The 288,358-nt window shown below is 40.0% G+C and overlaps 2 protein-coding genes and 1 long non-coding RNA gene across 5 annotated transcripts in view; 2 read left to right on the top strand and 1 right to left on the bottom strand.

Annotated features, from left to right (window-relative positions):
* Positions 1-58,893, top strand: part of myt1lb (myelin transcription factor 1-like, b) — a gene marked incomplete at its 5' end in the record, with an annotated part of 86,335 nt that extends 27,442 nt beyond the window's left edge. Inside the window, 17 exons of the mRNA XM_081347629.1 lie at positions 1,471-2,030; positions 4,302-4,737; positions 16,735-16,869; positions 21,738-21,828; positions 25,933-26,040; positions 26,749-26,966; positions 29,934-30,238; positions 39,588-39,709; positions 42,716-42,784; positions 45,812-45,874; positions 46,652-46,735; positions 47,248-47,469; positions 52,818-52,909; positions 53,202-53,305; positions 54,618-54,665; positions 56,638-56,697; positions 58,690-58,893. Coding sequence (XP_081203755.1) covers positions 1,471-2,030; positions 4,302-4,737; positions 16,735-16,869; positions 21,738-21,828; positions 25,933-26,040; positions 26,749-26,966; positions 29,934-30,238; positions 39,588-39,709; positions 42,716-42,784; positions 45,812-45,874; positions 46,652-46,735; positions 47,248-47,469; positions 52,818-52,909; positions 53,202-53,305; positions 54,618-54,665; positions 56,638-56,697; positions 58,690-58,830 — 2,858 coding nt within the window. The 3' untranslated portion in view covers positions 58,831-58,893. The remainder of the gene's footprint in view (positions 1-1,470; positions 2,031-4,301; positions 4,738-16,734; positions 16,870-21,737; positions 21,829-25,932; positions 26,041-26,748; positions 26,967-29,933; positions 30,239-39,587; positions 39,710-42,715; positions 42,785-45,811; positions 45,875-46,651; positions 46,736-47,247; positions 47,470-52,817; positions 52,910-53,201; positions 53,306-54,617; positions 54,666-56,637; positions 56,698-58,689) is intronic.
* A 4,110-nt stretch (positions 58,894-63,003) lies between these two features.
* Positions 63,004-184,011, top strand: pxdn (peroxidasin). 3 transcript variants are annotated; one of them, XM_081347627.1, is made up of 23 exons: positions 63,004-63,307; positions 100,372-100,443; positions 100,662-100,733; positions 103,121-103,192; positions 104,969-105,040; positions 108,696-108,767; positions 109,996-110,165; positions 117,172-117,289; positions 126,146-126,315; positions 126,835-127,107; positions 129,269-129,385; positions 133,745-133,903; positions 137,021-137,133; positions 137,263-137,419; positions 143,015-143,123; positions 144,991-145,148; positions 147,070-148,573; positions 148,646-148,780; positions 149,531-149,739; positions 151,806-151,923; positions 152,743-152,872; positions 162,989-163,102; positions 183,498-184,011. In XM_081347627.1, exons 1-23 carry the CDS (start codon positions 63,123-63,125, stop codon positions 183,510-183,512), a joined length of 4,314 nt encoding a protein of 1,437 aa, XP_081203753.1. In that variant the 5' UTR covers positions 63,004-63,122; the 3' UTR covers positions 183,513-184,011. The 3 variants fall into 3 exon arrangements, with proteins under 3 accessions (XP_081203753.1, XP_081203752.1, XP_081203754.1); XM_081347626.1 differs by lacking the exon at positions 183,498-184,011 and adding an exon at positions 164,231-166,728; XM_081347628.1 differs by lacking the exons at positions 63,004-63,307; positions 100,372-100,443; positions 100,662-100,733; ... (3 more) ...; positions 109,996-110,165; positions 183,498-184,011 and adding exons at positions 126,022-126,051; positions 164,231-166,728 and having other exon boundaries at positions 117,247-117,289.
* A 16,472-nt stretch (positions 184,012-200,483) lies between these two features.
* LOC308707810 lies at positions 200,484-224,717 on the bottom strand. Its single transcript, XR_014032220.1, has 5 exons — positions 224,616-224,717; positions 224,336-224,515; positions 210,810-210,881; positions 203,867-204,544; positions 200,484-200,745 (listed from the first exon to the last, which is right to left on the bottom strand). It is a non-coding gene; the product is annotated as an uncharacterized lncRNA (long non-coding RNA).
* Between the last annotated feature and the right edge of the window lie 63,641 nt (positions 224,718-288,358).

Below are 288,358 nucleotides of genomic sequence, written 5' to 3'. Positions count from 1 at the left end.
TAAAAGAGAACTATAAAGATTTCTTATCCTGTGCCCCCTCTATAGGACAGTATTCATATTACAGCCAATGTAAATCTATCCATTATTAAGTTTGAACAATAAATACGTAAGGGATACTGTACATTCAGCCAGTTGCTATCTCAGAATAAACCCCTGACAGGGTGATCAGCCTGAAGGGGTTATTCTGAGATAACAACCGTCTGGATGTAGATTATCCCGATTATTACACGGCTACTTGCCACATAAGTGGATAATTAGACACAAAATATTGATCTGAGTCTAAATATTTTGTTAGTTCTTTAAATGCAAAGCTTCCGCGGAAAGAGCAGTTGCTAGCAAGCGGCATGTTCAAACTAGACGGACATTTAAGAGATACGTTATACAGTCATACCACTTATTACACAGTATTTCGCCACATAAATAATTATGGGGAAAAGAGATATTGATCTGAGATGAAACTGTTTTAAAATCGTACCAGTTTGTTATCTTATAATCCAACAGTGCACAAAACAATCGTCGCAAAATGGCAGCGGCTGCGTTTGTAGGAAACAAAAGAGAGTGAGTCCATGATACTGGATGGCATAATTAAATAACTGTACACAAAATATTGATTTGACTGAGTTTTAATATTTTATTAGCCCCTCAAATGCAAAACTTCCACTAATAAATCTATCTATCTATCTATCTATCTATCTATCTATCTATCTATCTATCTATCTATCTATCTATCTATCTATCTATCTATCTATCTATCTATCTATCTATCTGTCTGTCTGTCTGTCTGTCTGTCTGTCTGTCTGTCTGTCTGTCTGTCTGTCTGTCTGTCTGTCTGTCTGTCTGTCTGTCTGTCTGTCTGTCTGTCTGTCTGTCTGTCTGTATTAGAATGAATGGCCACAGTTTGTTTGCTAAACAAAGCCAACTTAACTTAATAGTACACAAGATGGCATTCTTGTTGCCTACAAATGGTTTCAGTATTTGTCTGAGCTGGTGGCTCAGTTCTGGTGGTCTGTGAATGTCTGCTAAATAAGGGAGTAGGCGTGAGATGTGTCTCAGACACACACAGACACACACACACATACTCCCTCCACTCATTCTCCAATCAGACCTGACAGAGCCTTCTAGTCTAATTAACAATCAAACGCCCACGTGTATTGGCATTAACCCTGTTTCCTGTGCTGTTTTCTTACCTAAGATATTGGCTTTGTCTCAAAACCTAGTGAGCTGACTACATGAACAGTTGTCGACAGCATGTTAATTAAATTAGAACCTTATAAGTTACTGATTTTGCTCTTCATAGGCACAGCCTGGATAATCTGGATACAAACGTTATTGTTTTCAAATACCTCAGATTTCACAGTCCACACTACAACTTGTTTTCAAAATGATCCACTTTGGATCTTCAAAAAACAAGCGTTAGGCTCTCAGTTTAACTGCTACTGTAGTATGAAAACATTTGCTTGTCTTTCACAGAGAGTGACCATATGAATTGCAGTCCCAGCAGATCAAGCCCCTCCATGGAGAAGGACAACAACAACAACGAAGAATATGAGAACTATGATGAACTGGTGGCCAAATCTCTGCTGAACCTGGGCAAGATCGCAGAGGATGCTGCTTACCGGGCCATGACCGAGTCCGAGATGAACAGCAACTCCTCAAACAGTGCAGAAGAGGAAGAGGAGGAGGATGAAGATGAAGAGGACGATGAAGATGACGAAGATGAGGAGGGCTCAAGGAAAGGTGAGCTGAGTCTGGATGTGAACAGTGATGTGGTAAGAGAGACTGTGGACTCTCTAAAGCTCCTGGCTCAGGGTCACGGGGTCACGCTCTCAGAAAACCTCCATGAGGAGCCGTACCAGGACGACGGGGGCGAGAACATCAACGGCAGAGCCACCATTACTGGTCAGATGGGGGAGAAGAGTGACGAGGAAGTTTGTCTGAGCAGTTTGGAGTGTCTTCGCAACCAGTGCTTTGACTTGGCGCGCAAGCTAAGCGAGACCAAGCCATCCGAGCGGCTCAACAATAACCAGCAGGTATGCATGTTCATTTCGAGTTTTTTCCCTAACCTATGATAGCGAACGCATGCTAACCGACAATTAACCATTAACTGAGAAGATTAGATTAGAATTGTATAGAATTAAGAATTAATTAATGATTTAGAAATCAAATTAGAATGGACGAGTGGCTGTGACACATTAAAAATACTAAAAAAAAAAAAAAAATCATAAGAAGGGGTTTATTTTTATATTGGCACATAGCCGCATAAACAAAAAAAAAAAAGATTTACGGTTGTTACATCATCACTTACCAGCAGCGCTGCTGTGAACAGAGAAAAACAAAAGGAATAGAATAAATGAATAGATTTCATTTAAATCACTAACATTAGCAAAACAAAATCACACTCTGAATCCGGTGCCGACTGTGCTGTGGATATTGGCAGGGTTGCCAAGTTCACAGTTTTCCTGCAGAATTTGACTACTTTTAAACTGTTTCCCTACAGGTAAAACAAATTCCATCAACTTAAAGGTTTGACATATTGCATAAATTGTATTTGACTGAATTAAATAATTGACATTCTACCAAACCAGTGCTAGATGAGGAGTTTCATGAGGTTGAGCTCCTTTATGAAACTACTGAATAGTAAAAACTCAGACAAGCTGAGCAAAATGAGCTGAATGAAGGAAACAAAATGAAGACGGCCTTCTAAGGATCCTTCAAATTGAGACGACGTTCAGCGCTCGATGACGTGGTAGCCGAGAAATGCAGCCTTCTCTTTGAGAAGCAATCCATATGTGCAAATGAGTAAAGATTCATAGCTCTTTCCCTGGGGTTGTCTTGCACCGCACATTCAGAAGAGAGAAACGTTCCTGAGGCACGTTCAAATACATCATTAACAACTAGTTGTTAGTTCAGATTCGTACACACTGTGTAGAAATTGGGCAGATGCGGGTGTCACTATCTCAATTTTTTTCGAGAGTTAATTGAGATTGATAAAATGGGGGTTTCACTCCTGTGTGAGTACAGAAAAGGATTAAAGTGCCCATATATATCATTTTTTTACTTAACTTTTTGTGTTATATAGCAGTTTGTGCATGTAAACAATCTGCAAAGTTACAAAGCACAAAGTCCACGCCTCAGCGAATGAGTCTCTCCAACACAGTCCGCGTTTCGAAAAGTGGATGCCTCAAATAATATTGTAAAATATTGTAAAAAAAATTGTTTTAACAACACATTATTTAGTTATTACGAAAATAGTTTTAACAATATACCAGCTCATTATTACAAGAAAACATTGTTTAAACTTCATAACATCTTGTTATAAAGGCATAATAGAGTGGAAAAAAAGATTATTTATAATATTATCCAATGCACCTCTGTATATATCTGAGTGAACGTGCTTCTCGATCAAGAACAAATGTAGTGCGAGGCTTGATTTTGTCCATGAGAATTAATTGGATGTTTGGATGGTTGTGGTTTGCTATTGGTGGATCTCATGTGAGTGACAGGTTGACCCGCCCTCAAGCCAGTAAACATGTCATCAGAGAAGAGAAGTGATGATTAAAGAGTACAAGGCACATGGATTATAAAAAATAATGATGTGCACACATTTATGATAAATACTGCAATGTTCCATGAAACAATAGGAATTTTCAATTTTGATTTTATTGTGACAACTAAATTTCTCTGCAGTGATGGCCATATACTTCCTTTTAAAATTTGTATCATTACTTTTTATGTTGGTCTAGATAGATAGATAGATGGATGGATGGATGGATGGATGGATGGATGGATGGATGGATGGATGGATGGATGGATGGATGGATGGATGGATGGATGGATGGATGGATGGATGGATGGATGGATGGATGGATAGATAGATAGATAGATAGATAGATAGATAGATAGATAGATAGATAGATAGATAGATAGATAGATAGATAGATAGATAGATAGATAGATAGATAGATAGATAGATAGATGCGTACATAACACAGACAACACATAACATGTTAAATTATCGACATATCATAACACAATCAAAAACAATCACAGACATCACAACAAACAAAAGAAAAAGTGCTGGACTAGCTCGTGGACCAGCTGTTCTCAAGCAAAACTGGTGTGGCTGTTCCACCAAACCAGCTGGAACCAGTAACCAGCATACCGTGCTGGTCCCAGTATGCAAAACATACCTTATGCTGGTGACCACCAATGCTGGATTTTCCAGCAGGGGCATTAATCAGTCCAAATGTTTTCTGTCGGTTAACGGTTAACCTGGTAATTATCTGCATCCCCACCAGCAGGCTCATCATCTTTATCAAGAGGCTCAACAGCAGCAGCATCATCAGACTCATGAGGAGTGCCGTGTCCTCGAGCGAAACTACTCTGACATGGTCAACCTGATGAAGCTTGAGGAGCAGCTCAGCCCGCGATCCAAGGCTTTCTCCAGCTGCGCCGCAGAGCACAAGTGCTTCCAGGACTGCGATGAAGACACCACCTCTGTCACGTCCGACCGCTCGGAGGACGTTTTTGATATGACCAAGGGCAACCTGTCACTGCTGGAGAAGGCCATAGCGCTGGAAACAGAGCGGACTAAAGCTTTGCGGGACAAAATGGCGTCGGAAGCAGTCAGGAGAGATAGACTGCGTTTGCATGAGGACGGTTTGAGGCACAGCTGTGCCGAGGAGCGGAAGGCACGTCTGCACCACGATGGCCTAAAGAAGCCTTACTACCTTAAAGGTAATCTCATATTACAAAACACGACCAGTACTGGAACTAATTGTCCAAGGAGATAAGTACCCAATATTCTTAAGGCAAAGTATTGTAAAAAGTAAAAAGAAGTTCAAAATACCTGAACAGAAGCTTACTGAGAGAGGCTTTTAGATGCATATGCAATGTGTGTGCTGTGTGCTTTCCTCTCAAACACAAAATAAACACCACTAAAATGAGAAAACAGTAGTTAAGAAAGCATCTGATCATAGTGAAGTGAACATGTTTGCACCAGCTCTGCAATTCGGCTCTCCAGTCAAGTCACGTTACGTTCATTTGTATGGCACTTTATACAACAGATTGCTTTAAAGCAGCAGCTTTACAGGATTAAACATGAAAAAACAGTGTCAGTCGCTTTAGCTACGGTATCTGTCGCTAATTCCGTCGTGTTCAACTAAACAATGTTTCCCGAAAACATAGTTCTAACAAACATTTGCAAACAGCATCGCAAAGTTGTGTGTTTGGAGCGACAGCTCTCGACCTGTGTTAGAAGCAGAGTTTCTAGTTTGCATGACGATGTGGACTCAATAAATCCTTATCTTGAGCAAAATAAGCAAGCTGACATTCAGGACAATCTATATATTTTATTTAGAATACATACAAATGTTATTTACGTGTTTAGTTTGTCTAGAGATTTAAAGCGTCATTTCTGTAGACTGCGCATGTGCGAACGTGCTCTAGTACGTAAGAACGAGCCTATGATTAAATTTGGAAATAAAGCAAAATAACTGAGAAAAATGAGGAATAGTCCTCAGATGACATGTTCGTCATTTATAGCAAAACATCTAGCATTAATTCGATCTCAAACAGATTCATTAAAAGGAGTTATTACTCCACCACCTGCGTGACATCATTAACCAAGGAGGACAACCCCCTTTCATTGTTCTGCTTCAAAATAAATGTTGAAAAGGTGGAGCCTCTGCTTTGGGGTCAAGCTAATCAAGTCAGTGATATGACTAACTAATGAATGCAAATAATACCCTCTCCAATTATATTTAGACCCGCATTTATTCATGCTGTTCATGCAATACACAATTTTAACCTTGATTTTCCACTCACCGACAAAAGCCAAAAACCACAGGCAAATTGTTTTCATGAGTGACAATTGTTACTCTGCAAAAAATATTTGGTGTAGGATTATTGCACTTTGTAACATTAAATTAAACATGGAATTTTTTTATAGAAATCTGATTTTTATATATATATATATATATATATATATATATATATATATATATATATATATATACGCCAATAATCTTTATTTTATTTACAATAAATAATGTGTTAGTTTTCAAAGACGTGATCTAAGAGAAGCGCCTCCACCCACGAGATATTTACTAGGTTAAATATCTAAACCTGTCTACGATCCAAGTCCTGCAGTGTGAAATGTGTTTTGAGTGGAACTGACATCGGCAATGACAGGCAGTTGTGAATAATCCACAGTTACGTATAAGAGTAGCTCAGTAGCTATCAGAGGACTTTAAAAGTCATTTAGTGTATGGCCAGCATTACTCTAAAAAAAAAAGAAAAAAGTGAAAAATCACCATTTTATTCCATAAAATTGTTGCTTAATACAACCCCTAATGTGTGTTTTGCATTTTTTGTCTTAGTAAGACTAACAGTATGTTAGTGCACATGCTACCAATTTACACTCACATTTTCCTTCTTTTTTCCCAATTGTTCTCTGGCACTCTCCACTGCACTGTCCCATAAACACCCCAAATGATAAAAAAGACTATAATAGAATGCGATTATAACATTACTGTATGTAAGGGGAAATTAATGTATTAGGATGAAACCTCTTACCTGAGTAAGAATATTTCGAAAATTAGTATCATCACCTTCAACAATGTATGTAATTACAGTTATTTTCTTCTACTCACCCTCATTTCGTTCCAAACTGTGCGACTTCCTTTCTTCCATGGAACACAAAATAAGAAATTTGAAGTAATTCTTTCCATGCAATGACAAAATACATTTGCAGGGGCCGTCAAGCTCCAAAAAGAAAAGGAAAAAAGACAGATGCCATATGCTTTGTGTGAGGAACAGACCACCATAACTTCATTCACAGCTCATGCAACTTGGCATGTTGCATGTGGTTAATAGACAGGTGAGAAGCAATAATATTTCAAACCGGGCAAGTTTGAAAATATGCATGCAAATGTTTAATAAATACAGTGCACATATTTTAGAGATCTGTGGAAAATTTACAAGCAATGTACAACATTATTTCTTTGTATTAGGCAATCTGAGCACCAACAGTGCTTTTGGAAAGTAGTTTGTACAATATGTAAAATTATTGCCCCAAGATTTGTGACTTAGGTCTTCCTCCGCCTGCCATATCTTTATAATTAAATGAACAGAAGTTTGTAAACTTATGTCGGGGTTATCTTTAAATAATTTTCTTCTTGTTTAGCAATGGAAATTTTCACCTGTTCAATCAATCAAAAAACAATTTATATGATTTGGGACTCCTATTTTCATTTTTTTTTTTAGAACAGATTGAGTTGACTCATGAGTAATGCTAACAAGTACACCAATGAGCTATATAATAATACACAACCTAAATGAAAGTTATTGTATGGCTTCAGAAGACTTCATTACTGCGTGAGCTGCTCCTTTAAAAATAAAGTGATATCACCCTACTCTTTTAACATCCCCAGAGCAGATAGGTCAGTTTAAAGGTGCCATATGTCATGTCTGGCAAAAAAAAATCAAGTCATACTCCACATTCCATACCAGATGGGGGCAGTATACCTCCAGAAAGTGAATTGGTCTATGCTCCGCCCCTACCTTCTTAGCTGCACATATACAAGTTAAAATAGGGACAACATCTATTTAGAGTGTTACGCTGCCCGCCTGAAGCTAATTTAGCAGCATATATCAAGTTTGATTTTCATTAGCAATACCACTTCTAGTTAAGTTATCATTAGTCACCAAAAAACATTCGGTCTCATTACACCTTGCAATGTTTTCCGTTACGTTTCGTGCGTCCAGGGTGTGTAAAGCAGAAGCAGCCTGGCCAGCGGCGGAGTATGCGCGATCCGTGAGTGCTGAAGACGTTCTGCACGGCTTTGATGGGTGCGCAGGAGGACACAAATGGGCGGCGACAGCTTCTTCCAGTGGCGGGAGCTTTTTCCTCAGCGCCGTCAACAGATAGAGCGTTACTAAAACTGTATACACCGCCGCCGACTTGAGCTGCAAAGAAGCTCTGGCCGCCCTGTCAAGGACGCTTGTCAAAAAGTACGGGGAAACTTGACCGCTCTGAATATAGTGAGTGAGTGCGCGCGCGCGCGGCCGGGGCTCGCTCTCTCTCTCTGCTAGTTCTTAGAGGCAGAAGAGCGCGTGCGCGCTTAAAATGTCATATTTTGGTATGATCGTTCACCCGCCAGTGTGGCGGATAGCTTTTTGAGATTTTATTTGTGCTTCAGAGCGCGTTTTTTTCCCTGCAGCGGGTGGTGGTAGGGGTCTCTTGCCAAGGGCTTCAGCCATCCTTCCGCTCTCTTCCCTGAACTGAAATGTAGTAGTGGGCTGTACTTTCCACATCAGGTTCAAGTACGCCCACAAGCCGTGCGAGTTATTCGTGTATTGCATGTTTGGCTGGTGGTTATGTTGCCCGTATACCGCCTCCCATGGCCGAAACTGGTATTACGACACCTGTCGGGCCGTGGCTAGTAATGCTAATGCTAATTAAGGTTGATATCTCTGCAGCACTATAACTTGACATTTTTTTAATGACATCATCGCCCTTATTTCTTCTCATTCTTTTGATGTGTGTAGCTCATTTTTGGGATATTTTTACCTCAATTGTTACATATGGCACCTTTAAGTGGACAGGTTCAGCGCTCTTCTGCGTTCCTTTGCCCTGAGAGAGGATCCCATACTGACCCTGGGACAAGCTTTCTCAAACATCCCCACGCCTGCAGTGCAAACAGCAGTGGCTTAATGCTGTTCAAACAGGCCAGCATGGCCACATCACAGGCTAAGCTTGTCAGGCATAAGTAATGGCGATCTGCACGGCCGGGAGAACAGCAAATCTCATCCCAGGGACACAGCCTGTGCTCATGCTGCCTATTTATAAACCTCTGCATGGAAATATAGCTCTGGCACTGGAGATCACTGCACGGAGAAACATACTGGGAAATTAGACAGTGCCGCTTATTCTGAGGAAGTTTCAATAGGATTCCTGGTTTATTCCTGTTTCTCCAGGGATAGAGGAGCAAGATTGAAGGATTATTATATCCACAAAACCGTTGCATGGTCATGCCATACATAATCATGAAGCAGGCATTTAAAGAAGCCATGTGATGCTATTTTTAAAGGTCAATATTTTGTTTATTGGGTGTAATAGAATAGGCTAACATGCTTTAATGTTCAGTAAACACATTATTTGTCACATACTGTACATTATTCCAGCACCTCTATTCCCAGTCTGTCTGAAACGCTCTGATTTCTACAAAGCCCCTCCTTCCGAAAAGTCCAGAGTGCTCTGATTGGCCAGCTGACCCAGTGCGTTGTGATTGGCCAAACAGCTCAAGTTTCTCACAGTTTGTGTGCTTTTTCTGGGCGAATCGGAGTGAACTGCGGGCGCTAATAGAGACTCACGTCGTGCAGCCGTGCACAGAAGACCAACGGCCAAGGTCAAGAATTTCGTTAAATAATACATTCAATTTCCCAAACCCCCAGAGCACTTGAAATATACAACACGAGTTACATGGGATCATTCTGTGATACTTTTGGTTCTTTTCTAAAAAGCTTGATGCTGGTCGCTATTCACTGCCATTATATGGACGAGCACGAGCGGGACATTTTTTAAAAATGATCCTTTTGTGGTCCATAAAGATGGGCATATGGCATTAGAACAACACTAGGGTGAGTAAATTATGACTTAGTTCACCCTAAAATGAAAATGATCCCTTTTAGACCTAATGCATGGATCGCATGTTACATGTATAAGCGGTTTTATTTCCCAACTGTTCGCTTAAGACATAACAGACTGTGCTTCAGTGAATACTCACCAAGCCACGGATTATTACATATTTCATGTATACATTAACATGTATTTGACCGATTAGGTTTGAACCCGAAGTCCATAGTTCACTTCGCTTGTCCGTTTTCTACTCTGTCTCAGAATGTGCGCACAGAAAGTAGGGTTACTGTAGGATTGTTGTCGTTGCAATGTCTGTGCAATGACTTTCCAGATTTATTGTCCTTTTCTTGTGAACTGCCAGACCTGTGAATGTACTGAAGAAATTTTAGCAGCGCATAGAAAAATTGTCTCGAAAGTTTTGCTTCATCTGATCGACCTTTATAGAGACCACCGATCAAACTATATCAAATGATTATCAGCCAATAACAATCAGGCGCCCCGATCGGAGCACCCTTAATATCTATATAATAACCCTGGTTCAAAATGACGGCACGTTTGGTCACTATATGCTTTCGTTGTATTGAAAACTCTGACTCAGACACTTAAAAATGTGTCCCTTGTACTCCACAGAAAAAAAGTCATGCAGTTTAAAATGATATGAGGGTGAGTAAATGATGTCAGAATTGTCATTTTTGGGTGAACAAACCCTTAAAAACACATGCAAACTTTCATCTGCCGTTCTCCTGATGAGGAAGGGCTGACAGCACGCATGAAAGGACGTTCGGCCGCACGGCAGACACTATCTTTCTAATGGCAGAATAATGAGGGATGCTTGGCTTTTACACTGCGATAGCATCTCACTATGGCAGAAATAGCAGCAGACGCTGCCTAACCAGGGGGCATTATGATTTATAAAAGTGTGGAGGCCTGACAGTTATGGAAGGAGCTCTTCCTTAAAGAAGGCATGAGGCGGAGATGGAAATTGAACAGTATCAGTATGACCGATAACAAACGACAGGACCACTGACTGCACATTAATTATCCACAGACGCTATGGTAATGGGGGCCATTTGGTATGCAAAGCATGGCTTGTCCGGAGCCACAATCAATATCCAGCACTTTCTAATATGTATTCCACTCAGCTTGGCTTTGCTATCTCTCCCTTGCTCGTTTGTTTTCTCTCTCTTTGAAATGGCTGCAGAATAGTCTGAGGATTCAGGGCTTATTATCTTAAAGTGGCCCTATTAGGCTTTTTCGGACATTATCTTTCATGTAGTGTGTAATGTGTAGCTGTTTGTGAATGTAAAAGGTCTGAAAAGTAAAAATAAATCAAATAAAAGTGCAGATAAACTTGCGCAGGATTATAACAAATTTGCACAAAGCCAGCCTGTGGTCTTCATTGACTGCCAGTGAACAACATCTACTTTTCCTCGTTCAAACTCTGTAGTTGTAGCTGAGACTGGAAGAATTTGGTTCGTGTTGTTGACATGCCGAGAAGACACTGTTTTCTGCTCTGCAAAAGTAAGTCCTCTTTACATGTACTTCCAGAGGATGAGATTGACACAGTAAAACCAACGCCACATTCTGCAAGCGGTCGACCAATCACAACAGATTGGGCTATCTGGCCAATCATAGTAGAGTAGACCAATCACAACAGACTGGGCCATCTGACCAATCAGAGCAAATCAGAGCAGAGCAAACCAATCACAACAGACTGGGCCATCTGACCAATCAGAGCAGAGCAAACCAATCACAACAGACTGGGCCATCTGACCAATCAGAGCAGAGTAGACCAATCACAACCGACTGGGCCATCTGACCAATCAGAGCAAGTCATTTCATGATATTCACCCAGATTCATGTGTGTTTGTAACCAATATTGCAATACTTTAGTCAATGTTGTTTCAAGCTCATATTCCAAAAGTTTGAGTAGCACTGCATTCTATTTTCAGTCTCAGTCTAAAACTCTAAAACTGAGCCCACGTCTTTCACATGCTCTCATGCTATTCCTGTCTGTTTTGAGATTACTTTGATACAGAAGGCAACATGATGCCTGTTACTAGGTTACTCCATCCTTAAAATTTTAATCAGTGGTAACTGTAGCATACTCACTGTCTCACTCACTCACTCTCCTGTGCTCTCTCTCTATTTGAAACACAGCCAGTAGCCCTGGACAGCACATCAGGAAGAGATGTCCTCTGCAGATCTAGGTCCAGGATACACTAACAAGAGATACATTAACAAGGACAAAAGGTTGCATCTACATCACTGTTCACAAGTTTGGAGTCAGTATAAAAAAAATAAAAAAAAACTCTTATATAAAGATCTCTTCTGCTCACCAAGGCTGCATTTTTTAAATAAAAAATACAGTAAAAGCTGTAATAATGTGAAAAATATTTACTATTTAAAATAACTGAATTTATAGTAAACTGTTATTTTTTCCTGTGATCAAAGCTGAATTTTTCAGCATCATTACTCCAGTCTTCAGTGTCACATGATCCTTCAGAAATAATTCTAATATTTGAAAACAGTTGTGCTGTTTCATATTTTTGTGGAAACTGTGATTCCCTTTCAAGGGAACTCGAGCTGCATTTGAGACGCTGTGGGAACGCCCTGCGTGATTGCGTCGTGAAACACGTGCATAATCAGTCCAATGGAAAGACGAGATGTCATAGGCGGGTGATGTCATCGACCAGGAAACTATAAAGCACCCCTGAACCCGATTGTGAGGAAGTTAGTGCTGACGCAATTCGAGAATTGCGTTGCGCAACAGATCTATCTCTATGGGCCACCAAGGAGACAGACAAATCTGTGGGCCGTTCTATGGCAGCCCTGGTGGCCACGGAACGTCATCTTTGGTTAAATCTGTCAGACATTAAAGATAGAGATAGGTCTGTTCTTCTGGACGCGCCGCTTTCGCCTACAAGTCTGTTCAGCGACGCTATAAATTGTGTCTTCGATAGGTTTCCAGAAAAGAAAAAACAATCTGCGGCATTCCAGAGGTTTCTTCCTCGCCGGTTCAATGTCCCCGAGACTGCAAATATAAAATCTGAGCAGTCTCGTCTGTCTACGAGCTCCCCACAACAGCACAGAGTGCAGCAGAAACAGAGCGTCGCCACTCTGGCTCCTCCACAATCTGGGGAACCTGGGTGGTGGTCGCAGTTTAAGCCTGTTAGGTGTAGACAAGATCTGAGGACTGTCATCTCTAGGAGAGCTTGGACTAAGAAGAAGTCCTGACGCCAAGGTTGTCAGGCTTCTGAGGGTGGTCCCCTCCAGGGAGGGACGGTTTCGAGAAATCGTTCCTCCTCGGCGCCCTCTGGGGGGCGATTCTCTGAGGAGAGTCGCAGCGCTGCCACAGTGTCAGCGTCCCAATACGATCCTCCGAGGAGGGTCGTAGAATGGTCAGTTCGGTTGTTACCTGCCGGTTTGCCGCTTCAGGGCACCGAAATGACTGTTCAACCAAATCCAGAGGCCAGTCTCGAGAGACTGGTTGCCTTAGCAGAATTTCTGGCAGTGTGGAAACTACTTCCAAATATTTCTCAGTGGGTCCTGCATATAATAGAAAAGCGTTACAGAATTCAGTTCGATTCTCGTCCGCCCAGATTTCAAGGGGTCCTTCCCACTGTGGTGGACTCCGAGCAGGCTCTGGTTATGGAGCAGGAAGTACTGACACTTCTACAAAAATGGGCTATAGAAAGGGTTTCTCCTCCCAGCAGAGAGTCAGGGTTTTACAGCCGTTACTTCATTGTTCCAAAGAAGGATGGGGGGGGGGGGTTGCGTCCTATTCTAGATCTGCGTCAATTAAACAGCAGAGTTCAGAAACTCAAGTTCAGAATGCTTACACTCAAACAGATTGTATCACAGATTCAGTCCGAGGACTGGTTTGTCACAATAGACTTGAAGGACGCGTACTCCCATGTATCTATCCATCCTCATAACAGGAAGTTCCTGAGGTTCGCTTTCAGGGGTGAAGCATACCAGTATCGGGTTCTTCCCTTCGGCCTAGTGGTTCTCGGACCTAGTGTCCCTTCTAGACGGCTCTCCCATGGAGATTCCGGTCAGGAGGGACCTACTGTCCCAAGCAAGGGCACAATATTTCACCCTCATCCGGAGTTGTGGAAACTGTGGGCCTGGCCTCTGAGGGGGCCCGGCTTATAGAATCCGGTCTCTCGAATGAGGTCGTTGAGACCATTCTCCATTCCAGAGCACCTTCTACGAGAAAACTTTATGCACTGAAATGGAAATTATTCTCTGCCTGGTGTGGTGAACGTCACCTAGATCCTGTTAACTGCCCTGTTGGTACAGTTCTTGATTTCTTGCAAGACCGTTTCTCTGCTGGATTATCTCCTTCTACCTTAAAGGAGCCTACCACACCCCTCTTGGGAGAGATCCTCTGATTATTCGTTTTCTCCATGGTACATTGAGGTTGAGACCTGCATTGCACTCTAGAGCACCGGCTTGGGATTTGGCCATTGTACTTGAGGGTCTGGGTTTGGCTCCCTTCGAGCCCATTGAAGAGGTTTCAGAAAAGTTCCTCACTCTAAAAACTTTATTTCTTCTCGCTATTTCTTCTACCAAGAGAATTGGAGATTTGCAAGCCTTGTCGGTTGCTCCTTCATGTTTGGAAATTGCACCTGGTATGGTGAAGGCATTTCTTCACCCTAGACCGGGTTACATCCCTAAGGTCCCTACTAATGTTGCGGGCCCAATAGTGCCTCAGGCCTTTTATCCTCCACCATTTAATACCCCAGATCAGGAAACACTTAATCTGTTATGTCCCGTTCGGGCTTTGGATGCTTATGTTCACAGAGCTGCCCTGTGGCGTAAATCAGAGCAATTATTTGTCTGCTTCGGGTCACCTAAGAAAGGTTTCCCTGCATCTAAACATGAGCAAGTGGGTAGTTGAGGCTGTCTCACTTGCTTATGAAGCGCCTGGACAGCCTTCACCCTTGGCTGTTTGGGCCCATTCTACGAGGAGTATGGCTGCCTCTAAGGCTTTAATTTTGGGAGTTTCTCTTCAGGATATTTGCAATGCGGCAGTCTGGTCCTCACCACATACATTTGTCAGTTTTTATGATCTATACCTCTCCACTCCTGGGGCTAGGTTGCTTGCTTATTAGTGTGTGCAAGGACTTCACACAGAACGAGCATTTGGTATTATGGCGTAGTGGGTATGGGGTTCCCACAGCGTCTCAAACGCAGCTCGAGTTCCCTTGAAAAGGAACATCTCAGGTTACGTATGTAACCCTGGTTCCCTGATAGGGAACGAGACGCTGCGTTCGCCTGCCATACTTCCTGCATGCCCTGATCGACTTGCTTCAGGCTTACCAGAAGCTAACGCGGTCTGGTTTCAGGGGTGCTTTATAGTTTCCTGATCGATGACGTCACCCGCCTATGACGTCTCGTCTTTCCATTGGACGGATTATACACGTGCTTCACGACGCAATCACGCAGGGCGTTCTCACAGCTTCTCAAACGCAGCGTCTCATTCCCTATCAGGGAACCAGGGTTACATATGTAACCTGAGACGTTTTTTTCAGGAATCTTTGATAAATAGAAAGTTCAAAAGAACAGCATTTATTTGAAATAGAAATATTTTGTAACATTATAAATGTCTTTACTGTCACTTTTGATCAGTTTAATGTGTACTTGCTGAATAGGAGTATTTTTAAAAATTCTATACTGTATATTACTGGCCCCAAACTTTAGAGCAGTATTGTATATCCAAAATGTATGCAACACAGATTTCCATGGTACATGCCGAATAGTAGCAAGGAAAAATATTTTGTTTTGAAAAAAAAAAAAAACCTTGCAAAAAGAGTTGCAAAAAAATGCAATGTGCTTATAATTTTTAGATGGTCAGATCGAATTAGGTCTAAATATTGTACATTTGCGGTATTATAATTTTTTTTTTTTTTTTTTTTCCATGCTGGTCGACCATTGTGGTATCATTGATTTTAGATTTATTCACCCTTACCTGTTGCAAAAACAACTGCGGTGTCACGTTTCAGTCCAATGATGATGAAGAAGATTCAAGTAGAAGTGTTTTATTAACACAAAGTAAACTCAAGTGATCCATGATGATGTGAGACAGCGTTCAAGCTCAAACACTCGAACAATACCGCACAATGAATGTGAACTAAAGAGGAATTTAAATACACAGTGATGATGAACCAAATACAGACAGGTGTGCTTATAAATGAATATCCACGGTAACTACAGTAACTAGTGGTGGGAAACAGAGAACAAAGGAGACGTGAGTGATGATAAACAAGTAAGGTCCTGTTTTCAGCTGGTATGAAGATCATTTTTAGTCGATTGGATCACAAGTGGATGATGCTAAGTACATGTCTAAGGTTTTGAGCTTGTCCACTTTCAACCACTTCCAGAGGTCGTCGAAAACGCATTCGACCGGATTGCTTTCGCAGTGTAAATGCTCATGTGGTCGAATGTGTTCAAACAGCCACAAAAGACCGTCTTCTCTCCTTCTACTGATCTCATGATCTAGCCAGACAGGCTGGAGACCCAAGTTTGTTTTGAAGATGAAAACGTATCAAGCACAATGTTCTTTCATCATTCATGATTTCTAACACACACTCACAGCGTTCGGCTGGTCTTGTGTCTTTCAGAGCAGAAACTAAAGCTGATGCTCTGTGTGTTTTTCCGTCGTCTCCAGTTGTGTTCATGTGTAAATTGTGTGAGCTTATTTCATCCTTTAGATCTAAAGATCTGAAAAAACCCATACATTTACCCTCCCATTGACCCTCCCCTCAAAGAAATCAGGACAGAAGTGGTCGGAAGTGGACAAAAGACACGGATTAAAACACCAGGTGTAAACGGGAATGTGTCTCCCCTGTTTACTTGTGATCCGATCGACCAAAATGCATCTTAATACCAGGAGTAAACAGGGCCCTTGAGTCCATGAAAGTGAAACTAAAGCTAAAATGAACATAATGGTGACATGGTTGTTTTGCATGTCAGTCAGACAGTATCTTTCTGTCTAAGTAAGCAATTCTTCGACCAGACTTCATCAGTCCTCTAGCATATTTATTTCTAAATGAATGAGCCAATAATAATCCTGTGTGTGTATTCAGATTCTTCACGGTCGGGAAAAAAAGAAAGCCGCTGTCCAACGCCTGGCTGTGACGGCACAGGTCATGTGACGGGTTTGTACCCACATCATCGCAGCCTGTCTGGATGCCCGCATAAGGACAGAGTCCCACCAGAAAGTAAGCACACTACAAGCTCTTTCTACACTTCAGTGCCACGTTTGCTTGCTTCTTCCTTTAAATCTTTGCTTTTTTTCATGCCAGCATAAATGAAAAGAGGTCATAATCATTGGTTGACTGTGTGTCTGTATGTGTTTGTCTGTGGGAACCAGTCTTCAGTTCTTTCTGCATGCCGTCCTCCTCCACACTTATAACATCTGTTCATTCCTATGCAATACCTCTTACCTTTTAGCACGTCTCCAATTCCATCGTCCAAGTCAATGAGATTTTAGAATGGGATTCAGGTAAAAGCCTGAGATAAGATCTGTGGTGAACACAAGCTCAAGATGTGTCATTCCTGCAGCACTTTATACTTACTGATGTTTTGCTTTTCCTGCCAAAAATAATATCACTTCCTGGATGATGATGATGATGATGATAATGTCATTATACAGGGTGGGCCATTTATATGGATACACCGTAATAACATGGGAATGGTTGGTGATATTGAAGTCCTGTTTGTGGCACATTAGTATATGTGAGGGGGCAAACTCTTCAAGATGGGTGGTGACCATGGTGGCCATTTAGAAGTCGGCCATCTTGGATACAACTTTTGTTTTTTCAATAGGAAGAGGGCCATGTGACACATCAAACTTATTGGTAATGTCACAAGAAAAACAATGGTGTGCTTGGTTTCAACGTAACTTTATTCGTTCATGAGTTATTTATTTAAGTTTCTGACCACTCATAAAATGTGTTCAATGTGCTGCCCATTGTGTTGGATTGTCAATGCAACCCTGTTCTCCCACTCTTCACACACTGAATGGCCCCCAAGGTCTCCCGATCTGACCCCCCTTAGACTTTTATCTTTGGGGTCATCTGAAGGCAATTGTCTATGGTGTGAAGATACGAGATGTGCAGCACCTGAAACTACGGATACTGGATGCCTGTGCTGGCATTTCTCCTGCGGTGTTGCTATCAGTGTGTGAAGAGTGGGAGAACAGGGTTGCATTGACAATCCAACACAATGGGCAGCACATTGAACACATTTTATAAGTGGTCAGAAACTTGTAAATAACTCATGAACGAATAAAGTTACGTTGAAACCAAGCACACCATTGTTTTTCTTGTGACATTACCAATAAGTTTGATGTGTCACATGGCCCTCTTCCTATTGAAAAAACAAAAGTTGTATCCAAGTTGGCCGACTTCTAAATGGCCACCATGGTCACCACCCATCTTGAGGAGTTTGCCCCCTCACATATACTAATGTGCCACAAACAGGACTTTAATATCACCAACCATTCCCATGTTATTACGGTGTATCCATATAAATGGCCCAATTGGTATTTTGGTAAACCCAATAAACATCTGTAATATTTATCAGCTTTTCATGTTAGAAATTCAGTACCTGTGCACCTGACAAAATGAACATACACTCAAACCAAAATAGTGAAATTACTTAAAATTCACCCCTGTTCACTTCATTGAGATATTGTGATGAAAGAAATAATCAAATAAAATAATAAATCATATAATTTACATCATCCAGTATATTAACCTGCTCATTCCAATGGACGTCATCTTTCTCTTTAGCTCTATAACAATGAAATTCAAAATCAGTAACTGAATTCTATTTTTGGACAATTTTACACCTGAATGTACAAGGATTTTGTATTAACTTAAACTTTATTTTAAGTGTTCTTGAAATAATTTACAAGAACTTCATACACTATTTATACCTATATGAATGTGGCTATTGTTGAAGGAAATCTCTGGCGATGTAAAGACCCGGCGTAGAGGAGCAGCCGTCACAATATCTCAGACATGCTTGAATGCGTTGATTGTTTCTGTTGGTAATTACGACGCTATCTTAATGGAGGCCAGTTTAATAAGTTGGTTAGATTTCTCATTTTGTTTTAGATGCTCAATTAAATCCAGTTGAATAAACTGTAATAATTATAATCTGATGAAAGTTACAGACAGGAAGAGTGAGTGAGATTTCCTTCCATTCACCTTGAGCAAATATCCCGTTAAAACATCTTTTACGTGATTCATTAAAATGTATTAAAATGTGTGGGGTTTTTTTTATTCACAAATGAACCAGATGACAATCAAACTGATGGCTTTTCCTACAGACTGAAATCAGTTAACAAAAAGATTTGCTTTTAAAGTGTCCAGATGGCAAGGCAGTTTGTGAGCTGGCGCTGGGGTGGCAAAGCAGGGGCGTTTTTAGATGACCATCACATGACGTGTGTGACACACACTTACTGAAAGACTGTTTCGTTATGTTGGGTCACTTAGTGGCTGTTATTATCTTCAGCCAACTTCTTGCTGCTCAACACTGAAAAAGTAAAATGTACAGTTTTGTAAAAGTTTTTTGTAGACAGTTTTTTTTTAAGTAAATTTCACATATGGAATTAAGTAAACTCTACTTAACTATGTTAAGTAAATTTAACAAACAAAATAAGTAACTCTAACTTGGCCAGTAAAAGTTTTTTGAGTGATTTCTACTCAGTTGAACTACACTTTTTACTTTGTACCATGCACTAAGTAATTATCTAAGTAAATAATACAACAGATATTATATAAACATCATGTTTACATAATAAACGTAAAGCAGTATCCACCTGAACACTGAGACCTCAATACTTGGAGCACAATACACAATGACGGTAACATTGATGAATCGTTTTTGAGTAGGAATGTGTCATTTTGAGTAGAAATTGAACTTTAGGGGCCCTATTTTAAAGATCTGAAACGCAATTGTCAAAGCGCAAAGTGCAAGTAACTTTGTGGGCGGGACTTGGCTCTGTTGCTATTTTCCCGGCGGGATAAATGACTCTTGCGCCAGGCGCAAATCTAAAATGGGTTGGTCTGAAGTAGCTTCATTATTCATAGGTGTGGTTTGGGCGTAACGTGAAATAAACCAATCAGAGCATCATCTCACATTCCCTTTAAGAGCAGACGCGCTTTTTCTAAAGCGGATTCCTATTGTAACGGCGGATTTGCCAGGCGCGCGCCAGGAGCGGTTCACAGCCGATCTATCTATCTATCTATCTATCTATCTATCTATCTATCTATCTATCTATCTATCTATCTATCTATCTATCTATCTATCTATCTATCTATCTATCTATCTATCTATCTATCTATCTATCTATCTATCTATCTATCTATCTATCTATCTATCTATCTATCTATCTATCTATCTATCTATCTATCTATCTATCTATATATCTATCTATCTATCTATCTAATGTATGATTTGAAAAAATGAAAACTGCTGCTTCTGTGTAGATGAGAGAGTCAAAGTGTATGCACGTTGTGCACACGCTACATTGATTATGGCCAAGCATGCGCCCTTAAAATAGCATATGAATAACATGCGCAACGCGCCACTGACTTTAAACTATTTTTTCCTGGTTAGTGGCGCAATTGTTTTCTAAACCTGCAAAATAGCATGAAGGAACGTTTGCGCCGGAACACGCCTCCTTTTTTGCGCTGAACCGCCCAGGGAACGCAGTTTAGCGTCGTGCTTCTGTGGGGGGAAAAGCGCGCTTTGTGCGGGTGCAAAATAGGAATGATACATGCGTCGGTGTACAAAGTCAATTGCGCTGGGTGCAAGATAGGGCACTAGATGTCACAAAATGTCAAGTTACTAAACCTAACAACAAATGCAGTGACACAACAGTGTAAATAGAGCTGGAAGACAGCGAAAAATCAACCTCATTAATTATTCATGTCCCAGTGCATGATGGGAACATCAGTATCAGAAAAGTTGAGTAGGTCCATCTGACCAATCAGATCACAGTGTGCTTTTCAGAAGGAGGAGCTTCATAGAGACAGGAACTAAACAGTGTTACTTATAGACTGGGAAGAGAGGAGCTGCAACAATGGAGAATATGGGGGGGGACGGACGGACGGGGGGGGGGGGGATTAAATCAAGCATGAAAAATTCTAGAAAAATTCTAGTAGAGTCCAAAAACAAAATCAAGACTTTGTAAAAGGGCATAATAGGTCTTCATTAAATGAAGCTTTTCTTGCATTCAGACACAAAGACATGCATCTCTGTCGGTGGAGGTGAGCGGATCCCTCCTGCTCTTCAGTAATGAACATGTCAGTGTGTGTTGAAGATGAGGGTGAGGGATTAAGGAGCTGATAATGATGAAGATGAGCACCGGAAGAGTGCCGGTCTGCTCATCCCGGCCCACACTCTCTGCCCCCAATCCAGCGTCCTAATGAACAGTAATCTAATTCCTGTCGGTCATGGGCAGAGAAGACAAAGACACGTACAGATGAATAATAGAGTCTGGGATCAGAGAGAGGGAGAGTTTGGGCAGGGATTTCATTGATTGCTGACGTGTGTTTAATGCAAATGAAAGACAAATGCAGAGCTGAAACAATCAAGAGCAGCAACACCTCACACCGAATGACTGGATGCATGAGCTAACTTTAGCTGACAGCTTCAGCTGCTGATGAGAATATAATCAGGGAAAGAGCTCTCCGTCAAACGTCTGTCTGCATCACTCACAACTGGACGCAGTGGAGTGGGTTTTACTTACAGCAAGCAGCAGGGAATCTGATGAAAAAGAGGAACTAGAATAGAACGGAACGGAACGGAACGGAACAGAACGGAACAGAACAGAACAGAACAGAACAGAACAGAACAGAACAGAATACTCGTGTGATTTGTACCATGACTCACGCTGCATGGTTCATGTGCATGCCAGTGTTCTTCCATTAGCAGTGCCTTGCATGCCGCTGTTTGATGTCTCTCGATCTGAGCTTGCTGGTGATAATGACGAGTGTTTCACACTAATGCTGATGACTAACTGTGGGCCTCTAACTCCTAATCTTTCACCCTATTTCTCTCGCCTGCTGTCAAGTTCTTGCAATGTATGAAAATGTTCTTAAGTGCCCTACGCCTGGCTGCACGGGCCGGGGTCACGTCAACAGCAACAGGAACTCTCACAGGAGGTGAGTTCCTCTCCGTCTGGATGAGAGAACCGCTCATATGTTCATTATTATCATCTTTATTCTGCAGTGTCTACGTGACATACAAAATACTTTCAATTGGAATATATAGGTGTAATATATAAACGTATATATTAATATATTGGTAGGCTGACTCCCTGAACACTAACTCAGATTGTAGTCTGTTTCTGATTACACATTTTGACACATTTTAGGCAATCTAATCGGACTACTTTTTTATTCCATTTAGATTAGTTTTGACCAAACTCCCTTACGTCATAGATTCAAATAGGATTATTTTGTCCCACATTGATATTTTCCATTCATTGTTATCAACAACATGAGTGATTTAAACATCACATTAGGTCAGGGTAAAAATTGTCAATGTAAATAGAAATGTAAAGAGAGAAAAAAGAATTAGGGGAAATCAATTAATTATGAATAATTTACTGTCTGAATAATATGTTATCATGTAATCAATAAAAAGTAACTGTAATCTGATTATGATCTTAATATAATATAATATAATATAATATAATATAATATAATATAATATAATATAATATAATATAATATAATATAATATAATATAATATAATATAATATAATATAATATAATAATTAAAAGTACTTAATTTTTGTTATCTGATAGCATAATCCAGATTACATCAGTTACTAACCAGCACTGTGTGGGAATACGTGTTTTTCTCAAAAAGAGGTGGACATGGGTGTGTTTGGGAAACCAGGTCAAAACTTTTTTTTTTGCAATTATGTTTGATGTTGCTGATGATGTAAAAGTATAGACTACTACAAATGCACATTCCCTCAAGCAGCTTTTAAGACAGCACGTTGTTCTGTGGAAGGCGTTGCGTGTGGATTGGGTTGATGAACTGGTTTGTGCAGTAATGCTCTCAGCGTCAGCCATTAGCACCTCACTGACACCTCGCCAGGGGAGACGGCCCACTCCAGACGGCCCTGAAACACACGCACCAGGCACGACACTCACACACACACTCACCTCTTATACTGGCAAGAGTGAAATTACATTTCCTACGGCAGGAAACCTGGCAGCTCGCTTGCAGTTCATGTCATGGATCAAAGATACACACACACACACACACACACACACACACACACACACACACACACGCACACCTTCAGAAGTCTTTAATATCTCTGTGCTCTGAGCTCATGACACTACCTACACTGTAAAAATTATAATAAATTTTAATTCCTCCAATATTATTTGTGATTACCCATTTCTGAGTGAAAATTTTAAATCATACACATTTTTCTCTGTAGAAGAACATTGTGTTGCTTTTTATAGAAAAATGCTTTACTCAGCATTTTGTTTTCCAGTACAAATATCTAAACATTCTTAGGTATTTAGAAGAAAGAGAAAGAAAAAAAAGGGTTAGTTCACCAAAAATCGTCTCGGTTACGTATGTAACCCTCGTTCCCTGAAGGAGGGAACGGAGACGTAGTCGGCGTGTCGACTGATTGGGATCTCGCTAGGGAGCCTGTCATCTTCGAGTATTGTAAAAAACGAGCCAATGGTCATTGGTGTGCGTGAATCATATCACACGCCCTGCCCCACAGCGCGGGTATAAATACGGAAGTGGATGCACGCACCAGTTGTTTTTCGCTGAGGAGCCGAGCGGAACCCGGTTAGCAATAGTGGCTACGTCTCCGTTCCCTCCTTCAGGGAATGAGGGTTACATACGTAACCGAGACGTTCCCTTTCAGTCGCTCACGTTCGACGTAGTCGACATGTCGATTGATTGGGATCCTATTAAAACGTCACTAGTGTTGCCACCTTCCAGTGCCTGGACAAAAGCCTCCTGATCCTCCCGCATATTGAGGCGTATATAGGACAGGGCTTAGGCCAGGAAAGTCACTGCTGTTCCACAGGACCACTGGGAAAGCGTACATTTCGTTGGAAGGCATAAGCTGCGGAAGCCACATCCTGCCCGAAGGAGGTAACATGGAGAATACACATATGGACTGAGCGAACTTAGCGGGCAGTACAACATATGGCATGTCACTGAAACAGAAAGCAACCGGCTCGACACATAGGCTATTTTCCTAGCGAATGTGCTGGTGTCGCCCAGCCCACAGCTCTAATTCTGTCAGCGAGGCACTCTTGTCAGCGCCCAGGAAGGAGCAACACTCTCTTTTTGGTGGAGCTCACTACCCAGGTGGGCACGGTGCATCTTGGGAAAAACTCACCAAGATGATGGCAAGCACTCATTTTTTAGTGGGCCAACCTCTGTATGAAAACTGCCTTCCCTTCTGCTGGTTTCCGAAACAGACGAGAGCTGGAGAGGTCCTGAGACTTTGCATTCTGTTCTGAATAACCGCAAGGCGGGAGGAACAGAGAAAAGTCAGAGCTGGGTCTGCCTCCTCCGGAGCAGCGCTTGCAGGCTTACCACCTGGTCCCGTCTTAAGGGAGAGGTAGGAACCTTGGGCACATACTGTATCCAGGCCGGTGTCTCATATTAATGAGAGTTAGCCGGACTAAATGTGTGCAGGTCCCCTACCTTCTTGGTAGAGCAAGCAAGCAGGAGAACTGTTTCTTTAAAAACAGAATTTTTAACTCAACTGCCTGCAGTGCTGAGGGGAGGTCTCAGAGTGCAGTAGCACTGGAGATAGGTCCCAAGAAGGCATAGAGGGGGCGTAAGGAAGATTCATCTGCTTGCACCTCTCAGGAACCTGAAGATCAAGTCGTACTACCTATAGCCCTACTGCATCATGATGTGCGTTAATATAACGGCTTGATCGCAACCTTTGCCAGTAGGAAGCGATGACCGCACACACGACAGGCACAATTTGGAACACATAGGTGTAACAAATAGCGCTGAACATGGGCGGGTGCCGGACGAACTGAATCGTGTAGCCGAGTCTGATGATACAAGGAACCGACTGAGTCAGTCGGGAGCACGCTAGAGAACAGGGACCCAACTTGGAAGGCCCGATAGCGGTCCGAAGCAGGGTCTCAGTGTTTAACACCTGTCTCTAGGTAGCGGCAGAGAGTGCGTGAAAAGGTGTGACCGGGTCCTCGAACGCACTCAATTGCCAGCTAGTGAAGCCGAGTCTGTTGGTACAGAGGAACCGACTAGATCAGCCAGGAGCACCGTGTAGTGCTACAACTGAGCGATGCAGGGGAACCACGGATACCACAGACTTCTAGGCAAAAAACAGGGACCCAGCTCAGACGAAAACTCACTGGCCCGCAAGGGGAAATGAGGCTCCCCCAACCAAGATGCAGCGGCCGCCGGACACAGGTGTGCCGCGAGATGGTTAGCGGGCGGAAACTCTATCACTATCCTACGATTACCCAACTCACACGGCACCCGAATGTCCATTGGCTCGTTTTTACAATACTCGAAGATGACAGACTCCCTAGCGTGATCCCAATCAGTCGACACGTCAACTACGTCGAACGTGAGCGACTGAAAGGGAACAAACCTCATTGGTTGTTACTGAAGCTCAAACGTGCTGCGTAACACGAGAATGAACCTCATTGGTTCTTGCAGAACTCAAACGTGCTGCGTAACAAGAGAATGAACCTCATTGGTTCTTGATGAAGCTCAAATGTGCTGCGTAACACGAGAATGAACCTCATTGGTTCTTGCAGAACTCAAACGTTCTGCGTAACAAGAGAATGAACCTCATTGGTTCTTGCAGAACTCAAACGTGCTGCGTAACAAGAGAATGAACCTCATTGGTTCTTGCAGAACTCAAATGTGCTGCGTAACAAGAGAATGAACCTCATTGGTTCTTGCAGAACTCAAACGTGCTGCGTAACAAGAGAATGAACCTCATTGGTTCTTGCAGAACTCAAATGTGCTGCGTAACACGAGAATGAACCTCATTGGTTCTTGCAGAACTCAAACGTGCTGCGTAACACGATAATGAACCTCACTGGCAGATCTGAGAAGCAGAAGATTTCAATTATTTATTGATAATCTTTATGGATTATCAAATCTTACTTCTGATTTTAATTTCAATACAGCATAAACGAGATTATGGTAAATCAGTGATGTGTCTAAGCTGCATAATTTTCATTTCAAGCCATGTCCCTCACATTACTTTCTGTTCATCCAGCCTGTCGGGTTGCCCAATAGCGGCTGCAGAGAAACTGGCCAAAGCTCACGAGAAACATCAGCCTTGTGATGGAGGAAAATCCAACCAGGCTTCAGATCGTGTGCTCAGGTAACAGACATTCTCATTGATGCTCTACCCTAGTGGGAAAAAAAGCTATAACAAAATGTATTTAAAATACATATATTTCGTACTAAGTATACTACAATTATCATAAACATATTTACTGACATATCGCTTGAGACTTACTGATATAAATATTATAATTCAACTTTATTTGGAGTACTTTATTACACAATGCATGTTTCTTAATATTAAGCCTAAAATGTGTTTTAATATCACTATTAGTAATGATAGTATGATATTTGTCTTTAAATGCAATATATTTAAAGTGTGCCTAAAGTATTCTAGCAAAAGTTCCACTTCCACAATCAAATATACTTAAGTATATCTTTAGTTGAACTTCAGCACTACTTCTGTATAACTAAAGTGCATTAAGTACAAAATTAGTTGCTCCAATTTAGCAGACTTTAAATATATAAATTTAGTATACCGAAAGTAAAATTGCAGGGTCAAGCATTTTTTTCACTTGGGTGTACGGTGTAAAAACAAAAATCATAAATAGCTTTTCCATAAGCTGCGATAAACATAATTATTCAAATTAAAAACATCACTGTAAATGATATGATGAATTTCCTGAAATTGCTTATTTGCTAGAACCTGAATATCTTACAAATAGCCTACGCTTATAAAATGGATAGTATGCACTGATCATTGGCAGGCAGACACATCATACAACATAAACTGTGTCTGTTTCAGGCCCATGTGCTTTGTGAAACAGTTGGAGATTCCTCAGTACGGCTACAAAAACAACGTTCCCACTTCAACCCCGCGCTCCAACCTGGCCAAAGAGTTAGAGAAGTACTCCAAAACCAGCTTTGACTACAACAACTACGACAGCAGCAACATCTACAGCAAACGGCACTCTGCTGCACCCAAGCTCCACGGTCGGGACACACTGCCCAAAAGTGATGAGGGTAAGACGTCTGCTCTATGACATCAATATACGCAGTTGTTCAAAAGTCTGGGGTCGGTGAGATTTTTGGGATGTTTTTAAAAAAAAGATTCTTCTGCGTTTATTTGATCAAACCTACAGTAAAAACAGTAATATTGTGAAATATTATTACCATTTAAAATAACTTTTTTCTATGTGAATATATAGTAAACTGTATTTTCAGCATCATTACTCCAGTCTTCAGCGTCACTTGATCCTTCAGAAATCATTCTAATATGCTGTCACTTTTTACTGTCACTTTTGATCAATTTAATTCATCTACACCCAAATGCCAGTGCTTTTCTCAGATTTAACTTTCGAACCATTTTTTGTAATTACTTTTAACCAAAAGAACCCAAGAAACAGCTCTACAGTGACAAATTTATTTTATGTCTATTTAGTTTTTATTACACTTTTTATTTAAGATTTATGTTTCTAGTGTACTAGCTGAACAAAAAAAAATCTTTTTTGTATTTTTTTGTATAGATTTTGTTTATAGAGTGCTGCAGGGATGAAGTCAACACCTGGAAGACTAATTCACCTCTTGTTCCATCAAAATTTTCCTCTGGGGCTTTATAATGGGGTTTTTCAATTTCTGAATAAGAGGTCTTTGGTGATGTTATGAACTGCTCGAGGACTTGAGGTTGAAGGCAGAAGGTCAAACACACAGGAAAACAATCCAAATGAGCAAGAGGGCAGAAAACACAAGCAAAAAGGTAATCCAGAAAATGGGCAGAGAATATATAAAAAAAAAAACAAGACACCAGGATAATGCTCAGAAAGGCAGTGTAATAATATACAAGAATGTATATGAAAACACAGGGCTTATAAAGGCAGAGTTAACAAGGTAATGAGACACAGCTAAAACTATTAAAGCACAATAATAAGTCCAGGCAAAGGGTTATGGGAAACTTGATGACAATTAGACATTTTGTTCTACAATATAAACCTCACACCCCAAAAATTCTTATCTATTTACTTATTAGAAACATACATTTTATAAAATAAACATAACAGGTTGAAAATCTGTGTTTCCAATATGGGTGTGTTTTGTAGAGCAATATGTTCAAGTATCATTAAGTCATGTTTACCACAGACCTTTTGTTACTCATAAATTGAAAAACTCCATAGGGAAATCTCGAGGGATCCAGTTTTCCGGGTTTTGACGTCATACCTGCAGCTCTATAACCCTGGACTCTAGTGGGTTTTTGTGAAAGAATGAACTCAGAGATTCTGCAGAGGTACCACAGGTGTAGTTCATCACATAAACAACAACTGTGTCTATAACTGTCTTCTTTTGCAATGCTAGATCTATTTAATTTACATATGTCACTTGGTTTGATATTTTGTTGTCCAATGAATATGGACATTTTAAGCCTGTCTTAAGTGTACTTTTTGGGGGCTGCTTTATGATCATTATCATCACTATGACTCTTGAACATTTGACTGCGAAGGTCTGAGAAAGCTAGTTGCATTTCATGAACGTTGGGTGAGGAACTAAACCCATTAGAAAAGCCTCCGAGATCTTCCTTCACTGTATTTCGGAGGTATGGAAATGTATGGAAATGATCTCGAGGCAGATGCATAATGAATGAGGCGGTTTAGGCAAATCACAGTCTGGATTTAGGGCTGCTGCTAATTGCAATTCTGTGCGCAAGACTGTAAGATCCCCGGCCATGCTTTAATGACCAGACTGGAGGGAGAAGATAGAGGAAAAGGAACTCAAAAGAGAGAGAGAGAGAGAGAGGGATGGCAGCAGGACGCCCGGTGGGAGATGCCACTTTGATGCCCAGCTGGTGTTGTGGCTCATTGTGTCTTTTGTCAAACTATAGAGAGTGTCTCTCTGTCTCTCACTTACATCCCAACACCCCCGTCATCATTTAAAATCTCCTCATAATCATCAAAATCATCATAATTAACAAGCCATTTCCTCCTAAAGGGATTTGACTACAGACACTAAAACGTGAGGTTCTATGCACTTTATTTTACAGTACATGAACGTACAGTGCACTTACACAAGAAAGAACTGAGTAATAGAAGCGATAACACTTTATTTTACAGTATCCGTTACGCATCTTATATGTACTATAGTAATAAATGTAAATTATGCATAATTACAACCCTAAACCTAATTACTAGCTTCATATTACTTATCAATTATTTGATAATTACACTGTAGGACACCTTAAAATAAAGTGCAACCATATAAGGTAAGTACATCAACTTAACATGGTTTATTATTAGGTTTAGGGATCAATTCTGAGTTAGTAGTTGTTAAGCCAGATATTGTAATTACTATAGTAAGTACATAGTAATTACATGCAGAACAAGACTGTAACACATTATTTTAACCTTTTTAAGTCTGACATATAAAAATAATAGCGAGTGGAACAGTTTATATAAATCTTTAAAAAAAAGTTTGCATGTGTGTTTTTGTTGAGTGTCATATTTGATACATCAGTCTTTTATGGCTCATATAGTCTGATATAGCGAGAACATGGAGCTCAAACTCAAAGAGGAAAACAACACATTTCATTTAGAGGCCCAAACTGAGCAACAATGTGCAATTTAGTGCAGTTGCTGATATTTATATGGGCAAAAATAAGGATTCTGAAATTCTGATGCTTGTGATGTAAATCAGTGAGATCCTTATAACAATGTACTTAAATAAAATGCATATACATATCTCCCAGTGTAACATTTCTGATTTTCATGTAGGCCTAGTTTAACTAAAATAACTGAAATAAAAAAGACAAACTGAGCAAAAATGACTAAAACTTGAACAAAATGTAAAATATAAAAGTAAATTGAAACTATCAATGAAAACTATTATAGTATCTCACTGCTAGCACAATAAAGCCAGTGTAGGATGTAGATGCAGAAGCTAAGTGTGTTTTGTGATCTGTCCCATGTCTGTGTGTTAACGTCCCGGCTCTGTGTGTCCCGTCAGCGAAGCGCTACTGCAAGAGCTGGAGTTCGGCGAGCAGCACCTCGAGCAGCTTCGGGCCCAGCAGCAGCAGCAGCCTGAGCTGTGGAGGAGGAGGAGGAGGAGCAGGAGGAGGAGCAGGAGGAGGAGGAGGAGGAGGAGGAGGAGGAGAGAGCAGCGCCAGCAGCACCTGCAGCAAGAGCAGCTTCGACTACACACACGACATGGAGGCGGCGCACATGGCGGCCACTGCCATCCTTAACCTCTCCACCCGCTGCAGGGAGATGCCACAGAGCCTGAGCGGGAAACCCCTGGACATCTGCACACAGGTACACACACGTGTGTGTCACGTCACAATATAAAGCCATTTTATTTGCTCAGGCGTTTTTACATAACCATTATTATAATTATATTATTTATGTTACCTTATTATATATTAAAGGGATAGTTCACTTTGAAATAAAATTTTGGTATGTTTTAGCTTACCTCAAGAGCATCCAAGATGTAGGTGTCTTTGTTTCCGCAGTAGTTTCAATTTTGATATTTTTAGGTCAAACCGTTCTTGTCTGACAGTCATATAATGCAGCTCGTTTCGAGCGGTTAATTAATTAATTATATTTAATTAATTTAAATAATATATAAATAATTATGTTTGATAATTATTAGTAAAATATTTGTATAAATATAGCACAACATGGAAGAACAAAACATTGCTAAGATAAATTTAAATATTTGGGCCAGTCTTAATATTAGATTATTAATCTTTCTACTGTAGATTTTGACATGTAATCAGTGTTTCACGTTTGTTTGTGTTTTCTTCATGTTCATTGTTTTCATGAAAACCAAATCATAAAGTCTACATTTACAGAGACGGGGTTATTATATTTAACTAAATCTAAAACCATGGAAAACAGTTACTGGAAATAAAAGAAAAAGAAAAAAACTTTTTATTCATTGGTTATTTCAGCTTGTTGGCAGCTAGTCTTATTTATTGTTGTCTGTCCTGATATTGTGCATTCACTATTTCACATATGATGGCTAACCAAATGTTCAAGCAGTGTGCTTCTCCCTGTGTGCTATGTGTTTGGGAGCGGATCATGTACTGTCAGCCTTCGAGAGGGCTGACTGCTAGCACTGTGAGAGGCTGCTGCCTGTCACTTTTTGAGGAAGATGTTCAGGCTAGCTTTCCTTCTGGTTCTGGCGCCACAAACTAGTTTTGGACTAGTTTTCACGGAAGCTGAAATCATGGAGTTCGCAAATGGATCTCTCGGAGGGGTTAGAGACGAGCGCTGCTCTTTTTCTGCCTTTCCCCGCGGGATCCAGCGTACTCCGTATACAGTGCCTGCACCACTTCAGTGCCTCTAGGAGGTTCTGCCAACCCCACCACCCTCGGTGCCTCAGGGCGCAGCGGTTTTCATCGAGCTCATGATTCAACGTCACCACAAGTTAGCTTTCCTGTAGCTCAAACAGTAGAGCGTGGGTGCTTGCAACGCCAAGGTCATGGGTTCGATTCCCAGCAAGCAAGCAAGAACTCATAAGAATGTAAAAATGTGTACCTTGAAATGCAATGTAAGTCGCTTTGGATAAAAGCGTACCAAATGCATAAAAACGTAAAAAATGCCAGTATGCTTCAGGTTGCCGAACTGCTCTAACTACACTAGAGGTCAGCCTCGAGAGGCTTAGTTCCCTTAGTAGATTATCTGGCAGAATGGAGGCTTCGGATCATGTACTGATCATGTACTTGTTGAGTAAGGTTACAGAATCCAGTTTGGCTCTCGTCCACCGCGATACAACAGGACGCTACTCACGTTAGTGCATCCCTAGCAGGCTCTGGTAATGGAACAAGAAGTGAAATCTCTATTAGCAAAGGAAGCTACAGAGCTGGTTCCTCCACCCGACACAGAATACAGGGTTTTACAGCCATTACTTCATTGTTCCAAAGAAGGTTGCGTCTTATATTAGATCTCCGTCAGCTGAATCGGTCAGTCAAGAGGCTCAAGTTCAAATTGTTGACATTAAAGCAGATCGTGACTCAAATCATATCCGAGGACTGGTTTGTCACAATAGATCTAATTAGATAGACTACCATGTCTCCATCCTTCCACAACGCAGGAAGTTCCTGAGGTTTGATATCGGGGGAAAAGCATACAAATATCGGGTACTCCCTTTCGGTCTAGCTCTGTAACCCCGCTCAGGCTGTAGGGAATACGCATGTTGAACTACATAGACGACTGGTCGGAGCAGATGGCGGTTAGGCATTGAGATGTCGTTCTTGCTCAAATGCCAAGAAGAGCGTGCTTTCTCCATTACTGAAGATCTTGGTGTGGTATGGGACTCAGTGACGATGCGGACCGTCCTATCACCCGCTCTTGTGACTGCTATCCTCACAGCCTTTCAGAGACTGTTGGTCCTGATGTGTCCAATGTGATTCCTTTTGGCTTGCTGTACATGAGCACCTTGCAGTGGTGGCTCAGGACCAAAGGGTTTTCCCAGAGGGGGAACCCACTTCGTATGATCAAGATCACGCGGCGGTGTGTCCATGCCTGGGTTATATGGAGAAAACTTGGTTCTTGTTCCAGGGTCCTGTGTTAGGAGTTCATTTTCATCGAGTCACTCTCATGACAGACACCTCTCTCACAATCGGATCAGCTGTTTGTCTGTTTTGGATCACCGAAGAAAGGTCTTCCTGCTTCTAAGCAGACAGTCAGCAAGTGTATAGTTGAGGCTATCTCTCTCTCGTACGAGGTCTCTGGTCAGCCGTCAGCTCTGGCTGTCAGAGCTCATTCTGCCAGGAGTATGCCGGCCTCCAAGGCCTTAATTTCGGGTGAATTTACGTGAATTTTTGAAAATAGTGGCATCATGCGCGTGTATATTATGTGTTTAGTCTTCAAACACACTCGAAGTGCTCGACCAATCACAACACACTGGTTCAGCTGACCAATCAGAGCACATTGTTCTTTTCAGAAGGAGGAGTTTCATAGAGACAGGAACTAAACAGAGCGTTACTGACAGACTGGGAAGAGAGGAGCTGCAACAATGGAGAATATGTGGAAAATAGGGGCAGGGTGTGTGTGCTGTGTGGATTTTTTTCACAATATGACATCTCACCGTTTAAAAAAAAAACAATTACACATATAAATAACACTTTATTTAATAGCCCACTTAAAGTGTTTATTACAAGTAAAAGACTAAATGCTAAAAATGTATAAATGTAAATGAACAAAAAGTTGCATTGCATTTACAATCCTGTGAAAACAAATTATTGTACAAGCAGACAAAGGGAGTTTTACCAAACATCATATGACCTCCTGCTAACGCTCGGGCGGAAGATGGATTCGAGAAAAAGTGGTGCTGAACACACCATGAATGTTATTTGTGTGGGATATAGGAATTATATCCCTCAGATTAACACACACTCATCCAGCACTGATGCAGAGCATGAAATAGGAGGCAAGTAGAGTTGATATTATGTGGTGTGTGTGAAACATGGAGGCACCTTCTCTCTCTCTCTCTCTCTCTCTCTCTCTCTCTCTCTCTCTCTCTCTCTCTCTCTCTCTCTCTCTCTCTCTCTCTCTCTCTCTCTCTCTCTCTCTCTGTCTTTGATCTGCTGTCATTCTGATCTGTGCTCTTCCTGCAGCAGTGCTCTTCTCTCGCTGTCATAGGTTTAGTGTGTGATGCTTCCTCTCCATCTGCACCTCAGCTCAACACATTTATTTCAGTAGTGCAGTATTCATGGAGTCCCTCGTCTCGCAGAGGAGCCGGAGCGCTTGTTAAGCATGACTTCTCTGCTGCTTTAGCTTCAGGACTCTGACTTTACATTGGGCATCAAATGGTGCCTTAAAAATAGCACCAGAACAACATTACATTTTAAATCAAATATTACCTTGAACTGCATAGGCTCAACATTATGCAAAATGATTAATATGACAGGCTGAACAGGATAATCGACATTTTAGCTTTGCATTGTATTTATAAATAAATAAATAAATAAATAAATACATATATATATATATAGAGAGAGATATATATATATACAGATAGATGGCATGTCAATTTTCTTTGGGAAAGAGTAGAGTCCATCAAAATTCTTGTTCTTTATGGAATATTGCAGCATTTACTATGATTTATTAATGATTTATTAAATTCACATCTTTTTTTAATTCATGTGCCTGGTAATCTTGAATCAGAATATCTTCCCCTCCCTCTTGCAGCATCTCTTTTCTTCTCTGATGATGAGGGCGGGGCAACCTGTCACTCACATGAGATCAGCCAATAGCAAACCACATCCATCCAATCAATTCCCCAAAGACAAAATCAAGCCCCACCCTAAATTTGTTCTTGTTTCTGAAGCCATTTCACATGGATATACGTCACAATAGGCAAGACTATTTAAATTTCCATTTCATCTCAACTTCAAAACAAGAAAAAAATATCTGCCAGTGGGGTAAGAAAAATAAACTTAATTTAATGGGGTCATGACATGAGTCAAATTTTGTGCCATTTAAAAAATCTTGTTTCAAAGCTTAAAACATCCACAATTATTTCATTATTCCTTTGTTAATGTGTGCACTTTTGTTATGAATGTTAACCTATACAGTATGTTCATCATATGTGGTAATTGCTGTTAAAAAAAGTATTGCTTATTACATATGTTGTAAAACTCACTACTGTATGTAAAACACCCTGCAGTTTTGATGTTACATGCATATTTTGTTGCAAAATAATGCTTGAAAAAAGTAAGAGTAAGACATTAACGAATCGTTTTACGTCATCGACCATAGGCCACGCCCACTGGCGTTCGGTTGCTTAATGTGCAGATACATGCGTTGTGTTGCGTCATGTCAATAGAAAATGGAACCCATTATAAGCACTGACGCTGGATTTTACAGTACGCAGATGCCCGTTCAGTTTCTGACGTACTCAACGCGCTTGAGTCTGACAACAGGACAAATAGAAGAGTAAATGGAAGCGTAACACAACAATCGCTTTCATGTGTTCTGTTCAAACAGCTTGTTTGCTTCTCTGTAAAGACTTCGGAAGGATACACACTCAAGGAACAAGTGGATGTTTTATTTTGATGGCGTCCCAGATCGTGTCGGAAAGATTATGTTTGTTCGGAGCATTTGACTGCAGATTGTTTTGTAAACGAGGCTCAGTGTAATGGAGAGACCACAAAGAATAGTTGTTCTGGAAACCAAGAGGAAAAATACTGAGTAAGGGCATTATTTTATACAGTGGTGTTGTTTCTTTTTCTCCACTTTCCATCCGTGTCTCGCGCTGTCTAATTGGAGCAGCTTTAGTTGGGGCGGCTGCAGGATTGAGATTGGCAGCGTTGGGACGTGACCTCTTTGCTTCGCTGTCTCTTCCTCTGGGGGTTCCCGTAGTAACAGAGGTCAGGGTGACTGTAGGCAGAGAGAGCTCCTCCTCATCCCTCACTAATTACATCTGATGTCTTCGCACTGCATAACTGAATTTACTGAGATCCGTTTCGATGGGTCGTGTACATGCAAACTATATTCATGATGTACATCCTCATCTTCTTTATCTCTCCTTTACTTTTTCCGTCTCATGAAAATCAAACTGCAGATTTTTCAAGTTCAATCCCTAAAACTTAAAATGTTGTGACTGTATTTTTTACAGTAAATTTATGGCAACCACAGCTGCTTTTTTAGCTTTATGTGGAACAGACGGCTGAAATATTTTCCTGGTTGTTTTCAGCAAAAGGTCTTGTTCTCTATTTTTCTGTAACCAACACACACACACACATGCTCACTCTCACACACACACACACACACACACACACACACACACACACACACACACACACACACACACACACACACACACACACACACACACACACACACACACACCATACATCAGCAGAAACGATCTTAAGATCTTGTGTGTAATCCAGCTCTCACTGAGACCTGAGAGAGAGAGAGAGGTTGGTTTTGTTGGTGGTATAATGTCTGCTGGATGGTGTTAGTGTTAGTGCTCATGACGCAGATGCCTTCAAAAACACCTCCATTCAGCCATCGTTATCACTCTGTCTTCACTAAAAGAAAATGGTGTTTTTAATGGTAAATCTGAGTAGAATTTGTCCGAGGACACTGTAAGTTAGTATTCTTCAATACGCCATACACACATGAAACACACACACACACACACACACACACACACACACACACACACACACACACGCATATATATTACTAAACACAAATTGGTTTTAAATAAGGTGCTACGTTCCTTTTTTTTCCATATGGGTCTAAATTTTACATTTCATTGGGATGGTGTTGTAATAACCAAATATGGAGATGATCATGTTGACCCTAATGTTAGATATAGATAAAGTGAATGCTGAAAAATATACATATTTTATTACTTTCTTTGCACTGCTGGTCTGTTGAAGAAATATGTGTCTTAAAATGTTTTATGCATCATATTTCAGGTGATGCTGAAGAGCTTGTTTGATAACCTGAAACGTATCACACAGAGCAGCAGAGGAGATTTACACACACACACACACACACACACACACACACACACACACACACACACACACACACACACACACACACACACACACTGTCACGTCACCACACCGCCATCTAGTGTATGGCAGCGCACTGATTTCCGTCTCCACCTAGTTCTATAATTTCCCTTTCTTATCTTCATGACTGCTAAGTTTCTGTGTAAATCCTAGGCTGAAATCCTTGGCTGAATCTAGAAGTTTCAGTGATGCTGCACGACTGGCAGATTAATTCTCACATCCTCTGGCGTGTTAATTGTGGAAAGACTGATTGATGTGCTCCTCAACATCCAACGGATGCTTTTCCATTTGCATACAAATTGAGTGTGGGGAGCAATTGTGTATTTTTAAAGTGAAGGACTTCATGAAACAATATTATTTCTTGAAAGTTTCACAGTCTTCTAAGGCCTGTATGTCTCTAAATGTGCAAAACGTCTCAATTTTCATGATTTTTTTAAACGTTCTCTTTCAGCTAATGGCAGATCTTTTGGCCAGTTGAAGGTTACTGTTGTGCCTCTTTGTTGGTGTAAATGATTATGCATTGATATTTAACAGGCAATGAAGAAGAGCGGAAGAATTAGCTGCTATCAAACACATCTAAATAGCTACTACCATACTGCAGTGAACATATTTTCTTTATGGATGAAATACCAGGATGACCAACATTGAAATGTGTACCTTATAACAGAAGATAATGAATCCCATAATGAAAAGCACCCAATTTCACCTTCTATTTCCAGGGTGTTGAATGAACTAGATGAGAAATGTTAGCTGGGGTTGTTAACAGGTGCTCCTCGACTCATTATTTAACAAGACATCCGATATTTAGAATGCAAAATGACTTTCTGATAGAAAATCATTACTGAAAACTGGATGGTGCTTGCTAAATTTAACAAGCAATCATACTGTGTATCATACTGTATTGTAAATGTTTATCACAGCATAATGCCTTGCATTTCACATAGTCACTAACAAATTATCCTGGAATATACCATAGTTTGGGGTTATTAAGAATATATAAATATAGAAAATGAGCGCACGACAATCTGAGATAACAAAGAACAGTCTTTTTAACTCAATACTCCAAACACAGCAATCAACAGGAGAATATTACGGGATAAAAATAACAACAACATAACCATAAACTATACTGGACAATAAACAGACAGAACTCAGGGTTTAAACACACAGAGAGAGTAATCAACATAAGTACAAACAGGTGAGTTAAATCAGTAACTAATCAAGGCATAAAGAACACTGGCAAACCAGAACAGGAAACTAAACACTAAACTTAAACTAAAACAGAACATACACATTACATTAGTCCCCCCTCCCGGAAGGTACGTCCCTGCGCCGTAACAAGTGCAACCAAGGAGGGAGGACGAGGGCTTTGGAGGAGGACGAGGGTCTGGCAAAGGGCAGGACACCGGAGGAGATGATAGAGAGAGAGACCAGGGCAGTGATTATGGTGGGAGGAGCCAGGAGCAGAAGTAGCCAGGTGGGAACCAAGAGCGCAGCCAGGACGATGATCCACAACGGAGTCAATGGATGGGGGAGCCATGCTGGATACTTGGCTGAAGACACCAGGGGGACAACTGACGGAGACGAAGCCGATGGAGGTGGAGACCCAGGTAGAGCTGAAGAGCCGATGAGCCCACGCAACACAGATGGCTCTGGAGATGGAGGTGGAGAAGAGGACTGAGGAGAAGCCAGTGTGACTGAAGACCAATGTGGAGCCGGAGGCAAGGCGGAGCCAGGCGGAGCTGAAGGGATGGAGGAACGAAGCATAGCATGGGCCCTTAAGTCCATGGCGCTGGCAGAGCGACGTCTGACTAAGGTGGAGCCGGGGGGACGAGGGAGCTCGGTGGAGCCGTAAAGACAGTGGTCCCAGTTGGGGCCGAGGAAGGGGGGAGCCAAGTTGGAGCTAACTGGTCGCTGAGCTGAGGTGGAATGATGGGCTTGCTGGCTGGAGGTGGAGGCTGGAAGGCCCAAGGTGGATCGGTGGATTGGCTCACACACCTGGTCAGACTCTCTGTGGGGCTCAGGCCCTGGGGCGATGGTATGCTCAGTCCTCTTTACATCTCATGCATCGTGGCAGGCTCAGGCTCACTGTCTGCGGTGGGCTCTGGCGTTCGCTTCATGCAGTGTGTGGTGACTGGCTAGGCTCTGGGTCTGGAGTGGGGCTGGTGATGTCTTCCTCTGGGCAGATAATGAACGCCGGTCACACACTCCACAAATGCAGCAAAATCCTCTCTGCGACCGTTCACTGGAAGGCATGCCTTGGACTGAGCGGTCCTGATGGCGAGTTAGACATACCAGATCTAAAAAGTTCCTTGTATGGTCCTCCAGCGAGCAGCCATTCTGTTCCAGGCAGAGTAGTTGGATGGCTGGTAGGTCCAATTGAATATGAAAGAAAATGAAAAGAAGAGGAAAGAAAAACAACGCAAAAAATAAATAAAAATCCTGTGTTAGGTTTGGTATTCTGTCACATTATGGCTGTAATGAGTGCATGAGCGAACATTCTTTAATTCAGTAATTCAAACACAGCAATCCACAGGAGAATATCACAAGGAGAAAATAACCACATAACCATAATCATACCAGACAATGAACAGACAGAACTCAGGGTTTAAATACACAGGGAGAGTAATCAAAATAAGTACGAACAGGTACAAATTAAATCAGTTACTAATTAGGGCAAAAAGATCACAGGCAAACCAGAACAGGAAACACAGTGAAAACAAAACAAAACCAGAACATACACGCTACACTGTTTTCAACGTTTATAATAATCATAAATGTTTCTTGAGCAGCAAATCAGCATATTAGAATGATTTCTGAAGGATCATGTGACACTGAAGACTGGAGTAATGATGTTGAAAATTCAGCTTTGATCACAGGAATAAATCTGTATGTTGCTCACACACAAAAAATGCTTCTTTTGAATGGCAGTCAATAGAGAAAGATCTTTTTTAGTAGTAAAGGTCAAAGGTTGTTAGGGTCTGAAACATTATTATTTGAACTGACTATCAGAAATTATTACAGAATGTAGAAATTTGAAGCAGTTTATAAATAAAAGCTATGGTGCCGAAACAAGTAATACTAACAAGTCTCTGTTTCTCTTTCTGGCTTTGTCGTTACAGTCTGATGATCTGGATCCCTTCCAGGACATTTTAGAGGACAGTGCATACACTACTGATGTCGGCATTCCCAGTCCCAAACCAAAATTTCCGCCTTGCAAGGAAAGCAAAAAGGACCTGATAACGTAAGCAAGACTGATATGATCACCCACCGCACCATGTTTCACAAGCCTTTACACTGTTCTACTGTCTCTTCCTGTTCTACTTCTCTTCTTTATCTTCTCTCACTCTCTGCTTTAGAGCTCAGCAGTACTGCATGCCACACGATCTGACATAAACAGAGTCAGGAGGCAGAGTACGCTTACTTATATAACGCTTAATGGATTTTAAACATCATTTAATTTGACCTGTTCACTGCTCAGCTTCTCTCTAGGATGTGATGTGATTTTAGGACTTAAGCACTCTTGCAGACAGTGAAGTTAAACTGGAAACAATGAACAATAAAAATTTGGGCAACACTTTGCGTTAACCGCCAATCAGAGTTCAAGTTCAACTAGGCACTTATGCATAGACTGTTACTGGACCCAACAGGTATACGAATTAGAGCTGTCAATTTAACACATTTATTCAATTATCTAAAGAGAAACAAATTTAAAAATGTTTCTCTGCATGGTATATAATGATGATACAAGTGTTCCTCCTGATTTAGATCTAGCTATATTGTATTTATAGAGTTGGCTAGCACATATATCAGTATTGGTCGGTTTCATTCCATTAAGAGATTTAAATGTTGCTATTAAGAGATTTAAATATTGCTCAGTTTTGTTATATTAATAGTTTTTAATGTTGGTTGGTTTTTGTTATTTTAAGAGATTTAAATGTTGGTTTTTCAAAGTATCATTGTTTCCTGTTCTGTTTCCTTTGTTGGCATTTTTATTCATTGTTTTATTAATGCACCTCACCTGTTTCTCGTTTCTTTCATTGATTTTCGTTGGTATACTACTCCTCTCGCAAAAAACTGAGCCGCAACTCAACAGGAATCAAAAGCCAGAGCCCACCGCAGACCCAGAGCCACAGAGAGCCAAGTCTGATCAGGTGCTTGAGCCGGCACTTACATCCCTAATGGAGCCCACCCCTGAGGGTACGTTCACCCCGGAGTTTGACCAAGAGCGAGAGCCAACAGCTCTTCAACCATTTCCAAGTCTCCTTCTTCTTCCAGCACCAAGTCTCTTTCGTCGTCGATGCTCCCGCCCAGCACCAAGTCTGATTTGTCGCTCAGCACCAAATCTGTGTTGCTCTCAGCCAGCCTCCCACTTTTTCCTTCTCTGCCTATGCCATCCGGTTCTTCGGCCCCATCTCCATTGGCTCCCTTTGGTCCTTCGGCTCCTTCTTTGCTGGCTTCACCAAGCAGCTCAGATCCGCCTTGAACTTTCAGGTCTCCAGCTTCATCCTGGTGTGTAGATCCCCTGGCTCCACCTCAGCCCTCCGAGCCCTGGACTCCACCTCAGCCTGTCGACCCATCGTATTCACGTTGGCTCCACACTCCCTATGGTCCACTGTGGTCCATCATCCATTAGGCTCCGCCAGGCTCCCTCATCACTCTGGCTCCGCCTTTTTCAGTTATTACCCTGGTTGTGCCACAGACGTCCAGTCCTCCACCTACACCTCATCCCTCCACCCCTTTGGCTCCAACGAGCTCTTCCTTCCCTCCAGCTCCACCGTTTACCTCGGTCCTTCCTTCTCCACCTCAGTCCCACAAGCCTGTTGTTTCACTTCAGCCCTCCAGCCCATTGTGTCGCTCTGGGTCTTCATCTCTTTGGCTACTCATGGGTCTCCACCACACCTGGCTTCACCTCAGTCGGTCAGGCTCCTGGCTCCATCCTCCTTCATTTCTGCCATGGGCCTACATCCAGATGTTTCTTTTGGGGATCACTCCCTGGCTCTTACCACCATCATCCCCTACCTGGCTTCTTCTTCTTCATTGGTTTTCCCTTCTGCCACCTCCACCCACCCTCCTGTTGGACTGTGGGTAATACCACATTATGTCTGAGTTTTTGTTGGACTCTTATTGGTTTTTCATAGTATCATTGCTTCATTTTCGGTTTCCTTGGTTGGCATTGTTGGCTGTTTCTCATTTCTTTTATTGGTTTTCGTTGGTATATATTTAAGCTGTTTTCTGTCAGTTTTCGTTCCATTCTCATCAATGTGTGATTGTTGTTCTGTTCAGGTTTTTTGATATTATTGAATCCTGAGTATTTGGGTACTTTTGAGTAGTAAATAAAGACTTCGCCAGTTAGTTTAATTAGCAGTCATGTATGCAAAAGTGTTGAGAAATTTAGGGTATGGGTTTCATTTTAATTAGTATCATCTTTGATCTGAGCCATAATTAGTATAATGTGATGCCGTCCCTTACTGTGGTTGAAAATGAATTTCCCACTATTGGAGCAATTGGAGCAATTCACACTTTAAGTAGTATCTTCATGTTTGTGTCAGTTGCGATTCATTTGATTTATTAATCAACACATCATAATATATAAATATATAAATCAATTGGCAGCCCTAATGAAAACATTTCAGGTCTTTTAACCGTTTCTAACATGTACCCCTGTAATGCACACAAAGGTGTTGTAATGCTCACATGGGGACTAGATTGAAGTGTTGCCATTTTTACTAGACTTTTTCTTTAACTTTTGGTAGTATAATATTTTGTTTCCTTTATTATGTTTTGGATTTTGGCCTTTCATTCTGTCTATTTTTTCTGGAGACAGATGTCCAACACCAGGGTGTGATGGGAGTGGTCACGTAACCGGTAATTACGCCTCACATAGAAGGTGTGACTCCATTTTTTAATGGTGGATTCAGTCCAATGAATTTATTGTTTTCAGCTTACTTCAACTATGCTGTCAGAAAGTTATCAGACTGCCTCCCCATGTTAACCCTTTCAATATTTCACCAGAGATCCTGGGACAAGTGCTAATTTCAAGAGAATAAAAACCATTAAAATGCTTTGCTATTCAGAGCGTTACTAAATACAGAGCAGATGTCCCTTCACTTGCACCATTGCTTTATTGCATTTGCAGTCCATTCTGAGTGGATTATGTATGTGTGTGTGTGTTTGTTTGGTTGTTAGTATTAGTAGCGTGTCTTACCACCAGTTTATTTGACTAACATCTGAACCTGCAACCTTTTAGTCTTTCAGGTTGTCCTTTAGCAGATAAAAGCATTCGGAGTATGATGGCCACCAACTCACAAGAACTCAAGTAAGTATCAAACTGTACAGCAGGCATGGCTCATACTCAGGAATTAGTGCCATTTGTGCCTGAAAATGACATTTCATTGGTTATATTCTATTAGCAATCACCATCGCACACTTGCAGGTGATAGGTGCGTGGGAAATCATTGAGCTTAATTGGTTATAAATGGATCTTTACGGTGATTGGTCATGTGATCATTTTAAATGGGATTGAGTTTGAATTGTTGTATATGCCTGATGAAGGTCGTGAGCCTGAAACGTTGCTAACAAAATTTTGCTAGCATCATTTGCAAGTATTGATAGTTCCTTGTTTTTTTAGATTGGTTATATTCTAAAAGATAATGTTTTCACACTTCAGACCCAAAGCATCAGTGGCCACTATAGATATTGAGATGCAACTATAATCCAATGTACCTCAAAATCCACAAAAATAAGTTTATCGACACTTTATTTTTAAAATATGACTTTGATGATAAATATGTGACTACAGCTTACTATGTAAGGGATAATGTAGAGCGAGGCGGTTGTTATAACGAATACAACCCCGACAGGCTGATCAGGACCTCGACGCGAAGCGGAGGGTTGTATTCGCTATAACAACCAACTCGCTCTACATTATCCCGCTTATTACATGGCTACCCACCAAATAAATCAATAATTTGACACAAAATATTGATTTAAAAAGGAGTTTATTGATTTAAAAACGTTTGTATTGCTTCCGCTAAAGAAAATAGTCTGTTCCGTCTCTACGGTTAGAATCCTGCGTCCATAGCAACACTCTGTTTTTCATGGCAACAGTGTGTTATACTTAACAGCGGTCTGTTATCAAGAAATAACACACCGCATTCTACATTAGAATTCAACCAAGCCATGTAATAAGAATTATTAATGACCTCTGACATTCTCTTGTGAAAAACAAGTACACTTTAGCATACTTTTAAGAGTATAAAAAATAATATACTTTAAAATGATATACTTAAGTGTGAACTGACACTTTTCAGACACTTAAATGCATAAAATGAGATGAAAATGTCTTATAGTTTAAATTTATATTAAATGCAGTTAGGTAGACTAAAATATACTTCAATATAATTTCTGTCATGTATTTAAATATACTTATAATTACACATTTGTAAAGATAAAGTTGCAATTTAGTACATTTGAAATATATTAACTTTAAACATAATACAGTTAAAATTTGAATCTAGTACTTTACATGTACTTATATTAGTCAACACATCACTTCATACTTCATTAAACCATGACAATATATTATTAAAACAATGATTCAAAATGTACTTTAAAAGTGTATTTAAGTGTGTTATTATGAAACAGCCATGAAAGTGTGCTTTCTATAATATTAAATTATCTGCAAGTAGTGTTTACTTTTAAGATGTGAAGTTCACTACAAGTGCACATTCAATAAAATTGTGCACACTTATTTTTCACAAGGGTTGATAAGGCTGTTATAAATGTAAACATAAGTGTAAATAGTGTAATGAGTGTAAATACAGATCAAGACTGTCTTTAAGAGAAACTTGTCTCTGTTTGAAGCATGTGGTCAAAAGACTTTATGATGTCATAAAGATCAAACCATTATTTTTAATGGGGGAAATGCCACAGTAACAGAAGGTGCAGAAGCACATACGGTATATTACAGTGAAAGAATGATATCCGAAAATAAAACATCCAAATTTTAGGTGGAATTTTTGGTCTGCGTAATCCATTAAAATGTAATGATGAATGAGGGTATGCAACAAAAAATTATATTCCAATGAAAAACAATGTTTTTGTTTTTAAAGCACCATTTTGTTGACGTAAAATCTATAACAAAATATCTATGTGTAACGTGTATATCCTGTTCTGTTTTGTTTTTGTTTTCACTCTGTCTGCTCTGTTCCCATTTGCCTGTGTTCATTATTAGTTCCCTTGGTTTCCCTTTAACACTTAAGTTTGTAACTAGTTTAGTTGTTAGTTTGTTGCTAATCATTGATTAGATTCTGTTCACCTGTGTTCATAGTTTCTTTTGTTTGGTCCTTGTATTTATATCCCTGTGTTTCAGTTCATAGTTGTCGTCTCTCTTTAACACATATGTTGAAGTCTAGTTTGTATTTTGTCCTGCGTATTCGTGTTCTGAGTATTTTGAAGTAAAGTGTGATATTCTTCGTTATACTATTTGACCAGCGTAACATCAAGTCACCTTAATTTATACAGCGCTTTTAACAATATGGATTGTTTCAAAGCAGCTTTACAGAGATAATAGGAAATTACCATAACAGATTGTTTAGGCTTTACAACAGCTCTAGGATAAAGTTATTGTCCAGCTAAAGTTAGTTTTGATTGATTGATTCACTTCCGTTGCGAAGATCATTAGTTATTAACTTAGAGGCCGCTAACACAACACCATTCTAACAGGAAAACCCTTAACGCGCTCCGTAACATGAAACTATGAATATCATAAATAACAATATTAGTCAAATTATAATAGGCTATTAAGTCACAGGGACACACGGTTTTCTGAGAATGACACCCAGAGTTTTTGGTTTCTCTTAATATTTTAGCACACATGCTGTTCTGAGGTAGATGGCAATGAATGAAGCTTTGAACATATTAAAGTTTTCTTAGAAATTACAGAAGCTCCTGAGGATTTACTCGCTGTTTTTTTTTTTTTGTGTGTGATTTTGATTTGATGACACACAATGACTTGAACGGAATGTGTGTTAAAACCAGTCAGGATAGTTAGAAAAAAGCTTACAGCAGGAATATGACAGTGCATACGCATATACACTATTTAAGTTGTGAGCTCATTGTTTTGTATCAGATTATTAGGCTCATTTTTTTTCATAATGACTCAATGAATGCACTGCTCCATGCTGTTAAGCTTCTTCCCTTCCCATTTCAATAAGCAGTACATGCCTTTTCCTTTCATTTGGAAGGTTTGTGGACAGGCTGTTGTGAGAGTTAATGATGTTAACGTAAGGTCAGGGCTCTTCTTGTGCATGCTGGGCAGTAACAGGGTGTATTTCTGCCCCAGGTGCTCGACCCCGGGCTGTGACGGCTCGGGACATATTACTGGCAACTACGCTTCACACAGAAGGTAATGTACACACACTCCCTTGTGAAAAAGAAATGCACTTAATAGTATTGTAAGTAAAACAATATATATATATAAAAAGAAAAACGCATTTGCCGATAATATTAATGAAATAAAGGGTCACTTGGGTGTGATTAGAGTACACTTTCATATGTTTCTTAACACACTTGAGTACACTTTTAAAAATTGCTTCAAATAAATTTTAAATCATTGTTTTAATCATCTTTTGTCATGCTTTAAAGATGTTAAAGCATGACATACTAAAGCACATGTAAAGTACTTGATTATAATTTTAACTGTAGTTTGTTATTTAATGTTCCATTTAAATTTAATTTATATTAAATCTACTAAATTACAATTTCATCATTACAAATATGTAATTACAAGACATACAAGTTTTAATAGAATGGCATTAAAGTCTATTTTAGTTTACCATAAATTATTATCAGTACAGTACACTTTTGACAATACTTCGAAGACAAAAGAAACAAATATGAAATGATATATAAAGTACTACTTAAGTGGGTCATAGAGCACTCTAAAGTTCAGCTTATTGCATTTAATATAAATTTAAACTGTATCTAAATTTATATTTAATATAAATTTAAACTACTGTATATTATGTAATTGTAAATAGCATGCAATTAAGTGTCTGAAAACATTACATTCAGTATATTCTTCAAAAGTACATTTCTTTCTATAATAAGTACTCGTTTTAAATGTATGCTAAAGTGTACTTTTTCACAAGAGCTGAAGCAACAACAGCTTGTTTTTCCCCAGTTTGTCAGGATGTCCACGGGCTCGGAAGACTGGAATAAAGATAACACACAGTAAAGAGGACAAGGAGGACCAGGAGCCGATCAGGTACTCCAAGAGCTCCATCTGCTATAAAATGACAGCAAAACAATATTTATTTACATTCCTGGATGTAAATGTTGCAAATATAGTAATTACCAGCAAGTTGTTCAAAATTAACCAATGTTTAACATTAAAGCTGCAGTCCGTAACTTTTTTGTGTGTTCAAAATTTACAAAATGTTTATAAAAAAATTCCATTTTCCAAACCGTGTTTTTTGTCTTATCCTGAATCACTGCGGTACAACTATAATAAGTGTTTATATTCGTACTATCATAGTTGTATTAGCATTTTGAATGCCTGTTGTTTTAATTTGAGTTAAAGTTTTAGTAAATGTGTTGTTTTTGTTTTTATTAGTTTTTCTTGGCAACTAGCTAAAAATAAAATTAATTTAAGATTTTTTTACATTTAATTTTATTTCAGTTAAAGGTTTTTTTTTTCAAGTAACGGAAATGTAAGATGACATTGATTAAGTTTATCTGACAGAGATCCATGAAACAGTGGTTTGTTTGTGTTTGCAGGTGTCCGGTGCCTGGTTGTGATGGCCAGGGTCACATAACGGGTAAATATGCGTCCCACCGCAGCGCGTCAGGCTGCCCTCTAGCGGCCAAACGGCAGAAGGACGGCTACATCAGCGGCTCCCAGTTCACATGGAAGGCTGGGAAGACAGACGGCATGTCATGTCCAACCCCGGGCTGTGACGGCTCTGGACACGTCAGTGGCAGTTTCCTGACCCACAGAAGGTGCTTTTTTTATTTGCAGAGGAAATTATTTACACTGAAATATTTAATATTCAATATTTACTAAAAGTACATTATTAAAATTAAAAGTTGTGGAGATGGTGATCTATCTATCGATCTTTTTTATATATAAAAAAAAAAATCTTAATTTAACATATGTTAATATTATTTTACAGGGCTTGACCCTTACTTTTTTCCCTAAGGAGCACAAGTGCTCGTAAGTTGAAAAATTTAGGAGCGCATTAAAAACTTAAAAAACACATTTTTCAAATAAGTAGAATACAAAAAGTACACAAGGTTTTGCTGAAGGTAATTGCTGAAGCTTTTATCATGGTAAATATGGTATCACATATTGAATTAGTTTACAATAAAGTGTTGTCCTCCTAGCCAATCTTAATAACTTTTTCCTTACAATAAAAACTCTGAACATTTAAATATACAATAAAACAATACACCCCAAAAAAGTATAAAGCAAACAAATGTTTCAAACAGATTAAAATTAAAGGGTTAATTCACCCAAAAATGAAAATTCTGTCAGTAATTACTCACCCTCATGTTGTTCCAACCCCGTAAGACTTTCGTTCATCTTCGGAACACAAATTAAGATATTTTTGATGAAATCTGAGAGCTGTCTCTAAAAGGCGTCTATGGGATCGAAACTTGCCGGCCCAGAAACGTTAGTAAAGACATCGTTAAAATAGTCCAAGTCACTACAGTGGCTCAACCTTAAGTTTATCAAGCGACGAGAATACTTTTTGTGCGCAGAAAACAAACAAAAATAACGACTTTATTCAACTATTCATTTTCTTCTGTGTGGGCCTGAGTGAGTTCACGTAGTGTAACAGCACAGCGCTTCTGGGTTGTACGTCAGAACGTAGGCTCACTATTGGCCGACGCTGGTCATGTGTGATGCGTGTGACGTACAACCCAGAAGCGATGCGCTGTTACACTACGTGAGTTCACTCGACGAGCGATTTGTGTCAAGTAATAGTCAGAGGTGAAGAAGTCGTGAAAGAAGCCATATTCACCTTGTATCTATCCTTTCCAGCTTTCTAATTATTTGAATGTGGAAGGATTGCATGAGCAAGGATATGTGAGGATGCATCCTGTTGAAGAGATTCTTGTTGAAGAGATTCCTCTCTCTGGGTGAATCCTTATCCTCTCTGAAGGCTTCGACCCTGCTGTCCAAGCCGTTACAGACCACCTCTCACTTAAATGTTAGGGCATGTGTGGCAGCAGATCAGGCCAGTGGTGCCTTACACACGGTGGCCGTGTTGCAGGCATACCAGGCGGATCTGCAAAGTGATTTGGATCAGGGTCAGGAACTGAAGCAGTCACTGAGTTGCACCGCACCACAGATCACCAAACAAACAGATGCTGCCATTTGGTCAATCAATGGTGGCGATGGTGGCAGAGGAGAGGTATTTGTGGCTGAACTTGGCGGATATCAAGGAGAAAGCAAAAAACTTTCTCCTTGATCCGCTGGACTAGCCCTCTGAATTTTTTGCCACATCTGTAGAGACAGGGGTTGGTAAGATTAGAGAGGCAAAGGCACAGTAAGTAGCTTTCAGAAAGTACATCCTGGGCCAATCAAAATCTCTGCCCAAGACCCAGGGCCAGAGGGAGAGCGTAGCCACTCGCACACCTCCGAGGAGTAGAGAAAAGACTAGATCTTAGGGAAGTAATTAATAAGAAGCAAATTGGTAAACAAGGTCAAATAAAGTTGTGTGTGGGGCACAAGCGGTTGTACCAAGCGTTTACATTAGGCCCTGAGGCTGGACTGATGATGTTACTGGCATACTTTGATTATATAACAAACCGCCTTCTGACAGGTCTGGCACAGGTTGGTGGTAGAGCTACTAAATTCCTTCCCTATTTTTTTTTTTTTTTTGGGGGGGGGGGGTATTTAAGTAAGAAAGCACTTGAGCATTTGGAACCAAGTAACAAGAAATCTGGACTAAGTTTTCATTACTTCATTATACAATTTTTTATTATATGGTTTGATTCTGAGGGTGGTAGCCTTAAGTGACCTTTGCTCCCTTTAGTAACTGCTTGAATATCCTTTAAGGAGAGAGCAATCTGAGTTAGTCCTCGCCAATCATAGTGTGATGATGGGCCGAAGTTGTTCTCCTTTGGTGGGAGCTAAACTCTCCAGTGGTGGTTGGATTATTAAGAAGGGTTTTTTATCCACTTTGAGTACTCTCCTCAAGGTGGATATTTTAGGGCATTTATCCCCTCAACCTAGTTTGCTTCCCTCCCCAACTACTGTTGGGATTTTAAGTAAGGGGTGGGGGGGGGGCATCCCTCCTTGGGGTCCTCCACTCCCTGTTGGAGCCTTAACCAATTCACGGAGAACCTAACATGCTGAGTTAATTTGCCTTATAGCATCCCTTCTTGTTATTGGGCATCTTTTTGAGTAATGGGAGTCTTTGGATCCTGGACAAGTCCAGGCAGGATAAGAGCACTTTCCCCACAATTGTTCTGGGGTAGTAAAGCTTAAGCTCCCCTGCGGTTCCCTAGGGGTTTGAGTTTTAGATTGAGGATAATGAGTCATTATTCTTGCAGCTCCTGTATATGCTCCCCTGGAGGTAGTGATGGGGCAAGTATTCCCTATGAGCTGTGTCAAACTAGAGATGTTGACATAGCTAAACCTTAGAGCTCTGCTCTTGGGCCTCATGCAGCTAATGCCTGGCCCCACAAGGAAGGGAGGAAGGTTGTAAAGGCCAGGACTTTCCTTGTCATAGAGCATAGAAGCTTGGGTAAAGGGGATACTACCACTAGACAGCCTTTATGGGTCTTAGGACGACCCCTGAATGATTGATGCATCTGTCTCCGGCTAAGTAAGTCCGTAGCGTCAATTTATGCTATGCTCATTATGGTTGTGCATAGGCACAGCTAATGAGGCAGGCATTCCCTCAGCATGGCATAACAAGAGGGTACTTGTTCTCTATAGTGTCAATCCAAGATGCAGTGTTGAGTTCCTCTTTGAAAGGGAATGTCTCAGGTTATGACTATAACCATGGTTCTCTGAGAAGGGGAACGAGACACTGTGTTTCGTAGACATGCCTCAGGCCTGCAAGCACATCTCATTCAGACAAAGTTGATGTACATTGTAGGCGCCCCTCTTATACTCATAGGCGCTCTGGTAATAACATCATAGACTGTCATCAGCCAATGAAACCGGTGCCTGAAGCACGTGTGCAAACACTACAGTCACGCTGATGCCGTCCCCATAGCATCAAACCTAGATGCAGTGTCTCGTTCCCCTTCTCAGGGAATCAAGGTTACAGTCATAACCTGAGACCTTTTTACTGTTACAAAACAGTCATTGGTGAGTTTGGCTGTACTGTAGGTACTTTGCAAAATAGGTACATTTTATGACCAACATGCACTGCTTCAAATCAGATGCTGATCGGTCTGCCCAGTGCCGTATGAAATCAAACATGCCTATTAAAATCAATGCATGAGGTCTATCAGCCATTCAAAAGAGACGATAGCATCTGAAAGGTACACACATTCTTTAAATTATGTGATGTCATAATAGCAAACTAAATCTAGGCTGAATTATTCCACTCAATATTAGCCCATGGGAATGCTTATAAATAATGAATATGTTTGAAATGTAATATTGTCTATTATTAAATGTCTATTACATTAAATAATAATAATAATAATTACCAAAAAAAATAATTGTAATAATTGTTCCATTAAATATTAAAATATTCATCAATAATTGACCCAATTCTCATCAACAACCCCTGACCCAATTCTTAGTGGTACATCTAACCCCACTTTATCTTTTCAAATTACTTTAATTCATTTTTTAAAAAGTCTAAATCAAATCTCTCATTAATAAAAATACAAATAAAAACATTTTATGTCCAACATAATATAAATACACAGAAAACTATTATGCAACAACAACAAAAATATGAGTTATCTTCAAAACCATTCAGATTAAAAGACAAGTTTAAAAAGAGAATAACCAATAACCTTTCAATAAATATGCTGAGATGAGATCTAGTGTCATCTGTGGGCGAGAGGAAAATGAAAAGGAGGAAATCTTACTCCAGAGAGTAACATCTTTTATCTTACCCTAAACAACAGCATCAAGAATAGAAACAGAGTGAAGGGAACAACAAACAAGAAGACAACCGTAGTGTTCAGGATCTGCACACGATACATTCACCAGGCTATTTATACACTAACAGAAACTCAGAAACAGATGGTACCATAGCAGTGCTTTCAGGGCTACGTTGAGGATGGAATTCTAGTGAACTGCATACTGTGTATACTCTTATTTAGCATAGTATGTATACACATACTATATATCAGGTGTTCTCAGATCTGGCCTTCGAGGTCCACTTCCTGCAGAGTTAAGGTCCATTCTTGATCAAACTCCCCTGTCTGTAGGTTTCCAGTACTCCTAAAGACCTCGATTAGGTGTGTTTGATTAGGGTTGGAGCTAAACTCTTCAGGAAAGGGGACCTCGAGGGCCAAAGTCGAGAGCCCCTGCTATGTATTTACCACACTATTTTTACGGGTTATTTCATGCATACAGAAAGATGTACATACTGTGCAGTGAACAATGTACATACTGCAGATACAGTAAGAATAATACGATAGTATGCTATTCTAAACAGCACGCGAGTCCGGTCAATATTTAGGTGAGAGCGCCCTCTGCTGCCCTGACAGGGATGTAGCAGGTACATTAATGACAACAAATAATGACGGTTTGTCAACTTCTGCAAAGAATTTTGTTCTTTTTTTTTTCTTTTTTTTATGTAAATATAAGAAACTTTCATTTATTTATACCACTTATACTACTGTTCAAAAGTTTGGGATCAGTAAGATTTTTTTTATGTTTTTGAAAGAAGTCTCTTACGCTCACCAAGGCTGTACTGAAGACTATTTGATAAAAAAAAAAAAAATAATAAATAAAAAGTAATATTGTGAAATATTATTACATTTTAAAAGAACTGTTTTCTATTTGAATATAAGTTCAAATGTAATTTATTCCTGTGATCAAAGCTTTATTACTCCTGTCTCCATTGTCACAGACTCAGCCTTTATTTGAAATTTAACTCCTTTGTAAACATTATAAATGTCTTTACGTCACTTTTAAAGCATCCTTGCTCAGTAAAAGTATTAATTTCTTTCCACAACAATATTTTACTGACCCCAGACTTTTCAACATTAGTGTAAACTGTTTGAGACTGAAGTAAGCCATTAGTAGTGGGTACCTGCTGACCACAAAAACAAAATACTACACAGTCACAGTCTCTTTTGGGGGAAAAGTGTTAATAATCCATATTTCATGCTCCACATTCTCCTTTCTCTCATTTTTGTAGTCTCTCTGGTTGCCCACGTGCCACAGCGGCGATGAAGAAAGCCCGACTATCAGGAGTGGAGATGCTCACAATAAAACAGCAAACAAACAATGGTAAAGAAAAAGTCTTAAATCTCACATTACACTGGAGAACTCAGAACAAAACCAGTCACCAAGACTTTTCAAAACATGCAAGTAAAAATGCAAATTATGACAGTCTCTCCATGTCTGTAATAATACCAATTTTAGATAAGTGGTTTTTAATGCCTGGGAATAATTCAAACCATCCAAGAGTTTATGCGAACACATACGAGTACAATTATAGAGTAAGCATACTGTAAAATGTTTTTATGTACAGGTATTTGCTTTTCCTGCTATATATCAAGTTTGTCTGTTCTCACTCTAGGTTTAGACTGTGATGCAGATGTTAAACAGCTGGATGAAGATGTTAAAGATTTACATGAATCAAATTCACAGGTGGAGGCGGATATGATCAAACTTAGAACACAGGTGAGGGTATTTATAGAATGATTTCCATATGCGAGTATTAACTAGTGGTCAAAAGTTTGGAATTATTATGATTTGTTAATGTTTTTGAGGGAAGTATTCATTCACTTGATCTTTGAAAACAGTAAAAACGGCAATATTGTAAAATATTATTTGTATGATTATATTCTGTTTGTATATATGCTAAGATGTAAAAATCATTGTTTCTGCTAGAAATAAAATATAATGATAATCATAAGAACCTTTATTAATAATTGAACTCCAATAATAATTCCCATCACAGGAATACATTTTAAAATATTTTAAAATAACATTAAATTGTAATAATATTTCACAATATTACATTTTTTACTGTATTTTTGATCAAATAAATGCAGCCTTGGAGAGCAAAAGATATTTCTTTCATTTAATTCCAATTATTCCAACGTTTTGACTATAAAATTTGTGGTATCTAAAATGTATCTGAAACTTTAGTATTGTAACAACCTTATTTACAGCTAAAATACATAAATAAATAGTTGATGTATATCGTGATTGTCACAAAGATGAAGACGATGAAGATGAGAGTCCACAGGTTCCAATAAAAATGTCTGTAATAATAAACTAAACTCAGGTAAAATAATGTGTAACAGAGTGAGCGTAAAACAAATTCTACTTTAAATAAATGCTGTTCTTTTCAAATTTCTATTTATCAAAGAATCAAAATGCTTTCTACAAAATGTGAAGCAGCACAACTGAGAAAAACAAACAGATAAACAGTAAATATTTTAACAATAACCAGGTGAGACAAAAAATATGTGTGTGTGTGTGTGTGTGTGTGTGTGTGTGTGTGTGTGTGTGTGTGTGTGTGTGTGTGTGTGTGTGTGTGTTTGTTTATATTACATTGTGGGAACCAAATGGCCCCACAAGGGTAGTAAAACCTGAGATCACCTCCATTTTGGGGGAACAGCCAGCGGTCCCCATGAGGGAAATGGGTTAATAAACATACTAAATGATATTTTTTTGAAAATGTAAAAATGCAGAAAGTTTCCTGTGATGGGTAGGTTTAGGGGTAGGGTTAGTGTAAGGGGACAAAATATACAGTTTGTACTGTATAAAAACCATTACGTCTATGGAGAGTCCCCACAAAGATATGTGCGCCTGTTGTGTGTGTGTGTGTGTGTGTGTGTGTGTGTGTGTGTGTGTGTGTGTGTGTGTGTGGCTCAGTACATTAGGCCTTACAGGGTGTACTATAGTCTTAGTTTAAACATTATGTTGTCATACTATGAAGACATTTTTATCAGAATTAACAAGTGTGTCGATTCATGTCTCACAGATCACCACAATGGAGTCTAATCTGAAGTCCTTAGAGGAGGAAAACAAGGTGATTGAACAGCAAAATGAATCTCTCCTGCGTGAGCCGGCCAGCCTCAGGCATTCACTGATAAACAGTTTAGCTAATATCCAGCTACCGCAGATGGTAAGGGACCATGCCCATCAGAATGAGGACAAGTCCTGGACAAAGAGCGTATTGCTTTAGTCTGTTCATTTAGAAAAATCAAGAAAGAACTGTGTTAGGCTTGAGGCCGCAGTTCTTGGCTCGTTCAGTAAATCGAGCCTGTGCATCAGCACTACGGCATTTCAAACTAGTCCATACGTCAAAAGTTGCGGCGTCAACTGGTGTAATCTGAATTTGACGCATTGTTATTGCCAGAGTCAAGGGGAACTCGCTTTGAGCTGAAAAAGCCTCTTTAAAAGGCCAGCTCTGCTAAAACAAACAACAACAAAAAAGCATAAAACCAGTTTGTAGTATATACCATAAAAGTTAGTTTGCTGGTCTAAGTTTATCTCAAAGCCTGGTTTTGGTTTTAGTCTAGTTTTAATATGGTTTATTCTGCAGCGAGTTAGCTTAAAAACAATCAGCTCTTCAATCACTTCCACAGACATTTCATTCATCACTAAACCAGTTTATACCAGCGCTATTTTAGAGATTATTGATATTCTACTATTGGTTTTGTTAACTATAATTTTTTTTTTTTTTGTCATTTTGTTTCTGTCATTCTCTTTTTATGTCTATTTAGTAATTATGACGTTTTAGAATTATATTTTAATTTATTTAGTTTTAGTAGTATTTCAGCTTAAACTATACTAGCTGAAATAAAATTAATTTTAATTTAATGTTAATGTTTATTAAGTAATGATTTTATTTTTAATTTATTTATTGATTTATATTTATCTAATTTATTTTTAGTTGATGATAATATCCCTGGTTTATACAGAACGAATTTAGGTCGAATGACTACAAAACTCTTCTTTTATGCTAGAAAAAGTGAAACCAAATGAATGAATGAATGAATGAATACAAATAAATGCCATCTACTTTTATTTCACCACCAAAAACATCATAGCAAGAGAAAATAAATGTGTTTAGCTTTGATAATGCAACAATACTGACTGGTTGTTTCTTAAAAGATTTAGATCAAGCCCATTTTTAGGAAACAGTGACATTTGTGACATTTTCCCCATTCCAATCCCACAGTATCAGAGCGTTAATCGCCACAGACTCTCAGTCCCACAGCCTTATAAAGTATGAATAGTTGATCATTACTCAACCCTAAACCGCCTTCAACCAGTCACAATAAGCTTGGAATTGAAATGCTTTTATTTGGAATACATAACAATTCTTGTGGTATCATTCTGGGTTTTATGAAATATTAATTAACAGTTTTTCCATGTTACATGTCTTTGCAAAGGTCTATGCCAAACTGGGTAAAAAAATAAATAAACCATAATAAATAAATAAATAAATACTCTTTAACTACCAAATACCATACAGCTTCACAGCAATCAGATTTTTTCCTTCATAACAGAGCTGAAATTTTGAGCTTGATGAGGTCAATGTAAGTGTAAACATAATAAAACATAGTGATACAAATAGTGAATGCATGATATATGGATTAGGGACATATAAATATTTATAATAATAATAAATAAAAACATTTAGAAAGTTAGTCCTTGGGACATAAATGGCATCATGTCCTAAAGCAGGGGTGCCCAATCCTGCTCCTGGCGATCGACTGTCCTGCACAGTTCATCTCCAACCCTAATCAAACACACCTGCCTTTAATTTTCAAGTGATCCTGACGTGCTCTGAAGACCTTAATTGGTTGCTTCAGGTGTGTTTGATTAGGGTTGGAGATGAACTGTGCAGGGCAGTCGATCGCCAGGAGCAGGATTGGGCACCCCTGTCCTAAAGAATGTACCGGTAAGTTGTCTTAGACTGGGTGTTCAGACAGTGTCCTGATCTTATCTGTATTGAACACTGTCAGCTAATACAGTTTTGTTTTTTCCTCTAGAAATCACTTCACAAAGAGCCTCCAGTCAGACACAACAGCTGTTTACAGCTGCATCAGAGAGTAAGTCCACAGTTTAACTCTTACCCTTACCCTCACCATATGTATATGCTTTCAATATGTCTGTCAATTTTAAACTGGCAGAGCACAGATGGTGTTGGTCATGGTGAACGTCATTATGATTTAATCTTTCATTCATGATATGTCCACCTATACACATAAATTTTGTTGTTCATGGTTACTACCATGTTAGTACCTACCTATCCACCCGTCTATAAACGTACCTACATATCTATCTATCAACCGACCTATCTACCTGTCTATCAACCTAGTAACCAACCTACCAACCCATCTATAAACCTACATACCTAGCTATATATCAACCTGCCTATCTACCTAGCTATCTACCTATCTATACCTACCTACCCACCTATCTACAGTATAAACCTACCTATTTACTGATCTACCTAAATACCTATCTATCAAACTACCTATCTATCCACCTATCTACATATCTACACACATATCTGCCCACCTATCTACATACCTATCTTCCTACCTATCTATCCACCTATATATCTACCTAACTACATACCTACCCACATATCTACCTACCTATCTACCCACCCACTTATCTACAGTATAAACCTACCTATTTACTGATCTACCTAAATACCTATCTATCAAGCTACCTATCTACCCACATATCAACATATCTACACACATATCTACCTACCTATCTTCCTACCTATCTATCTATCTATCTATCTATCTATCTATCTATCTATCTATCTATCTATCTATCTATCTATCTATCTATCTATCTATCTATCTATCTATCTATCTATCTATCTATCTATCTATCTATCTATCTATCTATCTATCTATCTATCTATCTATCTACTACATACCTACCCACCTATCTACCTACCTATCTACCCACCTATCTATCTACCTATCTACAGTACATACCTATCTACCCACCTATCTGCCCACCTATCTACCTACCTATCTTCCTACCTATCTACCCACCCTATCTATCTACCTATCTACATACCTACCTATCTACATACCTACCCACCTATCTATCTACCTATCTATAGTACATACCTATCTACCCACCTATCTGCCCACCTATAAACCTACCTATCTTACTACCTATCTACCCACCTATCTATCTACCTATCTACATACCTACCCACATATCTGCCTATCTATCTATCTATCTATCTATCTATCTATCTATCTATCTATCTATCTATCTATCTATCTATCTATCTATCTATCTATCTATCTATCTATCTATCTATCTATCTATCTATCTATCTATCTATCTATCTATCTATCTATCTATCTATCTATCTATCTATCTATCTATCTATCTATCTACATACCCACCCATCTTCCTACCTATCTACCCAACTACCTATCTATCTACCTACCCACTTATCTTCCTATCTATCTACCTACCCATCTTCCTACCTATCTGCACAACTATCTACTTACCTACCCACCTATCTACCTACCTACGTACATAACGAACTAAAACATACTGTAAATAATAACATATTTGTTTTTAAAAATTATGCCGATCTTGTTCCCGAAAGGCAGAACACATGATTTAGACTGAATAGACTTAATATAATAAATCTTACAACTAAATTCAGTACTGTCAAAGCAATTAACAGCCATAAAAGCACAAAATGCCCAACACATTGTTTAAAAGAAAAAAACTGCTATTAAAATTTGAATCTAATGCCACCATTTTGAAATAGCCCATATGTTTTTGGGTTATTTATACTACAGCAGTTATATTCATTTATTAGAAATGTATTCCATTTTAATTATCATTTCTTGAATTCAAATTCTAAATACAAATCTGCATCCTGTTTGCCCCTCGATTCCAGGAACTGAATTAGAATTTCAATCCTTTAGATTTTTTTTAAATATAATTTTTTCTAAATTCTCAAAAGTATACAACCCAGATTCATGTGTTGTTGTCATCTTCCACACACTGTATTTCATCTGACAGGAGCTTTCCTCTGTGTTTCACAGGAGCCAATGAGCGAACAGAGCTTTGACGCATATGTGACCACGCTAACGGACATGTACACCAATCAAGATCAGTATCAGAGCGCAGAGAACAAGGCCCTGCTAGAAAATATCAAACAAGCAGTACAAGGCATTCAAGTCTAGCATCTCAGAATGAAGGGGCCACTTTCCTACAACGAAGGAACACAGGGAACAAAAGACACTTTCAGAAAGAAAAAAAAAGAATAATCATATGGGATGCCTCACGTTTTGCTGTTGTTGTTTATCGAACAGTGTTAAATTCATGTTCTTTTAAAAAGTGTTATGCTGACTAAACATAATTTTTCTTTGGGTTTATTTTTCTGGCCGTGCTTTAAAAAAAAAATCTGCAAAATAGTTTTGGAAAGCATTCACATTTTGTACGTTTTGTAACGTGAATCATCCTTCTCGCTGCTCATTGATGCACCTTTTAGTGTACATTATACAGCAGTAATGTAACCACTACTGACCAATAGTGTGTGATGCTTGCTGATATAGAGAGTTAAAATCACAGAGGCTAGCTCAGTGAAAGATCTACTGAAAGATGATTGGTGCTGTTTCTTTTTATCATTAATATTAACGGTTACTTTTTTTTCCAATAGTCTACTTTAGACATTCTACTAACTTTGCAACTGCATGTCAACAAACTCTCAGAGTGTTAGTAGACTGTCAGGTTAGGGTTAGTAGAATAAGTTGGCGTAGTTGCAAAGGTACTATAGTTCTGTCATGACAACTCTCAGGAGATTGATATGGTAATAGAGATTGGCATAGTAATGGATATGGAAATGTTAATGTATTTGGTCTTGTAGGAAAAGATCTGCTACGCTGCAGAGCAAGTACAGAGACTTTCTACAGCCAATACATTCACGGACACTGCTGTGAGCAAGTAAGACAAGCTTCTGCTGCTGCACATGTAACACACATGATTAAACCCCCGTAGCAGATCTATACAGGTGGAGCTGGGGAAGATCTATACAGGTGGAGCTGGGGAAGATCTATACAGGTGGAGCTGGGGAAGAGGAGGGTTTCTTAAAGCGCTGCAGACTGATAACAGCAACACTACCGGTATTTGAATGTTGAACTGCAGTTCATTGGCTGCTAATGCAGCAGCAACCAATCAACAGTGCTATGTAGAAAATAATGTGATCGCTACCAAATGAGTTAGACCTATCAGCCTGAGCCATCTAGAGTCTCATGACAGAACTAGGAAATCAGTAGAATTTCTGTTGGGGAGCATCAAACTAAAGTGTTAGCAGATATTAAGGAGACAGTCTACTAATACTCTAATGACTGCTATAGTTGCAAAGTTACTTATAGTTAGTGGACCTTCGAAATAAAGCATTATACCATATCAACTATCAATTAAAAGGATGTGGGGGGGGGGGGGGGGTGTTAAAGATCTTAGAAGTGGATTTGGAATGTGAATGTTTTATGGTAATTGTCATGACAGGGAAAGCTAATGGTGGAGTTCCTGAAACTGCTTTAACATGCAAACGGAAACGCTTTGATTATTTGTGGCTTCGTCATTTAATCTGCATCAGTGTAACGGCATTAGCAGCTCTAACATCGCGCGCCACATACGTCTTCACTTGGTCTATTCTTGAAATTACAGTAGCCAGAATGGAACTGTCTCAGCAATATTTGACTAAACCATGTGTATAAAAAAAAGAGAGAGAGAGAGAGAGATGCAATCTATGTGGTGGGTATATGCAATTTCATGTTTGTAAACAGTGGAAGCTACAGAATCTTTTTACTATATGTAAATGATTGATTTTTATATAAATCTTTTAATACAAATGTTTTAAAAGGAAGTGGAAATTAGGTTTAGAGACGGACGATGCTGCGCAGGGACACCTTCGTTTCCATGCTCGGATGTTTGTACAGTATGGAAACTAACGCAGAAGGAATCTGAAAAGAATACACACAGTAAAGACAATGAAAACGGGACCTACAGGGTTTTTGCCCCCACTTTTTGTGCCAGAAGACTATTTGCACTTATCCCACCTTCGGACGATGTGCAATCTCCGGGTGTCTCTTTGGCACGAGGAAGGCGCGGTGACAGACGTTCAGCGGTTTGACGAGAGATTACAGGGATTGAGATATTCATGAGGAAAATATCTTTACAAGAAATATTGTGCATTTTGAAATAACGATGCTAGTTCGTCTAGTATGTTCTGTATCATACGAAATAATCCCCAGCAGCACTTTATGTCTAATCATTGTACAAAATCATAAAAGAGTAGTCAATCAAAATAAAGCATTTTAAGAAGAAAATGTCCCAGTGCGATGGGATCGGTGATTAGAGTCATCAGTAGAGTTTGAGGGGGTCACCCCTGATTTCCATTGTACTATTAGCTGTAGCAACCTTGTTAATACCTTATTGAGAGCTAACGCAAAGGTGCTTGTACTTCACTGGATCTCATCCATTGTACAAATCGGCCCTTTTTCAGGGCTCCATCATTCATGCACAGCATCACATCTGCAGCTTTCTGCCAATATAGTAATGCTTTCAATAGAGAAATAGCTAGTATGGGTTTTTGAATCAATTATCGTCATCATCGGTACAATGGAAATGGGAATTTAAGCACAAACATGCTGCTCATTTACTGTTGATGCATAATATTATTATTATTTTTTTTTTTATTTATTTTTTTTTAAGGATATGTGACTAATTACCCAAGGTAAAACAAAAGTCACGTATTAGAATGCGATTTTTCATATGAATTATTGTGAATTCATGAGTTTATTTATCTGGAATTCTTCATTTCAAGGTTGATTTGTTTAATCATCAATGAAGACGGGATTTTGTATAAACTATTGTGCTCTCTGTGGAACTGGAGTTTGATTTATTTTTGTACGATACAGCATGAATTTGTTGACATTTTAATTTTACTATAAATGTGTGAGATCACAAGTTGCGGTGAGTTTTCATTTTTAAATTGTGGAAATTTGTACAATATTTGTCATGCTGGATGTTGACACATCGTACTCTGAATAAAGAAAATGGTGTTGCCACAGACTCGAGTAGACATCTTCTATGATTTATTGGAGAAGAAGAAATCCTCAAAACGATACAGGCTTCATAAATGGATGTTTCATGCAAATCCTGCGTGGTATAAGAAGCATGTGATTTGCTCTAATAAAGATCTCTGTTTATGTCTTTGTTATTTATTTTAAGCAGCCATGAACCAGTAAAAGAGTAGCTACCAGTAAGGCAAACAAAATCTTATAATTTTTTTTTTAAATAATTTGCATCATTTTCATATATGTGCATGTTTAACCTTTGTGATGAATAGTGCATGCTCATTTAGTTTGATGTATTTGGATTGCATTTCCATCCCTTATCTCACAATTTTGACTTTTTTTTTGAGTGAGTGAGTGAGTAGGCTATGCATTATGCAACAAACAAATGGTTAAAATTGTAACCATTGTTTCATGTTTTACAGCAGCAAGAGGTATAGTGAAAATTACAGTTTTGTATAAAAATCGAACTTTTGGCAGTAAAAATCAAAAGGTGCCTGACAAAAGACATGTTAAAAATCATAATAGTGGGTCAAGACAAAAGCATTGCACTGTGGGAAAGCAATAGTGCTCCACACAGCGTGATCAATGCATACACAATATATTGATAAGCCGTGCACAAGTATTATACTGCTCCATTGTGAACAGACTCTTATTATGAAAAGCGTATACTAATATGACAGAAAAGCAAAAACTATTTAAATGCATAAAAAATACTGTTCTTTTGTCACAGAAGTAAAATGCCAAAATTATAGGCTAATATAGGCCTTTTCAATTATAGTTACATATTCACTAAAAATGTACAATTAGTTTTACATTTATTAGCCTTGATTTTTTTCAATGTAGTTAGACCCTATTTATTTTGAGTACTAGATTATGGTTTTTCAATCTTTTAGATTCAATGGACACCCAAATATGATCATCCTCGTGTGAGGGACCCCCATCCTAAACTTTAAAAGCAGGTATTAATAAATAATTTTATAATTTTCAATTATAAATAACATGTGGAAAGACCTATTCTCTCTACTCTAGTAATGTAGGCCTACTGTAATATGTGTTATCCAAATGAAAATGTAATTGTTTAGTTAATTAGCTCTTTATTATATTATTTATTAATTTTGTATAATTATATTATTTTTACAGTGCTTTTCTCTAAACTTTTCCATGGACCCCTTTGCACTTCCTCGATTAACGGTTGAATCCAAGTTTTGCATACTCAGACTACGTAGCCTACTACGCAAATGCCGGTACTTTGAAGTGTGTAGTAGGCAAAAGTTTAGTAGGATGGGCTTTTATCGTTCACGATTGAGAAGGCTGTGATTGGTCTCTCATGCCGTCTAGTACACGGTCTGTAACACTGGATTCCTGCACACTGCTCTCCGGCGCACTGGCTGGTCATGGCGTTGCGGACTGTCCGAAACTTACCCTGCTTTTTAAGTGTACTCGGCGTGTTTCTCCTCAGCAGTGGCCCAGACCCGGCGTTCTCATGTCCGAGCCGCTGTTTATGTTTCCGTACCACTGTCAGATGTATGCATTTAAACCTGGAATCAGTGCCCGCTGTTCTTCCTCAGACCACAATCCTGTAAGTACACTTTTTTTCTCTCTCTCTGAGAGAATCAGAAACTATGTGCTTACCTGCTTTATCCACCTTAAGAGTTACAAATTAGTTGTCAGTAATATAATCATTGTTTATGTTTCGCATTGAGTCAGCGTTGAGCTCATCGGTTACATTCAGGAAGGGGTACAGAGGAATTTGAGTGGCAGTGTTTCTGATTTACGTTTCTCATCTGGAGTCTTTGTTTCGCGGATACAGCGGTTGTGTCTCACAACTTTAACCCTAACCCTACCTAGGCAGCATTTAGGGCGTCACAGGCGCGAGGTCAGCTAGATACACATGCGCATTCAGACTCAAATGCTGAAAGCAACTTTGATGGCCAAAATGTTTCACGTATTTAGCCTTTATGACATCAGGCCTGTTCCAATAGCCTATACACACTTGCGGTCTTAGCCACTGTAAAACTTTTTTTCTCAGAATTGCGTGATATAAACTCGCAATTGCATGTTATAAATTCAGAATTGCGAGATATAAACTCACATTTGCTTGTTATAAAGTAAGAAGTGCAAGATAAAAAAAAAAAAAAAAATTGAATTTGCATGTTATAGAGTAATTGCGAGATATAAACTCTCAATTCTGAAATTTTCATCTGAATTTTATATCTTGCTATTCTGACTTTATAATTTATAATTTATGTCACGCAATTCTGTGGCGGAAACAAGCTTCCATATTCAAAGTGTGTAAATAAAGCTCTGTTAAAAAAAAAAAAAAAAACTTTTTTTTTTTTTTTTTTTTTTTTTTTTTTTTTTACAACACTGCAAGTGTGTCCTATCAGGAAATCAGAAGTTCTACACACACTTGAGGTTTTCACACCTACTTGAACACTTCAAACTCTAGAAATACGTCATGCAAGTGGACAAGTGTACATAGCCTACCTCACACAGGCTCATCCAGAAATGCTTCACATTCCCAAAATGTCCTAAACTGCTGTCTAGATAGGCAGCACACTAGGTTTTGAATCAGGGGCTCAAAAGCCAGTGACTCTAACCGGTCTGCACACAACCCAATACAGACGAGTGTATAACACTGTGATCTGCTGTACATAATACATAAATATACATTATATAGTATAATACAGACTTCAGCACCGACACGGTTAACAAAACTCCGTGTTGACAGTGTTTGCAAAGAAAGGTCAAACCCTTTGCATGTGTGTTTGTCATTATGTGTGGACTGCTATAATGGTTAAAGTGAGTCATGATCACTCTGTGTGTGTTCTTGTGTGTTTATGTTGGGTAGTTTTGATTTGAACAGAACCCACTCATCAAAAACAAGTTCATTTACTTTGATTTGTTATATTAGAGGGGTTGTACATGTACATGTATTTTTTATTATTTTAATATGTTCCTTGAGGTTCACTTATAATGCTACTAAAGTTTTTTGCATAAAAGTATATATGTGGAAACAAGTATACATGTGGAAAAACGATTATTTACAACCCTGAAATGATCGGTGCTTAAGGCTTTAAGGCTTGTCAGTAAACGGCATCTGTTATGATTGGCTAACGTCATTGCATAGGAAACAGCATTAATGCCCACTCACTTTTGCACGCGAGTAAGTGTTTTGAAAACATTATCCATATAAAATCGTCATTTACAGAAAAAGCATTGTGAAATCTTTTACTTACAGTTTACTTACAGTTTACTTACAGCGATGTTGCTGCTGTCAGATCCAATACATTCTTTGTGAACTCTCCATTACACTGTGCCTCTTTTGCGAAACAAACTGCTCTGAACAAACATATTATCCTCTGACACGATCAGGGATGCCATTAAAAATAAACCATGCACTTGTTCCTGATGCTGGGATTCTTCTGAAGTCTGGACAGAGATGCAAACCAGCTGTTTAAACTGGACGCGTCAAAGCAAACCTTCTTTTACTCTTCCGTTTGTCCTGTTGTCGACAGAATCAAGCGTGTGGAGTACACCAGAAACACGCGAACACGCGTCTGTATGCTTTATCCACTGTAGGTGTCAGGATTATGTTTTGTTAAGTTGTCTTTTCAACAACTGTGTTTGTTTCTTGTGCTTCAGTTCAGTTTAGCCTTGATTGTTTCCTAGTTTGTCTCCTTAGTTAATGATTCACCTGTCGTCTAATTAGTTCCCTCGGTGTATATGTACTCCCTGTTTTGTTCAGTCCTTTGTCGGTAATTAAGTGTGGTGAGCGTGTATGTTCTCCTGAGATTCTCCAGTGTATTTCTGTTTGTTGATTAAAGACTAGTTAGATTTAATTCCTTTGTCACTGGTATTGGATTGCAACCACAACCGTGACCGTAGACAGCGCCAGTGATTATAATGGGTTCTCTTTGCTTTTGACGCGACGCTCACATCCAGTTGTAGGCACATGTCAGCCGTTTAAGCGACTGAACACCAGTGGGCGGGGCCTATGGTGCGATGAGTATTCGTATAAGTATTCATCGATGTCTTGCTCTGGAGGCAGGTATATGCAGATATATTTGACCATGTGACATCACAAATCCCACAATATCAAAATGAGCCATTTTTTTAGCTTGATTGAATAAGTGTTTTGTCTATAATGAGGAGGATGCTTTTCTGACAAAACCTGACAAAATCATAGGGCCCTATCGTTATAACATTTTTAAATGACTCAATTGTTAAAGTTTTTAAATTCAGGTGATTAGACATGTTTTTTGATTTTTAACATTTAATTAAAACATTAAAATTGATTACAGAAATTTTTTTTTTAAACTTTTTTTTTTTTTTTAAATGAACTAATCCTTTAATGTGTTGTCTTTGAGGCTTTGAAGTAATTGCAACAGTAACAGCATTGTGTTACACAGTCTTTCCTGACTGACTGACTGACTGACTGACTGACTGACTGACTGACTGACTGATGCATGAATGAATGAATGGCTTTTTCAGCAACTTCTTCAATGACGTCTTTTATGTGGGTCACTGTGTTAAAGGTACGGCGTCTGTGTCACGATCTCAACCGGAACTGTATTTAATATCTCATGATTTGATGCATACTGCTGTAGAACATCACACCGTCAGTCTACATATAAACCAAACTGTCTTTTCAAAATTCAGAGTGTCTTATAGATGAGAAGACAGAAAGAGTGCAACCCAAATCGCTCAGAATTTGCATTGCATTCCTCGGCTGGTTTTAATAGTCCCATGTGACAGTTGTATGCATTTGTTTCCAGACCCACAATGCATCTGTGCGACTGCAAACAGACAGAGGACTGCATTCAGATTTGTGGCTGATTGCAAAGGAGTGACATAAACTCAACAGGAGTGCAGAGTGCTCTCCATTAGCTTAACTCCACATCTGTCTGCAAGACGCCCATGGAGAAACTTAACTAACTTAATAAGCCTCTTGACTTGCCTCTTGAAAACCTGAACTGAGGCCAGTGCATTATTACGCTGCTGAGGTCTGTCATTGTGTCTGAGCAAGAGGGAAGTGTGCCGTAAAGAGCATGTATGGTTCATTGATGAAGCTTTACGCAAGTATGGACTTAAAGGGGACCAAATAAACCCTTTTACAAACTCTTGATTTTGTTTTTGGGCTCTACTAGAACAGGTTTTCATGCTTGATGTTTTTAAAAACATATTTTTTTCTCCCATATTCTCCATTGTTGCAGCTCCTCTCTTCCCAGTCTGTTGGTAACGCTCTGTTTAGTTCCTGTCTCTATGAAGCTCCTCCTTCTGTAAAGCACAATGTGCTCTGATTGGTCGGCTGGAGCAGTGTGTTGTGATTGGTCAAGCGCTTTGAGTGTGTTGGGAAAATTACCATAACTGCAAGTTTTAACACACTACTAAATAACTCAACCAGGCCCCGCCCCTTTACTCTGCGTATTAATTATTTAAATGAGGAATATTGAGACGGTTTCGTTCCTGGAAGAAACTCAAGACTACAATGGAGGCGTTTCAGGAGTTCAGAAACACTGACACTGATGTAGAGAAGAACTCCCGCTGGAGGGACTTTGTGCTTTAGAAATTTGTAGACCTTTTTTTTCATGCTCAAACAGCAACATTACACATAAAGTGTATGAATGTATAAAAGCATAATACTTTGTAGTGATATAGTGATGTTTCTCCTCCACTTCACAGTTGAAATAAAACATTTAATGGTAGCTGTAGCCTAATAACTTGTTTTCCTGATGGATTTATTCAAAAATGAAATATTGTCACCTTCCTAAAATAATTGCCCAAGTCATTTTGATGATCAAATGACTTAGGCAATTATTTTAGGAAGGTGACGATATTGAAGAACAGGTTACATAACACTAATGAATATGTAACAGTGTATATATTTAGCAAAATGCTCCTCTAAAATGTTTTTTTTTTCTAGCTGACTAACTACTGTCATTGAATGGATTTTCTGAGGTAAATGTAACATTAAGTGACATATTGTTCTCAAGCTGTTTTATTGACATCTTTCCATTGTTGAAAAACTGATTGAGCGATTACATAAGGCATAATTCATTTCAGTAAGTTATACTGTATCTTTGAACATTCCTTTTAATGTTTCTGTTTCAAATCTTTCAGAATTTGAAAGCTAAAACTTTAAGGTACAAATCTAATTGGGATTATTGGATTGGCAGGCACACTACAAATATAATGTTTATTAAAGTTTTGTTCACGGCCTCACGCATAAACTGAAAACTGCATAGATCTCAGTTTATCCAAATGAAGAATGATTAAAAATGTGAAATCGAGAAACAAGAAAACAAAATAGAGACTGACACTGTCAAAATGTGCAATTGGAGAAGATAGTTCGTAAACAGTGTTTACGATATTACCAATTTCAATACAATACTCTATATACTGTAATTATTTATTTATTGGTTCTGCATGAACATACCATTGTGCAGGTCTAAAAAAAATCGTAAAAAGATAAGATAAGACAGCCTGTGTTACACATTTCAAGAATGTAGCCTACTTATGAAATTGCTCACTAATAAAACAATGTTTTCGGTCCCTGCAAACCAGTTTCAGACAAATATTTCTGGTTGTAGAAATGTTGGTGCTCCACTAATGCAAAGATCGATTTAAAGGCCTTATATGAGCCTATATTACTAACTACAGTAGGTCTAAGCAGTCTCTAAGGTTTAAGCAGTCTGATTCTACGATACACAGTTTGTTGCAAGTTCAGCTTCTGAGAATGAGGACCAATGTGACTGTTTAGTCTGTCTTCATTTCCTGGTGTTGACTTACAAAACGGCAATAAAGTAATTCAGTCATTTCACAGCTTGATAGTTGAAATGGCTGCTGGCGCGTGAGTCTGCAATGCAATTGCTGTCAATCTTTGGCTTTCCAGTAAAGCGCCTCTCCCCCTTACCATATATTATGTAATACAGACAAATCGGGGCGGAAGTATTAATAATTGGATCAGAATGAATGTGATCATTTGGGCAGTTTTTCTGAGCGAATTATAAAATGGCAGTATAATCACTTAGAAGGCATGCTTTTGTTTCACATGAGTTCAATATTACAGAATGTTCAGTATGTGTTTAAATGAGCATAACAACATCCTGCTCCAGTCTGGCACAGCTAAACATTGTATCTACAGAGCATCTCTGACTACTGCTGGAAAACTTATTTTCCACCTGCAAAAATGATTCTGTCAAGCTTTACCTCTTTACCATATGTGACAGCACTGCTTTGCAATGATTTTTAGATGATCAGATGATGAACAATGAACTTTCTATCTAACTTTTACTGCTGAGGTTTAGGAAGAAGATGCTGAACAAGTACAAAAGCGTTTGCTATATAAGCAGCTTTATTTTGAGATTCATGAATTGAGAAGCAGAATGCAGTTACATATCTCTCAACTTATTGATCCCTCCATCGATGTAGGGAAGTCCTGATCAAGATTCACCCCCCTCCCCCCGATCCGATTATTGAATATTGTGCATCTTACTCACTCTCATGTTATTCCAAACCTGCACGAGTTTCTTTCTTCTGTTGAAGATTGTTGGTAACCAGACAGTTGACAGTAGCCATTGACTTCCATAGGAGGAAAAAAAAAATACTATGAAAGTCAATGGCTACCATCAACTTTTGGTTTCAAAGTAAAAAAATTAAAATAAAATGGTGTCACAATCAATAAATACCATGCATTTATGCCAAACAATTGCTTATGATTTACTGTTGATGAATAATGACAATGTTTAGGCTACTTTATGGTGTTTATTTTGTAATATGTTGTAGGTAGTTGCTAAAGTGCATATTTTTTAGAAGTTGTCTCAATGTATTTTAGGCTTATTTGTAGTATGGTGTTATCTATAAAATCTTTTTTCTTCTGGTTTCACAAAACACTCTAGCTGCGTCCGAAATCGCATACTTTGTGAGTAGGTACTACATTTAAATTAGAACGTACTTCGCGACCGTTAAAAAAGTACGTTCTATATAGTATGAATACGGGTAGTATGAATGGAGTCCGGACGTACTACATGCGCCATGTTGGTATTGTCACGTAACATGCGCGGTCACATCAGCGCGAAAATTTAAAGAGCCCGTTCCACTGACTGCACCAGAGCAATGTTTTTAGTTCTTCTTTCCGCTTTCGTCTGCGTTTTTACGTCGTTCGTGCTCACAATTCAGAGTCGTCGGTCAGTTGCTCGCACACACACAAACCTGTGAACAATGACAGAGGCTGATTTTTGGTAAGGAAAAGGTAATTTATTTGCTTGTGATAGTGCCATCAATGAATAAACATGAATGAATCAATAATATGCGTGTTTATCTCTGTCGATTCATTCATGGATGGCAATATCATAGTGTGTGTGTGTGTGTGTGTGTGTGTGTAGCCTATATATGTATGTATATATATATATATATATATATATATATACATACATACATATATAGGCTACACACACACAGTGAACAATAGGGTAACACACTGAGGTCAGATACAATACACACACACATTCATTCATACATGTGTATATATGAAGACTTAAGACGTAAAAGAAAAGAATTCTTCTAAAATGAGCATTTTTATCAAACTTGTATTATTTAGGTTCAGTAATTTCACTTTAATGACAATTAATAGGTCATTAAAGTGAAATAACTGAACATAAACATACAAGCTTGATAAAAATAATCAAACTAAAAGAAAATTCCAGATGGCACTTAGAGGCTTTTACATCTTAAGTATTCATATATATATGTGTGTGTGTGTGTGTGTGTGTGTATATATATATATATATATATATATATATATACACACACACATATAAGAAATGGATCATATACATATAATACATATACATATAAATAATCCAACACAGAAAACAAGTGTCTTGTCAATTCAAATCGTATTTTAAAGTAAACTATGAACACGTTACAGATTGTGAGCCCTACAACGCCAATTCTTCATCTATATTTTAAAGATGGGGCTGACCTCCACCCCTCACGGTAGTCCATCCAGTCACTGATTGCGACCTTGGGTGGAAAAAAAGGACATCGAGGTGCTGGTGTTCTAGCTACATATCACATATTTTAGCTTAATTTTTTACAAATTATTTACTTTAAATTTAGGTAGGAAAAATTCAAGTGGAAATCCAAAAATTGCCCAGGGTGTAAAGTTCTCATCTTGTACACATGCTTTTAAAGAAACAGATTTTAAATTATTTTAAAGTGATGCCCAACAAATGAGATTGTTAGTAAGAAAGTCCCTTTAGATCTTTAGAAACCTGTGAAGGTTACCTTACTGGAGCTGCTGATGTTCATTTTCTTCCCTCAAGATGACACTTTAATAAAAAAAGTTTTAAAACTTTTGCTTTTGGTGGTGCTTTAAGCTCTATTATACTACTTTTTGCCAAAGTTTTGTGATTTTGTTTTAAACTTTTGTATTCTGTATCCATTTAAAAGTTAAATAATATACAAAAATAAAGCAAATACATTTTAAAGGTGTGTGGGTATTTCTCTTAAGTGTGGCACTCATATTTTTCAGATATACCTGCAATTTGCTTTTCAAAAACAAAACAAAAAAAACATCTGCAATCTGTCACAAAATAAGTGCACACACAATACCCTTTAAAAATATTAATTACTCCATGCCACATATTAAATACTTTACAACTGACAATCTAACTACTGTAAATCCCTGGGAATTAAGTGTTTTGTAATAAAACTTGCTAAAACAGCATTACAAAATGAACTTACTAACAAATAAATGGAAAGAGAGTGTGTAACATTTGTTTTCTTTATTATAATTTTTTTAGCAATTTCTAAAAGCTGAAGGAATCTTTCCTCTCTCTCTCCTCGCTCTTTCTTTTCTTTCCTCCCTTTCATTAGCCACTCTCCACTCTATAAGAAGAACACAGGTGTGGTCATCAGCCCCTGCAAAATCAACACAGAATTTAACATTAGTGATGAACCATGGTCAATCTATATTAGTAAATTAATATTAATGTTGGACAAGTTGAGGTAAGTTACACTTGATAACAATAGCTTGCTTTGTAGCCAACACATATTACATATCAACACTGGTAAAGAAGAAATAAAATTGTAAAATTAAAAAAAAAAAGTTTTGTAACCCTCTCATTTAACTGAGAAACAACGTCGTTGTTTAAATAAAACAGTGTTAACTAACGTTAACTTAACTGACAGGCATTAGCTCGTTCTGTTCGGCAATAATAATAATGATAAAATTGTCATTTTGCAGCCAATTCACAAACTTGTACCCTCGATTTACATTATTTAAACTTGTAACAAGTCAATCGTTTACTTGTATGATGTTAAACGAATACAATTTAACCACAAATAAACAAAAAGTGTGTTGTAAAGTACTTACACTTGAAAACAGCCGCGTCTCCGTTTTCCGCCATTTTCAAATATAACGACGACAACTCCTCTCCCGTGGCATCATGGGATAGTAAAGTGTCCATCGTATGCGCACTTCAGAATCTCGCCGGATGTAGTAGGTCATCCGGGTACTTCTCGCCTACTGTTTTTCGAATTCTATGATTTCGGACATACTACTCTGCTCGCGTACTGTTTTTCGCATACTATATAGTAGGGAAGTATTCGATTTCGGACGCAGCCTCTAGCATTTATTTCATCAAACTCTTTAAGCTTCTCTCTGAACCGCCCGACACATTTAACATTTTCATTATACAGATTTGACTAGTTTCGTCACTAAAATGTTTATTGTCTCTCTTTAATCATTATTATTTCAGTAAAATCCAATATTGATTAACCTCTAATTTGTATGTAATGATAGTACCAATTTCAATATGTATGTACTGTATACTGTAATTATTTATTTATAGGTTCTGCATTAACATACCATTGTACAGGTCTAAAAAAAGTTCGTAAACAGTCTTAGATAAGATAAGACAGTCTGTATTACACATTTCAAGAATGTAGCCTACTTATGAAATTGCACACCTGGATTCAAAGATTGTGCTAGTGTTGTTCATTTTCATAATATACACCTAGAATCAGGTAATCATTAACCAAAGATAAGCTTTTCTGTTGGACTGTATATTAAATGGAAGAAATTATATTTTTCAGGCATGTATATTCACATATACCTGTGGAAACATCAAAGGCATTCAAAACTATTAGGGTCTTTTAAATAGTTAGTTCCCCAAAAAATGAAAATTCTGTCATTAATTACTCACCCTCATGTCATTCCAAACCCGTAAGACTTTTGTTCATCTTGAAACACAACTGAAGATCTTTTTGATGAAATCTGAGCGCTTTCTGTCCCTCCATTGACAGATACGCAACTACCACTTCAAAAAGTTCATAAAGAGATCGTAAAACTAATCCATATGAATTGAGTGGTTACGTCCAAATTTTCTGAAGAGACACGATCGCAGTTTATGATGAAACTATTGAATTTAGGCTTTTATTTACATTTTAACATTGATCAGCGAACATAAACAGAAGCTCAACCGAATCTGTTGATGCGCGAGAACAAACCTCATTGGTTCCTGCAGAAGCTCAAACGTGCTGCGTAACACGAGAATTAATCTCATTGGTTCCTGCAGAAGCTCAAACGTGCTGCGTAACACGGGAATGAATCTCATTGGTTCCTGCAGAAGCTCAAACGTGCTGTGTAACACGAGAATGAACCTCATTGGTTCTTGATGAAGCTCAAACGTGCTGCGTAACACAAGAATGAACCTCATTGGTTCTTGAAGAAGCTCAAACGTGCTGCGTAACACGAGAATGAATCTCATTGGTTCCTGCAGAAGCACAAACGTGCTGTGTAACACGAGAATGAACCTCACTGGTTCTTGCTGAAGCTCAAACGTGCTGCGTAACACAAGAATGAACCTCATTGGTTCTTGAAGAAGCTCAAACGTGCTGCGTAACACGAGAATGAATCTCACTGGTTCTTGCTGAAGCTCAAACGTGCTGTGTAACACGAGAATGAACCTCACTGGTTCTTGCTGAAGCTCAAACGTGCTGTGTAAAACAAGAATGAACCTCATTGGTTCTTGAAGAAGCTCAAACGTGCTGCGTAATACGAGAATGAATCTCATTGGTTCCTGCAGAAGCTCAAACGTGCTGTGTAACACGAGAATGAACCTCATTGGTTCTTGCTGAAGCTCAAACGTGCTGCGTAACACGAGAATGAATCTCATTGGTTCCTGCTGAAGCTCAAACGTACTGCGTAACACAAGAATGAACCTCATTGGTTCCTGCAGAAGCTCAAACGTGCTGCGTAACACGAGAATGAATCTCATTGGTTCCTGCAGAAGCTCAAACGTGCTGCGTAACACGAGAATGAATCTCATTGGTTCCTGCAGAAGCTCAAACGTGCTGTGTAACACGAGAATGAACCTCATTGGTTCTTGATGAAGCTCAAACGTGCTGCGTAACACGAGAATGAATCTCACTGGTTCTTGCTGAAGCTCAAACGTGCTGTGTAACACGAGAATGAACCTCATTGGTTCCTGCAGAAGCTCAAACGTGCTGTGTAACACGAAAATGAACCTCATTGGTTCTTGAAGAAGCTCAAACGTGCTGCGTAACACGAGAATGAACCTCATTGGTTCTTGCTGAAGCTCAAACGTGCTGCGTAACACGAGAATGAATCTCATTGGTTCCTGCTGAAGCTCAAACGTACTGCGTAACACAAGAATGAACCTCATTGGTTCTTGAAGAAGCTCAAACGTGCTGCGTAACACGAGAATGAACTTCATTGGTTTTTGAAGAAGCTCAAATGTGCTGCGTAACACGAGAATGAATCTCATTGGTTCCTGCAGAAGCTCAAACGTGCTGTGTAACACGAGAATGAACCTCACTGGTTCTTGCTGAAGCTCAAACGTTCTGCGTAACACGAGAGTGAACCTCATTGGTTCTTGAAGAAGCTCAAACGTGCTGCGTAACACGAGAATGAACCCCATTGGTTCTTGATGAAGCTCAAACATGCTGCGTAACATGAGAATGAACCTTACGGTTTTTGAAGAAGCTCAAACGTGCTGCGTAACACGAGAATGAATCTCATTGGTTCCTGCAGAAGCTCAAACGTGCTGTTTAACACGAGAATGAACCTCACTGGTTCTTGCTGAAGCTCAAACGTGCTGTGTAACACAAGAATGAACCTCACTGGTTCTTGCTGAAGCTCAAACGTGCTGTGTAACACAAGAATGAACCTCACTGGTTCTTGCTGAAGCTCAAACGTGCTGTGTAACACGAGAATGAACCTCTCTGGTTCTTGCTGAAGCTCAAACGTGCTGTGTAACACAAGAATGAACCTCATTGGTTCTTGAAGAAGCTCAAACGTGCTGCGTAACACGAGAATGAATCTCATTGGTTCCTGCAGAAGCACAAACGTGCTGTGTAACACGAGAATGAACCTCACTGGTTCTTGCTGAAGCACAAACGTGCTGCGTAACACGAGAATGAACCTCACTGGTTCTTGCTGAAGCTCAAACGTGCTGCGTAACACGAGAATGAATCTCATTGGTCCCTGCAGAAGCTCAAACGTGCTGTGTAACACGAGAATGAATCTCATTGGTTCCTGCTGAAGCTCAAACGTACTGCGTAACACAAGAATGAACTTCATTGGTTCTTGAAGAAGCTCAAACGTGCTGTGTAACACGAGAATGAACCTCATTGGTTCTTGCTGAAGCTCAAACGTGCTGCGTAACACGAGAATGAACCTCACTGGTTCTTGCTGAAGCTCAAACGTGCTGCGTAACACGAGAATTAATCTCATTGGTCCCTGCAGAAGCTCAAACGTGCTGCGTAACACGAGAATGAATCTCATTGGTTCCTGCTGAAGCTCAAACGTACTGCGTAAGACAAGAATGAACTTCATTGGTTCTTGAAGAAGCTCAAACGTGCTGTGTAACACGAGAATGAACCTCATTGGTTCTTGCTGAAGCTCAAACGTGCTGCGTAACACGAGAATGAATCTCATTGGTTCCTGCTGAAGCTCAAACGTACTGCGTAACACGAGAATAAACCTCAATGGTTCTTGCTGAAGCTCAAACGTGCTGCGTAACACGAGAATGAACCTCACTGGTTCTTGAAGAAGCTCAAACGTGCTGCGTAACATGAGAATGAACCTCACTGGTTTTTGAAGAAGCTCAAACGTGCTGCGTAACATGAGAATGAATCTCATTGGTTCCTGCAGAAGCACAAACGTGCTTTGTAACACGAGAATGAACCTCACTGGTTCTTGCTGAAGCACAAACGTGCTGCGTAACACGAGAATGAACCTCACTGGTTCTTGCTGAAGCTCAAACGTGCTGCGTAACACGAGAATGAATCTCATTGGTCCCTGCAGAAGCTCAAACGTGCTGCGTAACACGAGAATGAATCTCATTGGTTCCTGCTGAAGCTCAAACGTACTGCGTAACACAAGAATGAACTTCATTGGTTTTTGAAGAAGCTCAAACGTGCTGCGTAACACGAGAATGAATCTCATTGGTTCCTGCTGAAGCTCAAACGTACTGCGTAACACAAGAATGAACTTCATTGGTTCTTGAAGAAGCTCAAACATGCTGTGTAACACGAGAATGAACCTCATTGGTTCTTGCTGAAGCTCAAACGTGCTGCGTAACACGAGAATGAATCTCATTGGTTCCTGCTGAAGCTCAAACGTACTGCGTAACACAAGAATGAACCTCATTGGTTCTTGAAGAAGCTCAAACGTGCTGCGTAACACGAGAATGAACTTCATTGATTTTTGAAGAAGCTCAAATGTGCTGCGTAACACGAGAATGAATCTCATTGGTTCCTGCAGAAGCTCAGACGTGCTGTGTAACACGAGAATGAACCTCAATGGTTCTTGCTGAAGCTCAAACGTGCTGCGTAACACGAGAATGAACCTCATTGGTTCTTGAAGAAGCTCAAACGTGCTGCGTAACACGAGAATAATCCTCATTGGTTCTTGATGAAGCTCAAACATGCTGCGTAACATGAGAATGAACCTCACTGGTTTTTGAAGAAGCTCAAACGTGCTGCGTAACACGAGAATGAATCTCATTGGTTCCTGCAGAAGCTCAAACGTGCTGCGTAACACGAGAATGAATCTCATTTTTTCCTGCAGAAGCTCAAACGTGCTGTTTAACACAAGAATGAACCTCACTGGTTCTTGCTGAAGCTCAAACGTGCTGTGTAACACGAGAATTAACCTCGTTGGGTCTTGCTGAAGCTCAAACGTGCTGTGTAACACGAGAATGAACCTCGTTGGCTCTTGATGAAGCTCAAACGTGCTGCGTAACATGAGAATGAACCTCACTGGTTCCTGCTGAAGCTCAAACGTGCTGCGTAACACGAGAATGAACCTCGTTGGTTCTTGCTGAAGCTCAGACGTGTTGCGTAACACGAGAATGAACCTCATTGGTTCTTGCTGAAGCTCAAACGTGCTGCGTAACACGAGAATGAACCTCATTGGTTCTTGCTGAAGCTCAAACGTGCTGTGTAACACGAGAATGAACCTCATTGGTTCTTGCTGAAGCTCAAACGTGCTGCGTAACACGAGAATGAATCTCATTGGTTCCTGCAGAAGCTCAAACTTGCTGTGTAACACGAGAATGAACCTCATTGGTTCTTGCTGAAGCTCAAACGTCCTGCGTAACACGAGAATGAACCTCGTTGGTTCTTGCTGAAGCTCAGACGTGCTGCATAACACGAGAATGAACCTCGTTGGGTCTTGCTGAAGCTCAAACGTGCTGCATAACACGAGAATGAACCTCATTGGTTCTTGAAGAAGCTCAAACGTACTGCGTAACACGAGAATGAACCTCATTGGTTTTTGAAGAAGCTCAAACGTACTGCGTAACACGAGAATGAACCTCATTGGTTTTTGAAGAAGCTGAAACGTGCTGCGTAACACGAGAATGAATCTCATTGGTTCCTGCAGAAGCTCAAACGTCCTGCGTAACACGAGAATGAACCTCGTTGGTTCTTGCTGAAGCTCAGACGTGCTGCATAACACGAGAATGAACCTCGTTGGCTCTTGCTGAAGCTCAAACGTGCTGCGTAACACGAGAATGAATCTTATTGGTTCCTGCTGAAGCTCAAACGTTCTGCGTAACACGAGAATGAACCTCGTTGGTTCTTGCTGAAGCTCAGACGTGCTGCATAACACGAGAATGAACCTCGTTGGGTCTTGCTGAAGCTCAAACGTGCTGCATAACACGAGAATGAACCTCATTGGTTCTTGAAGAAGCTCAAACGTACTGCGTAACACGAGAATGAACCTCATTGGTTCTTGAAGAAGCTCAAACGTACTGCGTAACACGAGAATGAACCTCATTGGTTTTTGAAGAAGCTCAAACGTGCTGTGTAACACGAGAATGTACCTCACTGGTTCTTGCTGAAGCTCAAACGTACTGTGTAACACGAGAATGAACCTCACTGGTTCTTGCTGAAGCTCAAACGTGCTGCGTAACACGAGAATGAATCTCACTGGTTCTTGCAGAAGCTCAAACGTGCTGCGTAACACGAGAATGAACCTCGTTGGGTCTTGCTGAAGCTCAAACGTGCTGCATAACACGAGAATGAACCTCATTGGTTCCTGCAGAAGCTCAGACGTACTGTGTAACACGAGAATGAACCTCACTGGTTCTTGCTGAAGCTCAAACGTGCTGCATAACACGAGAATGAACCTCATTGGTTCCTGCAGAAGCTCAGACGTACTGTGTAACACGAGAATGAACCTCACTGGTTCTTGCTGAAGCTCAAACGTGCTGCATAACACGAGAATGAACCTCATTGGTTCCTGCAGAAGCTCATAAGTGCTGCGTAACACGAGAATGAACCTCATTGGTTCCTGCTGAAGCTCAAACGTGCTGCGTAACACGAGAATGAACCTCGTTGGTTCTTGCTGAAGCTCAGACGTGCTGCATAACACGAGAATGAACCTCGTTGGGTCTTGCTGAAGCTCAAACGTGCTGCATAACACGAGAATGAACCTTATTGGTTCCTGCAGAAGCTCAAACGTGCTGCGTAACACGAGAATGAACCTCACTGGTTCTTGCTGAAGCTCAAACGTGCTGCGTAACACGAGAATGAACCTCATTGGTTCTTGAAGAAGCTCAAACGTGCTGCGTAACACAAGAATGAATCTCATTGGTTCCTGCAGAAGCTCAAACGTGCTGCGTAACACGAGAATGAACCTCATTGTTTCTTGCTGAAGCTCAAACGTGCTGCGTAACACGAGAATGAACCTCGTTGGGTCTTGCTGAAGCTCAAACGTGCTGCATAACACAAGAATGAACCTCATTGGCTCTTGAAGAAGCTCAATCGTGCTGCGTAACACATGAATGAACCTCATTGGTTCTTGCTGAAGCTCAAACGTACTGCGTAACACGAGAATGAACCTCACTGGTTCCTGCTGAAGCTCAAACGTGCTGCGTAACACGAGAATGAACCTCGTTGTTTCTTGCTGAAGCTCAGACGTGCTGCGTAACACGAGAATGAACCTCGTTGGGTCTTGCTGAAGCTCAAACGTGCTGCATAACACAAGAATGAACCTCATTGGCTCTTGAAGAAGCTCAAACGTGCTGCGTAACACATGAATGAACCTCATTGGTTCTTGCTGAAGCTCAAACGTGCTGCGTAACACATGAATGAACCTCATTGGTTTTTGAAGAAACTCAGACGTGCTGCGTAACACGAGAATGAACCTCATTGGGTCTTGAAGAAGCTCAAACGTGCTGCGTAACACGAGAATGAATCTCTTTGGTTCCTGCAGAAGCTCAAACGTGCTGCGTAACACGAGAATGAACCTCGTTGGTTCTTGCTGAAGCTCAAACGTGCTGCGTAACACGAGAATGAACCTCGTTGGTTCTTGATGAAGCTCAAACGTGCTGCGTAACACGAAAATGAACCTCGTTGGTTCTTGATGAAGCTCAAACGTGCTGCGTAACACGAAAATGAACCTCGTTGGTTCTTGATGAAGCTCAAACGTGCTGCGTAACACGAAAATGAACCTCGTTGGTTCTTGCTGAAGCTCAAACGTGCTGCGTAACACGAGAATGAACCTCGTTGGTTCTTGCTGAAGCTCAGACGTGCTGCATGACACGAGAATGAACCTCGTTGGGTCTTGCTGAAGCTCAAACGTGCTGCATAACACGAGAATGAACCTTATTGGTTCCTGCAGAAGCTCAAACGTGCTGCGTAACACGAGAATGAACCTCACTGGTTCTTGCTGAAGCTCAAACGTGCTGCGTAACACGAGAATGAACCTCATTGGTTCTTGAAGAAGCTCAAACGTGCTGCGTAACACAAGAATGAATCTCATTGGTTCCTGCAGAAGCTCAAACGTGCTGCGTAACACGAGAATGAACCTCGTTGTTTCTTGCTGAAGCTCAGACGTGCTGCGTAACACGAGAATGAACCTCGTTGGGTCTTGCTGAAGCTCAAACGTGCTGCATAACACAAGAATGAACCTCATTGGCTCTTGAAGAAGCTCAAACGTGCTGCGTAACACATGAATGAACCTCATTGGTTCTTGCTGAAGCTCAAACGTACTGCATAACACGAGAATGAACCTCACTGGTTCCTGCTGAAGCTCAAACGTGCTGTGTAACACATGAATGAACCTCATTGGTTCTTGCTGAAGCTCAAACGTGCTGCGTAACACGAGAATGAATCTCTTTGGTTCCTGCAGAAGCACAAACGTGCTGCGTAACACGAGAATGAACCTCGTTGGTTCTTGCTGAAGCTCAAACGTGCTGCGTAACACGAGAATGAACCTCGTTGGTTCCTGCTGAAGCTCAAACGTGCTGCGTAACACGAGAATGAACCTCGTTGGTTCCTGCTGAAGCTCAAACGTGCTGCGTAACACGAGAATGAACCTCATTGGTTCTTGCTGAAGCTCAAACGTGCTGCGTAACACGAGAATGAACCTCATTGGTTCCTGCTGAAGCTCAAACGTGCTGCGTAACACGAGAATGAACCTCGTTGGTTCCTGCTGAAGCTCAAACGTGCTGCGTAACACGAAAATGAACCTCGTTGGTTCTTGCTGAAGCTCAAATGTGCTGCGTAACACGAGAATGAACCTTGTTGGTTCTTGCTGAAGCTCAAACGTGCTGCGTAACATGAGAATGAACCTCGTTGGCTCTTGAAGAAGCTCAAATGTGCTGCGTAACACATGAATGAACCTCATTGGTTTTTGAAGAAGCTCAAACGTGCTGCGTAACACGAGAATGAACCTCGTTGGTTCTTGCTGAAGCTCAAACGTGCTGCGTAACAAGAGAATGAACCTCATTGGTTCTTGATGAAGCTCAAACGTGCTGCGTAACATGAGAATGAACCTCGTTGGCTCTTGAAGAAGCTCAAACGTGCTGCGTAACACATGAATGAACCTCATTGGTTTTTGAAGAAGCTCAAACGTGCTGCGTAACACGAAAATGAACCTCGTTGGTTCTTGCTGAAGCTCAAACGTGCTGCGTAACACGAGAATGAACCTTGTTGGTTCTTGCTGAAGTTCAGATGTGCTGCGTAACACGAGAATGAACCTCATTGGTTGTTGCTGAAGCTCAGATGTGCTGCGTAACACGAGAATGAACCTTGTTGGTTCTTGCTGAAGCTCAAACGTACTGCGTAACACAAGAATGAACCTCGTTGGTTCTTGCTGAAGCTCAAACGTGCTGCGTAACACGAAAATGAACCTCGTTGGTTCTTGCTGAAGCTCAAATGTGCTGCGTAACACGAGAATGAACCTTGTTGGTTCTTGCTGAAGCTCAAACGTGCTGCGTAACATGAGAATGAACCTCGTTGGCTCTTGAAGAAGCTCAAATGTGCTGCGTAACACATGAATGAACCTCATTGGTTTTTGAAGAAGCTCAAACGTGCTGCGTAACACGAGAATGAACCTCGTTGGTTCTTGCTGAAGCTCAAACGTGCTGCGTAACAAGAGAATGAACCTCATTGGTTCTTGATGAAGCTCAAACGTGCTGCGTAACATGAGAATGAACCTCGTTGGCTCTTGAAGAAGCTCAAACGTGCTGCGTAACACATGAATGAACCTCATTGGTTTTTGAAGAAGCTCAAACGTGCTGCGTAACACGAAAATGAACCTCGTTGGTTCTTGCTGAAGCTCAAACGTGCTGCGTAACACGAGAATGAACCTTGTTGGTTCTTGCTGAAGTTCAGATGTGCTGCGTAACACGAGAATGAACCTCATTGGTTGTTGCTGAAGCTCAGATGTGCTGCGTAACACGAGAATGAACCTTGTTGGTTCTTGCTGAAGCTCAAACGTACTGCGTAACACAAGAATGAACCTCGTTGGTTCTTGCTGAAGCTCAAACGTGCTGCGTAACACGAGAATGAACCTCATTGGTTGTTGCTGAAGCTCAGATGTGCTGCGTAACACGAGAATGAACCTCGTTGGTTCTTGCTGAAGCTCAGATGTGCTGCGTAACACGAGAATGAACCTCGTTGGTTCTTGCTGAAGCTCAAACGTACTGCGTAACACAAGAATGAACCTCGTTGGTTCTTGCTGAAGCTCAAACGTACTGCGTAACACTAGAATGAACCTCGTTGGTTCTTGCTGAAGCTCAAATGTGCTGCGTAACACGAGAATGAACCTCGTTGGTTCTTGCTGAAGCTCAAACGTACTGCGTATAGACATGTGCCGGTATTCGGTAATGCGATAAATCGCGGTAATGAAAATGCACGATATTGTTATCGCGGGCACTTCAAAATACCGTGAAAAATAATAGATCAGAATTTATATTTATAGAACGCGCATTAGCTTATTTCCCATCAACCGCTTAAACAAACACTGCGTATATGCTGCGCGAAACACGTGCGCGCTCTGATGTAAACAATCCCCACATTAAGCACGTGTGCATGCGGCGCAGTGCGCACTCTAGTCTAATGTAAACAATCCTCACATGGAGAAGAAGCATGGCGGAAGGAGGAACGCTGCCGTTGATTTATCCCCCTTCTAAAAGCTGGGCTGTCAACTCTACGCATTCAGTGTGAGACTCACGCAATCGACACTTTTCACACGCTCTCGCGCCACACATTCATTTTCTCACTCAGAGAAAAATCGCGGAGCAAAGAGGACACTGACATCGACAGACTAGACAGAGCAGGTTACTTTTGAAAATTCTCAGCTCTCATGTTCTGTCCATTTTATTACGAAATTCAGACAATAAATACCATTTTGGAACTTGTAAATGTGACGTGACAGATCGCTGTAGTAGCGCATCAGTTCAAGTAAACCGATCATCTGTTACTTTTTATTTAAAGATACAGTACAACTTACCGAAAGGTATGCCTCATACATAATATCGATCAATCAGTGTTTTTCAACCACGGAAAGAGGTCAATAAAACTGCAGGTGAACAATTATTTCACAGAACATTACATTTACCTCAGGAAAACCATTTAATGACCAACACGTAGTTGACTGATAGCTATAGAGAGGTGTATTTTGCAAAATATGTGCACTATATTACATTTGTATTATATTTTTACTTGTGTCATAATTTATTATAATGAAAACCTAATTATATTTAATTTAATTTGTTCATTTTTAACCTTTAATAATTATAGCAATTAAAATTAAAATTAGCAATGCCTAACTGCGTAACACAAGAATGAACCTCGTTGGTTCTTGCTGAAGCTCAAACGTGCTGCGTAACACGAGAATGAACCTCATTGGTTCTCGCACATCAAGCGAACATGCCTGAGCTTCTGTTTACCACAACTGATGTGAGTCAATTCATTTTTATATGTGAATAAAAGCCTGAATTAAATGATCAATTCAATAATCATTTAAAGCGATCGCATCTTCATATGGATTAGTTTTACGTTCTCTTTATGAACTTTTTGAAGCATCAAGGTAGTAGTTGCGTAGCTGTCAATGGAGGCACAGAAATCTCTCATTTGTGTTCTGAAGATGAACGAAAGTCTTGCGGGTTTGGAACGACATGAGGGAGGAGTAATTAATGACTGAATTAAAAATTTTATTTGGGTGAACTGTCCCTTTAAGACAGCATTTATGTATTATTACAGTCACGGAACAGATCTTGCTTTATTCAGAGGTGTCACCAGGATCCAAAATTCACTCAATGTCGCTAATATAATTTCCTTCAAATATATGTGATATTTTGCATGGCTTGTGTGAACAGGTAAAAGTTGAGTTCACATAAACAACTTCACATGTTCTTTGTAAAACACAACATCTACAGATAGCTTGCTAAAGTTTTGATACAACATCCTTATTTTTACCAGTTTATCTACATCTGCATATCTACATCTTGGCTACATTATTTAAAAGAAGACAAACAATTTGAAGGACAATTTGTCCTTCCTCTTCCTGAGACTTTGGCCATCAGTTGGTTTTCTCAGAGAGGATCTGTCGAGTCCGAGAGAGTTAGCAAGGAAGAGGGAAGCGGCGTTGTGTGGAATTTGCTGCAGTCAGGTTTTGTCAGGCATTCATTCTCAGTGCCATTGTGGAATGCAAAGCCAGTAAAATCCCTAAAGCTTTGCTAATTTGCACAGAGGAGATATGGACCCAGATAGTTAATAAAAGAACACTCCTGGCGCTCTCTTCCTGTGCCAGTGCTGTGGAGAGTTTGCTACACTATTCCAGCTGTAGAAAGCTGAAAGTGAGGCCTAATGTAGAGACTGAGGAGCCGAGTGTGGACACTTTATTATGCAGTGTGTTAGAATGTAAATTAACCCTAGAACATAAATTATGTCTTGTTCTTGTTTGGCTTAAGAGATCCAATCAGTGATTCCCTAGATGATTCTTGGCAGTCCATCTGAAGCTTTTGTTTGACAGTAAATTATTTGTTTTACTGCACTCGATGTTTTGTACATGACAAACACATCTTTGTCCGGCCAGCTGTTTGTGTGGCATTTGTTAAGTCCGTATATCAGGGTGAATGCATGCTGAATGTTAAAGAGTGACTGGAAGAGCATCTTTTAACCATATAAAGCCTACTGGATCATGTTTGATACTCACATTTTATCGACACTCTGTTGCACGCAATTTACTACAGTCTTTCTGTCGTCTGATTGATAGTTTAGCCTTTTTTAGCAAGTAAAAGGTCTTTTAGTCTATTGTTGTACAAACGTCCCCCTTCAGCTCGTGGTTCACGTGACGCTTTGATTTTTATAAAGTAGGCTAAATGTAAGAATAACTTTTATTTTGTTAACAATAAATCAAGAAGAACAAGATGTGTGTATCAAATATGATCATCTGGCTTTTGAGGAAGGTTTATTTGTCCATCTCTCAATCATCATTGTATTGCATTGCATTATATGTTTTAAAACTACAGAGCTTTGATCATTAAATTTAAGGATGTGCGAGACTATTCGACTAGTCGGTTAAACAATGCTGTCTGCTGCTGCTAGTCGATTTGGAAATAGCCTAGTCAATTAAATTGCCTTCACGTAATGTTACAAAAGTGCATATCTGGAGCAGAAAACAAAATCATTGAATTTTACCCTTAGATTTTATTTTACCTGCGTTGGTTTTCACTCTTTCAAATGTCCATTCAGAAGATGAGCAAGGCGAGGGAGTATTTTGAAAGTCTAAAACTTTTCCGTTTTCTTCTGTCATGTCAAACTACTATAACAATTAAGCTTGCTTATAGGCTTGTTATACTACCGTTTATGAGAGACAATTATGTGAAGGTTTAGACAAATCGACTAGTCGGTTGGAAATTTCTGTTTGAACATTAATGAAATTAGTCGTTGCGCACATCCCTAATTTAAACATCATCTTATTAGACATTTATTGGCAGATATAGAGTGACAGTTGATATTTGTATGCATTTTATATAAGTAGTCTTTTATATTGTTATAAAGATCTCATTGATTTACATTATAAGCGACCAGTTTTTCATCTAAATTTTGGCCATATAAATATCAATGTATCAGTATCAATATATATATGCACCACATTGCATATGTTTGTTCAGTTTGGACTCTAAATAAAATGAAGATGTTTTTTCCCCCTCCTCGAATACGAGCTCCACATTCTCACTATATCAGGCTAGATGAGTCCTAACAGCCATCAGTATCAAATATATCATGACCATCTCAGAGTATTGATGAGATTCTGCTCTTGATGTATTTGTGTCAGATTGTGTTATCGTGTTGCTCTTGCTCTTTATCATCCATATCTGTGGGGAATTTCCTGTGAAATCGTTAGGCTGGACGTGAGCGTACAAGGACCAAGACCACATCCTGTTTTCCGTTGACTTGCATTCCCCTGCTATCAGGTCACATTTCTATTCTTCCATACAGTGTCAGCTCAGAGACGCAGTGACTGCTCGGCGACACCACTATATCAGATGTGTGTTTTTGTTGTCTTTTGTAAGTGAAATAATAACAGAAAGGTTTTAGAATTGTTTATTGCCTTTTTTCTCCATTATAATAATCATATATTATCACTGTTTTTTTTTATTTTGTCAGATGCAAAGGGTTTGCAAAGGTTTTTTTTATAATTTAATAAAATAATATAATAATATAGTAGTCATATAGAATGGGTTCCATAAAAACTTTGTTGTTGTTGTTTTTTAACCCATATCCTCATGCTAAAATTTATCGTAAACCTACATTTTAAGCTAACATTTAAAAATCATCTTTGATTTTATTAAAAATCATCTTTGGTTGCATCTTCCGTCCTGATGAGTTTGCATCTGTGTTTCATGCTTGTGCTCGTTCGAGGACTGCAGATCTGAGCAGGCTTTGTTATGGATATGTTGCATTATGAACCATATCATCCGTCTCGGTCTCTTTCTGGACACATATTGCATGTTGTGTACTTTTGATTGTGAAAGTCTCTGCTGCCAAACACCACTGCTAATCAATCCAAGCTGTATTATATGAGTTAAGTGCTCAACCATGTGGCCAAGATTGCTGAACCCAGGGGACAATGAGTCACAACCCAGATACAGTTACAGTCTGTGAATAGTCTGTTGTGCCGTTTTGTTCTCCAGCTGACAATAAACTTACTCATTATGTAATAATTGCCAAGGCTCAACTGCAGATGAATTGTCCCATCAACAATGCACCCAGATTGCTGTGCTTTCCTCCTGAGTCTTGTTGTGTGTTTTTTTTACATTGTCTTGCATAGTTAACATGTTCCCCTGCTGAGAGGAAGTCTGACTTGCTTTGCTTTGTCTGTTACTCTGTGTTCCCCAGCTCACTCACTGATAAGTTACTAGGCAACTTTGAAAACATGATGGGTTATGTCTTTGAAAAGGACATTACACTGTTCCAGTATATCTTCCGATGTACTGAGAATGATGGCTGTTGCATTTGGACTTCCTTTTCGATATTTATGGACAATGTAAACACACAAGAACAAATAATGTAAGCATGCCGTTTCCCACCAAATGCAACTCTAAACGTAAACTATTATGTTAACATGATTTTTAAGACAGATTTTTTTAATAATAATAATAATAATAATAATAATAATACAAAATTATTATTTTATAGTCATATTGATAAATGTCACAAAATGTTGGGCCATCCCTACAAATAAGCACAGCAAGCTCCAATTTCTCCCTGTCACGTTTGTTCTATGTTCTAGTGGACTCTTAACATATGTCCTAAATTACGTACTATAAACTATGAACCTATACTATGCACATCTAGTGTATGAATTTCATAAGGTTATTTATTTTGTCATCCAACATCTGAGTCTAATACCCCTCCCCCTCCTCTACTTTTAAGGAGAGCTGCGACAGTTGAGTGCATGAAGTGTTCAACAATCCACCCTTTGTTTTTTCTTCCTCTGTTAATTAAGTGCATGATTTCATTTCTTTTGGAATTTTCAGTGTGAACACACTAATCACATTACTTATACTACAAAAACAGGAACAGGCCAGGCATCAAGATACAACAGAACTATGACAGGGAACAGGAACACAAGGAGACATAGATGACGAAACCGTACAGGACTGCAAACACAGGGAGAATAAATAGGGAAGCAAACAAAAGAGGGTAACGAGGTAAGGCAGGTGGGGCAAATTAATCAATAATCAGATAACAAGATGGGAGGGGATAGACAATGACAGGAGAACACATGGCACAAGGAAACACATAACAAGTCATGTGCTCACAACAAACAGGACTATAACACAAGCACATGACAAACCAGGAGTGTCAGAGCTCTGTCACCAAACCAAGATATAAACTAGACAGAAGTGACAGAACCCTGTTAGTTTCTAAGTTTCCATTTCCTGTGTTTTGTCCTGTGTTCGAGTTTGTTTCCTTGCACACTGATTTTGTGTACACCTTTTTAAGTTGCTCATTACCCAATATATATATAGAGCCTTTTGTTTAGTTCTTTGTGTGGTTTTGTTTCATATTTTGGATTATTTATATAAATATAAACTGCAGTGATATGGTGAACAAGTGTTTCATATAATAGCTGTTACTATATTTTGGATATTTGAATAATTTTAACACTGTATTGACCAATCAGAAGCCTAGAGGAGAATTCCAAAACGATTTTATAATTTTTGTTTAATACACACTTTATTATATGGCTATTCACAAAAAAAAAATATATATATATGTATATATATATATATCCGCACTGTGCATTACATGGGCGTAACCGTGTCACTAATAAATTTGTTTAAAAAAAAATAATAATAAAAAAATCTAAATCTGTTCTGACAACTAGACAGTATAAAGAGATCTCTGTGTAATTAGGCTGGTTTAGGGCCATATCTGCCATACAATACTGTTTTATGCTTGTGTTATAATTGCCTTGAAACATGTTGATGAAGGTGCTTTTAAAGGCACTTTAAAGATGCATATCAGAGAGGGTTTTAGGGTAGTAATTTGTCTCCTTTAAGGCTAAGTCAACATTAATTCAGATACATTTGAAAACAGCGTTTTTGTGTCAAAATGCTCTCTATCCACACTAGCGTTTACTAGTCAAGTGTCCACTGTCAAGTGTTTTTCAAAAGTTTCTCATCCACACTGAAACAACGGAAAACGCTAAACTCACCTTACTGCACAATAAAGTTCTCATGCTTTACTTCTGGCAGGATCATTTTATTTAGCAAATTATTTCACCAATCACTGATGCTTCCAGGTTCCACTCATTATATGTTTGGTCTAAAACGCAACTGCTGTCATGTTTTTCCGCAAGACAGCAATTGCGAGTAAATTTTCTGTCATCTTTGCAGGACTGCGATATGAAGAATGTACAAAGTAACATATCTTTAGCAACAGTGTGAAAGTGAATAGCACATACGTAACAGACACAATAGCGGTATAAATGGATATCTATCGGTTCAATATGCGTCACATGACTAAACATGCGTCATCGTTTTAAAATATCTGTTTTCACAGTCCACACTACAATGCGAAAACTGTGTTTTCAAATTTGTCCACTTGGGAAAGCGTTTTCAAAAAGCTAAGTTTTCGCAGGACAAAAACCCCATCTCAGTGTGGACGGAAGTAAAAAGAGAAAAAGATGTGTTTTCAAACGAAAACATATTAGTGTGGACAAGGCCTACAGCTACAATACTAAACAACATCTCAATAAGCTCACTAACAAACATCTCATGTTACAACTGTAACAATGGTTCCCTGAGAAGAGGAACTAGACACTGCATCTAGGATGGACGCTATGGGTACGCCATCAGTGTATCTGGTGTCTGAACCACGTGTGAAAACAGTCCAGTTTGATTAGTGGGCGACAGTCTGTGACATTAAGGCAGAGCTTTATGGAAAAAATGGCCAGGCTGTGACAGCCTTTTCTTGTCTGACACAGCTCTCAGAAAACGCCTGCAACAGGGAGGTTTTTTGTTTAGTTTTTTATTCCTCAACTCATTAGTGTTGTCAACTCACATGCGAGTGAAACAGCTCAGTCAGGCATTTAATAACCCACTTTTCAAGGAAGCAAACCCCTACTTAGAAACCAAGCAGTAATTGGGGAGGGGGAGCAAATTAAATAGCAGGAAAACAATTGCCATGATCATATTTAGTTTCCTTTTGCATTACCCCAAAGAGGGAAATAAAAAAGTGGAGTGAATGTTACTTTAGAACTATGGTTTAGGAACATTTTGTTCAGTGTACTCGAGGGGAGTAAAACATTAATTGTGCCACCATAGGAGAGCACCGAGCCTTTAGCCTATACATAGGGCTGCACGATAATGGTTAAACTGATAATCTCGATTATTTTGCTCAAAATTATATTGATGAGAATTAATTACGATTATTCTCATTTGAGAAACTACAGAGATTTACTTTTTCACAAAACAGGGTTTGAAATTAACTTTTTTCACCCACCGGCCAATTTGGCTACAAAATTTAAGTTACCAGCTAATTCAGAACTTCTACTAGCCAAAAATATAAATTTCACAGCTTATTTATATAAGGCTATATTAAAATTTGGATTTCATACATTCATTTCTTATTCAAACAAAAGCCTGTCGTCATCTCAATCCCTCATTCATTCTCATCTTTTTTACCAAAAATGTGTTTTAGGTGAACAGATCAATACAGTACAAAGAACATGTAGGATGTTGTAAAATATCAAAGTCTTTTCTGTTAACCAAATGCTTTGATTTTTAATCTACGCTATTGCTTCAATGAAAGTGAACAAGCACCGCTATTTAGTGTAGTGACGTGTGTGTTCAAGTAAGCCAGAAATGTGCAGATTCTGCTCAATACGCTGTTTTTAATAGATCATGATGACTCACGAGTATTTGCGCAAAATCCGCGCAGATTTGGCTTACACGAATTTCCTCAGCAAAGTGAGTAAACATAGTAACATGCCAAATTGGCCAGTGATTTGACAGCATTTACCCGCCAAAGTTAATTTTTAGCCGCATTTGGTGGGTGTTAATTTCAAACCATCAGACTTCATTTAACCAACTACATGTATGACAACTTCCTCAGACAGCAAGTCAATACAAATTGCATGATTTTGATAAACGCTTTGTGATGCGTCTTCACATTAGATCTTCTAAGCGACACATTTTGGTTGCAAATGAGACAAAGTACAGATCCAGATCGCTCAGCAAATTCGTACTGCAAAGAAAAAAGTAGTCTACTTGTTGATACACTCTCAAAACTGTCAGTGGCTGTCATTTTCAACTGATTCACATCATGAAAACTGGTAAAAACTTAAACTTAAAAAAATAGAACAGTGAAACTCATTTAGAAACAGATTTAGTCACACAAACACCATACAGTAAGTGTCTTGTGAAGAAACAGACTGGCTGTATAACAATTTCATGCAAACAGAATATCGCTGCGGAGATCAGTGCTTTTTCTGCAATGTAGAGCGCGCGCGCGCTGGGTTGCCAGATTTAAGCTAGTTAGATCTGGCAACCACAAACATCAACGCTAGTGGGTAGGGTTGTGCCGATAGACGATAGTATCGTGTATCGACGATAGACAGAGATATCGCCGATGGCAGATGCCTTTGACGATATCAATACGATAACTGGCTCGTTTTCCTATTAATGTATTAAATCATTATTATTATTATTATGAAGCTAGTATATTTACAATTATATTTGCCTTGCCTAAATTCATAACAATAACCACACTTGCGACATCACATAACCACACATGCGACGTCACCGACGCGCGCGTATGAGGACTCCTCAAAGAAAATATTTTTAAAACAGACTAAAAAAAACTACATCCCACAACGAAATTTAATTGCAAGGTGATCCATTCACAAATTGCCAAGAGTGCTTGTTTTAACAGACGCATCATTCTTATACAGAGCCAAGATGAAGACGCGGCATCGTTGTTCGTCAGTAGCCTATTTTGTTTCCATAGCACATTAACAAAATATTTAATGACAGTAAAAACACTAAAAACAGTACAATTACAAAATATTAATTATAATAATAATATCAATAAAATTATATAGGCCGCCTAGGCCTAATAAAGTTACACGAAGCATCTGTTGAACTCTGCCTGTGAAAATCACAAGCAACTTCGAACTTGTTTAACAAGAAATATTCTTCTATTTTTTTCACTGTCAATAATGTAAGTCCACAAGAGAAATATTAAGCCAGTAAATTAAGATGCTGTAGCCTACCGTTAGGCTATATCCACCGTCGTCTCTGAGAGAACGCGCCGTTAATGCAGTGAAAGCGCAGTCCGTTTCTGCTTTCACTTTCAGGGAATGAGCGCGTTTACATGCACGTTATTAACTCGATTATGCTGAATAAACTGACAATGCATGTGGTCATGTAAACGGATTAACCCATTTTCCTTTATCAGAGTCAAGTCATAAGTAAGTACCGATCGACTTTTAGATTTTTGCCTCTGATTTCTCCCGGCATTTAAAACCCGCGTTATTTGGGCTTATTGAAGTGCGGTGCGCATAAGTGAAGTGCATCCAGACAGAGGAGGACATATCGCAGACTCCGACTCTTTCTTGACCCAATGAATTAAAACGTGTTTTCATGATCTCGTGCAGAAGCAGCCTACAGTCAAAATGCTGCATCTGTAACGGCATGAGAGGATAATGTGTGTCCGTAAATTTCCCGCTGACATGTTGAAATATACAAGAATGGTCAGATACAAGAATGATTAGGATCTTTTTTTTTTTTTTTTTACCTCACTATACCAGGAAATAACCTGATTTAGCCTATTAATAAACACTCCACCTTTGCTAGCAAAATAGAAAAAGATTCTCATTTAAAACGTAGTAATAAAACAAGCAAATTGATGAGTAAATAAGCAAGTTAATAATCAAATAAGTAAGCCCCGCCCCCCTCGCGATAATATCGTGTATCGCCGATCTCACAGGCTGACGATAGGACGATATGAAAATGGAGCATATCGCGCAACCCTACTAGTGGGGACATGTTAACAATGCAAGATAATGCAAATGTCAAATAAAAAAAGCGTTTTCAGGATAAATAACGATCAAATAACGGCAAATATCGCGACGATTATTTAAAATTAATCGAGAGAGGCAGATATCATTATCGCGATTAAAATACAATTAATTGTGCAGCCCTACCTATACATCAACCTGCGTCATCTGCTGTACCCTATCAGAATGTGTAGGCAGTTACCAGAGGGAGACAAATCCCTAAGGCTACAGACTTTAGATCTGTAATTCATAAATGGGGAAAGAAGTTAAAGGAGGAAGAAAAAAAAAGGGAAGAGGAGAGATTTTTCATCATTATTTTTCATCAGCATTTGGGTCTTTACCGAAGGACTTCCTATTAAACACTTCCCTGAGGTCCTGTCTTCCTCGCATCTCGCCTCCTCTGCACTTGACTCCTCGAGGAAGGAGGAGCGCAAGTAGCCACCCTCTCCCTCCGGTCCTCAGACTGTGGCGGGTCTGAACCTCTTGAGGTTTTTAGACGGGGATCTGGATTGTTGCGGGATGTATTTCCTAAATGTTGCTAACTGTGCCCTCACCTCTCTAAACTTTCTAACCACTGTCTCAACAGATGTGCCAAAAAGTTCAAAGGGCAAGACTGGCATCGAGGAGAAAAAAAAAATCTTTCTCCCTGATGTCTGCCAAGTCCAGCCACAGATGCCTCTCTGTGACCACCATTACTGCCATCGAGCGACCGATAGCAGCAGCTGACTGTTTAGTGGTCCAGAGAGCTATATCTGTGTTCAGCAACAACTTTAGGGGACAGTCTCTGGCCCTGATCCAGATATTTTAGCAGATCTACCTGGTAGGCCTGCAACGCTGCCATTGTGTCCAAGGCCCCCCCGCCTGACCTTCTGCCACATACGCCCTTGCCATTGAAGCGCGAGGTGGTCTAGAGCGACCTGGATGACAGGGCAGGAGATTTCAAAGAGGATGACTTACCCTGGGAGAGATAGCTTGCAATCGCATCCTCACATATCCACACTCAGCTAATCCTTCCACATTCGCGTAGTTTGAATAATGAATTGGATAAATTTGGGCTGAACATGACTTCTTCCATGACTTCTCCACTTCAGGGTGAAGGTTGGGAAGGAATGGAAGGCTCATGGGGGAAGGGTGAACATAGAACAGGAAGCGCTCGTCCAGTCTACCACAATAAACTTTTGTTTTTCACACCCTCAAGCCAGATCCAATCTGACAGGCCAGGCCATGACCCCCAGCAATTCCCCGTATGTGGGGCTAGCAGGATGAGAAGACTCAGTACACACACTTTCCTCGCCTTCTTCAACCACATCTGCTTCCTCTTGGCTGAATGGTGCCAGCAACATGCTATCTGCTGGATCGGATGTCTCGAGAGACAACACACCCTGATCCAACAGATCGCTCAAGCCCGCGATCGAGGCGCGAGAAAGAGCTAGCCTTTTCTCTAACTTCTCAGCAATCCCCACCACTGAAGCCTTCGCTTTGCCTCGGCAACAGCGGGGCCTGAATAGGGACAAACGTGAACAGAGCTTCCTCGTTGTGAATTTATCACAATGGGTGCATTCAGAAACTTCATGCACTAAATGCTAATCCTCCTCTCCCAAGCAATAAACGCACAGGTCGTATGTGTCCTCAGGTGTAAAAAAACTGGGACACGGAGGTACATACTTCCTAAAAACGCTTGCTAGAATTTTCCATGATCATGTCTTCTCTACAAGCTAACAATACTAACAGCTGCTGAAGACAAAAAGCTGTTGACGTGCTACAGTAGCCCTCGTATACTTTCAGGCTAATGACGTCACAGACTGTTGACAACTAAACAGATTGCAGTGTTTTCACACATGCTTCAGACACAGGATTTGCTGATGGCGTCCCCATAGCGTCCAACCAAGACACAGTGTAGAGTTCCCATTCGAAAGAGAATTAGTTGTTTGTTGGATGACTAGTAAACCATGCTGACCCATATCTTTGTAAGGAATGGTATGAATCTGTTGAGTATGTTGTGCAGTGCACTAGATGACCTCAGTCTTTGTTTAGGGTGTTTCCTGAGGCATGATGGAGGTCTGCTGGAATCTGTGCAACCATGTCTGAGCATGTCTGTGTGAGGGGGGCATCCCTCAACATAAGGGCTGTCAGACAGGGCCATTTGTCTTCTAGCATTTCAGAAGATCAGATGATTCGGATAGAAGTTTCCGGACTCCCAGGACAATGTAAGGAAAAAAACCTTGGCTTAGTGTCCTGATGGCAAGAAGAACATTTTCCAAAATCTCTTTCACTCACTTACTCATTTCATTTGGCAAAAGTGAGAAAACAACAAAGATTTTTATCTGTAATTTAGTGGTTTATAATTTCCTTATGTGACGATTAATCAGGGAGGTTTCCTGTTCATCTGTGATAGAGGACCAATTTACGATGTGTACATTGGAGGGAAGTCTCTTGCTTTATCTGGGCCAGACATGTGACCAGAATCAACCTATGGATTGATTATGTATAGTTGTCACTGCCTATTAAAGGGTTATGAAACCCCCTGTTTCAGCACCAGTCAGTGCAATTATGCACAATTATGCATAATTAGTAAATTATGCAAATACATACATACCTACTTCTCTATTTGTCATCACACATGTCTATTTGTCACAATTTAATAGTAAGTTTTAATAATGTCTTCTGAAGAAAAGACACAAGCAAATGCTTTTAGAGTATACTTGACCATGCAGATTTGCAAAGAAGAACAAGGGTACAATAAATTGGTGAAAAACATACATTCTTCAGAGAAAGAGGCATTTAGCCTGTCTGGTTAATGTTCTTTAAACAGAAAGATTCATAAGAGTGTTAATTAGTGGGATAAAAAAATAATGAAATAACTGGTCATTTCTTTTAAGGTCATTGAACTTTTAAAAACAAGTTTGTTTAACTATATAAGCTGTAAAGCTGTTGAGTTGTCTTTTCTGCCCTTGTGTTACTTTTGCCTAAATTTTAGCCCAAGTTCTAGCTTATAATAAAATTACGGTTGCCTGTGTTACTGTAAACAGTCTCTGTGGGATTTTTATTTATCTCCCTTTTTTGGTCAGTATAGTGGACAGGAAAGCATATTGGGTCAAACATTTAACTTAACTCACTGCTGTGTGTGTTCATCAAAATGATCCAAATTGTGTTTTTAACCCAACATTTTTTGTTTACTAGTGTTTACTAGTTTATTTGATTCCAAATTATCAACTAATAAAACTGATTTAAATGATCAACTAATCATCATTTTGTCCTTGTGCATTCTCCTGCACTAAACTCTTGTACACGTGAGGAAAGAATGAGTTTACCAGAAGTTATATTACTATATGTATCAACCATACTAGGGCTTTAGATTCTTCTTTAAATTAGATTCTTTAGATTTAGGTTTAGATTCTTCTCTAACATGCAAACCATATGTTTTTACCTGTAGAATTTCCATGAGGGTTTTCACGTCAATGTATAATGTCTAGGGAAATCAAGTCAAAGTCAGTAGATCCCAACTGTAAATAAGATAATGTTTGATGTTTATCCAAGAGGCTTTATTAGTTATCTGGTTGGTGAGGAATTCACAGCATTTAAATTTATGCACACTGTGACCTCACAAGACCTCCTAATAGTTGGAATAACACACCTGCAGATGTGAATAGAGTCAAGTACTTGAGAAGTCAAGTACTGGGGTAGAAGTAGCTGTTCCAGCACAATGTAGGTGTCCTCCTTCACTCTTTCTTTGAATTGTGTTTCTCACCGGTGTTGGTATAGCTAAATTCATAAGATGGTTTGACTCACTCAGAATTCCAACTCCAAAAGCCGCCATCTGCTCCACACTGAGCCAAAATACGGAGTGACAAGTTTAGGCTGAAAGGAAGAGCCCGATACTGGTTTGCTTTGCCAAGAAACAACCAGACAAGTATACACCGCCTGAATGACAGGCTGAGTGTTCATAATAGAATCTCAAACTCAAAAAGAATAATAAATCATAGTTTGCAAACACACATAATTAGTTTGCACACATATATTGGGGACCCGTAATCTACGCACTGCCTCGGCAAATGCGAGATCCGAGCCACTAGATTCTTTATTGCAGTCTGCAGACCTGTAATCTATGCATCGCCTCGGCAAATGCGAGATCTGATCCACTAGATTTTTTATTGCAGTCTGCAGTCCCCGTAATCTGTGTTGCCTCAGCAAATGCGAGATCCGATTCCAATAGATCAGTGGTAGGCAACAGGCGGCCCGCGCCCGCAGCCAGATTATTTTGATGGTGGCTGGTTCTGAAATAGATCTGTCAAGACAGCAACAGTTGCTCACAATCACTTCGTCTTTGGTTATTTTGCCCTCAAAATAAAAGTACGAGAACATTTTTGCAGCAATGTTTTATTTTGAGATGAATTGAGAGCTTTTAATTTGAAAAGTTCTGGAAGACATTCCATAGAGTCTGTGGATCGTTTGGTTGCAGATAAGACACACCGGCTTTGCATTCACAAAACTACAGTAGGTAGGATGAACGAATAGATGTCTTTCCATTCTTCTTTGTATGCCCTATTTTCACTGTCAACTTTCCTCTTTAGACTCTTTGATAGTGCCATTTTCTCTCACCAGCTATCTTAAATGTTAACATCACTCTGCACACGACATAATAGCATACCTCCAGCACGCAAACAATAATAAAAAAAATGCAGTACGTAAGGATGCCAAGGAATAATTCTGAGTGTAAAAGTAGGCTATGTCAAATAATTATTACAATAAGTTAAGCTCCATTGTGTAACAAGCAAATTAAAATGATACACATTTATTATTCACAATATGGAAAGAGGAAATAAAACATAGTTCGTTAAGAGCATGACTCAAATATGCCATTGATGGACTTGTTGATGATTCAAGTTATTTTTATCCATTCCGCATCTCCCACATGTGTGTTTTAGCAAGGCGGTCTGTATTGCAAGTTGGTGAATTAAGATACTTGCCAGGTTACGTGTCACTACTGCTTTATTCATTTATCCAGTGTAAAACTCGGACACCGCCACACAAATGTGGCTTTTTGTTAATGACTGTCTTACTACAGGATTTAACACAGAGTAACAGCTCACTACCAAAGACACTAACAGTCGGTCAAAGGCAATACTAGTTGCATTTTTCATCAATTAATTTCTTAAATTATCCTTTGACTATGTTGTGGCCCGTCATCTAGTGGTGAATTTATTTTTTTGGCCCGATGCCAAACTTACTTGCCAACCCCTGCAATAGATTGTTTCTTACAGTCTGCAGCCCCATAATCTACGTGTTGCCTCAGCAAACGCGAGATCCGAGCCACTTTCTTTCCCTCAAGAAGAAAGCCAACAGGAGCGGAAAATATCTTTCTTACACGTCAGGAATTTTATGAATGGACACTGTCAGTCCCCTTTTACTAGAGCTAACGTGCGTGCTCTGTTCCCAAACAAACAACACATAAATTGCGTGTATCCCCACTCGTATTGTAGCGAAGGCAGGGAGACACACACTGATTTCACACGTGCTTTCTGACACATTCACGCAGTGCGTTCCCACAGCATCAATTATCGACGCAGCGCGAGTTCCCTTGAAAGGTAACTTTTAGCTTTAATCACCAGCTTTTGGACCTGGTTATTGCTTGAAGTTCGTTCTCTGTTCAGTATCTCATAGGGCATGTGTAAGTTGGTGCATGCCCTACTTACAGTTTGGTGGGTTTTGCAAGTCAAATCAATGATCTCTGCAACAGAAAAACACAGCCATCCTTTTATTGCCTGCAATGTTATCCTTTAGTTATTTGTTCTCATAATAAGGTAAATTACATTCAGTGAAGATACTGAGCTCTAGTACCCTCCCCTACTACTCCATGCCTGTTTCAGTGTACTGACAAATGCACCAAAGACACAAAACAATTGTCAATCAAGTACAGTTTCAGTTTTATTCAATTCAAATAGCACATTTCACTATACATATTGTTTCAAAACAGCTGCACTGAGAAACCTGTCTTAATACTCTGTGTGAGCAAACCAAAGGCAACTGTGGCTAGAAAAAAAAAAAAAAACTGAGATTAAGCAGGAGGAAGAAATCTTGAAAGGATCGACATTCATGGTGGCTTAAACAATTGTCTAGGACAAAGTAAAAAAAAAAATAGTTATAGAAAATTGGGTTACACTTTATTTTTAGGTGTTATTGTTACAGTGTTATTATTATATATTTAAGTACTGAGTAATACTAAGCAACTACATGTACTTACTATAGGGTTCGGGAAGGATTAGAATTCGGTTGAGGGTTAGTTGCATGTAATCATGCATAATTTACTGTTATTACTATGGTAAGTACATGTTATGTAACAAGGACACTGTAAAATAAAGTGTTACTGCAAATTGTAATGGTCACTTGTTGATTTGTTGTTAAATAAAATATAATAGTTGGTGATTGTTAGTTTGGAGCCCATCCTGAGATTACTGGAGCGATCCAAGCAGTGTTCAGGGAAATATCTTTCACTTGCTGGCTTACAATATGACTGATATTAGATACAGAGCTGCAAATATAGGTGTAGGTGGGGGATAATGGAGATTGTTAGCGGTGGGTCAGCTGAATCTGACCAGGACAGGAGCATATGAGGTAAAGTCAGAGAAAATAGTGATAATGTTAGTCTTAGTCCCTAATTATAGTTCACAAACTCTGTTATATCCTGAGAATAATAGTCGGGATTCCAGCAGACCTAACAATACAGCACAGTTGAGCGCATATCTATAAAAAGTTAGTTATATGGCTGGCTAAACCGATATGTCTAGACTTTAGCCGAGAGAGTGTATTCAGAATCTCAGGGGCCATAAAGGATAGAGGAAGAGATTGAATATATTTTCAACCTTACTTCTAACATGTGTTGGGAATAATTTAAATACAAAAGTATTTGTTACATTAAGGGGGAGTTATTGGGGTTCTGAGGAATCAGTACTTTAAATCAGAGCATTTAAATGCAAGTATTTTATAATTAAATTAAATTATTTATAATTGATAATTAAGTAAGTAACAGGCCACCAAAGTAGCTGTGAAACTAGATATTCTGACACTGTTTATGTCCTCTGGACATGGCAAGAACTCTTGACTCCTGCATCTCGAATTTACAAATGCTTGAACCTATTCATTATTTACATGCCACTATGATAACATGGTGTATAGGGACACTGACAAAGTGGCTTGAAATTGATATCTAGAGACATAGAGTCTAGAGACATTATATTAAAAGAAAATCTTGAAATGGTTGGTCTTATTAACATCTCGTTTTTATCAGAATTTGCAGAAGGACATAAGTCATCAAGGCTTTAAATGTCCTAAATGTACTCTTAGAAAGCAGTGAAATTACATCTAGTGTCAAGGACATAGAGCTGCATGTCATAAAAGTGTAAGCTAGTTCCTTGTAATATCAGCTGTACCTTTAATATCAGCTGAAAGATGCATATATAAGCAATACATTAAAGGGCCTGAGACAGAGCCTTGTGGCACTCCACACTTCTTAGGTTGGAGTTTGATGATGTATAATGTCATGGGTAGCACTGAAATTTTAATTTGTATTCAGAACCACAACAGCAGAATGAGCAGACATATATTTTCTGCTATTCTCTGTTTTTCAAGAGGTGTTTTAAATTAAGCCTGTTAATGATTGTCACTAAAGTTATGTAATATTCTAAAAAAATGGGATTTACTTAATACATGACAACGCTGTGTGCATAAAATAACATTGCAAATGCAATAACATACACTTCTTCTTTTTTTATCTAAAAGTGTTTATTTTTTGTTTCCAGAGATTTGAGATTCAACAAAATCAAGGATTTACAGCCAGGCTCCTTTAGGCGGTTGAAGAATCTCAATACACTGTAAGTGTCCATGTTTTTTCTAAAGTCTTGCCACCTTGTAAAACTTACTCTATGATATGATTGCTGTTTTTGTTATTGGCATTAACTTGCTTTTTTGGTTTCATGAAACCAAATTAAACAGAACTAAACATTTTGGATCATGTACATTTGTTTGACACATGTATTATGCATGCCCATCTGTTTTAATGTCTTATTCATTTCTTTCCTCTTTCTTTAAGCCTTTTAAATAATAACCACATCAGAAAAATCCCAAGAGGAGCCTTTGAAGATTTGGAAAACCTCAAATATCTGTAAGTTTATGTTTAATTCTGATTTGACTTCTTATGGAACAGATTTGGTTATAGATTCTATAAAAAGTATAGATAGAAAGTGTGGAATGAGAGATACTTTATGCATAATAGTGTGCCAGAGTTGAAGCAGTAAAGTAATATTGACTCTTAAGTACTGTTGATTTGAACAGTTTATATTGACTCTAAGTACAGTTGACTCTTTAACCACTGACTGAAGGCACATCATAAAGTTTAAAAGTACATTATTGTAGGTGTTGTATGATAAAACTTCCATCTTCACCAGTTTTACACAGTAAAGAGTTGAGGTCATGGAATGAAGCTCTCACACATATGGGGAATGTAACTGTCTGCACTGTGAAATTATCTGTCTGACGGCCCTGACCCAAAAGTGCAGAGATCAGACGGAGATGGAATAATTGCTCTCTGCTTAGGCGTTGCACAGTTCCTGTCTTTGTTCGTCACAGGGCAATTCGAGAATCTCAAACTTTATTTGTGGTGAGAGCAGCCTGTGTTTATATTTAAATAGTCACTTGTATGAAATGTTTCACACCTGGTTTTGCCTAGATAAGGAAAGATCTAAATTCAGCTGGTCAGATAATACAAAAAGAGTAAAGTACGTGTAGTTGAATCTCATCAAACCTCTCAAGAAAATGCCAGGCTCATATTTCACCCCAAAATTAAAGTAAATAAATATATAAATTTTCCTTAAGAAAATTAAGTTTGTTTTTAGAACCACCAAGATTTCAATTTGGCATTGACATTATTTTTTAGTTGTCACATCCATCCCCTCCCCTACAACTTATAACTGTAATGCGAAAAAAGTTTTTAAATCAAAAAGAATTTAAGACTATTGGCATATCACCAATAGCATGAAAAATCCAGTATAACAAACCGATAGTTATTCCCTATTCTCTTAATGAGTAATGGGTGTGTTTTGGGCGTAACATGCAATAAACCAATCAGAGTCTCATCTCCTATTCCCTTTAAATGCCAGTTGCGCTCGCACCATGGTGGATTCTCTATTTACATGACGGAATTTGATAGTGGAAAGACCGAACGTGTCTCCAGAGCGCAAAAGCAGACCATCTACGGGACAAGCTGGATTCCACCATATCTTTATGTAGGCTACACAATAATAATCTTTTACATTGTAATCCTTTTATTTTAAATATTTGGCATGTTTGTGTGCTGCTGTGCATCCCTGTGTGTAATAAGCAGAGTGTACGCGTGTTGTGGACCCGCCTATAGGCGCACATTACTAACGCGCTCATTAAATAACAACAAAAAAAACTGCGCCATTGACTTTAGACCAGGTTTCTGTCGGTCAATTTTCAGTCGCAGTCTATTTCTGTTGCCTCAAAATAGCAACGCGCCAACAATCCACCAGAACACACCTTGTTTTCAGACCAGCAGCCCATGGGCGCACAAATGGATGCAAATGCATTTGCTATTTAAACAACATGGCGCAGGATGTGAAAATGATAACTGCGTCGGGCTGAACCTAGCAAAAAACACACTAGTGCCGCGCTTGGCGCTGCATTGCGCCGGGTGTAAGATAGGGCCCTAAACCTTGTCATCACAATCTATTTTAATGGAAAAAGTTCAAATAAGTGATCAAGTTACAAAATATCAGGAATCAGTCGGTAGTTGTTTGTTAAAATCGTTGTCGTATTGGCCAAAAAATGGTGCATCCCTAATTTTTACTAATGACCCCATTATAGCAATAATATTCAGTTGGCATATTTGCAGATTCTTAAACAACTTGAACAGCTCTCATAACTAATTCTCATAACTTAGGTTTGATCACGTTTTGCACTGTTTAATACTAAAGAGAAGTGTTGCTTATATATGAAAATCTTGCATATGTGTATGGAATATATACATGTGTATGTATGTATATATTTACATGTGTATGTATATATGCTGCAGCACATATTCTCTTAGCATTATCATTGTAAAACTGCTTTGGAACAATCTACATTGTTAAAAGCGCTATATAAATGAAGATGACTTGACTTGACTTGACATATACTTCCTGTGGGATGGTATCATCGTCCTCAAGGTCAGTGGATCATGTGGTTTATGTGAATGAGCCCTCGTTCTCAACAGCCCTCTGTCCCTAGACAGGGAAACCACAAACATGTGTTCCTGTTTCCCACAGGCCCCTTCTGTGTTACCAATATGCAGTCAATATGCAACAATCTCCTGTTAATTTAATTCTTCTTTTATTCCTTCATTATATGATATGACAAGTTTATTTTGACCTGTTTTCTTTTTTCTGTGAGTGCATGTGTGTGTGTGTGTGTGTGTGTGTGTGTGTGTGTGTGTGTGTGTGTGTGTTGACATTCAACCCTAACCCTTGTGATATCCCTGAATATTTCTTCCAGCTATTTGTACAAGAATGAAATTCAGGCGATCGACCGAGAAGCTTTTAAGGGGCTCGTCTCTCTAGAACAACTGTAAGTGACCCTCTGCCCTGTCTAAGTTTCCTTTCCATGTTAATTCTGGCTATAGTAACCAAAATGTTTGGAATAGTTCTCCAAAAATGAAAATTGTCATCTCTTGAATAAAAACAATTTATGTTCCTCACACAAAGCTATTGTATCGCTTCAGAAGACTTGGGGGAAAAAAAAATTGTATGGACACTATAATGATATTTTTATGGTGAAAAATGCAATATAAGTCCCAACTTATAGCAATTGCATTGAAAATAACAACATTCAAAATTGATCTTTTTGTATTCCACAAAAGAAAGAAATTCATATAGGATTGGTGTGTAAATTATTGCAGAAGTTTTTATATTTGGCTGAACTATTTTTTTAAAGGTATGGTGAAAATTGATCCGTGTTTTACACAAAGAAATTTGATAAAGCACAATGCCAAACTGGGGAGTGTAAATCCTAAAACAACATAACATTTACATGTAGATTTTACAGAGAACCTTCCCTTGGGATTAATAGCACATATTTTCTTGTATTGTTCCACTTTTTTAGTTATTTAGTGATATCTTCTAATATGTCAGGTTTTGATAACATGTTCATAAACTTCTCACTTGCATCTGGCTAGAATGCAGATACTGATGTTTAATATATATATATATATATATATATATATATATATATATATATATATATATATATATATATATATATATATATATATATATATATATATATATATATATATATATATATATATATATATATATATATATATATATATATATATATGTGCCAGGAAAACATAAGCACATTTTACAATCACTTAAAGTATTTCTTATTACTCTCCATGACCTTTTGTTTCTGATATTGTTATCTTCATTTAAACCCACAGCATATTAAACTTGTAGCAAGAGCTATTTATGATGTCACAGAGTTGGAATTTTGTTATCACCTCGTTCATATTGTTCAAATCAACATGAAATGAAACTAAATTGTGTTTGCTTTGTCAATATACGTCCCTGGTCTTATTGTGCCTGATTGAGCGGTGTACATTATTTTAAAGGTGTCATATGATGCTTTGTTTTCTTTTTCCTTTAGAGTGTAATTTAGCTATTTTTTCATGTATAAGATCTGCAAAGTTAGAAAGCTCATAGTTCCCCACAAAAGGGATTTATTCTATATAACAGAGCTGCAGACATTTATCTGTTTGTGTATACAATTGCTTTAGAAGCCTTGGAAGCTGAAGCTCACGGTTATGGTGAGAGTTGTTACATTTCTGACACGTGTTGAAGTGTTTGGCCAATCAGAGCGCACTGGGTCAGCTGGCCAATCAGAGCACTCTGGAGTTTTTGGAAGGAGGGGCTTTGTAGAAATCAGAGCGTTTCAGACAGACTGAGAATAGAGGTGCTGCAATAATGTACAGTATGTGAAAAATAATGTGTTTTCTGAACATTAAAACATGTTAATCTATTCTTGTACACCTAATAAACAAAATAATGACCTTATAAAATAGCATCATATGACCCCTTTAAAGAAAATTAAATAATGGTCTCCATTCTGGGATGGTGCACAATACATTTTCAATGATAAAATCAAGTCCTGTCCTATTATTTTTATCTTGGTAAAAATACACAAGATTATGGAAGGTTCTGTGTTAACAGACATTAGGCACAAAACATGCTGTGTAAATAACATGTTCAAAATGAAGTAAAAAATCTGTGGAAAAGCATTAATAGTGTGTTTGATCTAGATACCATGTTAATGGGAATTAAAACATATGAATCTCTCTCACAGATACCTGCACTTCAACAACATTGAGTCATTGGAGCCTGAGTCTTTCTCTCATCTACCCAAGCTTGAGCGGCTGTGAGTTTTGCATGCATTTCAAACCTCAAATCATCAATCATGTTTATCATGTTTAGTCATGATAACACAATACTAGTAATAATAATAAATTAAGTAGTGACAAAATGTTCAAAAATGTTGTCATTTTAGTTCATCATGGTGATTGACCAATTCAGTACTGGAGTTTGTAAGCCAGAATCTACTGTGTGGTGAAGAAGTGAACATGAATATAATCTGCATCTGGATGGTGATTAATGAAACTAACCCTCCTGTTATTTATATGAGTAGTTGTGAACAGTAATGTCATCCCTGAAAGTAACCCCTTCTGTCCTGGTATAAAGCAAGAACGTCCCTGTGGACCTTCATCTTTGCATCTCTATTCCACAGAGCATATGCATTACCAGTCAAATGTTTGTGATAATTAAGATAAAAAATAAAAAAAAATCGTATGCTCTCCAAGACTGCATTTAAAAATATATTATAACAATGTAATATTATTACTATTTAAAATAACTGTTTTCCATTTGGATATATTTTAAATTGTAATTTATTCCTGTGATGCAAAGCTGAATTTTTAGCTCATTACTCCAGTCTTCACTCTCACATGATCCTTCAGAAATCATTCTAATATGCTGATTCAATGCTCAACAAACCTTTCTGATTACTATCAATGCTGAAAACATATTTTTGTGGAAACCATGATACGCTACCATTCAAAAGTTCAGCAAGGGCGCATTAAATTGATCAAAAGTGACAGTAAAAACATTCATAATGTTACAAAAGATATCTACTTAAAATGAACACTGTTCTTTTGAACTTTTTATTCATTAAAGAATCCTGAAAAAATTAGTTTACGGTTTAGTTCTCAAAAATTGAAATAAGAAAAATACTTTTAATATACTAGCAAAACTCACAATGATAAGGTGTGTTGGGTATTTTTTAGTACATTGATATACATTATACAGAATACTAGGGTATTCTGAGTGGTTGCTTGGTACTTTAGTTATTTACTATCATAATATTCAAAAGAGCCCACCCTCAAGCCTCTATGATATTCTGGCCTTCAGATATCTGGTCCCTCCTTAAATTTAAGTCTTAATGATTTGGTACTACTTCAGTTTACGGTACTTCAGTTGCTCCCCATCCCAGTCCTTCTGCTATGCACAAGGCCGCAGACTTGGCAGCCATGCTTGCCCGGGCCGAGAGGCATCATGCTGGAGTGGAATCCACTGCCCTGTCCCGAACATTCGTGGCTGGATTACTGGTATCTGGGCTCAGAAGAGCTGGACTCGAAGCGAATGGCCTCTTGGGCCTTTCTTCCCGGAAGTGCATGAAGAGCTGACAAAGTCGTGGAAAGCACCTTTTACTGCCAGGTCCTGCTTTGCCAGCTCTTCCACCCTCACAACCCTCGACAGTGGGGCAACCAGGGGGTACACATAGGTCCCACAGGTGGAGCATGCAATTGCGGTGTGTTTATGCCCGTAAAAATGCAGCCACCTGGTCTCCCTCACAAACTTTATCACTTTGTCTCTGACAGCGAAAGGCTGCCTCCGCTCTGTATCCTATGGCCATCCTGCAGGTCCATCAGGCCAAGGCACTAAAAGAACGGCATGAGGGTATTTCTGAGCCGATATTGATGCAGAAACTACGTTCGGTGACCGACTTCGCCCGGTGACTGACTTCGCCCTATGGTCATGGCTTGGGCTGTTAGCCAGGTGATATCCTTCATGGCGGTCCAGGAACTCCATCTTCTGGCTCATCCTTGCTGAAATGAATGACGGCGACAAGGTTCACTTTCTTGATGCCTCCATTTGGCAGTCAAGAAGCAGACGGAGGCCAATAGCATCTTGCCTAAGTGAGATTCCACCTACAGGCCACTGAGGTCCCACACCCCATCTGCTCATCACCAAGGGCCTCTAACTGTGGCAGCCACACCAGCTACTCCACAGTCCGAACCCACAGCCTGGGCGCAGCGTCGAGCCACCCACAGGAAAGCAAAGCCACCTGTCCTTCAGGTGAGCACCAAGAACTTGAAGAAGGCTTCAAAGTGTCCCTGACATGGGCGACCCAGGTATGGTGGAAGCTGCTCTTTCCCAGGAGACGTACTCCTCAACCCGTCTCGCTGGCTCATCAGGACAGCCAGACTCAGCTATGTGATTCAGTTCACCAGGTGCCCGCCCATATTCACTGCCGTCCTTTTTACCTCGGTGACAGGCAAAGATGCCTGGTTGTACTTGCCCTGCGGAGGTTTCGGCCGTTGATTGGGATGGACAACATGGTGACAGTAGCCTCTATAAACCGCCAAGACTGTTTGCGCTCATGTCGCAACTCGCACGCCATCTCCTCCTTTGGAGTCAGCAGCGACTGAAGGGCCACTCACATCCCATGCAAACTCGATCGCGCAGGACCTACCACTGAGACTTCTTTTCATGTGGTGATTCATGGTCTATAAGATGGAGGGAATGAGACATTAGCTGCGTTTCCATTAAAGATTCGCGCAAAACTTTAGTGATTTTTTTTTTCTAAATATCGATAAAAAACTATTGCAAAATGACGCCGTTTCCATTAACCAATGTTACGCGACTAAAGCGTCATTTTTTTCCTCCCGCGATAAGTCATTCCAAAAATCATGGCAACGGACGTTGGTAAGTTTATATATATATCACAGCCACGTACCGCACTAGACATTATTATTAATGGAAGGAAACGTAGGCGTGTTATCCAAGCATTAATGGCAAGGAAAGACCCTTATACTGTGTCTGTGAGCGGCACATATGAGGTGTTTCTGGGTTTTTCTCACTCATTTCTGCTCCGAGGACTTGATTGTGGCATTTCTTTGAGGTTTAGAATCCAGTATTTCTGTCATTCTTTTGTCTTTTATGAATTCAGTAAAGAACTCCGTCTCGTATTCTGTCCAAACACACCACGCCTTCTAAGTCAGGTGACCTGTAAATGCGCAAAAACTGTTTCCATTGCAGTTTTGCGAAATATTTCTTTTTCGAATTGCCTGAAAAACCACCTCATACGAGCGTAAAAACTTTTTTGCGATAAATGGGAGTTTTTGCGAAATTGACGTGTTTCCATTGAGCGTATTTTCAATTCGCAATTTCAATTTGCGCAATTTGAAGGGTAATGGAAACGCGGCTATTGTTTCCCTCCTACCACAGCACTGAACTACCCGCTGAAATGACCTCAGCACAAGCCTGACTGAGTAGACGCATACCATCTCCTTTTATACCCGTATGTCTGGGGGAGTGGCATATGCAAATTTCACTCGCCAATTCTCATTGGCCTTTTCTCAAAATATCAGAGGTTTTTGCGACCTCTAGTTACAGTACAAATCGAGATAACATCATGTCCCTCCAGCAGTTAACTAGGTTACAATAGGTACGCTACAAATGTCAGGGCCATAAAAACTGATGCATCGCAAATAAAATTGTAAAAAAAAAAAAAAAGCTTAGCTTTCATGATCCCCCCCAAAAGAATTTGTCAGATCACCTAAAACACAAATATCACATTTTCCTCAAAAAGAACAACAACAACAACAATTGGAGTAGATTTCAAAGTTTAAACAAATGACTTATTTTATGGCATGTGTTGTGTTTTTCCTGTCCTGGTCACAGATTATATATGCCTGATTTTGAATCTGTGCGCCTCTCATTGATATCTACTGCAGGTTTCTTCACAACAACAGAATTACTCATCTTGCTTTAGGAACCTTCTCCCACCTGCAGTCCATGAAGAGACTGTGAGTATTACTCAAGCTGACTTTATTTATGGATGGGTAAAGCATTAGGTTGCTCAGAGACTGTCTCTTTATTTGTTTATCAATTAGATCTTGAAAAACTCAAAGTTGGTTGTGTTCCACTTTAGCCACCAAAGACTCGGCGCAGTAAAAAGTCACACCTGAAAAATCCAGAGTCCCAAGTGCTATTCCGCCATACATTATAGTTATCCTTTTTACCCGCTTAGAAAAGCGCCACGTTTTATTTTGTGTCACCATACTTGATCGTGTAACTACTCGTGTAACTGTATTTAAATAGGGAAAACGTGGAGGTGTTTGGTCGCTTCTAACTTCATCTCTGTCTGGATCCTAATGAATGAACTGGGCTAAGCTAAGTGCTATCAAAGTGTCGCCGCGTGCCAGAGCGATTGAGTGCACGCACTGAGACGAGAGAGATATGTATCAACTCGTCTTAGTTAAGAGAATAACATAGTTTAATATGAAAAAACGGTGGAGTGTTCCTTTAAGGCCAGCGCATGATTTTGTTCTGCTTATTCTAAGCACATGCTGCAGTTTTGTCGTTTGCCGCTTTAAATGATCGAGCTCTGAAAACAGGATGGATTCTGATTGGCTGTCAATGTTTTTATTGTTCATCAGCCGGAAAAAATCTTTTGGAAAGGGATTCCAACAATATAATTATAGTTGTGGTGTGGTCTCTGCTATTCTTTAATATTGAGAACTATTTTTAGAACTATATCTTTATCGTTATAGTTATCATCCTTGGTGTGAAAGGGCCTTTAGTGTCATAACTTTAGATGAGGATGTTAAAAAGTCATTTTTGAATATTTGTTAAGAGGAAGTTGTTTATAATTTTAGGCGTTTAAATGTTTTGATGAACTAAATAACTTAAAATCTATTAAAGATCAGTGCAAATTTAGCTGATTTTGGATTGGTGTTCTAAAAAACTTTTTATCAACTGATCTAGATAGTAAATCTTGTTCTGCAAAACCAGGGTTAACATTTGAGGTACACTTACTGCAGGATTTACAAAAGTGTATTGAGTGTTGCATTTCACAGAATGAGGATTACCATCTTGACTCAAACACACCAACTTAGCTACAAATATATCAACGTTGTTTTCCGATTTGCTACAAGTGTAAATTTATGCTTCACAAAAAAATGTAAACTGTTTTATTTTAACCAAAGAATTGCCTTAATTTTATTGAGATTTTTGTGTTTGTGGGTGTTTTAGGCGCCTCGACTCAAACACGCTGCACTGTGACTGTGAACTGCTGTGGTTGGCCGATCTGTTGAAGCAGTATGCAGAGTCTGGGAACGCTCAAGCCGCAGCTACTTGCGACTATCCAAGCCGTTTGCAGGGACGCTCGGTCGCCACTCTCACTGCAGAGGAGCTCAACTGTGGTGAGGCCATTCACGCACATAAACACACTTCACAAGCCAATGTACTCGTTCTGTTCAAATCAAAATGATCAACAGGCAGTAAATTGTTGCAATATTTACAGTATCTGCCCCCATTCACCACATCCACATTATTCTACTCCATGGGACCCACTGCATGTCTTTGAACATGTTAGTCATCATAATAAAAAACAGATGCTGATCTGGTTTTGTGAGCTGGATTATGGAGTGATTTCCCAGATGTATCATTGTTCACATGCTACGCCACCTCCTCGTCAAATGTTTGAGGGAGTGAAGGGTCAAGCGTAACTTTTCATTTCAACCATCTGTGAAACAAATACAGGTCATCTCAACTGGGCTTTTGTGAGATCAAAATTGTCGACTGGGAAAAAGCCAGCTCAGATTCAAATATTGGGCTAATTACCAGTTCAGTGTTCACTGAAAAAAAAAAAGCAAAAAAAAAATCTGTTAAATATATGGTAGAAAAGTAAATAAGGCAACAGTGGGTGCCTGAAATTCATAGTAATTTTTTTTAACAATGTTTCAGGCAGTTTTTATTTTTTATTTCAGTTAATATAGTTAATTTTTACTTATAGGTTATATATATATATATATATATATATATATATATATATATATATATATATATATATATATATATATATAGGCCTAGTTGTTGTTTTCAGGTTTTTCAGGTTTTTCAGGTTGGTCTAACAGTAATTTTCAGGTAAATATCTGTTTGGATTTGACAATGTTTTTTTGCAAATAAAATAATAAAATGCTCATTAGGCATTTTCTCAGAGCAGAGTTTCTCTCAAACACAAGTACTTGTCTCCCATTTACAAGCTCTGGGATTCTTAAGAAATCTCAAAAAGAGCTCGCTGGTCCCGAGTCAGCAGATTTTATTTCTCGGTTTAGAGATGGATTCAGTGCAGGAGACAGCTATGTTGTCAGCACAGAGGGCAGTGGATTTTCACAGCTGTCTGTTTCTGCTGGGCAGGCCAATGCGTTTCCTAACAGTTTTGCAACTGCTGGGGCTTATGGCCTTATGATAGCAGTCGTTTGGCTGGGTCTCCTCTTCATGCGTGCGTTCCATCACTGGGCACTAAGCAGTGGGCTGGACGCTATACACACCATTTAAACAGACGGGTGACGATAAAGCCATTGTGCGTTCAAGCTCTGATCTCCTGGGGAAACCCGGACCTGTTGACCGAGGGAATTCCCCTGGGCGGGGTTTTGTCATGTGAAGTAGTGACGAAAGATGCGTTACAACATGGATTGGGAGCTCTGTAAGAGGGGAGTGGTCGGCATTGCTGAAAGAGCGTCACAAATTATTTGGAATTGCAGGCGGTTCTTCTGGCAGTGAAACACTTTGTCCAGCACTTGTAGAGCAAACATGTATCTCTTCTCATCACAGCAGTGGTGTCGGATATATACACAGGCAAGGGGTTACTCGCTCTCCTCCCCTGTTACAATTGTCATGGATGCTCTTTATATGTGGCAGCGGACATTTAGCGTCACTCAGGACAGTGCACGTCCCGGGCCATCTAATGGCGCTTTTGCACTGCATGGTACTGCTCGTACGGCTCAGCACAGCACGGCTCAGCTCGCTTTGGCTCGGTTTGCTTTTCCACTGCAGTTTAGTACCGCTTCAAAGTGGGTTGGATTATTGACTGATCTTTATAGTTGTTGAAAAATGTTTTCATTCCTGGTCGCCCCATCCAGCTCTCGCTGGATCCGCTCCTCGGCTACCAACGAGAGGAATGTCTGCACCTTGTCTACTGACCACGATTCAGCCATTTCGTTTCTCAATTATTATTATTTTTTTAAATTGTGCGAACAAATGAAGCTGGCTGTTGCTGACTATTTAAATCTAGCAGATTCAAATCAAATCAAATGCCACTGGTAGTGATTTTTCTTTCTGACCAATCAGTGATCTGCAGTGTTTACATGTCACATTTTAGTATAGTTTTTTTAGCTTGGAACCTCAACCGAGATGGTACTATTTAAGCGAGGCGTACCATGCAGTGGAAAAGTGCCAAAAAGTGAGCCGTACCGAACCGTACCATGCAGTGGAAAGCACCATAAATGGTGGAGCAGAATTGCTGTCCAGGGGGGGGGGCACAGGTCAGAGAGTGGTGTCTGCACCCTCGGATGTGGCGCAGATCTGGGATCGGTTCAGTAGGGCTGATGTGGATCTTTTTGCATCAGCAGAAAACACTCACTGCCAGCTGTTTTTCTCGATCACGGGCAGGAGCACTCGCTGACCCTGTTTTATGTGTTTACGCAGTTGGAAATGATACAGCCCATCCTGGACAGGGTGCAACGGGAGGGTCTGTCACTGATTTTGGTGGCTCCTTGCTGGTCAGCGAAGACATGGTACACGTTGCTGTCAGGGACACTGTGGTGTCTTCCCCTTTCCAGAGACCTGCTGTCCCTGGGCAGATTCTGCACCCTCAGCCAGAGCTGTGGTCTCTATGGGCCGACCCTCAATCAATGTTGTGGCGACAATACAGAGCACTAGGGCGGCACTGACAAGGGGGCTTTATGCGTTGAAGTGGCGCATGTTTGAAGCTTGGTGCAGGCGAATATCTTTATCGCAATATCAGTGAAATCCCGTTTTCAGGGATATAAAATGTTTGGAGGAATTCTTGGAAGGTCAGGAAGTACAGGAAGGTCGCTCCCATTCCACGTTGAAAGTTTATTTTGTGGTCATTTTGGCTCGTCATGAGGGCATTAATGGTGCTGTGCCAATTCCAAACCCGCTTGCCTTATGGTTCCATAAAGGGAAGTTCCTCTTAGGCCCGTTACAAAATCACTGGTACCGTCGTGGCACCTGATTGTAGTTCTGGAAGCTATGTGTGAACCTCCGTTTGAGCCTTTATAATCCTTGGATTTAAGGATGCTTTCTTATAAAACCAGCCTGGCGCTGGCATCAGTGAAACACGTTGGTAACCTCCATGTGCTGTCAGCGCATCCCTCATGCATCCAATTTATGTTGGATGGGTCAAAAGTGGTGTTGCATCCTAACGCGGTGTATACGCCTAAAGTCATGTCGGGAGCATATAGTGTGCGCTCGTTATTGCTGCCTGCCCTGTGAAACATCTCTTTTGACTCAGAGGAAGATGCTTTGTGCTTTGTGTGCTCTTCTCACCAGCTTTTTGTATGCTAACCTGATCCGTGTGAAACCACTATAAACATTGTCTTTCGCATGTTTATATAGTGTTTATATAGGCTATTTCTACAGAAAATGAGAGTAAAGGGTTGGCTCTGACGGTAGGGGTGTGTGCGCACTCAACGAGGTGCATGGCGACGTCTTGGGCATTGTTTAGAGGGATGTCTTCGGAGGATATTTGTGCGGCTTCCAGTTGGGTTGTTCGTTCGATTTTACAGACTGGATGTCACGGCAGCAACGGTGGCTCAGTTGCCGCTTACTGCAGGGGTTTTAAACTGGGAAAATCACTTGAAAAAGAAAAAGGGGGCTGTGGCGGTGCTGGTCCCATACGTGTAGTTCAGCAGACTTTGTGGGGCGTGAATATATGTCCCACAGTCCCACCGATTGAACGGACTGATTGGGAACATTGAGTTATGCATATAACTAGTTCCCAGAAGGAGGGGAACGAGGTACAACACTTCTGAGCCCAGCGCAGTCAGAGGCTCGAAGGAAGAGCTGGCCTGAACGAGGGAAATGACGAAGGTCCGCCCAAGTCGGCATGCGTTATTGGCCTTTCAGTGAATTGCATGAAAGCGCAATATCCCATAGTCACATGTTGTCACCTCGTATCCCTCATTCTGGGAACACTAGTTAAATGCATAGCTCAACATTTTTCACTGTAAATTATATGGTAAATCAGGTTGAACCGAGTGTCCTTGACACCTGAAAATATTATACTCAGTTGAGTTAACCTCTGAACGTGCAGGTTGACGCCTAAGAGTAGCTATTCTTACAGCATAAATAAAATGCCTAAGGATGCTAGGACCGCTCCCTCGGGTTTCACACGCTCCCTCTGCGCGCGTCAACGCGGACAACGACGCAAAAGTATAAATGAAAACCAGCGCGTTGCCTATAGCATAGAGGCTCCGGCGTAGGTCCGACGCAGAAGTATAAATCAGCCTTAACCCGCTCCACACTATTGCTTGGTAGTAAGGTCTCTAGTGTTTTTATAGAATAGGAGCATGGCCAAAATGACATGATACATTACATAATTTCCCTACAATTTGATTGGTTCTTAATAGGCAAACCCTTCTGTAACTAGGTAGAAGCAAACTCTGTTTTCTTGATTACTTCATTGTTAATCACAAGTTTTTAAACATAGACATCTGTCTAGTTTCACTGTTATTTATACACTCACACACTCAGTCACGAGTTTTCGACCAAAGGGTTTGGAAACATTTAAGATTCAAAAGCATATGAATGTTGTTCCTGCAAGAAAAATAAATGTTATGATTAATTAAAAAATCCATCACACTTCCTAAGACCATATAATTTACATTATTGTACAGTAAAATGGCATATAATGTGATGTTAAACCATTTGCTTCTAGTTTTCTGTTATAGTATGGTGAATTACAGTTAACCAATTAACAGGTGTTTACTGTAGCATTTTATTTACATTTTATGTTCTGTAAAATTATTTATTACAGTGCTTAGAAACTAAAGCCTCTTATAATTTCAAGTAGTCAAACTACTGTCAAATTACCTTTTTGAAAAAAGTAGTTCACTACATTGACATTTTACGTATTGATAAAAAATTATAAAAAAATGGATTCTTACACTAATTATTAATTTTTAATAAATCATTTACTTGCTAGTCTTATGTTCAATGAAATCAAACTAATAATTAGTATAATACATATTATATATTACATAATAATAACTAAAATAAATATACTAATATATAATCAATTTTACTTTTAAGACTCTCATTTATGTCTTTTTCATTGTCATGTCTACATCTTTTAGTCTGGAATTGCATGGTCTCTTCTGGGACCTCTGAGGTTTCCCCACAGTGTAACCACAGATCACTGCGGCTGTTGTGCTCGATAGACTTGCTCAGGCTTGTTACAGTAATCAGCCCCCCACAAACGCCCCTATGGGCTCTGTAGAAGAATGGGATTAACACAGTATGACTTTTCCACCCCTTCTATACATAAAACACAGCACACATATGCCTGAGGCACCTGTCAAAACAGAGCAGGGTGGCACCAGACCGACAGCTGCAGTATCTCTGACAAAATGTCAAGAAGAAAAAGCAAGGCATCATGAATCCATTGTCTAACAACAATGCTTTGAGATGGAGCAGTGAAGGGGTTAGTCATGAAATCTGAAGTCACTTTACCCCCAAAATGTCGTAGTTTGCTCATTATTTGCTTAAAACCACATGATTTTCTTTCTTTTGTTGTACATTAAAGCAGGTGTTTTGTAAAGTGTCCAGGCTGCTCTTTTCCATATAACAATAATGAATGAGCTTGTGAGCTGTAAAGCTCCAAAGACAATCAGTTACCAGACATTCAAGAACTGCCGGTGTGTTACTCCTTAATAAAAGGATGCAAGGAGATATTTCAAGCAAAATAATTGTATTTATTAGCATTCAAATATTTCTGCTTCAAGGGTATTTAATAATTAGAGTTATTGTGTAATTATAAGCATACTTTAAACTTTACATAGACTACGGCTCAAAAGTATAGGGTCGATGGGATATTTCAAAATGTTTTTGAAAGAAGTCTCTTCTGTTCACCATGACTATTTGATTAAAGCTGCAGCATAAATTTAATATTTTGAAATGTTATTTACAGTACATATTTTACATAATATATATATATATATATATATATATATATATATTATGTGTGTATGTATGTGTGTATGTGTATATGTATGTATGTATATGTATGTATGTATTTTTTTATGTGATGGCAAAGCTGAATTGTCAGCATCATTACTTATTATTAATCATTCTAATATACTGTTTTCATACTTTCATACTTTTCATACAAAATTATGATTATTATTAATGTTGAAAACAGTGTGAAATTCAGTATTCTTTGGTGAATATTAAGTTCAAAAGAACAGTATTTATTTTTTGTAACATTATAAATGTCTTTACTGTCACTTTTGTTCAATTTAATGCATTCTCACTGAATAAGTGTTAATTTCTTTAAAAGAAAAAAAACGTACTGACCTCAAACTTTTGAACAGTATTGTGTAATAACCAGAAAAAATGGTTTAAGTTTGAGTTAGAATAGTTTGCAAGAGCGCAATTACAACAATGAAAGTGGCTTGTGAGTAGATGAGTTTACCTGTTCGGTGTGATGTAAAATGTCCCCAAAAACCTCTCTAGTCCCATTTAGACACTTTTTAGCAAACACCTTTTTCAAGACAAGTAAAAGCTTTAAAAAGTAAATCACAAGGGGTATTACTTATGTATTTTATCTCATAGAATAAAACGTTAAAAAAAAATCTTGGAACTTGTTCACCACAGACCTTATTTCAGGCATTTAAGCATAAACCCATTGACTTCAGGATCAGGAACAGGAACTTGTTTCCAGGTTTTGGTCTGCAAAAGCTCATCATCCCTGCAGCACTCTATAGAAAACTGTGCCATTTTTGTCATAATAATGTGCGAGTACTTTGACACCGTGTGCAACCAGACATTTGGTTTCGCCAGTAGAAACAGTTTAATCGTTCTGTGAGACTGTTTAGGAATATATTTTGCCATGTGCACATTGGTGTTGGTGGGTAATGTTTGGGGTTTGGCATGTGGCCGTTGTGACCACAGACACAATCACCTCGTGCCTGGCCGTCAACCAACACGGGCGGCCAAGCCAGAGGAGAGGAAGTGAGGCAAGAGGGAAATGTCAAACACACTGCCACTACAAATAGACCTTCAGTGCTGTAATTTCAATAGCTTTTACAGACCGAATTAAACTCATTTTACTTCTCCTCTGCTTTGTCTATTCTGGGACACTTATGTTTGGTTTCATCTGAATGTGTCTCTTTTGTGGAGCAGAAGTTCCCCGGATAACATCTCAGCCACAGGATGTGGACGTAACCTCTGGGAACACTGTGTACTTCACATGTAGGGCAGAGGGCAACCCCAAACCTCAGATCATCTGGCTCAGAAACAAGTAAGCTTCCACCCTTGATGTACGTGATTAAAGGAAAAGTTCACCCCAAAAATAAAATTCTGTGTTAATTTTTTTCGTCTTCATGTTGCTCAAAGCAGAAATTACCTTCTTTATTTCATTGAACACAAAAGAAGTATTACAGTATGTCTAGAGTGCTTTTTGCATAATGAGGCTGTCTAAAAATGACAAAAAGCACCATAAAAGAAGTCCATGTAACATAGTATTTCAATCATGATGAATCTTTAAGGCGAGACACGGCAGGCAAAAACATCGTTTTTATTTTTTTTAATGGGCAATTTAGAATTTTTGGGATATTTGTCTTCAATAACATGTCTTCTTTCAGACTTGTGGTGAAAAAAGTCTGAAATACACATTTAGGTCTTTATTTTACTACACTTTGTCTGTTTGCGTTTGTAGATTTTGCATATATACAACAAAAGTTGACGTTCTTAATTAACATGCTGCTCCTCGATCTCTGTCTGCTCCCTGTCATCACACGCACCGCTGGAAAGCTCTCTCTCTCTCCTGTACAATGCTGTCGGATCCAAATATGGTCATTTCCTTTTTATCAGCAACCAATCGTGAAAGTAAAAGGGCTGAATGCGCAATCTCATTGGCTGATATAAATCTTTAAAGCCGTTTTCTCAAAATGACTTTTCTCTCATACTCCAAGTCCGAAATCTCCACTTCAGTAGCACCTATATACACCAGACTTTCCAGTCTTGTACCTAGTTATATTATGAAGACATTTACAGAGGGATTTGTAAATATATTATTCCTAGCCTGATTTCTATAACATTTTATTCCAAAAAATGAAACGAAAATATTTTTTTTAAGGCTATTGACAGTATATTCTGATTTACAGGATAACAAAAGTAGATATCCATAAATCCCTATGTAATTTTTTTCCCATCTAATATGTGAACACAATGAAAAAATAATTTTTAACCTGGCTTTATCCATGACTCAGATTTCGTTTTTTTATATATATGCAAATTAGCAAATATTTAATTAGATATTGCCTAATTTGCATATTTAAACATTACATTACAGTAGGGCTGAACGATACATCGAATTTTCATCGTCATCGCGATATGAACTCGCGCGATGAACACATCGCAACAGACAGCCTGACACGATGAATAACGCCTGGTTCAGATTACAAGATTTTTGTGTCTGTTACGATATACGGTGTCAGATTACACGATTTTGACTCCTAAAATCTTGTAGTGTCTTTGACAAGAAACATGTCAGACAACACGTTGCTTTCAGACCAGTCATCGCGTGCCATCACACGCACACATTCACTCGCACGCACGCACACAGACGCACACACACAGACACGCACACACACACTGCTCGCTCGCTCACTCACTCACTCACTCGTGCGCGCACACAAACACACACACACACACACACACACACACACACACACACACACACACTGTCCCTCGCTCACTCACTCACTCACTCACTCACTCGCGCGCGCACACACACACATATTACACACACTCGCTCGCTCACTGGCGCACACACACACTCACTGTTGCTCGCACTCTCACTCACTCGCACATACTCAACCCGGCGTGGAGGACCGTTAAAAAATTAAACATGCTTTCTGTCGTGATGTCTTGAAGCATCGCAGACGCGACGTAGGTTGTCGCCCACTATGACACACTATACGAGATGAAACGATCGAATCTTGCATCCCGACGCCCGTTGTCGTTTACGAATCCCCACGACACCCTACATCAAACGGATCGTTCCAAAATCGCGCTAAAATCATGTAATCTGAACCAGGCTGGTAATAAACGTTTGACCTATCACGCAAATAACCTATTAGAGCACTAAGACATGGGAACACAGTATAGCTAACATTCACATTTGAATATTTATCGCAAGTCATATCGTCATCGCAATATTAAACGGTGTTACTAAACGCAATATTAAACGGTGTTACAACGGTCGCGTCTGAGCGCGTTGTTGTCTTTGGAGCTCCATCGATTGATTTATAATTCTTGATTTCTCTTTAAACTCACTTACAACGAACATTTTCTACTTTTCCTCACCTCATAGTTATAACGCGGATTGTTGAGCAGACGCGTCTCAAGCCTAGTGATCCAACGCTGGATACTCTTATAGGTTACGTCCGTGGATCACGGCTGAACGCGTCTTCTCCGCACTCATTTACAAACAAACATTTTTTCGCCTATCATGCGTCTACTCTACACCCGTACCACTGAAAAGACGGATTATATCCAAGACTTAAGCCATAAATTAGTATTAATATTGATAGCACCACTGGTAGCGTCGTTGCTAACTTAACTTACTGTCCATCTGTTAAAATGGCGAATATATCAAATGTAAAGTAGTCTACCTTTTGGTGCAGGTGAGGACACATTTGAGCTGCACGCGGTGCAGTCTGAGCTGGAAGCTGTTGAGAAACAGATCCACGACCTTTTAGTAAGAAAAGCCGAGCTGATAGACCGGCGGTTAGCTCTTGAAACATCACGTGCCGAGGCACACAAATCAGAGACTAACGTTACTAACCCGATGACTCCGACCTCGTCTACTCCGTGCGTTCCTCAACATCGGTCCCGAACGTCGAGGTCGCGATCAGCCATGGTCTCGTTCACTCCGGCTCCAACATGCCATCACGAAGCCTGGATTTTTCCGCAGCGGAAGACGCGAGCCAGGTCTAGACCAAGAAAACTCTCTCCGACCCTCCCGGTTTTCGAGATATCCACACAAAACCGCTTCTCCCCTCTTCGCGAAACAGAACGCGATGCTGTGATCATCGGCGATTCCATCGTTCGACACGTACACGCGTACACGCTACGTTAAATAAAAGTAAGGTGCATAGTCACTGCTTTCCTGGTGCTCGTGTTTCTGAAATCGCTGCTCACGTTCCCGAGATTTTGAACGAGCGCGTCGGAACTGTTGTCCTGCACGCGGGAGGGGCCGACATCAGGCTGTGCCAGACGGAAGTTCTGAAGAAAGACTTCAGGAATCTGATCGATACGGTACGCAGCACATCGCCTGATATAACGATTATTGTGTCAGGACCGCTTCCCACGTACCGACTAGGTCATGAAAAGTTTAGTAGATTATTTGCGCTTAATGAATGGTTAATGTCATGGTGCAATGAGCAGAAACTTCTCTTTGTAAATAATTGGAATCTGTTTTGGGAGCGTCCTAGGCTTTACCGTGCTGATGGCTTACACCCAAGCAGATTCGGATCGGATCTTCTGTCAGATAACATCTCCAAAATGTTAAATACCTTTTGACTAGTAACCAAAAGTCCAAATCATAGTCTCTGCTGCACCAATTTAACTGATATAAATAGTTTAGAACATTGCATAGAAACTGTGTCTATTCCTCGTTTAGTGAGATCAAATCATAAATCTACTGCAGGATCTAGAAAAAATCTAATTGTTATTAAACCAGAAAATGTTGCTATTGGTAATCAAAAACAATTTTTAAAGCTAGGTCTTCTAAACATTAGATCACTCACACCTAAGGCAGTTATTGTAAATGAAATAGTCACAGATAATAGCTTCGATGTACTTTGCCTTACTGAAACCTGGCTTAAACCAAATGATTATTTCGGTTTAAATGAGTCTACTCCATCAGGATACTCCTATAAGCACGAGCCCCGTCTGAATGGTCGTGGCGGCGGTGTTGCAACAATCTATAGAGATTTTCTCAATGTTACTCAGAAAACGGGTTATAAGTTTATTTCATTTGAAGTACTTGTACTAAATGTTACGCTCTTAGATGTTCGAAAAACATCCCTATTATCTCTAGCCTTCGCTACCGTATATAGACCGCCTGGGCCTTACGCTGATTTCCTAAAAGAGTTTGCAGATTTTCTCTCAGACCTATTAGTTAACTTCGATAAAGCATTAATTGTTGGAGACTTTAATATCCATGTAGATAATCAAAATGATGCGTTAGGGGCTGCGTTTACTGATTTATTAAACTCCTTTGGGGTCAAGCAAAACATTACCGGACCGACTCATCGATTTAATCATACACTCGATTTAATTATATCACATGGAACCGATCCAACCGATATAGATATCATTCCACAAAGTGACGATGTCACTGACCATTACATGGTAACTTGCATATTACGTACTCCTATAATATATCATGCTGCGCCGCGTTATCGATTAGGCAGAACAATCCTTCCATCCACCATAGATAATTTTTCAAACAGCTTATCGGATCTGTCTCAGCTGCTCAGTGAACCCAAACAAACAGATGAACTTGAGGAATTAACTAGCACTATGAGCACCATTCTCTCTGGATCATTGGATATTGTTGCGCCCATTAGATTAAAAAAGGTCAGAGAGAAAAGTAAAGCACCATGGTACAACAATACTACGCGTGTTCTAAAGAGAGAAACCCGTAATTTAGAGCGTAAATGGAAACAAACCAACTTAGAGGTCTTTAGAATCGCATGGAAAGACAGTATGTCACGTTATAAAAAGGCCCTAAAAGCGGCCAGGGCTGAGCATCTACGCAAACTAATAGAAAACAACCATAACAATCCTAAGTTCTTATTTAACACAGTGGCGAGACTAACAAATAAACAGATGTCTCCTGAACAAAATATTCCATTACAGTTTAGTAGTAATGATTTCATGAAGTTCTTCACTGAGAAAATAGAAAACATCAGAACCACAATTGTAAACGTTCAATCCTCAATCGCGCCTTATAATTCAGCCTCAATTATCACCCCGCAAGAACAATTACAGTGCTTTACAACTATAGAACAAAAAGAGTTAAATAAACTTTTTACTTCATCTAAAACAACAACATGTTTACTAGATCCTATACCAACTAAACTATTGAAAGAAGTGTTACCTGTAGTGGAAGAGCCTCTCCTCAATATTATTAACTCGTCTTTATCTTTAGGTTATGTTCCAAAAACATTTAAACTGGCAGTTATAAAACCTCTCATTAAGAAACCACAATTAGATCCGAATAATCTAGTAAATTATAGACCCATTTCAAATCTACCTTTTATGTCTAAAATACTAGAAAAAGTTGTGTCCGCTCAACTGTGCTCTTTCTTACAAGAAAATGACACCTATGAAAAGTTTCAGTCTGGGTTCAGGCCGCATCATAGCACTGAAACTGCGCTCGTTAAAATCACAAATGATTTACTTTTAGCTTCTGACCAAGGCTGTATCTCAATATTAGTTTTACTTGATCTTAGTGCTGCGTTCGATACTATAGATCATACAATACTCTTAGATCGACTACAAAATTATACTGGTGTTCAAGGACAAGCATTAAGCTGGTTTAGATCGTATTTATCTGACCGCTACCATTTTGTTTATTTAAATGGAGAAAAATCTATCATAACTCCAGTAAACTATGGAGTGCCGCAGGGATCTGTGTTAGGCCCTCTATTATTCTCAATATATATGCTGCCACTTGGAAATATTATAAGGAAACATGGAATTAGTTTCCATTGTTATGCTGATGACACTCAAATCTATATTTCATCACGGCCAGATGAAAACGCTAAATTATCCAAATTGACAGAGTGTGTTAAAGATATAAAAGATTGGATGACGCATAATTTTCTTTTATTAAATCCAGACAAGACAGAGGTACTACTTATCGGTTCAAAAAACCACCCACAAAACCTCTCACATTACAACTTTAACATAGTAGGATGTCCTGTTACTTCATCCTCTACAGTAAAAGACCTGGGTGTTATATTAGACTGCAACCTGTCTTTTGAAAATCATATTTCATATGTTACAAGAACAGCCTTTTTCCACCTTAGAAACATTGCTAAGCTACGTAATATGCTATCTGTTTCTGATGCAGAAAAGTTAGTTCATGCATTCATGACCTCGAGACTAGATTACTGTAATGCGTTATTAGCCGGTTGTCCTGCATCCTCAATAAACAAGCTACAGTTAGTCCAAAATGCCGCCGCTAGAGTTCTAACTAGATCAAGAAAATATGATCATATAACACCGATTTTATCATCTCTACATTGGTTACCTATAAAGTCCTGTATTAATTACAAGGTATTGCTACTGACTTATAAAGCCCTAAACGGCTTAGCTCCAGTCTATTTAACGGATCTTCTATCGCCCTATAATCCATCGCGCTCTTTAAGGTCACTAAATTCGAGGCTTTTGGTCATACCTAGGATATCTAGGTCCACCAAAGGAGGGAGAGCATTTTCACATTTAGCACCAAAACTCTGGAATAGTCTTCCGGATACTGTTCGTTGCTCAGACTCGCTCTCCCAGTTTAAAACTAGATTAAAGACGCATCTCTTCAGCCAGGCATTCATATAATACTTTTAATCCTACAGTTAAATCCGACCTCTAGTTCATAAACGCCAGAGGAGAACTGGCCCCCGACTGAGCCCGGGTTCTCCCAAGGTTTTTTTTTCTCCATTAGGTCACCTGATGGAGTTTTTCGGTTCCTTGCCACTGTTGCCTTTGGCTTGCTCAGTTGGGGATATTTGGGGATATTTAATTGAATTAATCAATCAACGATACTATTGATCAGCATTACCAAACGTAGACGTTCCACTAGAAACAAACATTGATGTATTGTTCTAATTTATTACTGTGAAGCTGCTTTGATACAACCTGTGTTGTGAAAAGCGCTATATAAATAAACTTGACTTGACTTGACTTGACTTATCGCACATCGCAGCTTTTCCTCATATCGTGCAGCCCTAGATTACAGAAAACTTGTAATAATTTTTTTTCCTCATCTTAATGTAGGTAATCAACTGGGAAAGTTTCATGGTGATATCTGCTAGTTAAACATTTTACCCTATTCACCTGTAGTGTCTCGCCTTAAATACTTTTAGCATGTTAATGGATATGACAATGTTAATGTACTTGGTCTTGTCGGACTAGATAGTATGGACTTGATACTGGCGACAGCATGTAAGATATGCATACATAAATCCCGTCCAAACACAGCCCAGAGTCTAGGCTTAAACAAGGCAAAGTTTGGGCGTCTAAACCCTAGCCAAAAATAGACCAGTCATCAATTAGATAACAAAGAAATTATATAAGTGAAGAAATTAAATCAAACACCTTGTAATCACTGTTGACTTACACGATGCAATATCATAAATCTTGCAGGTTATTTTGGCAAAGACGACCAGTGTAACCAAATTCAAGGTTATTTTGTCTAGAAGTGTGTTACTCATAGCTGGAATATATTGGGTCTATAGTTAACCTAGACGGTGAAATGGCGGCTATTGCTTGCTGGGTGGCTGCAGGATCAACAGAGGCCAATAATCCATGCATCAGAATGGTTATGCGTTTTATGTATCGCTGTCTACAACATCAGACACATAACTGTAATTGATATGAATTGCCTTCAGCTTGACTATGTTATCAAGTCAAGTCATCTTCATTTATATAGCGCTTTTAACAATGTAGATTGTCTCAAAGCAGCTTTACAGAGATAAGCGTATAATTTAAGGTAACAGAGATTGTTTCGGCTTTCCAGCAGAGTTAAGTTATTTCCATCTAAAGTTAGTTTTAATTGATTTGGTTCCGTCGCAATGATCATTTGTTATTAAATTAGGGGCCGCTAAGACGACACCATTCTCTCTACACAGACTTTAAACGCGAACCTGTGAGAAACGCTGATGGCGTTCACATGCGCATTTAGAATGGGTTCTATAGTTATGTGCGTTAGAATATACGCAGGTTTGGAATTCCCTACAAGCCAAGCCTAAACAAAATACTTGTCTTTCCTTATAAATTTTGATAATCAAAATTTTGTTGTATTTTGTTATCAAACTGCTAATAATGTGTAGCTAATGTTACACTAATTCGCCCTCTCAGTCTGCCTTGTAAAAACTGATTTTTCCTGTCCCTTCATAAAGGTTTTGTGCTCATTGTGTTAAATGCCCACAGAGCAAGGAAAATATTTTTGTGACGGTGTGAAACGGAGCGATTTCAAACCATATTTTTTAACCTGTCTTTGGTCCACTGCAGTTTTAAGGAGAAAAACTCAGCAAGGGTGTTGACTTTGAATTTGCACCTGGTTTTTCTGAAAGCACATTAAAAACACCACATAGACATATAAACAACTTTTAAAAACTTTAATTTTCACCACAGGGGGTCTTTGGGACAATTTATAAATAAACTTGAGCATGCAAAACGTATTATTTAACATACAAATGTACATTTGTAAACAATATGATTTACACAATAAATCCAGCAGAAACTCCAGCAGCACAATTTGCATATTTTTAACAGACGTCACTACCTAAACCTCAAAGCTATTTGCTGCTGCCAAGTCTTTTCACTCCTCATTTGCATAAAATCTAGCCTTTCTCAACTTTTGGCCACTCTCAATAGCTGCTTTTCCACAGTCGGGTCGAATGGTAGGGAACGGTTGCAGTTATATTTCCACTTGAGCTTGGTTCGGCATGGCATGATATTACTAACCGTTCTCGTTTTACTCAATTACTTTTTTGGAATTGCACTTTTTCTCATGCTAATCTGCCCTGTTCAGTAAATCTGGCCCCTAGAATGTAGTTGCATTAGACTACTTTTATGTAGTTTATGTAGATTTTGATGTAGACTAGTTTTATGTAGTACAATGTAGTTGCATAGTTGCATGAACTACTTTTATGGTGTTTTTTTTTTTTGTAAATTTGGAGTTTGACAGTCTGGACGTTCTGTAACATATCTTCTTTTGTGTTCCATGGAAGACAGGAAGTGATACAGGTTTGGACTGACATGAGTGTGAGTAAATGATGACAGAAATAATATGTTTTGGTTGTTTTATCCTCAACGTGTGAAGGGTGTATGCGTAAACAGGAAAGTCTTTTTTTATCAGCAATGCACTAAACATGAGGGATGACACCCGTCTCAATCTACTGGAAGATGGAACCTTGATGATCCAGGACACGCGGGAGACGGACCAGGGCGTGTATCAGTGCATGGCCAAAAATGTGGCTGGAGAGGTGAAGACCTCAGAGGTCACCTTACGATACTTCAGATCACCTTGTGAGTGTGATGGGGTCCTGTAGGTGATAATAATTCAACTAGAATAACTAGATCCTCCCAAACTTGCTTGACCCTATTTAATTCAGGCACAATCTATAGTATTGGATTAATCCTGTAAAATGTATCATCCCATATACACTGACAAAAAATGGTGTAGGGTTTACTTTGTAATTATTTGTGAAATTTGAGAAACAAGTAACATATTCACTTTAAAACAAAGTGTAGGATTTACTTTGAAACAGTTTTCATAAATTGCTTTTTATAAATTGCTATACAATTTGACAAATAATTACAAAGAAACAACAAAGTAATGCATTGAATTTTTACTTTGAAATTGTCTCTCAGAAATTGCTTGTAAATTTCACAAATAATTACAAAGTAACCCTGAATTAAACTCTATTTTGTACATTTCCGTAGATAATATTAGGGTAGCATGCATGCGAATCTGGTAAAGACCATTTAATGGCAGACTTATTGCACACAGCAATCCATTTTTTGTCGTTGCCTTTGTCTTTCCAGCTCGGCCCAGTTTTGTGATCCAGCCGCAGAACACAGAGGTTCTGGTCGGGGAGAGCGTGACCCTGGAGTGCAGTGCGACAGGTCAGCCGCAGCCCCGCGTGACCTGGACCAAAGGAGACCACACGGCCCTCCCATTGGATCCCCGCATCAACATCACTCCTTCAGCAGGTCTCTACATCCAGAATGTCAATCAGGCTGATGGGGGACAGTACACTTGCTTTGCGAGCAACAACGTGGACACCATCCACGCCACTGCATATATTATAGTACAGGGTAAGAGATGGGAATTTTTATTTGTGAATATTTTATTTTCATCAAGATTCTGTTGCTCATAATTTTGCACTGATTCTTTAGTTTCTTGCATTGACATTTTATTTACGCATTTATTCATTACCTTTTCTAAAATTCAATTAATGGTTGTCTAAAGGTGTCATTCACTGTGAAGTTAAGGTGGCTCTGTGCCTCCTTCAAATTCAGTGTGAAGATGCAATATGCTACCCTGGAAATCCGAGTTCTCACGAGAGCACAAGTTGAATTTGCTCAGCGTGTTTACTCTAGTGTCGAGTAATGATGCTCATTAAATATGCCCTTGTATCCGAGCTGCACCAATCACATTGGGTTATCTGATATAAGCGGGCCAGAGGCGAGCTAAACAGATGACGACAGCGTTGTGACGTCGAAGTCATTAGTAAACATTGCAAGATGGCTATGGATGAACACCAGTTGTTTGAAACGACTTTGGCCGCTACAGTGAACGAGTTACACTTGGCTTTAAAGAGAAACAGAAGACAGCGCTCGAATCCTTCCTTTGCAAGAAGGGCGTTTCTGTTTTGCCGACTGGATACGGCAAGAGTTTCAAATGCATTCTTGGTGCCACCCCTCGAGCTGATCAATTTTCTTTAGTCGATGCCAGACCCTTAATCTTTCAGATTTGGGTCTGGATTTCCAGGCTAGCAATATGCGACATTGCATTTAATTTCAGTTTCAGGGAAAATGTCACAGTGACGGAAAGTGTGGTAAATGAAAGAACAGTTTATTATTGTACAGTGTAAAACATGAAAAACATTTTTTTTGACAGGATTCTGGTAACTCAAATCAGCATCTCAGAGCGGCTCGGTTCACAGTAAATGCTTGGTTTTTGGTCCAATAATTAGAATCTCAGTTTTTTTTCAGAATTAAGTTGTAGGAAATTACTAGTCATCCAGTTTTTTATATCAGCTATGCATTCCGTTAATTTTGTGAATTGGTAAATTACGTCGTGGCGCAAAGAAATGTAGAGCTGAGTATCATCAGCATAACAGTGAAAGCTAATGCCATGTTTCCTAATGATATCTCCTAATGGTAGCATGTACAGAGTGAACAGCAGCGGTCCTAGTACTGAGCCTTGTGGTACACCATACTGAACTTGTGATTGATGAGACATCTCTTCATTTACTGCTACAAACTGATATCGGTCAGATAAGTATGATTTAAACCATGCCAAATACAATTCCACTAATGCCACTAATGCTAATTTTCGAGTCTATTTAAAAGAATGTTGTGGTCAATAGTGTCAAATGCAGCACTAAAATCCAGTAACACTAATAGAGAGATACAACCACGATCGGATGATAAAAGCAAATTGACGGCCTGTAATTGACTAATTCTGTAGCATCAAGTTGTGTTTTTTTTAATAATAGCCAGTTATTGTTATGTAACCTAATGACAAAGATTAATTAATTATATTAAGAAGAGGATCTATGACCTCTGGAAGCATCTCTTTCAGTCGCTTAGTCGGTATAGGGTCTAACATACATGTTGTTGATTTACTGTAGATGATTTAACAAGTTTAGACAATACTTCCTCTCATATAGCAACGAATGAATGGAATTTTTCCTCAGCGACACTACAATGCACTGCCTGATGCGATACTGTAGTAGAGGTTGCATAGTTATAATTCTCTCTCTAATATTATAAATCTTGCAAGTAAAGAAGTTCATGAAGTCATTATTTCCTGTTAATTTAGGCACTGTATCAAATAAATACCTTGGATTGTGTTTGTTTTATTCTAAGAGAGTTGAAAAAACAAGCAGTTTTAAGACCTTTCTGTATGCAATAATGCTTTCTTTCCACAATGCAAAACACCTCTAGTTTTGTTTTCTTCTAGCTGCGCTCCATTTTTCTGGCTGCTCTCTTGAGGGCCCGAGTGTGCTCGTCGTACCACGGAGTTGGACTATTTTCCTTTAATTTTCTTTAAGTGCAAAGGACCAACTGTGTCTAAAGTGCTGGAAAAGAAAGAGTCAATAGTTTCTGTTGCAACATCGAGTTCTTTAGTAATGTCTATATTTTTATCTGGTAATAATCAAATTTGTCTACATCATGTATTCTGATCAAAACATTTAAAAAACAGACATAATGGTCAAATTTGCTCATTCTCATTTCTTTCCCTCCTCAGCTCGCCCTCAGTTCACAGTGACCCCTCAGGACCAGTCTGTGCTGGAGGGTCATACAGTCGACTTTCCCTGCGAGGCCAGTGGCTACCCTCAGCCTGTCATAGCTTGGACACGCGGTGGTGAGATCATTTAACGCCTCCTTCACTGTTTGGCTTTTTACAGTGGAGTTTTTTCAACAGTCTGTCTAAGTCAGAATGGTCAGAATTTTTATCTTGTAAAAAACTGACCAACTGATATTTTCTGTTCAACAGGCAATGTCTTATAATATTCATAATAATAATAATGATCTTAAAAAGATATATATTTTTAAATTTTGTTAAACTATTTAAAAATATATATTTTGACCTGTATAATATATAATTTATATTATATATAGTATATAAATATATAACTGACCAACTGATATTTTCTGTTCAACAGGCAACGTCTTATAATATTCATAATAATAATAATAATCTTAAAAATATATATATTTTTTAATTTTGTTAAACTAAAATATACTTTAATGTCATTTCTATTGAAATGTTATTGTGTGTCATTTAAATATATTTGTACTTACACATTTGTGATGAAGATGCAATTTAGTACATTACATTTAAATAATATCAAACATTTATCAATACATTTATTATTATAATCAGGTATTGTTAGTTAACATGTCACCTTTAAAGCACGTCAAAAGATTATTAAAAAATAATAATTTAAAATGGACTTTAACGTAAAGCTTTTCATTTAAAATTATTACAAACTGTACTTTTTAAAAGAGTTCTTAAACGTACGTATGTCTCTTTAAGTATTCTTAAGTGGCCTTTTATTTCAATAAAGAAATAGTTCACCCAAAATTTGAAATTATCGTTTCGTTTATTTTATTTATCAAGCACTTTTACACAACTGACCATTGAACAAAGTGCTGTAGTATCTAAAACACATAAAGACAACCATAAAAACACAACACTAAAACCACACTTAACCCCCTGAGGTCGGCTATCGCGCGGCGCGATAGGCTCGTTTTTTTTCCGTATGAGTGCAAAAAATAAATAAAATAAAAATATTAATTTTTATCTTATATGCTTGTGTTATACATCAATCGATCCTGTTTAGTGTGTATTTTTGTGTGTATGCTCATAATAAAAACAAAGTGTTGTGCTTTTCGCCAAATAAAGAAAAATAAACATGATGCGAGTTCTGCCTACTCTCCGTCAGTGAAGTCAATTCTGAAACGCGTCCGAAAATGAACTGTAACTCAGCGAATACTTAGTCAAACAGGCATACAGTCACACAGGCATGAAGCTTGAATTCTCTTCTTTTAAATGAAGTAATTTTTATAAAAAACAAATATTCACAGTTTATGTAATATGTATGCAAAGAGAGAGATGTCAGTCGTTCTCATCTCAGCTAATTAAGTTTTAATGTGCTCCGCCCACGGAGAGCGCGCGCTATTCAAACGCAAATGTGAGGCGATCCGAACAAACCTGTGAAACGCCCACATCAGCTGGATAACACACACCGCGAGTTCACTTTCAGACTTATGTACTTTACGATGCTGTGAGGAATAATACTATCTTGATAATAATCCTGCAAAAATTTACCTCAGAAGTTCTGGAAGTATCATTTCGAGGAGCAAACGGATCCCGCTGAGGAATTAGGTCAGTTCTGTTTGCTTTGTTCTAATCTGAATGAATGAGCGCACAGATGCGCGCTGTTGTGGAGCTACTACAGCTGGCAAAAATACTGTTTAAATATGAATCGCGAATACAAAGAAAGATTACACTGGAAACATTGTTACAAAAGTTTAAATGTTGTTGTAATTGTATAACCTTAAAAAAAAAAAAAAAAAAAAAAAATATATATATATATATATATATATATATATATATATATATATATATATATATATATAAGGATAGATGTAAACAAAATCTTAAAAGGTCATTATAAGCCTTCTCTTTAAATAATTTTATTATGCTTTATTAGTGACACATTTGGGAAGAGAATATATTCCAAATCTGAAAATAAAGTATGAGAACGATTAACTGCACAATTACTAGAAATGTTTACCTTGGATATTGTACAATTTGCAAGCAAAATTTGTGGAAAAAAAACAACAAACCAGTTATATATTGTCCTTGCATTCTTGTGGCTCAGTCACACTCCTGAATGAAAGGCTCATTACGTATGCAGCCTCATTATGCGGGCCCCATTGACTCCGCAGGTGTGAATCACGCCCACCCGCATATTGCCTTTCCAAACAAAAAGTGTTTTACAAGATTTTAATCAATGTATTGTGTTATGTGAATGATTAGGCAGGATGATTTTCACATAATTTTGAAGAAAAAATTCTAGGCAACGTCATCCATTAGTCAAAAGTCTTATTTACATATATTTAGAATGTGTTTTATTGCCTTATTTCAGAAACTTTAGTTTTTTGTTTTTGAAAAAACCATGCATAAACATTATTCTATCAAAAATACAAACATGTACATGCAAGTTGTTCACATATTATGGTAGCCCTGTTTGTGCTAAATAGAGTGAATTTACACCTTTGCCATTAATATGTTTATAAGCAACTGAAAAAAGCACAAATGTTAGGGCATGTCAGAAAATCTCAAGGACCCCAAAAACCCCCCAGACCCCAGAGGGTTAAAATAACAGCGAAATAAACCCCTTAGTTTTAATGCACAAACAACTTCTATACCCCATTAGATGAAACACTTAATGTGGGTGCCGATCTGAGAGAAAGGGGTAAATCATTCTGGAGTTGTGGAGCTATCGCCACAAAAGCTCGACCTCCACTTCTCCGTTTAGTACTAGGAGTCGTTAAAAACCATCTGGTCAGCTGACCTTAAAGACCGTTTTGGTTCATATTTCTCAATCAGATTCACCAAATACAATGGAGCCATACCATGCAATGATTTATGAACAAAAAACTAAATTTTAAACTTTATTCTGTAATTGATCGGTAGCCATTGTAAAAAACTCAAAACTGGAGTAATACGGTCTCTCTTACGAGTACCTGTCAAAAGCCTCGCAGCAGCATTGTGGACCAGTTGTAAGTGGTTAAGCAATGATTTATTTATGGCGACATATAGTGAGTTGCAGTAATCTAGCCTTGTAAACACAAAAGCATGAATGAGTTTTTCGAGATCACGCGTACACGCGTGGACAAAAATGGTTTTACCTTCGCTATTAATCTCAAGTGATAAAAACAAGACTTAACCACAGAATAAATCTGTTTCTCAAACTTGAGATCACTGTCAAGAAGAACTCCTAAATTTGCACTCATGGCTTACAGAAGGGGGCTAAACCACCCAGATCAACACAATTATTTGGAACGCCAAACCACACAACTTCAGTTTTATCTTCATTTGGTTTTAAAAAATGTAAAGATAACCATGATTTGATGCCATGTATACAGTTCCACAACGACTCTATTTGCTGGAAGATAGACTTATGCATATCATCTGCATAAAAGTGAAAGGGGATTTCCTGCTTGCTAAAAAAATCCCATAATTTACTGACCCTAAAGCCATCCTAGGTGTATATGAGTTTCTTCTTTCAGTCTAACACAATCGGAGTTATAATAAATAATATCCCAGCTTCGTAATGGCATTGAATAGTGCCCGAGTTTTTTGAAGCTCCAAAAAGCACATCGATCCATTATAAAAGTAATCCATTTGACTTCAGTGGGTTAAGTTTCGGCTGAAGGGTGACCTCTGACCCGGTGTATGACGTAGCTCCTCTTCTATTATATAGAAAATTCCTCTGTCATTTTTCTTTTAAACTTCTCGTTTTAGACTTCTAATTTGTGACCGGCGTTTTGTTTTGCTCTGTCCTCTGCGCTTCCACGTTTTTCAGTTCTCATCTGAGCTTACGCTACATCTACGTCATACGTCCTACATCGGGTCAGAGGTCACACTTCCACCGGAGCTCGACTCGCTCATGAACGCGTATGGCCGTTGCCAGAGAGCCAGTGATTATAGTTTATGAAGTTTTAAATGTAGATATTTTTCTTACATAAACCCATGGCTTCGATTCAGAAGTTCAGATTACTTTTATGATGGATGGATGTGCTTTTTGGGATAATGTTTGGGTGAAATATTCCTTTAATAATATATTATTATATGCAATTACAGTTTTTTATTTAAATATGCTTTTTAGATTTGAAGTTCACTACAGGTGCACATTCAATACAAAGTGCTCTTCTTTTTCACAATGGTCTGATAGTGAAATTACGATTGGATGAACAGCGTTCTGTCGCTCAGCCCACACTGTTGCATGTGCTGTAAAAATGATTTTGGTTTGTTTTCACAAACTGAGAGATGAGTCAGAATCAACAGCATCCCACAGATACTCTCAACAGTTTAATTTGATCTGAACGTTCCTTTAAAGGTTACAAGGACACATTTAAAAATTATTGAATTGTCTGTCAGTGCATCAACTATTTACAAAATCACTAAACCTCTGTTCTCTTACCATAGGCAGCCCCCTGCCTAATGACAGACGACACGTTGTTCTCTCAACGGGCAGCTTGCGTATCAGCCGCGTGGCCCTTCATGACCAGGCCCAGTATGAATGCCAGGCCGTCAGTCCTGTTGGCACTGCCAGAGCAGCTGTTCATCTCAACATCCTACAAGCCGGTGAGACCCTGATCTCAACACAAATTACATCCTGACATTGATTATTTCATCAAGTTGAATTAGAGGTCGGTAGTATTTCCAAAATATATCATGGCATGAGCAATCAGTATATTCAAAAAAGTCAACAGTCAAAACTGCACTGTGATTATGCCCAATTGATAATGCCCAATTGAATAATCCAGTGAATTAAATACTTTTTTTTTTTTTTTTTGGAACATGAAATCAGAAGATTAGATTATTCAAAACAGCTCCAGCATGAGTGCAAAAACTTCACATTATTAAACGTATGAGTTAAAAACAAAAGACCAGTGTTATTTTAGCATCATTGATATACTATGATAGTTTTTGTTAATATTTTGAATTTGATTTTATTTTTATATTTTGTTTTCATTTTAATTTTAGTTAGTTTTAGTGATTTTGTTGTGTTTTTGTCTAATTTATAATTTTACTATATTTAGTACTAAATGAAAATGAGCAATGTTGCTTTAGCGACTAGCTGAATGTTTTTTTATATATATTGTATTTCAGTGACCTTTTTTCCATTTCAAGTAATGAAAATGTTTTAGTTTTACTTTGTTCAAATTTTGTTTTAGTTACCGATAGTAACCCTGCAAATGAATCACGAGTCAAATCAATATTATAACATATCTTCAACAGTAAACAAGTTAACTCCTTCACGTTGTGCATCATCTTGATGTTTTTGGAGCACAGCCTTCTCATATATTTTCGCATTACTCCATGTTTCTTAGTGCATGGCTAAAAGTGCTGGCCACAGATTTATCTATTTTGGTACAGCACAAACTAACACTGTTAATTCCTGATTCAACCATCCTTTGGAACAAGACTAGACATGGTATTAACAGGAGGGAAAGAGGGTTGGCTCCATAAACTAATTTGTCATTTACCCACAAGCAAAGCCTTCAATTAGAACAACAATACCCCGTAAAGTCTCAATGACAGACGTAAGACCAGGTCCCTTCATGTAAGTGCCTTAAAACCACCTCTTAAGCTTTATTACAGACTTGTGGAATAGCCAGGAAAGCATGCAGCTTTGAAATTCCCACATGGCAAGATGTTTTCCATGTAGTAATGGTTGTTAACACACTGCATAACAACCGCCTGTATTTACTTAAAAAGCAAGGCACAGGTTTGGCTCATGGGCGCTTTTATTTAGAACAGGCTTACGGGAAGTATCTGAAGAAATTAAGAGAGAAAGAGAGAGTTGTGAGAAAAACTTCTAGTTAGAACAGCTGCAGAAAGAGTGAGTACAGAATAAATTAATGTTTAGAAGTTCACGAAAGGAATCGGTCACCCTTGAATTTATATAATTTTCATATGCCATCGCAAACCTGTATACTGGGCAGAATGTCTAAGCTGCTTTCTTCCATACAATGAAAATGGATTCTGATTCATACTGTCAAGCTCCAAAAAATAAATAAATACATAAATAAAACTTTCAGGTAGTGATAATCTGAAAGTAACTTTTTACCAAAAGATCAAAGTCGAAATGAAAGTTTTAATTTGGCAGAAAACAAAAATAAGGTTTATTTAATAATCAGTTAATTAATAAAGTTAACTTAATAATCAAAATTCAGGCACATAAGGACATTTTTGTGTTGTTTTCATGACAGATTTATTCAAACATACAGTACATTAAATACTAAAGACAGGTTAAGGAATATAATGTAATATGTACTGTATATGTACTATATTTAGCAAAATGCTCCTCAAGTTTTTTTCTTGCAAACTATTGAGCTATTGACATTAAATGGTTTTCCTGAGGTAAATGTTAAGTTACTGTACGTAATACATTACAAGCTTCATAAAGCTTGTTTACAAGGTGTTTTATTGACGTTTTACCGTGGTTGAAATACTAATTGAGCAATTACTTGAGACATATGTATAATGTCTCAAGTAATTGCTCAATTAGTATTTCAACCACGGTAAAACGTCAATAAAACAGCTTGTAAACAACTTCTGTAAGTTCAGGTGTACTGCTTTTTTCAACACATCTTCTGATGTCATTTCATGCTATATACTGTATAGTAGTAAAAAGAAAGTAATGATCGGTTCACGTGCTACAGCGATCTGTTTCCACCACACATTAAAGATCATCGAAATGGTATTTATGGTTTGAATTTCATGATAAAATTGACAGAATTTAAAAGCTGAGACTTAATTTCATATTAAAATTAACAAAGCACAAAGCTTATTGAGATTAATGGATGGCAGGCGCACACAAAATAATTATTAGTGAACTTTTATTCATGAATTAACTGAAAACAGCATGGACTAAAAGATAAAAAAAAGTGAGAAATCATTTTTGTCAACCTGGCCCTAGCATCCACACAGCTGACATGTTTACCTGTTGTAGCATATATCAACATTGTGTGCATGAAATAGACACTGACTCGTTCAAAACACACAGATGGAGAAGTGCTAATTAAACATTACTGTTTGCTTAATGATTGCCACACTCCGAATCGGCAATTCATTTTCACTTGAATATTTACGGTTTGCAGGAACTTCACCACTAATCACAGGACTTTGGAATATAGTATTCCGAGCTTAGTACAAAACACTGACCACTGTTAGTTGTTTGGAAAAGACCAGCTCAGACATTCTGCTTTAAGTCTTATTTTGTGTCACGAATGAAAGAAAACAACATGAGGGTGTGTAAATGATGACAAAATGACTGTTCTTTTAGGCAGAGAGTCAGCACTGACTTAATAGTTCTTTGCAGTTAGTGGGAAGTACTTCTAGATTACTATAAAACTGCTGTAAAGGGGGTGATTTTGCAACATTTTAGCCCGTCATGACTTTGTTAAAGTCTCCTCCGAGGATCACATGACCCAACTCATAGCTTTGGGGATTAAAATGTTTAGATAAAGCTCTTTAAACAAACCAATCCACATTGACCTTGAAGACTCACATATGCCCCTTGCCCTTTCATTGACTTTATAATTACAGAACCTTTGCAATCGCCAAGAACTCAGGGCCATGTATGACCTGTGCATGATCTTTTCATGTTGTACATCATTTGCATGTGTCATGATAGATGCAGCTGTGTTTCTGGCTGCACGCTGTAATCATTAACATGTGTTTTTACGTCATCAGTAACGCCTGTTTTCACAAGTGCTCCAAGGGATTTGACTGTGGAGTCTGGATCAGATGTCCAGATTCCGTGCAGCGCTCAGGGTGAGCCCACACCTATCATCACATGGAGCAAGGTTAGATCCATTGGCTGCCACATTCCCCAACAACTGGTCATCCAACCATTTCTGCCACCTTTGTCCCAATGGGACTATTTTGACTTTGTAACCAGACTCATTTAAACAATCTTTGGTCCTGATCTACAGGATGGAGTCCAGATTACAGAGAGTGGGAAGTTTAATATAAATCCAGATGGCTATCTGGAAGTGCGTGACGTGGGGCTTGCCGATGGGGGCCGATACGAGTGTGTAGCCCGCAACTCAATTGGATATTCATCATCTAGCATGGTGCTAACAGTCCAAGGTAAGAACTGAAGGCCATAACCACATATTTAGGATTTGGAGGTGGGTGATAAAACGTAGGTATTTAGTGATTGACCATTGAAGCACACATTTTTGGTCGACTGCCAGTAGGTATAATGTTTTTTGCATTCAAAAATACCTGGATAGAACATAACAAAATGAGTTTAGGGGTCTTGACTCATTTTTCAACATTGAAATGAGCAGTTCAGTCATGAAAATCTAGACTGCCGCTAGCTGATAGATCCTTGACATGTAAGGTATGTTCAACTTCGGCTCCGGCTTGTTTTAACCAATCGGCAAGATTTGCCAAATGCAGACGGGGCGGAGTTCAAATATGAGTATTTTGTGTATTTTATCATAGATGAAGTAGATTAGATGCAATATTTGTCAAATGTACAGATGTTTCAGACATTTTCATGAAGCAGTTAGTGGAGATGAAGATGTGAGAATAAGCACGAAAGCACGCGTCATTCTGAATCCGACCTTTCGTAAAACAGCTGTGTCTGGAGAAAGCACTGATGTCATCATCCAGCTCAGCTCAGTTCTCATCCAATAGTGTCATTGCAGTCAAGTCCAAAATATTGCAAAATATTAAATTTCCCAAACTATGCAAGCCAAAAGGCGACAGTGGCAAGGAACCCAAACTCCATCGGTGACAGAATGGAGGGGAAAAAAACATTGGGAGAAAACAGGCTCAGTCGGGAGACCGGTTCTCCTCTGGCCAGACGAGCAAACATTGTGTGGTATAATTCCAGGCTGCATTAAAATTCAGATTGTGGATTGAAATCATTCAGATATTTCGTCCAGTTGCTTCTGCTTGAAGATCGGGATACATTACGGCATCATTTGGTGGAAGAGAGATCTTCATAGGGGTCTGTCTCTGAGCTCGTCTAGTTGCCATGGACTCTGCTGACACACCTGTATTTTGCTATTGTTCAAATGGTATACTACACAGCACAAACTGATCGACCTTTGATAAATTTACAACAAATGAGATTACTTTCTCAACATTTGAAAGTCTGGTTCAGTGTTTGTTGTAAGCTAGTCCTACAGCGTGCTATCAGAGTATGCCTGAGGTCCTCCACCTCCCCAGCTCCACCTGCCTAGATCTGCTACAGGGTCTTTAAGTCCCCAGTATGCTCACAGTGAAGTTATTTTTTGTTTTTCACTTGGAGTTAAAAGGAAGATCATAACACCTGAGCAGGTGTGTACTGTTCTGACGGCAAACATCTCGATGCTGTCCATAATTATGTGCTGCGCACCTTCCTCTCGATAACACAGTAAACACAAACAAAAATGACAGCAGTGAGAAAACAACAGTTAAGCATCTGATCATAGCAATGGATTTGTTTCCACGAGCTCTGCAATTCAGTCAAGTCACGTCATATTTATTTATATCGCTTTAAAACAAGCAGCTTTAGAGTGTTAAACATGAATAAATAGTGTCAGCTGCTTTCAATTAGAATTGCAACTTCATTTTCTAAAGTATTTTCATGTGTACAGCAGCTCTCCTGTGTGTTCATGTTTTTACTCGCGTCTGACGTTGACGGACTGAACAGAAGAAATTAATTGGAGATTTCCATGATGAAGAAGGTGGAGCCTCTTCATCAGCCACACCCAGCTAATACCTAATCGCCACGGACCAGTGCTAGTTTGAAGCTGTTTAAAAGCCAGAGCGAACTTTTCGCGAAAGCTGTTTCAAACTCCAAATGAACTTCGTTTTGGTTTGATTAGGTTCAAAGTTTTGTTCAACTAGATTTTGTCACACCAGTTCACTCTTTGATTTTTGCTCAGCAGATCAAGTACGCCAAGACCTCACCATACTGGCAATCCTAAAATTATAACTTGTCATATATATATTAACATGCTAAAAGTATTCTGAGTGTTGTCATGACTGAACAACTTTTAACCTGACAGATCCTGCAGACACAATACAAGAACGTATCCTGTATGGGTGGCTCCTAAGTTTACCAGATTGACAAATTCGATTGAATGGATTGCTGTGGACTGTAAATCAGTAATATATTGACTCCTAAAACCACTTGTTGTAATGTTTATTTACTCATCTGACATATTATATGTATGAGACTTTCTTCAATTGGGGCCTTTTCTCAGCAAATATTTGATATGTGATTCATTTGAGTTGATTCATTAATTAATTGGCATATCATGCAATTAATTCAGTTATGTTTTTATTCTATTGACAGCCAATAAAGCTTCATAAAGCATCTTTTGAAGCTCTATGTCACTAGGCGCGTTTCCATTACAGATTTGCACAAAACTTTTGCGATTTTTTTTTTTTTTTTTTTTTTTTTTTTTTTAAATATCGACAAAAAACTATTTCGAAATGACGGCGTTTCCATAAACTGATGTTATGCGACTAAAACTTCATTTTTTCCTCCCGCGATTAGTAAAATCTAGGGATGTCCCGATCCGATCCACGGCATCGGTATCGTGCCGATACTGGCCCAAAATGCTAGATCGGATATCGGAGGGGAGAAAAAAAATTATCCGATACCTATGATCGATACCCATTAGGGGTGTAACGGTACGTTTTCGTACTGAACGTGCGTTCGGTGCATGGATTTACACAGAGAATACACGGTATAAAAATAAATAAATCTCGCGTGCACATTAATTAATGTAATACGGAACTAACGTTACTGTTAGATACGCGCATATGCGGGTTCTTTAGGGACATCTAATCTGTAGCCCGCCTTAGCTCTGAACGTGCGTCTATTTCGCTTCAAACGCTCACTTTATCATTATACGCGCGCGGCGCGTCCTATTCGCTTTGGACGTGCGAATGCATTCAAACTGTTCAAGCATCGAACTAGACACGATAGACGCAAATTTGACGCTCTATTCGCGTTTTGGTGTGAACGCAGCAAAATGAACAGGCTGCGATGTCAAGATTGCAATGCTGGAATGTGTGTGTGTCAGAGAGAGGCACGGGCGCGATCGAACAGTGAAAACATAAAAACATACTCCGTCATTTTCATACAGGACATCATTAAAACTGCAAAAAGTGTTTAGCCTACTTGTATTTGTGTAAAACCCAACATTGTGCTTTTGTCAAACTGTAAACTCTTGTCAAACTGTAACTGTCACCCAACCAAAATCACACACACACACACACACACACACACACACACACACACACACACACACACACACACACACACACACACACACACACACACACACACACACAGTTTAAAAGCAAAAATTATCTCATCTTTTGGACATTCATCATTGCATTGGTTTTCATTTCTTGTCCTAAAACAGAGCACTAATCTGTTTATTTTTAAGTTACACATTCTACATTGAATGAAAAAGAAAATCAAATGTGTTTTTAAAAGTAGTATTATTTTATACAGAAATAAATTATTTATAATTCAGATGAGAATAAAGTTAAAGTTAATTAAAATTTTAAGGAAACAAATTTTGATCTGAAATATAGCAAATTAATTTAAATTCATTCAGGTTGCCAAACATATCTCGAGGTCTTTTGAATAAAGGCTGGCAGTCTTTCATTATCAACTGTTGTTGTGGACTATATACTGGAGAAGTATTTATTCTCCATTTGAGTGAGATGTTTTTATGTGGCTAATTGAGCAAAGTGCTTCCATTATATTTTATTATTATTAGTATTAGTTCAAGAATAAAATAAAAATATCGGATTGATATCGGTATCGGCAAATAGCCCAAGCTGTGGCATCGGTATCGGTATCGGAAGTGAAAAAGTGGTATCGGGACATCCCTAGTAAAATCATTCCAAAAACCATTGCAACCATAGTTCGAATTACAGGGGGTACTGGGGGGTACTATACCCCCCAATGAAGACCAAGTACCCCCCAAAGGGACAGAAATATCAGTTTTGGGGGGGTCAGATATATTTTCTGATATTGTGAAAAAATGTAATTACAGTTACAATACAAGTCAACTCACTGTAGGATAGTTTTAATGTACAGCGATTTCAGACACCCCTATTGTGGACCGTACCATTTTTAACCACCGTGGCGCTAGAAGCAACGGAGATAGAGAACGACTTCAACTTCTCACGCAAGTGTCAGTTGAATGACAAAACGCTAGTTTCATAAAGTATCATTCTTTTCAACATTCCTTATTTCTATATACAGAAATATTTAAAATAATCTAATACAGTTATAATTTTCAATGTAAATTATTTAATTTTATTGGTAACAGCCTAGTGTCTAATTATTTTAATTGAATATATTTATCAAATATAAGAATTTGAAATGAAAGATGGAGCATTCATTTAATAAAATTAGGGGAAAATGCCCTTTATAAAGGTACAGAAAATTATTCTGAGTGTTTTCAAACAGTGACGTAATGAAACATTGACAATTTAAGTTTGAAGGGAGTAAAGCCTCTGTTTAGGCTATTAAGGAAATGTAATTTTGCCAAAAGAAGAACTTTTATTTTAAATAAATGTTCATTTTAAATCAGCCTACTTCAGTGTGATATGTTACCATATTATCATGCTTAACACTAAGAATTTGAATAATTGTAATGTGATGATCAGATGCAGATATCTAAATCAAAGAATATAGACGGTTTGCGGGCGGATTATTTATTTTTAATAGTGGATTCGGGTGACTCAAAGTGCACCAGATTAATTAATTTATCTTTAAAATGTACAAAATTTTCTCCCGGGGGGGCATGCCCCCGGACACCCCTAGAGATACCAAGCTCCTCCAACAAAAAAAAAAAATGTGGGAAACATATTAGGCTATATATGATGATCTACAAAAAATACACAGTTAATTATCTTATTTTAGACCATGTTTACACCTATAAACATGTATATGTGTGTTGCACAACACATGTTACACTTGGCGATCACGGTAGAGATTGATATGGTAGTAGTGGACCATGATGGTCATAGAAGAAGTGAAGGAGCAGTACCCCCCAATTATGGTGGGGTAATTCGCACTCTGATTGCAACGGACGTTGGTAGGTTTATGTACTAATCCCAGCCACTGCACTAGCCATTATTATTAATCAAAGGAGATGTATGTGTGTTTTCAAAGCATTAATGATAAGGAACGACCCTTATTATACTTGTGAGCGGCACATATGAGGTGTTTCTGGGTGTTTCTCCCTCATATCTGCTTCGAGGTCTTGATTGTGGCATTTATTTGAGGTTTAGAATCCAGTATTCCTGTAATTCTTTTGTCTTTTATGAATTTAATAAAGAACTCTGTCTCGTCTTCTGTCCAAACATACCACGTCATCCACATCAGGTGACCTGCAAATGCGCATAAACTGTTTCCATTGCAGTTTTGCGAAATATTTCTTTTTCGAATTGCCTGAAAAACCTCCTCATGCGAGCGTAAAAACTTTTTTGCGATAAATGCCAGTTTTTGCAAAATTGACGTGTTTCCATTGGGCGTATTTTCAATTTGCAATTTCAATTTGCGCAATTTGAGGGGTAATGGAAACGGGGCTACTGTCAGTTACCATATGTCATAATTATTGAGTTTCTGTTCAGTTTTCCTATCCAATGTGCAGATTATAATTTTCAGTGAACTCCAAGCTTTTATTTATAGTGATGTTTGTGTGATTCTAGTCCCACAGGTGAGCAGGGAGGGTGATCCATTTGTCTCAACGTCCCTTGAAGAGGCCATTCGGAGCATAAACAGCGCAATAGACTCAACCAGGAGGCAGCTCTTTGACGGGTGAGCACTCGGTGCTGCGGGCAAAACATGCCAAGAAAACAATTCCTACTGCTGTGAGTCACAATGCCGTAACCCATCAGGAATTTTCTGGGACCATTTATGCCTTGGACAAAAGCTGGTCACTGCGGAATGATTCCTAATTTCTCACTGGAAGGGGACCCTGCGCTTTGAGCTTGTTAGTGGGGGAAGGGGGGGCGAGGTATTTTGTCTGTCGAGAACATTGCCAGATCACGTTAGAGTTGCGGGCTGGGCTCATTGAGAGTGTTTTTGTTTCATAGCTGGAGAGGATTGCTTTAAAGACTAATGCTTTTTGTATGAAGTCTGAGAGATAATGTTATTCTAGTAAAGAGAGAATGTCAAAGATTTTTCCTTACTAACCTTGAATGACCTTTAATGCTAATATTAGTTGACATTTTGACACAGCTTGCCAAGACATTAAAGCATATTCAGTCCAAGACAACTGGTCATGGGTGAAAACCTTGAAAAAATCTGCCCATGTGTTTGGCACAAATTACCTCAGATATATTGTTGTAACCTGGCGTATTCTTAGTTCACAAGAGATAATATGTGAAGTGAAGCCAACTCTCTGAAGGATAACAATTATATTAATGCTGCAGACTTTGATGTTCTTTAGCCTTTGTTTGAATCATCCCCAACAGCTTTGGAGCCAATTATTACTGTTGACGTTGGAAAAGCGCTTATTCTTTGTTTGATCTGGTTCTCTCAAATAACCCCAATAAACACTGAATTAGAGTTGACAGTTTAATAGTTATTGTGGCATATATAGACAAGGTTGTTAGGCTGCTTTTTTTGTTTTTTTTTGTAGTCAGCTGTTTAACATTTTAAGAAGCCACTTGTTAGAACATGGTTGCAGTCATATGTTTTGCTCAATTAACTTTAGTTTAAGTGTTATGGAAATTTACTGAGCATTATTTTATTTATTTATTTTACTATTAGGGCTGCGAAAACTACTTAAAGGTAGGCAGAATCAATGACTGCACTTTGGGGAAAATGCATTTGAAAGCAGTGTTTAGAATGAACTTCAGTGGAAAAAAGTGGATGATCCAAGTTGTCCAAAGTATGGAAGCACTTTGTATTAAACGCTTGAAAGGAGGTCATGTGCGTATGTGGCCATGTCAAGTGCTTTGGCAGATTGATTATGCTGGTCAATGGTGTTCAGATGTGCTTTTCACTAGGACATAATTTACAAATTTGTTGTAATAGTCTGTCACCATTCTAACATAATGTGTGTTCCTGCAGAACATTCGACCTCTAACTAAATAAGTTTGTGCTTTTTATTTATCATTTTGTGAATTTAAGCAAGACACTATATGTGACCCTGGATCACAAAACCAGTCATATTTGTGGCAATAGGCAACAATACATTGTATGGGTCAAAATTATCGATTTTTCTTTTATGCCAAAAATCATTAGGATACTAATGATACTACTTAAATAAGGCAACAAAATGGAGGAAGAATTTTATTCAGAAATTCTGATTTCTGATCTGTAAATGTAAGCAAATTAGTACATATTTAATTAGATAATGTTTCATTTGCATATTTAAACATAACATTTCAGAAAACTTGTAATGCAAAAATGTTTGCAATTCTTTATGTAATCAATCAGCTGGGGAAGTATGATGATATCTATAAAAATATCTTGCCTACAGTTTGAAAACTGTTTAAAGAGATTGAGAATGATTTTGAATCGATTGATTAATAAGAAATTATGAGATTGATCTACCTACTAATCTGTCCGTCAGACATAATACATGTCTATAGTTTGCGATTTTGTATTCTCTTCCAGAGTGAGTCTGAATGGCTTTTGTGAATGTGGAAGTTAATGTGTTCTCCACCATCATCAGATCTCCTCGTACCCCTGCCGAGCTCTTGGCTCTGTTTCGTTACCCTCGGGACCCCTACACAGTGGAGCAGGCCAGAGCTGGAGAGATTTTTGAGCAGACCCTACTTCTTATCCAGAGGCATGTCAACCAGGGCCTCATGGTGGACACGAATGGAACAGGTATCTCACACCACCATCCCGCTCTTCAAATTTTACATATTTCTTTTTTTTTTTTTTTTTATTAAAATATCCAACTAATATATGGCAAAAGAAATGTCTGCTTTACTAAACGGTCAGCAGACACTGTGGCGCTTTGTGCTGCAGAAGACACGACTCACTGTTTTTTCTGGTTATGACAACAGCACAGCTTTCATTGCCACACTATGGCAAAATGGCCCCACATGTTTGGACAAGCCTTGTCCCAATCTGAGCATTTACCCTCCGGACACATTCACTGACGCAAATACCATGAAGGGGTCAACACAACTCTATCCAGGCACAATTACTTACATCTATCGCTGACTACCCTTGGGTTAAAGAAGTGCACTTTAGCATGCTTTTTAAAAAAAGGTACTTATTATGGAAGTAATATACTTTAAAAGAACAGATCAAGTGTGAACTGAATATAATTTTTTCAGACTCTTAATTACATGTTATTTAAAATTAAATGAAAATGTTTTATAGTTTAAGTGATAACATATCTTCCTTAAAAAATGATCACATTTTAGCATCAACATCTTAATCCTTTAAGTTTTAACACATGACAAAAGTCTGCACTCATTTCTGCAATTTTTGTTTTCTATTAATTATATTAAGGAATTATATTTATATATTATTGTACTTACAACCATTTTAGATAAACCTTCCCCTAAAAGGTACATAAAAATATAACTGTCTGTTGCTGTCTAAGTGGATGATTATTGGCAAGAATAAACTACAAATTGGACGAGACGCTATGATGATAGTTAAAAGTTTTTCTACGGTAGACTACCCTTGTGAAAAAGAAGTGTGCCTAATTGAATTGAATGTGCACATGTATGTAGTGTACTTCAAATCATAATTATTAGTTATATAATAAAGTGATAATTAAAGTATATTTTTAAAAAACTGTACTTGCAGATAATGTATTAATGAAAGTAAAGACACAAGTGTGAAGAGAGTACACTTTCATGAGTTTAACACACGTCTTTTTTTTTAAGTGAACTAATTGCATTTAACGTGAATTTATGCTTACACCAATGTGTGGTTTTTAGAGTCATTAAATGTATATTAAAGAGTAGAGTTTCTAAGAACTTGACTTAAATAAAAATATTACAGTAAATAAATAAATTAGACTAAAATAAAAATATATTAGTTAGTTATTAATATATAAAATATATTAATATAAATATTAATAATATTTAATATTAATATTAATACATATATTAAAATAAATAAAAAAAATTATTAATATAAATAAATAAATAAAATGTTGGTTAAAATCTAATAAAACAGATACATTTAACTGTACATTACTATAGTGAATAGAAAAAATATACTAATGTAACTTAATAGAAGCTAATTTTAGATTTTCAATGTATAAATTGGGTATTTCTAAAAGATAGATACCCTTTTAAATTTTAGGATGATTATATTTGGAGCTCCGTGGCTTGGTTTTGGTTCCATGGTTCCCTGAGAAGGGGAACAAGACACTGCATCCTCTAGAGGACACTATGGGAAATGCCTCCGTCATGACCGGTGTCTGAAGCATGAGTTTAAACACGACATTGAACTTGAAATTGGCCAGCGACAGCCTATGAGAAAGACTTAGAAAGTCCAGGTAACTAAAACTTAAAATGTTCAAAAAGGTTATAAAAGCATTGTAAAATGAATCCATATGTGGTTTAATCAAAGTCTTGTGAAGTATATGATGACAGGATTTTGGGTGAACTATTCCTTTAATGCCTTTCATTACAACTGCATTTATAACTCTTTACAAAATAATAGGAGCACAACACTAAATATTTTTTTAAGGCTTATTTTTTTATTTGTTTTGTAAGATACTTTTTTAAATGTGGTCAACATTTTACAAGATGCCCACTCTTTCCTAACTATTTTACAGCCTACCGCTACAATGACTTGGTGTCTCCGCGTTTCCTGGATATGATAGCTAACCTGTCTGGCTGCACGGCCCATCGACGCATCAACAATTGCTCGGACATCTGCTTCCACCAGAAGTATCGCACTCACGATGGCACTTGTAACAACCTGCAGCACCCCATGTGGGGCGCCTCGCTCACTGCCTTTGAACGCTTGCTGAAGTCCGTCTATGACAATGGCTTCAATCTCCCACGTGGCACCACTGAAAGATGGCACAACGGCTTTCCTCTGCCACTTCCACGTCTTGTCTCCACCACCATGATCGGCTCAGAAACCATCACCCCAGACGATCGCTACACACACATGCTTATGCAATGGGGCCAGTTCCTGGACCACGACCTGGACTCAACCGTCGTATCCCTCAGCCAGTCGCGTTTCTCCGATGGGCAGTTGTGTACCTCGGTGTGCACCAACGACCCACCTTGCTTTCCCATCATGTTTCCACCCAACGACCCACGGCAGCGGCGCAATGGAGCACGGTGCATGTTCTTTGTGCGCTCCAGTCCCGTTTGCGGCAGCGGAATGACCTCTCTGCTTATGAACTCTGTGTATCCCCGCGAGCAAATGAACCAGCTCACATCCTACATTGATGCTTCCAATGTTTACGGCAGCTCGCATCACGAAGCCGAAGAGATTCGTGACTTGGCCAGCCATAGGGGCATGTTGCGCCAGGGTATCGTGCAACGCACTGGCAAGCCGCTGCTCCCCTTTGCAACTGGGCCACCAACAGAGTGCATGCGGGATGAAAACGAGAGTCCCATTCCTTGCTTTCTAGCTGGTGACCATCGTGCCAATGAGCAGCTTGGGTTGACGGCTATGCACACGGTTTGGTTCCGTGAGCATAACCGAATAGCCAGTGAGTTGCTTCGTCTCAACCCCCATTGGGATGGTGACACCATTTACCATGAGGCACGGAAGATAGTCGGAGCCCAGATGCAGCATATAACCTACAGCCATTGGCTGCCTAAAATACTGGGTGAGGCTGGAATAAGACTAATGGGTGACTATAATGGCTATAATCCCAATATCAACGCTGGCATCCTCAACGCTTTTGCCACTGCTGCCTTCCGCTTCGGTCATACGCTAATTAACCCCATTTTATACCGGCTCAATGAAACCTTCCAGCCCATTCAGCAAGGACACATCTCACTTCATAAGGCTTTTTTCTCACCCTTCCGTATTGTGAACGAAGGAGGCATTGATCCTTTGCTCCGTGGTTTGTTTGGAGTGGCAGGAAAAATGCGAGTGTCCACTCAACTGCTTAACACAGAACTTACCGAACGCCTTTTCTCAATGGCGCATGCGGTGGCACTTGACCTTGCAGCCATGAATATCCAAAGGGGCCGTGACCATGGTATACCCTCATATAATGACTACCGGGTGTACTGCAACCTCACCTCTGCACAGACTTTTGACGATCTGAGGAATGAGATTCAGAACCCCAGTGTGCGAGAGAAGCTTCAAAGGTTAGCCACATCCATTGTTATTGAAAGACACAGTTAACATTTTCTTGGTGTAACGGTCTGTTCTGCTCCCAGGCTCTATGGTACACCTCTAAATATCGACCTGTTTCCTGCACTGATGGCTGAAGAGCTGGTGCCTGGCAGCAGACTGGGACCAACCCTCATGTGTTTACTGGCAACCCAGTTTAAGCGCCTGAGAGATGGTGACCGGTAAGACTTTTTAAATTCAGTTTTAATTGAAGGTCCTTTACGTCCAATCTGCTAGCAATCACATTATTTACATTGCACAAACTGATTGGTCTCCGCTGATCCTGCAGCCAACGAGATTACTTGCTCAACATTTAAATAGTCCGATTAAGTGTTCGTTGTAAGCTGGTCCTACACCACGTTATCAGAGTTCCTTTGAAACCCTCCACCTCCGCCATTTCCACCTGTCTAGATCTGATACGGGATTTATGTACGCATATGCACACAGCATCAACATATTTTACATTCTCACAGCAGTGTGTCTGTTTATCTATTGGCAGTGGCAAGTCCATACGTGCTACTGCCAACTAGTGTTGTCATGTTTGAAATGACTTTCTTTCTTCCGATGAACATAAACAGAAATTTTTGGAAAATTAATCCATCTCTGTAAGTCCATATAATGCAAGTGGATGGGTACCTCAAAGCTGACACTTCAATAACCATGCAAAACTAATATGGCGGTAATCCACATGTCCCCAGATGATGAATCAATGTCTTCTGAAGCTAAATGATAGGATGTGTGTGAGGAAAATACTAAACGTAAACTTTTTTAAATTATAAATAATTTCCAGCAATCTGTGTCATTAGTTTTGTTCACTCATGAACCTGTTGCATTATTTGGACTCGCTTATTAAAACCTTTATTTGTGATCTGCACAAGAAAGAAAGTCAAATATATGTCACTTTCTCAAAAGATTCATTTATACGATTGTAGGTTTTGGTATGAGAACCCTGGCTCCTTTAGTCCAGCGCAGTTGACCCAGCTGAAGCAGGCGTCGCTTGCCCGGGTGCTGTGTGATAATAGCGACAACATCACCCGCGTCCAGTCAGATGTCTTTAAAGTGGCTGACTTCCCTCACGGTTATGGAAGCTGTGACGATTTGCCTAAGATTGACCTACGTATGTGGCAGGACTGCTGTGAAGGTACGAGACTTGGATTGCGTTTTCCCCAAAATATAAAGTCAGTTTGCCATGACATGGTATTTGAGATTTAGCATCAGTTCATTTATTGGCCTCACATCAGTGTCAGGGTTATATTTAGTTCCATTGTGTTTTTGTTCATTAATCTGTTTCTTGTATATTTTTTTCAGCTTAGCTTTCATCGTTTCCTAGTTAGTTTCTGTAGTTACTGATTATTGTCACCTGTGTCTTGTTTAGTTTCCTTGTTAACTTGTGTGTATGTATACTCTTGGTTCTGTTCAGTTCTGTTCTGTTCTGTTCACTCCTGGTTCTGTATGTTATTACCACCACTATATTGGTGACAATCAGTCACCAAATTTTCAGCAGCCATTGCTCCAGTCTTCAGTGTCAATATGCTGACTTGATTCTCTATTATTATCAATTATTATATGGTTCTTGTTATCAGTGTTTACATTTGTTTTTACTGCTTAATATTTTGTGAAAGCAATATTATGAAAGAAAAAATATCAGGTTTCTTTGATTGAAAGCTCAAAAGAACAGAATTTATTTTAAATGATTTCTGAATGATCATGTGACACTGAAGACTGGAGGAATGATGCTGAAAATGCATCTTGTATCACAGGAATAAATTACATTTTAAAATATATTCAAATAGAAAAAGTTATTTTTAAATTGTAATAATATTTCACAATATTACTGCTTTAATTGTATCTTTCATCAAGGTGAGCATAAGAGACTTCTTTCAAAAACATAAAAAAAATAGTTGTTCCTAACTTTAGTGTGTATTTATTTATTTATTTGTTTATTTATTTATCTAAAATCTATGACAAGAACATTTATATGAATTTTGACTCCCAATTGCTATATACTACTAAGTTGAATTCTCTTGAATAGAACATCTTGAAGATTTAGTACTGTACAAACATTAAAGGCTAGTAATGTTGTAATGCTTTTGATTTCGGAGGGGGAAACTGTTATTTTGACGAAAAGAAATGTTTCCCGATCAGCATCTTTTGTTTACTTTTATATTTGTAATCAGATGGAAGGGTTCAGCAGAATTAAAGGTTTATGGGAACTTCTTGATTCTAATCTCGCAGCCATATCCTCTGCCTTGACACGCTGCCAACTACAGGCCCCATCAATGTAGCCATTTATCTGACATTGGTCCTATGGACTTGCACTACAATGCTCTGTTCTGACAATCCCCACTGTTTATGTTTAGGTTTTTAAACATTGGTTTTTCTGATGTGGTAAACAGTGAGTTGATTCTTAGATTTAAAGGAAAGGTAAAATGAGTTCAGGGTTTTCTGGTCAAGCAAATTTTTAGCTGAAAGTTTTAAGCTCAAAGTTGGTATAGTATACTTAGGAAACTGTGGTAGTAACAAACTCTTTCTGCCATATTTCTAATAACTGTTGATTACAAATAATTATATTGTATCATAATGTAGTATATTATAAAACTCTAGTAAACATAACATTTTAATATATTACATTAAATCATACTGTTTTGGTAATGAGTTTCAGAAGCTCGAAATACCTTTATCGAGAAGGAGGATCTTATCAATATTAATTTGTCCTGTTGTGTGACAATTTCTCAAGATTTTCTCGCAATTTTCGTACATTGCGTCCATTCACACATGCCCAGTCTCTCTCCAATTTATTCAAACAAATGGTGCACTACTTTATTTTATTTGAGAATTCTATCTAATGTCCGGCATATAAAATAATGAACAAATTAACCGTTATTATTATCCATCGTCACATTATTTCTTGTTTAACATTGTATGCTATAATATGCAACACACTGATAAAGCATTCATAAAAGCAGCATGAGAATATAGAACTATCTATTGGTGGCTATTGTCTACAGGTCTTTTGTCAAGTGTGTAGTGTCCCATTTGGCAAGGGATCATCTTCTGTCTTTACCATGTGGCCTGTGTTTGCAGCACTTCATATGTATCACTAAATGACCTCTAAATGTCCTTTAGGCTAGTATTGTTTGATATTTGAATGTTCTTATTGCTGTTTTTCCTGCATCAAATAAAAGACTGAATATCTTGCACCTGCAGACTGTCGCACTAAAGGTCAGTTCAATGCCTTGTCATACCACTTCAGAAGCCGCAGGTCAGCGGAGCACAGCTATGCAGAGGAGAAGAAACCTGCCAGCAACATCACTGACAACAGCAGGTACAACTCACATTCTCCATTTACAGTCAGCCTGTCATTTTGTAAATTCTAATGAAGTTAGTGATAATCGTAATAGTAATAATGATAACACTTTACAATAAGGTTTACATTTGTTACATTGGTTAACATGAACTAATAATACAAAATTCTGCTAAAGCATTTATTAATCTTAAGTAATGTTAATTTCAACAATTTCTAACACATTATAACAATCAAAAGTTGTTGATACTATTTAATTGGCCTGAGTTAACATGAACAATGATTGTAATGATTGTAATTGTGTTTTTATTAACTAACAAAGATAATAATAAATACTGTAGCAAATGTATTGCACATGGTTGATATTAATTAATGCATTAACTAACGTTAAGGCCATGTGTCCACCAAAGCATTTTTTCCAGAGGCTAGCTAATTGTACTAATTGTTTTCAATGGGAGCGCAACGTGACGAGGCGCTGGGCGTCTATTTCACTCTGAGCCCTGAGCACTTTTTTTTTTTTTTTTTTTTTTTTTTTTGACAAATGTTCATCTTTGCTCAACACTGTCACTTTTTACCCAACCGTCCAATCACAGTGGAGGAGGGGTGAGACAAAAACTGAAAAAATAAAAATAAATGCTCCGCCACCGAAGCGCTCAAGCGCCCACAGCAAGGCGTTTTCAGCTGGCTAAAAACTTTGGTGGACACACGGCCTAAGTAATGTAACCATATTGTAATTAATAATTATTCGAGAATTGTAATTAGTCAAAGAACATGGATGCTTTAGATTACAATATTTTGGATTATTTATTTATTTTACTTTTAATGAATTTGGTTTTTCAGCACTTTGGAAGATGCTCAAACTGCAGTAAACGTAACTGTATCACCAAAGTCAAGCACTGAACCCTCCATTAAGGATTTCCAAGACTTTGTTGCTGACATGCAGAAAACTATCACAAGTTTACGAAAACAGGTTAGGAGACATTATTCACTTGGTACATTGCAATGCCGTGCATATTTATCTATTTATTTAAACCTTCTGAAAACCTAGTCGCATGTATTTGTGAATGAATTGGTAATCTGAATATTCAAGGATGATTAAGATCTGCTCTGCTTTTACTGTCCAGTACACCAGGCCAATAGTCAAACTTTCCAGACGCTCTGATTTGAATCAAAAGTCAAACTTTCACATGGCAATCTACCGTGACATTACAAATAATATCTGCCTTGTTTCTTATGTCCACTTCACGCCATATGTTTAAAGTCTATCAAATATCAAATAAAGCGATCCTCTGTGAACTAAGTAGAACTTAACTAATTCATTATTCTACAGATGACTGTATTTTTGCCAAGTTCCTGGATCAACATCTTTTGTGGCTGTCAAACATAGTCCAAACTCAATCTTCAACATCAACCCTGCCCTAAAATCTTAATAAGAAGGTTGTTTGAGGACCAACAATAGATGTTGATTCAGAAACACTTTTTGCTTGGCAAAATACAAACCTTTTTGTAAAAAGTACCTGCTCACAATTAATAACGTCTCGGTTACTGATGTAACCCTCGTTCCCTGAAGGAGGGAACGGAAGACGTAACGGCGTTGTGACGACGTAATTGGGATCACTTCAGGGAGCCCTATCAACTTCGAGTGTCTACAGAACGAGCCAATGAAAGTTGGCGTGCGTGAATCGCGGGCGCACGCACACATTGTTTTTCGTCGACGTAACGTCGACGTGACGACGTAATTGGGATCCCATGGAAAACGCCATGGTTGCTGCCACATCCAGCGCCCTACGCAAGACTCTCAGACCCCCAACTGCTGGGGCGGAAGACCTGCGTAGAGGGAGTTCAACTGCTGTTCCATTATACCCCACACAGTGGAACTCTTGGATAACACTGGGAAAGCGTACCTCTCCAGGGGAAAGAACGCTGCGGAGCCACATCCTGCCCGAAGGGAGGTAACATGTGGAGAATACACATATGGACTGGCCGAGGGGGCAGTGCGACATATGGAATGTCACTGGGGTGGCTCCACCCGAAGGGGGAGACACACCGGACAGTGACGGCAGAGCAGACTCTGCCAAGGGAAGACACGGGCTCACCGCAGGGAGCTGGTCGTGGAAGAATACACATATGGGATCGCCGCAGGGATCACCACATATGGAACCCAGCCTAGCACAAGTTACACAAGCATACGAGCACTAGGCCTGGCGTCGGACGCTCTGCAACGTCCGACTGCCGAAGGGGTGCGGAGGAACTCACAGGGTTCGCCAAAGGGGAACTCGACTGGAGTAAAAAGCGCACGTATCCGTTCCTAGGAAGGGAGTGGCGCAGCAAGCCGACACTAGAGCGGGAACTTCGGTGTTACCGGCTAGTAGAAGCGAGCACACAGGAAGAAACCGGCTCAACACGTAAGCTATAAAACCTAGCGAACGTGTTAGGTGTCGGCCAGCCCGCAGCTCTACAGATGTCTGTCAGCGAGGCGCCGTGAGCCAGCGCCCAGGAAGAAGCGACACTCCTAGTGGAGTGGGCTTTCAACCCAGGCGGGCAGGGCACGCCTTGGGCTTCGTAAGCCAAGGCGATGACATCCACTATCCAGTGGGCCATCCTCTGCTTGGAGACAGCCTTCCCTTTCTGCTGGCCTCCGTAACAGACGAAGAGCTGATCTGAGGTCCTGAGGCTTTGCGTTCTGTCTACGTACAGACGCAGAGCGCGAACGGGACAGAGAAAAGCCAGGGCTGGGTCTGCCTCCTCCGAAGGCAGCGCTTGCAGGTTCACTACCTGGTCCCGGAAGGGAGTGGTAGGAACCTTGGGCACGTATCCGGGCCGGGGTCTCAGGATGACGTGAGAGATATCCGGGCCGAATTCTAGGCACGATTCGTCGACCGAAAATGCATGCAGGTCCCCTACCCTCTTGATAGAGGCCAATGCAACCAGGAGTACTGTCTTACAGGACAGAATTTTTAACTCAGCTGATTGCAGAGACTCAAAGGGTGGTCTCTGAAGTGCCGAAAGGACCAGAGACAAGTCCCAAGAGGGTATAGAGAGTGGGCGAGGAGGATTCAGTCTCCTCGCTCCCCTCAGGAACCTGACGATCAGGTCATGCTTTCCCAAAGACTTACCATCAACAGCATCGTGATGTGCGGCAATAGCGGCAACATACACTTTAAGGGTGGAGGGAGACAGCCTTCGCTCCAGCCCTTCTTGCAGGAAGGAAAGCACGGCTCTGATCGAGCAAGATCGGGGGTTCTCCTCATGAGAGGAGCACCAGTCAACGAACAGGTTCCACTTCAAAGCATAGAGGCGCCTCATAGAGGGGGCTCTAGCGGAAGTGATGGTGTCAACTACCGCAGGGGGTAGGTCACTTAGAACCTCCGCGTCCCGTCCAGGGACCAGACATGGAGTTTCCAGAGGTCTGGACGCGGGTGCCATAGGGTGCCCCGACTCTGAGAGAGCAGGTCCTCTCTCAGAGGAATGGGCCAGGGAGGGGCTGTCGCGAGGAGCACTAGTTCCGGGAACCAGGTCCGGTTGGGCCAATACGGCGCAACTAACAAGACCTGCTCCTCGTCCTCCCTGACTTTGCACAAGGTCTGTGCAAGAAGGCTCACTGGGGGAAACGCATACTTGCGAAGGCCCCGGGGCCAGCTGTGTGCCAGAGCATCCGTGCCGAGGGTCCCCTCGGTCAGAGAATAGAACAACTGGCAATGAGACGTGTCCGGGGCGGCAAACAGATCTACCTGAGCGGTCCCAAAGCGTCTGAAAATCAGCTGGACCACCTGGGGATGGAGTCGCCATTCTCCCGGTAGCACCTGCTGCCGTGAGAGCTCGTCGGCTGCACGGTTGAGCAGGCCCGGAATGTAAACGGCACGAAGCGACCTCAGATGCTTCTGACTCCAGAGGAGGAGATGGCGGGCGAGTTGTGACATGCGGCGGGAGCGTAGACCACCTTGGCGGTTGATGTACGCAACGGTCGCAGTGCTGTCCGTACGGACCAGTACGTGCTTGCCTAGTAGCAGCGTTTTGAAACGGCTCAATGCAAGACGTACTGCTAACAACTCGAGACAGTTGATGTGCCAATGCAGTTGAGGCCCCGTCCACAGACCTGAAGCTGCATGCCCGTTGTACGTGGCCCCCCAGCCGGTGGTAGAGGCATCCGTGGAGACCACAGAGTGCCTGGACACTTGTTCCAGGGGAACACCTGCCCGCAGGAACGAAGGGTCCGACCACAAGCTGAGAGTTTGGCGACAGTGCGGAGTCACTTGGACCCGGCACGAGCCGCTCTGCCACGCCCATCTCGGGACTCGATCGTGGAGCCAGTGTTGGAGCGGCCTCATATGAAGCAATCCGAGCGGCGTAACCGCGGCTGCAGATGCCATATGCCCCAGGAGCCTCTGAAACAGTTTCAGTGGTGCCGCTGTTCTGCGTTTGAGCGTGCTCACGCAGTTCAACACTGAATGGACACGGGCCTCGGTGAGGCGCGCTGTCATGCTGATCGAGTCCAACTCCATACCGAGAAAAGAGATCCTCTGCCCGGGGGTGAGTTTGCTCTTTTCCCAGTTGACCCGAAGCCCTAGGTGGCTGAGGTGACTGAGCACCATGTCCCTGTGTTCGCACAACTGCTCTCTCGACTGGGCCAGAATAAGCCAGTCGTCGAGGTAGTTGAGGATGCGAACACCACGCTCGCACATGGGAGCAATGGCCGCCTCCGCGACTTTCGTGAAGACGCGGGGCGACAGGGCCAGCCCGAAGGGTAAGACCTTGTACTGATATGCCCGTCCCTCGAACGCAAAGTGGAGAAACGGTCTGTGTCGAGGGAGAATCGAGACATGAAAGTACGCGTCCTTCAGGTCGATCGCTGCAAACCAATCTTGGGGACGGATGCATATGAAAATGCGTTTCTGCGTAAGCATCTTGAACTGTAGCCTGTGAAGGGACCAGTTCAGGACGCGCAGGTCCAAGATTGGTCGTAACCCACCACCTTTCTTGGGTACAATGAAGTACGGGCTGTAGAAGCCAGTCTTCATATCGGCTGGAGGGACCGGCTCGATCGCGTCCTTCGCCAGTAGGACTGCGATCTCCGCCCTGAGCACCGGGGCATTGTCCGCCAGAACACGGGTGAACAGGATGCCCCTGAAAGCAGGGGGGCGCCGGGCGAACTGAATCGCATAGCCGAGTCTGATGGTACGGATGAGCCAGCGAGACGGGCTGGGAAGCGTTAACCAGGCTCCCAGAGACCGAGCAAGCGGGACTAACGGCACCACAGACGTACCCGGGGTGGGGCAGCGCGGCGGAATGCAGGGACCCGACTCGGACGGCACAGCGGCCCGAAGTGGGGTCTGAGTGTGTGGTGCAGCACATACCTGCTTCCGTCGAAGGGCAGAGTGAGTGTGTGGAGGCGACAGCACGTCCGGAACACAGCCACTGCTGCTCGCTGGCAATGAAAGAGGGGCTCGGGAGTGACAAGCCATGGCGGCGTTGTCGACTGCCAAGCGCACCCTCTTGGGGCCCAGAGGTTTCAGAAATTGCTCTTTTTTTGAAAATGTGGGCGGAACAAAAAGAAAAGGAAACAAAAGATTCTCCGCCCAGCCCTCCACCGGGGGAAGGAGTGGCGCCTTCGCCATCTCCTGAAGAGCAACTTGATCCACCTCTGGGCCGCCCGTCTCAGGGTCGTTTGCACCGTCGCTTGCCTCCTGGTTTGGCAGCGGCCTGGACGGGCGGGGTCGGCTTCCTGCGGCTTGCTCCACGCTGAGGCCTGGATGATGGCTGCTGCTGCTGGGGCTTAGCGGGAGCGGAGGACACCGCAGAAGGCCGACCACGGCGACGAGCAGACGGAGGGTCTGCGGCCGGCGGACGGGTGGGAGCAGCAGGGGTCCGCCGGGGCAGGATGTGCCGGATGGCCTCCGTCTGCTTCTGTGCAGCCGAGAACTGTTGGGCAAAGCTCTCGACCGCGTCGCCGAACAACCCAACCTGGGAAAGAGGGGCATCCAGGAACCGATATTTATCGGTGTCCCTCATATCCGCCAGGTTGAGCCAAAGGTGGCGTTCCTGGACCACCAGAGTGGACATCGCCTGACCAACCGAACGTGCGGTTTCCTTCGTCGCCCGGAGGGCGAGGTCGGTTGCCACACGGAGCTCCCGGAGGAGCTCTGGGTCAGAACCACCCTTGTTCATGTCCATGAGCGCCTGGGCCTAGTGGACCTGCAAAAGCACCATGGCATGGAGGGCGGAAGCAGCCTGTCCACAGGCCTTGTAAGCCTTCGCCGTTAGACCGGACGAAAACTTACAGGCCTTGGACGGGAGGCGTGGATTACCCCGCCAAGAGGAAGCGGACGCCGGACACAGCTGCATCGCGACGGCCCGCTCCACTGGGGGGATATCCACATACCCCTTAGCTGCCCCGCCGTCGAGGGTGGCGAGGGGTGAGGAGCCACTAGAACAGCTTCGGGCACTATACGGTGCCTTCCACGTCCTAGAAAGCTCCTCATGCACTTCCGGAAAGAAAGGTACCGGGGCGGCGCACTGAGAACCAGCACGGCCCGCCCCGAGAAACCAATCGTCCAACCGAGAAGGTTCGGGACGTGGTGGAGGATTCCACGCAAGCCCGACCTTCTCGGCGGCCCGGGAAAGCATAGCAGTCCATTCTGGATCCGGCTCGGACAACGCTACACACCCCGAGGGGGGCAACGCAGCAGAGTCGTCATTTCCAGAGGACAGCTCCCCCTCCGATGCTGCGATCGACATCTGGTCATCAGCCGGAGCCCCAAAGGAAACGGTTGGTCGTTCCGGAGAAGGACCAAGGCGTCCACCAAGGGGCTCCAGTGGCGACAGCGCTTGTGAGGCGTGATGGGCCCGCGGAGGATGACTCGACGGGGAAGCCCTCACGGTAATCCTCAGATCACCCTGGTCATGCGCCAAAGTAGGTCTATTCTGCGGGGCAGAATAGACACTAGATCGGGGCATAGGCGAGGGGACTGCACCTCCCTTGAGGTAAGCAAGTCTCGATCTCAGCGCTGCGATAGTCATATTCCCGCAATGGGAACATGAACTATCCACAAAAGCTGCCTCAGCGTGTTGAATGCCCAAACACGAGAGGCAACTGCTGTGGCCATCTGCTGGCGCCAGGGAACGACGGCATCCAGAAACGCACAAGCGGAATGACATCTTGAAAAAGACGCAGGGTCACGCTTGTGTTGCTCTTTTAGTAAAAAATAAAAAAGGATTTAGAACTCTCTTTTTGTGTTGAGGCACCCAGGGGTAGCCGCAGTGTGAATGCACACACAGGGGAAACGCACACCGAACCGACACACACAGACACAGACACAAACACAGTGCTGTGAAAACAGCAGTTGAGAGCTGCAATGCTCGCGGCCACCGCTGATCGCGCCGTCACACCAACACAGGAACAGAGAGAGATGATCCTCTTTGAAGTCTTCAAGGCTGATTCTCATAGACAAAAAAGTCTCACAGAAACTCGGCTCCGAAGTGAAAGACAATGTGTGCGTGCGCCCGCTTCCTGTTTATACCCGCGCGGCGGGGCGGGGGCGCGTGACGCGATTCACGCACGCCAACTTTCATTGGCTCGTTCTGTAGACACTCGAAGTTGATAGGGCTCCCTGAAGTGATCCCAATTACGTCGTCACGTCGACGTTACGTCGAACGTGAGCGACTGAAAGGGAACTGATTATATGACCTTCACCTTCAATCACTGCAACCAAAGAGCTCCAGTTGATTGCCATTCTTTTTTTCTTTTTGTTTTTGATATACAGAATCAAGATATGTATTTGTTCAACTTTTTTAATCGCTAATCATATTACAGTGAGTTCTTATGAATTACACAGCGACAGCTACGAGTTACTTTGTTTTTAAAATGTGATTCTCACACAGAAAATAAGACACTGAGGAAAGTGTCACAGTAAAGCTCTCTGAAGGAACAACTTGGCCCTGTACTAAATGCCTCATGCAAAGATCTGATAACCACATATTTTAGAGCCCACTTAAACAGAGCCATGAATGAATGCCCGTCACAAAAGAGTAGATATCAAACTAACATAGATTCAGCAATGGTATTTTAATTTTTATAGTTCATACTATTTTGTTTAGTGTCTCTCCACTGTCACGCTTTATAAAGCAATAGTCTGTCCCAAAAGTGAAAATTCACATTATATACTCACCTTCATGGAGTTAGGGTTAGTTGCTTTGCTTTGGATAAAAGTGTCTGTTAACTGCATAAATGTAAATATAAAATCTTGATAGGAAGGTTTTTGCTTTCTTCCGTGGAACACAAAGACTGTAGTTTCCACACAACTACAATGAATGGAGTAGGACGGCTTTTCAAGATTACACTGAAGCTTTTAAGCTTCATTAAATTTGTACATACACCTCATACATAAAGTCTTCTAAAGCCATATGACGTTTGTGTGTAGAACAGTCCAAAATATTATAGTTATTTAGTATTTTCTAGTGGTGCACTGTATAAAATTATAGTCAATAAGTCATGGCAACATGCTTTTCATCAAAATATTTTATCAAAATAATTTAACCAATTTTTTTTAGATTAAGCTAAACAAGAGTTTTTAAAAATTGAGTTGAAATGACCAATAGCCAATTTGAATTTTACATAAAAATGTAATTCAGCAATTGAGCTTTTGTTGAATTAGAAAAGGAAGGGTGTAGAGTATGGAGCTAGAATTGTCTCTATTACATGCGAGAAAACAAATGATCTGAGAGAGAGAAAAAAGTTTGAGAGAAAAAGTTATCACGCTGATTTTCTCATAGAACATAAAAAAATATACATTTCAATTTTTTTTAATTATTTCTGAGAAAAAAAATCTCTCAAAATACTCTCAAATATATATTTTTTGCTATCAGTGAGAAAACATTATCTCTAAAAAAAAAAAAGTGTTTCTCTCAAAACGCTTTTCTTTGCTCTCGATTTCTTGCTCTTGTGTCAGGGTGTTGCTTTCACTGTGAAAATTGTGTCATGGGCGGGGCCACGTTCCTATTGGCCAGTCGGGTGAGCATCGTCTTGTCTTGGGAGTCGAACCCCTAGGAGTCGAACTGCATCATTATATGTTCGGTTCACCGGCATAGATGCCGCCTCTGCCTTAGTTGAGCACGGACACTCCAGTGTTTGGGTAAGATGATGACACACACAACTCCATGAGTAGCTGGCTGAGCAAGTTCAGCTACTCTTCAGGTGCTTTGAGGCTAGCAAGTGCAAAGGTAGAAACTAGCTCACTACTCACTAAATAAGGAGTGAAACTATCTAAATCAAAACATTCATTTGGCATTTGATTTAAAAATAGTATAAACCAGGCAAATTTGCAAGTTTACCTAGCATGATGGCTAAGTAGTGATTAGCTTTACTAGCGATTAGAAAGCTAATAATATAATACACATTCATTCTTGAATATGAGTGCTATTTTTTAATGTTTAATCTTCAGTGATGCTGAACTTGCTCAGCCAGCTACCCATCGAGTTGTGTGTGTAGGGCTGTAGTCAAGACCACTTTTGTTGAGTCCAAGACCAGGACTAGTCGAGGACAAGTCAAGACCAAGTCCAAAGAGGTTCGAGTCCAAGTCAAGACCGAGTCCAGGACAGGACAGGAAAAAAAGTCTTATGCATGACATTATCAAGACAATCATTTTGGGTTATTATTTGTTGATCTAAAAGCAAAAACAGTGTCACAACACCCAGGATTTTTAAGTATAGATATTCTCCTTGATATCATATAATCTTCTAATCTAAAGAAAACAGAATGATGACATATGGTGATACTTCATAATAGCAGTGTTAGAACTGATATACAAACACCAACCCACTACTATTACCACTGCTAGGTACTAGTACTGAACATTTGAGCAACTAAATGACAATAAGCTTCACTCCAGTAAAATATATCTGTGATAATTTCTTCACGTTAAACCGAACTTTTATTTTGACGGGTTTCTGAGCGTATCTGACGATGAAATGCTGAAGATGAACGTGCACTTGAGTATGTGTAACGTTAGTACATGAACCTGCACTCATTTGCAGAGACTCGCTGAACATCAGACTTTGATAGCAGTCTTTCACAGTCACTAGTCCATATAGCAATTTGATATTATGATAGGCAGTGAATAGATGGATCTGTTATTTCAGCTATGCGCCGGTATTGCAGTAGCAAATAGTAGAAAATAAATAACACGCGCAGGTCGTCATCTACGGAGGTTTCTGCAGAAGTCTGCGGGAAGCATACTACAATAATGCGTTATTACTGGGAACATAATAAAGAAACCTGGACTTGGTCAAGACCAAAAGCCATATTTGGCAAGACCAGTGGCCGAGACAAGTCCGAGTACGAATACCAGCGAGTCCGAGACAACAGAAAAACGGTCTTGAGTCCAAGACCGGACTCGAGTACTACAGCCCTCATCATCTTACCCAAACACTGGAGTGTCCGTGCTCAACTAAGGCAGAGGCGGCATCTACAGTATGCCGGTGAACCGAACATATAATGATTCAGTTCGACTCCTAGGGGTTCGACTCCCAAGACAAGACGATGCTCACCCGACTGGCCAATAGGAACGTGGCCCCGCCCATGACACAATTTTCACAGTGAAAGCAACATCCTGACACAAGAGCAAGAAATTGCATCGAGAGCAAAGAAAAGCGTTTTGAGAGAAACACTTTTTTTTAGAGATAATGTTTTCACACTGATAGCAAAAAATATATATTTGAGAGTTTTTTTTCAAAGTATTTTGAGAGAGATTTTTTTTCTCAGAAATAATTTAAAAAATTTCAAATGTATATTTTTTTATGTTCTGTGAGAAAATACTTTCTCTCGAAACTTTTTTTAGTCTCAAATATTATTATTTTTCTCTCATGAAATGCTTTTTTGTTATCAGTGTGATAACTTTTTCTCTCAAACTTTTTTTTTCCCTCAGATCATTTATTTTCTCGCATGTAATAAAGAGACAATTCTAGCTCCATAGTAGAGAGACTTTATCAAAACCATTTCAGAAACTGTGAGAAAAGAGGTGATGCTGCAATGTATATTATGAAAAAAAAAATATGTTTTTTTAATAATTTTTCTCTCTGTTGAAACTGACAGATAAAAAGACTTGAAGGTCGTCTGAGCAGAACAGACTGTGCAGATGAGGACGGGAGAGAGCGAGTAGATGGAGAGAGTTGGAAGAAGAACCCCTGCACCATATGTCAGTGTAAAGTAAGTTCATCAGTGCACTGAAACTCTCTGTCACTCTGACACCAGTTTTCCCCAAATACTGTAAATCTTAAGGTGTGGTCACAGTAGACTGTGCTGCATACATACATTAGTATAGTATAGTATAGTATAGTATAGTATAGTATAGTATAGTATAGTATAGTATAGTATAGTACAGTATAGTATAGTAAAAAATATTTTTTCTGATGTAACGCAATTCCTCTTTATCGAAAACTTCACATGAAATGCACTGTGGGAAACATCTTGGTTACTATTGTAACATCTGTTCCCTGATGGAAGGAACGAGACTTTGTCAATTTACTGACACTAGGGGTCGCATTTGGAAGCCACAGATACCTCTGATACTTTCAGAGAAGACCAATGAGAATTGGCGAGTTTCCCGGCCATTTCAGCAGGTAGTTCAGCGTTGTGGCAGGAGGTCCTACCTGAAAACCAGGAACTAGCTTCTTTCCTAAGGGGAATTCATCCAGGAAGGGGCTGTCGCAAGAAGCATGAGTTCTGAGAAGCAAGTCCAGGCGGGCCAGTTTGGCGCAACTAGCAAGGCCTGTTCTTTGTCCTCCCTGACTGTGCACAATGTCTGTGCAACCAGGCTCACTGGGGGAAACGCAAATTTGCGTAGGCCCCGGAGCCAGCTGTGTGCCAGTGCGTCCGTGCCGAAAGGTGCCCCAGTCAGGGAATACCACAGCGGGCAATGGGAGGATTCCTAGGAAGTGAACAGGTTTACCTGTGCTTTGCCAAATCAACTCCAAATCAGTCTCCACTCTCTTTGAAGCGTCACTCGTCATGAAAGCACGTTCAAGTTCAACTGGGAGATGAGTGGCCCGCAGTGACTTCAGTTGCAATGTGAATGTCTTCCAGACCAACATATGCGATCAATGGCCGAAACCTCTGCAGGGCCAGCAGTACCTCTTGCAACTTGAGGCAGTTCATTAGTGTGAATACAGCCTTTTAGATCACCCGCTCTAGTGTAGATAGAGTGCAATTTGAAATGAAAACAACATTGGAAAATGTATCGAGTTCCTGCTAACTAATTTATGCATGCAGCAGTTTCTAATAAAGTTACATAAAAATTGTGGTTTTAGCTCAATTGTTCCGGTCTGTCTCTGTCAGGGGGCCCAAGTGACGTGTTTCGTGGAAAAGTGTCCACCGGCAGCATGTCAGAATCCCGTGACGCCCAAAGGCTCATGCTGCCCCGTGTGCATCAACCAGCCTTCACAACCGCAGGATACAGAGCATCACGTGTAACCTCAGGACACTTAACCCATGTGACCTTGTGCTCATGCCTCCATTTGGTCTATAGTTGTGTTTCAGGGTTTTTTTGTTGTTTGTCATGTATTGGTTTTTTTGTTTGCATATCCTCAGACACCCACTACAAAGAACCAAAAATACACTGCCTTAAAAAGTATTTGAACAGATGAATGTGGGACCCTGTTTTTCTCCTCAGGCCTGTTAACCGGGAGACGACTACCCAAGGTGTTCATTTGCAAGACCAGAGATAGGCGACTGCGGTCCTGGAGGAATGTTCACCCGCAGAGTTCAGCTTCATCCCTAATCAAACATGCCTGAAAAAGCCACAGTCTTCAGGATTACTTGAAAATTACAGGCAGATACACTCAAAAAAAATTAAAAATTAGACATAAATGTAAGATTTCTGTATTTATATTGCATATAAAAATTCCATCCATTTGGATTACAGAGTTGTACGATAAATATTAAACCTAATGTGATGCATATTTATCAGTCATACATGAAACTATGTGGATTCTAAGCTATTTGAATGAATGCATTTAAAAAAATCTGATTATTTAAATAAAATCGAATTAATGCAAATAGTTAATAATAAACTTTGCCATGATTTGTTTTTTTAATGCAGAATGTACGACTGACAAATATGCATCACATTACGTTTGAGTTTTTGTTAAAACTGTTTAATCTAAATGGATGTAAATTTTATATGCAATCCTAAATTTAAACCTAAATATATTTTGAGTGTGTTTAATTGGGGATGGAGCTGAACTCTGCAGGACAACGTCTTTCCAGGACCCGAGTTTCCCTTTTCTGTTTGTTTTATGGAAGAAGCATTCTCAGGCTGGAGATGCTGCAGAACTGGTGCTATCATTTAAGTGATTTACCCGAGTCTTACGAGTGTTGTTTTATGCATTTAATTGTTTTGCAATATGCAATGCATCATACAATATATACACTCATTATGTGCTTTTAAAACCACCATTTGAGCGAAAACTTGTAATTTTGTAGTTAAGCTTAAACAAAATTAAACGTTACTTGTGCTTTTACTTTGTTTATGTTGCATAATATGATATTCTGGACATATGTAGAACATTAGATCCCATTTTGTATCTTCCTCTCATATGGAGAAAAATGTGAATACCTTGAAAACAATCTCTGCAATGGGAAAAAACTCTACTGATCACCAAATGTTTGTTTCCCTTGGCAACTGCGGGTTTTCTGAGACCTGGACTTTGGGCTTTATCTTGACAGAAAGCTGTTATTGATGTTTTTGGTTTGGGAGCGACTGAGGTGAAGAGTTTGGGAAGCGCAGCACTGAGCTGAAGTCAGGCTCTTATCTAAAGTGTTACTCTACTTTTCTATAACACTCCATTCTACCAACACAGTATTTATATCCTTGTCATGAATGAAGGTCCAGATGTTTCCTTTCTTTTCAAACAGTGTTTAGAGATGTAAACAGTTCTGCCTCGTCGCAATACATGGCCTAATGGTTAGAGACTCAGACTTGTAACCCAAAGGTAGTGGGTTCGATTCTCAGTACCGGCAGAGCCGCAGTGAATGGCGTGTCCATGGTTTGCAGTGTGTGTTCACTACTCACTACTCCTAATGTGTGTGCACTAACATGGATGGGTTAAATGCAGAGGACCAATTCTGAGTATGGGTTACCATACTTGGCCTTCATGTCACATCACTTCCTTCAAATAATTTTGTACCGTTTGAACTGGTTCATAAGATTCATTGGTTTGTGAATCGGACTGCACTGCTCATGCTGTATGTTTGTCGCTGGGTGAACCAGTGAGGACTTCAGTGTTGTCTATGTGTGTTTGTCACTTTTCAAGCGCCCAGTGTTTGTCATGTTCAATGCAGATTAAAGACTCAATGTTTTGCTTCGATGCTGTAGAAAAACTAGTTTAGTAGTTTACTACCACTCAAAAGTTTGGAATAATTAAAAATACAAAAGTTAGATTTTTTTTTTTTGTAAGACATTTCTTGTTTATGCATTTATTTGATAAAAAAAATACAGTAAAAACAATAATATTGTTGAATATAAAAAAAGTTTAAATTGTTTTCTATTTTAATAAATGTAAAAATGTAATTTATTCCTGTGACCAAAGCTGAATTTTCAGCATCATTACTCCAGTCTTCAGTGTCACATGATCCTTCAGAAATCATTCTAATATGATGATTTGATGTTCAGTTATTATCAATTAGAATTGGTGCTCAAATGTTTATAATGGCTCTTATTATCCAAATTTTTGTCATTTTTTTCAGGATTCTCTGATGAATGGAAAGTTCAAAAGAACATACATAATACATAATAGAATGTTTCAGAAGGATCATGTGACACTGAAGACTGGAGTAATGATGCTTTGGTCACAATTGAATAAATTGCATTTTAAAATATATTGTGATAGAAAACAGTTTTTGAAATAATAAATTGAAATAATATATTACAATACTACTGTTTTTACTGTATTTTTGATCAAATAAACTCAGCCTTGGTGAGCAGAAGAGACATTAAAAAAATCTTAATTATTGCAACTTTTGACCAGTAGTGTCTAGTTGTACTAGTTTTTAGTAGAAACTTGACTCTAGGAATTTTACAACACTTCTTTTGCTGAATGTAAATTTCCCCCAAAGGCCAATCATGCATCGGTGTCAGTTTGGTTGAGTTTTTTTAAGTCTCACTGAAATGGAAGCCATACCCTGAGCTGGAGGACTGCAGTGTCTCTCTGCCCTTCTCAAAACATTCCACTGCATCCTGATTAAACGTATTCAGCGTTACAGATTGCAGATAATCAGAATCACAGTTTTGCTTGTACAGTTATGTTGGCGCTGGTTAGTGATTGGAAAAGTGACTGTTATAGTGGTTGGACTGTTAGTTTTACCATGTTTGACCTGCGTTCAACTCTTTTATCTCTGTTATATGACTGTGTCAGTGTTTTATTACTTTCAAACAGCCTTCCTTCCTTCCTTCCTTCCTTCCTTCCTTCCTTCCTTCCTTCCTTGATCTAAAAACCTCTTGAAAATCCTCCCCCAAACCAAACTGTGCCCATCTGCCTTGGAAATGCACTGCCCTGCAAGACTGATCATGCTCAAACAAGTGGTCAAAATGATTCTTATCTTTTGTATTGTATTTTTTGCCAAAGACTGTTTGCACTGCAACGTATGCCTTTCAACAATAAATTGGCCACAAATGTATCATTGACTGTTTATTTCAAAAATTCATCACATTTATTTATTTACTGTCTATAGCACTTGTATCAAAGCAACTGTACATTTAATAAACAGGAACATTTAGGTGCAGGTGAGAAGCACCCTCCGTGTCCCAATTCAGAGGCAGCATCACACATCAGATCTGGTAAACAGAAGCTCAAGCATGCTTGCTTGGCATGTGAGAACCAATGAGGTTTAGTCTTGTGTGTTACACAGCACATTTGAGGATCCGCAAGAAATAATTTGGTTCATTCCTGTGTGTTACACAGAATGTTTGGGCTTCTGCAAGAACCAAGGAGTTTTGTTCTCACAATCTCAATCTCTGCTGATACTTCAGGGATGCGTTGTCATCATGTCTAGGCACAGGTCCTCCATCTGATCCTGATATGGCCCGTATCCGGCTGACTACATCATGCATTGTAAACTCACAGTTTACTCACACGTGACAAAGTTCAGTCTGTTTTTTTTTTTGTTTTTTTTTTTTCAGACCTGTAGATCGTTTGCTTTGTTTTGAAACAGGGTTTAAAATTGTTACAATTTCTTCTTGGTTTATTTCACTTTCAAAAGGCTACATTTCTAAATGGACCAAAATATGTTAATACAAGTCATGAGTGAGTAACCTGTCCTCTCATTGGTCAGAACACAGCTGTTTATGTTCCAGGATTCTGCTACTACGGGTCATCCATCAGGATGCATAGACAACAGCTACGTCTTTGTGTGCTACTGTTCCACGCAGCGATTTAAGCCCATTCCTTTTGGACGCTCACTAAATTATGTTTTATTAAAGTTCAATAGGAACAGGTTCAAATTGCCTAACCAATCAGCAAAAGATAAGGCCTATATATATATATATATATATATATATATATATATATATATATACAGTGAGGAAAAAAAGTATTTGAACACCCTGCTATTTTGCAAGTTCGAAATCATGAAGGGGTCTGAAATTGTCATCGTAGGTGCATGACTACTGTGAGAGACATAATCTAAAAATAAAATCCAGAAATCACAATGTATGAATTTTTTTACAATTTATTTGTATGATACAGCTGCAAATAAGTATTTCAACACCTGAGAAAATCAATGTTAATATTTGGTACAGTAGCCTTTGTTTGCAATTACAGAGGTCAAACGTTTCCTGAAGTTTTTCACCAGGTTTGCATACACTGCAGGAGGGATTTTGGCCCACTCCTCCACACAGATCATCTCTAGATCAGTCAGGTTTCTGGGCTGTCGCTGAGAAACACGGAGTTTGAGCTCCCTCCAAAGATTCTCTATTGGGTTTAGGTCTGGAGACTGGCTAGGCCACGCCAGAACCTTGATATGCTTCTTACAGAGCCACTCCTTGGTTATCCTGGCTGTGTGCTTCGGGTCATTGCCATGTTGGAAGACCCAGCCTCGACCCATCTTCAATGCTCTAACTGAGGGAAGGAGGTTGTTCCCCAAAATCTCGCAATACATGGCCCCGGTCATCCTCTCCTTAAGACAGTGCAGTCGCCCTGTCCCATGTGCAGAAAAACACCCCCAAAGCATGATGGTACCACCCCCATGCTTCACAGTAGGGATGGTGTTCTTGGGATGGTACTCATCATTCTTCTTCCTCCAAATACGTTTAGTGGAATTATGACCAAAAACTTCTATTATGGTCTCATCTGACCACATGACTCTCTCCCATGACTCCTCTGGATCATCCAAATGGTCATTGGCAAACTTAAGACGGGCCTTGACGTGCTGGTTTAAGCAGGGGAACCTTCCGTGCCATGCATGATTTCAAACCATGACGTCTTAGTGTATTACCAACAGTAACCTTGGAAACGGTGGTCCCAGCTCTTTTCAGGTCATTGACCAGCTCCTCCCGTGAAGTTCTGGGCTGATTTCTCACCTTTCTTAGGATCATTGAGACCCCACGAGGTGAGATCTTGCATGGAGCCCCAGTCCGAGGGAGATTGACAGTCATGTTTAGCTTCTTCCATTTTCTAATGATTGCTCCAACAGTGGACCTTTTTTCACCAAGCTGCTTGGCAATTTCCCCGTAGCCCTTTCCAGCCTTGTGGAGGTGTACAATTTTGTCTCTAGTGTCTTTGGACAGCTCTTTGGTCTTGGCCATGTTAGTAGTTGGATTCTTACTGATTGTATGGGGTGGACAGGTGTCTTTATGCAGCTAACGACCTCAAACAGGTGCATCTAATTTAGGATAATAAATGGAGTGGAGGTGGACATTTTAAAGGCAGACTAACAGGTTTTTGAGGGTCAGAATTCTAGCTGATAGGTGTTCAAATACTTATTTGCAGCTGTATCGTACAAATAAATAGTTAAAAAATCATATATTGTGATTTCTGGATTTTTTTTTTTAGATTATGTCTCTCACAGTGGACATGACAATTTCAGACCCCTCCATGATTTCCAAGTGGGAGAACTTGCAAAATAGCAGGGTGTTCAAATACTTATTTTCCTCACTGTATATATATATATATATATATATATATATACACACACACACATACACACACTCACCTAAGGGATGATACGTGGCATTGATTCAACAAGGTGCTGAAAGCATTCTTTAGAAATGTTGGCCCATATTGATAGGATAGCATCTTGCAGTTGATGGAGATTTGTGGGATGCACATCCAGGGCACGAAGCTCCCGTTCCACCACATCCCAAAGATGCTCTTTTGGGTTGAGATCTGGTGACTGTGGGGGCCATTTTAGTACAGTGAACTCATTGTCATACTCAAGAAACCAATTTGAAATGATTCAAGCTTTGTGACATGGTGCATTATCCTGCTGGAAGTAGCCATCAGAGGATGGGTACATGGTGGTCATAAAGGGATGGACATGGTCAGAAACAATGCTCAGGTAGGCCGTGGCATTTAAACGATGCCCAATTCGCACTAAGGGGCCTAAAGTCTGCCAAGAAAACATCCCCCACACCATTACACCACCACCACCAGCCTGCACAGTGGTAACAAGGCATGATGGATCCATGTTCTCATTCTGTTTACGCCAAATTCTGACTCTACCATCTGAATGTCTCAACAGAAATCGAGACTCATCAGACCAGGCAACATTTTTCCAGTCTTCAACTGTCCAATTTTGGTGAGCTTGTGCAAATTGTAGCCTCTTTTTCCTATTTGTAGTGGAGATGAGTGGTACCCGGTGGGGTCTTCTGCTGTTGTAGCCCATCCGCCTCAAGGTTGTGCGTGTTGTGGGTTCACAAATGCTTTGCTGCATACCTCGGTTGTAACGAGTGGTTATTTCAGTCAAAGTTGCTCTTCTATCAGCTTGAATCAGTCGGCTTATTCTCCTCTGACCTCTAGCATCAACAAGGCATTTTCGCCCACAGGACTGCCGCATACTGGATATTTTCCCTTTTCACACCATTCTCTGTAAACCCTAGAAATGGTTGTGCGTGAAAATCCCAGTAACTGAGCAGATTGTGAAATACTCAGACCGGCCCGTCTGGCACCAACAACCATGCCACGCTCAAAATTGCTTAAATCACCTTTCTTTCCCATTCTGACATTCAGTTTGGAGTTCAGGAGATTGTCTTGACCAGGACCACACCCCTAAATGCATTGAAGCAACTGCTATGTGATTGGTTGATTAGATAATTGCATTAATGATAAATTGAACAGGTGTTCCCAGTGGCGTAACTTTGTTTTAACCTGTTAACCGTTGCCAGTGCGCGGGCACACTGAAGCGTTTTTTTTATATATATATAGTTCAAAGTAACTATCAGATTTAATGTTATACCTTGACAAACTATACATCATTAAAAAGATATAAGACTCAAGTTTCAGTATTTGACCACTATTGTATTCTGAGAAACTTATAGCGACAGTTATTTCTTAATTTGTGTCAGGAGTTATGAAATGAAAAAATGAGTCGATACCTTTGATATGAATTATGCGCGTCAGCCGCTTTCATTCATAAAAAAAACTCCCGTGCTGTTGTCATGACAGCGATACACAAAACAACTTCCCTCAGGGCTTTAGCTCAAAAATGTGCATATTTGGAGAAATATTGATATATTTTCATAGGTTTACATCAGATTTCTATTGACAGGAATAATATTTATTAAATTTATACCCAAATGCGTCGATGTAATCATTATGAGCGCTTCTTACTGAGATGTGCTATGTTTTCAATTCATACCAATAGCCTGAGGACGCTATTATGCACAATAATAGTCCATATATGGAACATGAAGAAGAGCCATGATCATGTGACATTCCAGGACGTCACTGATACACACAAAGCTAACAAGATATCGCTGTAACATGCAGATAAAGATGTTTTGAAGACAATAAACATGTTTGCAATGATATTTGAGTTACCTGTGTTTTTCAAGCCACAAAACAATAGAGACAATATACTGGATAGATGCTTAGAAGATGACAATAAACATCAGTAGCATTTTAGCGTCAAATCAAAATAAAGTCATTGACATGGTCTTGAAAAACATTTAACTAAATACAGAGTTTTGGACTTATTATCTTCAGATTTTAAACATAAAATGTTTAGACATGTGGCTTTAGCTGTAGTGCATTTCTAGATTGCTACAGTGCCAACTTCAATTTTATTTTCATAAAGATGTTTCATAAAAAATAATTTCTAATAACTTTACAAAACTTTGAAGCTATTTATAACATTTTTTTTCATTATGACAATAATTAATTCTACATTTACAATAAACTGCCAGGTGTCAGCTTTCAAATGAGATCATACTTGTGCTTTTAGTGCAAAGGGTTCATGAACTGTATCTGTTTCAGTTTGGGTATGTCATTTCTGGGGATTTTTTAAAAGTGGGGGTGCAGCTTAACAGGTTAAAAAGTGGGTGGGACGGGTTTTTAAAAAAAAACGGGGGGGGGGATTTATGAATGCTAAATCATAAATCGATGTATGTACATGGTGCATGGGTTTAATTTGTCTTTTAATTAGGTTTGATATATGTTGGTGTGGGTAAATCCATTAGAAACATAATATGTTGAAATGGTTCAGTGGTAGAACTTTTGCCAAGCATGTCAGAGGTTGTGGGTTCTAATCCGCTCTCGTATAGTAATTTTTATTTTATTTTATTTTTTTTTCATTAAAACCGATTATGTTTATCAGTGGTTGTATATCAGGCAAGCGAGATGTTTCAAAAGTGGTGGGGACAATATCGACCTTAGCAAAAAGTGGTGGGGACATGTCCCACCCGTCCCACCCGCAAATAACGCCTATGGGTGTTCCTAATACTTTTGAATAAATCTCAGTTACTGTATATGATTTGTATGTCACCCTACAATCAGTTTGCGCCCTTAATGAATCCTCTTCACCCTCTAAGGCCGCCAATAAAGCGAATAAAGATAGTAGGGACCAAAAGCCACATCCCCTCCCAAACACTTCCTTCCTCCCGGGCAAGAGCGTATCCTCTCCGAGAGTAAGGCTGCGGCAGCAGGCCTTCAGCGAGCCCAGAATCCTCCACTGCCAGTCCCCACTCTCCTCCTCCCTCTGCTCAGCCACACAACACAGCTTTTCCCGACGCCACATTACCCACCTCTCCCAACGAAAGCATTCTCCCTAGCGTTGCTGCTTGCAATGCAGGCCCAGACAAAACTTCTTTCTCCTTTTCCTCCCGCTGCCATTAATTTTTTTCCCACCAATAGTCTACAGCAGACCGTAGTGTGAGGATAATCTAATCTGATTATTTGTAAGTGTGAAGTCGTGAAACACCTTGTAAACTTCTATATTTTTGTGTTTTTGACAGTTGCTCTGAAATATGTTCAAATTTCAGTTAGGCATTTCACTTAGCCTTTGTTCCATGTTAACCCACAAATTATTTTGAGAGGTATTAGCAAAACAAACACTGCTGCTCTTCACGCATCCTACGTAATTACCAATTATACATTGTGACACAGCCTGGTTTGTTGGGTTGGATTGCTTTCTTTCCACAAGCGAACTGTTGCAGAGTATGTTTTCAGGCGGGCCAAGACCAGTTCGTCCAGGGGATTTCGGACAGATTTTTTTGGTGTGGATCCAAGTGTGATTGGCGTGTTCATATATGCCTTAATGAACGGAAATAAGGGAGAAATGCGGCAGGTTGTAAAACAGGTATTTGAATGGCAATGTTGCCTTGTGAAAGTGAACCGAACCAAGAAATGATTGCAACATTGTAAAAAATTTTAGTTTCGCAACAAAGCAAACGATGCAGGTGTGAAACCACACTAAACCTAGGGTGACCAGATTTTTCATGGTAGAATACAGGACGGGATGGAAAGACACCCCCTCCCTACCTCCCTCCCTATCATTTCATTCAGTACGATACCACATTGAGTTCTTTTTTCACAACTTACTGCGCATAATAACTTCCATTTAAAGATCCTCTTTAAATGTACACACACTTCTTTGACATCTTCGCATCTGACTTGATGGTCTCCACTTTCTCTAATATCCCACCTTCACTAACTGCAAGTTAATCGATAACAAATTGTGATTGGATGGTAATTTGTTCTCTAAAATATACTATGACGAAACTATACTATATTGATATCACAGAGAATAGAGGAGGCTTTCTTTCTCGCTGCAGGGATAAATGACCCCTGTAATGCACCAAGGCTTCCACAGACAGAAAGCAGCATCGTCCTGTTATATAACACCATGGTTTTAGGTTAAGTATATTTAAAGAAATAAAGACAGGGTGGAAAAAAAGATCAGCGCTATCTTTTCCGCCCCAAAAAAGAGAGCAATCTGTGCAAATGTTTTGTTGGCTTGGAGGAGAACACATTCTCTTCACATGAGATGTTTTCTTTTCAGGGTTCAGTCTGGGATTAGAGCCAAGTTGCACAATTAGGCTCCCCATCTGCTGGGCTTGGATATGTGTGTGTAGGTCCCATAACATGGCCCCTGACTTTAGAGAGGCTTATCTCTCTGTGGGGACTCCCAACTCACAGAAATGCCTCCAAGTGGATACAGCAGAAAAAGTTTGATGAAAACGACTGTCCAGAACTTTACATGCTCAGAGATTTCACTCCCAGAATCTAGTGCATAATGAATTACACATCTGAAAGTGGAGCAGTGGGGATGATGAACCTTTAGAGTTAATGGATTCAAGGGATGCAAATACCACACAACACCAAAGGAAAAACATAAAGAAGCAAAATTTTATTTTATAATCCTTTCTAAGGTGCACTTATAATGTTAGTAGGGATTTTATATAAAAAGAAACGGTCAAAATTTAGAAATAAAAGGCCATTTTCTACCCTGACTTTAGCCCTCTGATTTAAAGGGGTCACATGATGCTATTTTAAAAGTTCATTATTTTGTTTATTTGGTGTAAAAATATTTAATGCTTTAATGTTCAAAAAACACATTATTTTTCAGATACTGTACATTATTGCTGCACCTCTCTTTCCAGTCTGAGGAGCTCCTCCTTCCGAAAAGCTCCAAGTACGCTGATTAGCCAGCAGACTAAGTGCGTTGTGTTTGGCCTAACACCTCAAGCATGTGTCAGACCAGCCCCCACAGACCTCCCACTCCTCTAGCATGCATGTCCATGTGCTGTAGAGTAGGGATGGGACGATTACCGGTTTCACGATAAACCACGATAAAATGTACTGACGGTTAGTAATATCGTTTAAAATTTAATTATCATTAAAACCGTGTTTGATTATCGCGATTTTAGATCCTGTTCAGCCAGCAATAGTCTGACGCAATGTTATTTTTTTTTTATTCAAGAAGGAATTGCGGAAGGCAGCTGAGCGTGCTTGGGAAATTTTTCAGCCTTTTAAAAGAACCAATTCTGAGGTGTGGTCATATTGTGGCTTTAACAAAAGTCCTGAGGGAAACTTAATCGAGGATAGTCACCCTGTCAGCAGAACATGCACAAGAAAAAGTCGCTGCAATAACTTAAGATCTGCCGAGTCGTCTTGTGTGACCATCACCCACTGTTGTATAGCGAACGCAAGGCAAGTTAACTTTGACCTCAATACCAAAACTACTTCTGGGAAATAATTGGGCATGAAATGTTGTTTTAAGTTGAACTATTTTCTATCAATAAACGTGAGGCTTCCGCAAAGAAAAGTTGGCAGCAAGTGGCTTAGCCAAAAACGAACGAACAAGTTCAAACTAGACTATTAAGAGTGACATTTAAGGATATAATAATTTATATTCATTATACACTTATTACACCGATTTTTTTTACCACATAATTACGGGCACATTGAATTGAGATTAATGTTTTCTTACCTTTTTATAATCATGTACAGCGTAAAAAACAATCGTTCAGACAAGATGATCACAACAATATTATCAAACTCTGTAAACAATAAATCAACTCTGATTTATTAATTTTCAATACAATTAAAAACGGAGACGCAAGACGGCAAGCTGTATTTGAATCAAACGAGAGAGCGCGTCCGTTGTGATGCATGGTGTAACGTCTGTCAGAGAGTTTGAAGTCTGCCCAGATGAAGAACACATGACAGTGCAAATGAACTGGAAGTTCCAAGAGACTTTTATAGATGTTTTCTCTCAGTTAAGCACACTCTTCACATACATGTCGAAGAGCGAATGTTAAAAGGGAAAAGAAAACACTCTAAAACGCTACAAATCAAAGTGGAAGTAAACACATTATAATAAAACAACGGTCAGCAGTAAGAGCAGTCATCTTCCTCTTTGCGTGATCAATCTCACTCTCACTGTGCGTGCGCGCGCGCTCAACATAAAAAACAGCATGCATACAATAACGTACGCCATAGAAGTTGTTATCTTAAAGGCACATCCACATTCATGTCATGAACACTACTTAACACTAGGTGGCCGTTACAATGGATGTGCGCGGTGTTATAATGCGTTGCTATTGACGACCGTCATTATAAGGAAGGAAATGCTTTAAAAAGTGCATAGAGCTGCTTGTTTTATTTGTTGTTTGTTGATTTTCAAATATAAAACTTGTTGAAATGTCTTCAGTGTGATCATCAACTCTTTTTGAACACTTTCATCTCGTTTTAACAAAACCGTGATAATATTGATAATCGCGATCATTTTGGTCACTATTACCGTGATATTAAATTTTCATACCGTCCCATCCCTACTGTAGAGCTGCCGAGTGATGTCGTGGGTCCCTCTAGTGGGGCAACCTTATGTCTCATTTGGCACTCTGGATGTCAATCGCTGCATCGGAGAGCAGGTTATTGTCCTATGGAGAGGATGATGAAGCTGAGCACGTTCCTGAGAGGCACCAGAAGGTTAAATCCTTCCAGAACGGGACCTACTGGGACCTCTCTGTGGTCCTTTTTATGGTCTATAGAGAGCTCCCTTTGAGTCGCTTGAGTCAGTTGAGCTTAACATCCTGTCTCTAAAATCAGTGCTCCTGACGAGCTCACTACCTTCAAGAGGGTCAGGGACCTGCAGGTATTTTCGGTCAGCGAATCATGCCTTGAGATGTGAGGCCCTGTCTTACATGATCCTGAGACCCTGGCCCAGATACATATCCAAAGTTCGCACTCAGAGAACAGGTGGTGAACTTGTAAGCGCTGCCCCCGGAGGAGGCACACCCAGCCTTTGTGTTGCCGTGTCCTGTGTGCGCATTGCGTGTTTACATGGACTGCACGCAGAGCTTCAGAAGCTCACTCTGCATTTCCATGTCCATACTATCCATCCTAAACAGTATGTAAGATTAAAATAAGTGTGTCCCAAAGCATAGTATGTTGAAAAGTATGCCAGAAGTCCCCGGATGGTCTACTATTTCAGGTGGATTTTCGAAGTGTGGATCCGTGCACACTAATATTGCCCACAACTAGGGCTTGCATAGACTAATCAAGTAGTCGATAGATCGACTACTTCAACCACTAGTCGACGCTGTCGGAAACAATCGACTACTCGAGCATCCATTAACCATAAATGAATTAAAAATGGCGAACGTCACCAACAGACAACACATGTCAGATGTGTGGAAGTATTTCATCAAGCATGACAAAAATATAGTATTTGGCCAACTCTGCAAGAGGCCGTTCACATATTGCGTCTAATAACGTGTGGAAAGCCCGGCCGTGCCGCTGTCTCCTACAAGCGCTTGCGCTCCCATGGCGTCTGTCGTTGCTATGCAACCAACCATGAACTGCGCTCTCCATGATGACGACGAAGAAGTATCAGCAAAGGATTAATTGATTTCTAGCCCTTGCATTAGCTTTACTACTAGATATATTTCTGGAGATGAGAAGGAAAAACCCGCCTGGAAAAACTAGCGCACCACGTTGCTTCCATTATGAGTGCGCTCGCCGCACGCCTACATTTGAAATGTCGACCTTGAGCGCGAAAAAGACGCTATATGTGAACGGCCCCGTCTGAAATGAAAGGCAAGAACGGCTATTTATTTGGCTTTAGACTGTTACATGAAAATTTTAAAATGAAATGTCATAATTATAATGTTTTGAGAGTTTACTTATGTAATTGTTGCATTAGGCTATGAATTAATAATGTTTATTGATAAGATCTAAGGTCTTTTCATTTACAGTTACATGAACCACGAGTAGTCGAGTAACTCGAGTATTGTTTTGATAAGAAATCGACTAGCAGAAATCAGTAGTCGTGCAACCCCTACCCACAACCCACTGCGCTTTGGAGGATGAACTACAAACACGAGTAAAAAGTGTTAAAAAAAAATGAGAGGTTTAGATAAAGGTATGAGTGACTAATCAAAGTTTAAAAAAAAGAGTACATACTTTTAGGGCATAGTATAAGTAGGCGAATTGAGATGCAGCATCAGAGAAGCTCTTTGTCTGCTTTGGAGGTTAGCAGAAGGGAAAGGCTGTCTCCAAACAGAGGTTGGCCCACTGGATAGTGGATGACATCGCCTTGGCGTACCAGACCAGACTGAGGGGCTCACTACACTCAGGGTGTTGCTTTGTTCCAGGGCATTGGCGCATGGCATCTCTTTGGCAGACCTCTGCAGAGCTGCGGGCTGGGCGACATATTCACAAGATTCTACAATCTCCTAGTGAAGCCAGTTTCTTCCTGTGTGTTGGGCACAAAAAAGTAATGTGCAGGAAGGCTGGCTCGGTGACTCTCTTGCTGCGCCATTCTCCTTTAATGGGGGATACAAGCACCGACTTGCACTTCAGGTGAGTTCCCTACTTGGCGAACCCTGAATTGAGTTCCTCCTGCATCCTTCGGTATGCGTCCGACTCCAGGCCCAGTACTCATGTGCATGTCAGGCCGGTCAGTACTGAGCTAGATGCCCATATGCTGTGATTCCCCCGGGGTAATCCCATATGTGTACTGTCCATGAATGATACGATTTCCCTGTCGGTAAACAAGTGTATTTCCCTGGGCAGTTCTGCTCTGCCCTGTCTCTGTATCGGTACCCAGCAAGCAATAGCCGCCATTTTACTGTCTAGGTTATTTATAGACCCAGTTTAGTCCAACTATGAGTAACCCACTTCTAGCCAAAATAACCTTGAATGTGGTTACATATTGTTTTTGCCAAAATAACTTACAAGATGTATGATATTCCATCATGTAAGCAAAGTCAACAGTGATTACAAGGTGTTTGGTTTAATTTCTTTGACATGTTCTATGCGTAGCCTGTGTGTCTGTACTTGGGCTATGATTAGACCTCTATTCAATTTTCACTGACAGCTCAAATTTTGCCTTGTTTTGGCCTAGACGCCAGGGCTGTGTTTGGATGGCTATTAGACGTCTTTTAAATGCAAAATTGCTTGCTGGGTAGTAGCTTCTCCCTGGTTTGGCAGGACCTACCGCAGAGATCTTCCATATATAGTACTGCTGCCCCACGGGTCAGTCCATATGTGTAAGCTCCACACGTTATCTCCCTTCGGGCAGGGTGTGGCCTCTGTAGAGGTCCTCTCCATTGGACTAGGCATGTTTCCCCAGCATTAACAACACTGGTCATGGCTGAAAAGCGTGGGAATTGAGATCCGAAGCACTTTTCCCCGTGAAATGTCACAATAAGAGGAACAGCAGCTACGACCGTCTCCAGAGTAGGCCCTGTCCCTTCCATCCCTTTAGTATGGAGGACTACTCTCCTTGGGATTACATGGGTCACTGGGTAGGTTACAACTATGTGAGAGAAGTTGCCAAAGGGCATGCTACAGCTTGACAGCATCTGCATCTCCAACTCTCGTGACAGTTCAGCGGCTGTGGCACTTTGCATAGGGACCTCAATACATCAATACTGATGTAACGTCAAACATGACTGACTGAATGGGAACGTCTAGGTTACTAATGCATGGATGGGATCCCTGTCTCGGCTCCTCGGCAAAACATGACTAAGAAGTGCATGCTGGGAGTATTTATACCTGTATGTCAGGGTGGCTCAGCATGCAAATCTCGTTGGCCAATGTCCATTGGCTTGTTTAGTTATCACTTGAAGGCGAGACCCCAATACGTCAGTATCAATGTAACGTTTACATGATTTTGGTCAAGGTGATTTACGCAAGTCTGGATCAGTGTTCTCTGTTAGACAGAATGAATCCCTTTGTGGAAGGCTTTGTAACTCTGCAGATCGTAAACATGCACAAAAAGAATGCTCGATTCTGATTGGTTGACAAACATTCTAAAGTGTGATGTTTTAAGTTCATTGCAAATATGCATATATACGAATATTTAATTATTTTGACAGCATAACGAGACTCAATTGCAGCATTCATGGTGCTCGGCACAACTCTCTCGCCTATGGAAGAATTTTCTGTACAGCATCATGGGTAATGTAGTTTTTCACCACAAATTCCACAGTTAAACTGGATTATTTTAAAAACAAGTTGAAATAATTTGAACAGATGGCTTCACCAAAAGCATATACCATTGATTAAAAACCTCAAAGCCCACTGCAGGTATGTCTTATAAATGTTTATAAGTCACTGTTAAAAATCTATATCCCTATGGAGCAATGGAGTTTTTACTTCTGAACCCTGACTGTACTCTAATGAGTGCTGCAGGGATGACATGTTTTTGTAGGCCAGATATTAGCATTTTAGCACATTTGGTTCAATCATCCTGAACTCAGTAAGTTTTTCTGAAGTGGTTTTTGGTCAAATGCCTGAAATAAGGTCTGTGGTGAACACAAGCTTAAGATATTTTACATTTTAATACATCATCATAAAATACATCAGAAAGACCCATTGTGATTTTGAGCTTTTATTTGTCTTGAACAAGGTAGTTGCTAAACGACACTAGATGTTGATGGAGACGTTAAACATCACGGTGAATAGGTAAACTCATCTACTCACTAGTTACTTTCACAGATTCATTGTCTCTAACTATTCTTGCAAACTACTAGCAAGCTATTCTAACTCAAACTATTCTAATATGGAAAATATTTTTAAATAAAGACTGAAAGAGTTGTCAGAAGCTTAGTGATTGTGATGTTGAAGTCATGTGACCGTGGTGCAGCTCATTTATCGCCTACGTTTTGCTTTTGACTTCTGCTGATTGTATTTGGGCTTCAAAATTCATAATAGTTGTGTTTACTTGTGAAGATTATCATGATGAACAAAACATGTTATAATCATAAACTTTTGTTGGTCACAGAGCTTTATTTTCTGCAATAATTTTCTGAAAAATCAGTACCAGACAAAACTCTAATAGAATTTTTCCATTGGCTTTTCCATTATAACTTTGTCTGCTGTTTCATATAAAATAACACTTTTTTGTCATACGACTCCTCTATTCCCTTCACCAACTCCAATTCCAGTAATCTTATCTCACTACGGAACTTATTTGCTTCCCAATTGGCCATTTTAATGTCCATATAAGAACACGTTCAAAATCGCATACATCCATACCTACTTTACAATGAATAATTAAATCATCATCACTCCTAATGGTATTAGACAAGGGACGCATGCTGTTAGGAAGCATGAACAGAATGGGCAATTCTGATTAGATTTAAAGGCCCTTTATAACGTATTATAAATTGATGGAGTTTTGATTCGGATTCTGATGAATTGTTGATTTCATTGATCTATTTGAATTTGAGGGGAGAGTCTCGATCATAAAAAGACATCTTGAAAAAAAGGAAGGAGGAATAAATTTGTGCCCTTGCAGGGAGTTGTTAGACTGTTGCTTAGTGATGGCAAAAAACAGGCCTTCAAAGCTTGACAAAATGGTGCACATTAGTGCCACCTGGTGGTTAAAGGCCTGTCAAAGCATCTCATTAATGCAACCAGACCCAGAGATTTGTGAGTACTTGGATAGAAGAATACCATCAGCTTTATTGGTCTTTATAATCATCCTTCAATGAATAACACAAGCCTTATTAACATTTGCTAATTTGGTAGGCGTGTATCCAAAGGGACTATTGCACTCAAGGTATACAGGACTATTGCACTGAAGGAATAGGACTAAACTAAATGTGTAAATGTGTTCCTTATACCTCAAACAGTAGCGCATGGCACCAACAATGCCCATGTTATAGGTTTAATTCTCGGGGAATGCATAACCCAATAAAATGTACATTGTTGGTGCCATGCGCTACTGTTTGAGGTAAAGGAACACATTTACACATTTAGTTTAGTCCTATTCCTTCACGTAGTACATAGGTAAGGGTCATGCAGGTATATATATTCTATATGTAATGCATGAAAATGCTAGTGAACATGACTATGCTTGTGAACATTTAATCTACTATTACTACCGGTGTTTGAATAATATTCTCTCACAAGGACCTGAGAAGGCAGAATTGCATAACTAAAGATAAAAACGGGGATACAAAGCACTGCACTGTCCAGAATTGCATGGTATTTGGTTTGGGTTGCTGGGGTAATGAGTTGGACCTTTAAAAGAATAATCAAAAAAAAAAAGTGTAACAGAATTAATATGCCTTGCAAAGCAAATGTTATCCATATAAACTATAACAAAGTTCAAACACACACACACACACACACACGAACCAGAAACTGATTCAAAATAAGTGGAAGAATGAATTATACTGGCTCGGACTGTATACAACTTTTATGTATTTTATGTATCGCTTTCTCTACGTCGGACACAAAATGGTAATTGATATGATTCGCCTTTGGCTTGACTACGTTATCAAACAGCTAATAATGTGTTGCAAATGTTACACAGACCATGTTCCCATTCGCCCTCTCAGAGTCAGTCAGCTGACTCTAAAAATCAGCATCCTTAGAAACGCTTTGAACAACTCAGAACGTCAGTGGAGCATAATTCATCATAACATTGTAATACACATCATGTACAGAAGTAACCAACTATTTTGCTAAATCTACCTGATTTTTCATATCACCAAAAATATACTGGGATGACCTGGCTTCTCTTGAGACTTCCCTGCTTCAGAAAATAGTTAATGATATGCTAAAACCCGCCTGTGCATTGATGGGATTGGTTACAATATGTTTGTGACGTAGAGAACGGGTGATTTCAAAGCGTGTTTTTGAGACTGTCTTTGGTTCACTGCAGTTTTAAGGAGAAAATACTCAGCAATGGTGTCGACTTATGAATTTACACATACTTTTGTCTTAAAGCATATTAAAAACACCACATAGTCGACATATAAACAACATTAAAACCTTTTAAGTAGTGTTTTTTTTTTTTTTGCCTTGCTGGCCTCCAATAGCCTGGATGCCAATGGTTTTGACTGCCATGTATATCATCATGCGTTGTGCTTTGTGGTAAATGTTATGAGCAGCTCGTCATCTAAACAGGTTTTCAGAACTGTCTTGATTTGGTTGTTCATAGTGTTTCTCTCATCTATAATGAAGTCATAGTCTAGGTAGCTAGCTATCCTAAATGGAGAACTTGTTTGTACATGTATTCACATTTACTATTTCTCTCAAAAATGATGATTGTGTTGGTAAGTACTCCGTGTATCCTTAAATTCATTTTACAACACCAGCAAAGATCGTTTACACTCATCTTCTTCTTCTTCTACTTCTACTTCTTCCAGCGTGCGTGCAGTTGACAGAAATCAGACAGAAGGAAACTACAATGCACTGTTAGGACTGCTGAGACGATTATTGGCACCGCCTTCACAACCTCTAAGAACATTACACCTCCAGAGTAAGAAAAAGGGCTAAGAAAATAACTTGGACTACACACACCCGGCTCACTTTCTCTTTGAACAGCTCCCAAGCAGCCAGACACAAGAACAGCTTTTCCACCTGAACAGTTAAAACTGCCAAAAGGCTCTCTTCAGGGTTCATATAATGTGACATTAATATAATCTACTGTAAATCCTTTTGTCAGTGTAGTTTTATTTTCTACCTTCGTATATTTTTTCCACTTTTCATTTGCACATACTGCACTTCCATTTTGCACAAAACTGTACATCTGCATTGGTATGTCTGTCTATTGTATACTTTCTATATTTGTATTACTGTATTGTATTATATTTAATTGTATGCCTTTTTGTTATTGTGTAATAGTCCTGTTTTTCTGATGTTGAATTAAACACTTGACCAATAAAAACTAGCCTATAATTGAATTCGAGATAACTGCAGAACCACAGCAGTTTGAGGGCAGAAGCGTCAGAGCGGAGGTTAGGGTTGTGCTGATGATCACGTATCCCGCCACAACCACTAAGGCCACATTTACACTGCATAGTTCAAGTTACCCAATTCTGTTTTTTCCTTCCATATGGCACAGATTGGATATGACCCGCAAACGTGTAAGGCTCTGAAAGGCTCTAGAGCCTCCAAACTTGCACTCATGTCTACTGTATGTCTCAGCACCCTCTATCAGAATCCAGAGTTTCAAGAAGATTGAAGAAACTTTTTTTTCTGACACAAAAACCCTATGAGGTGTTAAAGGTGTAGGACCCTATCTTGCACCCAGCGCAATTGACTTTGTACACAGACGCATGTATCATTCCTATTTTGCACCCATGCACAGGGACTTTTCCCTCCACAGACGCACGTCGGTTAAGTAGGGAATGAACTTGCGCTCCCGGGGCGGTTCAGCGAAAAGAGGCGGCGTGTTCCGGCGCAAACGTTCCCTGGTACTATTTTGCAGTTTCAGAAAACAATTCCGCCACAGACCAGGAAAAACCTAGTCTAAAGTCTGTGGCGCGTTGCACATGTTATTCAAATGCTATTTTTGAGGGCGCATGCTTGGCCATAATGTAGCGTGTGCACAACGTGCATACACTTTGCTTCTCTCATCTACACACAATCAGCAGTTTTAATTTTTGCAAATCAAATCAAGCTAATTTGGGTGGGTTTCTCCATCCCCAATGTCACTCTCTGTGTTTTACGGCCCTGACAAGACATCGGTCTCCTCGGCTGTGAACCACTCCTGGCGTGCGCCTGGCAAATCCGCCGTTATAATAGCAATCCGCCATGGAAAAAGAGCGCCTGCTCTTAAAGGGAATGTGAGATGATGCTCTGATTGGTTTATTCCACGTTACGCCCAAACCACACCTATGAATAATGAAGCTACTTCAGACCAACCCATTTTAGATTTGCGTCGGGCGCAAGAGACATGTATCCCGCCGGTATAATAGCAACAGAGCCCAAGACCTGCCCACAAAGTTACTTGCGTTTCGCGTTTGATACTTGCGTTTCAGATCGTTAAAATAGGGCCCGTAGTGTGTACATTTTAGTGGCATCTAGTGGTGAGGTTGTGAATTGCAACCAACAGAAGTTGCGGTGGCCAACAGGAAAAGATGTCTTCGTCTGAGACAGCAGAGAGTAGCCAGTTAACCAATGAGGAGTCTTTACAAAGATAAATGAAGAAATTAGGTTTACTTAATTATTCAGCAAAACAATATGTTATTGTGAATATTATTGTTACTTGTTTATCATTGTGTCAGTGTTTTATTCACAGACTTTAGCTAGCTTCTTTGCACGAAGAACAACATAGTCTTTTTTGGTGTTTTGAGATAATTTTATGATTTATAATTAATATTTATGCAATAATTATGACCCATTTTTTCCCATTGAATATAATATCATTTATATATTTATATATATATATATATATATATATATATATATATATATATATATATATATAATTTTTATTTTATTTTTATTAAAGCTGTATTTCATTTTAGAGTCAAGCCTAGGCCTCATGAAAGCAATTTTTGAAATGAGATGGGCGCCAACTGGTGGACACACTGAGCATTTTTATCACGCAATAGCACATTTTTACCACTAGTGGATTTACAGCTCTCTGTAGAAAGGCTTGCGAATTCTAGTGATTTTTGCCTGAACAGATTTAGTCTTTTTTACACTCTTGATGTTTTACAAACAGATTTATTAGTGTGTATGTGTATAAAAGTGTGTTTGTGTGTGGATGTGTCTGTTTTGCACTCTTGATGTTTTAGAGATTCACCCCTTCACTGTTGAGTCCTTTTTTTCTGCATCCTGGCTGATTTGTAGATTGTATGCACAAAAAAACCCTCTGTGTTTTCATATTTTTGACAATTTCCCATTAATTTCCTATGGGGGTCATTTTTGACCAAAGAGCAGAAGTGTGACGACCACTTAGCATGCTTGGATCATGACCTCAATATTTTTTGTGTGTTCACATACCTAATACCATAAAAGTCACCAAGTTTCGTAACATTCCGATGAAGCTGTGATTTTTTAAAATAAAAACAGATTTTTGTAATCTGAATTTATTAGTGTGTATGTGTATAAAAGTGTGTGTGTGTGTGTGTGTGTGTGTGTGTGTGTGTGTGTGTGTGTGTGTGTGTGTGTGTGTGTGTGTGTGTGTGTGTGTGTGTGTGTGTGTGGATGTGTCTGTTTTGCACTCTTGATGTTTTATAAATTCACCCTGTCACTGTTGTGTGCTTTTTTTCTGGATCGTGGCTGATTTGTAGATTGTACGCACAAAAAAACTCTGTATTGTCACATTTTTGCCAATTTCCCATTCATTTCCTATGGCGAGGTCCTGAGTGTGACTATTTTTTTTACAACCACTTAGACTATTCAAATCCTGTCCCCAATTATTTTGGGTGTTCATACGTTCATGAGTGTTTCGCTTAGGCAGAATGAAAGTTAAAGATATCTCAAACGTCATTATGACTACTAGTGCAAATTATTGTGCATGACGTTGCTCTATTTTAGATATCCATAAATACGTAATTTCTCCTCCCCGCCATAATCAAAGAAGAAGTGGGTTCATTTCCTTATTTCTGTGAATAGAAGAAGAAAGCAGTCATGGCGTTGGCTGTAATCGAAAAAACACCAGAAAATGGCATGAAATTCAACGAGCCCTCACACAGGGGATTTGTGGAGAGAGAGAACGTCGTTCTATTGAACAGTGTGAAAGAAATCTCAGAAGAATTGAGCATTTGCTATCACCAGACACAAACAATGAACTCAAAAGCAGTTTGGCTCAACTAAAAACTCGAATAGACGCAAATTTCCATGCTGGGGAAGACAGACGTTTCTCTGTCAGGCACATTAGTTCAGGTGAGTCTGTTTATCACTGCATTATCATTGCATTAACGTTAAAGGGGAAATCCGGCCGTTTAAAACATTTAGCGGGGTCTCCAACACGTCGCTCACGAGCTACCAGTAGCTCGTGGCCTGATTTGAGGTAGCTCGCCAAGCCAAGTTCACATATCGCGTCTTTTGAGCGCTCAAGTTCATTCAAATGTAGGCGCACGACAAGCGCGCTCATTTTTTCCAGGCGCAACTTTTCAGAATGCCACAAACCATTACATATATGACAAGAACCAACCAATCATTACAGGTGTTTTTCTCTTATCTGTTAATAAATCTTGTAGCAAAGCTACAGCAAGCATTTTTCAGTGGTGGAAATCTTTGTCGTTGTGGAGAGCAGCGCATGGTTGTCACAGTGTTGGTTTATGTTTCCTGGTGTCCACTAGAGGTCCTCTTCCACTACATTCCCCACAATCCTTGTTTGTACCAATCACTGTTCATTACACTCAGCTGTTCCACGTCATCATTGTTCCTTGCTGTTCCCTGTTCATTGTTCGTTCTGTGCAGGCGCGCAGATGGCACTGGGGACGGGGGGGACATGACCCCCCCAGATTCATAGTGACCCGATCCGTCCCCCGCCCTCACTATCCCTACGAAACGCGACAAAAATCGGTAAAACGGGATTAATCACTGTTTTCGCTACATTATGTGTATACACTATAGCCTACATAAACGTGTTTTTGCAAAACGGATTTAAATCCGATCTTCAATTCCCGCGCTTGGTCCCGCGTCTGTGACTTACTTTCACTTTGATTTGCGATAGTTTGCTTGATGAATATGTTTAGCTTCTCGTCTGCGGCGATGCTGTTCCAGTAGCGTCGCCATATCTGGCTATAACATTACATATAGCCTATAACACGCTCTCACACGTTTATTTTTTAGCATTTTTGGAAGGAGTAAAACTTACATATATGGTTTCAACAACCAGATGCATTTACACTTGTCCAGTTTCGTCTGGAATGCGGCCCAGACCTCCTCCTGAAGTGGTTTGAGCGATCGGATTCAAATCTGTCTCGAATGCGTTTCGGAGGGCATTTACACCTGGTCTTTTCACGATCGGATAGCTATCCCATCACAGAAAACGCATGAAGTGGCCAGGTGTTAACAGCCCCTATTTCTGAGCTGAACCGGTGATTTTCTGAACTGAAAATAAATGACTGTATAAATGTCAGATGAAGAGGCGATGAAGAGACAAAAAACAATCACTTCGTTTTTTCAAAAACCAAACAATTAGTATTATTATTATTTGCACATAGGTTCTTTGCTTTTTTGTTCATAATGATAGACTTTGTATGCTGAGATAAGCAAATGTTTAAAAAAAACATACTTTGCTAAAGACATGAAGTTTTGGTGGGTGATTGGCATACTAGTCAAATCTGATCATGCATTGCTAGTGGTGATCAGGTAGGCTTTTGTTTACCTTTGGTCATTGTTGTTTATCCATGATTTCAAATAACAATCCCCCAATGGCTTTTTAATGCAAATCATTAGCCCAAATTATGCATACTTGAGCACTAGTTAAAGCCCAAATTACGAATATAACGAATTGAGTTTAAATCATTTGCTGACAGCTTGGTCCCCCCCAGTTAAAAAATTCTATCTGCGCCCCTGGTTCTGTGTGTATATACCCTGGTTGTTTCAGTGTTTGTCACGGAGTCCTTGTCTTAGATCACACCACTTTTGAGTACTGCCTTCCTGCCTGTCTTGTATTGTTCTTGTTTTGGATTGCTTCTCTGGTTTTGACCCCTGCATGGACTGTTTGTGAGTACGGATTCCCCAATAAATCGACTGCTTTTGGATCTCTAATTCCCTGTGTGTGTGTCGTGACAGAAGGACTTAATGGACTTACGCCAGCAGGGCCAGCCGGTAGTGATGGCCAGATCGAGGCCTCGTAAAGCAATGAAACAGTTGAACCAAATGTGCCATATTGTTTCGAGGCTTCGAATCAATCCGACACCCGTCTCAACGGTGACACCTAGTGGTCACTTGCAGGTGTTGATCTGAAACAACCTTGACGAGCCATTAAAGAAATGTGTTGTTTTTTTATTAGGGCCCAAGCCCTGAAAGGGCGAAGGCCCTATTGTTTCCGTAAGGATTTTTTTATTTTTTTTTTTCTTCATTATTTTTTTTTTTTTTTTGCCTTTTTGCCACTTTTGGGGCCCTTAACATGCTCAAAAACTCTTGAAATTTTGCACACAGGTCAGAACCCGCGGCCATCAGGGCCGGGCTGAAGCTGGTACCGGGGCGTGGCAGGGGGGCTCGACAGCGCCCCCTGGAATGGGGTCAGAAAACTTGGTCCATAAATCAAACACGCTTGCATGTAATAATATGAAACTCAGTACACATATAGATCTCATCGGGCCGAACAACTTTCGTGCTCTAAGTTTTACAAAAGCCCAACAGGAAGTCGGTTATTATACGTTGTTTGGAAAACGCATACAATGGAATGTGAAATACTCCTAGGGATTTCATCCGATCGCCACCAAACTCGGTGAGAATAAAGTCAAGACATTGAGGATGAATTCTTGCGAACGGATTTTTGATATCTCGAACGGTTTGGCCGTGGCGAGGAAACGAATTTATGGCGAATAATGGGACACAGGAAGTGTGTTATAACTTCTGCATACATTAACTGATCTTGATGAAACTTCAGCAGTGTGTTTGTTGTAAGAGGCCAATCACATGGATGTGACTATTTTGAGTCAAAGTTATAGCGCCACCAACTGGCAGCAGGAAGTGTGTTACTTTCAAAATGCTTTGAAGTCACCCTCTTAATTTTACCCGATTTGCTTCAAACTTTATGTGTATAATGTAGACACACGGCAGATGTAGACCTGTGAAAGGATTATTGATATCTTAGATACTGTTGCCGTGGCAACGCATCAAATTTTAATATTCTTTTCGAATGCGTTTGAGACTCTTAACATGCTTGAAATTGGATGAAACTCGACAGACACATAACACTTATTAGCCAGTAGACATGTGAAAAGTTTCAGAAACGGGCGTGGCAGGGGGGCTCAACAGCGCCCTCTTGAACAGGGTCTGAAAACTTGGTCCATATATCAAACACGCTTGCATGAATTAATATGAAACTCGGTACACATATAGATTTCATGGGGCCGAACAACTTTCCCTCTGTCAAGTTTCACGCCAGCCCAACAGGAAGTCGGCTATTATGTGTTGTTTGGAAAACGCTTGCTGTGGAATGTGATGTACTCCTCCTAGAGAATTCATTCAATCACCTCCAAACTCATTCAGCATGAAGTAAAGACTTTGAGGATGCTAAATTGCGGACGGATTTTTGATATCTCGAACGGTTTGGCCGTGGCGAGGAAACAAATTTATGGCGAGAAAAGAGAGAGATGAAGTGTTATAACTTCTGCATACATTAACTGATCTTGATGAAACTTTAGCAGTGTGTTCATGGTAAGAGACCGATCAGATGGATGTAACTATTGTGAGTCAAATTTATAGCGCCACCAACTGGCAGCAGGAAGTGTGTCACTTTCAACATGCTTTTGACAAAAGTGGGGGGGTTAGTTTTAACTACAGTTACAAAAATCAGTATTTATATTGGTCTCACCGAGCCGGACAACTTTCTAATTTACAGTCATTAGCTCAGAGCAAAAGGAAGTCAGATATTTTGGTTTGAATGTGGATTTTTTGGACATTTCAGACTATGAGTTTTTAGCTACTCTTCCTAACTGGTTTATTTTATTCACACCAAACTTTTTCAAAATGATAAAGATACATTAAAGATGCTAAATTGTGAACGGATATTAAACATCTCAAACGGTTTTGCTATAGTGAGGGACAAAATTAATGTACAAAAAGGAAACACTAAAAGCCTCATCTTCTAAAAATGTAATTAAACACCATTTATTTCTATATAAAAGTATAAAAATATCACAACTAAACCCATTTTATTCTTTTTTTTTTCAATTTAATAAATATTTATAAGTTTAAAAATAGTAATTGTACTATTTAGTCCCATAAAAGTCAAGTCATACATAGGGCTTTACTGCCCTCTTGTGTTCAAAATCAGGTAGGCCTATTGTATCTACATAAAAATATACTAGGTTTGTGACGGTGAGAATATTTTACCACCGGTTAATCGACGTGTGACACCGCTGGGGGCTTTTGAATCGCCAACTTAAAAACGAAAGTAAAATATGTTCGTCCGCACTGACATTGATAGTGGTTGAGCGAGCGTTTCAAATGAATTCCTATGGAAGTAGGAATTAACTGAAAAACGTTCACTCTGTTCTGCTCGTTCCTCGTCGTGGATGCACACCGTTATGAATGCCCGTGCAGCCATGAGCATTTTAGTTTAATTTTAAAATTAGCGCCTTTCGGGGGGTGGATTGCTTGAAATTATTTTACATAAGCACAATGTTGTGTTTTATTGCGACTGTACACAAAGTTAACACTTTGCAGTTTGAATGTCATCCTGTATAATGACGGAGTATGTTTTTATGTGTCCACTGTTCAATCGCGCCCACGCCACACACAAACACACACACGGTTTACTATCTTTGTGGGGACTCTCCATAGATTTAATGATTTTTATACTGTACAAACTGTATATTTTATCTCCTTACACTAACCCTACCCCTAAACCTACCCATCACAGAAAACTTTCTGCATTTTTACATTTCCAAAAAAACTCATTCTGTATGATTTATAAGCTTGTTTACCAGTGGGGACCTAAATAGAGGTCCCCATGGGTGGCACGAGTCCCCATGAGTCTGTGTGCATTCAGGTTAAAGTCCCCACCGGGATAGAAAAACATGAACACATACACACACACACACACACACACACACACACACACACACACACACATTCCAGCATTGCAATCTTGACATTGCAGCCTGTTCATTATAATATATATATATATATATATATATATATATATATATATATATATATATATATATATATATATATATATTAAAAATAGGGGAAAAAAATATTTTTTTTTTAAGTGACGACAAAGAATATTACTTGTCTGATATATATATATATATATATATATATATATATATATATGTGTGTGTGTGTGTGTGTGTGTGTTGTGTGTGTCTATATATATATATATATATTCTGTATATATATATATATATTCTGTATATATATATATATATATATATATATATATATATATATTCTGTATATATATATATATATATATATATATATATAAATATAGCTGTGAGCAGCGATGGAGGGCCCAAGCCGGTGACACCGCCACCTCGGAGGGTGGCGGTGCCACCGGCTTGGGCCCGCAATCGCTGCTCGCAGCTATATTTATTATAATTTTCTAATATGTGAAGCTTGTAACCTATAGGCTCCTCACTGTGCATAATGTTATTTTGGTCATGAAAAATGAATATTAATAAAAGAAATCAAGCCACAATGTCTCACTTTTTTAGAGATTTTTATTCAAAAATATGAATTTCTCTGCTGTGGAAGGACTTAGCCTACTTCTTTTTTTTACAGATAATTTCTCCAGCCTTTGAAAAAATCCTCTCCCAAGGGACACTTGTTGCTGGCATACAAAGATATTTTTTAGCAAGGACATACAAATGAGGAAAGATTACTGCTCTCTCTTTCCAGTAAGTTAGTGGATCATGAGTTCTGGGCAAATACGCATCGTTGATTTATTTTTTCACTTCCACTGTGGCATCAGCTGTGGCATTGTGTATCATCTGGGTCGTCCACGATGGTGAAGGGCTGCAGATCCTTCACCACCATGTTTATAAGAGCCTCATCCAATTCCCTCTGTCTGACTTTTAAAAGAGAAGATAAAACATACTTTCAGACAAATACATTGGAAAAATACAGCTTCAATTAGTGCACATCTATTAAAAGTATAGCCTACTGGTTCATTATTTGGAAACCTTTCTAAACAAAGTTATGTTATGCATTTTTATGCTCGGTGTGCAGAGAAAAATGTTATGGAATGTAGAACTACAACAAATAGGAAAACCAAAATGATGTCGTCACTGGCAATATATTGGGTACTTATATGTAGACCTATAAAATGTATATTCACACAATATTATATTATATTATATTATATTCACATTGAAGCTATTTTTAACATGATTGGCAGTTGTGATTGGGACATTAGGTTGTAGGGCATTGGGCTATGGAAAACAATGCATACCTTGCATAGATGGCCCAGCAGTGTCAGTAGCAGGCCTAGGTACAGGGGGAATGCCATCCTCTGCACCCCGCAAAATGGCAGGATGAGTGCTCCTCAAATGGCGCATCATGGATGATGTATTGTTGCAGTAGGCTAGATACCGATCACAATACACACATCTCACTTTATTTGGGGTTTCTAAATGGAAATGCTCCCACACCACAGATGTACGGCATCTCTTCTGGGGAGCCTCCATTTTATCTATCTATCCAAATCTATCTATCTATCTATCTATCTATCTATCTATCTATCTATCTATCTATCTATCTATCTATCTATCTATCTATCTATCTATCTATCTATCTATCTATATGAATCTATCTATGTATCTATAATCTATGTATCTAGATATGTATCTATCTATAATATATGTATTTATATATGTATCTATAATCTATCTATATATGTATCTATCTATAATATATGTATTTATATATGTATCTGTAATCTATCTATATATGTATCTATCTATTAATCTAGCTGTCTATATATATATTTATATCTATGTATCAATTAATGTGTCACTATATGTATACTCTGTCTGTCTCTATCAATGTGTTGTGTAAATTTAAATGTAAGCCTAAATTGCCTATAACTAATCAAATCGCACTGTCACTATATCACCAAAAATCCGCTATCTCAAAGTCAAACTCCTCTCACAAAAACCCACGAGGTCAAAATGCGTTTATTTCACTTTTATACAGATGTGCGATTGCATGGTCTGTTCCCGACCGTTCCAATCAAACGCTGATTCGGCAGACCACACCTGATGAAACACTTAGTGAAACACTTCGAGGCTTCGTTTGGTCATAGTCACGTGACATGGGTGTTTCGAATCACGCTTCGGATCAGTGTTTCGACACATCTGCGCTTCGGGATCTCGCAAAGCTTCGGAACGACTGTTTCGCGTCAGCCATCCTTACCAGCCGGTGGGTGGGAGATAAAGCGTCTGGAGACCCTGGATTTTTGGGGATTTACCAGTTATCTTCAGCATTGGAGTCAGTGGGATACTCCAGTCCCGCCTCCGGTGGTCCCAGTTCCGGTGGTCCCAGTTCCGGTAGTTCCAGTTCTGGTGGTCCCGAGTCCAGTGGTCCCAGTTCCGGTGGTCCCGAAACGGAGGAGGAGAAGGAAGACTTCCTCCATGCCAGTTCCGGGGGTTCCAGTGCCGGTGGTCCCAGTGCAGGTGGTCCCAGTGCCGGTGGTCCCAGTGCCGGTGATCCAGAGTCCGGTGGATCCAAAGCACAGGAAGAGGAGAAAGGCTCCCTCCGTAACTGTTCACGTCACGTCTGCCCAGCCAGAGACTGTTCACGTCACATCTGCCGAGCCTGTGTCACCGGACAAGATGCCTGCTGAAACGTTGTTGGATTATTTTTCGACGCTATTCAAGATCCTAGAAATTCCCAGGAATGTTCACGTCACGTCTGCCGAGCCTGTGTCTTCCGACAAGATGGCCGCAGCCGAGCCTGTTCACGTCACGCCTGCCGAGCCTGTGTCTTCGGACAAGATGGCCGCAGCCGAGCCTGTTCACGTCACGCCTGCCGAGCCTGTGTCTTCGGACAAGATGGCTGCCGCCGAGACTGTTCACGTCATGTCTGCTGAGCCTGTGTCTTCGGACAAGATGGCCACCGCTGAGTTTGTGTTTCCGGACAGGAGGACTGCCGCCGAGCCTGTGTTTCAGGGCAAGATGGTAGCCGCCGAGCCTGTGTCTCCAGACAAGATGGCCGTCGTTGAGCCTGTGTCTTCGAACAAGATGGCCGCTGCCGAGCCTGTGTCTCCGGACAAGATGGCCGCTGGGCCGGTGCCTGTGTCTGTTCCTGAGCCGGTGGTGTCTGTTCCTGAGCCTGAGCCGGTGGTGTCTGTTCCAGTTCCCGAGTCGGTGGTGTCTGTTTCAGTTCCTGAGCTGGTGGTGTCTGTTCCTGAGCCTGAGCCGGTGGTGTCTGTTCCTGTTTCTGAGCCGGTGGTGTCTGTTCCAGTTCCTGAGCCAGTGGTGTCTTTTCCTGAGCCTGAGCCGGTGGTGTCTGTTCCTGTTTCTGAGCCGGTGGTGTCTGTTCCAGTTCCTGAGCCGGTGGGGTCTGTTCCAGTTCCTGAGCTGGTGGGGTCTGTTCCAGTTCCTGAGCCGGTGGTGTCGGTGCCAGTCCCTGAGCCTCTCCGCCGTGGCCGCCCAATGGACTGTCTGTTCCGCCCTGGTCGCCCGAGGGAGAGTCTCCACCGTGGCCGCCCGATGGACTGTCGTCTCCACCGTGGCCTCCCAAGGGGTCGTCACCGCCGTGGCCTCCCGAGGGTTCGTCTCCGCCGTGGCCGCCCGATGGACTGTCTGTTCCGCCCTGGTCGCCCGAGGGAGAGTCTCCACCGTGGCCGCCCGATGGACTGTCGTCTCCACCGTGGCCTCCCGAGGGTTCGTATCCGCCCTGGTCGCCCGAGGGAGAGTCTCCACCGTGGCCGCCCGATGGACTGTCGTCTCCACCGTGGCCTCCCGAGGGTTCGTATCCGCCGTGGCCGCCCGATGGACTGTCTGTTATGCCCTGGCTGCTGGCTAAGCTGTTTCCCCCTGTTTCTGTTCCCCTCCATGGACCTGAACCCCCATCCCGCCCCCTGATCCTCCACCATTCCACCTCCCGCCTGGACTCTTGTTTTGTTTGTTTCTATGTCTTGGAGCGTCTGTTAGCTGCTCCGTAGAGGGGGGTTATGTCACAGTGTTGGTTTATGTTTCCTGGTGTCCACTAGAGGTCCTCTTCCCCCACGGTGTCATTTCACATTAGGAACTACATTCCCCACAATCCTTGTCTGTACCAATCACTGTTCATTACACTCAGCTGTTCCACGTCATCATTGTTCCTAGCTGTTCCCTGTTCATTGTTCGTTCTGTGTGTATATACCCTGGTTGTTTCAGTGTTTGTCACGGAGTCCTTGTCTTAGATCACACCACTTTTGAGTACTGCCTTCCTGCCTGTCTTGTATTGTTCTTGTTTTGGATTGCTTCTCTGGTTTTGACCCCTGCATGGACTGTTTGTGAGTACGGATTCCCCAATAAATCGACTGCTTTTGGATCTCTAATTCCCTGTGTGTGAGTCGTGACAATGGTTGCATAATGACAGACGTCATTATTGTGCATATTGATGCTAATTTTATTTGTTATTTGCTGGTTTTCGACATAGGCTACAACTTGGTGAATTGATTTCATTGTGTAGTATTTATACTTTTTGAACAGGATTCTGTGATAACCGTGATCATTTTTGTACCATGAAATGAAATGTTCATGCCATTTCATAGTTATGATCAACTAAAAAATAATCTCTGATTCTGTTCTTTTCTCTGACATTTAAGGGTGACATATTTAGGCCTACAAAAACTCTTTTAGGTCTAAAACAGTTTTGGTAGTTAATATGAGAGTTATAATGAATTATTTAAGATATTTAAGTATTGTATTACATGAGTAGCTCTCGGCCACTTTCCTTTTTAAAAAGTAGCTCTCAGATGAAAAAAGGTTGGAGACCCCTATTGCTTTTCGTGGCTCACCCATAGACAGTAGAAAGGTTCACCGCGGGAGCTGTAGGAAGCAACAACAACAAAAATGACAAAAAAATCTGACCTAGCTGGTTAGCTATGGCTAGCTATGTTATGTTACATATGACACTGAAGAAGCTTCAAAGCGCGTATCGAGTACGCAGCGCAATTTCTAATGAAGCTCTGTGCCGGAGTGCGTAGTTTTCAGAGAAACACGTGATTCGAAAAAAGAAGCCTCACTTTCTTTCCAGTCACGTGAATGCTTCACTTTGCGTGTCGGAATGTTTGAACCTAGACCACTACTCTACAGGTTTTTTTGAAGTTTAAGTCCATTACTAACATTTTTTTAATAAATATGTTACATAATCATATTCTTCTGCCTTAAACAGAATAGAAACCATACAATAATTAGACCACCATTTACTTGCATCAAGCAACTCTGTTGTTATTTTTATAATTAGTATTAATATAATTGTTATATAATGTATTGCCACACTTATATATGTGAATTATATTATCAGAAAACTGAACATTTGGCCTTGTCAGTCTTTTATTTGTGCTCAACCCTCAGATGGTCTTCGGGGTCCATTGGACCCCAAATGACTTTTGCTTGAATTCAATTTTTTTTCTCTCTTTTTCCACATGGTATGAAACAAAAATAGTGACACTCGTGGTCTTTGGGGTCTATTGGACCCCAGACAATAACATTTGATTTTGTAATAGAACAATAGTTTTTTTTTTACAAATATAATTTTACTCTGTTTATTAATGTTTTTACTCAACATTTGTGCAGTGTTTGGAGGATTTATGATATATTTTAAATATCTATAAATAAATATTTATTTATCATTGGACTCAAAATAGACAAAATTCATCATCAAAATCAGAACCAACGCACATAGAACCAGAATACATAGACAGAAATTAAAGAAATAAAGTTGCACACTTCCAACAATGCAAAAAACATCCACAATCCAAAATTATCATGCTCACACACACACACACACACACACACACACACACACACACACACACACACACACACACACACACACACACACACACACACACACACACACACACACACACACAGAGAGGAATACAATATACAGGAATAGGCCTACAGACTATAAAAAAATGTTTTCTTATCATTTGTAAAATAAAATAATCTAAAATGCAGAACCACCACAATAATAAACTGGTAACACTAAGACGCATTGAAAATGTACACACACACACACACACACACACACACACACACACAAATAGCATATGGTATAGTGGAGCTCTATAGCCATCTAGTGGTTAAAGTGATTTATTACAATTTTTAAACTGTAATTTCCAAAAAATGGGCAAAAATCTTACATTAAACCCTGTTCTTTTTGTAGGGAGAAGAGGCCGACCAGCCATTGATGTTACCAGAGAACACATTGAATTTCTGCTGAAGCAAGGCCATACAATTTCAAAAACTGCTGAAATACTGGGATGCTCCTCATCATTTCTGTACAAGAAATCAAAGTTGTTGGGTATACCTGTTAGAAGTATGCTGTCTGCAATAGATGATGGTGAACTAGAACAATGTGTGAGGCAACTTCAGAGCCAATATCCTAATTCTGGAAATGAAGTAGCCTAATTGGAGGTCTTTATCTTTAGGCTGTATTTAATTCACATTTGTTTTGTGAATATCATGTCAATTTAGATCTTTTCACAAATCTGTTGCAGATAAGAGCCCTGTTGCGCGCACAGGGTGTGCTTGTTACACAGTCCAGGGTGCGTGAGATGTTGACACGGGTCAATCCTATGCTGCTACAAGGAGATGGAGCTAGACAGTTGCAAGACGTGTTTATCATGTACCTTACCCCAATAGTTTGTGACACATTGATGGGAACATGCGTCTCATAAGGTTATTATTACCTTTTTAATATTTTGAAAAGAACTTCAGCAAATAAAAAAAAAATGGAGTTTACAGCTATATTGTTTGCAGACTACTGTCAATAGTATCATCATTTTCAAGTAATATTTGCTTTTCAACCTATCTAGATGGGGCTTTGTGATTCATGGTGCAATTGATGGATACTCCCGTCTGATTACTTACCTCAACTGCAGGGTTGCCAGGTGCCAGCAAGGTTTTCCAGCCCAAAACCTCGTCAAAAACCGCCCAAAAAAACGCCCAATTTTTTGTGTGGCTTGTTTCTCGTTTAAACACATTAAAATAATTAACAAGCTTTAAAATTACCCATTTTTCAACTTAGCCTATCCAATTTTAGAAACAATATTCAATCAAATGAACGCAAAAGTAGGCTACTGATCTCAATCAGACTATTCTACTAAACTATAAGCTTATGGAACCAGTTTAGCCCCAACTCATTTGTTAGGCTCATTCAAGTCCGGTTTTGTAGTTTAATCCCCGCTTTTCTAAGCGTCTTTTATGGAACAGCCCCCAGGTTAAAGTGTTCCTTTGATTGCAAAAAAAAAAAAAAAACCCGATAACAACTCGTTTTAAAAAGGGATGTGTTATCATGACTAAACATGATAAACATGAGTGATGATTTGAGGTTTGAGATGCATGCAAAACTCACAGCCGCTCAAGCTTGGGTAGATGAGAGAAAGACTCGGGCTCCATGACTCAATGTTGTTGAAGTGCAGGTATCTGTGAGAGAGAGTCATATGTTTTATTTCCCATAAACATGGTATCTAGATCAAACACACTATTAATGATTTTCCACAGATTTTTTACTTCATTTTGAACGTGCTATTTACACAGCATTTTTTTGTGTCTAATATCTGTTAACACAGAACCTTCCATAATCTTGTGTATTTTTACCAAGATAAAAATAATAGGACAGGACTTGATTTTATTATTGAAAATGTATTGTGCACCATTCCAGAATGGAGACCATTATTTAATTTTTTTTATGATGCTACTTTATAAGGTATGGATGGATGGATTTCTGTTATTGTTATCTTCATTTTGTTTAATGGCTGTACTAGAATAGGTTAACATGTTTTAATGTTCAGAAAACACATTATTTTTCACATACTGTACATTATTGCAGCACCTCTATTCCCAGTCTGTCTGAAACGCTCTGATTTCTACAAAGCCCCTCCTTCCAAAAACTCCAGAGTGCTCTGATTGGCCAGCTGACCCAGTGCACTCTGATTGGCCAAACACCTCAACACGTGTCAGAAATGTAACAACTCTCACCATAACCGAGCTTCAGCTTCCAAGGCATTCTAAAGCAACAGTAAGTGTCTGCAGCTCTGTTAGGTAGAATAAATCCCTTTTGTGGGGAAATATGAGCTTTCTAACTTTGCAGATCTTATACATGTAAAAATAGATAAATTACATTCTAAAGGAAAAAGAAAACAAAAAGCATCATATGACACCTTTAAAATAACGTACACCGCTCAACCGGGTACAATAAGACCAGGGACGTGTATTGGCAAAGCAAACTCAATTTAATTTGTTGTTGATTTGTTGTTGATTTTAGTTTGATGTTAGTTTTGTTGATTTGAACAATATGAACGAGGTGATAACAAAATTAGATATCACTAAATAACTAAAAAAGTGGAACAATACAAGAAAAAATGAGCTATTACTCCCAAGGGAATGTTCTCTGTCAAATGTAAATGTTATTTTGTTTTAGCATTGTGCTTTATCAAATTTCTTTTTGTAAAACACAGATCAATTTTCACCATACCTTTAAAAGAATAGTTCAGCCAAATATCAAAACTTCTGCAATAATTTACACACCAATCCTATATTCAATTCAATTCAAATTTATTTGTATAGCGCTTTTCACAATACATATTGTTTCAAAGCAGCTTTACAGAAAGTGCATTTCAGAAATGTACATAGAGAAATACAGTTAGTTAATCATGTATTGATTTAGGGCATAAACATATCGCCAGCGTCGAGTCGTCTCTTCACAGGTGACGAGTCGTCTCTGCATGGGTGTTGGAGAATCTGTAGTTTCCATGAGAGGCTGGATACAAACTGGAGCTGACGACCTGTATTTACCTCGGGACTAGCGTCCCGAGATAACAACAGAAAAGCAGATGGGTAATAATTAGCGTAGCTGCTATTCGTAATATTAATGCATTCAATCTGATTCAACTGTAGTATAAAAGGTAAGTATTATCTGAATGCTTGGCTAAAGAGATGCGTCTTTAATCTAGTTTTAAACTGGGACAGCGAGTCAGAGCCTCGAACAATATCAGGAAGGCCATTCCAGAGTTTAGGAGCTAAATGTGAAAACGCCCTCCCTCCGTTAGTGGACTTAGATATCCTAGGAATGACCAGAAGCCTCGAATTTAGTGATCTTAAAGAGCGCGATGGATTGTAGGGCGATAGAAGTTCCGTTAAATACACGGGAGCTAAACCATTTAGGGCTTTATAGGTCAGTAGTAATACTTTGTAATTGATACAGAACTTTATAGGTAACCAATGTAGAGACGACAGAATTGGTGTTATATGATCATATTTTCTTGATCTAGTAAGAACTCTAGCGGCTGCATTTTGGACTAACTGTAGCTTGTTCATTGAGGATGCAGGACAACCAGCTAATAAAGCATTACAGTAATCTAGTCTCGAGGTCATGAATGCATGAACTAACTTTTCTGCATCAGAAACAGATAGCATGTTACGTAGCTTAGCAATGTTTCTAAGGTGGAAAAAGGCTGTTCTTGTAGCATATGAAATATGATTTTCAAAAGACAAGTTGCGGTCTAATATAACACCCAGGTCTTTTACTGTAGAGGATAAAGTAACAGGACACCCTTCTAAATTAAAGTTGTATTGTAAGAAGTTTTGTGGGCAGTTTTTTGGACTAATAAGTAATACCTCCGTTTTATCTGAATTTAATAGCAGAAAATTACACGTCATCCAGTATTTTATATCTTTAACACACTCTGTTAATTTAGATAATTTCTTGTTTTCATCTGGTCGTGATGAAATATATAATTGAGTGTCATCAGCATAACAGTGGAAATTAATTCCATGTTTTCTTATAATATTACCAAGTGGCAGCATATATATTGAAAATAGCAGAGGGCCTAACACAGATCCTTGCGGTACACCATAGTTTACTGGAGTTATCTTCGATTTTTCCCCATTTAAGCAGACAAAATGGTAACGGTCTGATAAGTACGATCTAAACCAGTTTAATGCCTGTCCCTGAACACCAGTGTAGTTTTGTAGTCGGTCTAAGAGTATTTTGTGATCTATAGTGTTGAACGCAGCACTAAGATCGAGTAAAACTAGTATTGAGATAAAGCCTTGGTCAGAAGCTATAAGTAAATCATTTGTAATTTTAACGAGCGCAGTTTCTGTGCTATGATGCGGTCTGAATCCTGACTGAAATTTTTCATAGATATCATTTTCTTACAAGAAAGAGCACAGTTGAGCGGACACAACTTTTTCTAGAATTTTAGACATAAATGGAAGATTTGAAATGGGTCTGTAATTTGCTAGTTTATTATGATCTAATTGTGGTTTCTTAATAAGAGGTTTTATAACTGCCAACTTGAATATTCTTGGAACATGACCTAAGGATAAAGACGAGTTAATAATATTTAGAAGAGGCTCTTTCACTACAGGTAACACTTCCTTCAGTAGTTTAGTGGGTATAGGATCTAATAAACATGTTGTTGGTTTAGATGCAATGATAAGTTTATTTAGCTCTTCCTGTCCTATAGTTGTAAAGCGCTGTAGTTTTACTTGAGGGGCGATAATTGAGGCTGAATCATAAGACACCATTAAAGATTGTACATTTACAATTGTATTTCTGATACTTTCTATTTTCTCAGTGAAGAAATTCATACAATCATTACTACTAAACTGTAACAGAATATTTTGTTCAGGTGACGCTTGTTTATTTGTTAGTCTAGCCACAGTGTTAAATAAAAACCTAGGTTTATTTTGGTTATTTTCTATTAGTTTGCGGAGGTGCTCAGCCCTGGCTGCTTTTAGGGCCTTTTTATAACGTGACGTACTGTCTTTCCACGCGATTCTGAAGACCTCTAAATTAGTTTGTTTCTCTCTTTAGAACATGCGTAGCACTGTTGTACCATGGTGCTTTACTTTTCTCTCTAACCTTTTTTAATCTAATTGGTGCAACGATATCTAATGTACTAGAGAAAATGGTGCTCATAGTGCTAGTCATTTCCTCTAGTTCATCTGTTTGTTTGGGTTCACTGAGCAGCTGAGATAGATCAGGTAAGCTATTTGAGAATCTATCTATAGTGGTTGGAAGGATTGTTCTGCCTGGTCGATAACGTGGCGCAACATGACAAATTTCAGCAGTACGTAGTATGCAAGTGACCATGTAATGGTCAGTGACTGCATCACTTTGCGGTATAATATCTATATCGGTTGGATTGGTTCCATGTGATATAATTAAATCTAGCGTATGATTAAGACGATGAGTGGGACCAGTTACGTTTTGCTTGACCCCAAAGGAGTTTAATAAATCTGTAAACGCAGCCCCTAACGCATCATTTGAATTATCTACGTGTATGTTAAAATCTCCAACAATTAATGCTTTATCGACATTGACCAAAAGATCTGAGAGAAAGTCTGCAAACTCTTTTAGGAAGTCAGCGTAAGGCCCTGGCGGTTTATATACAGTAGCCAAGACTAAAGATAATAGGGATTTCTTTCTTACATCTAAGAGAGTAACATTTAGCACAAGTACTTCAAATGAATTAAACCTGTGACCTGTTTTCTGAGTAACAGTAAGAATATCTTAGATTATAGCAACACCACCGCCACGACCAATCAGACGGGGCTCATGCTTGTAACAGTATCCAGGAGGAGTAGACTCATTAAGACCGAAATAATCATTTGGTTTAAGCCAGGTTTCAGTAAGGCAAAGTACATCGAAACTATTATCTGTGACCATTTCATTTACAATAACCGTAGGTGTGAGCGATCTAATGTTTACAAGACCTAGCTTTATAAATTGTTTTTGTTCACTAATATTGAGATTTTCTGGTTTAATCACAATTAGATTTTTCCTAGATCCTGCAATAGATTTATTATTTGATCTCACTAAACGAGGAATAGACAGTTTCAATATAATGTTCTACATTGGTACTTATATCAATTACGTTTGGACAGCAAAGAGTGTGATTTGGACTTTGACTTACTAGTCATATGGTGTGTAGCGTCTTGGAGATGTTGTCCGACAGAAGAGCCGCTCCGATTCTGCTGGGGTGAAGGCCATCAGCACGGAAGAGCCTAGGACGCTCCCAGAACAGATTCCAATTATTTACAAAGAGCAGTCTCTGTTCATTACACCATGACAGTAACCATTCATTTAGAGCAAATAATCTACTGAACCTTTCATGTCCTAGTCGGTACGTGGGAAGCGGTCCAGACACGATGATCGTTGTTTCAGGCGATGTGCTGCGTACCGTCTCGATCAGGCTCCTGTAGTCCTTCTTCAGAACCTCCGACTGCCGCAGCCTGATGTCGTTCGTTCCCGCGTGCAGCACGACAGCTCCGACGGGCTCGCCACCGTTCAGGATCCCGGGAACCTGTGCAGCGACATCGAGAACACGAGCACCAGGAAAGCAGTGAGTGCGCAGTGCGCACCTTACCTTTAGCATGGACATGCCAGACGATGGAATCGCCGATGATCACAGCATCGCGTTCCGTCTCGCGTAGAGGGGAGAAGCGGTTCCGGGTGGAGATCTCGAAGGCCGGGAGGGGCGGAGAGGTCCTAGCTCTGGTCCTGGCCGGCGTCTTTCGCTGTGGAATCAATCACCCAGGGTCCATGGTGTTGTGTCGGTGCCGGACTGAATGAAACCAGGGATGATCGCATCCTGGGCAGAGAAACATATGGAGTAGACAAGGTCGGTGTTTCAAGCGATGTTTCAAGCGCCAATCGTCGATCTCGTAGCTCGGCTTGTCTCTCTAGTAGGTCGCGGATCTGCTTCTCCACGGATTCAAGCTCTAACTGCACAGAATGCAGCTCGAAGGTGTCCTCTCCTGCACTCAAAGGTAACGTTAGACACACATCCGTTATATTCGCCATTATAGCAGATGTGCTATAATGGCGAATTATAGCTTTCAGTGATACGGGTGTAAGTTAAATAAGTCGATCGATAGGCGCGACCACGCGTGTAATGCTAGCGGGCAAAGGCTAGTAGCGGAAGTTTGAAAGGTTGGATATTGAGAGTGAGGAGTTGTCGTCATGGCACAAAGCCCCTCCCCTCGATCTCGCGGCTCCGCCATGTTGGCAGGATTCCGGCGGCAAAACCGAATGTTTGTGTATTGTTAACTCGTTAGTAGAGGAGGTTCTTGCAAGTCCGCACTTTTTTTTACCATGCCTGGAAATCACTGCTGCGTTAAAAACTGCTCCAGTACCTCACACGATACACATGGAAAACATAGGAACAATGAAATACAGTTTTTTAGGTTTCCGAAATGGACACAGCATCAGGGAGAGCAAGTTGCTGACCTGACGAGGAGACGCCGGATTGCTTGGTTGGCTGCAATAAAAAGAAAGGACCTTACTTTCGATCTCACCCCCCAGTCGATGAGAGTGTGTTCTCTGCATTTTCACTCGGGTACGTTCTCTAAAAAAATGTCTTTATGTTGTTGTCTCTTAAAATTACGAAGTGTAGGTTACCTGATGTTGTTGCAAACCCTGAAGTGCATGCGATGAATTTGCTAGTGTAACTTAAAGCATTGATTACATAGATTTTTTCATAATCTAATTATTCTGTTGTAGGTAAAACATTATATGAGATTATGAGATGACTAAAAAATAGTTGAGATTCTGTTCATGACATTATGCTAAGTTACCTTGTTGCCAGTTTAAAGCATTGATTACATAGATTTTTCATAATCTAATTATTCTGTTGTAGGTAAAACATTATATGAGATTATGAGATGACTAAAAAATAGTTGAGATTCTGTTCATGGCATTATGCTAAGTTACCTTGTTGCCAGTTTAAAGCATTGATTACATAGATTTTTCATAATCTAATTATTCTGTTGTAGGTAAAACATTATATGAGATTATGAGATGACTAAAAAATAGTTGAGATTCTGTTCAATACATTATGATACCTTGTTGCCAGTTTAAAGCATTGATTACATAGATTTTTCATAATCTAATTATTCTGTTGTAGGTAAACCATCATATGAGATGCTGGAGAACCACCCTGACTGGACACCATCCCTGCGGTTAGGCCACAATGATGTTAAAGAAACAGATGGAGCGAGATATCAGCGGCAAGTAAAGCGCAGGGCCCAGCATCTGGAGCGGCCGCCACCGCCAGCCCAGGACCACCAGCAGCCGCCATCGCCAGCCCAGGACCACCAGCAGCCACCATCGCCAGCCCAGGACCACCAGCAGCCGCCATCGCCAGCCCAGGACCACCAGCAGCCGCCATCGCCAGCCCAGGACCACCAGCAGCCGCCATCGCCAGCCCAGGACCACCAGCAGCCGCCATCGCCAGCCCAGGACCACCAGCAGCCACCATCGCCAGCCCAGGACCACCAGCAGCCGCCATCGCCAGCCCAGGACCACCAGCAGCCGCCATTGCCAGCCCAGGACCACCAGCAGCAGCCATCGCCAGCCCAGGACCACCAGCAGCAGCAGCCACTGCCAGCCCAGGACATGGAATGTGGACTCTGCACATCTAGACGAGATGTCATCAACAATCTTTTGGAAGAAAACAGAGAGCTGAAGCGGGAGCTTGATGAGTACCGGATGAATGAGAACTTTCTGAGTGGTGATGATAACACAGTGAAGTATTACACGGGGCTTCCAAACTTTGCATTGTTCCAGACACTTCTACTCACCCTCACTCCATATCTGCCTCAAGGTAGGATGAAGAAGCTCTCACCCTTCCAGCTTGTCCTATTGACTTTAATGCGCCTCAGATTAGACCTTCCAATACAGCACCTCAGCCATCTGTTTAGAGTACATAGGACAACAGTCGCTGATGCCTTTCACCATACCCTTGGAGTGATGTACGCACAGCTGTGTCCATTGGTGCACTGGCCAAGCAGGGAATGCTTATTGACCAGTATGCCACACCAGTTTGTGGAGTCATTTGGGAAAAATGTGGCTGCCATTGTGGACTGCTTCGAGGTGTTCATCGAGAAACCCTCAAATGTGCTGGCAAGGGCACAGACTTTCTCTCAATACAAACACGCATACACCATGAAATACCTAATTGTGATCACGCCCCAGGGTGTCATTTCCTTCATATCGAACGGGTGGGGTGGGCGCACAAGTGACAAGCATATAACTGAGCAAAGTGGTTTCCTGAACAAACTGTTACCAGGTGACATTGTGCTGGCAGATAGGGGCTTTAATGAGAAAGTGTGGGCATGATGTGTGCTGAAGTGAAAATACCTACATTCACAAGGGGTCATGCACAGCTGGAGGCGAAAGATGTGGAGGAGACTAGGGCCATAGCACATCTCAGAATTCACATTGAGAGGGTGATTGGTGTTGTGCGCAACAAATTCAAATTCTTACACTCAACTGTACCTGTGCACATGCTTGTCAAATGTGAGGGTGAAAACCTAATGCCTTTAGATAAGATTGTCACTGTTTGCTGTGCCTTAACGAACATGTGTAAAAGTGTTGTTTGAGTGCCTTGTTCATTATTTTGTTAATTTCTTTGAAATAAATGCTTGAAACAACTTGATATGGCTTAACAATATTTATTGAGAACTTAATATATATATATTTTTTGGGGGGGGGGGGGTAGTAATCTCTTAGAAAAGTTAACAGTGCAAAAGAACACAAAACAGTTCAAAAGACAACAAAACAGTGCAAAAGAACACAAAAACAGTGCAAAAGAACACAAAAACAGTGCAAAAGAACACAAAAACAGTGCAAAAGAACACAAAAACAGTGCAAAAGAACGTGTGCATTCAAAGTATAAAAATTTCCAGCATGTAAACATGGACAACATAAGTAATAATAATAATAAAATAATAATACTGTTATTAGTGTGAAAGAACAAAAAACAAACAAAATAAAACTATTCAGCACAAGAAGGGCAAAACCATGGCATGTCAGCGGTGGGTCTGTCCACAAGCCCCACACAACTTAAGTGATACCACTGGACTGAGCAGTTCTCATTGTCATAGGCCACCATTTCACCCTCCTCTGGTCCGGCACAGAGACACCACACTTCCTTTGTTCTCTTGGCTGCTTTTTTGGCAGGCTTCTTTCTCTGCCTCTTCCCACCTACTTGTTGTGGCTGTTGTAGTTCCTGTAGGACGCTGTGACCAGATGATGGTTGAGAGGTAGGTGGGATAGTGAAATATTGCACAGCGAGTTCAGGGAGAGCCACCTTCACAAAGAAGTCCTGTGCCTTTTGTAGTCGTGCATTCCAAAAAACACTATCTGGAGCTATGCGCAGAATCACAGTATCCTTCATGGTCCACACTACAAAGTCGCAGTAGGAGCTCTCTGTCACAAACAGTTGGGTCTGGACTTGTGTGTAATACTGGTGATTCTTTTTAAGGTGTACCAGACCATCGACTACATGTAAGCAGAAGTTGCGGTCATCTGATGAACAAACTTGAAGGATTGTGCAGTCTTTGTATTTTGCTGGGCATTTCACCTCCACGCAGCCTTTCCCACAACAGGTGCAGGTTACAATGGCATCTGGCGAGGCTCCTACCTGTGGGAAGGCCGGGTTGACAAAAAAACCACAGGTTTGCACTTGTCGATCGGTGTGCTGGTGTGCTGTTTGGGCAGTGTATGCCTGCCTCGCTGTCTCCTCATGTCTAATTCCCCAACTGGTGGCAGCTGTTCCTGGCCCACGAGTTGGGTAACACACCCTCTTTATGATGGAGAGTGCTGGAGAACTGAGGTCTGTTCCATAGACGCTATGCATCGAGGAGGCCGTGACTCTCCCTGCCCGTGCAGCAAACCAAAGGGATGACGTGTGCTGTCCCCTTGTCCGTCTCTCCATCTGCACGGCCTGTTCCTCAGACACATCTGCAACGATCTTTATGGTCTGACAGTGCTGTTGCAGCGCAGGTAGGTCACTCCTATTAAGGCCAGTTCCATTAACCAGAGACTGTAGGCTCCGAATGGGCAGAACAGGATCTCTAAACAGCTCACAGTAGTCAGGGAGCACACTCAGAATGGCAGATCCTGTGCCTGTCATGCTGATTTGCCGGTAGAATATTGCCAGCTTTTCTGGTGTTGGTGTTGGTGGTGGTGTTGTTTTGGCCATACGTGTTCTCTGCGCTGGACTATTGTTGGTCTCACCATCAATTTGTCTGTCCAGAGATCTGCGTGTGGCTGCTGCAGATATAAAATTTATCTGGTGACCAACCTCAGGTTGCACTTTGTTGATGCTGCTTGGGAGCTTCCAGTACGCTGGCTCATCTGTGACCGTGGCCTTCTCCTTTAGCCGGACACAGGCATCGACCATGAAGAGCAGGGCTCCAACGTGGGTGCACGACTCCGCTACGCCGGCCATACAGGTGCAGTGGGCCGAACACACTTCCCCCGATGGTGTTAAGATCACCCATGGAGTAAGAGGAGGCTCACTGAGCCGCCGTGAATGCAGGACCTGTTAAATAAATAAAGGTAAATAAATTAGGGAAAGAGTAAAAAGCATTTAAAGGGATACTCCAGTTTAAAATTAAAATTCTGTCATCATAAACTCACCCTCATGTTGTTTCAAACCTGTATTTCTTTCTTCTGCTGAACACAAAGGAAGATATTTTGAAAAATGTCAGTAACCAGACAGTTTCTGGTCTCATTGACTTCCATAGTATATTTTTTTCCTACTATGGAAGTAAATGAGACCAGAAACTGTCTGGTTACTGACATTTTTCAAAATATCTTCCTTTGTGTTCAGCAGAAGAAAGAAATTCATATCAAATTACAACTAAATACCTAAACATACACAGCTTTAGCCTACATCAAAACATGTTGGAAACGTTTGTGTACATTCAACATCTCGTTACAATCTAGTTTTTACAAAACAGTCGCAGTTAATTACTTTGTCATTTTGGTCAAGAAGTGTCTGCTAAATGCAATGTAATTACAACACACTAAAATGCATGTGAAGAAACTTACCTTTGCCAGTACAACGCTGTTTTCACCACCTGGAGGCTTGTAGATGGCCAAGTCCTGCACCCAGCCACAGCAGAAAGCCTCGTAACTTTCCAAAGACTTGTGGCTTTTAAACTCCTGCATTGTATAGTAACTTACACCAAAAACAAGATAATTCACAATGTCCATATATGTGCATGGAGGTAAATGGTCCAGGTCTCTGTGCCATTCCGCTGCAGGGAGCTCATATGGGTCGATATTTTGGATGCATGAGAGCTTCTCCAAATACCGCTGTTTTGCACTTGGTGTGAGCTTGTTCCTGTAAGGTCCCTTTTCTTTCGCCTTATCTTTTTGCATTGCTTTTGCATTGCTTTACTTTTCTTATTCGTAGATCCGTTTCTGTCCCGCCGAAAGAATAAATGCACGCGCGCCTCTATGAAGTTCTTAATGTGTTGCCCCTGGCAACCGATAGCGTCTCCTGCCATCATGGCCGACCGGCTCAGACCCCGCCCAAATCGGCACGTGACTCCTCACTCTCAATAAGTAGCGATATCAGAGCAATCCGATTGTTTTATATTTATACTATTCCGATTGTTCTGGAATAGTATTCCAGATATGTTCACACGCTATAAAAAATGAAAACGTTCATTTGTAGAAGAGTGTAAAGAAGAAAATCAAGGTTTCTGAGTTAATTCGACGGAGCTCCAAACACAACAACGCACTCAGTCGCGACGCATATATGACTTTCTTTTTTTTGTGCAATACAAAAAGATCCATTTTGACTGTTGTTATTTTCAATGCAATTACTATAAGTTGGGACTGAATGCATTTTTCACCATAAAAATATCATTATAGTGTCCATACAAATTTTTTTTTTTCAAGTCTTCTGAAGCGATACAATAGCTTTGTGTGAGGAACATAAATTGTTTTTATTCAAGAGATGAAAATTTTCATTTTTGGAGAACTATTCCAAACATTTTGTTTACTATAGCCAGAATTAACATGGAAAGGAAACTTAGACAGGGCAGAGGGTCACTTACAGTTGTTCTAGAGAGACGAGCCCCTTAAAAGCTTCTCGGTCGATTGCCTGAATTTCATTCTTGTACAAATAGCTGGAAGAAATATTCAGGGATACCACAAGGGTTAGGGTTGAATGTCAAACACACACACACATGCACTCACAGAAAAAAGAAAACAGGTCAAAATAAACTTGTCATTTAATATAATGAAGGAATAATAGAAGAATAAAAATAACAGAAGACTGTTGCATATTGACTGCATATTGGTAACACAGAAGGGGCCTGTGGGAAACAGGAACTCATGTTTGTGGTTTCCCTGTCTAGGAACAGAGGGCTGTTGAGAACGAGGGCTCATTCACATAAACCACATGATCCACTGACCTTGAGGACAATGATACCATCCCACAGGAAGTATATGTCAAGTCAAGTCAAGTCATCTTCATTTATATAGCGCTTTTAACAATGTAGATTGTTCCAAAGCAGTTTTACAATGATAATGCTAAGAGAATATGTGCTGCAGCATATATACATACACATGTAAATATATACATACATACACATGTATACTCCATACACATATGCAAGATTTACAGAATAAGCAACTCTTCTCTTTAGTATTAAACAGTGCAAAACGTGATCAAACCTAAGTTATGAGAATTTTGAGAGCTGTTCAAGTTGTTTAAGAATCTGCAAATATGGCAGTTGAATATTATTGCTAAAATTAGGGATGCACCAATTTTATCCAATACGACAACAATTTTAACACACAACTACAGACTGATTCCTGATATTTTGCAACTTGATCACTTATTTGAACTTTTTACATTAAAATAGATTACTGTTTTGACCATGTTTTAAATGAGCAAAGTTTAAAAACACATGCATTAAGGTTTAGGGCCCTATCTTACACCCGGCGCAATGCAGCACCAAGCGCGACAAGTGTTTTTTGCTAGTATCAGGCCGACGCAGTTATCATTTTCACGTCCTGCGCCAAGTTGTATTTAAGCCCATTTGTATGGAGCGAATTATGTGCCATAATTTATAAAACAAATCCAGCATTTTGCAAACAAACTCAATCTACTTCGCAAAGGAAAACTCGAATCGCAGACAAACTCGATCCGCTTTGCAAAGGAAATCTCGACTCGCAAACAAACAGAAAGCAATGTGCAAGCACAAAGGTCAGTTTGAGTGAAAATGCAGTGGAGTAACAAATATGTATTGTGTTTTACAAATATAAATAAATGAGCCAAGATAATACTTCACAAATATATACAAACCATCCTTCAAATTGCATGTAACCTTTGAACAAATACCAAATCTAGTGCATACAAATGCATATCTGTCTGTTATGATTGTGTGACACTTCGCTTTTTATGAGATTTCTCGGCTCGATTTTCTCACAAATGCGTCCAGGCAGATTTTCTCACAAATGCGTCTAATAAGACAGAAACACACCTGTTCACCAGTCATTTTCCTCAGCTGTAGGCAAAGGCAAGTTTCAAATCAGTGCTTCTCCTGGGAGACTAGCGCTAAATTAGCCTCTAGTTTAGCGCCATCTACTGTTTTAGAAGAGGAAGTTGCTCAACTGCATTTGTGAGAAGGATCTACCGCCAGCAGTCGACTTTGATATTCTAGGTATTATCAACTGGCCGGAATTTTGAGATCGCAATAGACGTGAAGGACTATAATGCGTTAAGAGCTCGCTCAAGTACTGCGGAGCTAAACCATTTAGTGCTTTGTAAGTGATCAGCAATATTTTAAAATTGATGCGATGTTTAATAGGGAGCCAGTGCAGTTTTGACAGAACCGGGCTAATATGGTCATACTTCCTGGTTCTGGTAAGAACTCGAGCTGCTGCGTTTTGAACTACCTGTAGTTTGTTTATTAAGCATGCAGGGCAACCACCCAGTAGAGCATTACAATAATCTAGCCTTGAGGTCATGAACGCATGAACTAACTGTTCCGCATTTGTCAATGAAAGCATATGGCGTAATTTAGATATATTTTTAAGATGGAAAAATGCAGTTTTACAGATACTAGACCCATGACTTTCAAATGAAAGATTGGTATCAAAGAGCACACACACACACACACACACACACCCAGGTTCCTAACTGACGACGAAGACTTAACAGAGCAGCCATCAAGTGTTAGACAGTATTCAAGGTTATTACGTGTGGAAGTTTTTTGTCCAATAATTAGAATCTCTGTTTTTTCAGAATTTAGTAGTAGGAAATTACGAGTCATCCAATTTTTTATATCAGCTATGCATTCCGTTAATTTTGTGAATTGGTAAGTTTCGTTAGGTTTTGAAGAAATATACAGCTGAGTATCGTCGGCATAACAGTGAAAGCTAATGCCATGCTTCCTAATGATATCTCCTAATGGTAGCATGTACAGAGTGAATAGCAACGGTCCTAGTACTGAGCCTTGTGGTACGCCATACTGAACTTGTGATTGATAAGACATCTCTTCATTTACTGCTACAAACTGATAACGGTCAGATAAGTATGATTTAAACCATGCTAGTGCAATTCCACTAATGTCAACATAGTTTTCTAGTCTATTTAAAAGAATGTTGTGGTCGATAGTGTCAAACGCAGCACTAAAATCGAGTAACACTAATACAGAGACACAACCACGATCAGATGATAAGAGCAAATCATTTGTGACTCTAATGAGGGCAGTCTCAGTACTATGGTACGGTCTAAATCCTGACTGGAAATCCTCACAGATATCATTTCTTTCAAGAAAAGAACACAGTTGTGTAAGGACCATCCATTGGCCCAACGACGGAATCCAACGGCCTGGCGAAGGTTTAAAGCGTGTATGTCTTTTCAGCGCTCCAGTGAAGTTCACTTAATTTATTGGAACTTAGTTTTAGTATTACTTTAGCTCTATGCGTAATCTGACTCCAATTTCAAATGATAATCAAATTTAGATCGTATTTCTGATTAGAAAATAATCATAAATATTGATTATGAATTAATTTAGATCTTTGAATATTCTGAATATCCCATACTTTCAGTTATTAATTCATTATGGACCCAATGCCGCACAGAGATCACGTCGGCCAATTCGTGTTTCTCACGGACACAAACTTGTTAATTCTGATTTTAGTCAGAGGATGTAGGGTGTGCTAATACCTCTAAAGTCGGTCGCCTACTGCTTACTCGGACTAGAGAGTGTAGTTTAATTTAGCCATTTCCATACAACTTGCTAAACCAGTGATAGACAGAAATCAAAAGATCTCCAGATGACGTGCCTACTGCTCCGTTCATACATGTGCCTTTAGTTTGACCTACCTTAACTAAGATTTGCGGTAGCACCAGCCTCCTTAATATATTAAAATAATGATTTCAGAATACTTCAGAATAAATCAAGATGTAACATTTATTTGTCAGGTAAAAATGTATCATGCCAATTACAGAAGTAAATGATTAAAAGCCAATTCAGAAAATACATAACATCATTTACTCAAAGATGTCTCTAAAAGTAAGTAATGTTTCCCTGACAAAGACACAGTAATGTGTCAGGGCTTTCCAACTGAAAAGCACTGAAACATTACTATGGGGGATGATCCTGGTAAAGAGTCCCAAAGTGTATTCTATTCCCTTGCCTTAAATACCAGACCAGAACAACAGGGGTTATACAAATGTTGTTTAGAGTTGGTTGGGCCAATCCATGTACCCCAGGGGGGTAGCACCTGGTTTCTTGAGATATCGCGAAGAGATATCAGCCTGAGAGATACATGATTCTCCTAAGTTCTCAATCTTTTTCATTAAACCAATGACTGCAATGAAATTAAGACCATTTTACCAATCGCACTGAGACCCTTAAAATGATACCAAACATGAAAAGGAAAAACAACATATTCACAAGAAACACCATATGTGTTAAATAGACATTCTTCATGAACTTTCAGTGCCTTGAGGGAGGAGAGGGGGGATGAGTTGAAGTCAAACAAAGGGACAATGAGAAAAGTTTGGGCAGGACAAGGTTCTGTGCTCTGTCTTTGCTATCTGCTGTCCAGGGTGCGTTTTATGGCTTTATTGCAGGGTGCGTTTTGTTTTAGCAGGAAAATCAGTCCTTACAGACGGCCCCTGGCCCCTTGGGACAGATTTAGATCAGGCCAAAGGGGACATTTTTTGGACATTTTCCTGTTTCCACATTTTCAGTGTTCATAGACCTGACCACTGTAGTTTGCAGTGTTAGTCGATTGGTGCAGGAATCCAGTCGTCACCTGAAATAACAGCATTAAGACAGGTTGAACATTAAAATGAAAGCATGGCAGAATGTGTGGATTCTGCAGCAGCCGGACTGGGTGTCACATGACCCTCTTGGCCGGGTTTGCTTCCACCTGCACTTGGCTGCGTTGGTATTCAGTCTGTAGAATGATCTCGTTGTATCAAGTCTGTTTGCGTTGGTCAGCATGATCAGAAAGTGTCATTGGAAAGTGTCATTATAACGCTTTGCGGAAACATCTTTGTCCTCCCTAGGATGTTTTAACTGACCCTTTGAGAAGTCCTCGGTCACCTTCAAGCAGAAGGTTTCATTTGCCGGGCAGATCAGTAGTCCATAGTTGAAGGAATCATTTCACTGATGACGCTCCACTGCGTGTGAGACACCTGAACAACTTCTGAATGACCATGCAATAATTGAACACTGATGTATTTGTGGTTATTGTAAGATGAGGAAAAGTTATTGGATAAACACAAGAATACAATATAACAAAACATGATGTACTCAAAAATATGAAACCCAAAAGTCAAAGGTGCGAGTGGTAAATATGGTCTCTTCTTCAAAATCATATATTTAATGAACAGGTGTAATTTGATCACCAAATTCTTCACCACCGCAGTGATTTGGTAGTGGGATTTAGACTTGGTCTGGATGAATCAAGGACGGGTAGCAGAAAGTCACCATAACTAGTATATTTACTAGTTGTATGCATAATTAGAGTAATTAGAGTATATCACATAATTAAACATGGAAATACACAATTTCATAATTGTAAAATTGTCTACATTAGTTGTTATAAGTGCAAATCATCAATGAAACTTAATGTTTTAATCGATTCAATTAGAGAATGAAATGTATAGAAACAGAGATTTAAATTCTCTGGTTTAACTTTTGTAATTATCCTCTGTGCATTTGATGTACAGGCTAGGTCACACTCAATAGTGCAGGTCTGAATTGTATAGTTGACAAATAGAAATGCCTGCATTTTAGATTTAGCTGTTTAGATCATTGTCCTTAGTCATTTGTTGGAAACTAGGGGGCCCTCCTGGTTTGCAACAATGCTAACGACTGGACATAATAAATATTTTGTCCAAAGACCAGCTGTATTAATGGGTCTCAATTAGATTTTTAATGAGGATTTAAATCAATTGATGTGTGACCACAGCCATGCATGTCCTATGCACAGCACGGTATTTACATACAGGAAGTTGACAAGACTGTAATGCTGAAAAGAAATTATTAAAATAATTTCCCTTGTCCTATATGTATGAAGGTGAATGATGTATTGCATGATGTGAATAATTTTGGCCTGGATAGTCTTATGATCTATGCCAGGTAGAGATGTCTAAGATTATCATAGTGATGGTGTGTATTGTGTATGTTTGTGTATAGGAGATGGGTGGTGTTTTATCCTACCATAATCTGTGTTGCATAATTTAGTTCCGGTGCTACACCGGGAGGCCACATAGCTTCTGTAGTGTTATGAGGTGTGAGCGGCCCCTTGAAGTTTCTCCATCCCCATCTCCTAATGTAAAGTTGTGTGTCCTGCTTAAGGCAGGCAGAACCAGACCCTTGTGGAATCTGGTTCTAAAGAAAGTCATTTGTCAGCCTGTAAGGAAATAGACCTAGAGAGGAAAACACAGTTTAATCTTGAGCCTTTATACAAATTGCATTTAAGATAGATGGTCTATCTCAATATTTATTTGATGGCTTTAGCCAGACAGTTGTTACTGATGGCTTTGATCTGTTAAGATTTTACGCCATAAGAAGAAAATTTGTTTTTGTTTACAAAGACATGTATCATTATCATGATCATGTGTTTGCAAAGAAAAGGTCAATTAAACAGTGATAATGGTCAGATCTTACTGCTATTGCATCTAAACTCACACAGTCTGCTGTGTTGTGAGCATTAGGACCCTCAGGTCTGCTAGGGAAATCTCTTTACATGATGTTGTTTATTTACACTAGCCAGATCTGTATTTAGAGCAATTAGATCACCAGATGTGGTGCTGTGCTTGTTTGTTTTAGCCTTTGGAATTTATGGTGCCATTCAACTCTTGACCATTTGGATCTCTGTGGTCCATAAAGACTTTAGATTTTCTGCCTGATATTTAAATTTCACACAACTGTACATGTCCAGTAAAATACCTTTCCTGATCAGATTCCATGTACCGGTAAGCTGAAGCTCCCAGAGAGGAGTTTTTTAACACTTGCACCACTTTGTTTGTGGTTTTGTTGCAAGAGAAAATTAAAATTTGTACCTCCCCTTGTTACTGGGTTAAAGATCTGTTAGATCAAAATTAAATCATCCTGTGGCTTTGGATGAATATTTAAGACATGGTAATCAGGTTGATCATTTTAGTTGGTATATACTGAGCATTGTAATTTCTCTCATTAAAGATTTTTGCACAAATAGAAGGTAAAGAAGTTCTTTCTGATTCATTCTTCCTTTAAGTTTCCTTTCTTACCAATACTTTCTCTAACCATTTATTATCTCATTCCTCCCAACACTAGTAGTGTTCCTCCTTCTTGTTCCCTACATACACGTACCATCTTTCTACATTCTGATTCTTTTAATTCTCATTAAACATTCTTTCCTCTTCTAACCCAATGCTGAATCATCACGAGATTAAAGCCATTCTTGGCCATTACAATATAATATATATTACAACCTGGTCATAATATAAATTATATTTGATAAAATTGTATAAATCAAACCAATTTCATTTTCTGGTCTCTGGGGTTTCTACTGAGTAATTTGTCAAGACTGACTTGTTATCTTCTCACTGATCTTTTTAGAAGGCATTTGGCCCCGCAGCTCCAGCTGTGCTGGCATTAGCATTGTGTACACAGCAACACCCAAACTGGAAACCAGTTACAGCTGTTTTGATGCTGTGAACATTCAATGGACTGCAGGCATTGAGAAACATGGGTCAAATCATTGCTCAATTTAAAGATTTTTGTGACTACAATTTAGAATTGGACACAATTATCTTGTTTTAGGCTGAGATGTTATCAGTTGCATTCTTTTAAGAATCTTATTTGAAAATGAAAGAAAGGTTGGACAAACAGGTCTCATGGAGGGCGCCAAGATTGTTTTATGGTTTGTTGCTTTTATCAGTCTCTTTTGAGACCTCGAAAGCATACAATAATGCAGTGATTGCAAAGTCTGGTATAAAACCAAATTAAAAGCTATGTTTTATAAGACTGAGCCTTAAATGGTGTTGTTTAAACCATATACGGGACATCAGTCATGAACTTTTTGACACTATTAAAAGATTTTCAAAGAACCATGATTACTTTGATGTAATTCATATTGGTCTTTGTCTAAATTATCTCATAAGATAAGGACAAGCTGTGCATGTCCTCTGACACTATCAGGCCTGGTTACAAGCCTCTTAGTAACACAATAATTGTCATTATATGCATCAGTTTTAGAATTTAGCGTATTTTTCCAAATTTCAGCCTCTAGGACTTCTGCATAGCAGGTGTTCTCTAGGACTGAGAGATCATTTTCTCAAATAATTTCTTTTGAAATGTTCTAATTGCATTGCACTGTTTTGTCCAACTTTACACTTCACACACAAAGGATTCAAGTGAGACATTTTTACTTGTTATCTTTTAGCTCATCAAATCACAAGATTTTTTCACAAGTTAGCGTGACCATTTTCTTATTTCCAGTGTTGCAATGTTGTTGCAACAAAGCAAATAATTAAATGTAACAACATTATTTACCTCAGAATTTAAGTTTTTATTTTTCAACCCTCTGTTGAGTACCATAATAAAATTTGGATGATGTTATCCCAATTTAGGTTTCATCACTTGTTGCTTGGGCAAACAAGGAGGTATTTAAATTTAAAGCAAGGGATGTAATTTCTCATCTACGCTGCCGCTATCATGTCCCTGATATGTGGTTTTATCTAATTCTCAAGCCCCACCGGATTTTGCGTTCTCCGGTCTAACTGGGTATGCCGACCCATTCTACAAATGTGTCTATATGAGGTGCGTCTGAATTTTCCCTCAACACTTCTAAAAGGCAAAAGAGAATTGACTTACCAAACGGCTGAAGAAAGAGAAGGACATCTTACTTCTCTTATTTGCTGCAAGTCCCAATATTTCGCTGAAAAGACACTCGCAACCTGGAGAATCACGGAGGGACTGTCACCACTTTGTAAGGACCATCCATTGGCCCAACGACGGAATCCAACGGCCTGGCGAAGGTTTAAAGCGTGTATGTCTTTTCAGCGATCCAGTGAAGTTCACTTAATTTATTGGAACTTAGTTTTAGTATTACTTTAGCTCTATGCGTAATCTGACTCCAATTTCAAATGATAATCAAATTTAGATCGTATTTCTGATTAGAAAATAATCATAAATATTGATTATGAATTAATTTAGATCTTTGAATATTCTGAATATCCCATACTTTCAGTTATTAATTCATTATGGACCCAATGCCGCACAGAGATCACGTCGGCCAATTCGTGTTTCTCACGGACACAAACTTGTTAATTCTGATTTTAGTCAGAGGATGTAGGGTGTGCTAATACCTCTAAAGTCGGTCGCCTACTGCTTACTCGGACTAGAGAGTGTAGTTTAATTTAGCCATTTCCATACAACTTGCTAAACCAGTGATAGACAGAAATCAAAAGATCTCCAGATGACGTGCCTACTGCTCCGTTCATACATGTGCCTTTAGTTTGACCTACCTTAACTAAGATTTGCGGTAGCACCAGCCTCCTTAATATATTAAAATAATGATTTCAGAATACTTCAGAATAAATCAAGATGTAACATTTATTTGTCAGGTAAAAATGTATCATGCCAATTACAGAAGTAAATGATTAAAAGCCAATTCAGAAAATACATAACATCATTTACTCAAAGATGTCTCTAAAAGTAAGTAATGTTTCCCTGACAAAGACACAGTAATGTGTCAGGGCTTTCCAACTGAAAAGCACTGAAACATTACTATGGGGGATGATCCTGGTAAAGAGTCCCAAAGTGTATTCTATTCCCTTGCCTTAAATACCAGACCAGAACAACAGGGGTTATACAAATGTTGTTTAGAGTTGGTTGGGCCAATCCATGTACCCCAGGGGGGTAGCACCTGGTTTCTTGAGATATCGCGAAGAGATATCAGCCTGAGAGATACATGATTCTCCTAAGTTCTCAATCTTTTTCATTAAACCAATGACTGCAATGAAATTAAGACCATTTTACCAATCGCACTGAGACCCTTAAAATGATACCAAACATGAAAAGGAAAAACAACATATTCACAAGAAACACCATATGTGTTAAATAGACATTCTTCATGAACTTTCAGTGCCTTGAGGGAGGAGAGGGGGGATGAGTTGAAGTCAAACAAAGGGACAATGAGAAAAGTTTGGGCAGGACAAGGTTCTGTGCTCTGTCTTTGCTATCTGCTGTCCAGGGTGCGTTTTATGGCTTTATTGCAGGGTGCGTTTTGTTTTAGCAGGAAAATCAGTCCTTACAGTTGTGAAGACACGGCTTTTTCTAATATCTTTGACAGAAAAGGTAGATTCGAGATCGGCCTGTAATTGACTAATTCTGTAGGATCAAGTTGCGTTTTTTTAACAAGCGGTTTAATCATAGCCAGCTTAAAGGTTTTTGGTACATATCCTAGAGACAAAGATGAATTAATGATATTAAGAAGAGGATCTGTGACCTCTGGAAGCATCTCTTTCAGTAGCTTAGTCGGTATAGGGTCTAACATACATGTTGTAGATTTAGATGATTTAACGAGTTTAGTAAATTCTTCCTCGCCTATAGCAACGAACGAATCAAATTTTTCCTCAGGGAGACTACAATGCACTGCCTGATGCGATACAGTAGTAGACGGTTGCATTGTTATAATTTTCTCCCTGATTATTATCAATCTTATAAGTGAAGAAGTTCATAAAGTCATTGCTGCTGTGTTGCTTGGAAACTTCTGGGCTTGAAGCTTTCTTTTTCGTTAGTTTAGCCACCGTTTCAAATAAATACCTAGGATTATGTTTATTTTCTTCTAATAGGGTTGAAAAATAAGCAGATCTAGCAGCTTTTAAGGCCTCTCTGTAAGCAATCGAGCTCTCTTTCCATGAAATCCGAAATACCTCTAGTTTTGTTTTCTTCCAGTTGCGCTCCATTTTTCTGGCTGCTCTCTTAAGGGCCCGAGTGTGCTCATTGTACCACGGCGTTGGACTATTTTCTTTAATCTTCTTTAAGCGCAACGGAGCAACTGTGTCTAAAGTGCTGGAAAAGAGAGAGTTAAAAGTTTCTGTTGCAATATCAAGTTCTTCTAAGCTATCCGGGATGCTGAGATGATGAAACTGATCAGGAGGATTATTAATAAAGCAATCTTTAGTAGCAGAAGTGATAGGTCTAACATATTTGAAACACGGAGTCGGCATTGCAGCCTTGGCTAAATGAAGTTTACACGAGACTAGATAATGATCTGAGGTGTCATCGCTCTGCTGCAGAATTTCAACGGCATCAACATCTATTCCGTGTGATAATATTAGATAGTATGATTACGACAATGAGTAGGTCCTGACACGTGTTGTCTAACTCCAATAGAGTTTACAATGTCTTTAAATGCCAATCCCAATTCATCTTTTTCATTATCGATGTGTATATTAAAATCACCAACAATTAGTACTTTATCTGCAGTCAATATTAATTCTGACAGAAAGTCCGCAAATTCTTTAATAAAAACTTTATGGTGCCCTGGTGGCCTGTATACAGTAGCCAGCACAAATCTCAAACGTGATTTATCATTAATACTATATATTTTTACATTAAGTACTAACACTTCAAAAGAATTATATTTAAAACTTGATTTCTTAGTGGTTTTGAAAATATTACTATAAATTACAGCAACTCCTCCCCCTTTGCGTTTCAGACGAGGCTCGTGTTTATAACAGTTATATTGCGGGGTGGACTCATTTAAAGTAATGTAATCGTTTGATTTTAGCCAGGTTTCTGTCAAACACAGCACATCTAGGTTATTATCTGAAATCATATCATTAACAATGAGTGTTTTTGAAGTAAGCGATCGAATATTCAGTAACCCAAGCTTTAGCATTTGCTCATCTGTATTATAGCTGTTTTTTATTTGTTGAACATCAATTAAATTTCTAACCTTAGATGGGTTTAAACGTTTTTTGGATTTCCAAATTCGGGGAACAGACACAGTCTTTATATGATGATAGCTAGGTGAAAGAGGCTCTATGTGATGGGATTTATCTGACCTTGGTGACGCGAGGCCGCTAGCAGACGGTCGGTTTAGCCAGTCTGTCTGCTTCCTGACCTGAGCCCCAGATTGTCATGTTTGAGCTCTAAGACTATGTGCCATATTACTAGAGAGAAGAGCAGCACCATCCCAGGAGGGATGAATACCATCTCTTTTCAACAGGTCAGGTTTGCCCCAAAAACTTTTCCAATTGTCTATAAATTCTAAATTATTTTGCAGACACCACTTAGACAGCCAACCGTTAAGAGAACACAATCTACTGAATATCTCATCACTCCTGCGAACAGGAAGGGGGCCAGAGCAGATTACAGTGCTTGACATCGTACTTTCAAGTTCACACACCTCTTTAATATTAATTTTGGTGATCTCCGACTGGCGGAGTCGAACATCATTTGTGCAGACGTGAATAATGATCTTAGAGAATTTAAGATTAGCATTAGCCAGCACTTTTAAATTTGCTTTGATGTCAGGCGCTCTGGCTCCCAGCAAACATGTGACTATGGTGGTTGGTGTCTCTATTTTCACGTTCCGTGTAATAGAATCGCCAATAACTAGGGCACAATCATTCTCAGTGGGTGTTTCACTGAGCGGGGCAAATCGATTTGTTATGGTAATCGGAATGGAAGAGTGTTTTTTTGATCCGCGACTAGACCGATCCCTCACTTTCACCCATTTGCCCGGCTGCGCAGGCACTAATTCAGCTGGAACCGAATCAGTTCATTTAGTGCATTTTACCTGAGACCCTAATTGCCTCCACACTCAGATGGGAGATCGAATCGAAGGTCTTGTCTGCCTTAGAAGGGGTAACACCTCCGCCCGATTGCCCACCGAATCGTTTGTTTGTGCCAGAGGAATATCCAGCATCTGTTCCTTTCCTAAATAAAGCATTTTACTTGCATTTGCATCCAGCCTCGTGATTGTCACAGTCTTGAGTTCAGAGCTCTCAGCAAGTATGTTATTTCCTATCCAATACAAAGATGATATGAACAAGTCAACTCATGAATGATTTTTTAGAGCTAGAACAAAACTGAATTCTGCTTGGTTCACTGATTCTGTTATTTTCCTGTTTACTACAGTGAAGCTGCTTTAAAACAATCTGTAAAGTATCAAGCGCTATATAAATGAAGGTCACTTGACTATAACAAGAACATTACAATGAACACAAATTTATAAATCTCACTACAAATAATCCAGAATTTAAGACAACAGATAATATCCTACTCTGCCTGTTACACTTCCTCACACCTGAAACTGATCGAGTGAATCTCCTGAACTTCTCCAATCTACTGGACTAGACCATGGATCCATGAATCTTTATCAATCCATGGATCTTGCAATATCTGCTCTAACGTCGGGCGTTTAGTTGGATCCCGGGCTAGACACTGGCTAATCAGATCCCTGCATCCTGTACACATTTTAATAAGGAGAGAGCTGGTTAGGCATGACCATGTTACCTGGCATTTTTAAAAACAGCATCTAAAACATGATTAATATACAGTAAAATGATCCTTATCGTTAGTTTAAAAGTGAAGTATGTCGTTTCTGCGACACTAGTGGCAGCGAGTGGAATAAATGACAAAATAAAGCATATTTTTAAAAATATATTTTTTTTACACATATTACATAATTTCTTGCAAAGGCCCTTTCTTCCGTGCAACGCGTCTCCCCGATTTAAACATCGCAAGCGCAGCTCTTACTGGTTCATGTGAAGGCATGTTTCAGGTCCAACATATTAGTAATAATTTCAGCTGTGTTGCATTTGTCTTTATGTAAATGTGCCTTTCCGCATCACAATGCTCTGTTCACTTTGACGTGTTCATGAGCTGTTTAATCTTTGAAGGTATACAGTAAATGCAGTGAATTTTGGCTTTCACTTCTGTAACTAAAGCTGCATTTCTTTTCCCATGGCTCTCGTGCCAAACTCTCGCTACACACTGAGCTATATACTGTATAAAACATCTTACATACTTCACCTTTAACTCTTTCTGTACATAGCCTTTGCTTTATGTGTGTGTGTTTATCAATGTTATCAATATTATTCACTCACCTTTGGATAAATCTGGGTCAGGAAATTTAACTTTGGCTTGTGTGACTTCCATTACATTGTAAAAAGGAGTATCTCCGTTCAACATCTTGTACAGCAACACTCCTAGAGACCAGACATTTGCTGGGACGGCGTGGAATCGAGGCTCTATAAAGGCTTCAGGTGGGCAGTAATCCTTAAGTCCTGGAAGAAATACATTTGCATATTGTTGAGCTTTTTTTTTAAAGCATCAAATAATTAGTAAGTCACTACGATCGGGTTTCCACACTCCCAGAATGCTCACCAATGTATGTTTTGCTGTCGTAGCCATCGCTACTAAAAAGCTGACCGCAGCCGAAGTCTATCAGCTTGATCCATATCGGCATTTTCTTCAACAGGAAGTTCTGCGGCTGAATGTCATTATGAAAAACACCACAATGGATGCATTGTTGCACTGCCAGCACAGCCTGTCTCATGATGACCTTTGCTGCTGTTTCAGAAAAATAATCAACACGATTGAGGAAGTCCAGCAAGGTCTCGCAGGGTTCGGGATACTCCATAACCAGAGTGAAATCTCTAGGATCTTCAAACCACTCGTATAGTTGTATGACGAAGGGGCTTATGGGTTCTTGCCTCATCATCATCAGCAGCGCCACTTCTGTAACGAGAGGCTTGGGATTCCCAGGCTAGAGAGAAGTAGCAGATAGAAGGCTAGCTCGGTAAAAATCTGAAGAAAACATATCATTTTGAAATGTACTTTTCTTTGATCTTTTTAGATGTGTTCAAAAGTTATTTTGGTGCCTAATGCTTCCTATGGGCAGTGTTGTGCCTGAACTCGTTCATATTTTGGGTGAACGTGAACTGAACGTAGGGGTGTGACGGTTAGTATAACTGTGAGACCGACGGTTATAGTTGAACACCGTCATTACAACTATATATCCGCCAAAACCGTATTATTAAAATATTTTTTACAAACATTTTTTTATCTTAGAGAATGTTTAAATACTAATCGTTTCCAACTGTATTTGATTCTTTGCCAAGTACCCCCTGACCGACCGCCAATCATTTGAGATAGAAATAAAAGCTACGACTATGATATAGTGATGTGCCATCATTATGAGATTTATTAAATAAAGGAAAAACATTTGCAATAATAAACATTAGCAATAAACATTTGCAATAATAAAAAATGTATCATTACCGTGATCGTGCAGTTTAGCCCTTGACTGGCCCCAAACATGCAATTTGATAAAAGAAACACATACAGTGTGTGTATATATGATGTGTATTACATTTTAGCTAAAAAAACAATTGTAATAAAAGATTGAATCAAGATGCGCAATATTTCGGGAGACATGTTTTTTACCACTTAATGAAGTTTTGTTTTGTAAATCATCAGACATGATTTTTACCACTTCATTAAGTTTTGCTTTGTAGAAAGCCTTTCTAAATAGCGAATTTCGTTTTGTACAAATTGTATTTTAATTTTAATAAATGTTTCATCAACCAATTGCATGTATTTAATACATAAAAAACAAATATAACAGACATTATAATAACCGTGACATTGAGGCGACGGCGCGCCGCGTTCCCTTGCATTGCATTGTTAAGAGCCTTTCTTTAAAGCGAATTTCGTTTTGTACAAATTGTATCTTAATTTTAATAAATGTTTCCTCAACAAATTTCATGTATTTAATAAATAAAAAGAAAACATAGTAGACAATATAATAACCACGACATGCAGACGCGGGCGCGCCGCGTTCACTTGCATTGCATTTCATTGTGAACTAGAGCGCATCTCATCGTAAATGAATGAAACTCAGCATAGGCTATGCCTCATACATTAGCATTAAATATCTTTGCTGCATCCTTTCTAGAACAGACAAGGGCTTTCTTTCCGCACGCATCAGCAGAGCATTGCATTGTCCATAGACCGCAAAACAATCAGCGGATGGCGGGCGGGTGCGGCTTTGAAAAAAAAAAAAGTTGGTGCGGATGATGAGATATTAATTTTATTTGTTTAATAGGCGACCAAGTAGCTAATCAGTGTCTGCTCGTTTATTCAAACTAAGTTGTCCTATAACAGACGACCTTCGCAACGCCCCACGTAGTGTAACAGCGCAGGGCATCTGTGTTGTACGTCACATGCATCACACACATGACCAACATCGGCCAATAGTGAGCCTACGTGTGATGTACAACTCAGATGCGCTGCACTGTTACACTACGTGAATTCATCCAGGCCCACACAGACAGAAATTAATACTTGAATAAAGTCTTTATTTATGTTGTTTTTTTTTTTGCGCGCAAAAAGTATTCTCGTCGCTTGATAAGCTTGTGGTTGAGCCACTGTAGTCATGTGGAATATTTTAACTTTTCTGGGCTGGCAAGTTTCGATCCTATAGAAGCCTATGGATGAGTGAGCCAGCTCTCAGATTTCATCAAAAATATCTTAATTTGTGTTCCGAAGATGAACGAAAGTCTTACGGGGTTGGAACAACATGAGGGTGAGTGATTACTGATAGAATTTCCTTTAATATGTAGTGGAAAAAACACCCAATCTGGCAACACCAGCAACCAGCGTCTACTGACATCAAAATGAACAAATCTTTTTGCGAGTCATTTCATTCATTTAATGGGCTTTAAATGTTATACTATTAACTGGCAAATTCCCAGAACACATCCACCTACGCAATCTTGATCATATTCTGAATTAAGAAATCATTATAATGCAGTTAAAAATCGTTTACAGGGAAAATAAATAATTACTTTACCTTCTGAGTCTTTCGTTCATTTGTCATGTGACAAACGCAATGAATGGATCGTTCATGAACGACTCATCACTTTTACGTTACAAGTCAAAACAAAAAGCAGCAAGGATGCGTCGTATGATCATTTAAACAAGTTTTATGACAAGGTCGGTGAGGGTGGGGAAAATCTGACGCATAGCTTCAGTGTTAAAACTGATTTAATAATTGTCTGTGATTCTATATGGGCTGTGGCAATCATTTTGAAAACTTATATCTCGCAGCAACATGGAAAAAAAGAACTATGAACTAGTTCATTTTTGGAACTGTGAACTAGTTCATAACATTTTGAGTATGAACTATGAACTGAACAATGAAATGAACTTTAGTTCATTTTAAAATTTGCAAACTGAACTTTGAACTAGTTCATGTAGAAAGTGAACTTTCCCAACACTGCCTACAGGTGTATTAGCTATAGTAATCTGCACTTAAACAACTCAATACACATTCAGATTTTGGCCAACTTACAATATTAAGATAACGATCTTCGTCTGTCTTGTGTATCTGCTTGATGGCAAACTGCAAAACAAAAAAAAAACGAGTTACAATAACAGTAACAGTATTTAAGCGCCTGTCCTTGCACTAAGTATTAAACCATCTGTACATTGTTTTAAATGTGTTTTGCAAGAGCAAAATGTTTGTATAATTAAGTAAGATTGACCTTTTTGCCATCAAAACTGCGTGTTCCCAGGTACACCCGGCCAAAACTTCTGGATCCAATCATCCTTCCCACTTTATAGAGAGACTCAAAGGACTCTGAATAACAAAGAGAAAAATATGAGACAATTATTAGCTTGCTAGATCCAGTGCTGGCTGAGAAAATAATATTATAATGGGGGAAATAATTTTAATATTCTCTAAAAACAAGCCTTACTTTGAGTGGAAAACAAGATAATACTGTTTGAAATAATAAAAGAATAAGAAATAATGATTTGAAAAGAATTGAAAAGAAAAAACAATTGAAAACAACTATTAGACACATCTCGGATGTCAAATTAAATTCTGTTAAATTCTTATCTGTAGTGATACAAATCTAAAGTAATGGGATTTTTCACACTATCCCCCTGACTTCTGCTTAATGCCTGCATAAATGTCCCAACATCTTATTTCACAATATTAATATTAATAGTCATTTTATTTCACAATTATCACGATTACGAGGGCGGAGCTGGTGATTCCCTGTCAACGATAAAGTTATTTTTCTTATTTTATCTGATCTTTTATTAAAAAGAAAACATACATTTCCAGGCTTCATTTGGCCACCTCTGGCACATGTGGCTCAGTTCTGGTAATGGCAAAGATAATATGGGCCAGATCTTAAAATATATTTATATTATATTAAGCATGGACTTTTATTAAATGCATAGCAATGTCTTATTTATGACATAACCAACTCTGTAATGCTCGGCACGACAGCCATTCTGACGATTTTGCGTGTATTTGACAATTCAAGAGAAATAAGTGGTGAAATTGAATTATTTTCTGGATTGTATGCTGTCTGAGAAGCGGCTTTCTGTCCGTGTTTCTGATGCGTGTCAGACAGCGCAAGTGCCATCAAGTTCATGCCTTATTGAGGGCGTTTCGCTAACATTCCCATTAAATTAAGAAAACTTTGTTTCTAAATGTTCCCTAAACATTCAAAACGTCCAGTTTTTTTCAACGTTTCAAAAATGTTTCTTCTTGGTTAAAGGAACATTATAATTTTGCATTATGGGAACATTACTTTTTAACATGCTCGGTATGTTCTGAAATTTTTACATGAATGTCCAATTAAAACATTTCTAAAAAAAAAACAGGTTTCACTTTATTTTGATGGTCCCTACTAAGAGTCTACTAATGCTCTAATGAGAGTTAGTTGACATGTAGTTGCAAAGTTACTTATGGTCGACAGAATGTTCAAAAGGGACCATCAAAATAAAGTGTTACCGTTATTTAGTTGGTTCAACTTAGAGACTAAGCCATTACTTCTTTATTAAAAGCCTATTGTGACCTCTGCAAGATGAAGTGGACGGACTTCCACAATCTGGGTTCTGCTTCGTCCCGTGAGCCAGGTGCGGATCCTGATCACGGTCATCAGAACTGGGTCAAGAAACCTCCACCACCGTCTGAGAGAAAGCATCTCTCCTGGATCTGGAGCGGTCTGAGGATGGAAAATTTCACACATTGAATAACAATAGCTTTAAAAGCATGTTAGTGGGCAGTAGCATAAATTATTTGTCAAGCAGATAACAGATTCTTAAACATGAGAATGAGGATAAATGTTGAAATGAATGATCCACACAACAAAATGGAAATGCAGAATGTTTCTGCTTATTGTTGACAATACACAATCACATATTCCAAACAGGAATGGCCTTAAATGAGAAATCTTTCAAGGATTATTTTGCATAGATGTTACATTTCAATCAAACACCAGTGCAATCTTTTTGTGTCCAGAGGCAAATGAGCAATTTATATATTAGCAATATATAAATGCTCAGACTCAACGAATCTCTACATCTCCTCTCGACATAGACCTCAGAGGAACGAACCTGAGGATGACGTGATGCCCGGATAATGTACATGTACATATATATACGTATAATTATACATTTTAAAAATACATATTTATACTAAAGAATTTTGCTTGTAGTTTCTGTAATTAGCAAAGAACATCTGTGTAATATGGGGATACATTGTAATCATGTTAATCAAGCTAACTAAATCACACGACTGCGCAGCAGTTCACACTCACAATAAAAATATAAGATAATTGAAAACAGACAAGCTCATTATCGATCAAGAATCTCATGAACGATCATTTAGGCTAGATGTATTTTTCCCATTTTTGGTAACAAAATTATCATTTTTATGACATGAGTGAGTTTTGATGACTTTTCAATATTAATAAAATGTTAGAATATTAATAATGAAAAATGAGAAGGGCTACGGCAAAATCGTCTGACGCCGTGTCTGGGGGGGGGGGGATTATGGTGTGGGGTTGTTTTGGACAATAAGTGTCAAACAATGAAGATAAATCTTTCTCATGCTATTTGTATATTATTAAGAGATTTTTTCATAATGTTTGTTATGTCACACCATAAGACACATTTACAGTACAGTTCAGTAAAAATGTAACAAAAAGAAAAACAGAAAGAATTCTCAACCATCTGACTTCACTACATAAATATATGGGTTTTTAAAATGGTGTTTAACAAAACAAACAAACAGATTTAAATGCATATTACTCCAACAGGAGTAGAGAAGGAAAAATGAAGACTAACACCAGAAACATCAGGCTGAAATGGCCATGAATCAGGGTGGTAATAACTGGAGACTCACCATCTGTCGGCTCGGACTCGAGCGCATTTGTGCTGGCTAGCGGCTCTACGCTGGATGTGTCTGGATGAACCTGTGATTCCTGCTCAGCCCCAAGACGAAACACTCTGGTTTTGATGGAACTTTTCATATCCTTCCATGATCTATTGAACACGTTCTTCCTTTTTGTCTTTTTTTATGCAAACAACAAATATTGATTAGAAACATCTGTTTTATTAGCACAGATTACAGCTCAATGATAGTTCATGTTCCAAGAACACTAGAGATATTGGGCTCGTTGCAATGGCCGCCATGTTGTATTTCTGATCTAGCGAGTTTGTGCAGATGCAAAAAATCTGCGAACTTGCCCAGCTTAATTTTGTCTATTTAACTGAACATGACTTTAAAGTCCTGACTTGTATTATAGTAGGAAGGTTAAGTGACTTTTGACTTCAAGTCATGATGCAAAGGTCCCCTTTGGTATGGAAGTACCTTAGGGCCATAGAAATAAATTTATCCTAAGACACACGTGAGATCACATTTTGTATCTTATATACGCACATTTTTTAAAAATGGCCGCCGACCATACTTGAGAGGCCCATATCTTTGCTTCTGTTATAGCTATAATGACAAATTTGGTATCAACGTGTACATTTTTGGGGTCAAGGAGTCCAATAAAATAGGTTCCAAGACTAAAAAACAATAATGTTGTCCTTACCATGACAATTGGAGGTGAAGTATGCAATTTTTTATTAAAAAACACATGCCAAACACACAGTGTTTCGGCGCCAGAGGTTTTTTCCTAAAATGTTCGATTTTGACATCTTAATTTCAAAAGGCTATATCTTAAAAGTGATAAAAGATAGAGACTTTCTGTAAATTAGAGAAATATTAAGGATGACCCAACGTTTATGTAGGGATTACATTTTCCCATCTAATTTGCATATTATGACGTCATTATGGTGGCGGCCATCTTGGATTATCGAATTTTCATGAAAAGTCACGTTTAAATGATAAAATGATCAAATGCAGCACTTCTTTCCCCCCAAAATGTCCCTCACCTTCTGTATGCTATATTGCACAATACTGAATGCTCAGGTAAATAGTAAGTAGTAAACAAACTGTGTAAATCATTACTAATAAATGGTAGAAACAAACCGAATGCAAGTAGCGGTTGGCCTTTTGCTGTAGAGATTTTCTATTTACTACATATAGTAAGTCATCCTCATTGGCCAAGTACTCAAAAGCCAGCATTCCCATCAGCTTGCGATAGACTATGCATAATAGTCCCTCTGCCCCATGTCACACCGTCTCTGCTCCTGCTGCAAGCAGCGTGGCCAGATCTGCCTCGCGCGCGCGCCGAGTGTGCACAGCTCGGACTACTGTCATTGTCATTGCAACTCCCCACCCTGCCTCCACGTTGCCCCCTAACTGTCCTATGAATACTTCGACCTCGTCTAACATACCCAGTGGCATTAGACAAACAAAGTCTCCACCACAATACTGTCGCCGCGATTGTGGAGAGGCACACACGGTAAAAACACTAACACGCCTGCTAACTTCGCGATGAACACTCCGACCCCAATAAACATTGTTTCCACCACTGACATTGGGTAAAGGACCATCTAAATTGGGCAAAGGATTCACCGTTTGTGCTTGGTGTAGGGCTATACTTTCACTTTCAGAATCAGGCAGATATTCCCCTTCATAATCAGGGTCCACGAATAGAAGACCCAACACTTCATTGCGGGTAAGCTTTATTGATGCCATTAGATATAATAATAATAATAATAATAATCTAATGCAAATACTCGCTGACGTTGACAATATTGCTCTGATAAAATGTCTCACTCGCACACTAGCTCCGCTTTTGTTCTAGAGCCCTGCATTTCAGCCCGAGCCCGACGGGCCCCGACTTTTTTACGCCCCTAGGGCCGGGCTTCGGGCCAATTTTCACGTCATAGTTTACATGCGGGCCGGGCCTCGGGCCTTTTTTGAGCTATCCTTCTTTTTATATTTTTAGACATTAATAAAAAAAAATATGAGAAGTTGACGTCGACGATAGAAAAACAAACATAGAAAGACATTTAATAACCTCATAACTTTCATAATCTTATAATTATTTACACTGACATATGATTGACATGACAGTCGCACGCACGCACGCGCACACACAAGTGGTTTCCCGTCAGCGGAACCAACGATTCACCTCATGTGCAAATAATGGAGAATATTAAGAGAAAAATCGCGAGTGATAGAAGAGAGGACTGGGTTAAAATCTTCCACTGTGGATGCTATTCTTTTTCTCCATGATGCTCTGTAAGAGACTATTCTAACTTTTCGTTTGATTGGACTTTATTTTCGTTTAACTGTTGGAAACGTCTGATGTTTTTCGTTCGATTGGACTTTATTTTCGTTTAACTGTTGGAAACTACTGGAAAAAAGAATGGCCATGTTCTGTGGTGCATTTTTGAGGTAAGATAACCTGCAAGTTTGTTTTTGATTTATTTTATTTAATTTGTTTAGATTGACTATTGCTCATTTCGTTTGCGAGCGCTGTTGCGAGCAGCCTGAGCCTGCCTCAGTATTTCAAAAAAAAAAAATTACTCACTGTGGTTTAATAAATAAACATTAACTAACTGTCTGTGTGATATGCTTGAAGTGTTTTACATCTATGGATTTTATTGTAGCTAAGTAAAGTATTAGCGTTGATTTAAGAGGCTAAATTGATCAAACATGTTTTACTCGCTGTTGGCTCGGCTTGCTTGGCCGTCTTTTTTTTTTTTTAAATGCTCCCAACATTTGTCTAAATTAGCTTAATAAAGAAATGAAAAGAAAAGAAACATAACTAACAAAACGGACATATTTTAATGGCAGTCTGCCGCTATGAAGAAAAAAGAAAAAAGAAAAAACGGGCTCGGGTCGGACTCGGGCTGATAATTCTGATGAGCTGTCGGACACGGGTCGGGCTAGGGCCTGAGCGTCTCGGGCCAGGGCCGGGCTCGGGCCTAGATTTGAGGCCCGTGCAGGGCTCTATTTTGTTCGCACTGATTCAATGCACTCTAGCTCGAAGATTTTGTATAGAAGCATGATGTTTTTTTTGAGTCGCGGATGAAGTATGACATGTCTGCCATCTAATGGAGGGTAGGTTGAACGAAATTTGACACCCTATTTGACAAAATAGGCCGTTTTATTCAGTGGACTGCCTGAGGTGGGACCACGACACCAATCTGCTCCTAGTGACTGATCACTGAATTCGCTATATCTATGCTAAATGTTTTCAAGCGGTCATATGACACACATTCCTCTTTTATGCATGGCCTCCACCAGATATCTACTACCACTTTGCTGGTGTAGTTTCATTGCCAGATATAGCGAAGCTGGTGTTTCCCTCTCTCTTATGTAACGAGGAACACTGCCATGTTTCTTGGATCTGCATCTTACAGAGTTGAAAATTATTTGCTGCCCAATGGATGTTGCAGCCTGGAACTTCTCAGGTCCAGGAGGTGGCTGATCAATACCTGATCCATCAAGAAGCATGTGTAAGAACGATCTCAGCATGGGAGGGATAGAATCAGCTTCACAGGAAGTTGAGAAGGCACCTGTAAAAGCATGCTTCATGGGGAGATACTCTTGCCGAAGGATTTTGGCTGCTTTGAAGATGATGGAGACATCGGTAGAAGTGTTGTTTTTCATGTTAGCAACAGCTTTGCTCAGGTCATCATCAAATACAACGGACCAGACACGATTTATTTGTACTGATCTGATGTCAGGAATCAGGCGTTCAATATCCTTCCGAAGGCGTGTGGTGTTGCATTTGATGTTTGGAAATCCAAGATCAGCAATGCGCTCGTCATAGAGGGCTGTCAAGTCAGACATTGCCAGTGATTCCCCTGAGCAACGATAGTCCTCGATGTATTTGAGCAACTCATTGAGGACATGTGCTCTGATGACCTGAGTTGCATTACTTTCAGTTGAGTCACATCCAACAGTTTCTGCTTTTCTATAGAGCCTAGTCAGGCATGCATGATGATAAACAGCATTAATAGCAACCATGTCACCAGCAGCTAGTTCAGCCAATAGATGCCTGTCACCCACCACCTGAGCACATTCTTTCACTTTTCTATCCTAGCCAAGGGTGGCAGCCCTCCTCAGTTCCTTTTTTTTGCCTACTTCACCACAGAAGAGACACAGTTTATCAAATGGTCCACATGATAATGTTGAGGGTCTGGGTAAAGCGAATGTGGTGGACTTGTCACTCATGCGCCATGTTTTTACTGGACTCACAGACTCTTCATGCTTTTTTCTTTTTCTTGCTCTCTCAAGTTTTTGTTTATCAATCGCATTTTTGCAGCTTTTGTGCCACACCATAGAATTTTGAATTATCAGCTGAACTACATCCTGACTACCACCACTAATGTCCACTATAAACTCAGGCAGATCCCCTAATGCCTTACCTAATCTCTTACTTCCGGTGTCCACCACCGGGTTCAGGGATTGCCGCTTCGACAGGCACCGGAGACCTTACGGCCACAGCTCCGAGCGGCCGCTTCGACAATGGAGGTGGAGAACATGGTCCACTCGGACTCAATATCTCCAGCCTCCCTCGGGATCCGGTCGAAGCTCCACTGGAGGTGGGAGTTGAAGATCTCTCTGACAGGAGACTCGGTCAAACGTTCCCAGCAGACCCTCAAAGTACGCTTGGGTCTGCCGAGTCTGTCCAGCTTCCTCCCCCGCCATCGGATCCAACTCACCACCAGGTGGTGATCAGTTGACAGCTCCACCCCTCTCTTTACCCAAGACATACGTCCAAGACATACGGCCGCAGGTCAGATGAAACGACCACAAAGTCGATCATCGACCTACGGCCTAGGGGTGTCCTGGTGCCACGTGCACTGATGGACACCCTTATGCTTGAACATGGTGTTCGTTATGGACAAACTGTAACTAGCACAGAAGTCCAATAACTGAACACCGCTCGGGTTCCGATCAGGGGGGCCGTTCCTCCCAATCACGCCCCTCCAGGTGTCACTGCCACTGCCCACGTGGGCATTGAAGTCCCCCAGTAGAACGACGGAGTCCTCAGTTGGAGCACTTTCCAGCACCCCTCCCAGAGACCCCAAGAAGGCCGGGTACTCTGCACTGCCGTTTGGCCCGTAGGCACACACGACAGTGAGAGACCTATCCTCGACCCGAAGGCGCAGGGAAACGACCCTCTCGTTCACCGGGGTGAACTCCAACACATGGCGGCTGAGCTGGGGGGCTATAAGCAAACCTACACCAGCCCGCCACCTCTCACCATGGGCAACTCCAGAGTGGTGAAGAGTCCATCCTCTCTCAAGGAGTGTGGTTCCAGAGCCCAAGCCGTGCGTAGAGGTGATCCTGACTATCTCTAGTCGGAACCTCTCAACCTCACGCACAATCTCAGGTCTTATTCCCCGCCAGCGAGGTGACGTTCCACATCCCTAGAGCTAGCTTCCGTGTCCAGGGATCGGGTTGTCGAGGCCCCCGCCTTCGACTGCCGCCCGATCCTCTCAGCACTGACCCCCTTACGGTCCCTCCTGCAGGTGGTGAGCCCACGGGAAGGTGGCCCCACGTCGCTACTTCGGGTTGAGCCCGGCCGGACCCCGTGGGGGGAGGCCCGGCCACCAGGCGCTCGCATACGAGCCCCAATCCCGGGCCTGGCTCCAGGGTGGGGCCCCGGCTGCTCCATACCGTGCGACGTCACGGTCCTCGGTTTAAGAGGGATCTAATGTTTTTTCAATCTTTAGGGCGGACTGACATAGGAAGCATAAACTCCAGTCACGGCATTCCATTATGGCTAATCTGAAAAAATAAATTAAGTTGCTTTGACATCATAAGAGAGATAATATGAGCATTAACAAGCATTCGCAAAAGTAAAAAAATATCAAATAATGAAGCCAACTAACTAGCTAACAACATGTAGGCTATGTGCTTGCTTCAATAAAAATGACGCTAACTAGTCACTAGCTAGTTATGATGAAGCTAACTAGTTACTAGCGACCTAGTTATAATGAAGCTATCTAGTTACTAGCTAGCTAGTTACTAGTTATCTAACATTAAAAGCATTTTTCCATTTAATGAGGAAGTCAAACGAACCTCAAAGTGTTAACCTGTCACCTCTGACCTTCAACAGCTGTCACAGCTCCTGGTGCAGATGGGATGTGTTGTTGCAGGAACTGATTTGCTATAGGCTACTCCTGACTGGTCGAAATCTCATGCTACTTAGGACAAATGTAATGTACAGAAGTAGCTGCACTGCTTGAATACAAAATTAAAGTTTTTGAAGAAAAAGATAAGTAAAGTCACTCTGATGACACAATTTTTATGTGAAATGTGCATATTTACCCCCAATTGTCATGGTATGGGGAAAATTTTTTTTTTTTAAACTTGAAACCAATTTTATTGGATTCCTTGACCCCAAAAATGTACACTTTGACACCAAATTTGTCATTATAGTGATAACAGAAGCAAAGATATGGGCTCTAGAGTATTTTCGGCGCATTGGCGGCCATTTTTGAAAAAACCTGTTTATTTCTGATACAAAGTGTGATCTCACTTGTGTCTTAGGATAAATTTATTTGTATGACCCTAAGGTACTTCCATACCAAAGACGACCTTTGCATCATGACTTGAAGTCAAAGGCCTATTTTTTGGGCTTAACCTCCCTACTAATTAGAGCTATTTCCATATGGACATTTCTTTGTTTGTTATTAAAGGATATTTTATGATTGTAACCTTAAAGTGGCTTTGAAATTATATGTATTGTGAAAAGTACTAGATCTATGGTTTTACTATGGTAAAACGGTGTCCATGTTGTTATTTTTTTGTTCATACCATGGTTCAACTTAAGTTTTATATTGCAGTAAACCTAAAGGAAAAGTATGGTAACGTTATGGTGCTGCAGGGACAATGTGACCATCTTCTTCTCTAAATTGTAAAAAGCATTCTTCATCTCTAGCCAAGTTTCAAGTGGTAGTTTACCTGCTGTTTGGTTCTGCCCAACAACTCTGGGTCCTTCGCCTGTACGGACAATCTTTCTATCGATCTTCACTGGGAATTTTGAAGACATAAAATAACTTAGCTGAACTGTTATGATCACCTGAGCTTAAGATTCCGTCAAAGTAACACAATTTATATCTAAAAAATATATTAAATTAATCTCGGGATCTTATAGCGGTCAGTTAATGAGTCTGTGACGTCATATGGAACTCGTCTGTGACGTCACATCTGCTGCTCTGCAGCATGGCTTGTTTGAGATGCTCGCCTCGCCTGAAATGTAGTCGAGAGTAGGCGGCTGCAGTGAGGGGAGGAGTGAAAAAAGCCCAGGCAAGCCGGACAGTTCTCTCTTCTCGCAGTGGATCTGACAGCTGTGAGATCAAAGATGGATATCGCGGGATTCGCGGGATTCACGCTCGTGCACAGTGTTGCTAATAAACTGGATAGAATTTAAATTATGTTGCTTTTATATGAAAATGAATATAATGAACAAGACACACAAAGCCTATTCCATTCCAAATACATGTTTATCAGTCTTTTTTTCTTTAACCCTCATAAGGTCTTCGTTTCCTATTTACAAATCTGGTCTTTGGGGTCTATATGACCCCAACAATTGATAGAGAAATTGTACAAAAAATATACATTTTTAATTATACAAATAATATATGTTTTTGTTGTTGTTGTTGTTGTTGTTGTTTACTTCTCATCTATTCATTAATGCTGTGTTTTGGGGGATATTTTGTACTTTTTTACCTATTTACTGCAAAATTCCTCAACTAAACCATTAGCATACATATGAAATATAATTTTTTTATGAAAAACACACATTAATGATGATCAAATTTAACTATGAGTTGTTTCTGGATATTGATCTAGGTGTTAGATGCATAATTCTGCCATCTGCTGGTTAGATGTTTTTTTGTAGCTAATACAGTTTTATCCACAAAGTGTAATTACCATATACTTCCAGCAGAGGCCCCATAGAGATCCATTCATTTTTCTGGATGTGATTTAATGCTCTTATAATAGCTTTTTTATGAATTACATATTTAAACATTTTAAAATACATTAAATCAGTATTTTGTCAAAGTTTAGAATTTTGTTGTTGTTGTTTGAGGTCTTTTGAAGTGTCTTATTGCAATAATGCTATATAAATTTGCAATAATATCTTTATTGTTTGTTTGTGTTTGTCTCTCTGTGTGTATTTGGTGTAGTCATGTTCTTTCCACATTACATTTGTGCTCTCATACCATACCTTCATTTATGTGTGAAATTTTTTAGATTTATGCAGAAATTATTGATTTTATTTCACAATTTTAGTAAAAATGCTCTCTATTACAGTCACACCCTTTCTCTGTCTGTGTATGTATTTGTGTCTGTGTCTGTGGGGGCGCATATGTGTCTGTGATAATGTTCATTCCACATTACATTAGTGCTCTAGTACCAGGCCTTCATTTATGTGTGAGAATTTTTAGATTTATGCTGGAATTATTGATTTTATTTGTCAATTTCTATAAAAATGCTTTCTTTTGGTGTCAGACCTGTGTGTGTGTTTGTGTGCGTGAACATGTGTGTGTGCAAGTGGTCATGTTTGTTCCACATTTAATTTGTGCTCTAGTACCAGGACTTCATTGTGGTATTGAAATTTTCAGATTTATTCTGGATTTATAGATTTTTTTTGACAAATTAAAAATAAAAAAACATTTTTTCTTCGATTTTCCCATTCATTTCAATGTGGGGTCATATTGACCCCAAGGGACAGATTTGTGACTTTTTTTTTTTTTTACATACCTTTAGAACAACCGAATCAAGCCCAGGTTTTTTCTGTGTGTATAGATAGGTAATGTAGAAAAAGTGACAAAATTTAATTCCACTGGGATGAAGGTAACCATTTTTTTTTTTATTAAAGAAAAGTCGCTTGGGGTCATATAGACCCCAAAGCCCAATTGAGGGTTAATACAGACGTGTTTTTTTTGTTTGTTTGTTTGTTTTTTTATAAAAAATACATTGCATAATCCATAGAGATCGCACTGTTAGATAGTTTGGGAATATTCACTCATACATAAAACATGAAATCAGAGTTTTAAAATCAAACATTTTAAAAGAGAACAATACATCACGGTTGTTTAAACCAATGAACATTAAGCTGTGTCGTCAGCAAGTCGTTTCCCATCATGCTTGTGATCGGCGCAGTCGGTGGAGAGCAACTGCGCTCGACTGCAGAATCCGACAGGTGTGTGACCGCACTCGGACACATTTCTAACCGGCATGCATCTCGCGCTGATCACCGGTGATCGATTCTGCGCAGATTTTGCTCATCTCAAACAAGCCTATAGACTGTAAAAAAAGATGGACGACGTCCCTCCGCTCTCTTCCATTGATGAGACCTGAAGCCGCCAAAGTCCCGATATGGCGCTGACATATTGGAACTTGAGTCTGCGCAGTAGCGATCTCGGGACCAGACCGGCGCAGTAGTGACCCAGATAGCAAAAATCATCTGGCCCAGACACTTCGTAAGTTCTGGGCCAGATCCGCGCAACGGACCCGGGCCGGTGTCTTTTGGCACAACGGGCCAATACCGGCACGGATCCGTTTTTTCCTCATCCGGACCAGAACTGGGCCAGCTCCGGATTCCTTTATGGCGATTTGATCTGGTCCAGCTCTGTTTTGAATCTGTTCCAGATCCACGCCGGATAAGGGCCGGATCAGGGCCTGCTCATTTTGTAGACCGTACAAACACACTCTAGTAATATACATATCTAGAATTTTCAAGAATCTTCTCATATACATTATATAATATCTTATGGTCTTATGCCACTGATATTTTTCTGTTAGGTTTTAACATGAAATGCTTGAAAGTTGAAAGTACTGATTTAGATGTAAAGACAATTAATGTATTGAACACTTTTGTACACTAAAATATCACTTGATAAACTAGTAAGCACTTACTCATAGCCACAACTTTACAATAATCATGCATTCAAAAAAATTTGGACAGAGTAAATTTGAATATTCAAGGGCCAGCTCATTTTGTAGACCATACACACACGCTCTCTCTCTCTCTCTAAAAAATATAAGAGGTATACATTTCTAGAATTTCAAGAATCTTCTCACATGATCTAATATCTTATAGTCTTATACCACTGATATTTTTTCTGTTACGTTTTAACATAAAATGCTTAGGCAACAAAAAGTTGAAAGTAGGCTTTAGAAGTTTACATGAAAATTTACACTTTACACTAAAATACCACCTGTGTTAGCACTAATTCACAGCTGCCCACTATTTCACAATAATCATGCATTCGGAAATAAACAAATTTGACATTCAAGGGCTTTTATTTTTGATCCATCTTCCATTTATTTGAATAAACAAAATGCAAAAACAGTGCCACAGTGCATCTTTTCTTTTGATAATTTTTTCACAAGAGCTAAAATCAAAGTTCATACTCAGGAAGAAAGGTGGTTTATTAGTGGCTTGTTGGTTTATGAAAGCAAGACATTCCTTGCAATTAGTGTAGTACAGAGCCATAGAGAGAAAGAGTTGCGACACTCTTTGATGTCGCCGCTATGGCTGTCACGTGGTTCATGTAAGCCCCAATAGTTCCAAAACATACGCTGGCTGTCATGTTCTTCTATGGGACAGACAGCAGCGATTGCATTATTGAACGGTAAATATAAAATAAAACACACCCCAAGAACTTTTTCAGCTGTTATTGCATTTTGTTAATGTCAGTTTTGCATTTGGAGACAAGTTTTAGGCTATATTTTTGGAGGGAAAAGCTTAGTGTTCATGTTCGCATGGGTAGTAGCACTGGCTTTAGCGGCTCTAACTTAACTTTTCCATATCATTCATCTGATGATGGAAGTCTCATGATATTTATTTTAGCACAACTGGGCTGTATTAGGCTATTGATTCCCGTGATTTTGCTTATAAATTTTGATTCAGCCATCAGCCTACCTTCGTGATCACGCAAAGAGGTCTGCCGTGGCGGTCCGTCCGTACAGAGTTCGCGTAAATATTTTTTATTAAACAATGACAGACAACAAAAATGTGTGCTTGTGTGAGTTTGTGTGAATAAGAAAAACAAAAACCAGGGGCAGGTGATCCATGAAACAGACAGGACTGGTGATGGCCATAACAATCCTAGAGGTCCAGCATTGTTCTCACAAGCCGCTTCACTCAAGACAATAAAACATAATGAAAAGTTAGTATATATAAAATACATATTGAACATAAAATATAAATAATTAAGCTGTGCATTTACAAATGAAGACCATTATAAGCATCGCAAAGGGCCTCTGATACAATATAGACAGTTGACAATTCAAAAGAGGTCGATATTTCAACAACTTAACTCTGGAACAACTCGACGCGCAGTAAGTGAATGGTGTCCAACGGCAAAACGACAGTGTTTGGAACTATTCCGATCTTCAAATCCCGGAAGTGGGCGGTTAAAAGCGCCGCCATTACTTACAACGGAGGTCTATGGGAGTGTCGCAACTCTTTCTCTCGATGGCTCTGGTGTAGTAGAAGTAGTTTTTCACATTAAAATATAATAATTTACGTTTGATGCAGTAAGTTTTCTAATTTAACAAGACAAAACAGACTATAACTGATTCTCTTATTCTTCAGATAAGTTACAAAAACAAGCTTTAGATGTTAGTTCATAACCACTTAAGTACTTGCTGGGCTTACAAAGTTTCAAACAGTGGTACACAAATTGGAGCTGTATGTAAGAAATGTATTTCAATTAATCATAAAATGGCCCTGATATGTCACTAGACATTAAGAAATCATGTTCATTTCAAATACTTATATCACTGACAACAGTAGTACGGCCAGGATATTGTCTGATGTTACAACTATTGTCTGAACAACAACTGATGTTGATGTTGTCATCTTGTGTTTTGGCCTGAAGTCCCACCCTCCACCTATCTACCAATCACGAAGTTAGCAGTGTTTCGGCATCCGGGTTGCCAGCTCTGCTCTAGTTACCACAGCTGCAGCTCCTTGTAGCAGCCTATGTTCCTGCTGGATCCTGCAGACTATCTGGCAACCTCGAGTCAGGGGGAGGGGGAGGGGATACACCGCTCTACAAGTAATTTGAAAGTGATTGCAATACCAGTTTTGGCCACAATCTTACATACAGCTCCTTTAATCTCAGAACTTCTCAATTTATATTATAAGAATACATTAACATGCTTGTGCTGTGTACTAACACACTTTATTTGTCCCAAAAACACAAGGTGGTCTTGAGTAGCAAAGAGGCCGCAAAAAGCTGAATCCCAAAAATGTTCATCATACAACAAGAACCAAACAGAATGGGCAGGAAAGCCATGGAACTACAAACCCATTCAGAACTGCCGTTTAATTCCCATGAGGCATCTGCAAACAAAAGACAAAGAAAAAAGCCATTAGTTTTGTTGAGATCTATTGAAGCAGAGTTCAGAGACAGACATGTTAGGGGTAAACAGTTTAAGACCCATGGACCAAATGTTTGAAAGAAAACCCGGAGTCAGAATTATAAAAAAAAATAGAAGAAAAGTTTTACTGAAGATAGTTTGCAGTTTCATCAGCAGAAGTTCAGCTTCAAGACTCACACAGGAGTTCGTAGGCCGCCCCTCTTACAGTTACACAGATCACAGCAGTTATACCATTTCCAAGGTCTAAGCTACGTCATTGAATGATTCTGATTGGCTAAGAAATTGATAAACATAGTAATTTTCCACACATATACAGATAGACAGAAGCATATCTCCATAGATTATGCCGCTGACACTCAGACCCTGAAGTCAGGCACGTCGTGACCTTCCAGGTCGCAGATTTTGGGTGGCTGGGTGCCAGCATGTCCTGAACAACAACTCTGTCAAACTCCAATAATGCCAGTGGTTCCTTAACCTGTAAGCAAGAAGACTAACACACACACCGACACACATCTTTCCCAAGGTTGGATTTGGCCAGGCTCTAACTATAAACAGGAGTCTCGTCTCAAAACATTAAGATAACAAGTTCTTTCTCTCAGGATAGGACACTTTAGTCTAAATGGAAAATATAGGATTTAACTGACAAATGGTCCCTTAAACTATAGACTTCAATGACCCCTATATGTTTTAACACGTTGAAGACCTTTCTAAAAACACAAAACCAGTCCCTATTTAATTTCTGGAAGCTGGGATAAATAGGCAAGCAATGTTACTGCATTCAAATATCAAATACAGACATTAAAGAATACATGAAAAGAACATTTCAGTAATCACACTGGTAACTTCTATAACAAAGTAAAATCTCCAGAGAAGTAAGTCAACCCATGTTATATTTAGAAGGAAAAATATTGATTAATACCTTGATTATAATCACTCATTACATATACATTGAAGCAGCAGTGGATTCCAATCCACTCCCTTCAGACAATAGGCTCTATGCACGAACGCTGCTGACGTATTTCCGGTAGGATCTCAGCCGGCGTCTTTACTTCCGCATAGTGCGTTCTATAGGACAATTCACTTTAATAAAATTCATTTTCTCAGAAACGGAGACAACGATTTTAGAAACTGATTCGCTAGTCGGATTTCGCGCGATATGAGAGAATACTCTCCCTCAAAGTTGTTGATGTAGCTCGAAATTTATAATTTAAAGAACTTCTCTTTCTTACTCATATGTGTGACAGTTAACTGCCTCACAATATTGTTAACATCATTCACGTTAACCGCTGGAAGTTCTTGTAAACAGCGAGTGTAATTTGCCATTATCTCCACCTAATGCAAAAACGGCTTCTGACGCAGCACCGGATGTAACTGGGCGGGCTGAGACAAAACGCGGAAGCGATCGTGCATAGAGCCTATTGATTGACTATAAATGGACCTATTTTAAGTTGAGTTGTATTGTCTGTATTTGGGCTAATAATATAATATTATGACACTGCTGTTTTTTTTTTTGTAAACTAGTCTTTAAAGTCCCTGTAAAGTCAAAATTAAGTATGAGTTTGTCATACCACAGAAATATGTGTTATTAGCCACCCAGCCCAATTTGAATGATTAAAAAAGCCGGCAAGTAAATAAAATAAGCTATCAAAATCTCGAAAGAATGAGTATATTCTCAGCTCTCAAACGCTGTCTCGCGGGCACGCGCTGCCAATGATGGCACCAGTTGTCGGCGCGAAGGGAGGATGAAGGCCGAGGCAGGAGATAGTCGGTTCGGCCCCATTCACCACCAGTAACAATGGATTATCATTGAATTCCAGATGTCTCCGACGAAAGTTTATAAATTGGGGTGCGTTTCCCAAAACCATCGTTGCTAACTAAGTTGACTAACTCCTGATCTCTACAGAGGCGGGTGTTGGTGGTGATCATCAGCTCTCCATCAAGGTAACGTTAGCTCTTCACAAGATTAATCCACCTCTTCTTGATATGATAATTTTTTGGAAAGATCTGTTTTGGAAGTGATCGCATTCAGGTTATATGCATTTATGTGACGAAGGCATAGCCAGAGCCGTGGGCATAGTAGCTAGGAAACTTTAGGCTGATAGTAATTAGTAACTCGCGATTGAGCTGCGATAGGCTCAGTGACTCTAGTGCGTCATCAAGTAGGGGCGTGTCCAAGAGCTCGGTGGCTTCAGTGCATAATCGAGCCCCCGTTTTAGCCCCGCCCAAAAAATCCAGATCACAGCAATGGTGAAAAACTGTTTAACGGTCTAACTCCACAATTCAGTACTTCACAGCTCTCAGTCTTTGTAATATGTTTTAGCAATGCATTTCTAGCATTTATGATGCGTTTAGAAATTTTTTATAGAATTGCCTTTTCAGGGACTTTAACGAAAACAGTAGATGTAATCAGAGTGCGAATTACCCCACCATAATTGGGGGGTACTGCTCCTTCACTTCTTCTATGACCATCATGGTCCACTACTACCATATCAATCTCTACCGTGATCGCCAAGTGTAACATGTGTTGTGCAACACACATATACATGTTTATAGGTGTAAACATGGTCTAAAATAAGATAATTAACTGTGTATTTTTTGTAGATCATCATATATAGCCTAATATGTTTCCCACATTTTTTTTTTTGTTGGAGGAGCTTGGTATCTCTAGGGGTGTCCGGGGGCATGCCCCCCCGGGAGAAAATTTTGTACATTTTAAAGATAAATTAATTAATCTGGTGCACTTTGAGTCACCCGAATCCACTATTAAAAATAAATAATCCGCCCGCAAACCGTCTATATTCTTTGATTTAGATATCTGCATCTGATCATCACATTACAATTATTCAAATTCTTAGTGTTAAGCATGATAATATGGTAACATATCACACTGAAGTAGGCTGATTTAAAATGAACATTTATTTAAAATAAAAGTTCTTCTTTTGGCAAAATTACATTTCCTTAATAGCATAAACAGAGGCTTTACTCCCTTCAAACTTAAATTGTCAATGTTTCATTACGTCACTGTTTGAAAACACTCAGAATAATTTTCTGTACCTTTATAAAGGGCATTTTCCCCTAATTTTATTAAATGAATGCTCCATCTTTCATTTCAAATTCTTATATTTGATAAATATATTCAATTAAAATAATTAGACACTAGGCTGTTACCAATAAAATTAAATAATTTACATTGAAAATTATAACTGTATTAGATTATTTTAAATATTTCTGTATATAGAAATAAGGAATGTTGAAAAGAATGATACTTTATGAAACTAGCGTTTTGTCATTCAACTGACACTTGCGTGAGAAGTTGAAGTCGTTCTCTATCTCCGTTGCTTCTAGCGCCACGGTGGTTAAAAATGGTACGGTCCACAATAGGGGTGTCTGAAATCGCTGTACATTAAAACTATCCTACAGTGAGTTGACTTGTATTGTAACTGTAATTACATTTTTTCACAATATCAGAAAATATATCTGACCCCCCCAAAACTGATATTTCTGTCCCTTTGGGGGGTACTTGGTCTTCATTGGGGGGTATAGTACCCCCCAGTACCCCCTGTAATTCGAACTATGGATGTAATTACCATTAAATAAGAAATCGGACTGCTGAGGGGCTCAGCATGTCTCTGATTGGCCATTGTGTCCATGTGCTCAACATACAGTATATAATGGCTGTGATTGGCTGCAATGATCAATGTTTCAAAAACATGTTGTTTTCACCGACCGCTTATCACCGATGGATGGATCCGCTGATAGACGCCAGATTTGAAACGCTTTGTAAGTGCTGGATGAAGACATGTTTTTGAAACGTTGATCATTGTAGCCAATCACAGACATTATATATTTTGAGCCGTGGACACAATGGCCAATCAGAGACATGTTGAGCCCCTCAGCAGTCATGTTGAGCCCTGCTTCTATCTTAAATTTACCTCAGTTAATGCCTCTTTGGCTCTTGCACGCTCTTTCCGGCCGCCGCTACGGTCAGAGGCAAGATTGAACCAACGGATGGCATAAGAATCAATATCAGTGTCTGCTGCAGCGGTAGAGGACTGGTTACTCCTTACAGCTCCTGTTGAAAACAAAACAAAAAAGTGCAATAAACATCTCCAACTTCCCCGGACTAATAAGCTCCAAATTGATAGTTCTTCAGTAATGTAGATCATTTAAGGGATAAACAGGTATTTCAATGATTTAAATATTAATTTAAAGGGAAACATACACCTGCAAAATAAACTCAATACCTGTGGCACCTGACAATACATTGAGGTTTTACTGTTTTGCTGGTATACAGTATGTTTTTATGACTCTCAAAGTGATGATAGCATTGACTTCCATTATAAGAATCACAGAGGACTATGGTTTCAGCTAAACATCTTTACTGGTCAGCTGAAGAAGAACAAAAAAGACACCTACATCTTGAATGGACTGAGAGTGAGTTTAAAAAAATTGGGTGAACTATCCCTTTAAATTGATCAGAATCAGATATCACAAAAGTAGTTTGATGGGACTGAATTACTAAAGCAAGAAATTAAAGTAAGAAATTAATTTTTAAGAAATAGTTATATCTTAGCCATAAATATTATTTGTGGAGATGGTTTACTACAGCCATATCACCCTGTAGCCCAAGACTGGTTGCCCACTGAAGCTAAGCAGAGCTGATTCTGGTCAGTACCTGGATGGCAGACCTCCTGAGACAACCAGGTTGCTGCTGGAAGAGGTGTTAATGAGGCCAGCAGGGGGCGCTCACCCTGTGATCTGTGTGGGTCCTAACGCCCCAGTATAGTGACTGGGACACTATACTGTCAAAGAGCACCGTCCTTCAGATGAGACGTTAAATCAAGGTCTTGACACTCTGTGGTCATTAAAAATCCCAAATCTGCCCCTTGGGCTTTGTCCATCATGACCTCTTAATCATCCCCATATACTGATTGGCTTCATCACTGTCTCCTCTCCACCAGTAAGCTGGTGTGTGGTGGGCGTTCTGGCGCAATATGGCTGCCGTCACATCATCCAAGTGGATGCTGCACATTGATGGTGTTTGAGGAGATTCCCCGTTCTATGTAGAGCGCTTTGAGTGCCTAGAAAAGTGCTATATAAATGTAATGAATTATTATTATTATTATTATTACTTAAAGGTATTATATCGTACTTACTGATCAACAAACTTCTTGTGTGCATTTCTTTAAAAGACTTCTTCCCATTGACTCCTTTCCAGTTTATTTGTTTAGCTACGAAGTCTGAGAACAGCCTGTGCAGTATGTTCCATGTGATGTTTTTGACGTTTTGTCCTCCCACAGCACCCAGAGCAGATATCTGAAAAGACAAAAATACATGATATAAAACTGTATAATTCTATCTTCTGTTTTGATTAATGATCTCAAAATATAGATGAGAGCAGTGAATACTATTATAGGCACAGAGTAAATTTGCACAGCAATCGTGAAGTAGCTTTATGTAATTAGGGTCCACTGGAGGCAAGCACTTAGAACCCAAATGCAGTTTATTGAAACAAAATTAAACACCAAATCGTGACACTTTAGATAATAAAAATAAACACACCATGTTTTGTTTAGCCCGTGCGTTTTTTGAATCTTTCAGCCACTCCTCCAACTGCTCAACTTCAGGCATAGTGGCCAGTGGAACACTAATACCGTGAGGCATTTCAGCCACAGGAGTTTCTGTCCCCAGTCGTGCAGCAAGATTATTGACAGCAAAGGCAAGCTGCGTTTGCTGTTCCTTAACATTTTCTAACAATGTTAGAATGTGCAGCTGAGCAGCTACAAAAAGAGTTAAGGAAGCATTTAAAGACCAAAAAGTTTTCTTAATCTATATAATTGGAAAAATCATACTCACAGAATGGTTTAAATTTAAAGGATTTTACCAGAGCAAGGAATAGGTCCAGTGCCCGTCTTCCCCAGTCTAAACGTGGGCCTGAAGGAATGCTCGTTTGACGTTTGAGGCGTGGCAGAGATGTGGCCCATAGAGCGTGATGGCAGTTGAGAGGTACAGTAGGCATAGCAACTGGAGGCACTGAGACCAGGGAGAGGCAAGATTAACTCATTGTTTTTGCCCATAAGTTATCATTTTGATGAGCAAAGCTTGCAAGCAAAACAAGTTTACCTGTATAATATCCATCTTCAGGATGCATCAGATCTGGGTCATATCCAACAGAGCAGTGGCGCAGAGGACTGGAAGGCATTGCAGCTGTATTAAAGGGTGGTGGTGCTGCTGCTGTGAAACATGGAAATGACAGTAATTATTATTTTTTAAGTGAATAACACATTAACTAATAATTCAGTTTCATACTAATAAATCCTTCAAGTATGAACACCTAAAACCTGTTGAAATCAATGACGCTGTTACACTGCACAACAAAGCTCTTACTGTACTTACCTCATGTTTGCATTGGTGGAATCATTAGTGAGAGAGCAGAAACTGCGTTGCAATGATAAGATCTTCATTCACGTGATCAACAGGCTTACACTGAAGTCTCACAGCAGCCAATCACAGCAGTGGGCGTTTACACTGAAGTCTCACAGCAGCCAATCACTGCAGTGGGTGTTTACACTGAAGTCTCACAGCAGCCAATCACAGCAGTGGGCGTTTACACTGAAGTCTCACAGCAGCCAATCACAGCAGTGGGCGTTTACACTGAAGTCTCACAGCAGCCAATCACAGCAGTGGACTTTTACACTGAAGTCTCACAGCAGCCAATCACAGCAGTAGGCGTTTACACTGAAGTCTCACAGCAGTGGACTTTTACACCGAAGTCTCACAGCAGCCAATCACAGCAGTGGGCGTTTACACTGAAGTCTCACAGCAGCCAATCACAGCAGTGGGCGTTTACACTGAAGTCTCACAGCAGCCAATCACAGCAGTGGGCGTTTACACTGAAGTCTCACAGCAGCCAATCACAGCAGTGGGCGTTTACACTGAAGTCTCACAGCAGTCAATCACAGCAGTGGGCGTTTACACTGAAGTCTCACAGCAGCCAATCACAGCAGTGGACTTTTACACTGAAGTCTCACAGCAGCCAATCACAGCAGTGGGCGTTTACACTGAAGTCTCACAGCAGCCAATCACAGCAGTGGGCGTTTACATTGAAGTCTCACAGCAGCCAATCACAGCAGTGGGCGTTTACACTGAAGTCTCACAGCAGCCAATCACAGCAATGGGCGTTTACACTGAAGTCTCACAGCAGCCAATCACAGCAGTGGACTTTTACACTGAAGTCTCACAGCAGCCAATCACAGCAGTGGGCGTTTACACTGAAGTCTCACAGCAGCCAATAACAGCAGTGGACTTTTACACTGAAGTCTCACAGCAGCCAATCACAGCAGTGGGCGTTTACACTGAAGTCTCACAGCAGTAAATCACAGCAGTGGGTGTTTACACTGAAGTCTCACAGCAGTCAATCACAGCAGTGGGCGTTTACACTGAAGTCTCACAGCAGTGGGCATTTACACTGAAGTCTCACAGCAGCCAATCACAGCAGTGGGTGTTTACACTGAAGTCTCACTTCAAACAGAGTGTTTAAATTAGAGGCTAAAATCAGGCTAGGAATAATGCCTTTTATTTCTAAATTATAACAAATTTTGATCTAAAAAACATACTAACATTATAAGGGCACCCCAGGAACATTCTAAAATAATAAAATAATCCATGCAAGGGCACCTTTAATGTGACAACTAAACAGCTAGATATTAACAAAAACATTGGTCACAAAATGATTCAACGGAAATACAGGAATATACCAGTGGAAGAAGAAGATTCACTTGATGGTATGTCAGGAGTAGGTGGAGGAATAAGTGGCAGTAGACAAGTTGAGAGATTGTGGCATCTCCTCTTTGCAGCCTCTGGCTCACTGTCGGAATCGGTATCACCAAAGATTTGCCTAACAAACAAATTACAACAGACCATATTGATTATTTTGGGCAGAGATGGAAAAGACCATTTACAGCCAATACAGGCAGTTTACCATAGGAAATATATGGTTTTAAAGCATTTTAACTGTTATAGCGCCACCTTTGGTCCGATCTCCATAAAAGTTTGCATGCTTGTTTGGGATGTTATGTCACATATGCTCACCAATTTTTGTGAAGTTCTGAGGTTTCATTTAGGATTTATAGGCTTTTTAGTGTATTTTGCCACGCCCATTTTATAAATGACCCTATTACAGCCATACAAATACAAAAGTTCAACTTTTTTAGATAATTATTGATCTAGAGAGTCCAGAGAATTGTCCTAGACTGGTCTGGTTCCGATCGGGCGAAAAACCAGGGACTAGTTTGCAAAAGTAGGTTTTTAACATATTCATGAAGGTTTAATAAACTGTTTGATTGACAGCAATGGTTCTAGAGGCAAAGTTGTTCAGCATGAGCAGATCTATCAAATGATATGCATTTTGTGACAATATGTGTAACACCACGTGATTACAGAGCCATAAAACTCGTTAGCGCCAACTAGTGGCCAATTTCTTTCAAAATTCTTACAGACCTCTAGGGCCATGAGACAAACATGCCCATCGAGTTTCGTTCCGATTGGCCTCCGTTAACCTTGTCTAATAGGTGCGCAACTTCATTGGTCAATGGCGGCCATGTTTTTTGAGATACGCAAATGTCCTCATAGACATACTTGGCACCTTGGACCAAGACACTGCATACCAATTTTCAAGTCAATCGGACTAACGGTCAGGTGGTTATAGCCCTTTTCATGTTTTTTTTTTCATGTTATAGCGCCACCTAGCGTTCAATCGCCGCGATTTTTTTACTGTGACCCCAGACTGAACCCATACACATGTGTACCGAGTTTGGTGAAGATATCTTATTTACTTTAAGTTATAGCCATTTTAGTAAAATAGGCTCCTCCCACAACGATTATTTTGCGCCCCCTAGCGACCATGAATCGAAATTTCAACTTTCAACTATTATCGGTGTTTGAATAATATTCTCTCACAAGGGCCTGAGAAGGCAGAATTGCATAACTAAAGATAAAAACGGGAATACAAAGCACTGCACTGTCCAGAATTGCATGGTATTTGGTTTGGGTTGCTGGGGTAATGAGTTGGACCTTTAAAAGAATAATCAAACAAAAAAAAGTGTAACAGAATTAATATGCCTTGCAAAGCAAATGTTATCCATATAAACTATAACAAAGTTCAAACACACACACACACACACACACACACACACACACACACGAACCAGAAACTGATTCAAAATAAGTGGAAGAATGAATTATACTGGCTCGGACTGTATACAACTTTTATGTATTTTATGTATCGCTTTCTCTACGTCGGACACAAAATGGTAATTGATATGATTCGCCTTTGGCTTGACTACGTTATCAAACAGCTAATAATGTGTTGCAAATGTTACACAAACCATGTTCCCATTCGCCCTCTCAGAGTCAGTCAGCTGACTCTAAAAATCAGCATCCTTAGAAACGCTTTGAACAACTCAGAACGTCAGTGGAGAAAGGCATAGTTCATCATAACATTGTAATACACATCATATACAGAAGTAACCAACTATTTTGCTAAAACTACCTGATTTTTCATATCACCAAAAATATACTGGGATGACCTGGCTTCTCTTGAGACTTCCCTGCTTCAGAAAATAGTTAATGATATGCTAAAACCCGCCTGTGCATTGATGGGATTGGTTACAATATGTTTGTGACGTAGAGAACGGGTGATTTACTAGGTATTTATTTGAAACAGTGGCTAAACTAACGAAAAATAAAGCTTCAAGCACCGAAGTTTCCAAGCAACACAGCAGTAATGACTTTATGAACTTCTTTACTAACAAGATTGATAATATCAGGGAGAAAATTATAACTATGCAACCATCTACTACAGCAGGGGTGGGGAACGTTGATCCTTGGGGGCCATTGTCCTGCAGAGTTTAGCTCCAACCCTGAAAAAAACATTCAGCTGCCTGTAACTTCAGTAATCCTGAAGACATTGATTAACTTCAGGTGTGTTTGATTAGGGTTGGAGCTACGTTCCCCACCCCTGTACTACAGTATCGCATCAGGCAGTGCATTGTAGTCTCCCTGAGGAAAAATTTGATTCATTCGTTGCTATAGGAGAGGAAGAATTTACTAAACTCGTTAAATCATCTAAATCTACAACATGTATGTTAGACCCTATACCGACTAAGCTACTGAAAGAGATGCTTCCAGAAGTCCTAGATCCTCTTCTTAATATCATTAATTCATCTTTGTCTCTAGGATACGTACTAAAAACCTTTAAGCTGGCTATGATTAAACCGCTTGTTAAAAAAACGCAACTTGATCCAACAAAATTAGTCAATTACAGGCCGATCTCGAATCTACCTTTTCTGTCAAAGATATTAGAAAAAGCCGTGTCTTCACAACTGTTCTTTTCTTGAAAGAAATGATATCTGTGAGGATTTCCAGTCCGGATTTAGACCGTATCATAGTACTGAGACTGCCCTCATTAGAGTCACAAATGATTTGCTCTTATCATCCGATCGTGGTTGTGTCTCGCTATTAGTGTTACTCGATCTTAGTGCTGCATTTGACACCATTGACCACAATGTTCTTTTAAATAGATTAGAACATTATGTTGGCATTACGGGAAATGCACTAGCATGGTTTAAATCATACTTATCTGACCGTTATCAGTTTGTAGTAGTAAATGAAGAGATGTCTCATCGATCACAAGTTCAGTATGGCGTACCACAAGGCTCAGTACTAGGACCGCTGCTATTCACTCTGTACATGCTACCATTAGGAGATATCATTAGGAAGCATGGCATTAGCTTTCACTGTTATGCCGACGATACTCAGCTGTATCTTTCTTCAAAACCTAACGAAACTTATCAATTCACAAAATTAACGGAATGCATAGCGGATATAAAAAATTGGATGACTCGTAATTTCCTACTTTTAAATTCTGAAAAAAAAAACAGAGTTTCTAATTATTGAACAAAAAACTTCCTCACGTAATAACCTTGAATACTGTCTAACACTTGATGGCTGCTCTGTTAAGTCTTCGTCGTCAGTTAGGAACCTGGGTGTGTGTGTGTGTGTGTGTGTGTGTGTGCTCTTTGATACCAATCTTTCATTTGAAAGTCACGTGTCTAGTATCTGTAAAACTGCATTTTTCCATCTTAAAAATATATCTAAATTACGCCATATGCTCTCATTGACAAATGCGGAACAATTAGTTCATGCGTTCATGACATCAAGGCTAGATTATTGTAATGCTCTACTGGGTGGTTGCCCTGCACGCTTAATAAACAAACTACAGCTAGTTCAAAACGCAGCAGCTCGAGTTCTTACCAGAACCAGGAAGTATGACCATATTAACCCAGTTCTGTCAAAACTGCATTGGCTCCCTATTAAACATCGCATCAATTTTAAAATATTGCTGATCACTTACAAAGCACTAAATGGTTTAGCTCCGCAGTACTTGAGCGAGCTCTTAACGCATTATAGTCCTTCACGTCTATTGCGATCTCATAATACCGAGAATATCAAAGTTGACTGCTGGCGGTTGTCACGATGTAGTTTTGTGTCCTGTCATGTTTAGTGGTTCCCTGTTTGTCTATTAGTCATCCCAGGTGTTTCTGATTAACCACACCCCCTTGTTATCTTGTTTAGCTTGTTTGTCTGTGTATATATACCTCTGTGCTTCAGTTGTTGGGTGTCGGTCGTTGAGGTTGTTTGCTGTTCTTTGTAAACCGTTCCTGAGTTCCTTGTTCTGAGTTCTGCTGTTCACCCTGTTTGTTTTCATTAAATTTAGTACTTGCATTTGGATTCTCTGTGCTGTATTCCTGCCTCAGCGTAACAGAACGACCGACCAAAATTATGAATCCAGCAGTACGGATCTCGCCTGATCATAACAGATTGATCCGGGAGTTCGCTGGACAGATCGCAGCCTTGGCCCTGGAGAGCTTCGATCTGTTCCAGTACACATGGGGTTTTGTTCCTCTCGCTGTCTCTTGCTCTCTGGGAGACGAGGCTATTAAGATGTGTTACCAGCTGGGGGCTAAGGAGGTTGACCCGAGGGAGCTCCCCGATCTCTCCGGTCTGGATTGGAGAGAGGCACTCTCCAGATGTCTAGAGAGCTTCCTCCCCAGGCACGCAAGGTCAACACCTGATCTTCACGTCCCGTCCAGCACAGCGCCTTCACCGCTGGTCCCGTCCAGCACAGAGCCCTCTTCACCGCTGGTTCCGTCCAGCACAGAGCCTTCACTGCTGGTCCCGTCCAGCTCAGAGCCCTCTTCGCCGCTGGTCCCGCCCAGCTCAGAGCCCTCTTCGCCGCTGGTTCTGTCCAGCTCAAAGCCTTCTTCATCGCTGGTCCTAACCAGCTCAGAGTCCTCCTCATCGCTGGATCTGCCCAGCACAAAGCCCTCATCGCTGGATCTGCCCAGCACAAAGCCCTCATCGCCGCTGCCCAGCCCAGAGAATGCATCGCCGCTGCCCAGCCCAGAGAATGCATCGCCGCTGCCCAGCCCAGAGAATGCATCGCCGCTGCCCAGCCCAGAGAATGCATCGCCGCTGCCCAGCCCAGAGAATGCATCGCCGCTGCCCAGCCCAGAGAATGCATCGCCGCTGCCCAGCCCAGAGAATGCATCGCCGCTGCCCAGCCCAGAGAATGCATCGCCGCGGCCTAGCCCAGAGCTCCATACGCCATTAATTCCGTCCAGACCTGAACCTGCACTTCATCATCGAAGATGGCGGAGGAGGAGGAAGACATCCGGCCTCCCCAATGACCCGGAGGCCGTCCCCGAGCAGCCCGCCATCGTCCCGGAGGCCGTCCCCAAGCAGCCCGCCGTTGTCCCGGAGGCCGTCCCCGAGCTGCTCGTCCTGCCGGCTCCACCCACGCCTGCCGAGCCTGTGTCTTCGGACAAGATGGCCGCCGCCGAGCCTGTTCACGTCACGCCTGCCGAGCTTGTGTCTTCGGACAAGATGGCCGCCGCCGAGCCTGTTCACGTCACGCCTGCCGAGCCTGTGTCTTCGGACAAGATGGCCGCCGCCGAGCCTGTTCACGTCACGCCTGCCGAGCCTGTGTCTTCGGACAAGAAGGCCGCCGCCGAGCCTGTTCACGTCACACCTGCCGAGCCTGTGTCCCCTGACAAGATGGCCGCCGTCGAGCCTGTGTCTGTTCCTGAGCCTGAGCCGGTGGCGTCTGTTCCTGAGCCCTCAGTGACCAAGACACTGACCATTATGGCCACAGCCATGTGGTGTGTGTGGGCTACGCACACACTTGGGCCGGTGGTGTCTGTTCCTGGGCCGGTGGTGCCAGTTCCAGTGCCTGTTCCGGTGGTGCCAGTTCCAGTGCCTGTTCCGGTGGTGCCAGTTCCAGTGCCTGTTCCGGTGGTGCCAGTTCCAGTGCCTGTTCCGGTGGTGCCAGTTCCAGTGCCTGTTCCGGTGGTGCCAGTTCCAGTGCCTGTTCCGGTGGTGCCAGTTCCAGTGTCTGTTCCGGTGGTGCCAGTTCCAGTGTCTGTTCCGGTGGTGCCAGTTCCAGTGTCTGTTCCGGTGGTGCCAGTTCCTGTGTCTGTTCCAGTTCCTGAGCCGGTGTCTGTTCCAGTTCCTGAGCCGGTGTCTGTTCCAGTTCCTGAGCCGGTGTCTGTTCCAGTTCCTGAGCCGGTGTCTGTTCCAGTTCCTGAGCCGGTGTCTGTTCCAGTTCCTGAGCCGGTGTCTGTTCCAGTTCCTGAGCCGGTGTCTGTTCCAGTTCCTGAGCCGGTGTCTGTTCCAGTTCCTGAGCCGGTGGTATCTGTTCCTGAACCAGGGGCTCCTCCGTGGCCGCCCGAAGGGTTCTCTCCGCCATGGCCGCCCGAAGGGTTCTCTCCGCCATGGCCGCCCGAATGGTCTTCTCCACCGTGGCCGCCCGAAGGTTCTTCACCGCCCTGGCCGCCCGAGGGGTCGTCTCCGCCCTGGCCGCCCGAGGGGTCGTCTCCGCCCTGGCCGCCCGAGGGGTCGTCTCCGCCCTGGCCGCCCGAGGGGTCGTCTCCGCCCTGGCCGCCCGAGGGGTCGTCTCCGCCCTGGCCGCCCGAGGGGTCGTCTCCGCCCTGGCCGCCCGAGGGGTCGTCTCCGCCCTGGCCGCCCGATGGACTGCCTGATCCGCCCTGGTCGCCTGCACTGCCTGATCCGCCCTGGTCGCCTGCACTGCCTGATCCGCCCTGGTCGCCTGCACTGCCTGTTCCGCCCTGGTCGCCTGCACTGCCTGATCCGCCCTGGACTCCCATCCTTCTGCAGTCTCCAGGTTCTCTGCCGCCCCACGGGCCTGGCCCTCCATCCCGCCCCCAGGTCCGCCTCCGCTCCACCACCCTCCTGAACTATTGTTTTTTGTTTTGAGGGGCGTCAGGAGCCGCCCATAGGGGGGGGGCTATGTCACGATGTAGTTTTGTGTCCTGTCATGTTTAGTGGTTCCCTGTTTGTCTATTAGTCATCCCAGGTGTTTCTGATTAACCACACCCCCTTGTTATCTTGTTTAGCTTGTTTGTCTGTGTATATATACCTCTGTGCTTCAGTTGTTGGGTGTCGGTCGTTGAGGTTGTTTGCTGTTCTTTGTAAACCGTTCCTGAGTTCCTTGTTCTGAGTTCTGCTGTTCACCCTGTTTGTTTTCATTAAATTTAGTACTTGCATTTGGATTCTCTGTGCTGTATTCCTGCCTCAGCGTAACAGCGGTAGATCCTTTTCCTATTTAGCACCAAAACTCTGGAACAGTCTTCCTACCATTGTCCGGGAAGCAGACACAATCTGTCAGTTCAAAGCCAGAGGTTTTCCTGCAGCTTGCCGGATCCAGGCCGTATCCAGATCTGACGAAGGACCTTCGCCTGGACCGATGACAACGCAGTGCTGAAGTGCCAACTAGTCTCTCCCTATGGAGGATCCCTCTACCACTATACAGATAAGGCGTTGTCGGGAAAATTCGTTTCGCGTTCCTACCCCAAAGCAACAAAATAAAATAAAATTCTTTATCAAAATTTATAAGGAAAGACAAGTACTTTGTTTAGGCTTGGCTTGTAGGGAATTCCAAATCTGCGTATTTTCAAACGCACATAACTATAGAACCCATTCTAAATGCGCATGTGAACGCCATCAGCGTTTCTCACAGGTTCGCGTTTAAAGTCTGTGTAGAGGGAATGGTGTCGTCTTAGCGGCCCCTAATTTAATAACAAATGATCGTTGCGACGGAAGCAAATCAATCAAAACTAACTTTAGATGGAAATAACTTAACTCTGCTATAAAGCCAAAACAATCTCTGTTACCTTAAATTATACGCTTATCTCTGTAAAGCTGCTTTGAGGCAATCTACATTGTTAAAAGCGCTATATAAATGAAGATGACTTGACTTGACTTGATTTCAAAGCATGTTTTTGAGACTGTCTTTGGTTCACTGCAGTTTTATGGAGAAAATACTCAGCAATGGTGTCGACTTATGAATTTACACATGCTTTGTCTTAAAGCATATTAAAAACACCACATCGTCGACATATAAACAACATTAAAACCTTTTAAGTAGTGTTTTTTTTTTTTTTTTTTGCCTTGCTGGCCTCCAATAGCCCAGCCGAATTAAGCCCTGTCCACAACCAGAGTTCGAATTACAGGGGGTATTGAGGGGGAGGGGGGGGGGACGGGTCCGAAAATTAAGAGTAAGTGGCTGAATCAACTTTAATCTCTGCCTATGGTTTTGACTGCCATGTATATCATCATGCGTTGTGCTTTGTGGTAAATGTTATGAGCAGCTCGTCATCTAAACAGGTTTTCAGAACTGTCTTGATTTGGTTGTTCATAGTGTTTCTCTCATCTATAATGAAGTCGTAGTCTAGGTAGCTAGCTATCCTAAATGGAGAACTTGTTTGTATATGCATTCACATTTACTATTTCTCTCAAAAATAATGATTGTGTTGGTAAGTACTCCGTGTATCCTTAAATTCATTTCACAACACCAGCAAAGATCGTTTACACTCATCTTCTTCTTCTTCTACTTCTTCCAGCGTGCGTGCAGTTGAGTTCTGTTGACAACTATGCATCGCTCAACATACATTACTTACTCCGTTGCTCTGATTGGTTGTAGGTCTATCCAATTCGGTTCGGTTGAAACACGCCCCATAATCACAGCCCAATGGAGCAGTTTCTAGAATCTGAGTATGACGACATCAGGCTAAGCCTCCAAGGTAACATGGAAAATTCTCAGAACGTACAAAAATTCTGGTAAAGTTCTCTCAGTATGTTCTTCTTCTCAAAAGAACATCATTCATGGAACGTTTTATCCAGAATATTTAAATTTCACGTTAATTTAACGTCTGAGCGTTACTTCTAGGTTGTTTGATCACTAATGGGAACTGAATAGAGAACATTCAGAAATAATAGCAAGCTAAGCAAAATGTTCTTCGAACATATTTTTGTTAGCTGGGCTTCTTTTATTTTTCCTTTTTCTTTTTTACTGATTGCCTCAATGGAAGAATGAAAGTCGGATCTAATATATCCACATATACCCTAATCCCACTAACATCATTCAGCAATAGTAAATGGCTGGCAATCTTCAATCATGTTGAACAAATCGTATGTTTTCTGATTCCTGCAACATAAAATTTTCCTTTAATACATATCACAGGCACAAATGTTCACACACACACACAGACAAACATAATTTAGCTCCATTGTTTTCAAGATACTGTGAGAAAAAGAATATACCAGATTTCACACCAACATGAGCAAGAGACAAACACATACATGAGTCACTGGTTGGCTTGCCCGTAGCTTGGATACTTGCAGCTGTTGACCCACTTGCAGAAGACACATTCTCATGCTTTGCTCTGGCCCTATAAACCCTACTGTATCATAGGTGGAATTTGAAAGGCCTCTAAATGATTACCATAATCAAAACTTTGCTGAAAAAAGTTGCCACAATCTACTACATGCCTTCTATCATCCGATAGATAGTTTATACTTTTTTATAGAGGAAAAGGCTGTTTAGCATAATTGTAAAAACCTTTGTTTTTGTTGCCGTAAAAGTAAAGATTCAACCAGATGAAGAACTTCAACCTGCCACAGGAGCAGCTGACACCTCATCACTGAGTCTATCCTGCGCTTATCTTTAACTGTCTGGTTTGGTTCAGCCACCAAATCAGACAGAAGGAAACTACAATGCACTGTTAGGACTGCTGAGACGATTATTGGCACCGCCTTCCCACACTGTAAAAAATTTCTAACCCTCCCAAATCAAACATTTCAAGTGACCGATAACATCTAAATTTTTCAATTGGCCCAAGTGAAATTCTGTAAATTTAAGTTTATAATTTACAGAATTTTACTTGGGCCAATTGAAAAATTTAGATGTTATCGGTCACTTGAAATTTTTGATTTGGGAGGGTTAGAAATTTTTTACAGTGCAACCTCTAAGAACATTACACCTCCAGAGTAAGAAAAAGGGCTAAGAAAATAACTTGGACTACACACACCCGGCTCACTTTCTCCTTGAACAGCTCCCAAGCAGCCAGACACAAGAACAGCTTTTTCCCTCAGGCTATCTTCCACCTGAACAGTTAAAACTGCCAAAAGGCTCTCTTCAGTGTTCATATAATGTGACATTAATATAATCTACTGTAAATCCTTTTGTCAGTGTAGTTTTATTTTCTACCTTCGTATATTTTTTTTCCACTTTTCATTTGCACATACTGCACTTCCATTTTGCACAAAACTGTACATCTGCATTGGTATGTAATTCTGTCTATTGTATATTTTCTATATTTGTATTACTGTATTGTATTATATTTAATTTTATTGCCTTTTTGTTATTGTGTAATATTCCTGTTTTTCTGATGTTGAATTAAACACTTGACCAATAAAAACTAGCCTATAATTGAATTCGAGATAACTGCAGAACCACAGCAGTTTGAGGGCAGAAGCGTCAGAGCGGAGGTTAGGGTTGTGCTGATGATCACGTATCCCGCCACAACCACTAAGGCCACATTTACACTGCATAGTTCAAGTTACCCAATTCTGTTTTTTCCTTCCATATGGCACAGATTGGATATGACCCGCAAACGTGTAAGGCTCTGAAAGGCTCTAGAGCCTCCAAACTTGAACTCATGTCTGTCTCAGCACCCTCTATCAGAATCCAGAGTTTCAAGAAGATTGAAGAAACTTTTTTTCTGACACAAAAACCCTATGAGGTGTTAAAGGTGTAGGGCCCTATCTTGCACCCAGCGCAATTGACTTTGTACACAGACGCATGTATCATTCCTATTTTGCACCCATGCACAGGGACTTTTCCCTCCACAGACGCACGTCGGTAAATTAGGGAATGAACTGAAGCGAAAAGAGGCGGCGTGTTCCGGCGCAAACGTTCCCTGGTGCTATTTTGCAGTTTCAGAAAACAATTCCGCCACAGACCAGGAAAAACCTAGTCTAAAGTCTGTGGCGCGTTGCACATGTTATTCAAATGCTATTTTGAGGGCGCATGCTTGGCCATAATGTAGCGTGTGCACATTGTGCATACACTTTGCTTCTCTCATCTACACACAATCAGCAGTTTTCATTTTTGCAAATCAAATCAAGCTAATTTGGGTGGGTTTCTCCATCCCCAATGTCACTTCTCTGTGTTTTACGGCCCTGACAAGACATCAGTCTCCTCGGCTGTGAACCACTCCTGGCGTGCGCCTGGCAAATCCGCCGTTACAATAAGAGCCATGGAATAGATAACCATGGAAAAAGAGCGCCTGCTCTTAAAGGGAATGTGAGATGACGCTCTGATTGGTTTATTCCACGTTACGCCCAAACCACACCTATGAATAATGAAGCTACTTCAGACCAACCCATTTTAGATTTGCGTCGGGCGCAAGAGATATGTATCCCGCCGGTATAATAGCAACAGAGCCCAAGACCTGCCCACAAAGTTACTTGCGTTTCGCGTTTGATACTTGCGTTTCAGATCGTTAAAATAGGGCCCGTAGTGTGTAAATTTTAGTGGCATCTAGTGGTGAGGTTGTGAATTGCAACCAACAGAAGTTGCGGTGGCCAACAGGAAAAGATGTCTTCGTCTGAGACAGCAGAGAGTAGCCAGTTAACCAATGAGGTGTCTTTACAAAGATAAATGAACAAAATTAGGTTTACTTAATTATTCAGCAAAACAATGTTATTGTGAATATTATTGTTACTTGTTTATCTTTGTGTCAGTGTTTTATTCACAGACTTAAGCTAGCTTCTTTGCACAAAGAACAACATAGTGACGAAACGTGTTTGTCCATTTAGGGCTACTGTAGAAACATGGCATTTCAATGTAAGGGGACCCGTGGTGTATGTAGATAGAAATGGCTCATTCTTAGGTAATAAAAACATAACGGTTCATTATATGAGGTCTTTATAGTTATAGTTACATTTATCAGAGCAGAGTAAGCTCACAGAAAGGAGAGATTTAGAGAGACTGATTGATCCAATGAATCGCTTGAGAATCAGTGAACAATGTGGTGATGATGTACAGTATCTATTATGAGAAAATGAAAGTGTTTTTCTTACCTTTGATGCATGTCAACCTGTTGTAGGAGACCTCCAACAAAATTAGGAAACTTTAAAATAGCATAATAGAGGCACTTTAATGTGAAATATGGAATGAAAATCTTACCCCTCCCCACATTTTAATCTGAAGTGGTCAGCAGAATGAAGATGCGTTTAGATGAAGTCTGCCCTTAGGCTCTTCAGATGATTCAAGGCTCGGTTGCGCTTAACAGGATTATTGACAGACTTCCAACTAACATACTTACAGTTCCAGCTAACATATCTCAGAAAATGTGCCATGTGAGTGTATTTAATCAATGGAACATAATATGTAAGAAAATTGTGCAAAAAAACAACAACAACAAACAAAAAAAAAAAAAAAAAAAAAAAAAAAAAAAAAGATGACATCCAAACTAAATCAAAAATGCGCATAGAAACATCCACATCCTTCAAGAGCAGGTGTTTCGCAAATCCAGCGTTGGACAACTTACAACACAGGCGGGCATTATGCGAATGTCTTTTTTAATGACGTAGAATCGTCACAAAGTAGGATTCGAAACACAAATGACTCATATTGGCGGTTCAGTCGGTTCTTCTTTTGGGAGACAACTATTTATCGTGCACTTTCGACTTTGCAGAACGTCATTTGTATCCTTCTAAAAGGAAATATTCTTGAGAATATATCCACTAGACATATTCTCGTATTGACTAACTTTTTCTGGACCATAAATTTGTTCTATATTTACAAAAAATGTTTGCACTCCTGTACTTAAAAAGCAAGTCATTTCTGATCATGCACCAATTATACTAGAGCTCCAGATTCCACATCAGCCACCTAAATACTGTCAGTGTAATCTTAATCCAAGTCTATGGAAGTAAAATAATCTCAAATGCTTTTGAAACAAAAAGCCTGTTGAATTGCACTACTTGAAAAATAATAGGCATTGCATTAACCATGCTTGCATTTTAATGCATTGTATTTTTAGGGCTTGCATTTTTATGGGCTGAAATTCAACATGGTTGAATATTTAAGCTGTGAATATTTCAATTAAAAACATTTCAAACACATTTTCATTATTAAAAATTCCATAATCCATATTCACCTTTCATATTTCACTTACAAAATATTCAAACTGTTTAAAAATACAACCTATAATATTCAACAGGCAATTTTCGGTCCATTTTATTTCGCTTCCACAAATTCAGTGGTTCAAATTCGACAGTAAATTCAACGGAACTGCAGGAAAAACAATAGATTATCGAGCATACTATCCATCTGCTGTTAGTCAACCTCACCAGCAGGTGGTGCAAAAGCGCGTGTTGTTGACGAAGACCAGCAACAGTTAGAGCAAGCCATTCATTCATAAAATGAAAATGATTAGTATATGCGGAAAAGATGATAAAGACACAAAAGCTGTGTTTATGTTTCATTCAATAACTTCATTGTTACATTTTGTAGCCTACATGTTATCAGCTTTCTCTACCTACATGAACAGGATTATAATCAGTTTCCCTCAATACCTCACACTCAAGGATTCCCCTTCTGTCGGGGCAAAACGCTATGGACTAATACAGTGATATGAAAGACCAAACTCGCACCTTTATGGGGATGTAGGCTACTATGGACTAAGAATATGAACGTAACGCGCAAAGTTTCATGCAGAGCGTTTCGTGATATACTGGCATAAAATCAACACTTGATCAATAACACTTTCTTTTCTCTTCTCTCTCTCTCTCTCCACACACACACACACACACACACACACGTGTGTGTGTGGAGAGAGAGAGAGAGAGAGAGAGAGTAGTACGTTGCATTAGCTTAAACTGTGAAGAGTCATAGTACTTGCATATTGTTGTCCTCCTATTGTTAGTTTAACTGTAAATCGCTTTGGATAAAAGCGTCTGCTAAATAAATGACTAAATGTAGCCTAATAAATGTAAAATTGGCTTGACATTTGGACATTCGCACATTTAGGGACCGTCTCAAAAGTTGCATACAACATTGGCTTCTAACTTCAATAGCAAACTTTAATTTATTTGAATAAATATCAAAAATCCAAAGGGTGCGCATTATGGCTGGCACCACATGAACACTTTACAGTTGGTTTTATGACTGTAAGTCGTTCTATTCAAATGATATTGAAGTTTGAAACGTGTATACCAAAGACGTATACACTTTAGAGACGGTCCCTAAATGTGCGAATGTCAAACGTCAATGCCAGTCTATCACTGGGAAACGCTCAGCATTAAACTTTGTGCGTTATTCTGAGTCAATCTGCTTGCCTGCGAGTTTGGTCTTTTATATCACTGTAATTAGTCCATTAAGCTACGTTAAGCGTTTTATATGTCCAGCAGGGGAATCCTGACGTTTTGAGGGAAACCCTAATAGCTTGCATGCAGCACATCGCCACAATATAAAGTTAAGGCAACTAAACAACCAAGAGAAATATACGTCAACCTCAAAAATGTAACATTGGATCTGCGTATCCGCATCGGGGAATAACATTATAATCTTGTTCACGGTAGAGAAAGATGATTGTAGGCTACACAGGGAAAGTAACCGTGAAGACACTGAATTTAACATACAACCGCCGTCATAATAATCACAAATACACTTACATTGCTGTTAAATGAGTTTAATGAATGAATGGCTTGCTCTAACAGTTGCTGGTCTTCGTCAACAACACGCGCTTTTGCACCACCTGCTGGTGAGATTGACTAACAGCAGATGGATAGTATGCTCGATAATCTATTGGTTTTCCTGCAGTTCCGTTGAATTTACTGTCGAATTTGAACCACTGAATTTGTGGAAGCGAAATAAAATGGACCGAAAATTGCCTTTTGAATATTATAGGTTGTATTTTTAAACAGTTTGAATATTTTGGAAGTGAAATATGAAAGGTGAATATGGATTATGGAATTTTTAATAATGAAAATGTGTTTGAAATGTTTTTAATTGAAATATTCACAGCTTAAATATTCAACCATGTTGAATTTCAGCCCATAAAAATGCAAGCCCTAAAAATACAATGCATTAAAATGCAAGCATGGTTAATGCAATGCCTATTATTTTTCAAGTAGTGCAATTCAACAGGCTTTTTGTTTCAAAAACATTTGAGATTATTTTACTTCCATACAAGTCTCACATCCGATAAAGTGTCTCTTCTAGTATTTCAAGTGTTATGGAAATCAATACAACACCTGGCATGTCATACTCTACCATTTGGGAAAGCCTGAAATAGGGTTGGGCGATGTCCCCTAAATTGGCAGTTGACGATGTTAACAGTAAAACATCGCGATGGACGATGATATCGTCAGGTGGGGGGGGGGGTCCTCTTAATGCTACGGAATAGTGCTGACCATCACAAAGAGAGAGAGAGAGAGAGAGAGGGAGAGAGAGAGAGAGAGAATGCACATAGTAGCTACTTACATCTACTATGTTTACGGGAATACTCGACTTGGCATTTTGAAAATTTTCTGTGTTTATTTGGCAGTTTAGGCGCGCAACCGAAGACAAAGCGTTTGTCCGTGTTGTGCTCGGAGCGCGCACACAGCATCCGACTTATCGCACTTTTAATATTTCTTTTCAATATAAAGCACATCCTGCTCTTTTCTTTCTCATTCATTCATGTTTTGTTATTAATAACTTTAAACAGAATCGCAACTGAAATCTGCACGGATTATCAACAATACGACACATTTATAATATATAAAGTGTCTGCGGCAAAAGTGAAAGTACCAGCGGTCAGCGGGTGAAATGTTTCTAAATGTCTCTTTGCACAGCAAAGCACCCGTTTCAATAAAAGGATTTATTAAAGTTTATAATATATAGCCTACTTTTACATTTTCGCTGCTGTTCTAAAATGATTTTCGCCATTACCTTAAACAAGCTGCAGCTGCTTGAATCCCAGTGCAGGAGCTGTAGGTTACAATTGAATTTACCACAGAAACGTAAGCAGTTAGTTGATTGCTGTGGTGACTCGTGACACTCGCGAACAGCACTGAACGCACTTTTGCCGGTACAAATTTGGGGGGGCGTGGCATCACGATGGTGGCTCTCCATCGTGATGTCGGTCAGCCATCGGCACAACCCTAGCCTGAAATGTTATTTACGTGGTTTAATAATTTCTTATTCATCCCATGATAAAAATCAAGAGAAGAAAAGACATCTTAAAGAATTAGTGTATTGTGATTATTGATACCTAGTATGCTTTGAATCCCTCTCCAAAACTTTTTGAGGAGCATCAGTATATTTATCAACTTATGAGGCTGAAAAATAGATCCCACGTGCTCAGCATAGGGTTTTTGAGCAAAGTGATCGGACAGGGAAGCTGCTTGCCCGCCAGATTCATGAGGTTGAAGCATCTCGTATGATTTCCCAGCTTAATGATTTATAGTTATATGCCGCATGCACTGTTTTTTTTTTTTACAGGGACCAGATGCCACTGATGAGTCCTTCTGACTTAAACATTCACACAAGTGTCTGTACATGAACATGGTAAAATGAAAAAGCAAACACCTTGGAAATGGCAGGTATGTTTAACAGGAACTGTTTCAGGAATGGCACAGAGGTGTGTGACTGTTGAAGTCTCTGCATGTCTTTAGATCAGTGTGTCAAATTGTCACGTACTGCTCTGTGACACGAAGTTTGAGGATCCAAATGGAGTTAATTTAATAGGGACAATCCAAAAACGTAATCCAAAGTACAGGCAACGTCAAACACAGGCAGGCAATCCAATCAAACAAACAGGCAGGCAGGGAACACAAGCAAAAGGGTAATCCAGAGACAGGCAAGAAATACAAAACTAAGAGACATAAGACCAGGAAAACGCTCAGAGATGCAGTGTAAACAACTAACAAGAATTTGCAGACTAACAGAATGAACCAGGCTTATAGTGTGAACTAAACTGGATAATGAGACAGGTGAATGTTTTTTTTGTTTTGTTTTTTCACAAACCACGCATAAACATCTTTTCTCAAAACTACAAACTTTTACATACATGCTGCTCACATATGACTGACTGGCACAAATGCCAGGGCATGTCAGAACACCTCCAGGGCCCAGAAAACACGTCAGACCCCACAGGGTTAACTGTAAAAACATTGTGGCGCTTTACAATAACAGGGCATGAATAATCATATACTAATACCTGAATTAATAGTTACTTCAACATGAACTCATGATTTGTAAAGATATTAACTAATCATGAACCAATGAAGAGCGATCCTTATTTACGACAGAAGTCATAATGATTCATGTATGAATAACAGCAGCCTTAAACATGATAGTACATGTTGGATAGTTAACCCTCTGGGGTCTGAGCAGTTTTCTGGGCCCTTGAGATGTTCTGACATGCCCTGACATTTGTGCTTTTTTCAGTTGCTTATAAACATATTAATGGCAAATGTGTAAATTCACTCTATAAAGCACAAACAGGGCTACCATAATATGTGAGCCACGTGTATGTACATGTTTTCATTTTTGAGAGAATAATGTTTATGCGTGGATATTGAAAAAACTAAAAACTAAAATTTCTGAAATAAGGACACAAAACACATAGTAAATATGTGTCAATAAGACTTTTGACTAATAGATGTCGTCGCCTATAGTATTTTCTTCAAAATTATGTGAAAATAGTCTTGCTTTATCGTTCAAATAAAACCATACATTGATTTAAATTGATGTTAAACAGGTTTTGCTTGGAAAGACAATATGCGAGGGGGCGTGAACGAGGAGTGGTTTACACCTGAAATTACAATGTCCCATCCCACTCTGCATAATGACTCTGTATAATGATGAGCCATTCACACAGGTGTGACAACTGACTGAGCCACAATGCAAGGACAAAAGATATATTTAGAAGAAGACTTATATTGACCATTTACGATTTTGCTTACATCTATCTTGTAAATATGTTTTGCTATTTTATTAAAAAGGTTACAATTACAACAATAATTACAATTTCAACAATATTTCAAGTGTACTCTTTCTTTGTATAAAAAAAATTATTATAGGCCTACATTTTATCTGTATTCATTAGTTTGAATATAATCAACACTGGAACAGCTAACATCTTAGTTGATGACTTTATTTTTGACAAAAATAGTATACAGTACAGTAAAAACTATACCCAAATCTAGTCAACAAGATGTTGTCTTTCATATTTCGCCTGACTGTAACGTTGTTTTCATGAAATATTAGGGCATATTGTTCATTTGCAGTTTAATACGTTGCTTATACAAATAGCCTACATTTTATTTCAACATATTTCAGTCGATTTTTACTCATCTCAGTATAGCAATACAGTTTGCTAAAACATCATCATTCATTCACACACGCGATTTAAATTTAAATTGTCTTTGCCAGCTGTGGTAAACACCGCGCATCTCTGCCGTTCATTCATTCATAAACAGAAACCCACGTGAAGAACGTGAGAAGGAAAAAACACTTAGGCTACTAGTATTCCTCAGCTCGCTCCTCGATATACCCGCACTTCTGAGAGACTTTTTCCATTATTATTATTATTCCTCACAGCGCTGCAAGATGGTGTTAAAGTAATGATCTGAAATAAACTTGTGTTTTCTCGAGCTGATATGGGGGCGTTCACAGGTTTGCTTGGATTGCCTCAGTAATTTGCGTTTGAATAGCGCGCGCTCTCCGTGGGAGGAGTCACATTACATCTGAATCAGCTGTAATGAGCTCGACTGGAATCGCTCTCTTTTAATACAGATTTCACAAGATGAGAATATTCATATATTAATTTAAAAGAAGAGAATTCAAGCTTCATGCCTGTCTGTCTGAATGCCTGTTTGACTGAGTATTCGCTGAGTTATGGTTCATTTTCGGACGCGTTTCAGAATGGACTACACTGGCAGAGAGAAGGCAGAACTCGCATCACGTTTATTTTTCTTTATTTGGCAAAAAGCACAACACTTTGTTTTTATTGTGAGTATACACAAAAATAATACACATTTAACAGAATCGATTGATGTATGAAACTTGTTTTGTAAAATCAAAGTCAAAAGAGTATTTCGGGTCTCAATTCAACTCATAAGGAAAAAAGCGAGCAGATCACGCCGGCATGATCTCCGACCTCTAAGGATTAATGCATTAATTAACGTTTAGGGCAGGGTTCCTCAAACTCGGTCCTGGAGGGCCACTGTCCTGCACAGTTTAGCTCCAACCCTGATCAAACACACCTAGCTGTGAGTTTCTAGTGATCCTGAAGACATTGATTAGCTTGCTCAGGAGTGTTTGATCAGTGTCGGAGCTAAACTCTGCAGGACAGCGGCCCTCCAGGACCGAGTTTGAGGAACCCTGATTTAGGGGTAAACTAAACATGTGACGGTGAGCACTCTGTGTCAAACTGTCTGTCCTATTTGGTGTTGTTTGTCCCATAAGAATTGTCCCAAATAAAGGTCTGCATTACAATATTGAATCTAGTGGCTCGGATCTCGCGTTTGCTGAGGCAGCGCGTAGATTACGGGTACTCTGCAATAAAGATTCTGTGTGGGTGCGAGGCATGCAATCATTTAGAAATATCTCGGGTGTTTCAGCCTTGCGCCCGTTGACTTTCTTCTCGAGAGATGAAAGCCAGATATATTGAGAACGACTCGAATCTCACATTTGCTGAGGTAGCGCGTAGATTACGGGTCTGCAATAAAAGGGACACACGCGATCTGTGAAATAATACTGTTTGGGTACGAGGCATTCACAGCCAAGCTCCTGAGGAGCAGGAAATATCATTGAGAAATATCTTGACGCGTACATCCGTGCACTGTCGGATGTTTCAGCCACGCACCTGTCGACTTTCTTCTCGAGGGATGAAAGCCAAATATATTGTAACGGCTCCAATCTCGCGTTTGCCGAGGCAGCGTGTAGATTACGAGACCGTATAAATAAATATTAAAACAGTATTGTCTGGTGATTATGGCTGCATTTAATGCTAAGAAATTAAAATGATGGAATATTATCTGACTTTAAGAAGTTACATTTTTAATTCAGCCTACCATTCAGACCACGTTTCACTTATCCAGTGTTTATGGCTGCCTTTAATTCAGAGGAATTAAAATGATGAGCAGCGAACTCACGCTGCTCTGTCTGCCCCACAGGCTTACGGCCATGCAGTGTTCCGTCCGCACATAGAAATTCGACCCTGCAGGTCGTCCGCTTCAGGGTGTCAAAAACGAGACGGAAATAGCAGGGCCATCTTGGGTATTTTGTTCTTCCGTTCGGTCTAGCTCTCTCACTTAGAGTTTACCAAATGCATGGATGCAGCTCTAGCTCCGCTGATGCTTCAGGGTATCAGGTTGCTAAATTATATCGATGACTGGCTTATTATGGCCCAGTTAGAGCTGGCAGTTCGGCATCGAGATGTCGTCCTTGCCCACATCCAGAGCCTGGGATTGAGACTCAACACGAAAAAAAGCGTGTTGGCACCAGCCCAGAGAACCACGGTCCTAGGAGTGGTGTGGGACTCGGTCACGATGCAGGCACAATTGTCTCCTGCACAGATCGAATCCATCTTGGCCACGGTGACCAGGATAAAGCTTCACTATAAAACATTTTTAGAGAGTGTTAGGGCTCATGGCAGCAGCGTCCAACATCATTCCATTCGGTCTGCTGCACATGAGAGCCCAGCAGTGGTGGTCCCATCTATGTGGGAAAAAAAGCTTGGTTTCTGTCCTAAGGCCCCGTGCTGGGAGTGTCATGTCGCCAGAAAGCCGTTTCAACAGACATCTCCCTCACAGGCTGGGATGGCAGGGCTCTGAGGAGCTTCCTCCCAGACCTCAGGGGTCACCACACAGACAATGTGTCGGTGGTCTCCTTCTTGATTCATCAGGGAGTTCTGAGATCGCACCCTCTATCCAGATTGGCGCATCAGATCCTCCTGTGGTCCCAGGGAAAACTGTTATCTCTCAGAGCAATGCACGTCCCAGGGGACCGAATCAGAGAGCAGACATCCTGTAGAGGCAGGGGCTGATGCCCGGGGAATGGAGACTTCACACCGAGGTGGTGAAGACGATATGCGAGAGGTTTGGCCCAGTGGAAGTGGATTTGTTCGCGTCTGAGGGATGTCCCACTGTCCACTGTGGTTTTCTCTCACCCATCCAACCACATTGGTTTTGGATGCCATGGTACAGACGGGGCCGAGGCTATGCCTGTACACTTTTCCCCCGATTGCTCTGCTCCCTGGAGTTCTGGAGAGGGTCCGTCGAGACGGGATCAGCCTAGTTCTAGTTGCCCCATACTGGCCGGCCCAGGTATGGTTTTCAGACATCATAGCACTCCTGGCAGGCCAGCCTTGGCAGATTCCTCTGAAGAGGGACCTGCTTCCACAGGCCGGGGGCTCAATATTCAACCTTGACCAGACCCGTGAAAACTTTGGGCCTGGCCCCTGAGGGGGCTGAGTACCTAGAGGCTGGCTTGTCGGCTGGAGTGGTTGAGACCATACCCAGTTCCAGAGCTCCTTCCATGAGGAGATTGTATGGCCTAAAGTGGAATGTGTTTCCACTTGGTGTAGAGAGCGTGTGGTGGACCCAGATAACTGCCCGGTTCGCTTCTTGGCTGGACTTACCCCGTCCACACTTCCAAGGTGTACGTACGTGGCTGCCATTGTGGCTTTCCATGCTCCTCTGGCTGATAGGCCTCTGGGGAGACATCAGCTGATCATACGTTCCCTCTGTGGGGCTCGGGGAATGAGACCTGCGGCTCGTACCAGAGTTCCCACATGGGACCTGGCAGTGGTTCTCGAAGGGCTGGTCGAGGCCCCCTTCGAACCTCTAGAGTCGGCTAAGGCCAAGATCCTTTCCCTCAAGGTAGCTTTTTTATTAGCCATCACTTCTCTGAGGAGAGTAGGAGACCTTCAGGCGCTCTCTATATCTCATGGGACATTAAGGCTATCTTGCATCCAAGGCCGGGCTATGTGCCTAAAGTGCCATCTTATTCAAAAAAAAAAAAAACAAAGATAAAAATGTGTTTTTCTTTTATTTTTTAATTATACAATTAAACATACAGTATATGGACTTAAAAGAAAGCCCAAAGATTCCTGTAAAGACACACCTAAGGCACGTTTACATGTAAAATAAGGCATAAGCTATAAGCTATATACAATACAATTAATTACTGTAATTATAACCTCCAGAAAACTACCAATACAACATACATGCAAACATGTCTTTAATTATTATTCTGTTTACCAAAGTAGTCAACATTTATGAGATTAAAATGCCAGCATTACCATAGGGACACAACTAACATGCCGAGCGTGCCACTAATGAGTGTCCCACCAGAAACAAACCCTACATACTGTAGTTCCGGAAAGAAAAGTAGCTATTACTAAACATAGGCCTGGATTAACTATAAAAATCAGAAAACGGTTTAGATCAAATTAAATATATTAGTGGTATTTTTTAATCTATTTTCCACGTTTGCTTAGACGGATCTGTGCAATTCATGGCTAAATAATCATGTGCCATTGCAATTATTTGTCACAAAGCTGATGGCAGATTATGATATTACAGTTCAAATTATGGTAGTATTAAATCATGTTTTATTCAAATTTAGATGACTTCTTATTTATTCTTACGGAGCCTGGTTGATTTATTTTACCCTTAAACGTTAATTAATGCATTAACTATCCAACATGTACTAACATGTTTAAGGCTGCTGTTATTCATACATGAATCATTATGACTTCTGTCGCTGTTAAGGATCGCTCTTCATTGGTTCATATCTTCACTAATCATGAGTTCACATTGAAGTAACTATTAATTCAGGTATTAGTACATGATTATTCATGCCCTGGTATTGTAAAATGTTACCACATTGTGTTATGTTATTATTAAGTGGCAACTTTGCATTTCAATGTTTTTTGAACAGATTTGAATACATTAAGTTTCCGTATGGCTCGCAGCTACAGTTGCTCTTGATCCAGCAATTTGATTCACAAAGACATGAAATCAGGTTTTCAGTTTTCTACTCTTTGTCAGATACTTATAATGTAGATGTTTATCCTTTTCATTCAAATTCATGCATGGCATTTCCCACTGCAATCACGAGTGTCATGATGTCATTGTATTTGGTTAGGTTGGGTAAGAAGGTTTCCCCACCATCATTCAGCTGAAGAAACCTCTTGTGAGACTGACGTCAAACTCTTCAGCCCATGAAAAATAAAGGGTTGGTATTTATTTTATTAACTTTTTCTTCATATTCCAGGATATCCATCACAAGAGTCAAAAGTAAGTTTGGGGAGGGATGCATTGCATTGTGGACAGAAATACCATTTTAGGTCAAAAATTGTGGAGATGTTTAGATGTTGTCTGCTGGATACTAATTCAATAAGTCAATTCAATAGTTGAAAAATTCAATAGTAGACAAAATATGAGAAAGCTGATTTAATTGATTTAAGTACATATAATCTGTTTGTCTCTCAATTATTATGTGGTAATAAAAACTGTTTGTATAATAATAATACAACGATTTTTTAAAGTAATTTAGATGGAGATAACAGCAGCATGTAATGCCACAGGACATGTTGTCACACTGAACAACATTTCAAGCCATTTTGATGTGCTGTTTCTAGAACAGACTCCTGTAGTCACATTATGTTCCTTTTTAGTTCTGTTCATTGACTCTAGTTTGTTTTCATTCATCACGTTTCTTTGTCTTTGTTTTCCCGCCACTATATCATTTACCATGGACACTAATCATCAATCTTTTTGTTAATCACCTCTGTGCATTTAACTTCCTCCCTTTATTATGGTCTTTGTCGGTTGTTGTCTGTGCATTAGCACACTGTCAGTCACGCATGTTTGCCTGTTATTCTGTGTGCGTAATAAATTGTGAGTTATCTTTATCATCATCATCCTCTTCCTTGGATCAGCGCGTTACACGTATACTGAATCCACGACAATAAGTAAAGCTTTAACTTATTTTATGCTTACCCATTTTGAAAATCTTTCTGTTATATGAAAGTAGCGCTTTAAGTTTTTCCCGTCCAACTCCCGCCTGCTCCCACTAGGTTCTATTCCGCATCCGCCCACTCCTGCTAAAAATTCACACTGTGTTCACCCGCTATCTGCTTAAAATGATTTTCTTCCCAACCAGACCGATCCAGCTAAAAATGCATATCTTGTTTCCAGAATCTCACATTTAAATTTCCCCTAAAGAAAGAGAGATTGGGGATCTAAATGTTGGCTATGCAAGAATTTTATTTGTTATTTTTGTCTTATACTGTCAAGTCAACACAGTTAAAAGATATCACAGAGAAAAATAGGCTAAATTAAACACAACATCTGTCACTCAACATTATAAACCAAAAAGACGAATAAACGAAAATGTTTTGGGTTACGTATGAAAGCTGAGTCGCTGGTGCTGTGGAAACACCCCCAGTGTGACGATTATCTGAAGCCCCTATACCATCACGCCAATTCATTGGCCAGTTGCGCCTGCACCGCCTCTAATGAATACGTCACATATGCCTCATAAGAGCGTGCTTGCGCCATCTCACTTCAGATTTTCCATCAGAATTTTTAGCCACATTTTGTAGAAATTACTTTGAAAAAATGTATTCCAACAGTTGGGCTCAGGAAATAAAAATCCCATTAATTATTTCCATAGAGAAATGGATTTTTGGCAATGAAACAGATTTTAATCTTGTAAGGGAGACCTACCAGCTCTGCAATGTACTGTAAGTAATGTTAAGTAATGATAATAAGAAAATAAGAATATTATGTGAAGAATAACACTAACCATTATAGCAGCATCTTCTCGGATTCACCGAGCAGACTAGTAAAGATGCTAACGCTCAATCAACGATCATTTAATTGTTGATTATAATTCAATCGATAAAACTTATGGATGGTTCTTTAAGCAAGGTCATCATTGGTTGCATCCGGAAATGTAGGCAGCCGACTTGTTGCCTCACTGCCTTATCAGGCAATGACTTTGCAGCCAGCGTTTGCACACATCTACAGCAAAATGCAAGCTTTGGTAAGTGAGTATGTATTTACTACAATAGTAATTTCCCGCTAGAAATTACATCAAAAGTGGAAAACGTCTGTCAAAAACATACATTTACACACAAACTGACCATCAACCGCAAATCTTTATTTTTCTAGCTCAGCTGTCACAGAATGGAAAGCAAAGGATTGTGGGATACCAAAGGCAGTGAAGGATACATCTATGCTGCCTTCGATCAGAAGCCAACATAGATGTAGGCTATCCTTCGAAAATCGATCAGATGAAGGTATCTCAGGAGACAGGAAGTGAAGCTAACATTGGATTGGGACATTCCTTGATGCCTTCCTACCTTGGAATGCATCCTCTGATGGAAGCATTTTTAAGCTTTCGAACAAAGCCCTAATGTCTTAAAACCATGCAACGGATTAGGTAGGCTGGCCATTTATTTTGAAACATAATTACTATTGTAGTAAAATATACTATTGTATAATAAATATTTGCTTAATTATCACCAAAGCTTGCTGTATTTTGCTGTAGATCATTAAACTGTTACGCTGCCTAATAAATCTGTCTGAAATCAGTTTCCTGAGGTACCTTCATGCGCAAATGCTGCCTGCAGTCATTGCCTGATAAAGCTGTAAGGCAACAAGTCAGCTGCCTACGTTTTCGGACGCAGCGTTTCATATAGTTGAACTTTCAAATGACATTGGAAAACACTGAATCAGCTTTAGCCAAGCAGCATGTCATGTCACTCTGTGATCTACGCATTGTCTTATGTTGTGTTTGGGCTCATTCGAGACCACCTGCTCTAAATAAGCATATGTGCGCTTTTCATACAAATGCTTGGTATAGTTTGGTCTCTAACTGAAACAGATATGCTACAGTAGTTGTATTCTGCAAGTTGAGACCTTTCAACAATATATGACAATTTATCTGTTATGTACAATGATTTTACAGATCACATTTTCATGTAAAGCACTTTTTCATGCTCTGAAAATAGAGCATTTCTAATATGTCAAAAAATTTGAAAGCACTTGTTAATTGATGATCATGTTTCCTATATTCACTGTTAATCAAGCTTAGAAGCTTAAAAACTTGTGTTGGTTAAGCAAGTCGTTAAGTAACGTGATAACTAAGATCATGTTCAGACTGCCAGCAAAAAGGCAATTTCTTGCATATCCAGATTTTAGCCAGATGGCTTTTTGAAATTCCTGACAGCAAAAAAAAACAAAACATGAAATTGGATAAAATCTGATTCAAACCACATAGGGAGGTGGTTCGAAATGCAATTCCAATTCGATTTTTACAGATGCATCTCAGTCTGGACGCTCTGGCTGCTGTGGTGGCAAACAAAATTCTATCACTGAATAAGAGACAAACATTTCCAATTGTCTTTGATGAGGTTTATTATCTTGAAAGAAAAGGTCAGCAGTCATACAGTCACATAGAGTCAGAGTGGCTACAGAGTGTGACCGTGAAGGGAGGGCATCCTTCCTCTTTTATAATTTTGACTCCCAGAATGTTATCTTTCTAGGCCAATTATGGCATTTTCAACCATATGTGAACATTCTTAGACTTGTTCATATTTTATCCTTGAGTGGAGGACCTCCTGTCACGTACCAACACTCTTTACCATTGCAATAAAATTCCATATTAGAGTAAGGTTTGTGTGTGCTCTTTTACTGTCATATGATGGTCACACACATCTGAAAGATAAAATTTCTTCCACACTGCTCAAATCGGATTTAACATTTTTTGCCTCACTCTTAACGTGACACACAACAATAACACCAAAACTGGCGTCGGAAATATCAGAAGAATTCATATGGTGTTCAAATGGCATATCCAAAGATTTCTGCATTATCCTGTGTGGCGTAGGAGTTCTGCACCGCAACTCACTCTTATTTGGAGAGTAGATGATGCACCTCCATTTTTCCTGTATCCATTTTGAGAGCCTTGTCACATACATGGGTTCATCTACATTGTTACCAAACTAACCCATACAGATAGGTTGGTTATATCTGGACACACAAATCTTATTTGATCACTTGCAATTAATAGTGCGGACAGTCTGCCTGAAAATATATTCTTTGTCTGCAGTCTCAACATAGCCTTAGTAGCGCCCCCCACTTTGGATTTAAGAGATTGGTTAACGTTTAATTGATTAATTGATCGTTAATTTAAACAATAGATTATGGGAATTTATGTAAATTGACATCCCTAAATCAGACTCATAACGTGTGTCCCATTGCTTAATCAAAGTTCTACACACACTTGTAATCTTCATGCCCACTTGAACACTTGGGCCAAAAACAGGAAATACATAAAGTAGACCAGTGCAAAGACTGTGGGTATAGGCAGTACCCAAAGTAAAAGAAAAAGACAGCAACTACCTACTCCAATGAAGCACATAACATAATCAAGTCAGTAACACTAACAAAAAAACAAATATATGTTTTTTTTTTTTACCATATTGCTATTAGCTTTAAATATGATGTATTAATGATATACTTAAATAAATGTACAATAATATTGTATACATAGTAATATATTGTAACATAATTTTTTTATTTGATCATGCCTTTTGTGACCTACATGAGATACCATGTCAACTCTCCATAAAATCTCGGTTACATTTGTAACCCTCATTCCCTGAAGGAGGGAACGGAGACATAGTCGACGTGTCGACTGATTGGGATCACGCTTTTGCATCCATGCTCCGCCCTGCAGTGCGGGTATAAATACGGAAGGGGATGCTAGTCCCTTCTTTCCCTTCTGCTAGTCTCCGTAACAGACAAAGAGCTGGACTGAGGTCCAGAGGCTTTGCGTTCTGTCCATGTTAACCGCAGGAGAGGACGGGCCAGAGAAAAGCCAGGGCTGGGTCTGCTTCCTCCAGGGCAGCGCTTGCAGGTTCACAACCTGGTCCCTTTTAAGGGGAGAGGTAGGAACCTTGGGCACATATCCAGCCCTGGGTCTCAGGATAACATGAGAGTTAGCCGGCCCGAATTTCAGGCACGATTCATTGACCAAAAAGTCCCCTACCCTCTTGATAGAGGTCAAGCAAGCAGGAGAACTGTTTTTAAAGACAGGACTTTTAACTCAGGCAGCCTGCAGGGCTCAAAGGGAGGTCTCTGCAGTGCAGTAGCACCAGAGATAAGTCCCAAGAGGGTATAAAGGTGGCGCAAGGCGGATTCAGTCTCCTCGTCTCCCTCAGGAACCTGACGATCAAGCAGTGCTTTCCCACGGATTTCCATCCACTGCATCATGATGTAAGCAAATAGAACAACATACACTTTGAGGCTAGAGAGAGACAGCCCTCGCTCCAACCCAACTTGCAGGAAAGAAAGCACAGAGTGATCGAACACCTTGGGGGGGGGGGCTTCTCGGAAGAGAAGAACACCGTTCAATGAATAGGTTCCACTTCAGGGCTTAAGCAAGCCTCGTACAGGGTGCTCTCGCAGAAGTGATGGTATCTTCAACCTGTTTGTGGTAGATCACCTAGAACCTCCACATCCCGTCCTTTCGGGACCAGACATGACCAAACATGGAGTTTCCAGTGGTCTGGATGCGAGTGCCAACGGTGCCGGGTCAGGGAGGGCTGTCGAGAGGAGCATAAGTTCGAGGGAACAAGGTCCGGTTGGGCCAATAAGGGGCAACTAGCAAGACCTGCTCCTTCTCCTCCCTGACCTAGCACAGTGCTAAGGCTCACTGGGGAAACACATCTTTGCGGGCCAACTGTGTGCCTTTGTCTCCGTACCTAGGGTTCTCCGCTCGGTCATAGAGTAAACAACTGTCAATGGGACGAGTCCGGAGAGGCAAACAGATGTAACTGTGCGGCCCCGAAGTGTTTCAGAACAGCTGGACTGCCTGGGGATGGAGTCTCCACTCTCCCTGGGTCACAGGCTGTCGTGAGGCCTCATCGTCGGCACAATTGAGCAGGCCGTAAAATAAAATGGAATGAAGCGACTTCAGAAGCCTCTGACTCCATAGGAGGAGGTGGCGGGCGAGTTGCGACATGCAAGAGAAGCGTAGCACAATGGTCGCAAAGTTGGCTGTCCAGACCAGTACATGCTTGCCGAGCAGCAGCATTTTGCGGCGTCTCAAAGCAAGGTGTACTGCTAGCAACTCGAGGCAGTTGATGCCTATGCAGTCGGAGGCCCGCCCAGACCCTCGTTACTGCATGCCCGTTGTACGTGGCCCCTCAGCCGGTGTTCGTGGACACTTGTTCTAGGAGCGGCTGGCCCAGAGAAACAAAAGGTCTAATCACGGGCTGAAGGTTTGGCAGCAGGCCAGGGTGATTGTCACACAATCACACAAGCGTACAGCTCTGCCACGGCCACCTTGGGACTTGGCCGTAAAGCCAGTGTTGAAGTGGTCTTCATATGGAGGAAGCCGTTCTATTGCGTCTGCGTCTGCCATATGCCTCAGCAGCCTATGAAAAGTTTTAGTGTGACCCTTTTTCACGTTCCTCAAGAGACGTGTTGGACAAAGTCCATCTCCATAACAGAAAAAGAGATCCTCAGCCCGTGGGTGAGTTTACTCTTTTCCCAGTTGACCCAACTGGCTGTGGAGCACACGAAGGGTAGGACTTTGTACTGACTTCAAACCCTTGAACGTAAAACACAGGCATAGCCTGCGTAGCAGAAGGATTGAGATCTGAAGTACGCGTCCTTCTGGTCGAACGCTGCAGACCAGTCTTGGGGATGGAGCATTCAAAAATGCGTCTCTGCGTTAGCCACTTGAACGGAAGCTTATAAAGGGACCAATTCAAGAGTCGCAGGTCCGAGATTGGCCGTAACCAACCACCATTCTTGGGCCAGCGGCGGAAAGGTAACCATCTGAAGAGCTTGTCCCCCCATCCCTGGGTGGCCTGTGTCAGGAACACTTGGTCTTACGCTTGCCACCTGGTTTGGCAGCGTCTGACACAGGCTGGGCGGCCTGTTGGACGCATTTCCCTACCGCGTTGCCGAACAGCCCAACCTGGGAAATAGGGGAGTCCAGGAACCGAACCTTGTCCGCATCCCCCATATCGGCCAGGTAAGAACAGACGAGAACTCACATGCCTTAGAGGGGAGACGAGGATCCCCTGTCCAAGAGGCAGCGGCTGCCGTACACAGATGTGTCGCGACAGACCGCTCCACTGGAGGAATAGCATCGTAACCCCTCTCCGCTCCTCCATCAAAGGCAGTGAGGGGGGAGGAGCTTTCTGGCAGAGAAAGGTGCCGTCCGCAACCTGGTAAGCTCTCCATCCACTTCGGGAAAGAAAGGCACTGGGACAACGGGCTGAGAACCAGCGCGGCCCATCCCGACAAACCAATTATCTAACTGAGACTGTTCCGGACACGTTGGAGGATTCCACAGGAGCCCGACAGCCTCAGCGGCCCGTTTCAGCATAGCTGACATTTCTGGATCTGGTTCAGGCAACATTACATTCCCAGATGGAGATAACGCAGCCGAGTCATCATTTCTAGAGGCCAGCTCACCCTCCGATGCTGCAATCGGCATCCTGTCCTCTGGAGGGGCCCTGAATGAAACGGCTGGTCGGTCCATTACAGAGGGACCAGCGTGCTCAACGGGGGGCTCCACTGGCTGCAGTGTGATAGAGGAGTGAGGGACCCACAGGGATTGGTTACTGGGTGGGGAAGCCATCACTATGATCCTCTGATCACCCATCCCACAAGGTACCCTAGGGTCTTACAGTGTAACTGGCTTCATGTGAAGGGAGCACACGGGAAGCAACCGGTCTCAACAGCAGTATCTGTCTAAACACCGCGATCAAAATGAAAACATGAACTATCCACAAAAGCTGCTTCAGCATGTTGTAATCCCAAACACGTGACGCAACTAATGTGACCGTCAGAGGGGGACAGGGAACGACTGCATCCAGAAATGCACTGGTGGAATGACATCTCGAAAAAGACGCAAATGCACCCGTGTTCCTCTTTCAGGAAATGAAAAACTCACCAGTGCCGGAGCACACAGGGGATGATCGCGGAAACACTGACAGGGATGGTGCAGCCTGTTCCAGTGAAGCACTCACTTTCTTTGCCCTCAACCGGCCATCAGACAAACAAACACAAAAAGGAATGCTGTTAAAACAGCAGTTGAGAGCTCAGAATGCTCATGACCACTGTTGCACTCACACTGTAGAACCACCAGCAACGGGAGAGACTTCCAGAAGAAGCACAGACACACTCGCTCATTGAATTAATCAACACTCTTCAGAGACACCGTCATGAAGACCGATCGGCTCCAAAGCGAAAGACAAGCGGTGCATGCATCCACTTCCGTATTTATATCCGCGATGCGGGGCGGAGCATGGATGCAAAGCTCGCACGCAAATGTGTGCATTGGCTCATTTTATCAATACTCGAAGATGACAGGCTCCCTAAGCGCGATCCCAATCAGTCGACAACGTCGAATGTGAGCGACTGAAAGGGAAGTAAGGGTTGATGGCTAATGTCAGCTGCTTGAAGAAAATATAATTATTTATTTATACACTTAGATTTTGCATGTTACCAGAACTCTCCATATGCTTCAGCTAATAATGATATTAAAAAGTCTAAATATATAATACAAAATGTTTAAAAAATAGTTTTGTATTATTTAGATGAACTATCTGATATACTGAAAGACGAGACAGGTGCATTCCAGATGCACAGAACAAAATGCACTGCTGTTATTAAGTCATTGCTAGCACTTCATTTTATATCGTAAAATAAATATCGCTCCAAAAAACACAACGGGTTTATTAGCACTTACTTGGGTTTGGTGGAGCTCTCAGATGCTGATGCTAATGGAGTTGTGGAGGTAGTCATTAAATTTTTTGCAGGAGTGTACACTGGACATTGCTAATATGGTGGGGATAGCAACAGAGGTGGCCAGTGTAATAGTCGGCAGGCATCATTCGGTGTACACATTACTGAAACAGAGGCAACTGAATTTACAACTTATAAGATGCGCGTGTCACTCCCTGGATATAACTGCCCACAAAGTGATGAAACAGCTGCCCAGCAATATAGACTATCTGATCAGGGAGACGTATAACTGGTTCTCACACTCCGCAAAGCGCCAGACCGATTATAAAGCCATAAACGAGACCATCAATGGAGGGTCTCCCCTAAAGTTACTATCCCGAGCGTCACCCGCTGGCTGGCAACAGCAGACTGCATAGACCGAATTCTGAACCAAGAAGACGAGCTGACCTTATATTTTACATTGGCTGCTAATGCTGAGCATTGTTATGCCACGCGTCTCCTCAGCGAGATGTACAAAGACAAAACAAATAGTCTGTAGTTGGATTTTCCTTGTCCGCTGCTGTTTGAAATTAAGGCCGTAAACAAGAATTTCCAGTTGGAGACTGAGGACAGCCTCACTGTATTCCAAGACCTTAACCAGCTCTATATGTCAACCATGATGAAGCCTAGCGTTTTCCGCATGAATAATGAAAAACAAGTCAGAGAATTGGATCTAAATTCCACCAGTGTCTATCTCTCGCCTGCAGACGCTGACTTGGGGGCCACATTCAGCCAGAAGCTGGAAGCTAGCATCTTGTCCCCTGAAATGAAGCTACTGGTCCAAACACGTTGCACAGACTTAGTTAGAGTTAGACCGATAAACAATTTTTCACCGTTGCTGTGTTCAGGATTTTTTGGGCTGGGCTAAAACGGTGGCTCAATGACGCACTGGAGCCACTGAGCTCCTGGCCCCGCCCCTACTGTCGATGACGCACTGGAGCCACCGAGGCTGCCCCCTCCCCTATCAGTTTGCCGCTCAATCGCGAGTTACTGTCAGTACTATTTACTACAGCCTACAGTTTGCTAGCTAGCTATGTCTTCGTCACAGAAATGCGGATTACCTGGATTCGATCACTTACAAAACAGATAGGTGTCCTTATTTAAATTTCCGAACAATGATCATATCAACAAGAGGTGGATTCATTTTGTGAAGAGCCACCTTGATAGAGAGCTGAGGATCACCACCAACACCCACATCTGTAGTGATCATTTTACACAGAATAGTTTTATAAACTTTCGTCGGAGACAATTGGGATTCACTGATAATCCGCTATTACTGGTGAATAGGGCTGAACCGACTATCTCCCGCCTCGGCCTTCATCCTCCAATCACGCCGACAACTGGTGCCATCATCGACAGTGTGTGCCCGCAAGTCAGCTTTCCCGCAAGTGGGCGTGGTTTCAGCACAGCCAGCGGACACGCCCCCAGCGTTTGAGAGCAGAGACCACTGCTCATTTTTTCAAGATTTTGATAGCTTATTTTATTTACTTGCCTGCTTTTTTTTACCATTCAAATTTGGCTGGGTGGCAAATAACACATTTTTCTGTGGTGTGACAAACTCAGAACACATACTTAATTTTGACTTTATAGGGACATTAAAAACAACCGATTTTCACGAAAACTCCCTCCTAACTGTCTGACGGGGAATAACCTGGTTCAGGCAGTTCGACCTGTGTGTTTTTGTGAAAATCGCTTTGAACATGTTTTTCAGAATAATTTTATTAACACATTAAGACATTATTGTTAATGTTATTGTGTATTATTCTAAATAACAATTATTCAAAGCAATTTTCATTAAAATTCTAGGCCTAACTGCCTGCCTCATGGAATATAGGCTATACATTTATGGTATTAGGCCTAATTGTTCAAAATCACAGGTGTAAAACTCAAGTTTGCGATTATATTTGGCGTATGAAAATATTTTGTAGATAGATGGCCCGCCAAGCATGAACGTTCTGCTTCAGCAAACACCCCTGTTCTAAACAATATGTTCAACGCGATTTTCATGAAAACTCTAGGTTTAACTGCCTGTCTCAAGGAATAGCTTAACTCCTTGGTATTAATTGTTCTAAATCACAGGTGTCAAACTCAAGTTTGCCTTTAGCCTATATTTGGCGTAGGCCTATGAAAATATATTTTGTTTAGCCTAGAATTTGCCCGCCAGTCATGAATGCACTGCCTCTTCAAAGAGTCGACACCCCTGTTCTATAATCAACGCGATATTCATGTAATGTTATTCATGAATATGCTTCACGTTGCTATTTGAAATAATTGAAATGTTAAAATGGGTTATTTTGTATGTCCATACATCAACCAGAGATGGGGACTCGAGTTTGAGACTCGGACTCGAGTGCGACTTAAGTCGCACACACAGTGACTTCAGACTCGACTTGAGACTCGTCCTCGAAAGACTTCAGACCAGGGCTGGACTGGCCATCGGGCATTTTCCCGGTGGGCCGACGTGCTTTTTGGACCGATACATCTTTTTTTAACGGCCCATAAAATTTGTGCATCGGCGGCCCATTCGTTTTGTTTTGCTTAATTGGCGGCGCTGGGTTTGTGCTGGTGTAATGCATTGGTCAAAAAAAGTCAGTGTTAGTTTTTTTTTTCTGACAGACCAGCCCATGAAACACGTAGATTAGCGGCCCATTGGTTCTTTTCTTGATTGACACTGGGCTGGCCCAATCACAACTTTAAATGAGTGAGCGAGCGTGCAGCAGTGTCAGTGTGTATCCCTCAAAATAGTCAGCGAGATGGAGAAGAAACGCAAGGAATGTGCAGAGAATTAGCGTCAAAATATATGTTTTCTGACCTTCATCAGCTCCAGTGGTAGATGATGATACTGAGGAGGATCAGGAGAGAGATGAAAAAGTGTAGAGCCTGCACTAAGCAGAACTACTTTCAAAACACTTAGGCTATGTCATGAGTGTAGGAAGTCCCATAACCCAGTTACAGATTATTTCCACATCTGCATAGTTGACGATTACGCAATTCACTAGAAATTTAATGAGGCGTTTGTAAACCATGTTTTCCTCCAAAATAAAAGCTTAATGCCGTTTGCGTCAATATGTTTACATCATTAGGTGAGATTTTTTTCTTGAGAAAAATTAACACCTATATTGTGTACCTAATATTTATCCAAATATTAAATCAAATCACAAGAATTTAATTTAATTGAAATCGTGAAATTTGTGTCAAGCAATAATAAAACGTAGCTTACCAGAAATTGTACCATGTTAACATTGTATCATGTTGCCACTAAACCTAATAAAATTCAGTTTTTGTCATGTTGCAATAGCCTGTTTACACTAATTATATACCAAAATCAAAGCTGATACTGTATGCTAATAAATAAAGGAGTCATAATAACATATTACATGCTTTGAATTCCTTATACAGAGCTATGCAGTGTTCTAAGCAGTCGCTGTACGTGATGCAACACTTATTATAACGACAAGAGACTTGACTTGGACTCTAGCTCAAAGACTTGAGACTTGACTTGGACTATATCGCAGAGACTTGAGACTTGACTTGGATTCTAGCTCAGAAACTTGTGAGCATCTCTGATATCAACTCAATGTTTTTATGTTACTGAATGCTTTTGTTCCAAGCAACTTTTATTGACAATAAACAGACTCATTGAGGGCCTAAGTTGATCTCATTATTTTCCGTAACATAAGCTTAGTTTAATATAAGTACTGAATACTGAACGGTGATTGTTTTGTTGCATTTTATTGTTGTTATTCTATTTTGTGTATTGTAGTGCTTTGAGTTTAAGAAAAGCACATTAGAAATAAAATTTATTATTATTATTATTATTATTATTATTAATAGTAGAAAAGTCTGACTGAGGTCAGTGTAGACTACTTTTGCGTTCATTTTATTGAATATTTTTTCTGAAATCGGATAGGCTAAGTCGAAAAATGGGTAATTGTAAAGCTTGTTAATGATTTCAATGTGTTTAAACAAGAAACAAGCCAAAACAATTTTGGGCATTTTTTTTGTGCATTCTCACAGTTTTTGAGAGGTTTTGGGCTGGAAAACCTTGCCGGCATATGTGTAAGTGAGTTTGTTATGTCGTTTAAAAACGACAAATGATCTTGATTATAAATTATCTTGATCTGTAACGGGAGATGCGCGCCACCATGTTTGTTTGGGCTGCAGTTCAGAGATTCCTGTCTGTTGGATTTATTAAAGCCCATGAATTCATCAGTTTCTTCCAGAGTACATGAAAGTAAGTGGCCGGTGAACTGAGAGAAGAATAGAATAAACTTAGAATAGTTGTGATATATGACAGGTCTTTGGCTCAGCGCCAGCCATAGCGTGAAAGCATAGTTCCGAGTGACGTAAAAATCGTCATCGGGGGTGCGCACGGAGGCTCGTTGCAGACAGCCGCGTGCCCCCCATTTTTTGTGACCCCGCGGACAAAAGGGCGTGTATTCATTAGGTCAAAACCGCGAAAGAGATGGAAATAACATGGACGCCAAATTTGAAAAATGGAAAACACATGCATGCTAGAAATAGAACCAATGCCTATTATCGATTATACTATCCAGACCGATTTACTGCGCATGCGTTGAACGCGTTCACCAAGCGGACCTCAGCAGAAAGTATAAATACATTTAGGCCTACTAGTATAGTATACTCCAGTTTGGACGCGTACACGACAGCTGTGCACAGCTCGGACGCGGACTACTTGTATTTATACTTTCTGCTGAGGTCCGCTCGGTGAACGCGATAATATTTTTTTATATTTATAGTTTATATTTGTATTTATGTCAAAACCTAGACACTTTCAAACATCAAAATGACATTTATTAATATGTATTCGTGTCAAAATGATATATAAACATCTTTTCCTATTCTATTTTGCCTGGAAACACTTCCAACAGGCTTGTGTGAAAAATAGGCATTGGTTCTATTTCTAGCATGCACGCGTTTTCAGTTTTTTCAAATTCGGCGTCCATGTTATTTCAATCTCTTTCGCGGTTTTAACCTAATGAACGTGCGCCCTTTTGTCCGCGCGGTCACAAAAATGGGAGGCATGCGGCTGTCCGCAACGAGCCTCCACGCGCACCCCCGATGACGATTTTTACGTCACGCGGACCCTCGCGCTCGCGGAAAGTATAACAGAGGCTTAACAGAGGCATTAGTGGTCAGCTGCTGCAGAGCGTGCCAAAATTAGTTGCTGATGAGATGTAGAGGAAAATATCTAGTGGAAAATGAGAATGTTACACCAAATGAGTTGATGTGATTGATCATTTATTAAATTACTTATTTAACAATCAAATTTAATGACTAATACAACGTGTCACTTACGCCACCTCAGATGCGTGCAAGTCAGAATGTGTAACTCCTGATTTTCCAAATGCATTGCGATTTCCTCTCGAATCGATTCTGAGCTTAGTTTTTAACAGCAATGACACTGCTGAACCTTCTATAAAATAATCATTCATAAAATTTGAATTATATAAAAAATTCACAGACAACATATGTTCAATTCATGGCACAATTCAAACGGGACCAGAAAATAATTATTTTCTCCCATTCACTTGCATTGGCGATTTTTCAACCTAGAGGTCCACTTGGGGTTTTACGGATGGGCGGGACTTAGCAGCTCTATAGCCTATCTGGCATTGCTGTCCAGGAGTAATTAGCTTTTGAAGTGGATTTACTTAATGTAAAGTTATCGAAAGTTATCATGAGGATTGTAATGTTTAAAGCAGATTTCTTAACAAATGTCAGAGTAGACCGGGAAGATTTTAAAAAAAGCCGTTCATTCATAAATACGCAAGATCGCTGTGAAAATACAAAAGGTGTGTTCGACATCGGCTGCGGCTGGATGTAACCGATCGGCGAGAGTAGCCGCGTGCAGGCGGGGAGGAGCTGCAAATGGACACGTGAAGTCGGACACTTTCTGGTCCCCGTAGTGACCGCTCACTTGGTGTTTGCATGCTTTACCACAGCTGAAGTGAAATGAATGCAATATTTGCCAAATAATACACAGATGTTTCAGAGACATTTTTGATACTTTATGCTTCATACAGCATCTGTTTGAACAAGAATAAAGTTCAACATAAGCTACTATCAATGCAGTGGAGTCTAATCAGTTTTTATTTGATACACATGTGACATGACACAATAACATCGCAACTACATGAAAAGAGTGTTTACTGTTATAAAAAATGATTTGTGAGCTTTAGAAGAACTAAAGCTGTTCGAATAAACACGAAACACATGTGATCGTTGTTATGCG

The sequence above is a fragment of the Scardinius erythrophthalmus genome (assembly GCF_964197995.2).
Source record: "Scardinius erythrophthalmus genome assembly, chromosome: 19".
Lineage (NCBI taxonomy): Eukaryota > Metazoa > Chordata > Actinopteri > Cypriniformes > Leuciscidae > Scardinius > Scardinius erythrophthalmus.
Note: the sequence above shows the minus strand (reverse complement) of the source record. Positions and strands in the feature narration are given on the sequence as shown.

Excerpts from the sequence above, each read along its gene's own strand:
- pxdn (XM_081347626.1), top strand. The coding sequence starts at position 63,123 with ATGGCGTTGCGGACTGTCCGAAACTTACCCTGCTTTTTAAGTGTACTC. Across the intron at positions 126,316-126,834 it reads ACGATACTTCAGATCACCTT|CTCGGCCCAGTTTTGTGATC; the intron begins GTGAGTGTGATG and ends TTGTCTTTCCAG. Across the intron at positions 148,781-149,530 it reads CGCCTGAGAGATGGTGACCG|GTTTTGGTATGAGAACCCTG; the intron begins GTAAGACTTTTT and ends ATACGATTGTAG.